This window comes from Myotis yumanensis, unplaced genomic scaffold (genome assembly GCF_028538775.1).
Source record: "Myotis yumanensis isolate MYYU_CA2020_CCGP unplaced genomic scaffold, mMyoYum1.0.hap1 SCAF_1, whole genome shotgun sequence".
NCBI lineage: Eukaryota > Metazoa > Chordata > Mammalia > Chiroptera > Vespertilionidae > Myotis > Myotis yumanensis.
In genome coordinates this window covers 9917880-10153314 of record NW_027223752.1, presented here as the reverse complement: position 1 = coordinate 10153314, position 235435 = coordinate 9917880, and the positions used below count along the sequence as shown (strand labels likewise).

Genomic DNA, 235435 nt, shown 5'->3' with positions numbered 1-235435 from the left:
TATATTCACTATATTGGCGATTTCAAAGCTTTTTTTTTCTTTTTCTTTTTTTCTCTCTTTAAAGCTTTGGAACCCTTTTCATCAAATTAAATCTTACCAGAGACACTACTCCCTAAGAGACCAAGGTGGACGGGCAGGGGTTGAGGGCCTCCCTCCCCACCTGCATCTTCCCAGGGGCCCCTCCACAGAGCCCACCTACTGGAGAGGCTGTGCGGTCCTTTAACCCCACCGAGAGAGGTGAGGAACCCCCTGGCCCCACAGCTGAGAGCCACAGTCTGCGGTCCAGCCTTCGAAAGGGAAGGGCGTGGTGGTGGGAAGGGAATGGAATCCTGCTGGAGAGGCCCAAGATTCCCCACCTGAAGCTGCCCTCCGAATATTGATGTTTCTTAATGTTTTTATTGACTTCAGAGAGGAAGGGAGAGGGAATGAGAGAGAAACATCAATGATGAGAGAGAGTCATTCATCGGCTCCCTCCTGCACGCCCCACACCGGGGATCCAGCCCGCAACCCCAGGCATGTGCCCTGACCAGGAATGGAACTGTGACCTCCTGGTTCATAGGTTGATGCTCAACCACTGAGCCACGTTGGCCGGGTGGTATATTGATTTTTAAGCTGGTAATTAAGAAAGAACCTTTGACCTTGCCCCCTTTACTGCCTAGCACAGTGGTTCTCAACCTTGGCTGCACATTAGAATCACCTGGGAATCTTTTTACAATCCTGATTTCTGGGCCTCATCCTCCGGAAATTCTGTTTCTTGGTTATGGGGTGGGGCCACAACATGAGTAACCAAGAAACAGAATTTCCGGAGGATGAGGCCCAGAAATCAGGATTTTAAAAAGATTCCCAGGTGATTCTAATGTGCAGCCAAGGTTGAGAACCACTGGAGCAGATGCAGAGGGAGAGACCTCCTCAGGGAAGGGAACCATCAGGTGTGCGGCCTAGCAGCCTCACGGAATTCCCGCCCGGGCCTCACTGCTTCTGGGTGGGCTAGCCAACATCCACCAGCCACAGGTGTTCCGCTCTTCCTCAGCTGCCTATAAATCTCCCCCTCTCACTTCTGAAATCTGAGACTCCATTCCCCATTTTCTACTTTGTCCAAAATGTCATAGTTACCCATGTCTCCTCACATGAAACAATGTCGTTTCATGATTGTGTGAATTCCCCGTGTGCCTGTATTAACATTTTTATTTCCTACTGTTAATCTGTCTCTGTGAATTTATTAGCCCAGCTAGAAGAACTCAGAAGGTGGTGGTGGGGCGGGGGAGAAAGTATTAATTTTTTAAGCTCCCCCAGGACTCTAAAACGACATCTAACAAGAATGGCAGAATGGTGAGAGTTGTCTAAGCTGAGTGTCCATTTATTGTTTACTTTGTATGTATTAGAAATTTCGCATAAAATATTTTTTTAAAACACATTTTTTTTTTACGAGGTTGTTCATTGCCCCCAACGTTGGTAATAGCAAAAGGTTGTGAACAACCTCAAAGTCCATCAGTTGGCTACCAGCAGAGTTAAATAAAGTAAGAGCTTCCAAAAATGAAGTATTGTGCAACCAATAAAAAATGTCAGACACATAAGAGTACATATTGGATGACTCCACTTATATAGAAATCAAAATAGGGTCGTGACTGGGAGGGGCCCCAGGAGCCTTCTGGGTGCTGGTAATATTCTAATTCTGGATCCGGGTGCTGGTTCTACAGGGAAGTGGACGGTTAGGATGTGTGAACTCCTCTGTATGTTACACTTCTCTCACTCAGCTCCCATTTCCCCATCTTGTCCACAAAGAGTTGGTAGGGGACTTTATCCGATGTCCTGCTAACATCAAAATGAACGGTATCGTAGCATTTCCTGCCTAGCAATTCTATTTTAAAAAAGAAAATGAGGTTTGTTGAGCATGAACTGCGAAGTGATCCTTCTGGCTTTTAAATACCATCATTTCCTTTTCTAAGTGGTTTGTGGTGTGTTTTTGTTTGTTTGTTCTGGTGCAAAATAAAGATCCTAACATCTACCTCACTGCCCATGATTGGAATCAAATACAATCACAACCATAGAATGACTTCACAAAATGTAAATTGTAACGTCAAGGTAACGGGTTATCATCTGCTGAATGGGGCCTTCCTGGGTCCAGTGAAACTCAGCTTCCTCACTGTGCTGTGGGTTGGAAAACAGATGGGCTATTTTTTTTTTAAGCTGATGCTTCAAATTGGGAGTAAATTTCACAAAATTAATAAAAGTAATTATGTATTTTGACTACTAATATTATTTATTTTTTCACTGTCCAAAAATAATGACATCACACTGCCCTTCTAGGAGAGAATGTAAAACAGGGAAGGTGACATGATTGAATGTTCATGATCATGCTGGACTCCACACACACCCTCTCCTGTGACCCCCACCCCCTCCAATTTGCACATGAAAAAAAAAAAACAGACCCAGAGACACTATGGCCACACAGATAATAATCCAAACTCTAGCCTAAACCAGGCCCTTTTGATTCTTACAGTCCTCATTCTTCCAGTTTTCCAAGCCTTGTTTCAACAAAAGTTCACTGCCACCAATCTGATACCCACAGAAATCCCCAATATGGGGTGTCCCAAAGGAGGAACTATACAGATAATCAGTTTGCAAACCTGAGAGGCCCCCAAAAGTGGGCTCTGTCCAGACAAAGGGGAGACTGCTTTTTATCAAGTCCTGCCTTCGTCTCTGATTGGTCCATTTTTATGCAAACTAGGAATCCAAATGTGCACAGTCTGATTGGTCCAAATAGCACTGCCCTGATTGGTCCTTATGAAGCCACTCTGATTGGCCAGTAAAGATGCAAATGAGGATGTAGCGGGACATTTCCATTAGACAGGGCAGGTCTCCGTCTTACAGTGGAAAGATGATCTCAGGAGCCATTCCTAAGGGTGGGCTCAGATGGCAGGCACAGAGTGCAGGAGGCTGGTGGCTCCATCTGCGGCTTTTCACTGAAATGCAGAATGTGTGAGAGGCCTCTGCCAGCAATGGTTAACTGAGTCCAATTAACCACTAGGAGTTCTTGGAAGATATATTCCTTCTCAGGGTCAACACCTGCTTTCTCTGACTTACTGCTTACACAGCTAGTACCCGTGACACATGGGTACATGTGTCGGTCACCTCACCGAGTCCCACCTGAATTCTCTGAAATCCGGCCATGTTGCCACCACTCACCCACAATGGTGCTTCCTAAGTTCCCTCGTGCTCTCATGGCCAAATACCATGCCCTTCATTTTTAATTGTTCTTTTGTCGCTTTGAAGGATTTGACCATTGATAATCCATCTTGTCCTCTCATGTCCATGACTTTAAGTTATCCTGGTTTCCTCACTATGACTGCATTTTCTCCAGCCTCTTTTCTTTCTCCTCCTCTCTGGCCAAAAAGTCCCCCCAAGTTAAATCCAGCCTCTCTACTCTTTCTCACGATCCTCTTGTGGAAACAGTCCTACAACTGTTATGGGGCATTGATATATACTGTCAGCATTGTGCAGATGACTCTTAAATCCCTCTCGTCATCCCTAACGTGTCTCTTTCTTGACAGAGTCAAATGTTCAACTCCTTAAATTTCCCTAAATCCATTTCTTCTCCTGACTTCTCAGTCACCTAGTCAGGGTAGTTCCTTTACTCCCTGAGAACTAATATAAAAGTCAAATGTATTCCACCCTACTAGTGACTTTGGTTTAGGGTTTTGGGTGGTGGTGATGTGTTTTAACAGAAATAGCTCAACGGGTACGTGTCACAAAATGATACATGTTCTCACATTCTGTAGGAACCTACTTAGCTAAAAATCTGTTGTTCTCTTATTGTGAAAGCAGAAAATGGTCATCCAGAGACAAACTGCCAGCTCAGCCAGAAACCCTAAAGAACATCAATTATCTTTACTTTGCCCATCTTTATTTCTATAGTGAGATTTCTCCATGGTCATCTATATTGCAAATATTTTCCTTTTTTTGTTGTTATTTTTTACCTTTTAACCTACAGATTTTTGAAAATGCATACATTTTCTATTTCTCTGTATTTGGATGTCCTAATCCCATCCTGCATAGTTTCTGCTCTCTGTGTCATGCTTATGTTAAACATAGATAATGTTAAAAAATATATATTGGTCTGTTTCCCTGGAGAAACCTAACAAATACAGCACCTAAGCAAGTTTTTAACCTTAACAAGCTTCAGGTTTTCAACTATAAAATGGGGGCAAAAATAACATCATGGTATTGTAAAGGCAACAGTGTTCATAAAGCACCTAGCAGGTGCCAATGCACAGTAGGTCAATAAAGGTTAGGAAACTTATTCTTTTATTTTTATCATGAGTCACTGATCAGCCTGTAGTGCAAGTAGGTGTGCACAGGCCAAGGCAAAGGCACCAGGGCATTGCCTGGAGGAGGTGACAGAGTCCTGGACTTTATACATCACTTACTGTACCCCAATTTTACAAATGTGAAAATTAAGGCTCAGAGGGACTAATTTACCCAAGATCCTATCATTGGAGGCAGAGCAGGGGTCGGAATCAGGTTTTTGGACTTCTGCTCCAGGATAGCTTCTCCTATTACATTTGGTCTCTAAACAGTACTTTACTGCAACCAACTGGCTCAAGGATGCCAGGATTTTCTGCACATACTTGGAATTCTCAGGAAAATCAGAAAATCATGAAAACACCTGGGTTTTTCGTATGGTTTGTTTTAACTGACTGTGGTTCTAACATATGATCATGTGTAAACTATGAGAGTTCCACTATCAAAGAGACTTTAGGCCAACACACTCTTTGCCATGGAGCCAGAGTTGCACTCAAGAAAGTAGCTAATGGCATTCTCTGTTTCATTTTTGTCTGTTAGTTTTCTGACACTTAATATGTATTGATGTTTGGGGCAAAGTGAATATATTTAATATCTACACTAATAAAAGAGAAACATGGTAATTGGAGTACGACCGCTACCCTTCCCATTGGCTAATTAGCGAGATATGCAAATTAACCACCAGCCAATATGGCGGCTAATTTGCATACTGCAGGCAGGCCAACAGTGCCAACCGCCAGCTCCCTTCCATCCAAGGCTGGCGGCAGAGGTCCCTGCCCTCATCCGGGCCTCCTGCGGGGGACCTGGGGCTGGCGGGTGGGACCACGGTGTTCGGCACCCACTCCACCCTCATCCGGGCCTCTCGCAGGGAACCCGGGGCTGGCAGGTGGGACCGCGGTGTTCGGCATCCGATCTGCCCTCATCCGGGACTCCCACGGGGGACCCAGGGCTGGCGGGTGGGACCCTGGCAATCGGGCACCCGCCCTGCCCTCATCCGGGCCTCCCGTGGGGGACCCAGGTCTGGCGGGTGGGAATGAGGTGTTCGGCACCCGCTCTGCCCTCATCCGGGCCTCCCGCCGGGTCCTGGGGCTGGCAGTGGGGCCGCAGCTATCGGGTACCCACCTGGGTATCCGCTGTGCTACAGGCCGGGCGGCAGCAGTGATCTGCCCGCTGGCGCATCCCAAGTGCTACCCAACTCTGGCGGGCAGGTCACGGGCATGCCTGGCAGCCTCAGTCAGTGCCTCAAGCCCCAGCAGCAGCAGCAGCAGCAGCAGCAGCAGCAGCAGCAGCGGCAGTGGCAATGGCAGTGGCGGCAGTGCCCCCGACCTGCCCGCCCAGGTTTGAGCGGCCCCAAGCGGGCAGTGCTTTCCATCAGCCGATGGTTGGCGAACACGCATGCAGGTGAAATCACCAGCGCCTGCTTTCCCACAGCCCTGAGCTGGTGATCCCAAAGGCCTGATAGCCAGGCAGTGCAGGCCGTGTTGGGACTGGGGAGTGGTGAGCAGGCAGAACATGGCCCTGATTGGGCCAGTCGCTATGATTCCCAATGTAGCCAGCACACCGCCTGATCAGGGGGCAAGCAGCCAACCTTGCAGCCCCTCCCCCCTGCAGGCCTTCCCCTGATCAGACTCTCCCATCCACATGGAGAGCAGGGTGCTCAGAGCCTGGACCCTTCCTGGCAGCCCTGAGTCCCTGGGGTTAAGAATTCTGATGGCCCAGCCCAGAGAGTAGAGGTGCCTGAGGGGCAGGGACAGGGACCACAGGCCTCCAGGGAGCACCGCAGAGTTGGCAATGAGAGGAGAGGGCCTGTGAAGGGGGAGAAGGTGAAGCCAGTGGACATCAGCCCAGAATCCAGCCCTTCCCCTCCTGAGGCAGCAGGACCTAAACCCCAAACCCCAGCCAAAATTGGAAGAGCCTGAGGGAGCTTCAGGAAACTCTACGAAAAGCTGCACATTGAGAATGAGAGATTTCGTGAGGCCCTGACCCAGACCATGCTGCGGCTGGAGCAGCTCAAGGTGGAGCTGGAGCAGAGGCAAGAGCACTTTGCAGAGAGGCCGGCCATCCTGGAGCTGGCGAGATTTGAGTGCAGGGCCCTGGAGTGCAAGGCCGCTGAGCTGGAAGAGGAGCTGAAGGGCCTGTCCAATCTCCGAGTTGACAACCAGCGTCTCAAGGATGAGAACGTGGCCCTGATCTGCGTCATCAGCAAACTGTCCAAGTGACCCCAGAGGACTTGCTCCTGCACCCGCATTTATACAGCTGCTTTTGCCACATGCACCCCTTCCCTGTGTGAACATGAGTGATAGGGCTGTCGAGGAGTCTCTGAGAAGCCATAACCTTCCTTGAGATCTCCAGGTTAGGAGGGGAGGACAGAGCCCCCAGGAGCCAAGGGGGCCATCTGAGGCCAGGTAGGGGGACCAAGGCTGAGGGCAGGAACAGAAAGGAACTGGGGACCAGGAAGTGCCAAGACCAGTAGCCAGGACCAGAGTGGTCACCCAGAGGTCCCCTCTCACGTGTGCTGCCACCAGTCACCCTCCAGGCCCTGAGCAGGGATCCTAGAATGTGCCAAGCATCCCGCCGGCCTGGGCCAGGTGAGCATGTATATAGGGTCTGTGTGCAATAGGGAGGGATGTCTTCTATTTTTTGCTGCCCCCTCCCCATCGCTCTCCTGGGCAGGCGGGGGGAGGTCTTTTTCAGACATAGCATAGGCACCACAAATTAAAATTGTGGAGTTGCCAAAAAAAAAAAAGAAGAAGAGCAGGCTGGCTGGCCAAATAGCCCCTCTCTTCCCACCCCCCTCCGCCCCCGCCAGCCACATCCTTGACCAACCTGCCCCACCACAATAGGCCCACAGCCCCTCCCCATGGCTATCTGCCCCTGATTGCACCCCCCCCACCCCAAGAGGGGGCTGGGCTGGGCGGCCAATGTCCTGAGCCCCTCCCCAGGTTGGCCCCACCCTTGATCCCCCCACTCCAATAGGGGGCAGGGCTGGCCAGCCAATCTCCTGCAGCCTCTCCCCTTGCCCAGCCCCTCCCCAGATTGCCCCTCCCCCTCCGCCCCCCCCCCCCCCCCCCCACAATCAGGGGCAGGGCTGGCTGGCCAACCACCCATGGCTCTTCCCCCAGGCCACTGGCCCTGATCGCCACCCCCCCAACCCATTTGGGGGGGTGGTTGCCCAGCCCACCAACCACAGCCCCTCCCCATGGCCAGCCCCACCCCCAATCGGCGCCCCCAACCCCAATCAGGCTGGTGGGGGGGGGGCAGTTGGGAGCAATCAGGCCGGTGGCAGGGGGTAGTTGGGGGCAAACAGGCTGGCAGGGGAGGCAGTTGGGGGTGATCAGGCCAGCAGTTGGGGGTGATCAGGCTGGCAAACAGAGTGGTTAGGGGCAATCAGGCAGGCACGCAGGCAGGTAAGTGGTTAAGAGCCAGCGGTCCTGAGTTGCTAGAGGGATGTCCGACTGCTGGTAAAGGATCGGGCCTAAACAGGCAGTCTGACATCCCCCAAGGAGTCCCAGATTGGAGAGGGTGCAGGCCAGGCTGAGGGGCTCCCTCCCCCCAGTGCACGAATTTCGTGCATGGGGCCTCTAGTAATTTTATAATAGTACTAGAGGCCTGTTGCAAGAAATTCATGCACATATATGGATTGTAAATAGGAAATGAAGTAATTTGAACATCATCTATACTAATAAAAGAAAGGGTCATATGCTAATTAGACCAGACATCTTCTGGACGTCCTTCCAGACAAAGCCACGGTGGCTGCACCCTCAGCCCAGCCTGCACCCTCTCCAATCCAGAACCCCTTGGGGGATGTCTGACTGCCGGTTTAGGCCCTATCCAGCAGTTGGACATCTCTCTTGCAATCTGGGACCGCTGGCTCCTAACTGCTCACCTGCCTGCCTGCCTGATCGCCCCTAACCCTCTGCCTGCCTGATTGCCCCTAACCACTCTGCCTGCCTGCCTGATGCCCCTAACTGCTCCTCTGCCAGCCTGATCGCCCCTAACTGCTCCCCTGACTGCCTGATTGCCCCTAACCACCTCTGCCTGCCTGATCACCCCTAACCGCTCTCCCCTCTGGCCTGATCGCTCCTAACTGCTCTCCCCTGCCAGCCTGATCACCCCTAACCGCCTCTGCCTCAGCCCCTGCCACCGTGGCTTTGTCTGGAAGGACGTCCAGAAGATGTCTGGTCTAATAAGCATATGACCCTTTTATTAGTATAGATGATGTTCAAATTACTTCATTTCCTATTTACAATCCATATACTAAAGTGGTTCCCAGATTCTTGAATTTACCAAACCAGTAAAATCAAAAATTAGAAGAAACAATATTAATGCTGTCAGCTTTTTTGTAAAATTGAAGAATTTTTTATTGATTTTTAGAGAGAGGGGAGGGAGAGGGTAAGAGAAACATTGATGTCAGAATGAAACACTCATCGACTGCCTCCTGCTTGCCTCCTATTGGGGATCAACCCTGAAACCCGTGCATGTGCCCTGACCAGGAATCGAACTGGCAACCTTTTGGTGCATGGGACAACACCCAATCAATTAAGCCACACTGGCCAGGGCTATGCTGTCAACTTTTAATTCTGCCAAATAAAAATAAAAAATATTACAACTATCATATAGCATATTACCATGTTGCATAAAAGAAAGAACTTTTAACATTACATGAAGGAGAGACCTTGTAAGCTTCTCTATGTATCCAGATGGGGTGTCAGATTTCAACAATATTCCTATAGAGTTCAGGGACAGGAGAGGCACACATTATCTGACCATCTCTCATGTCCTACAGAAAGTAAGAAGATTGGCTCATTACAATGTTAAGACAAGTTATGGGAAAATGCTTCCAAAATTAAAAGGGAAAGTAGCTGGTGGTACAGGATGAGAGTTGGTCATCCTGAGTTGTTCATCTTGAAGTGGATGATGGGTACATGGGTACATTGTTACCTTCTATACTTTTGTGTCGACATTCACATTTTCCTCTAATAAAAAGTTAAAAAATTTTTTTTTGGAAAATACAGCATAATGTTAAGATTTGACGAAGCTGGGTAATGAACATACAGCGATTATTCGGTATCCTGTGAACACTTTAACTTTTGCATTTATGATTCACAGCAGTGAAGTTCTTGTGGGCTAAATCCAACATGGAGGCCCACGCCGTTTCTTTGACAGCTTCTTTTCTGAGTACGGGTCACACTTTCTTCTTTGCATTACTCATAGTTGTTGGTTGAAGTCTGGACAATCTAGATTATGTGTAGAAACTACTGATTGCGATGTATTTCTCTGATTTTAACATTTGGGTTTATTTTTTAAAATATATTTTTATTGATTTCAGAGAGGAAAGGAGGGAGGGAGGGATAGACACATCGTTGAGAGAGAATCATTGATCAGCTGCCTCCTGCACGCCCCACGCTGGGGATCGAGGCTGCAACCAGGGCATATGCCCTTGACCCTCAGTCCGACGCTCTATCCACTGAGCCAAACCAGCTCGGGCTAACATTTGGATTTAAACTGAGGAATCTGTCTTCCCTGCAGGAGAGTGTGGCTGCTGATGTCTCTGCTGGTTTTACATTCTTAGTTTAATCTTTCACTCTGGCCTCCCAGAGGTTGCTGCTGCAGGACTGGTCAGCAGGAGGCTGCGCTCATTAGACACCCAGAGTCCCTGTGGCTCCCATCCACTGCCGATGGGTGTGGGTGCAGATTGAAAAATACAGGCCAGGCTCTGGGTGGCTGAGGCTGTCTTCTCATGGGGCTCTCTTGGTTCTCCCCTGGCCATGGCTTTCTCAGCTCCTCATTACATTTCCACTGGTCGGCACTTGCCCCACCTGGAGTTGCAACCTCAGCCTAGCAGAGCTGAGTTTTCTCCAGGTTTCCTTCTAAGTTCACCACTTTTAACTGGCAAAGTCATGGTTTTTGCTCAGCTTCCACCCCACTCCATGGAGTTCATGCCCTCAGGCTCCAAAGCTGCTGGTTTTCAGACAGACTGATGGGAGTCGGGGAGCCCCAGGCAGGAAACTACAGACTCCAGTGGTTCTTACCTGAAGCTCTATAGCAGTGGTTCTCAACCTTCCTAATGCCGCGACCCTTTCATACAGTTCCTCATGTTGTGGTGACCCCCAACCAAAAAATTATTTTCGTTGCTACTTCCTAACTGTAGTTTTGCTACTGTTATGAATCGTAATGTAAATATCTGATATGCAGGATGTATTTTCATTGTTACAAATTGAACATAATTAAAGCATAGTGATTAATCACAAACACAATATGTAATTATATATGTGTTTTCCGATGGTCTTAGGCGACCCCTGTGAAAGGATCATTCGATTCCCAAAGGGTCACGACCCACAGGTTGAGAACCGCTGCTCTATAGAGTCTGGACCAGGGGTGGGCAAACTTTTTGACTCGAGGGCCACAATGGGGCCGGAACAAAAGCATGGATTGAGTGTTTGTGTGAACTAATATAAATTCAAAGTAAACATCATTACATAAAAGGGTACGGTCTTTTTTTTTTTTTTTTTTTTTTAGTTTTATTCATTTTGGCCCGCGGGCCGTAGTTTGCCCACGGCTGGTCTAGACGGTTTTTAAAAAAATCAACCATTTTCAATTTCTTGTCTTTCACCATTTTGGTTATATACTTGTTTTTTTGCAGGGAGGACTGGCTGACCTCTTCACCCTACCATGGCCAGATGTCCATCCCTCCTAATACCCCTTTGTTTATTCTTGAATGATTGAAATATTTGAAACCCACAAATAAAGGATGAAGTCAGAAGTAAAATTACTTCCAGGTAAAACTAATGTTTTAAGGAAAAAAATTAAGAGTGAAAACACTTTAAAAAATGGAAATCTATTCCTCAAGTAGCAAGTCTATGGAGAACTGATTTCAACCATCAGTACTTTTCAACACGGGAGCGCCAGTTGGTGAGTGTGATCCTGAAGAGCGCCACGGGTTGAATGCATACATCCAGACTATTCGAGCGGGGAGCCTGCATGTGCGAGGCAGCCAAATGCTTTAGGGAGATGACTTTGAAATGATTCCAAAAATGTTCAAAGACTACACATTCCATATACCTTTTCAAAAATAAAAAATTACCTCATTAGTCTAGAATGTGTAACTTTATCACCATCACCCCATTTTTTATTAATGGAGAGGGCCTGGAACTGCCTTTTAGACAGGGATGAATGTGTTAACTCACAGATGACACCGTGGTGCTTTAAATATGCTTAAATGGACAGAGCTGCTTGGAAACCTAAAGCAAAGCTATGTTACTTTGCTTCCAATTCTTTTCTTTAAAAGAAATCATGTTTGCCTTCACCATCTGGAACGGGCTTTGCCCTTTGGGAAATGAATTCATTCAAGAATATACATTGACTCACCATTGTTAGAGGAAAACTTCTCACAGTGTTAGTCCTTCCACATTTAAATGCCTTATATTTTACAAAAAAAGAATTACATTTTCAACAGCCCGAGGAAAACTAGGAAACAACTTCACCAAACTCTTTCATTAAGTTCACAAATATTTTCAATCACTGAGATTTAATTTTTGAGGGTCAGAAATAGTTCACTGAAGTCAAAGAATGTTAGAGCTGAAAAGGGGAGTAACTCTTGTAAAAACAGCCACAGCTGAAAGTGATCACAGTTAAAATATCATCGTAATGCGAATTATTAATTTCTTAACCCCAGAAGGGCTAAAAGTTTGATGCACAGTAGTAGCCAAGGCAGAAAACAAACTAAGGGGTCAAACATCTGCCTTAAGTGATCCACTTATTAACATTCTTGAATTTTTCTTTATCTCCAAAGGAAATACTGGTGTGTTTATAAAGGATTATTACTTTACTGGATGTATTAAATTATGACAATAACGTGCTGTAAAACCTTCCATCATATCATATCATATATTCACATGACCTAAGCCCCAAGGACAGGAAAACAAGTTCAGATGAGTAACATTTTGTGTTCCATTAGAATTGGTTGGGGCAAGGACCGCTGGACATGAACTTTGCTAGCTCGCTTCCTCCTAAGGTGCTCAAATGTTACTTCCTTTAACCAGCACACCCTCCTCCCATCTGCCTGCCAGGGCCAACCCAGGGCTCCCCAGCACCTCTCACTGCTCTAGCAATGTGGACACGAGTCTCTCTCTCCCACTAGACTGAATTTCTCAAGCCTCAGACCCTCGTCGCACCCCTCATTTTTAGCCCATAAAGCTCCCTGCCCATCTCACAGAAGAAATTCCCACAACTACCCGAATCCATTTGCTATCTGCATCCCCCTCTCTTCCATTCCGTCTGTGCCAGTAAAGGTGTCTTTCTATGCAAGGCCGATGCCTCCCGTGTTCGGGGGCTATCAGCTCCCTCTCAGGAACTCTTCTCTCCACTCTCTTCACCCCGTAAGGATTGGTACATGCTTAAGCCTCCCAACTTAAACCCATTCTCCCTCCACCCCACTCTCCTCTCTCCGCCTCGTGTCCTCCTTCCCCTTGACAATGTAATTTCTCAGAAGAGCTGCTTACAAACACTTATCTCCAATTGCTCACCGCCTACTCAACTCACTTACGACTGGCTTTTCCTCCCACCATTCCACCAACACTAAGTCAAATCCAACAACTCCCTGGTCCCAGAATCCCAGCTTATCTCACCAGAACAGCAAGCACTCCACACTTCTGACCTCTCCCACCTTCTTGAAGTAATTCTTGGCTTTGGCAACACCCCTACGCCTGACATGCTTACCCCCCTTTTTGGCAATAATAATCTCGAGTTCTGACATCTGTATAGAACTAGATTTTAGAAAGCATTTCCACAAGTGGTACATTTATCATTTAATAAATACGATGAATGAATGCATCATTTGATGCTTACAACCCCATAAGCTTACTACCTAGGTCAGTGGTCAGCAAACCGCGGCTCGCCAGCCACATGCGGCTCTTTGGCCCCTTGAGTGTGGCTCTTCCACAAAATACCATGTGCGGGCGCGCACGTACAGTGCGATTGAAACTTTGTGGCCCATGTGCAGAAGTCGTTTTTCGGCCTGGGCGAGTCTATTTTGAAGAAGTGGTGTTAGAAGAAGTGGGGGGTGTTGGTGGGTCAGGCGACGGGAGACACGGCGCAGGCGGGCCGCGGGATACGCAGCGCGGGGGAGGTACATTGTTTTGAGGTATATTCCCTGAGGTCGACCCCTTCCAACTCTCCCATCCACACTCGGCTATCTGAAACAGGTATACAAGAGTGTGGATGGGAGAGTTGGAAGGGGTCGACCTCAGCAAACGTACCTCAATCAGATTGAGGACATTTTTAGCAAAGGCCAGCTTAGGAGTACCCTAATTAAGTTAATAACAATGTACCTGCCTATATAGTTTAAGTTTAAAAAATTTGGCTCTCAAAAGAAATTTCAATTGTTGTACTGTTGATATTTGGCTCTGCTGACTAATGAGTTTGCCAACCACTGACCTAGGTTATTTGAGATGAGAAAAATCAATTCCATCAAAGTAATGCTGTTAAAAGTCAAAAGAAGCCACCTCCCAACTTAAAAACCCATGTTCCTTCCAATGCTGCCATCACACGAACAGTTAAAATTATTCAAGTTCCACATCTAAGAAAAACGAAGACAGGATTGACTGATCATCTTGCAAAAACATGAAGGCCGGATGATGCATAATATCACCTCGGAACAGGCTGGCTAAAACCTCTCAGATCCTCTTTTCATGCGTTATCTTATGTTAAGCCTCTATGAACTGTTCGTACTTAACATTTCCAAGGCTCAAACACTATCCTCACAGCAGACATCCGGCGAGCACTTGAAGACATTAGCTTCAGTAGTTGATCAACGGCTGCTATAAACAACATGTGTAAGTCATTTCTCCCCCTTCTAAAGAAAAAGTCAGCAGCTGTTTGCTAAAAAATCTTTTTTTTTTTATTGTGGATGAAGACATCGCCAACTCACATATATCATTTTTATTTGGAGTATTTTTTTGCCTTGCAGCGCTCCTGAGAAATTCAGAAATGCATTGACTTTAGATCTATAAAACACAACCCAATACTATAGTTGGGTTGTAAATTTCCCCTATTTAGTTATTTCCCTAAAAATCAAGACAATTGATCAATTTTAAGTACAGAAACCTTAATAAGTTAAAAAGTAAACACTGGCAAATAATCACAAATGTCAGAACATTAAAAGTGTCTTTACTTTTTCCATAGGAATATATAAAATAAATATCAAGTATAACTGACTTGATATTTACAAAATTAAATTTTTGATGGAAGACGCTTTAAATACTTTGATATATGAAAAACTTCATTAGGTTTAAATCAAATTCAAATGCTCTAAGTCTGATACATAATAGCTCTAAGTATTCTCATCCCTCCCCTGTCCCTGAGGACACTTTTATATTTTCCACCTAATGATCAAATAAGTTATTTTGAAAGTGTTTTTCTCCCTTTTGATTAACAATTGAATGGTTAAAATAAGCTGGAGGTTTTATTTGGGGGGATATTTAATATTTTAAGTGGCTGGTTTTAAAGAATTAAATTCTTTCCCCAATTTTTTTTCTTTTAAATAAATAATGGCAGGAACTAAAATTCAAACAGCCATATGATACAGAATTGTACTAAATCAAATTCAATGTCTGGCTGGATTTTCTATTATAGTATTAGCAGTTGAAAACCATTAGGAATGTTGTGAAAAACTGTGGCAGCTAAAGCAAAATTCAACCACAAATCCTAGTAAGTTTGCAGAGAAGTAAACAGTAAAATTACTGTCATTAAACGACTGCAGTAAATTATTGTTAGAAATGTCCTACTGCTGACATTAGAATTATATGCTTCCTCATTGTATGGCTGGTTACTAAGAAGATTCCTTGAGCAGATGGTTCATCTCTGACACAACTTAGTTTCAGGAAAGTAGATGAGTTATGTCTGGTTTAGATCAACAAACACTTAGTATGCATACCAGGCAGCTATAGTTTCAATGATGATACAACTGAAACATTAGGTACTACAGCTTCAGTTCAAGGTCACATAATTAAACAGCAGCCATGTGAGGTCATGCTATATGCCCATAATAGCTTTCAAACTTATGTTAAACTATGGGGTGAAGGGAGATAGGCTGTTTTGAATAGGGGAGGAAATACTTAAAATGTCATGAAAGGCATTTAAAATATGATGACATGCTACTTAAATACCCACTACTTAAATTTTAATTCTCAAATTATAAGAGAAAAACTCTATGCATTTTCTATTTCTTCAAAATGAAGGATCATGTGTCTTTTCTTTTTTTTTAACTTAGAAATTTTTATTTCAGATGCTCTACACTGAAATGAAACTTCAATGGCAAGCAGCAAATAATTTAAGCTGGTCAGTGAAAGTATCTTTGAAAGGATCCCAAGGGTAATAATTTTATAAGAGAAATAATGGGCAAAACAGACAGGAGGCAGTTTGGCAGTTCTAATATAGAACTGGATGACCACTTCCTTTAAGCACACTAAATAAAGAATGGCAATATAAATAAGTTAGCTAAGGAGACAGGACGTTGTGAAGCAGCAATGTCTCAGTGACTGAATTCCTCAGAAAAACCAGTTTCACCCATCAACACATAAAGACTTCCAATCTTCTAAATACAGTAGAAAGTATACAGTTAATCACAGCAAAATTTACAAATGATCAAATTTAGCCCTGGCTGGAGCCAGAACTATTTACATATTTGGATCAATATCATTTCCACCTTTCCTTGTTATATAGATGTTTCTATTTTAAAGGCATAGTGAAATTTACAAAATTTGCAAGAAATGTCTTTAAATATACAACTTCAACAACTAATACAAACATGAACATCCTGATTAAGTTCCAAGCCAGGATTTTTTTATGATAGGTTTATAAAAAATTAAAGAAATACTCCCTTATTCTTAAGTTCCAAACACCGGATGCTGGTGTTGCTGAAGTAATTCCACTGCCCTCGGTGACCGTGAGGATGCGAGTGGACAATTCCTGGACTAAACATGCCTGTCACATGGACATCTCAGACAGAGGAAGGAGGGGCCGTATTTAGTGATATTGCTCATTATAGTTCCGTAAATGCAGCTGTACGATTTAACACTTACATGAAAGTTGTATGTATAGGTGTGAAAAAACAAGTAGTTTTAAGATGATAACTTTAAAAAGATATCTTAGCTCTTAAAACCAAATCATATGCCCATAGTATGCACTTGACAACAAAAAGAGAAAGGCTGACACACGCAATAATTTGGATAGATTTCGAAGGGCATTGCACTCAGTGAAAAAGTCAACCTCAAAAAGGTTACATCCTATGGGATTCCATTTACATAGCACATTACAGAAACGGGAGAAGAGTGAGTGGTTGCCAGAAATTCAGGGAGGGGCTAAAGAAGGAGGTGGTGGCTGTGACTGTAAAAAGGGCAGCACGAGGGGTTCTTGATGTATCTGTTCCGTAGTGGTGGTCACATGGGTTTACACATGTGATAAAGCTGCATAGAACAAAATACACACACATTCCACCTCAGGACACATGTCCTCCCAGGGGCAACCTTGTTCTTGTCCTGTCTACACAAAATCCTCTATAAAGATGATTAATATACACTTCAGGTCAATTTTCTGCACTATGCAGATAAGCCACAGTTATTATTTCTTCTTCCTTTTCTTTTTCTTTTTTGGGTAAATCTCATGATTATCTTTAAAAGACAACCACATGTCTCAACTAGCCTAAATTAACTTGAAAATCAGAGAAAGAAATTAAAACCTGATATATAGCTACTTTTATTTTACTTACTCCCATAAGTTAAGATTAAAAAATCAAATGTTTCTAGCCTGAATTAGGTTGAATCAGAGAAGGAAAAAAAATATATAGCAAACACTTCCTCCTGTGACACCTGCAATTTCTAAAAACAATAAGAATATTTTTATTAAATTCAGAGAAAGTACAACTGCAAACAAATACATGACTTTTTCCAAAAGGCCACTTCGTGATAAAGTACATACATTTAGTGTTTCTCTAAAGTGCTGTGCATGTCGTCTCTGGCTTGAGAGTCATCTATTGATTCAAAAGGTCCTTCAGCACAACCCCGGCACTGTTGTCAGGCGACACTGGCAAAGGCGTAAACGTGGGCAGCACGTCTGAAATGGGTTTCAAAAGGAGGTGCCCAGGCCCTCCAGGCCCAAGGCCAGCCGGGTTCATGAGAGGCACGGCCGCAGAGCGGGGAGCCAAGAACGGACTCACATCTGTTCTTCTCCCAGACCTGGGTTCTGTCGTATCTAAATGACAAGATGTGAATTACTTAGTCTCCTATATGTTATTTCATCAGCACTATACAAGTGTTTTAGGTTCCAAGATCTGGCCCCTAAATAAATTTAATTCACATGCTGCTGGGTTCCGGATCCGATACGCAGGGTCTATGAAATATACTAGAAGAAGGACAGAGAAAGAAATGGGAGAAAGGAAACGGGACAGAAGGATATTTGAATGTGTAACTAATACTTCATTACACACATTAATGTTGTCGTTTTATATTTAAATACAAGTTACATAACTGATAAACTTAATTTACTACTGAAGGGGAACAAAGTTTTGCCCCTTAGGACATTGATTTTTAAGGGGCAATTAAGACTCAGAAAGGAACTTTGAGCCTCCCCTTCCCTGCCTAGGAGATGCGGAGGGAGAGATGGACTGTGGCAGGGACCCTCCGGAAGCTGGCCTCCGCGCCCACCTGGACTGTGTGTGGTAAACAGGAGGACTTGGGGCAGGGCCTGTTAGCTAGATGCCCACCATGTCCCAATGTATCTGGTCGCTGAGCCAGGATTTCCCTGCACGGGCGCTCTGCTCTTCCTCAACTACCTGCCCATTCTCACTTCTGAAATCTCAGAACCCTCCGGTCCCCGCTTTCTCTGTTGTCCAAAATTTCATATATATCCAATGCTGCCTGTCTTTGGAATTCTCATGTATGTGAGCCCCTTTCCCATGCATATATATTAAAAATTTGATTTTCTCCTCTTATTTTGTCTGTTGATTTATTAGTTCAGACAGAAGAACTTAGAAGGTGGGAGGAAAGTATTTTTTTAGCTCCCACACTACAACAAATCCAGGATCAAAGACTAAACTTTAATCCTGCGAATCCTAGAGCAATCAGAACATCAGGGGCCCCCGTAATGTACGGAGGCAGAGGGAGAGGGCTCCGGCCCCCTCGGCGTCATGTCTTCGGTGCCGACGGTTGCCAGTCCGCCGGTTCTATACTCAAGCGCCGGGACACGGGTAATAAAAAAAAAATTTTTAAAAAAAACACATCAGGGGCTTTTGGGTCTAATCCAGCCGTGGGCAAACTATGGCCCGCAGGCCGGATCCGGCCCGTTTGAAATGAATAAAACTAAAAAAAAAAAAAAAAGACCATACCCTTTTATGTAATGATGTTTACTTTGAATTTATATTAGTTCACACAAACACTCCATCCATGCTTTTGTTCCGGCCCTCCGGTCCAGTTTAAGAACCCATTGTGGCCCTCGAGTCAAAAAGTTTGCCCTGGTATAATCAGTACAAATCGAACTGACGCAGGACTTGTAACTGAATGGAGGAGAGCAGGAAAGAGGGAGGAGGGGGAAGAGACTGAGGGGAGAAGGGGTAAAAGAGAGGGAGACCTGCCATAATGAATTTTGGAATCCTCTTTATGATGTTACAACCTAGTGTAACAAGAAAAAGTATTTTTAGTACAGTCTACATCTATTAAAATTAAGACTTTTCACTAAATTTAGCAGCCAAAACTTTTATCTAAACAACAATTTTACCACTTCCTCTTTCTATAAAAGTTGAGGAAAATATAACTTTGTCTAAATGACTAAGCAAGTTTTTAAATTTTCAAAATATAAATTATTTAATATCTTATTCAAAATTTAGTATCTGACATGTGATATGATTATAACATACTAGAGCAGTGGTTCTCAACCTTCTGGCCCTTTAAATACAGTTCCTCATGTTGTGACCCAACCATAAAATTATTGTCGTTGCTACTTCATAACTGTCATGTTCCTACTGTTATGAATCGTAATGTAAATATCTGATATACAGGATGGTCTTAGGCGACCCCTGTGAAAGGGTCGTTCAACCGCCAAAGGGGTCTCGACCCACAGATTGAGAACCGCTGTACTAGAGGATCATTGCACGAAATTCGTGCACAAGGGGGTTGGGGGGGGGTGGGAGGGGGTGTCCCTCAGCCCGGCCTACACCCTCTCGCAATCCAGGACCCTCGGGGATGTCCAACTGCCTGATCGCCCCTAACCACTCTGCCTGCCTACCTCATCGCCCCTAACGCCTCTGCCTGACTGCCTGATTGCCCCTAACTGCCTCTGCCTTGGCCCCCGCCGCTGCGGCTTCGTCCGGAAGGACATCCAGAATGACATTTGGAAGGTAGTTCGGCTGTCCAGTCTAATTAGCACATTACCCTTTTATTAGTATAGATATGTACCTTTACAGTTCCACTAGCAAACATGTTAGTTTGTATTAAAATATAAAAATTTCAGGGGAAAAAAGGGACCTTACAGTAAATAATCTTTTTGTAGTTTAAAGGTTATATTTAAATTTCAACTCAAGAAATTATCCATGCTAATATAGGGGATATGGATATAAATAAAACCCTTATAAACTAGTGAAATAAAAAATTACGTACACAGCCCTGGCCACTTTGGCTAGGTGGTTAGAGTGTCAGCCAATGAACCAACGAATTGCGGGTTCAATTCCTGGTCAAGGGCACATACCTCAGTTGTGGGCTCTATCCCTGGGCCCTGCAGGAGGCAACCAATTGATGTCTCTCTCTCCACCCTGCCCCCTTCTTCCCTTCCATTCTCTCTGAAAATGAATGGGAAAAATATCCTCGGGCAAGGATTAAAAATATACACACACACACATACACACACCTACTGTGGTACAACCAAACTACTTGCTTCTAGGCACATCTTTCAACATATAAGAATGCTTCCTATCATTCTTGGATATTTAAGCCAGTTTATTAAACTACTCTTATAAATATTATTAATATACCAAGGTTGGGGTATTGAGTATAACAGATTTTCACAGGGGAAAAAAAAATCTTTCTCTAACTATAAACTACACTTCTCTGATTAGAAATAAGTACCATGAGTGAGAAAGGAAAACAGGTGCCCAAACAAAGGCTTACCATTTAATCACCTCTTCCAAGAAGAATAATTCAAAGTGGCTTATACAGAGAGAAAACAATGACACCAATAAACAAAGAAAAAAATATTACATATTTTTAAAATTAATCTAAACCAATTAAATATCAGGTTACCACAGAATGTATGAAACCAAAATATAATGTCTTATTGGAATTTTAGAAGTCACTGCACATTTTCAAAAACATTAAAAATTTAGTTAATATCACTGTAAAACATAATCAAAACTTAAACATTTCATTTCTTAAATTGTTGAATAAATAAATATCTGGTTTTACCTTTAAAACTTTCCGGTACACTTATATCTAGTTTTCTCCTTCTTGGTGAGTCTAGTGGTTTCATATCGTGAACAGAAAGCTTTGGTGGTGGAATAGATGGATGAGATTCTGTTTCTAGAAATTTAACAAAAAGTTCTGAAAAAGACTAAGAAAAAAATATTTCAGTCATATTAGGCAGATATTAAAATTGTATTCACTACAGAAAATATACCAGGTATTCTAATTAAATATTAAAAACTAATCATGTCATCTGAATCATCTATCTATATATATAAAAGCCTAAGCGACCAGCCGGCCAGCTGGCCAGCCGGTAGCTATGATGTGCAATGACCACCAGGGGGCAGACACTCAATGCAGGAGCTGCTGAGCAACAGCAACTTTGCAGAGTGCCCTCTTGCACTCCAGGACCCCTCGGGGGGATGTCCGACTGCCGGTTTTGGCCCGATCCCCGCAGGCCAGGCCGCGGGACCCCACCTGCCAGAGGGACCCCGCTCACTCCGCAGATGCCCTTTGAGCCCCGGCATCGCCCCAAGTGCAGCTGGCCAGGGAGGGACTGCGGGAGGTTGGCTATGGGGCGTGTCTGGCCTGTCTCACACAGTCATGCCCTGCCGGCCACTTTCTAATTAATTTCCTTTCAATGTGCACAAATCCGTGCACTGGACCTCTAGTTTCTTTATAAGCTTTATGAATAATTAAAATGCTAGCACTTTAACCCCCTGGCAATGGGCAAGGAGACACCTGATTGGTGGTGTTGCTCTTATATCAATCAGGGGCAAGGCAGATGTACAGTCCTTAGTTCATTCTAGCTTGATGCCTGTATCGGTGGCCAGACCTGTTTTATGCCTGAGACACATAAAATTATAATTCCTAGGTCTTGGAGGGGAAGAGATCAGAAAAACTGGTCTGATAATAAGTAGATTATTAATATTAACTGAGGCTTAGGAGGGGATGTAGTTTTAAAATGTTTGTGGAGACATTGTTGTGATTACTCTAGTAACTTCCAGATAACAGTAAATAGATAGTTCTAGCACAACTCCATTAAGAGTGAACATGTCACCTAACAGTTTTTGTGGCAGTTGTGCAAATGGATATATGTCATTCTGCACATAAAACTGGATGCTATGAGAATAATAAGTGGATCACTACTGACTTAGTGAAAGTTGGGTGAGGGTCTAGTATGGTAATATTGTAATTATTTCAGAGGGCAGTTACTGTGAATCATGTATTCTCAGGAGCCAGAAAGTGTTCAAATCCTGAGTCTCTGCCATTTAACTGTCAGTGTAGTCTTAGATGCATTTAACCTGCCTGTTTCTCACCTCAAAAGTGAGTTCTAGTGATGGTGCATATAAGTTGTTGGGAAAAATAAAACATGAGAAGTACTTAAAATGGGGCCTGGCATTTGTAGCCAATAATATGTATGAGCAATTATCTTTTCCTGGGTTCAGGAAAAAAAAAAAAGTGCTAGCACTTCAGTGACAGAGGTATCAAGTAAAAACTTTAACATAATAATTTTTGATGACAACACTTCACAAACCTATGGTTAGAATTAGCCACTTAGATTTCTTAAATCATTTTAATAACTGTTTACATACACATGAAAATTTGTATTGACAGAAAACAAATATTAAACTCATTCTTCTAAAGTAACACACAATCAATGAATATAGCAAAAGCTCACCAGTAACTTTATTAGATTAAAATAATGTAGTGCAGACCTTTCCTTTAAACTTTAGGCCATCCCACTTTAAACAGGGTTTTATCTTTATCGAGTTGTGGGTAGATCACCTATCCTCAGTTTCCTCTTCATTAAAAAAATAAAATAGAGAAATAAACTCCACATTCTAACTCACAGTGCTACTCAATTCAATCAGCCTACTACATAACAGGCACTATTTTCCCTGTTTATTAACTATCTGCCTTCTCCAACCAGAGGAAGTTCGTTGAGGGAGGCACTGTATCTGGTTTGCTGCTGCATCCCCAATGCTTAGAACAGCTGGGTACACAGCAGGTGCTCAATAAGTACTCACTGGCTTCATGACCAGGTAGATACATATATGCATAAAAGAAAGCTTCCATCTTAAGAATCTCATAATATAGTAGTAAGACAAATGACTGTGTGCTTATAGCATTATGATCAAATACAAATAAAGGAATAATACTTTGAAAAATAAAAGTACTATATAAGTAATAAAAAATAAAACCTATATGCAATAAACTTATTAAACCTGGCTTATTATCCTTAAGCTAGTTACATCTCTGGATCTGTTTCTATAACTTCAAAATAAAATGACTGTATAAAATCACCTAAAAGAGAAATCTGATTCTTGCCAATGAATGTGATGTACTATCATTTGACTACTCATATTCAGCAAAAATAAAATCAGCTCTTACACTATTAAACACAGATTGCTGATGTGGTCTCAGAGGTGTGTTGGGGACACTTTTTGATCCTCCTCCAAGCCACCCAGTCATCCATCTGGTAACTCCGCCCTGATCTTCATTCAACAACTGAAAAATTATTTTAAAACAGAAAAGTGTTATCAGTACAAGAAAAGAAAAAATAAGAACCATATTTCAAGTCCAATTCTTAGCAAATGTTTCTTAGTGAGAGAAGCTACAAATACAATGAAATGTCCTCCCAAACACTATCTTGGATAAAAGTTGAGGACTATCAAAATTTCAGCATTCTGATAAGAGGGGTGGTGTATAAGTTACAAAATATTTAAACTGATATACAAATTGCACAAGTCCACTCCTTCACTATAGCATGAAATTATTCCATTTCCAAATTATTGAAAAAATTGTATTCAGGAAAAGTTATATAATATACAGTAAAATAAAATTTTATCTGATGCCACTACTTTAGTTATACGTGTATTCAGAATGGCTTTTATTATTCAGTTACCTGCTCCATATCCTCTCTTTTGATACCCAGAATGCTTCCCATTAATCGTAACACTTCATGTCGCTGGTTCTTTGGTGTATGGAAATGTCCAATGAAGAGGTTTCTCATTAGGATTCTATGAAAACAAAGGCAGAAACAGCTCAAGTTTACTCACAGTGGTTCTCAACCTTCCTAATGCCATGACCCTTTAATACAGTTCCTCATGTTGTGGTGACCCTCAACCATAAAATTATTTTTGCTGCTACTTCATAACTGTAATTCTGCTACTGTTATGAATCGTAATGTAAATATCTGATATGCTATATGTGTTTTCCAATGGTCGCAACCCACAGGTTGAGAACCGCTGCACAAGCTCTCCCAATATTTAGTGTACCGAAATAATAAATACGTGTTAAACATACAAATATTTAATTAGACTTAAACAATACTTAATTATAAAGAACACTAAGCATATTTTAAAGGAGCATTTAAAAATTTTTGATGTGTCTAATTAAGAATATTTCAGCCAAAACCAATTTGGCTCAGTGGATAGAGCGTCGGCCTGCGGACTGAAGGGTCCCGGGTTCGATTCCGGTCAAGGGCATGTACCTGGGTTGCGGGCACATCCCCAGTAGGAGATGTGCAGGAGGCAGCTGATCGATGTTTCTCTCTCATCGATGTTTCTAACTCTCTATCTCTCTCCCTTCCTCTCTGTAAAAACTCAATAAAATATATTAAAAAAAAAAAGAATATTTCAAACAACCCAAAACGTATACCCAGAAAACATCACTTATTATAATGATTTACTACATATACACTTAGATTTCAGATCTAATACATTTGAGCAAAATATGTTCATTTAAGAACAGTACAAAGAGCAAAAAAGCCCTGACTGGTGTGGCTCAGGGTGTCGTCCCATGCACTAAAAGATTGTACGGGACGATTCTTGGTCGGGGCATATGCTCAGGTTTCGGGCTCGATCCCCAGGAGAGGGTGTGCAGGAGGCAGCCATCAATGTTTCTCTTTCTCTCTTCCTCTCCCTTCCTCTCTTTAAAATTCAATTTAAAAAACTTAAAAAAAAAAAAGAATGGTAAGAATAAACTTTTTATTTTCTAGTTATGGTACTGTTTTAACTTTTCCATATAGTTTTAAGAAAAAGAATTTGAGCTGGAAAAATCTATTTAAAAGCCAAGAGAAGTCCAGTAAGCATGGCTCAGTGGTTGAGCCTATGAACCAGGAAGTCATGGTTTGATTCCTGGTCAGAGCACATGTCCGAGTTATACTCTCAATCCCCAGTGAGGGGCATGCAGGAGGCAGCTGATTGATGTTTCGCATTGATATTTCTATCTCTCTCTCCTTCTCCCTCAAATCAATAAAAACATATTCTAAGAAAAATAAATAACAGCCGAAAGAAGAGAAGCTATTCTACTATCTCATTAAAACTACCTATATCTCATCACTGTATAAAAAAAAGAAAAGATTTTTTTAAAAACCTAATTACATATAAATATCTACATGTAGACATTTTACCTAAAAGTAGTCTTCATAAAATACATAAAAGTAAAAAGGCAGAACATACTTGTCTACTTTTCCTTCTGTGCTGTTGACTAAGTTCATCAATTTCTTTTGTACATCATCCAGCATTTCTTGTCGGAGCTCATCTGTTTTAAAACATGTGAATAAATATAGTCATTAACTGATTAAAACAAACTGGGTGAATATGTTATGAGATTTAAGACATCTTTGCTGTGAATTCTGAATATATGTACTTATTCTAATTAAGAATATTCAATTACTTTCATTTCATCTCTTCTTTGGTTTAGTGGACTAGGTTTGCTGGTACAGAATCTACCTGGAAGCTAGGGTATGCATTTATTCACACGGTTTACCCCCAATAAAGTAATCAATTCTTTAGCAGAAAATATAAAAATCAAAGAAAAATATTTTCCTTCGCTTCAGAAGCTTAACAGCAAAGAAGAGATTTTCTCCACTGCTTCCTCGCAGGAAACGTTTCCAGAGCCCTCATTAATGGGAAGAAATGGAAAGGACAATTTTAGACTTTCCTTTTTCCATTTTCCTGGCTAGACTCTGCTTTTCGTGAGCTAAGAAAAGTATCTAACACAACTAAGACCACAGCTCGGGATGTAGCTGATAGGGCAAATTCTAGAGCTAAAAAATTGCAAAATACAATTCATATCACTGATTCTAACATACTAATCAAGATACTAAAATTTATGACTGACTCAGAAGGATGTTTGGACTCTTTTATTTTCAAATTCTTTTTTTAAAAGCAAGCAGAATCTGTAAAATGTTGGTGGAATAGTTCGAATTTGAGCAGGATTAAAAGCAAAGTCTAGAATTTCAACAGGAAACAATACTCTGTTCATAAATCCAAGCATGCTAGAGGGCCAAGAATTCCTAGACTAAGGAACTCTCAGCCAAACCCATGGAGTTTACACCTATTACCTCAGAAATGAAGAGTTTGAGCTGAAGGAGCTGCTTATTAACCTCAAGCTACATTACACATTTCATCCTGAAAGAAATGAAGACTGCTTTGCCACAGAGCTCCATTTTTCAAATTAAGAAACACATCCACACACTACACTCTGACCTCTTTCCACAAACCTACTCTTTGAGTTATGCTGCATTTTCCTAGTAGTAGCTGGATACAAGTTCCCTTATCAGAGATATGACTTGCAAATATTTTCTCCCACTCTGTGGGCTGTCATGTCATTTCACTTTCTTGATGGTATCACTTGAAGTACAAAAGTTTTTAGTTTTGTTGAACTCCCAATTAATTTTTTTTGTGTTGCTTGTGCTTTCATAGTGAAGAAACTGTTGCCTGACTCAACATCACAAAGATTTAGTACAATGTTTTGTTCTAAGACTTTTACAGTTTTAACTCTAAAATGTAGGTCTATGACCCATTTTGAGTTATTTTTGTGCATGGTGTAAGGTAGGGGTCCAACTTTGTTCTTGTGTGTGTGGAAATCGTTGTCCTAGTACCATGTGTTGAAAACTATTCTTTTGGCATTCCTGTTGAAAACCTATTGACTATAAAAGTATGGATTTTAAATTAGTTAAATCTAATTTAACTGAAATAGAGTCCCAGTCAGGGCACATATGTCCAGGCTTCAGGCTCAATCTTCAGTGTGGAATGTGCAGGAATCAGCCAATCAATGATTCTCTCTCATCATTGATGTTTGTATCTCTCTTCCTCTCCCTTCCTCTCTGAAAGCAATAAAATATATATATATATATATATATATATATATATATATATATATATATATATATATATATATTTTAAAAGTATGGTTTATTCTGGACTTCCAATGCCCACTGCAAGACTTCTGTAAATGATTTTTGTCTGCCTGAGAAGCTCTTTTCCATTGGCACTACCTATTAACCCCCTTGCCACCCTTCACGTCATAGTTCCCAGGTCACTTCCTCAAAGAAGTTTACTCTGAACTTACAGATTGAGCCAAGTCCATTTGCTTTCTGTTTTCATCTGTCGGGACAATGACTAAACTTCAGACTTACATATAGTACTAAATATGTATAGAAAATATCCAGTTTAACTGTTTGCAATGCCTTATGGGTTTTCTAAATTGCAAAATGTAATTCATATAATAGGCTAACTTTACCAAAATAGAGATGGTTGCCATAACCATATTATAAAAGTGAGGTTTGTGCTTGGAAAATTTACTACAGTTTTCTTCCTTTCCAGTAAGAAATTTAATCTTGGAGAGAGGGGTGAAAAAGGAGAGAGAGAGAGAGAGAGAGAGAGAGAGAGAGAGAACACGAACGAACACACAAGACTATTATTAAAGCTGGAGCCAGCAAAAGACATTTTGGATTCTTAATGTGCACACATATACTATGAACACATGGTGTTCTTTGGGCTTTTCTAGTACTACATTCTGAATATAAATAGAACTCTCAACTATTCAGAGGAAAAACAGAAGTAACTTAACCACTGTGAATTAACCATTCCACTCACGAGCTAAAACCAGAGCCAGAGTCAAGATGGGCGCAGTCTTTGCTTTCTCTCCTCCCCAAGGTGAAGAGAGGTAGCAGAGAAAAGATCAAACTTATCCTGACCCTACCCTTCCTTCCTCTCCAGGATTCCCTTCTCTTATCTACTTTCTTCTAAAATTAATAATTTTTATATTGATTACATGTCAAAATGATATTCCTGACATATCGGGTTACATAAAATATAGTACTACAATTAATTACCTTTTTAATGTGGTTACTAAGAAATTTTAAATTATACATGTGGCTTGCATTATTTTTTGACAGCAATGCTTTGGAGCATAACCAGGATATAACCACTATACATACTGTCTCTTATTTAAAAATAAAAGATAAAACTGAATGATAGACATACTCAGAGTAAAATTCACAAAGCAAAGAGCGGATTCTGATAAAAATGATTTTACTAAGGTAAATTAGAAAAATATAACTTCGCTCTATGAAAAACTGATCAAGAAATTTGTCTTAGAGTTTGTCAAAAATTTTTTCTTAATGAAAATTCATTAATGTTGTTATAAAATTGATAAAAATCTGTGTTCTGAAAGGTAGGGTCAAAGCGTCCTTAAAGCCAAAATATCAGGGTAAACATTTCTTACACTCCCTATCAGAATCCAAGCTAGTCCTGAGCTAATGTGATGGAGAACTGACAGCTGCATCTCCTTGTAGGCATGCGCAGGGCTGTTTCAAATCCAAGCAGTAGTTTAAATGTGTTCTGATATTTGAGTCCAGATAAAAACTTCAGAATTTGGGGGAAGAGGCTGGAAGGCTGGTATGAACTAGGAAAGGTTTAGAAAAGCACAGACTTCCAAGGTCCCTACAGACTGTCTTTCTCTCCAGGCACCCTGATCTCCTCCCATCAGAGATTCTGAATATTTCTCCACAAAAACTGAACACTAACTCAAACCACAATTTGAAATCAGAACTGTATTTATATGGGCAGGCAAAAACATGGTTATTCAGAAATGGGTTTTTAGCCAAATACAATATCCCTGTGAAATACATGCCAAAAAAATACTTTGGAAGTTAAAAAGAGAGAGAGAGAAGGCAGTAGGTACACTTTCAGGTTGAGCAATAGTCTAGTTTTAGTCTGAGATTTAGTCTAGTTTAGGGGAGAGTTACTCTGAAAAGATGACACCCTAAAACCTGCCACATCAGAGCCTCCTCTCGGTAATGCCTAGAGATGGCACCATGACCTTCACCACTTGATTTAAAATCAAAACTGAACACAAAATGCAATTGACCACAACAGATTAGCACATCATAACTTTACACTTTATTTATGATTAGTAACATTGTCTTCAGAGAACATCATAAAATTAAGTCACAAAGTCATTTGGCTACTCATGACTAAGCTCTCTTGGACTAGACTCAAGTCAGTGTTTTAACAGTCACCTGACTAAGAAGAGAATGGTGGTTGGAGCAGGACTTGAGCGTCAGAAGACCTGCATATGAATTATGGTCCTGTCACAAGACTTGGGTATGAATCATGGTTCTGTCACCAGGGTCAGAGTTTGTTGCCTATTTTATAAAAAGAACATGTTTTTCTCCGAGGATTTTTAGAGAGTCTGAGTGATTAAATGTGACTTTTCTAAACAGAAAAGTGCTATATATAAAGCATTAGTACTCATTTATCTGATTTCTTAAAATATCATCTCTCCATCTAGCCCTAACCAATATCAATAATATATATCACTTTCGTTAACATTAACATTGATATTTTCCCTCCATCTGCCTTGTCATCTTTATAAACCAAGGCAAAGGAATCAAAAGAAGGAAGAAAAATGTTAAAAAGATGATTCTACTTATAGATATTTCAGTAAATAAACTGGGTCTTGTGTCTTACTTGCACTGGCTACCTAAAAAATAAATTTAAATCTAATACATTAAAGCTGATATAAGGAAATTTAGCAGCCTCTTCATTGAATTAAATATAATCAAAGCAAAAGCTAGAAATTAGCTACTTTTTCATTACAGAATTTCAACTTATACAAGATCATTTTCATTATAGCACCAAATCAGATTTTTAAAAGCTTGGTCGGAGTGGCTCAGTTAGTTGAAGCGTCAATCCCACGCACTGGAAGATGGACGGTTCGATTCCTTGTTTGGGCACATACTTGGGTTCGGGGTTCAATCCTCAGTAGGGGTGTATACAGAGGACAACCGATTGATGTTTCTCTCCCCCCACCCCACCCTCATCTCTCTCTAAAGCGTGTCCTCCAGTGAGGATTAAAAAGAAAAAGAAAAAGGGGCATTTTATAATTTATTTATATTTGAAGACAGATTTGCTTTGTCTTTTAACTCAATTCTTTCAACCATATCAGACAGAATTTTAAGGGGTAGAGTACATGCTGAATATTTTCTTTTTCCATAATTATAATTATTACTAGATCAGAATCAGTAATTTAACTGAAATAGCAAAGTCGAGGTCTTCTGGATTATTTGTACAGTTAAATTAGAGTTACTATGTGCATTTGAAAGATATTTTATATAAATTTTTAATGTGACCAGATCAAATTTATACTCTCTATAATCCTTCAGTATGAAATCTGATCATTTGTACTGTACTTTCCATATCAAAACATTTTTAATGTGAGTCAAATTATATTTAATTTGTAAAGCTTCACATAGCCCAGATATGTCCCCCAAAAAGGAAGGCAATTTTGTCAAAGAAAAGTAAAGTCATTATAATAATTTTGCCACTTACTGAATATCATTATCACTATAGAAAATATACCAATGACAAAAGGCTTTCTAAGCTGCAGACTGGACCTCACCTCATTCCTGAAAGCTCCCTGTTGCAAATCAGTACAGAGTAACTCTGACTCCAAAAGGTTATGTTCAGCCCACGCAGGGTTTTTAGAAAAAATTGAAATAGGTGTCACAATTAAAAAATGAAATATTTCACATTAAAGTCTACATTCCCAGTGTCTCTTGAAAGAGCTGAAGGTCTACCAACACTGGCCCATATTCCTGCACGGCAACAGCTGAGTGGAGCTGAGCATTTCCTGCCCCCTCTAAGAAACTCTCCAATTCACCATAGTCTCGGTCCTATTTGCTCTTTCCTATCATAATTTGGGCCTCAGTTTACAATTTGTGTTTGTGATCCAAACTTAAGATTATTTCTTCACATAGCAACCCACTTCCACCTGTCAACTAGCGCACACACCACACACACACACACACACACACACACACACACACACACACTCCTTTAATCATTACCAGTTCACCAGATCTTCAGCCAGTTTCCAGATTATGTCACATAGCTTCACATGAATTCCTCCTTCTGTCTAGAATGTTCTTCCCCTGCCCTAGCCTGTTTGGCTCAGTGGATAGAGCATTGGCCTGAGGACTGAAGGGTCATGGATTCAATTACGGTCAAGGGCATATACCTGGGTTGTGGGCTCCATCCCAAGTAGGGGGGGTGCAGGAGGCAGCTGATCAATGATTCTCTCTCATCATAGAAACATCAATGATCACTGATGTTTCTCTCTCTCTCCATCTCCCTTCCTCTCTGAAATCAATAAAAATATATTTTAAAAAAAATGTTCTTCCCCAACTCCCTGTTGGCTTAGCTATACCTATTCATCATTCAAGTGAGGTCAAGTACACCCTTCACTAGTCTTTCCTACCCTTTCATACCACTATTACCAAGTAGAATGGATTGCTCATTCCTTTGTAAACAATTTGCTGCCTGTATGTGATTACATGTAGCCTTCCCCTTCTTGCCTGACAGTACACTTTCTGAAGGTAGGACCCTTGTCCCTTATCTTTGTATCTCTAGTGCCTATTTTAGTGCTTGGTACACAAAAGAAAACAATGAATTTTTTATTAATAAATGAGTGATTTTTCTCTGGGAGGGGAGACTATCTGGGAAGAACAGAACACTGAACAAAAGGAATAAATGATTTATGTTCTGAATTATTCATCCATATGAGGGAAAATACACAAAACATTAATTCAAAACAATCATCTCTACAAAATTAACTTTTTCCTTTATAAGAATTAATAAAACACATGTAAAAATATAACCATTAAATTGAAAAGGGCTTAATTATTTATCTAACCGATATAAACTTTTTTCTCAACTAAAATTTTGGCATTGTGTAGTATATACCCAGATGTTTATATCGTCACAAATAACTTTTTTAACCATTTATGGCAATTCAGAAAACTGCATCTGGTATTTCTTATATGTTTCCTCTAAAATCACCACTTCTGCCAAAAACATCTATAAAGAAATCCCTCAAAAGGTTTGGGTAACAAAGCGTCTGGGAATGTATTTGGCCTATGTTCAACAGGACATTATATGTTTTCTTATATAAATCATGTCTTGGAAAACGGAATGTCTTTATTTAAAATAAAAACTCTACCATCCAGCACCCAAAACGTAGTTCCATAAAAAATACTGTAAACTTCTCTTATATTTGTAGTTTTAACTCATGTTTTTATACTTCATACTAAAGCAGGTTTACTGGGTCTCATTTTTACATTCTTCTAGATTTTCTTTAAAAAAAAAACACTCTAAGAAAATTTTCCATTCTCAACCCACAGAAGACTTTTTTAAAAAGCAGTGACCAAACATTCCCTAAAAAAACACACACACACACACACACACACACACACACACACACAACAAAAACCAGTTCTGGATCCCTTTAAAATATGGGTATAAACTAGCAGACAGGCTAAAAGATTTTACCAATGTAGAATCTAAACTTGCACTGTTTATGAAAACTTACTTTTCTTTGTGTACCACTAAATTCACCACCCTTTTGAATAGTTATTAAAACAAAAACTATTTTGTTCTTTCCATTTCAATTTTATTCCATCATCTTCATTTAAGCAGGAATTTATTTTTTAAGAATGATGGTAAGGAACAAGATGTGAAAGAAGGAAAAGAAAAATGTCCAAGCTGGCCATAAACACAGCAAGATAACACATCTTTCAATGGTCCCACTGCAGTCTAGGTTTCCATAGGTGAGTGTTTTCCCATGAATATCAATTCCATGAAAATTATGAACTCTGATCAACTCAGAATAATTAATGAATGACACTGACTTACCTGTTTCATTAAAAAAAAATCAATAAAAAATAAGATGACATGTGAAATAAGTCTTTGGAACTACAGACGGTCCTTGGGTTACGTTGGACTCGACGTACGTCGTTTAGTGGTTACGTCGCCATCTCCCATTTATTTATAAAAAAAAAAGTTCCGTCATTTTAACGTATGTACATATGTGCTTTATGTTTTTTATTATTTATTTACCACAAGTAAAGGTCAGGAATTGTTATCTTTCTTTTAAATTTTTTTTACTGTTTCACCTCATTACTGCTGTGTGTGTGCTCCATGTGAGTGACGTAGGTGCTCATGTAGGTGGGTTCCGACACACGGCGAAAATCGCGTTACGTCGAGCTGTAGGATCGGATCTCTGATGTAACCCAAGGACCAACTGTATATTGAAAAAGAATACTTTCAGCCCTGGCCAGTTTGGCTCAGTGGATAGAGCGCTGACCCCAGGTTCAATTCCATTCAAAAGCATGTACCTTGGTTGCAGGCTTGATCCCTGCCCTAGTTAGGGGCGTGTGTGGGAGGCAACCAATTGATGTGTCTCTCTCACATCAATGTTTCTCTCCTCCCTTCCATACTCTCTAAAATCAAGGGAAAAATATCCTTGGGTGAGGATTAACAAAAAAACAAAAATAAAAAAAGAAGAAGTAAGGAAGGAACAAAGGAAGGGAAAAGAAAAAAAGGAGAGGAGAGGAGAGGAGAGGAGAGGAAAAAGAATACTTTCAGGTAAAATGTTGAAAGAATAGTTTCTAAAAGGAAGGAAAGCACTAAATCTTCTACGAGCCAACATTATCTATTAAAGTACAGCAGCACCACTATCATCCTAGGGTTTTCTTTCACTGTTACTTTCCCTTAGGGGATAGGGGACAAGAGAGAAGTTCTCACACTGTCAAGGTGAAAGCCCAGGGTTTGGGGCTCTGCTCAAGTTCCTTCCCAGTTCCTGCCCCGTAATGGGATTCTTGAGGAACTAAAATGCACTGTCTTAGGAGCACTACGTGCACCACTGTCTGAAATGATGAACCTATGGTGTATCTATGCTCTGTGTCACTTCCATGAAAAAAGGAATCCTATCTAGTCTCTCACACAGCATCAAAAATGAAGCCAAGTAGTTGGTTGTCATTAAGTATTTAATGCCTCATAAGGCATCTTCATACTTTCCACCCAGAGCCTGAACTCACAAGCAGTTACACGTACCTGGCACTAACAATTACGTATTCTAAGAATGATAGAAATCATCAACAATTACTGTTTTAATCCTGGTATTGTATACAATAGCTCCCTTTTCATGTTTGACCAGACTGAATCATCTCATTTCTGGTAGCAATGACATAATCAGCATTTTGAATAAAATATCACTTTTTAAAATGAGTTTCCTAATATTGTTTAAATGTTGAAACTGCATATCAACTAATCATCAGTCCACATATGCTTAGAAATAAAACAATACTTTGCCTCTACGATTCAAGTCTCTATGTACTTTCTTGCAACAAAAGCCAATCTGTCCTTTTCAAAATTGTTTCTCCTGGCAAATATTTTTGCTGTCTGGCCAAGTTTTGTGTTAAAAATAAAGTACAGTATTACAACATCAATCAACATTTAAAGTACTTAATGATCTATGAAAGAAAATATACAATGATTCTTTTGAAACAACCAAGCCAATCAAAGTTTTATTTATATTATCAAATCAAGAGTGTAGCTTTGAGAAAATAAAATCACATTTGGGTTTAGAGATATAAAAGCAATATCAAGCACTTAGGTAATAAAAGAAAACAGAACACTGAGGAGATTGTAAATGGCAAGAATAGCTTAAAGGCATAAGAGAACTCTCTCTACTCCCTACTTCCTGTCTATGCAGTACTGGCCTTTTGCCTGCCCTTTCAAATATCAGTTGTATAAGCATAATTAGGGCTTTTTCTACAGCTAATATTGACTCCACAAAATAAGTCCAAAGCTACTTTACATTTACAATGAATATTAATTGTAATTTTTTTTACATGAATAGGGACGTAGGCCACTTAAGCCTTGTCATTTATAACCAAAATCTGAAAATATTCTACTATTACTGAGAGCTTAAATGGGTGCCTGAATAAGTACTGAGTAGTGCAGGAATTCTGCTATTTATCAACTCTGATAAGAATAACTCAGGTAGATGTCTAAAAGGGGATGTGGCTTCAGACATTCTAATAGCATGACATACAACACTGAGCTGTCACAGACCAAGGAGTTGGTTCAGAATACTGCTTTTCACCTCCATTAGTCAGCCCTACCCTAAGATAGTAATTCTCTGGCTAATCCCTTGGGTGCCAGTGTGTCCCCTCTGAGTTGCTCATGTCTTCCAGATAATGCTGTAGCTGCAATAGTAGCCTTCAACCTAATTTTCCCAATAAATACTGTCTCCAGATAAGAGCAACCATTTCAACATTGAGGGTACAACAGAGAGGATACTGTCCTTCCTCAAAGGAGATGGAGATATACAGAACAAATATAAGTCAGTCTATAAAAAGCCATTTTCCTGACAGGAAGAAAGATGTAACATGAAAAGAACATGAACTTTGGCCAAAGGTAAAACATCAGAGTTCAAATTTCAGCTTCTTTAACTTATAAAATGCAACTAATACTACCTACTTTAAAGTTGCTGTGAAGAGTAAAAGAAATAAGACTTAATATGCAGTAAATGTTATATAAAATATCCATGGTACTCAATATAAAACTGTGTGCTTGCTGCCAGTTTCCAGGCCCTCTAAGACATTTACAATTCCCAGGCTAGCCAAGTCCTACAAAGTAAACGGAGGACTTTTAGTTGGCCAGTAATCTGCCTCCAAATGAAGTTATCTCGAGAGGAATTGCCTCACTTGATCCACCTTATTATTTTTGTATTCCTAAAAATCTCTTATCTCCGACTCTTGCTGGATTTAGGCCCACCTACTCTGGCTTGTCCTTTGGTATCCATGTTTCAGAGGTTCTTGTCTGCTTGCCTCCTTAGCCTCCAAATCACTGTTTCTGTTGTCTGACAGCATCTCTGCTGTGCCATCTCCTAGATCTGCCTGTTTCTAATTTCTATTTTATTTTAGGTGATACATGAACTTTGGCCAAGAGTAAAGTTAATTACGTGCTTTGGTGCTACTATGACTAACCCAGACACTAAAGTTGCTGCATTTCTAGATTCCTTTATCACCTTTAGACAATCTTACATCGTTACCTACTAAATGCAACCCTAGAATAGCTTCAACTTCCTGGGGACCCTTAAATCAGAGATTAAATGAGGACCTGCCATACTTGTTAGAAGTTAGATTCAACAAAGCACTTAGGAACCACCTGATTTTCTGAGACCCAATTCATAATCCTAAGCACAGGACTCAACTTAGTGAACTGACAAGGCTTATGAGAAACCTTACAAGCATCACAAAAATACATGAGTGGCCGTTATGTAAAGCACCATCTATAATCATAAAAAGCTATTTATGCCCATTCCTTTCACAAAAAGTTACTTTTACTTGATGATATTGCACTCTCTAACACATCAGATGGCTTTAAGTAGAATGAACACAGACTGATCAGGGAAAAGTCATAAACAAAAATCAGGTAAATCAAATTAATCCCCTTAATGGTCAACAGGGTCAAGCCCATACAACTGGACTGCCTCATACCAAGGAAAACTAACTGGACAGCCAGGGCCAACTTATGAGTCTGATTTCACAGGACCATATTCAAACGGAAGCAAACTGGTTAATGGGTGATGGAAATGGAAGTCACCCACCAAAGGAAGTTGGTCTCACTCAACTGTACCAATGCACAGGGGAAGGTTACAACTGATTCAATACTAGTTTGTAGTAAAAAGAAAAAAAGGAAAAGGGAAAAAAAAACTTACTTTGTTTTTTAAGTTGTTCAATTTGTTCTTCCTTTACATCTAATTGCTCTGTGAGTCTTGATGCTGAATCCAACGCAGCATTTGCTTCATCCAAACGTTCCTGAGGAAGAAAAGTTCATTAAAAAGTAGCAGGTAGCCCTAGCCAGTTTGGCTCAGTGGATAGAGCATCAGCCTGCAGACTGAAGGGCTGTGGGTTCAATTCCAGTCAAGGGCAGAGGGAAGCAACCAAACAATGTGTCTCTCTTACATCCATGTTTCTCTCTCTCTGTCTGTTCCCCTCCCTCCCACTCTCTCTAACAATCAATGGAAAAACATGCTCAGGTGAGGAGTAACAAAACAAAACAAAAAACCCAAACCCCCCCCAAAAAAAGTAGCAAGTAAAGCCCTGGCCAGATAGCTGAGTTGGTTAGAGCATAATCCCAATAAGCCAAGGTTGCTGGCTCAATCTCTGGTCAGGGCACATACATACATATATACATACATAAATATTTAAAAAATAAAAAGCAGCATATAAAAACTATTTCACCAACATAGGGCTAGAAGACTTCTTAGAGTCAATCAACACTTTTCATTTCAGCTGATGACCTTGGGCAAGATGAAGCAACTAAATGTCAAAGACAGAACCCACACTACACACACAATACTGTGTTAAGAGGAGCTAATCAGAAAAAGACTACTACAACAAGACAACATGGTGACAAAAGTTAAAAAAAAAAGTGACAGTACTGAATAAAAGCTACAAAAAGCAGATACAGAAAGTCAAGAAAGATAGCAACAAATGTTCTTTTTAATTTTTGTAAGCCTGATAAGTATAAAGTGATGTTTCATTATTACTTTTCATTTCCCAAACTACTAGTGAATTTGAGTGTTTTTTCATGATTACAGGACAGCTAGATCTGCTCTTCTGTGAAAACCTCTTTACATACATGTGATCTTTTAGATTTTCTTACAAGAAATTTAATATTTTTAAAAATATTTGCATCTTTAAAATAGTGTTTCTCAATGGGAGTACTTTTAATATTCTTGGCCTTTGGCCACTAAATGCCAGAGAACCATGTAGTCACTCTAATAACCCCCAGACCTTCAGTACCACTCCCAGGTAAGCGTCCTTGCTTTAATACAATTGGAATTTAATTTTGTATATGGTATGAGATAGGAGTCCAATTTTATTTTGTTCCATACAGAAGCAGTTGTAGCCATATCATTTATTAGATAATCTACCCTTTCCCCATTAAATTGAAATTAGTTTAGCTTAGGGTTTAGTTTTAAATTCTCAAATATATCTTGAGCTCTGTTTCTGAATTTTCCACCTATTCTACTACTCTAGTCAATATAATACTGATTTATGGCTCTATTTTGATATTTAGTAAGAAAGTCCCTCCTTACTATTGTTTCTTTACACAATTTTCTTAGCTATTCTAAAGTATTCACTTGTGTAAATTTCAGTCAAGTTTTACCATCTTGAATCAGAACGTGATACCTTTTTTGGTGTGTCATCTTGGATAGGCTATAATCCCCTGTTTTCTATCAAATATAATCTAGATGTTGCTGTTAAGGTATCTTACAAATATAGTCAAAGTTTCTAATCAGTTTAATTTAGGAAAGGCACATTATCCTGGATAATCAGGGTGGGCCTGATTGAACCAGTTGAAAGTCATTGAAAGCAGGCCAGAGGCTTCCCCTCAAAAGAGGAGGAATTCCTTCTGTGGACAGCTGCCCATGGAGTCCCTCCTGCTGGTGATGTTCCTTCCTGAGCACCTGCAGACAACAGCTTTGGCCCATGTCTATGGGTTCTATCCAGCCTGCCTATTTTGTGACCTTCCCATTTTGACTGCCAGGCCTACTAATTTTTTACTTGCTTAGCCAGCCCACACAATCAAAATGCCAATTCTTGTAATAAATCTCACAGGTGTGTACAGCATATGTATCAATGTATATATATGTGTGTGAACACAAGTGTTCACACATTAAAAATTTAATATTCAAAATGCACAAAACTAAGTTTAGTGTAAAGAAAGTATGTTTTCAAGTAATCTTTTTAAAATCTCATTTTGTTTATATTTAAGAAATTATTAAAGCTTAAAACTACATTAAGATGTTTTCAAAAATTAATATTTAGATTTTGTTACTCTTTCTACTATTGTTTGGTTTATATTTCATTAATTTTAGCTTTTATCTTTACTAATTCCCTCTTCAGTTTCTTCCATTTTATTTCATTTTCTAAATATATCTTACACTTTAAATTTGAAAAAAACCACCTAGCTTAAAAAGAAGATCTGACTTCTATTTAAAAAGTGTGACAGACTATCAGGGGTCCTCAAACTTTTTAAACAGGGGGCCAGTTCACTGTCCCTCAGACCGTTGGAGGGCCGGACTATAGTTAAAAAAAAAAACTATGAACAAATTCCTATGCACACTGCACATATCTTATTTTGAAGTAAAAAAACAAAACGGGAACAAATACAATATTTGTATTTGCATGTGGCCCATGGGCCGTAGTTTGAGGACCCCTAGACTAGATACTCTGGACCTAATGGAAACAACTAAAAGTGTTGGATAAAATACATTTTAAATGTATTAATGAGTTGACCATAAAGTAATCATAAATGGTTAATAAACATTAAAAGGTGCTTGACCTCGCCCTGGCCAGTGTGGCTCGGTTGTTTGGATGTTGTCCGATGCACTGAAATGTTTGTGGTGCAATTCCTGGTCAGGGCACATGCCTGGCTTGTGGGCTAGATCCCCTGGTGTGCAGGGGGCAGTCAGTAAATGTTTGGTTCTCATACCAATGTTTCTCTCTCTCTTCCTTACTCTCTCCAAAAAAATAAATAAAATACATACATACATACATAAAGTAAATACATACATAAATTAATTAAAATTAAAAGATGCTTGACCTCATTAGTAGTCAAAGAAATGCAAACTAAAACCATAAGAAGATAGAGCCCTTCCTCCCTCCCACATTGGCAAAAAGTGAAAATATTCTTATAAGGTCAAATGCTGACAAGATGTAGAACAAGAACTCTTATGCACCACTGGAAGGACTAAATAAGCACAATTATCTTAAAAAGTAAATTTTCCATCATCTAGTCAAGTTGAAATCGCTCATATATATCCCATAGCTCAGCAATTCCAATCAAGATACCTACCTGATAGGAACTCCTGTATATGTATACCAGAAGATATAAACAAGGAAGTTCATAACCACATTGTTTGCATAGCAGATAATGAAAATTACTTTATCAATAAAATAAGTAAATAAACTATATATTTATGCAATGAATAGAGCAGTAAAAGGAGTGAACCATCTGCACACAGTAACACACAGTAACATGGCTGAAAATCATGAACATAATTCTAAGCAAAAAAGCAAGTCTCAAAAAAAAAGCATGTCTCAGAAAAATTAATCTACATACAGTTTAAATTCCACTTAATACAGAGTTCAGAAATATGTAAAACTAAACAATGTATTGTTTGGAGATATAAATCTATGTGTTAAAACCATAAAAAATAACAAAGGGTGAGAAACATAAAATTTTGGAGTAGGAGGTGGTAAGAAGGGGATGATATGAGGAAAGGTGCATAAGAAATGTCAAAGGGTGTCATTCTATTTCTTATATTGGGTGGTGAGTATGTGGGTATTTGCTGTATTGTTATTTTTATATTTTATACATATTATCTAAACTAGAGGCCTGGCGCACGAAATTCGTGCACAGGTACGGTCCCTAGGCCTGGCCTGCGATCAGGGCCATCTTCCCGGCTGCCCGAAGCTGGCCCTGCCTCCCACCGCCACCCACCCTGGTTCCCTGTTCACCATCGGGCAATTGGAGCCTGACTGCTGGGGGAAGGGACCGAGAGGTCGGCCGTTGCCACCTGCTCACCAGCCCTGCCCCGACTGTGGGTTGCCCTCTGTGTGTAGGGCAACTGGCGGGGCAGGGGCCCTGGGCCTGGTGCCACCCACGTCCCCTGCCACCTACCTGGTTCCCCGTTTGCCATCAGGCGATCAGAGCCTGCCAGCCGGGAAAAGGGACCAAGAGGTGGTCAGTGCACCTCATAGTGACTGGTCGAGCGGTTGTTCTGGTCCTTCCACCGTTAGGTCAATTTGCATATTACCCTTTTATTATATAGGATACTGTTTTACAGTCACTCAACAGTTAATAATTTCAAAACTTTATAGAAAATGCAGCTTTACTTATTTGGAATATCAATGTGCCTGAACAACATGACAGGTAAACAAATTTTATTTTCCACCAGCGTCAATTCATGACTTAGAAAAGTTTATCCTAAATCTAAAAGCAAGTCACTTTGGTGTCATATCTCTTCATGAAGGTTCATTTTATTTATATCTTATGTATGATTTTTGCATATATGAAATATAGCATAACAATAAAGATAAAAATATTTTAAAGGATTACTCTGCAAAAGAAAAATCTAATGGGATAACATACATTAATTTAATCCATGTGAAATAAAGTACTCAATATATTTTGTTGAAAAGAGAAAATTATAAAGTTAAAATTGTAGATTAATTTGTTGTTTTTTTCCCTTCAGTGATCTCTAAAATACTCATCTGTGCCAAAAAAACTGAAAATGTCCTATCATCTCATATTTGCTGTGTCTACTCTATAAGACACATGAGGAAAATCCTGAGTATCTTGTTCACTATTATGCCACACTATGGGGTACAGATTAGTTACTCAAATAATATTTAATAAATTAGTTGTTTAGAGATTATTTCCAAGACAAAGATAATATAAGAAACTGCTTCATTAAAAATAATATTTACAAGGGAAATTATTTCAACCAACCTGTACTGACATCAGTTTTCCTTCCAGATTTTCTGCCTTTTTCTTCCATTCAGCTCCAAGCTGTTTGTGCTTTTCTAGTTCAGCAGAGTACATAGCTTTTTCCTCTAAAGAGGAAAAAAGTTACATAGTATTTTGCAATTGTGCAATAAAATTAGAACTTTAAACTACTTGAAATTTTAATAATTCAACAAAAACATTTCGTATGTCTCAACAATTACACATGCCTGAGTGATAGTGTTAATGGAGTTAAGGTAATGAGATCAGTTTCCTCTGCCTAACTGCTTCTCCATCTTGTCTATCTTGCAAACTCTTCCCTCCCTCCAGAACTCCACCCAAATATTTCCTCTTTGGCAAAGCTTTCCCTACAGCCCCAGTACCATATACTTTGTACACATGTTCAGTTTAGTATTATATAGAGTAGATCTGGAGAAATCTTATATTTAAAATTCAACATTTCAACCATGAGTAGCCCTGAAGGTCTACATATGTACAAATTTAAAGTTTGACTTAGGTACAAAACTAGAACTCCTGTTGCTTCATTAGCCTCATATCCCCTAACCACCCACTTGCCCTCACTAGCAGTTAATTCATTGCCAATAATTACTGAATGTATGAATAAACAAATGGATGGGTGAATGATCTAAGGGGGTAAATCTGAGGATGGGAGATAGATGTGAGAAAGCATATTCAGTTATCAGGGTCCAACTGTTCCAGTCACTATTGTGTCTCCAAAAATTATTTTCCACCAAGACTAGAAAACATAAATACCTCAAAGTACAGATGAAGAGCTAAGAACAGGCTCATCAGTATTTCAAAGGACAGCAGTTACTGATGATTACCTCTCTGAAGTGGATTCAACCTCCAACCGATATCTCAAAACCTAACCATCTCTCCTACCAGTGCCTCTCTCTCCTCCTTTGTATCCCCTTCGTTATCACGTGATCATCCTTCCTTTGTTACACTTATAGTTACCCAACACTTACCTTAATAGCTCATGACATGATACTAAAATGAATTTTTAATAATTGCTATATATAATGTTCTCTAGTCTTAATTATAAAAGCAGTCTAAACTAACTTGTTGATGGCTACTTATCTTCCCCCCTACTAGTGGGTAATCTTTCAAAGATATCCATATCCCCAGGCCTAATCTAAAATGGCACTGAAATAAGCCATAATTTCCAATAACTACGATAATTTTTCTTCAGTGAGAGACTAACCACACTCCTTACCTTGCTGGAAATGCTCTAGTACCATCTGCAGGTTGGACAGTGATAGAGCATACTGCTTTACTTGTTCCCGAGACATAGAAAGCTGAAGGGCAGTCTCATCCCTTTGCTTGGAGACTAGATTCAATTGTTCTTGCAATGACTCTACCTGCAAATTGGCTTGATGGCTTCAAACAAAAAGAATAAAAGTCAAACTATTTCTATTTAGGTTCTTTACAAGATGAAACATCTTCTGTACATTTTAGTGTAGTAAATGCAAATTAGACTTCATAGTATTTAGATAACTTTAACAAGATGAAGTCTCCTACTTTTTTTATTATGTTAAAATATACATAATATTTACCATTTTAGTCTTTTTTGAGTGTAGAGTTCAGTGGCACTAAATGCATTCACATTATTGTACAACCATCACCACCATTCATCTCCAGAACTTTTTTCATCTTACCAAGCCAAAACACCACACCCATTAAACAACAACTCCCTGTTCCCCCAGCAACCATAATTCTACTTTCTGTCTCTATGAATGTGACCTGTATTTTATTGCATTAAAGAAACTTGAAGAGTGCCTCTGATCTTTGTTCTCCGTTTTTAACCATCCTTCTTGTGAAAGTGACTCTAAATGGCAATCATTTTTAAAGACAGCATTGCGTAAACAAGAACTGTCACCATGAGAAAAATTTATAAACAGCAGGCAACTCTATGATGTAATTTATCAAAAAATTGTAAGTTCTAAGGGCCCTTGGAAGACATTTTGTCCAGCTTCCAATCCAATGAGCAATGAATTCTATGACACCCCCATGCTTTTAACATGTGAAATCATGGTGAAGTCCCAGCTTTCTTAAGGTGAGCCCAGAGATTAACTGCTCTGATTACTAGTTAATTATCTTTTACCATCATTTTCTGTGTGTATTAAATAACCCCTACAACTGCCCCAAGTGATTAAATCAGAGTTCCCTAAGAGATTTATATAGCACCTATCCAGGCTTATGTCATTGATGTACTTCCTTAATGTATAATTATTACATACAAAATATTGCAATAGTCTTTCCTGGGTTTTTAATACCCAGTTAAGTTCTTACTCGAGAAGCCCATCAAAGTCCATTTAGAGCAGCTACTCTGAAGAAACTTTACCCAGTAGCACCCTCTTGTGGAAAGAGCAGTAAATTGATAAACAGGAGACAACTGCCCTTAAATGTCCCTGAGTTGTATTCAACTTTGCTGGTTAGAAAATCACTCAAAGATAGTAAAGATTAAATGAGCTGTGCTGTCACTCAAGAGGTTAACAGATTATCACATGTTACTGTCGTTAGGTAGGTCTGTAGATTTGAATTACTTATATAAAAATATTTAATGAGCATCTATTAAACTATGTGTGAGAATATATGCTTGTGGGAAGGGTACAAAATAAATGACATCATTCCTACCCTTGGTAACCTTACATTCCATTGGGTGGGAGAAAGTGTAAGATGGGTCAACATTACCTGTACCCTAAAGTAAAATAGAAGTGCCCTATCAAAGACTCAAATTATTATGTGGGTTCAAAGGAAATAGTATCACACCAGGGTTTGGTTTTGGGTTTGAGGAGTGGGGTGAAGAAACAGTGTTTATGAAGAAAATGCTATTTGAAGAATAGGTGGGATTGACAGAAAAACTGTTAGGGATCAGGCCCACTTTCAGTAGAAGAAAGAATATAAACAAAAAAGTAGAAAGAAATAGAAAAATAGCTTCATCTGAAGAACTGAGTGATAAAGTTTGGGTAATGTAGGTAATAGTGAGAAATAAGGCTAAAGATTTTGGAAAAAGGAGTAACAAGGTCAAAGCTCTACTCAATGAAGGTTATTCTGGCAATTATGAAGGGCAAATGAAAGAAGGCAGAGACTAGACTGTTTTAATTAGAGAAAACAAGGGCCTGAAATGAAAGGGCCGGCGGGGCACGTGGCCCCGCAGGCATCCGGCAGGGAGGATGACGGGCAGCCATGGCCGAGGCAGCGCCTGACCAGATAGGCGCAGGCCCGCGGACGCCCAGAAGGACCCGGGCCGCCCTCCTCGGCCTCCGAGTCACTTTCGGGCCGAGCAGCGGGCGACCCAAGGGCCAGGCGGGGTGGTGGGCGGCCCGCCTCCCGGTGACGCCCACAGCGGCAGGCCTTGCATGGGAGCCGAGTGGCTGGCTTCCCATCCATTAAGGGACCTCCATTTTGTATGGAACCATGTGCTCAGCGAAGGCTCCTTCCCCCTCGGAAGGAGCCTCCGCTAGCCACATCCACCATTTCTCTGGACTAACCAATGGTAATCAAGGGAAGTGCACGCCATCGCTATGACCACATCCTGTGTAATGGGTCACCGGCTCGCACCTGGCCAATCGGCGGGGGGCACAGCCCCCTCTCCCGCCCCTACTCCAACCCTCTATGAAACCCCTGGTTCGAGCAGACTGCTCTCTCTTTGCCACCTGCTGCTGCGTCAGTAAGGAAGGTAGAGGAGCTAAGCCCGGGCTTAAAATAAAAGACTCTTTGCTTTTGCATCGGATTGGATGGCTCCCTGGTGGCTTCTTGGGAATCTTGAAATCTGGGCATAACATGAAAATTTAAAGGAAAGTATCAATTTCATAGTCTGAGGATGTTTTGGCATTTCTGCCTTTGTGAAACACATATACAAATGATAATCCATCATTCTCAATCTCATTTTAAAAAAGCTTTCCTTCTGAGCCTGAAGGCATAATAATATACCCTATAATGTGAGGGAGGACTTCATTCTCAGAAGTATTGTCTCTACTGGCCCACAATTTATTTGCACACAGATATATTTACTATCTCCTTGTATCTCCTTCAGCATCATACATGGTAAAAAAATAAGTTAAAAGATGTGCATATCACCCTGGCTTGTGTGGCTCAGTTAGGTGAGGGCTGTCTCATGTATTAAAAGGTCACTGGTTTAATTCCCAGTCAGGGCACATGCCTGGCTGGGGCTCAAACCCCAGTAAGGGAAGTGCAAGAGGCAGCCAATAGATGTTTCTCTCTCTTATGGATGTTTCTCTCTCTCTCTCCCTCTTTCTTCCCCTCTCTTTAAAGTCAATAAAAACATATTTAAAAAAAATTTTTTTAAAAGATGTGCATATTGCCCTAGCTGATTTGGCTCAATGGATAGAGCCTCAGCCTGCGGGCTGAAGGGTCCTGGGTTCAATTCCGGCCAAGGGCACATGCCTGGGTTGCAGGCTCAATCCCCAGTAGGGCACGTGCAGAAGGCAGCCACTCAATGATTCTCTCTCATCATTCATGTTTCTATCTCTCCCTCTCTCTTCCTCTCTAAAAAAATCAATAAAATATATTTTTTTAAAAAAAGATGTGCATATCACTAAATGGAAATATAAATAGATGTTATTTTTCTGTAAGATTATTTCAAAAGTTTTTAAAAAAACCATTGAACCAAACTTCCATTTCTAAAAATTTACGCCAAGAAAGTAATTTGTCATCAACGCAAAAATACCTATCTTGAGATATGATAGCACTCTTAAAAATTTTGAAAAGTTGAAACTCTACGTGTCCAATAATAAATGACTGGCTTAAAGAAATTATGGCAATCCAAATAATGGTATACTCTGTAGCCATAAATGATATTGCAGAAACACATGGCTTAACATGTACTGATACTCATATTAAGTAATAGAAGCAGTTTATAAAACAGTATGAATATATAATCTCTAGTTTGCTTTAAAATATATATAATATGTACACAAATATATAGAATCATATAAAGGCACACAAAAAAAGATTTGAGGGTGGGTGGGATTGTGGCTTTATGTTCTTTTGGCTTATGTGGTTTTCCTAAAGTGAAAAATAAAATGTTTTGTCATAAGAAAAAAAAAAGACATTTTATTAAGAGAAATAACATGATCTCACTCATTAGTAGAATATAATGAACAACATAAACTGATGAACAAAATCAGATCCAGAGACAGAGAAGCATCGATCTAGACCAGCCGTGGGCAAACTACAGCCCGCGGGCCGGATCCGGCCCGTTTGAAATGAATAAAACTAAAAAAAAAAAGACCGTATCCTTTTATGTAATGATGTTTACTTTGAATTTATATTAGTTCACACAAACACTCCATCCATGCTTTTGTTCCGGCCCTCCGGTCCAGTTTAAGAACCCATTGTGGCCCTCGAGTCAAAAAGTTTGCCCACCCCTGATCTAGACCGTCAAACCTCTGAGGGAAGGTAGGGGAGGGTGGGGGTAAGGGGAAGAGATCAACCAAAGGACTTGTATGCACGCATATAGGCCTAACCAATGGACACAGACACCATGGGGGTGCGGGCATGAGTGGGGGGGTGGGGGGGAGATGGGGGGATAAGGACACATATGTAATACCTTAATCAATAAAGAAAAATATATATATATATAAGGACCGGTTATTCAAAAGTTCTAAGAAACTAAGAGTTAATTCTTACTGACCCAGGTTAATTCTTCACCTTGCTACTTCCTTTACTCTCTCCTTCTTAGAGCCAAACCTTGTTCAACCTCAGATCATTTGATTAAAAACAAAATCACACAAATTTAATTTAATTAATCCTTTAAGAGCTTGAAAACTAAATCAATCAGTTGGGATTTAAGTCTAAACTCCTAAAATGATGAGAAGCAATTCAATTATCTAGGTAATGGTTAAGATTCCAAGAAACCTCACTTTGAATGCCAGATCTAGTTAAGAGTTAGACCCCAGTGTGAAACCCCCACACACTGTGCCTGGCCTCAGGAAGGTTACTACGCCTCTTTAAGTTTCTTCGTCTGTAAAATAGACAAAATACATTTTTTGAGAAAAAAATGAGGCAAAATATGAAAAATGCTTATTGAGTCTTATAATCAAGAAGTGTTACTATTAAGGCTAAAAATGGGAGAAAGTTACCTTGCATTTTCCATTGCACTAGAGGATGAAACTAGCTTTTCCTCCAATGCTGTGACTTTCTTTCTTAGATTAGCCTCTCTATCTTCTGCAGCCAAAGCTTCACGGGTATAAGAATCTTCTGTTTCTAAAAGATGGTTACGCAATCTCTCTAGTTCCTGGTTTAAGCGTAATTCTTTGTCACGTAAATGTTGAACCTAGATAGAGGACATTTCTTTATTTTTCTTCTATAAAATGCTCCCTCCCCCTCCACAAGCCACTAACTTATCAAATTTCCCCCCAATTATTGAAGTGTATTAACTGTATATTAATTTCTCATACTGCAAGATGCACTTATGCTAGGAAAAAAGTCTCCTGAAATGATCCTGAATATTCATTTGGAAGATTTCTTTTGTAAGACCTCATTCCTGTGGCTATGATAGAAAATGGAATTACACAAAGATTAGATTTTTGTCACAGACCACTTTTTCAGTAAATCTCATTTTTTCCACAATTTATGACTGGAAAAAATGTTCTTATATCCAAGATACGCCTTTGTTTTCACTTTTTTATTTTAAAAAAATCAAGGTATAATTTAGTTTCAAGTGTACAACATAATGATTAGATCACAATTTTTACTTCTGAAAACTGAAGCAAAATGCATTATAGATCAAAATTCTATCAGAGCACATTAGAGCAAGACTAAGCAAAAAATCACTGATGAGAGAAATTCATTGTAAATGCTAATCTTTATAGTTTTCTTCATAATGATTAAACTTGGTGTTTGAATCACTGTTTCTTTAAAGTGAAAGAATACCTCATTCTGCACAGCAGTGTTTTCCATTTGTTTCTGTTTCAGGGCCAACATGACTTGATCTCTCTCCTGCTGAAATGTAACCGTCTTCTCCTGCATTGACTTAACTGTATTTAAAAGCTGATTTAACTCCCCCGTCTCGCCCTTTAGGAAAAAAATAACTTTAGCTTTAAATAAAAATACATTTAAGAAAGATATTTCATCATTAATTTTAAAATATAGTTAACCATGTGAAGGTCATCAAAAAAGGAAAGTCTGAGAAACTGTCAGTCTAAAGGAGCCTAAGGACTCATGTGGTACCCCAGATGGCATCCTGAAACAGGAGAGGGCATTTGTTAAAAGTTAACGAAATTCAAATAAAATGTGATCTTTATTTTTTAAACTCTTTATTGTTGAAAGTATTACATATGTCTCCTTTTTCTCCCATTAACTCCCTCCAGCCCGCTAAAGTGTGAACTTTAGTTAACAGTAATGTATCAATATTAGTTCACTGGTTGTTACAAGTGTACCATAGTAATGTAAGATGTTAAAAATAAGGGAAATTGGGTGTGAGGTATATGGGATCTCAACTATCTTTGCAACTTTTCTAACAGTCTAAAATGATTGTTTAAAAAAAAGTTTATTACACAGATTTTAAAAGAACTCAAAAGACACAGCTGCTTCAAATTTACCCTAAACAACAGTGTTCACAAATCCAAAATCACTCAAAAAAAGTGTGTGTGTGTGTGTGTGCGCGTGTGTGTCCCCATTCATCAGGCATTCACAATTGTTGCTGGAGAAAGTAAGTATCAAGATGCTGGCACAGGAAAAATAAGGAAGTCATTTTATTTATTTATTATTATTATTTTTAATATATATCTTTGTATTCATTTCAGAGAGAAAGGGAGAGGGAGAGAGAGATAGAAACATCAATGATGAGAGAGAATCATTGATCAGCTACCTCTTGCAGGCCCCACACTGGGGATTGAGCCTGTAACATGAGCATGTGCCCTGATCGGGAATCGAACCCTGACCTACTGGTTCATAGGTCGACGCTCAACCACTGAACTATGCCAGCTGGGCTAGGGAAGTCATTTTATATGTACAACCTAATTTTAAAGAATATTTTGGCAACAATTTAATGAAAGAAAGCAACTCTGGAATGATATCTTGCTAGAATGGTTAGGAAAATGTATGCTTGATTGCATTCCATACAAATACAATACATTAAAAACAGCAGGAGAAAAAAAATGACCATTACAAAAATAGGACCATGAGCCTGGCAGATGTGGCTCGGTGGCTGAGAGTCAACCTGTGAGCCAGGAGGTCATGGTTTAATTTCAGGTCATAGTTTAATTTACTTGATCCCCCTAGTAAGGGGCGTGCAGGACACAGCCGAACAAAGATTCCCTCTCGTTATTGATATTTCTATTTCTCTCTCCCTCTCCTTTCCTCTCTCTGAAATCAATTTTTAAAAAAAACCCATAAATAAATAATAAAAACTAAAAACTGGGCCATGAAATTAGGATGATAGCTGCAATTCTAAAAAGCAAAAAAAGTGTAACAGGCTATTTACAGCCTGTTTTAAATATGCATACTTTACGGATCTATTTATAGTTAGGTATCAGCCCTAAGACACTACACTCAATTTTGGTTAGTGAGCAATAGAAAGTTTCTGCTCTCTAAAGTTTTTTTTCACACCAATTCCAGCCCAGCACCACAAGAAGCTAAGACGTTATATATAAGGGAGAACACCTCAACACTATTAGTGTACCTACTTAATCAAATGGCAAAGAAGGGGAAAATTAAACAAGACTTTTCTTACTAAAGTGAAAACTACATGAAGCATTTCCCAAACCTTAATCTAGGACTCTAAGAGAGAACCTATTTGGCAGAAGAAGTTAAATCATTTTGTATCCTGTGCCTAGCAGTATATAAATGCTCAAGAAGCACTGGCTGAATAGTCCCATTTCTTTTCCAAACTCCTACTACTAACAGTATAGCAATCAGAGCAATAAGCACTACCAAAAAGCCCTACACAACATCTGTCATAGTAAGATGTACTAGAAGGTCTTCAATACATTCTTATTAAAATCACAATCAACTGCATGTAAAAATTTAAATATATCAAAAACTACTGATGCTTTACATATATAACTGCTACAACCCTCCATTTTATTATTGAATAAACTAACCAGTAAGGTCAAAACATACCCAAAGTCATATCAGTGACAAAGCTGGGATTAGAATATTTACTGAGTCTACTATGTGAAAAGCACTACTCATGGCTAACATTTTTCAAATCCTAGGTTGTGACTGATTCATAAAAATCAATTTAATGCAAGCATGTCAAACTTTTTTAAAAACAGCATCACATATAGCAAGGGTAATTTCTAATTCCTGAAACTTCTGTTTTACACACACACACACACACACACACACACACAGTGCTTACTGTGTTACGAGGTAAAATGTATAACCTATTGCAGATTGTCAAAATGGAGCATGTATTTCACAGAACTTCTCATCACATATAAAAACCTCTGAAATGTTAACATTACTAGCAGCTACTGAAATATGCCTAAAATTTGGTTAAGTTGCACTGACTTAAAATACTCTTGTAACACATTTCTAATTTCTGAAGAAAAATATTATTACTAAACCTTTCCTACTTAACAGGCTCTAAAAGATTAACCCAATATCAAAAAATATTTGGAAATACCTAGTCATTTGGGGGAGAAACTTCCAGATGCCTCTGGATATTTATTTAGAATGAAACACAAAACCTTGAAATAAGTGTTTCTAAGTGAACAAATTCATATTCCCCTTCAAAGATAATATCAATGGAGTAACATTAAAAATCTCCTCCACCCGAACTTCCCTCTGTATATAATACCCCATTCTGGACATACCTCTTTTTCTTTCAGTAGCTGCTCAAAAGCAAGAGCCTTCTCCTTCATTGAGTGGCACTCAAACTCTTTTTCTTGCAGCATCATAGAAAACTTCATATTAGTCTCTTGTAATGCTTGATATTCTGTTTCCTTTTCCCTGGTTTTTTCTACTATTTTTTCATTTTCCTCTTTCAATTTACAAATGTCCATTTCTAAACTCAATGTTCTCTCCTTCAGGTTTGTTACTGCCTGCCTTAAAAGTTCATTTTCATTCACCTTGTTTGTGAAATTTTCATTTACAGAAAGTAATTGATCACTTTTCGCTTTAATTAAGAGGTCTTTCTCTTTAAGTGACTTTTGCAAAACATCTTGTTTCTCCTTCAGCTGTTTAATTTCTGAATCCGTTTGTTCGTGTTCTTTTTTTTCTAGCTCTGAGGTGGCAGCAATTGAATTAGAGAGTCTGTGATTATTTTCCTGGAGAGTTCTAATTGCTGCATCTTTTTCCTGCAGCAACTTTCTTAGCTCTTCTATCTCGTGCTGAGAAGCTTCACTTAATGTTTCAGACTTAGCTGTTTTAAGAGACCCTGCAGACTGGGAGGTAAGAGATGATCCAGAAGAGAACTGAGGTGAGATAATATCAAGTTTTCCTAAAAGGAGATCTTTGGTGTTGCAAAGCTGCCCTATACTATGCTGAACTTGTGCTAATTCGTGCCCAAAAATTTTGAGTTTGGTTTCATTCTGCTCATAGCTTTGGATCAGGCCAGTATAGTCCACTTGTAACTTAGAATTGTTATCACTGTCAACCAACACTTGTGCCTGAAGCTGATGAAGTTCTTCCTGAAGCTGGGCTGATTCGTGTTGCATATTCTGTACTGTGGTCATCACCTGCTGTTTCCACTCTTCCATTTTCTTTACTTGTTGTTTTAACTTATCACGTTCCTGTAGAAGCTCCTCAAACTGATTACTATTAACACCTCCAACCTCATCACTGGTGCTGGATGTTTGTAAAACTGTCAATAAGGTCTGACATTTCTGACTTAATGCATCTATTTCAATGTCTTTTTCTCGAATGATACGAGATAAATTCTGAACAGTTTCTCGAAACATTTCTTGGCCAACACCTTCAAACTGAGTGGACATTTTCTTATTTTCATCTTGCAGCTTAAGGAGGGCTGCTTCTTTGGCAGCAACTATATCCATCATTTTGTGATATTCTGTTTTTAGTTGGCTATTTTCCCTAGTCTTCTCATTCAAAACAGCTAATACTTGTTCTCTTTCCATAGCAAAGGCCTGCAGCTGCTGTTGAAGGTAAACAATATCCTGATTGTAGGAAACAGAAGAAACTCTAGCGTGGAGAGCCTGAATCTCCAAATCTTTCTGCTGGATAATCCGAGTTAGCTTTCCAACCTCATCCTTGGACAGCTGATCAATCTGTTTAGTTAAAGATAGATTCTTTTCATTTAGAAGTTTAATCTCTAATTCCCGTTCCTTTATTCCTTTTACTAACCTTTCGGTTTCAGCTTTAGATAAATCATGCTTTTCACTTCCATTTTCTATGTTAAGGCTCTGAACTTTTGTTTCTTGAAAAATATTAGAATTCTCTGTTTGAATACCCTGCCTTTCTTCATGCAACTGGGTTTTGATTTCTTCAATTGTTTTTTGCAAAGTCTTAATTTCCTCATCTTTCTCTAATAAGAGTTGGGTGTGCGTGACATTCATTTGCTCATGCTGGTATTTAAACTCATCCATTTCCTTCTTATGCTCCTGTAAAGACTGAAGTAGTTGCATATGACTCTGGTTTTGATCTTCAATTATCTTTCGGTGGTGTTTTATTTCCTCTTCAAGATTATCCTTTATTATATTCAATTGAGATACCTCAGATTCTAGTTCTGTAATACAGTCAAGGGTTTTAGGCTCAGCCACAGGTGCAGCTCGACTCTGCTGTTCCCTGAGTCGTTCCAGTTCTTCTTTTAGGTGATTGTTTTCTTCTTTCATGGATCCAAGATGTCTGTCTTTCTCCTCTATGGTTTGCTTCAAAATTTCATTTTTTCTTGAGGCTTCAGTATATTTATCTAACTCCTCCTGGAGCTCTGAACTTCTCTCTTTAAGTCTTTCAATAAAAAGTTCTTTCTCATTTATAAGTTGTGTTAATTGCTTCCTCTCTTCTAAACTAGATGACAAAATGTTCTTAGTCTCTGTATGATCAATATCTATCTGCTCAATATTCTTTTTGAGTTCTGCTATTTCCAAGTCTTTCTCTTGACTGAGCTTAATTAAGCGCTCATGTTCCAGCTGTAAAGCAGAGGCACTCAAGTTCCCTGCATTTGACAGTTCTTCAATGGTCTGCTCATACTTGTTTGCTTCTTCCAACAGCCTCTTTTCAGCCCGACACAATTCTGCTTCTAACTGTCCTTTTTCCGTTTTTAGAGTCTCCAAAATTGTGTTTTTTTCCAGAGAAATCTGATTGTTACCAGCAATAGATTCTTCCAACTGATGTCTTAAATCTTCACATGCTAAAACCAACTTTTCATTTTCCATTTTGAGATCAAAAGAAACTTTCTTTAAATTTTCATTGAGCTGTTCTACTTCTGAAAGATTTTGCTTTAAGTTTCTGATGTCAGCTTCTCTTTCTTTAAGTAAGTCATCCTTAAAATTGCTGTTAGAGTCTTGATGAAGAGGCTGAGTTAATTCACACCTGACTCTAGAAAGTTCCTCCTCCTTTTGTTTAATATGTTCCTTAAGCTCAAAGTTCTCCTTCTGGATATTTAAATTATTGTTCTGTGATTTATTTAGTTGATCTACTAAATCTTCTATTTTATCCTCTAGCTCCTGCTTGGTTAAATGCAAGTTATTTAGGACCAGTTCACTTTGAATTAACTTTTCTTTCTGCACGTCTAACTCTTTAGTAATGTTCATTTTATCATCTTCAAGTTGATAAACTCTCTTTTTTTCATCATTTAGATCTATTTTAAGTTTATTGATGATGCTATCTCCCTCATTTTGCTGTTTTGATAGCTGATCTTTTATCAAAATCATGTGCTGCAAAAAAAATAATAATAATTTGCATATTAACTTTAAAACATTCTCATTTTATACCTAAAGGAAATTTTATAAAATGTTGTATACAATAGAAAAATAATTCTCAGTTATTTCTAATCCTTTTTAAAAAAATATATGATTTTATTGATTTCAGAGAGAGGAAAGGAGAGGGAGAGACAGATAGAAACATCAATGATGAGAGAGAATCATTGATTGGCTGCCTCCTGCACACCCCTCACTGGGGATAGAACCTACAACCCGGGCATGTGCCCTGATTGGGAATCAAACTGTGACCTCCTGGTTCATAGGTCGATGCTCAACCACTGAGCCATCCCAGCAAGGCTCTAATCCTTCTTAAAACTCTTTTTTTAAAAAATCCAACAAACTTACTAATATTTTATAGAAAATTATTTTATCATTTTAGAACTTAGAATTTAAAATTAAAGAAGGTAAAAGATATATGTTGTTTATTTTCAACTTTAAACACTGTGCAGGAGTCAACAAATGGGGCAAATCAGGCCTGCCACCTGTTTTTATAAATAAAGTTTTAATTGAAAGAGAATCAGGCTCACTTGTTTACATATTATGACAACAGAGTTGAGCAGATGCAACTAAGAGTATATGGCTTGCAGAGCCAAAAATATTTACTAACACTTTCCAGAAAAAGTTTGCCAACCTCTATGACTAGAGCATCAATAAACTAAAATATTAATTAAAACACAAAATTAAATCACACCAATCACCTTGCTTGTTAATCCAGTGTTCGGTCTACTGGTTAGAATGTGCTACCACACTGTCTTTAATATGGTACTTATTACCTTTGTAGCTTCTTGGTTCTGCTTATCCAGTTCTTCTAACTCAGCTATCAGTACTTCCTTTTCAGTAATACTCTGATTCAGTTCTTGTTCCTTTGCCTCCAAATTAAGTCTTAAGTCATGTAATTTTGAATCCAAATCCATGTCTCTCACAGCTGTACTTTTAATTTCTTCATATTCATTGTTTAATTTTAAAAGTGATAGGTGAAGTTCTTCCTTAAATGATAAAAGGGGAAAACCACAACACATACTATCAATTGGAAGAAGAGACACTAAAAGATTAAAAATATAAACAAAACCCAACATAACATTACAAAATCTTACTCTATCCTTGCTACCAATATACACAGGAGACCCTATTTCTACCACTGGCAATGTCCCTCTTTGCCCCTCACCACTAAAAACTTCCTGTCCACCACACTAGACACATTCTGGGGCATATAAGCAGTACGTATAGTTACATAGTATGCCACTCCAGGCTCCCGACCCACCTGTGTGTATGTTGCTGTCAGGACTTCATCTGAAACCAAAGAACCTTTACCTTTCTTTTCTGCTCCTATCTGTATGCCTACTGGTTTATCTCTAAACAGAAACTCTGGCCAGGCTCATACTCTGAACCTTGCCCAGTACTTCAACCTGGCCTGACAAGCACCGATGAGATCAGCTTTACCCTCAGGACTCTCAAGAACTAAACACTCATTTTGATATAAACTGGCTCTTAGCTGTGATCGATATATAGTGCACACACCATTTTAACTCTGCCCCCATTTTTATTGCACCCACCTTTTCTTGACTCAATAATGAATTCTCTTTTTCTAAAACTTGGACACGCATTTTAAGTTCCAGATTGTCTTCAGTGAGATTATCCTGTAAACATGTTAAAAACAATTTTCAGATGACAGGAAATTTCGAGTTTATAAGAAAGCAGGCAAGCTATACAATTGGGTATTTGTACTCTGCATTTCTTAAGTGGCATAAAAATTATAAGAATGCAACACTGGACCATCTAAAAAGCCCATCACTCATTTAACAGACATTTGCAAAGAGGATTTCTTTATTATATATATATATTTTAAATATATATGTTTTGTTGATTTTTTACAGAGAGGAAGAGGAAGGGATAGAGAGTCAGAAACATCAATGCAAGAGAAACATCGATCAGCTGCCTCCTGCACACCCCCTACTGGGGATGTGCCCGCAACCAAGGTACATGCCCTTGACCGGAATCGAACCTGGGACCCTTCAGTCTGCAGGCCGATGCTCTATCCACTGAGCCAAACTGGGTAGGGCTCTTTATTATATTTGAAAAAATATACAAATACATTTACAAAATAACCTGTAATCATCAGAAAAAGAAACAACTCCCTAAATATCATAAAGGGAAACCAAAATACATTTCTCATTTTGGTAGAGGATCTGCTTCCACTGTCTCTACAAATATAACATTTGTCTAATTAATATTCAAAGAGATATACTTGCATTTTTCAATTATGAAAGTTTTAAAATTGTTCATTTATAATGCAAAAAGTTTGTTGTTAATCAGCAAACATAAAATTCCCAAGATAAAAGTTCCTAGGATAAGTTCACATGAATTTATAAAAAAACAAAAAACACAACAGCCTGGATAGTGTGGCTCAGTGGTTGAGCATTGACCTATGAACCAGGAGATTATGGTTGGATTCCTGGTCAGGGCACATGCCCGGGTTGTGGGCTTGATCCCCAGTCAGGGGTATGCAGGAGTAGGCCGATCAATGATTCTCTCTCATCACTGATGTTTCTCTCTCTCTCTCTCTCTCTCTCTCTCGCTTTTGCTCTGAAATCAATAAAAATATATTTAAAAACACACACAAAATAAGCAACTGTAATGGTTTTTCTGGGTAAACCAATGCCAAAAGCTTTCTCTCTTAAAATGAGTTTACCTGGTTTAAATGACTCAGTCTCGTTATTTCACTTTCAGCATCTGTAAAAACAACAAAGGATCTGACATTAGAATTCTTTAAAATAACTTCATAATTCCCTCCTAAAATTAAACTCAGAAATGAAACCCAATTAAAATAAAGTATATTTATAAGCACAATTAGCAAGCCCTGAGAGTTCTTGGGTAAAATGTATGTTTGTTATTTTTTATTTCTATTTTGACTATTCCAAAGAAGTCATATTATAAATGCAAGGTATAAACTATGTTAAAATCCAATTCTATGAAACAATATAAGAATTATAATTGTATTCTGAGTGAATCATATTTATTGCCTTGATAAAAACAGTAACAACTGTTTCAAAGTGAGTTGATTAGTTTGTGTAACAGTAAATAGTATAAGGACTAAAACCAAGGAGGGGGGAGGGCTTAAAACACAAATGTATATTTATACAACAATACACAATCTATCAATTCTCTAAAGTGACTTAGACATGACTACTAATAAAAAGACCATCCAATCTGGTATTCCGGATAGATCCATAAACAGAAGGGGTTTTAGAACACAAATGCAGAATACCATGAGTTCAGCTGAAGTAATTCATTCAATGTTCATACAGGAAATACTGAACATTTACTATGAGGTCAGCTGCTAGACCACAAAATGGGAAAATGTAGTCCTTGCTTGCTCTGAAGGAGCTTACAATTCAGAGGGGAAGGAAAGTAAGCACGTGATTACAGTACAGTGTGATACAGGGAGCACAGGGTGCTATTAGGCCAAAGAGGGCAAACTCCTAAGCCAGAAGGACGGGGTGGGGTGACACGTGGGGCCCGGGAAGCAGCTGCGCTAGTGCCTCAGAGTGAATACAATACCTGTGTTGAATCTTAATATGCAAAGAAGAGTGAGTGAAAAGAGAGAGATTACACAGAGAAAGCAGTAAATGCAAAGGCAACAGAGCTAAGAGACAACATTGCCAGCTTAAGGAGCCATATAGAAAGTTCAGCCCTAGCCGGTTTGGCTCAGTGGATAGAGCGTCAGCCTACGGACTGGAGGGTCCCAGGTTCGATTCTGGCCAAGGGCACATGCCTGGGTTGTGGGCTCGATCCCCAGTAGGGGGCGTGCAGGAGGCAGCCGATCAATGATTCTCTCTCATCATTGATGTTTCTATCTCTCTCTCCCTCTCCCTTCCTCTCTGAAATCAATAAATATATATTATTTAAAAAAGATCATTAAGATATTACTTGTCTGATCAAGAAGTTTCACAGGGAGCCACAAAGTACTCGTCAGGAATGTAACCTGCTTTGCATTTCTGAAAAATCATTCTGGCTGCAAAAAAACAAAAAAAATTGTTGAGGCAGGCTCCCAGCTGGGCGCGGGGTTCTTCAGAGCAGTCTGGGCTGCAGCGCAGTGGGTGCCGTGTCCACTGTGGTGGGGAGAAGCGTGGGGACGTGGGAGGAGGGCACCAATGCTGCTGGCCCCTTCAGCTTCAGCTGGAGCCCATGCTCGAGAACAAACTGCCTCCAGGCAGAGTTTGCTGCTGCAAGAGACGGACCATTCCACCAGCCTCGGAACCGCCTGGCCCGGGTTGGGGAAGTGGAGGAGCCCGCAGAGCTTTCAGTGGAAGCCCTTCAAGAGGAGCTTAGTGGTGTCCTCATCTACCTGGCAGCATTAGCAGCCCGCTGCCATGTGGATCTGCTCCAAGCAGCGCTAAGACGGACACCAAGCGGTGATGCTACCAAGCACATCTGTCCTGTGGCTCTGCCAGCAAATATATAACCTGCCCCATGAGGCCACCTCTGAAGACCAAATTGTGGGGACCGCAGACCTTGCCTGTGAGTCCACGGGTCAGGCCTTAACCTAGAAGCAGGGGCCCAGGATCTGCAGCTCAGAATGGTACATGGTAGCCTGGCTATGGAACCTCATTCTAGTCCTTTCCTAATAGATCACCGGCCTGGGGGCCCCACATCCTGAGGGCTGAGGCTCAAGAACCTCTTGAAGACAGCCTCTTCGTACTCTTTTCTCTCAGTAGAAGTTTTGTTTAGCAAAAAAAAAAAAAGAAGAAGAAAAGAAAAAAATTATGTGAAGAAGGGATAATGAAGCCCAGAGACTAATAACAGCTAACACTTTTATAAAACTTACTGTAGGCTAGACACTATTCTAAAGAGAACTTTGCAGCTAGTAAGTCATAAAATCGTCATTACTACTACAACTATAAAGAAGATAATACTACCGCAACCATGTAGATGAAAAAAACAAAACATAAAGATAGTAATTAACTTATCCAAGGTCAGCTATATAGTAATGGAGTTGGATTCCAACTCTGTTATGTTCTTAACCAGTATGCTATCCTACTTCATTCAGGGACTATGAAAGTTAACTGTGCCAAAAAAAAAAAATTATGATTGGCTGAAGTTATTCCGTGGCAGTGGAAATGGAAAAGGGGGAAGGCCTAAGCCAATAAATTTGTTTTTAAAGCAAGTAAACTCATATGGGTCACCCAATACATTTATTTTGAAAAGAGCTGAGCTACTTTGAAGTCAAATGAGAAAGAAGTCCAAAATCCAACTTGCACAGCTTTCCCTCTGCCTTCATGGCAGCTCCCAGGACTAAAGTACCTATGAGAAACCCTACAGCTCATCTGGGAAGATAAAGTACTAAGGACCTACAAACTTTCTAAGGAGTAACTTCAAATGTTGTTTTGGGAGACTGATAAACGCTAGCAATTACCAAGATAGGAAAAGAAGAGAGGACATGGAGATCTTACTTTGAACCTAACTTAAATTCAAATCTATAGACTTGGCCCTCCAGGGCAGGAATTCATGGGTACTCACCAACACACAGGGGCTAGAAACCTCCCGAACAAGAAGGAATGAGTTCATATAGTTTATTGTGAGACGAGGACACAGTGGAAAATAAGATGTATCTTTTCAGCTAAAGAGCTCCTGTTACGTTTTTCTGGCATGACTGAGTACTGCTGCTTGGCCTAATTCATTTAATACTTATTTTTTGTAACAGAACACTGGTATGGTAACTAAATATCACCTTGAGTATGGACAACTATGGAAGACCTATGGCTCCTATCATTCTCAGGTTTGCTTAGATTCAGGAGATCATTTTGAAAGGTAACACAAGATTTTGAAGAAGGTAGGTTGAATTCCATAACTGGAGGGTTTGAGCCCTAATGAGTTATAGGAAATATTTGGTTCTTTACAAATTAACAGAAATAGGCCCATTTCTACTCCCAAAAAATGTCTATATAAACATTTCTCAGAAATGTACATGGCCTCCTAAATCAGTGAGTTACACGTAAATACTTAAAAGATGAGGAAGAGAGGTTAAGAGACACCTAACCAACACTTAACCCTTTTCAGTAGAAAATTCCTATTTGTGATGTATTATGACACTGAATCTAAACCAAACAATTCTATTCAAATTCCAGTCATTTCCATAAATATTTCATTTCCACAAAGTACCCAGTTATACAAAGAGCTAGCTGTCTCTAAAAACAGCTAGTATGCAATGAAGCACCAATCAGGAGTAAGTTCCAAACATTTTATACCAGACAGTGCTTGCTGTAGTCTGAACACCTCTTCTTCCAGTGATGTGCTCCGTGGAAGAATGCTCTCCCCTTCCTTCACAGTGTCACTCTGCTTCATAGCATAAGGCTGCAATTTACTACATTCCAGTTTCAAGTTTTCACATTCTTTACTTATTTGCCTGTTTTCCACGTTTAGTCGTTCTTGTTCCTTCCTCAAAACTTCTCTGTCATTTTCTGAAGACAATAATTTTCTACTTATATCTTTTATCTGATCCTCAAGTTCTTCCACTTTTTTTGTAGACTCTACTTTTTCAGTTTGTAGAACTTGAATAGTTCTTTGCATCTCATGGATTTTAGGGTAATCAGTTACTGTAATTCCTGAGCCACCTGGAACATAAACATAAGTCAAGCACAACAAATGTACCAAGAGTTAAATAACTTGCTATATACAACTAAGATTTTATAAACTTCAGAATTTGGAAGGCTTGAAAAGTTAAAATAATGATATAACACTACACTACTATTAAGTCAAAATCCAAAACACTAACACCAACAAATGCTGGTGAGGATGTGGAGCAATAGGAACTCTCATTCATTGCTTGTGGAATGTAAAATGGTATAGCTCCTCTGAAGGACTGTTTAGTGGTTTCTTATAAAACAAGCATACTCGCCGAAACCAGTTCGGCTCAGTGGATAGAGTGTCAGCCTGCGGACTGAAAGGTCCCGGGTTCGATTCCGGTCAAGGGCATGTACCTGGGTTGTGGGCACATCCCCAGTAGGAGATGTGCAGGAGGCAGCTAACTGATGTTTCTCTCTCATCGATATTTCTAACTCTCTATCTCTCTCCCTTCCTCTCTGTAAAAAATCAATAAAATATATTTTTTAAAAAAATAAAATAAAGAAAATAAAGAAAAAAAAAAAAACAAGCATACTCTTGTCATATGTTCCAGCAATCATGCTCCTAGGTATTTACTCAAAGGAGCTGAAAACTATATTCACATAACACCCCAAAAAGGATGTTTATAGCAGCTTTATTCATAATTGCCCAAACTTGGAAACAATCAAAATGTCATTCAGTAGGTGAGTGGATTAATAAACTGCATGGAATATTTTTCAATGCTAAAAAGAAATGAGTTATCAAGCCATGAAAAACCTGGAGGAAACTTAAAAGTATATTACTAAGTGAAAGAAGACAATCTGAAAAGGCTATACGATTCCAACTGTAATAACAATTCTGGAATAGACAAAACTATGGTGGCAATAAAGAGATCAATTGCAGGGGATAAAGAGAAGGATGAATAGGCAGATTTTTAGGGCAGTGAAAATACTTTGTATGACATTACAATGATGGATACGTGTCATTATACATTTGTCCAAATCCATAGAATGTACACCACCAAGAATGAACCCTAAAGTAAACTACGGATTTGGGCAATTATGATGTGTCAATGTAGTTTTATCCTTGGTAAAAAAAAAAAGTGCCATCCTTCTGAGTGAAGTTGATGGTAGAGAATATGCATGGGGGTGGGGGTAGGGGTGGAGGCAGAGACGATAAGGGAAATCTCTGTACCTCCTTCTCAATTTTGTTGTAAATCTAAAAATGCTCAAAGAAATCTAGTCTAAAAGAAGTTAAGTAACTACAATAAGCAAAGCATTTAAAAATAGTTGAGGAAAGATATTATTTGAGTCAAATACTAAAAAGTCTATGTATCTGAATTTGAAAGAAAGTGAAATATACCAAACAATGCAAGAGTCTCCGTATTATAATTTTTGCCACAAAGGCAAAGGACCTTTCCATTTTTGCAGAACCATGACAATAGGAGTGCCAGTGCAAATTTCTGGCAGATGAGCAGAATTAGTCATTTACTCATTCTTTAGAACTTTGTCCAACTTTACATCAGTATCCTGATCTTACAGTGCTAGGCTTGTCATTTAATTATGCCAGCTAATATGTTACATTAATGAAATTAATAACCTTGTTGTAACAGATTTTCCAGTTCTTCAATTCGTTCTTCATATTCACTTAACTCTTCTCGATGCCGACGAGTTATTTCTGCCAATTTCTGTTGATGTGCATTCTGTAATACTGACATTTCCTGTTGATGATCATCAATTTCCTGACTTCGGTTCTGTTTAAGTTCCTTAAAAAATAAAAACAAAGTTAACCACTTTAATAATCAATGAACTTATCTAAGCTATTTCATTTTTGCCCAAAAGTCTGTATTATTAAAAATAATTCTCCGAAAGTGCTAAGGATGAAAAAAATTTAAACACAGGCCCAACATTTGGACAATTCTGAGACTCCAGCCACCCTTTCCTCTCTTGAGCCTTAAAAACAGTTTTTCTACTTTTTTTTTTAAATATATATTTTATTGATTTTTCAGAGAGGAAGGGAGAGGGACAGAGAGCCAGAAACATCGATGAGAGAGAAACATCGATCAGGTGCCTCCTGCACACTCCCCACTGGGTGTGCACCCACAACCAAGGTACATGCCCTTGGCTGGAATCGAACCCGGGACCCTTGATTCCACAGGCCGACGCTCTATCCACTGAGCCAAACCGGCTAGGGCAGTTTTTCTACTGTTAATGAGGGAATACCAATAAGAAAAAACTGAAATAATAAGTGAGCAAAATATCTTTTTTCCTTAGCATCCGTGACCATGAACTTCTGCTAATGACATTCCACCAATATCAGTGTCAAACTTCTAGCTAATATGTGACTATTGTCCTATTACTCTACCTTCCCGCTCACTTTTTCCTTCCAGTCTTGCTGGGACTCCCAAACGGTCAACCAAGATGCCTTGCTAACCAAGAGACCACCACTCTCTCTACTAGGAAACTAGATCTTGGGCTGAGTCCCTCAAAGAGGGAAATTGCTTAAACCGGAAGCGTTATGATAGCTGCACCTTGAAGAGTCTGTCCACTGTGTCCCACTACTTAGATCCTTAATGCTGTTTCCATTCCTGTCTTTTCTGAGGCCAAAATGCTCAACTCTTCCTTCAATCCCGTGAACAAACTACTCAGGGTCCTTCTAATCCAATCAATCAATCAATCCTCTTTTGCTTTACTTAGCCAGAGATGGATTTTGCTGCTTGTAATGAAGAATCCTAATCTATAAATTAGCTTCTATTTCCTGAGAAGACAAGTGAATGTGTTCTTTATTCCTATGTACTTATGTGCCAGCACTAGGCATTTATACTTCAAAACAATTCTACAAACGAGGTATTATGATGACATCTACTTCACTGATAACAAAACAGAAGGTGCCCAAAGAAGCACAGCTTGTAATAGTAGAGCCTGCATTCAAACACAGGTTTGACTGAGGAACCCACCCACACTAGTACTGTAATAATAATAAAACCCAAAACTGATCAAACTAGCAAAATTCTATCATTAAGAGAAAATAATTATTTATAATGAATAACATTAGCATTTTATTTTATCAATATCCTTTAACCCTAAACCTTGAAACTTCAGCAACCTTAGAATTCTATTTTAATAAAGACCATTTTGTGAAATACAATAGAAAACAGAGACACAGAATATAAACTACCTAATGAATAAATGTTCAAAACAAATGACTTTGGAGAGATATACCTTACTTGTCATAAAGACTAAAAAAGATATAAAATGGTAAAAAGAAATAAATACCCTAATTTGTAGTTACTTTTACAACTTTTATTAATTTAGGCTTCTGATTTTCATAAGCAAATTTTAAATGTATTAATAGCCACTGTTCCAACAATCTGCCTTACCTTAATGATATTTTGCAGTTTGCAAATTTCACTTTGATCAGAGCTGTTTGATCCTTGTGCTTTAGAAATCTAGATCAGAAAAACAGATTTCGGAAATTATATTGATATTCTTATAAAAAAGAAAGTCACAGACTAACTTTATTAAAAGATACTTTTAAAAAATGGGGCATTTCCAAGACAAATTCTGATTTTAAAATGCCAAGCATCTTTTAAGAAACCTAGTCCAATAGTGAGTAATACACAATAAGTAAAAAGATACCTTCACAAGTATGTTAACTAATAGGGGAGACAACCGTTTTACAAAATAAGAAAAACACCACAGAATATTCTACTCATTTAACAAAATGCGTGTTAAAAAGTCTCTGTATAACTTTTTACCACAAAGGCAAAAGGACCTTTCTATTTTTGCAGAACCAATGCAAATTTCTGGCAGATGAGCAGAGCTAGTCATTTACTCATTCTTTAGAAGTTTGTCCAGACTGCCACCCAGAGGCTGAGCCACAAACTGACTCTTAGGGGAATACAAATTAAGGCAGACTGGATCACAAATACGGCCTGCTTTAAAATCAGGACTGTGATTTACAACACGGAGGAACAGTGTAATGCAGGCAAATTCAACACTCTCCTAAATACCTGGCAGGACTAAGGCGAACCAGGCTGAAGAGTAGAAGAACCGAAAGACCATCACTACTGCAAATTTTTTATTTTTCTTTTTTTTTTAATTTTTTAATTTTTGTTTTTTCGCCTTTTTACTAAGAAACCAATTTTTTTTCTTTTTCTTCTTTTTCCATCACCCGATTTTACCCTTTCAATTACCACATTTTTATTTTTAACCAGTATTATTACTGCTACCATTTTGCCATTTTTTAAAGTGCCATTTTATTTTCTCTTTATTTTCTTTTGGGATTAGTGTTCTCCATTCTATTTTCATCGTTCCTTTAGCATTAATTTTCCCTATCTCAATTTCACCTCTTTGCTAAAACCCTCTTCCTTACTTTTCCCCTTTTGGTGTCCTGTTTCTCTTACCCTATTCCTGCTTCAGATTTTCCCAATTCCTTCTTTTTACCCCCTGTCTAATTCCACCCTACTTATATATCCTATTTCCAATCTACTGCTCTAAATCCTTATACACCTATTCTTTATCCTTCTTCACTTTCCAAACATTTTTTTTCCTCTTAACTTTCTATTGTTTTCTTGATTGTTGAATATATTGGGCTTTGTTTTTTTTTATTTGTTTGTTTGTTTTGTTTTGTGTTTTTTCTTCTTCTTTTTTAGGACTGCTTGTGAGGTTCTTTTTCTTTTTCTTTTTTTTTTTTTCTGCTGGTTTTTCCCTTCCCTCCCCCACCCCATCCCGGTTATTTTTGTGCTTCTGTTTTCCCTTACCCCTCTTGATATTATTGGTGGTTTGTAGTTTGCATTCACCTCCAGGGATCTGTTGCTGGAATTTGTTGAGATTAGTGGCAGTTCTATTGGAGTTTGCTCCTCATACAAATAGTCTCTTCCCCGCTTCTACTTCATTCTCTTTTTTCGCTCTCTTTTTTCCCCCCTCTTTTTTGCCAATTCTATTTTTGCACTCCTTTTTTGTTTGTTTTTTTCTCATTTTTCTTTTCTGCTCTCTCTTTTATCTTCTTCTCTTCTTTCTCCCTTATCCCCTAATTCTCTTAATTCGGGTGGTCACCTTTATTTGGGGTTATTAATATTGTGAATATACCTGTGTTCAGTGCCTGGTACGTTGTGCCTTGCTCTGTTGTATTTTGTGCCTTTAAATCAATGCAGCAGATCCAAGCAACAGCAGCCCCCTGATCACCGCAGCCTCCTGATCACCACAGCCTCCTGATCACCACAACCTCTGTCTGTGGAACAGCAGCTATACGTGAAGCCTCCCCCCACCAGCCAGAAGAGCCAACACAGCTGTGAACAACACCCACCAGAGGAGCTGCTGCCAACTGGAAAGCAGCTGCTACTGCAACCGTCTGAGCAGCAACCACAACCCAAGGAGCCCCTGCCACCCAGGGAGCAGCCACTGAACATCTCAACATCTACATATGTCAGCGAGATCAAACATGGGTAGGCAAAGAAACCCCCAAAGGAAAGAAAAGGAGGACTCACCAGAAAAGCAGCTAAGTGAGACAGAGGCATGCAACATGACAGAAATAGAATTCAGAATAAGGGTCCTAGCATGCATAAACCGGATGGAGGAAAAAATTAACTACTTATGCAAGAAGCAAGAAGAAACAGATGAAAAAATCAATAACTTATGCAAGACCCAAGAAGAAATGAAGAGCGATATAGCTACAATAAAAAACACCATTGAAAGCATCAACAGTAGAGTAGGAGAAGCGGAGGACCGAATTAGTGAATTAGAAGACAAGGAAGCAAAACACTCCCTAACTGTACTGCAATTGGAGAAAAAAATTAAAAGACAGGAGGAGAGCCTAAGGGAGCTTTGGGACAACATGAAGCGAAACAACATACGAATAATAGGGGTGCCAGAACAACAGAAAGAGGAACAAGGATTAGAAAACCTATTCGAAGAAATAATATCAGAAAACTTCCCTGAGGTGGGGAAGAAAAAAGTCACACAAGCACAGAGAGTCCCAAACAAGATGAACCCGAAAAGACCCACACCAAGACACATCATAATTACCATGGCAAGTGTTCAGGACAAAGAGAGAATCTTAAAGGCTGCAAGAGAGAGACGGAAAGTTACATACAAGGGATCTCCCATTAGACTATCAAATGATTTCTCAACAGAAACACATCAGGCCAGAAAAGAATGGACGGAAATCTACAAAGTGATGCAAAGCAAAGGACTGAATCCAAGAATACTCTATCCAGCAAGGCTATCATTCAAATTTGAAGGGGAAATAAGAAGCTTCACAGACAAAAAAAGTCTAAGGGAGTTTAGCACCACCAAACCAGCAATGCAAGAAATGCTAAAGGGACTGGTGTAAAAAGAAGAAATAAAAAGCTCAGAAAGAAAACAGCCACACACAAAAAAAGAAATGGCTACAAACAAGTACCTTTCAATAATAACTTTAAACGTAAACGGACTAAATGCTCCAACCAAAAGACATCGAGTGGCTGAATGGATAAAAAATCATGACCCATACATTTGCTGTCTACAAGAGACCCACCTCATTAAAAGGGACTCACACAGACTGAAAGTGAAGGGATGGAAAAATATCTTCCAGGCAAATGGAAAGGAAAAGAAAGCTGGGGTAGCAATACTTTTATCAGACAAAATAGACCTCAAAGTGAAGGCCATAACCAGAGATAAGGAAGGCCACTTCATAATACTAAAGGGATCAATACAACAAGAAGATATAACCCTGGTAAACATTTATGCACCCAATGCAGGAGCATCCAAATACATAAAAAAACTCCTGGAAGATATCAAGAGAGAGATCGACAACAATACAATCATAGTAGGGGACTTTAATACACCACTGACATCACTGGATAAATCCTCTAGACAAAAAAAACAGCAACCCTAAATGACTCACTTGATCAGATGGACTTAATTGACATCTTCAGAACACTTCACCCCAAAGCCACGGAATATACATTCTACTCAAGGGCTCATAAGACACATTCAAAAATAGACCACATATTGGGTCACAAACAAAGTCTACCCAAATTCAAGAAGACTGAAATCATACCAAGCATCTTCTCAGATCACGATGGCATAATATTAGAAATGAACTACAGAAAAAACAACCCAAAATACTCAAACACTTGGAAGCTGAATAGCATGTTATTAAATATTGATTGGGTTACCGATGAGATCAAAGAAGAAATTAAAAGCATCCTGGAAACTAATGACAATGAAAACACAACAATCCAAAACCTATGGGACGCAATGAAAGCAGTCCTGAGAGGGAAGTTTATAGCCCTACAGGCCTATCTCAAAAAGCAAGAAAAAATGGTAGTAAATCATCTAACTCTACAACTCAAAGAATTAGAAAGAGAGCAACAAGAAAACCCCAGAGTGAGCAGAAGGAAGGAGATAATAAAGATTAGAGCAGAAATAAATGACATAGAGACCAAAAAGATAATACAGAAAATCAATGAAACTAAGAGCTGGTTCTTTGAAAGGATAAGCAAGATTGACAAACCTCTAGCCAGGCTAACCAAGAAGCAAAGAGAGAGGACCCAAATAAACAAAATCAGAAATGATAGAGGCGAAATAACAACAGACCCCACAGAAATACAAATGATTGTTAAAAAATACTATGGACAGCTCTACTCCAACAAACTAGACAACCTGGAGGAAATGGACAAATTCCTAGAAAAATACAACATTCCAAAACTCAATCAGGAAGAATCTAAAAATCTCAATAGGCCAATAACTATGGAAGAAATTGAAGCAGTCATCAGAAAGCTTCCAGCAAACAAAAGCCCAGGGCCAGACGGCTTCACAGGGGAGTTTTACCAAACATTCAAGGAAGAACTAAAACCTACCCTCCTCAGACTACTACAAAAAATTCAAGAGGAAGGAACACTTCCAAGCTCATTCTATGAAGCCAGCATCACCCTAATACCAAAACCAGGTAAAGACAACACAATGAAAGAGAATTACAGGCCAATATCCCTCATGAACATAGATGCCAAAATCCTCAACAAAATCTTAGCAAATCGGATCCAGCAGTACATCAGAAAGATCATACACCATGACCAAGTAGGATTTATCCCAGGGATGCAAGGATGGTACAATATACGCAAATCAATAAACGTGATACATCACATAAACAAGTTGAAAGAAAAAAACCACATGGTCATATCAATAGATGCAGAAAAAGCATTCGACAAAATCCAACACCCATTTTTGATAAAAACTCTCAGCATGGTGGGAGTAGAAGGATCATACCTCAACATAATAAAAGCCATATATGACAGGCCCACAGCCAACATCATACTCAACGGACAAAAACTAACACCATTTCCCCTAAGAAAAGGAACAAGACAAGGATGCCCACTCTCACCACTCCTGTTCAACATAGTCCTGGAAGTATTAGCCATTGCAATTAGGCAAGAAGAAGAAATAAAAGGCATCCAAATTGGAAAAGAGGAAGTAAAACTGTCCTTATTTGCAGACGACATGATATTATACATAAAAAACCCTAGAGACTCCATCAAAAAACTACTAGACTTAATACATGAATTTGGCAAAGTAGCAGGATACAAAATTAATGCCAAGAAATCTGAGGCATTTCTATACACCAATAGTGAACTTGCAGAAAGAGAGATTAGAAAAACAATCCCATTTACCATCGCACCAAAAAAATTAAGCTACCTAGGAATAAACTTAACTAAAGAGGTAAAAGACCTCTACTCAGAAAACTACAGGACATTGAAAAAAGAGATAGAGGAAGACGTAAACAGATGGAAGAACATACCGTGTTCATGGATTGGTAGAATCAACATCATTAAAATGTCCATACTACCCAAAGCAATCTATAAATTCAACGCACTTCCCATTAAAATACCAACGGCATACTTCACAGATCTAGAACGAACTCTCCAAAAATTCATCTGGAATAAAAAAAGACCCCGAATAGCTGCAACGATCCTGAGAAAGAACAAAGTAGGTGGGATCTCAATACCAGATATCAAGCTGTATTACAAAGCCACTGTTCTCAAAACTGCCTGGTACTGGCACAAGAACAGACATATAGATCAATGGAATAGAATAGAGACCCCAGAAATCGGCCCGAACCAATATGCTCAATTAATATTTGACAAAGGAGGCAAGAACATACAATGGATCCAAGATAGTCTCTTCAACAAATGGTGTTGGGAAAATTGGACAGATATATGCAAGAAAATGAAACTAGACCACCAACTTACACCATACACAAAAATAAACTCAAAATGGATAAAGGACTTAAATGTACGACAGGAAACCATAAAAATTCTAGAAGAATCCAAGGGCAACAAAATCTCAGACATATGCCGAAGCAATTTCTTCACTGATACAGCTCCTAGGGCAGTTGAAACTAAAGAGAAAATGAACAAATGGGACTACATCAAAATAAAAAGCTTCTGCACAGCAAAAGAAACCATCAACAAAACAACAAGAAAACCCACCTTGTGGGAAAACATATTTGCCAACGTCATATCTGATAAGGGCCTAATCTCCAAAATTTATAGGGAACTCTTACAACTTAAGAAAAAGAAGATAAACAATCCAATCAAAAAATGGGCAAAGGATCTAAATAGACACCTTTCAAAAGAGGACATTCAGAAAGCCAAGAGACATATGAAAACATGCTCAAAGTCACAAATCATCCGAGAAATGCAAATCAAAACAACAATGAGGTACCATCTCACACCTGTCAGAATGGCTATCATCAACAAGTCAACAAACAACAAGTGCTGGAGAGGATGTGGAGAAAAAGGAACACTTGTGCACTGCTGGTGGGAATGTAGACTGGTGCAGCCACTATGGAAGACAGTATGGAGTTTCCTCAAAAAACTGGAAATGGAACTCCCATTTGACCCTGTGATCCCACTTCTAGGAATTTATCCCAAGAAACCAGAAACACCAATCAGAAAGGATATATGCACCTATATGTTCATAGCAGCACAATTCACCATAGCTAAGATCTGGAAACAGCCTAAATGCCCATCAGTAGATGAATGGATTAGAAAACTGTGGTACATCTACACGATGGAATACTATGCTGCTGTAAGAAAGAAGGTACTCTTACCATTTGCAACGGCATGGATGGAGCTGGAGAGCATTATGCTAAGTGAAATAAGCCAGTCAATGAAGGAAAAATACCACATGATCTTACTCATTCATGGATAATAGAGACCATTATAAACTTTTGAACAATAATAGATACAGAGGCAGAGCTGCCTCACACAGATTGTCAAACTGCAGCGGGAAGGCCGGGGAGGGTTGGGGGGCAGGAGGGAGGGGGTTAAGAGATCAACTGAAGGGCTTGTATGCATGCATATGAGCATAACCAATGGACATAAGACACTGGGGGGTAGGGGAAGCCGGGGTATTGTCAAGGGCGGGGGGGAAAAAAAAAGGACACATATGTATAACCCTTTGTAATGCTTTAAGCAATAAAAAAAAAAAAAGAAGTTTGTCCAACTTTATATCAGTGTCCTAAAAGGTAATTTCTAAAATGAATGCTAATAATAACACTAAAAATCTTTTAAAAAGATTTCATCCAGAGGCTTCTACTCCAGTATAGAATAATCTTTGGTTTGACAAATAAAATAACTTTTGGATTCTTCTTATTCAAAGCTTGTTCATTTATCTCTATTAACATTTACTATAGAGTGTGTTAAGGAACCAAAAGTTGCTCTCTGGATAAAATAGTGAACACAGAGCCCCTGGCTGGTGTGGCTCAGTTGTTTGGTGTCATCCTGTGCACCGAAAGGTTGCCGGTTCGATTCTTAGTCAGAGCACATACCCAGGTTGTGGGCTCAATCCCTGGTAGGGAGTGTGCAGGAAGCAGCTGATCAATGTTTCTCTCTCTCCCCCTTCCTCCCTCTCTAAAAATCTTTTTTTTTTTAAGAAGGAACACAGTATAATAGAAAGAACTTAGGGTTGGAGTAGAAAGATATGTATTTGAATCACAACTTAATCACTGTGACAGTGGGTATATTACTTAAACTTTTACTTTGCTCATCTGTAAAACAGAATAAATACTCACATACCTATTAAGGACTAGAGGCCTGGTGCACGAAATTCGTGCACCGGTGGCGGGGGGGCGGGAAATCCCTCAGCCCAGCCTGTGCCCTCTCGTAGTCCGGGAGCCCTCAGGGGATGTCCAACCGATTGCTTAGGCTTGCTCCCCACAGGGGCCTAAGCCATCAGTCAAACATCCTTAGCACTGCCTTGGAGGTGGGAGAGGCTCCCGCCACCGCCACTGCACTAGCCAGCCATGAGCCCGGCTTCTGGCTGAGCAGTGCTCCCCCTGTGGGAGTGCACTGACCATCAGGGGTAGCTCCTGCATTGAATGTCTGCCTCTTGGTGGTCAGTGCATGTTATAGCAAACAGTCGTTCCACCGTTGGGCCAAAACCCACTCTCCAACATCCCCCAAGGGGTCTCAGATTGCAAGAGGGTGCAGGCCAGGCCAAGGGACCCCACCAGTGCACGATCAGGGCCAGGGAGGGACGTGGGAGGTTGGCGAGCCAGGGAGGGACCACAGGAAGACTCCAGGGCGTGTCCGGCCCATCTAGCTCAGTCCCAATGGGCTGGACCCCAGCAGCAAGCTAACCTACCGGTCAAAGCGTCTGCCCCCTGATGGTCAGTGCACGTCATAGCGACTGGTCGACCAGTTGACTGCCCCCTGGTGTTCAGTGCACATCATATAGTTGAGTGACCTTAGCATATCATTAGCATATTATGCTTTGATCGGCTGAATGGCCAACTGGATGACTGGACACAGCATACTAGGCTTTTATTATATAGGATCATATAACATATATTGGGATAGTATATATGGAAACATCTTGTAAAGTATAATACAAATATTAACTTATATTATGTCTTGCTAGAAAATTAAGTTCCCTGAAAGGTCCCAATTATGCCTTTTTCACCTTTATATCCCAGTACAGGTCTGTCATATAGTAGGCATTCAAGGTATGCTCAAGTAAACATACAAAAAATCCATCTCTTCCTTATGAAATCTTACCCTAAGCAATGTTTCTTAAAATGTTTTACTCATATTATCAGAATCACCTGATGATTTATTTTTTGAATGCAGTTTTCAACACCTCAAAATAGGCTACAAAATCTTAATCTCTTAAGGGAGAACAGGGAATCTACAATATTATCAAGTTCCCCAGGTTATTCTTACATGTACAAAGTTTAAGAACTACTACTACACATAAGATGGACAGACAGATCATTCTCTCCAGATTTACTTTGAATATTAGAAATGTCTAGCAACTTGGGAAGCAGGAAATAATTTTAATTGGGAGGATTTCTCCTTTACATAATTAGATTACACTCACAAAAAGACAGAAAATACTTCATTTTTCTATACACTCACGAATTAAACCCATATGAACAATGTGCCAGTGTATTTTTTCTGTCCCAGTATATTTTGAATCTCCTATCTACTGACAGCCTTAGTAGTACATATAAAATCTGACATGTAAGACAAAAAAGCGTTCCCTGGAAGAAAGTTTACAGCCCCAAATAGCAAGTATTTAATTTCTAATGCATGAGAAACAACACAAAATAGTTTTTAAAATTTATAATACCAATTCTCAGATTTTCATTTTACATGTAATTAATGCAAACAGAAACCTCAGACAATATCTAAGCAAGTAGTTTCAAATCTCGTGCCTTGGAGCCCTGATTTCCAGCAGCAAAGCCTGAGGAACTCCAGGGGGAAAGGTGCTGGTTCAACCACAGCAACTCCACTTTTATTTTGAAAATTTCTTCCCAATATTGTGCAGAAGGGGAAACTGAGGCTGAGAGAGAAAGATGATCTGATTACAATCACTTAGAAAGTTATTGGCAGAATTAGAATGCAAGTTTCGATTTTCTAGTCCATAGTTCTGATAATGAAATCTCTACAAATAGCACCCGTATTTTCACTCACTCACAGTTTCTAAAAATTCATGAAAAGTTTACCTACCTGAGCAATATGCCTCCAATGTGCAACTTCAGATTCAAGTCTTGAAATTTCATTTGACAATCTGTTTATTTCTTGTTGTGATGAAATTACATCACCAAAGTCCATGTCATCATCGTGGAAAGCTGCAGCATGATGGCTGATACCATAATTGAACGATGATGATGATGATGCAGTGGTTGTGGGCACACTGCCAGCTCCTGAACTTTCAGATTGAGCAGCAGACTGCAGCTTTAGCAATTGATCCTGTAGTGCAATCTGTCTTGCTTTAAGATGGCTGATTTCCACCTATATATTTATAATCCGTATTTTAGAGAAGGTACTTTAAAATAACCATATTCTAGATCAGTGGTTCTCAACCTTCCTAATGCCACAACCCTTTATACAGTTCATGTTGTGGTGACCCCCAATTTCATTGTTACAAATTGAACATAATTAAAGCATAGTGATTAATCACAAAAACAATATGTGTTTTCCGATGGTCTTAGGCGACCCCTGTGAAAGGGGTTGCGACCCACAGGTTGAGAACCGCTGTTCTAGATTCATAAAATTAAAAGTCATAATAATTTAACATTATCCAATGATTGTATGCTATCAACTGAATCTAAGTTTTCTCTAACATCTCAACCATACATTTTTATTTAAAAGCAAATACTATTACCATAGTTAAAGCATAGATAATGTTTCACTCAGATGGAACTAAAGCAATGGGATTTCTTAGTTAAACATGGATTTACTAGCTTCTATGTATCAGGTAGGATAGGCAATTCCTCAGAGTTCTGTTTGTGATTATCAAACCTCAAATGATGAGGAAGTAAAAGCTGTGTTAGCCTATGCATTGGAAAGTTTCTTGAGAACATTTGTTGGAAGACTCTTATGTAACTGATTATGACTAGATTTAGGCTTAAAATGCACCATGAATCAGGAATAACTTTGTTGTGGTCTGTACAATGCTATTGGGAGAATGCTTTGATTTATTAATCCAGTCTTCTCAGATATGATAACACAGTGAGACTATAGTTACTGTCTCATGAGAATTAGAAGGAAATCATACATTGACAGAGGGCTTGGCTTTAGTCTTGGCAAAGAGGGGCTAGTGAGAATTTGACTCTACTCAGGGAGAAAACATACTAAAGATTCTAAAACCCTGAGCAGAGTATTAATAAGTCATTGTCCAAAAGAAATTATGAACACAGGACTTAACCATAATGCCACATGCACCTGAGACAAAACATAGAAGTAAGCTAGAGAGCTCTGAAATAAGCTTCCTAAAATATTCAAGCTAGTCCAGAAGACACCCTTCTGCAATGAGGAAAACTGGATACTTGAAAAGACAAGCCAACAAGTAATATAGCATTTCTACACGGGTAACGTCAACCAACTAGAGACAAACAAATACCAAACACAACTATGTCAAATGTCACAACAAACAGGTTTTGCACATCAGAGTTCCTTCTCTAATGGAGGTTCTAATAGTAGTGCACAGATTTCATTCATTTTTCTATACACAGTATGAGTCAAATTGCATCTTTAAGAATATGAACATCAGAGTGAGGACAGCAAATAGATTCTGCTAAAGTATCTACACTAAAAAAAGAGAAACATGGTAATTAGCATACGGCCGCTACCCTTCCCATTGGCTAATCAGTATATCCTTATGCAAATTAACTTTCAGCCAAGATGGCGGCCGGCAGCCATGCACTGAAGCGAACAGGAAGGCTTGCTTGCTCCAGTGATGGCAGACTCCTCTCTCAGCTGCAACTCTAAGCAACTATGTTGCAAATATAGAAGCTAAACAAAACCCCAGAAACCGGCTTCCAGTCAGCGGGGCTTCAGCCAGCCGGACCGCAACATTGTATCAAATACAGAAGGTAAAGGCCAGAAACCTGCTTTCAGCAGCGAGGCCTCAGAGCTAAACCTGGCCCAGAATAGAAAAAAAAAAAAAGAAGAAAAGGAGCAGTTGGGAGCTTCAGTCACCTGCCAGCCTGAAAACAGCCCTCAGCCCCTCACCCAGACTGACCAGGCACCCCAGTGGGGACCCCCACCCTGATCCAGGACACCCTTCAGGGCAAACAAGCCGGCCCCCACACATGCACCAGGCCTCTATTCTATATAGTAAAAGGGTAATATGCCTCCCGGCACCGGGATCAGCAGAGCAGCGAGGCTCCGGGCACCGGGATCAGCGTGAAAGGGGGCAGCGCCCAAACCCCCTGATCGCCCTGCGGCTCTATGTGTGACAGGGGGCGGGGCCACAACCTCCCCATCCACCCTGCTCTGTTCGTGACAGGGGAAGGCACCCCAACCCCCTGATCAGCCCTGCTCTGTGCCTGATAAGGGGGAGCTCCCCAACCCCCTGATCGCCCTGCAGCTCTGTGTGTGACAGGGTGCGGCGCCCCAACCCGCCCCCCACCCCAACGGGCCCTGCTCTGTGTGTGACAGGGGGGAGCTCCCCAAACCCCTGATCGACCCTGCTCTGTGTGTGACAGGGTACGGAGCCCCAACCCCCCTGATGGGCCCTGCTCTGTGAGTGACAGGGGGCAGCGCCCCAACCCCCTGATCGGCCCTGCTCTGTGTGTGACAGGGTACGGAGCCCCAACCCCCTGATGGGCCCTGCTCTGTGAGTGTCAGGGGGCAGCGCCCCAACCCCCTGATCGGCCCTGCTCTGTGTGTGACAGGGGGCAGCGCCCCAACCCCCTGATCGGCCCTGCTCTGTGCGTGACAGGGGGTGGCGCCGCAACCTCCCCATCGACCCTGCCTTGAGTGTGACAGGGGGCAGTGCCCCAACCCCCCAATCGGCCCTACCCTGAGCATGACTGAGGGTGGCATCGCAACCTCCCAATCCGCCCTACTCTGTGCATGACAGGGGGCGGCGCCCCAACTCCCCAGTCGGCCCTGCTCTGAGTCTGACCAGGGGCTGCACCTAGGGATTGGGCGTGCCCTCTGCCACCCGGAAGCAGGCCTAAGCCAGCAGGTCGTTATCTCCCGAGGGGTCCCAGACTGCGAGAGGGCACAGGCCGGGCTGGGGGACCCCCCTTCCCCCCCCAGTGCACAAATTTTTGTGCACCGGGCCTCTAGTGTTCATATATTATCTTTCATTCTGGTAAAGAGTACTAAAATGCACATTTTTTTTCAAATGTAGCCACAATACAAAGAAAGTTCTCATTATACAAGAGACATTTATATCAAGTTGTAGAGTTAAAAAGTGTAAACTCTAATAATAACAAAGGCATTTCTAATAATAAGAAAGGAATTCTGAATTTGGGGGTCTAATATCAATAGTTAAGTAGAATATAAAATGCCAAAGTTTTCCACAGTGGTATTTTCAATGAAACCACCTATGAAGTTTTCAAAAAATACCAATACCAGGGCCTCTTCCCAGTATGCTAACCCAGAATCTCCTGGAAAACATGAGCTGGTGTATTTTTTAAGTGTCACTTATGATTCAGCTACAAACCCCTGGATGTGAACTATTGCTCTATTGTAAAATCTGTAAGTCAGTGCTACTCAAAGCGTGATGTGTGGACTGATGCCATGAATGTTTGCTACCTGTCCATGAAAAGTACAGAAATTCAAAAGGCTTAAAGACTTAAACCAATTTGACAGAATAATTTTATATCTGTTGAGCCTTTTAAAATTAAGGTGGGTTTTTAATTTGAACTTGTAGTTATGCGTTTTTATATTCATTTTTGTAGTAATTCATTCTATTCTACTTTATGAAATAAATTCCCAACAGACTGGAAATTAAGCTCTTCTTTAAATGTGTGTATTTATCTTTAAGGTGGTTTGCTTTAATTTTTCATCTTAATATGTTACTAAAAGAACTAGAAATCAGTGCACCTAAATTTAAAAAACCCAAATATGAATTTACGGTAAAAATTAACATTTTATCAACAAAATGAAGAATACCCAAGTGATCTGGATAATTAAACAAGACATGGTTCTATTCAATAGAAGTGTTTACTGAATTCTAGTTATGTACTGAACACTAAAGAGAATTCAACAACAGAATGAAACATAGAGACATAGTCTATATTTTAAGGATTCATGATAACATTGGTTATATTGTATAATATTTATTACCAGAACTGCAAAGAAAAGCTAATTCCAAAATACCTATTTCTGTCAAACTAAAGGAGAAAAAATTTACATGACAGTATAAGTCAACTATAAAATACTTAATATTCTGTTTTTCCATGGAAAAATCAAGTAAATGCCAACATATATTAACACGTGTAGTTAAAATTAGCAATGATCACAGATTTAAAACAATTTTAGGTAGAGAGATAAGAAATTAGGTTTCATAAAATGAGAAATTATAAGCAACAGGTGCCTAAAGATATTTTATACCAGAGGCCCGATGCACAAAATTCGTGCAAGAATAGGCCTTCCTTCCTCCGGATGCCAGCACCAGCTTCCCTCTGGCACCCAGGACCCAGCTTCCCTCCCAGCCCCAGCTTTGTCCGGAAGGACGTCTGGTCTAATTAGCATATTATGCTTTTATTTTTATAGATAGGACTTTTCTTCTTTGGGAAAGCAGAAATTAAACTCCACAAAGGTTAGTTTATGTAACATAGACATAATAAAAAAGCTTACAGAGTTCTTGTTAAACTAATGATAACAAACTGAATTGGTAATTATTAACTTCAACACCCTTTCAAGATTTTTAAGGATCTAAATATAGCTCGATTTATATTACAACTCTTGAAAACGTCCTAGATACTGTTCAGTGAAGTAAGTATGAAGTAACTGTAATAACCTTTACCTCTTTCTGTTGCAGTTCATTTCGATAACTGGTAGATTGGTGCTTTATTTGAAGCTCAGAAGCTTCATGCTTTTCTTCTAGATCAGAACAAAGTTTCTTTAGTCTTTCATTCTAGAAGCAAAGAAAAAAGTATTTTAACAAAGAGACTAAAAAGTAAAACGTTAGTTATAGTTATTTCACCGCATTATGAAAACAATGCTTTATACAAAAAAAGATGTAAAAAATAGATGTGACAGAATTCTGGTCTTTAAAATACACGTTTCATTAAAGTTACTAGTGCAATAAGCATGTTTATAGAGATTATGCATAATTCTAAAGCAAAATTAAAAAATAAATCTTTCTCAGTTTGATTTTCTGCTAAAACCAAACCACTGATCAATGTTTACCCCATCTTTTTATACAGAGTATCTAGCATATAATAGGCAGTAAATGTCTGGTAAATGAATGAACTAGATTACATATTTAAACTTTTGTTTTCTCTCCAAACAGAAGAACTTTCTTTTTTTTTTTTTTTTTTTTTGAATTCCATGTAATGAGTTTTTATAATTCCTCTTCATTCAAGCAACATCCAACTTTGGTTCCTAAAATTTGTTTATGTCAGTCACATGTTCCTATTAGTGTCTATATGCCACCAAAATCTGACACAGGCTAACTCCCAAATGCTCATTTTCAGCACTTACACTCTAATACCTGTGGTACTATTCAAAGGTCAGTGGAACACAGAAGAACTTTCTTAAAGAAATATTTTTTTAAAAGACTTCTGGCTGAAGTACAGATAGGAGGCCAAAGCCTTACATCACTTGTCTGCCTAAATCCCAGGGGCACCTCTAAAAATCCAATGTAAAAACTACTTGGTTCGCCGAAACCGGTTTGGCTCAGTGGATAGAGCGTCGGCCTGTGAACTGAAAGGTCCCAGGTTCGATTCCGGTCAAGGGCATGTACCTGGGTTGCGGGCACATCCCCAGTAGGAGATGTGCAGGAGGCAGCTGATCGATGTTTCTCTCTCATCGATGTTTCTAACTCTCTATCTCTCTCCCTTCCTCTCTGTAAAAAATCAATAAAAATATATTTAAAAAAAAAAAACTACTTGGTTTGAAAAACTACAGTTTGAATTATACAAAATATTCTAAGTATAATTCAATGAATCTAGATATCACAGTCCTTTGTTTTAAGATATTGACATGTACAAAAATATTAAATTTTATATACCTAAATCTTGACCTGTTATCATTCTCTGAAATCTGAATGAATAAGTACATAATGGAGCAAGAGAAATGAACCCTAAAACTTTCTGCAAAAAGGAATTTACAAATTATTACAGATAATAATTTACTAAGACTTCTACTAATATATCTACAAACACAGTTTAACAATAATAACTGAGTCTGAAGAGCCTGATGGGGGAAAAGAAAGCTGCTGCTAGGAGGCGAAGACTTTTTCACTTTGAGGATGTCATCTGTTCTCTTCTTATATTCGAGGAATCCTATATAAAAAAAGGCAAATATGCAAAATGTCCCCTCAGCCAGCAGTTCAACCGGGAGTTCAACCAGGGGCTGGCTCCTTCTCCGGCTGGACCCCACCCATGCATGAATTCATGCACCGGGCCTCCAGTTTCTTATATTGACAGATGTGAAAATTATGATCCAGGGAAATTATGTGAATTCCCAGAGAAAAATCAGTGGAGTAAATTAATGAAAAAATTAGAATATACACAAATCCGAGTTTGGGAGACTATCTCCAGAAATCTAACCAGACCTTGGTTATGTTGAAGAAATATTAATAAGAAACAGGACCAATGGTCACACAACCACTTTCTATTCTATTGGCTGCTCTTACATGATTTTCTGTTAACATGAAAAACACCATACATAACTGAAGCAATACAATATAGTGAAGTCAAAGCCTAGTCATAAAAATCCACTCTAGGCTTTTTCACAAACAGTACATAAGACTACCTTTAACTCTGCTGAATAAGTAGAACTCAAAAACTTTAAATTTGGCCAATATCTAATTGGCTGTCTCTCCTCACCTCCCTTTAGGTGTGAATCAGAAAGGTTAATAAAGCACATGAAGGACAGACTTCATGTGCTGACCCATAACACACCAGGAACTGTCATGGGCTATTTCTATTATGTGGAATATGAAGCAGAGGGGGCTAGTCTGAAAGGAGAAAAGAATAAACACAAAAAAGAAGAGAGGAGCTATGACAGAGAGAGATTCCTGAGGGCTCCAGTTCTGGTTGCAGATCCTTCTCAAAGACTGGCTACAATTTCTGCCCCTGGAATCCATGATACTCTTATTCTTAAATTATTCCATTCCTCTTAATCCTTGTTATACCATCAAGGTCTACAGGAACCAATTTTAGCCTATGAGTTTCCTTTTTGAGTAGTCCTAACTATCAAAAAAGATTACGGTTCATGCCCTGCTGGTTTTCTCAGTGGTTACAGAGCGTTAGCCCACTGACCCAAGTGTCACAGGTTCAACTGCTGGCATACACCTTGGTTGCAGGTTCCCTAACCTGGTCAGGACGCCTGGAGGAGACAACCAATCGATGTGTCTCTCTCACATCAATGCTTCTCTGTCTCTCTCTCCCCCTCCTCCCTCCCTTCCACTCTGTCTAGAAATCAAAGGAAAAAATATGCTCAGGTGAGGATTGAAAAAATAAATAAATAACTGATCTTCATGACTTTTCTTCTTTTTTAAAGGTCTTCCAATAAACAAAGAGAAAATACATTTATTTAACAGAATAAAACTCATTCTATCTTGCAAGTACCACAGGATACATTGGGCCCTTTTATAAGTTTAAGAATAATCATGGGATTATAATTATCTTGTTTTCCATATCTTGAAACATTTTGCTATTTTATCATCCTAAGAATTATTTTGTCATTATTCATCAATTATTCCCACTATGCTAAAAACGATTTAAATAATAAGAAAATGAAAGACTGGTGGAATCTTCTAAAAGAATGATGCAATAATGAAATAACCAGTTTTCTGACTGCATTGCCCAATGTATTGCATCATCTTTTTAAAAAGATAAAAACTATCTGGAGATATCATCTTTGTAGCTTTTTTTTTTTTTTTTGCTTTCATTGAACACAGTTGAAAATTCAGAATTTTCATTTTTTAACAAAGAGAACAAAAAATATTAAACAATTATTACACAACTAAGAAGATCAATGCAAAGAGATAGAAAACAGCATTCTAGAGTCTAACAGTTATGGTGAAACTGAGTATAGAAGCAAAATCTCAGACAAATCTTCAAATAACAATATCCTCAGTAAATTTTCTCAAACTCAAGAACCAATGACTCAACAATACATCCCTAAGAATAAAAAGGAAATATAGTGTTCTTATCAAGTTAGTCATTCAATAAGAAAATATTTTATTTAACAATGTTTTTTGACAAGAACTTGAACCATTCCCACTGTGCTAAATGGATATGTGACAGTATTCTTTCATTATGAACTTGATATAATTCATACAGGGGTAAATGCTGAAGGCAGATGACTGGGAGGAAACAGATAACTTAAAGATGAAAAAAATTCAAAGGATTGATCCTTTAAATTGGCATTAATAAATCTAAGAATAAAAATGTTTTGCAATTATAGAGCAAAGATGACAAGCAAAATCATGAACCATCAGAGTTTTCAAAAGTATTGGGTTTAGTGACACAAATAAAGAAACAGAAGTTAAATAAATAAGCTAATATCTTTTAGAAATATAAGTGAATCTAGAATCAGTATTTACAAGATAAGATATAATCCAGTTCATGCATAAGAGTTAATAAGCAGTAAATTGCATTCAAAGAACATTGCCTATTTTGAGTATATGTTTTTAAAACCAGAAACATATAGAATTTTGGATTTGCTATATAAGCTCTTGTTAAAATATTTAATAAAATTTTTCACTATGACTTCATTCTTACTTCTGTAAATTACTTATAAAATGATTTAATATTTAAAAAATTAAAAGAGCCCATTGGATCCAGATGGTAAATGTAATAACTATTTTTCTTGGTATAGAGGGTTAAATTTGCTTAGATTGGTTGCTATTACTTGCAACTAAAGAAACCCAGCTAATTCAGTCACCTTCAAATACTAACATCTGTACAGAAATCTAATTTCCTTTAGAAAACACACTGCACTCTGTCTAAACTAAAACTTTATACTGTAAGTTCCCTGATGGCTTCAATCATATCTTCACCTTATTCTTTCATTGCACAGTCACATAAGGATTTAGGGTGTGCAATGCTTATGTGCTGACATAAGGCAAGAATCATGTACATTTAAAATCACCTTAGAAAATAAAGCCCTTGGGAAGCCCAATAATATGTTTTCCTCTAGTACTTGAGTAGCTCACATTACTTTGGATAAGCACCAAAAGAGGAAGTAGGTTTTCATTTGGGGATGTGTCATACTAAAAATATGTATTTCTAAACACTAGAATCATATTTGCCATGTAGCCCAATGGTAACACTATGAGAGATTAGACCTGAGATCAAAGAGGGATGGAAGGTTTCTTTCAATCTCCCTTCTCAAGCTCTATAACAGAGCAGACATTCATTAAGCTCGTTAACTCTATTTACTATTTCCCCCAAAATGTACACTGGTGAATTTACCAAAATTAATGCTACTACACACAACTGCCATATAATTTTTCTGGGTGGTCTGTACTAAAGGTTTCTCTAGGGACTACAGGAACAATTTCCTATCTCAGTCTTACAAAAAAGAAGAAATTAAGTTCACCTGTCACAAAAGCATCTACTTACTAAGTAATTACAGAAAATGTCTCTAACGTGTCACCAACCTGCCCTTTTCTATGGAGGCAAAATATCATTGTAATTCCTCTTGAGAGGTCTTCTACCTGCAAATTCCGCAATCTCATCTTGGTAATCTCGACCAAAACTCAAAAATGCTTGCTGTAAGTAAATTTTTTCAAATTCAATTTTCTCTTTTTATGAGCTTAACAGACAGGAAAACATGCTTGTTACAGTCCTCTAAGAATGTCTTTTCCTAAAATATGATTGTGTTCCCTCACTGCTCTTATTTTTGGACTAAATCACTGAATGTCTCATACTTTATAACAGATCTCACTTTAAATCCTTTCATGTTCTTTGTGGCTTTCCTTTGAACCCTTTCCAAGTTTTCCTCATCCCTGTTAAGTATGCATAATGTCCAGAGTTAGACACCACAAGGCACTAACTAATAATGAAAAAGATGGTAAAAGTAATTTGCTATACCTATATTATTAATTTTTCTGTATACAAACATTACTTAAGTGTGCAACTTAATTTAGCACAGTCAGAACACAGTAAATCCTTGACAATGATAAATTGTACCATTATTATTTCGATATTTAGCAGTTTTCCTACTCCCAGCATAGAGAAGCAGAGATAGAAATATTACATAGCAAAGTGCAGTAACATATATAGTCTTCATCTAAAGGAAGTTGATAATGCTTTAAAAAACTTAAAGAGCAAGAGACAAAAAGTGGCACGCAGTGTATAAAAAAGAGAGGGCCAAAATAAAGCATGAATAGCTTTCATGACTTTGAAAAAGAAAAATCTAAGTTCAACAAGTAGTCTTTAATTTTCCTTACCTCTGATCTTAAGATTGCATGAATGGCTTCAATTTCCTTTGTCCTAGAATTAGGTAATTCTGTTATAAAAGAAACAGCACATACTGAATATACGATCAACACCATATAAACTAATAAACAGGCATTGTAAGGGAAATATACAGCACTGAGCTTTAAACAGAATGGTATGCTGATCCTAGAATCTATTCAGAAGATAAATATTACTTGATCTTATCACTACTTCCTACTGCTACAAGTGTTCTTTACTGTCAGAGAAGTCATTCCTTTTGCCTATCTTATACACCCTAGGATATCCTCCTTTATTCCTTGGAAGTGTTCATTAAAGTTTGGAAAATTAAGTTTTACAAATGAAATCTCTTTGTGTTTAGATGAAATTTTTGCACCTGGGTTTTAAGGCCTTATTTCTAACTTCTGCTCCCACTACTATTAAATAATTAATGACCTAGAAACAAAGAATGAAAATATGCTACAAGAACACTTATTTCAAATAACATAGACACAATTTATTTACAATAGGAATAGCTCAGCCAAGCTAGTGTTGCTCAGTGGTTGAGCCTTGATCCTTGGTTGGAACCCTGTCAGGGCACAGGACTGGGTTATGGGCTTGATCCCCAGTAGGGGGCTTGCAGGAGGCAACTGATTGATGATTCTCTCTCTTCATTGATGTTTCTATCTCTATCTCCCTCTCCCTTCCTCTCTCTGAAATAAATTTTAAAAAAATTTTGTCTAATAGGAATAGCTTAGTCTAGGTTCACACACTTTCATATACCAGTAAGAAAAGAATCAGAGGCCAGTAGTGGCAAAGCACCATTCATGCGACCAGAAAATTATTATGCACAGTTAGGTTTTTTTCCTAAGTACTAGTATTTTTCATTACTCATAGCACTTTAATACTATAAAAATAAGTTCTCTGAATTACAGTTTAAATTGGAAGAAAATACAAGTGGTGTACAATAAAAGTGACAAACCCACTCTTCTTGTTTTGAAAATCACCAGGTGCAGTTGCTTCTGTGGTTGTTTATACATCTTGTTTAAAACTCTGACAGGACTGTCTAATTGCTAGTCAGAAGAGAACAAATTATAATCTAATGTGTTTAGGAAGGTAATTATAGACCAGCAATTGTTTCAAAGAGGGATAAAACGAAGTTACATCTCCCTTCGCCACCCCCCCCCCCCCAAAAAAATCTTGGCCTTTTTAAGAATAAAGGGGAGATGTAATACAGACAAAAAATTATTCCTCACAGAGGGAAAACAAAAACAATAGCTACCATTTAGTAATGCTTACTATTCTCTAGGCACAGTGCTAAGAGTTTTATACTCATGACATCAGTTAATCCTCCCAACCTCATGATAGATATGATTATCCCTATTTAACAGATAAGGAAACTCTGCCTTTTAGAGATTGAGTACTTAATAATTTGCCAAAGAGCCCACATATGGAAGGAGAATTTTAACCCATGTTTGACTTAATATCCCAAGCTCCTAACCTTGAATAAATCAGTATAGTGTTTGCTTGGTAGAATAGCAACTTTCTGATATTGTGGACATGGATGATTTTCAAGCTGTACCAACAGTACTATTTGAGAACTATTATCTTGTTCACCGCTGACACAGGATACACACTCAATAAATACTTGTTGCATGAATCAATGAACTGGACTCTGACCTGATTTTTAAATGATTTATAAAACCAGTAATTAGGTGTTAAGCAAGTCCTATTTTAATACAAAGGAAAACAAAAGCACTAAGCAACTTTGAAGATTTTTAATCACTGAGCAAAATTTTTACTGAGCATCCACTATGTACCAGGGAAGATGCCACATAAGGAAAAATAAAATACAGTCCTCACCCTGGGCACCAAGGGAAGAGATAAATGATAACATGGTGAGTGCGGTCAGAGACCCACAAAGTTCTGCTAGAACACAGATCGCCTGCAATCAATCTAACCTGCCATGGAGTGAGAACGGTTCCACCAAGCCCCTGACATGTGAGCGGGGTCACACAGGAAAAATTGTCTCCCAGGCAAAGGAGGACAGAGGAGGAAGCAGAAAAGGAAGGACTTCCCATGCAGAGGCTTGAAGTTGTGTAGGTACACAAAGTTCCATGTGGCATCGCTCTGGATGCAAGCACATATGTGTATGTGAATGGGCATTATGTTTGGCAATTGGAAGAGAGGGAGAGGGAACAAGAGGTAAGACTGGAAAAGGTAGGTTGAACCCAGATAAGATAGTTTTCTGGTCTCCCAAAATTAAGAGGTTTGGATTTTATCAAGGAAGTCAGGGTCAAGAGATTTTAAAAGCACATTTGTTTTAGAAGAATAACTGGCAACTCAAGAGAAAACGGAGTGGAACAGGGAGAAATGGATGACAGGTGGGAAAGATAATGGGGTATGAACTAAAGAAATAGGAGTAATTAAGGGAAGGGCAGATAAAAGTAACAATTCTGGCACAGGATGACCAAGATTAGTGACCAACTGGAAGATGAAAAAGAGGCAAAGCAAAGATGACGAACATTTCTATTCTAGGAGACAGGTGGATGGTGAAACCAGTAAGACTGAGACTATAGGAACACGTTTGGTGGGAAGAGCAAAATCAATTCCACCTTAAGCCTGCAGGGCATCCAGATTGGGGGTACGCATATTTTCTGGTTTAGGGTCAAAGAAATGGCCAGCTGTTTTCCCCTGTGTAGTGTACAAGGAGAGATCAGTCCCTCCCAGCGTCAGGGGCCCTTCCCCGCTTCTGACTGACCTCCGTGACCCTTTCCTTCCCCAACACAGGAAGAATCCTTTCCCCCCCCATTCCCAACCGGCCCCACCCCAGGGATACCCCAAGCAGTAAAATGGATTTAGGGAGCGCACCAATTTTCCTCCCCTCTAAACGCACGCACAGAAATTCTAAATTTAAGTACTGTCTTTTTGTCAAACTCACTTTCCTTCGGCCAAATAAACACGAAGGCTCAGTCCAAACAGGATTTTAGAAATCAACCCAGAATGCTAAGTGTACTAATGCACAAAAAACAAAGCTGTCAAAGGAACTGTTCCCGTCCTAGGCCCGGAGGCAGACCCAGGTCAGGATTCCAGAGCCCTTCTGAGCCCGCCCCTCGTGGGGGCGGTGACACCTCTTCCCCGTGCCAGGTGGCTGCTCTCCACCCTCTCCACACCTCTGCAAATACTCTTTTTAATAAACCCATTTAGAACGGTCCTAAAAAAAAAAAAAAAAGGACTCTTCTGATCTAGATGCTACCTGTTGAAAGAAGTATCAAGAAATCAAAATAGTAAGTAACCATCGAACAACACGCAACTCTGAGTCGCTGTTATCAGTTAAACCAAAACGAGGACTTAAAAAACAAGCGAAGGTGGCTAAGGATACCCCCCAAGAACAAACTCTCTCCCTTGTTCCACCGGGCGATCGGGCCGAAAAACACATAAAAAATATATAAAATAACGAACGGGAAAAACATAGCTGTGCTTTCACTAACAATATATTCAAACCGGACAGGGTGAGCGATACTAAGCACTGCATGAGTGACTGCCATTGTTACATAAACCAAAGGGAATAAAAGTGACTGTGTGTCATACACACATCATTTTTTTTGAAAAACCGTCAGATCAAGGAAAAGTATCCAAAATCGGTTCCGCCCCCAAGTTCAGGACAAAGCGAGCGGTGGGCGTGAACGAACCAAACAAAAATAAAACTACTCCACGCGGGAGCAGCGCCGCTCCGCCCGGAGGAATCCCGACATTCACGGGGCGGAGAACCCGACCTCCCCGCGGACGCCAGCGGCCTTTCCTCCGGGAAACCCGGGTCGGAGGAGGCGAAGGGAGCGCCGAGCGCGGCGGGGCGGGGTGACCTCCCCGGCGACCCGTCCGCGTCCCCGGACAGAGGGAGGTGGGGTCCGAACGCAAGCTCCCGGGGCCCAGAAGGCCCTCCCCCTCGCCCCAGCTGGTACCTTCCACTTCCTCCGCGCCCTCCATCAGCATGTCCTTCGTAAAGTTTGAAATCTGGCCCGTGAGGGAAGCCAGGCTGCCCCCGACTTGACCCAGCGACTGGCCCAAGCCGGAGCCGAGGCCCCCCAACCAGGACGACATCGCCGCGGGTTAGAGAACCACCCGATCCGATCCGATCCGCTCCGGGAAAGCGCGTCCAGCGCCGTCCGACGACCCCCGCCGCCGAACGTCCTCGAGCGGCTGCCTTCGCTCCAAAATCACCCTCAGGACGCGATGACACCGGGCGGGGTTCCTAGGCAACGCGGGCTTCGGGGGCTCCCACCAAAGTCCCGTTCCGCATAGAAACGCGGGGGCCCGGCCTGGGCCTTTCCCGGGGGCCCGCCTCCGGTCACACGGTCACCCCCGCGGGGCCTCGGCTCATCCCCGCGACTTCCCGCCGTCCAGCTGGGCCGCCTCTTCCTCTGCTTCAGTGACTCGCCCCAGTTCTGTGAGCAACTCCTGCCAACTCGACGCTGGCCGCCATGACATCCACTCCCAACGCGGCAACGGACCATAGAGAGGCGCCGCGGCGGCCTAGAAGGGCCCTGCGGAGCCGGCGGACGTGTCCTTGCGCAAGGCAGCGTGGGATCGCGGAAGACCCAGCGAGATCGGCTGGGGCCGCTGCCCCCGGCTGAGCGCCAGGTCGCGCTCCAGGTCGCGCGCCGGCAGGGCCAGCGGGGGGGTGGGGGGGCGGGTGTGTGTGTGTGTGTGTGTGTGGTGTGTGTGTGTGTGTGTGTGTGTGTGGTGTGTGTGTGTGTGTGTGTGTGTGTGTGTCAGGCCGCGGAAGACCCAGCGAGAGTGTGTGTGTGTGTGTGTGTGTCTCGGGGGTGGGGGTGTGTGGGGTGTGTGTGTGTGTGTGTGTGTGTGGTGTGTGTGTGTGAGTGTGTGTGTGTGTGTGTGTCAGGCCGCGGAAGACCCAGTGAGAGTGTGTGTGTGTGTGTGTGTGTGTGTGTGTCTCGGGGGTGGGGGTGTGGGGGGGTGTGTGAGTGTGTGTGTGTGTGTGTGTGTGTGTGTGTCAGGCGGAGCCCGCCCTCGCTGGGTGCGCCCCGAAGCCGACGTGGCCCGGAACCCCGTGGGCTCAGTGTTGGTGGAACCTGAGTGTTTTGATTCTGACACCCGCGAAGGCAGTGGTGCGAGGAGACTGGCGGGGTCGCTCCACCGCGGGAAGAGGCTTCACACAGCTTATCACCGGTTACTGTGTCCATTGTTAACAGCCTGGGGGGGGGGGAGGGGGCAGGGAGCTACAGTCCGAACCGGTTTGGCTCAGTGGGTAGAGCGTCGGCCTGCGGACTGAAGGGTCTCAGGTTCGATTCTGGTCAAGGGCATGTACCTGGGTTGCGGGCACATCCCCAGTGGGAGATGTGCAGGAGGCAGCTGATCGATGTTTCTCTCTCATCGATGTTTCTAACTCTCTATTCCTCTCTGTAAAAAAAAAAAAAAAAAACACAAAAAGAGGGGCTACAAATAGCACTATTTGTGGATTGAACACGGCGATGCCTCCACTCGTGGGAATCTGAGGGCACCAGGCAAGCTCTCCCTGAAATCGGGATGGTTTAAAAGGAACACTTGCATCTCGTTCAGGAAGTGTTTGTTAAACATTTGCCCACAGGTTAGAGGTGCAGACCCTGCGGCTGACTGCCTGGGTCTCACTCGTTAGCTTGCATGACCTTGAGTAAGGCTACTTCGTGCATCGGTTTCTCATTGTAAAATGACCTCCCTTCTTAGCTCAGTAGCGTTTCAGTTAGTTTCCTTGGGTTGTCTAAGCATACAATCATTTCAGCAAATACTAATTTGGCATCATCCTTTCCAGTGTTTACGGATATTAAACCTGTAATAACATGTTGGCAGTAATGGAGATTCACTTAAAGGTCGTTGGAGTGATGGGGCTAAGCAGCTTTGGGAAGGCTGGACTCAAAATCAGAGAAGCTGGCCCCTCCCACGTGGTTCAGTGGTTGAGCCTCGACCCATGAACGAGGAGGTTGGGTTCAATTCTCAGTCAGGGCACATGCCCAGGTTTCAGCGATCCCCCAAGTAGGGGGCATGCGGGAGGCAGGCAGCCAGTTGATGATTCTCTCATTGATGTTTCTGTCTCTCTCTTTCTCACCTTCCTCTCTGAAATCAATTTTTAAAAAGGAAAAAACAGAGGCTGAAGGCGAAGTGAACAGCTAAGATGTTACTGCACATGATACGATATCCTGGACCAGAACTGGCTGAGAAAGACAAAAAGGGTATGAATGGGAGAGATTCTGATATTAGCCACTATCGTTGATAATGTGAATGAACAACTCAATATGATACTAAGGTTTTAAACCTGAACTATAGTCGTCTGATAGTGATGAAAATAATGGCATAAAATTAACAGGAAGAAAAACACAATGCACAAGCGGGTAGTGGGAGTCTTGACTAAAATTATAATCTGAAATTGGTTAAACAATATCTTTAGTGTTAAACATTCAGCCAGTTTTTTGGGTTACGTTGAACACTGGCATGCTCTTTGGTGGATGTAGTTGATGAGCCTCTTAAATGATTTTTTTTAAAAAATAAAGGCTCGGGAATATTCTAGAAAGTGGAGGCAGAGGGCCTGGTGTAATAAAATATAAATAGAATACATACTCACCTTTATTTACGAAACCTTACATGGTAAAGTTTTGCCTACATCCCAATTTTATCTCCTGTCCACTACCTACTGGCTTCTGCAGCCTTCTCTGTTGGTCAGGAGCAGCCGCCAGCCCTCATGTCGGGGCCACCATGCTTGCTGTTCCCAGACGGGGCTGGTGGCTCCACGCCTTTGCATGGCTGCCTCCTCATTTTCGGGTGTCTGTCTGAATGTCACCTCCAAGAGGCTTTTCTGGAACCCACTCGGAGGCAGTCCTCCTTCCCAGTCACACTCTGTCATATCATCCTGTTTGCCTTCCTATCTTACAGAAAAGCACAGTTCTTCACATGTTATAAAGTCAAGCTCATTATTTCTTTTAATATATATTTTATTGATTTTTTACAGAGAGGAGGGAGAGGGATAGAGAGTTAGAAACATCGATCAGCTGCCTCCTGCACACTCCCTACTGGGGATGTGCCTGCAACCAAGGTACATGCCCTGGACCGGAATCGAACCTGGGACCGTGAGTCTGCAGGCTGATGCTCTATCCACTGAGCCAAACCGGTTAGGGCAAGCTTATTAATTTAAATGTTCCCTCTATCAGCCAGACTACAAGCCCATGAGAGCAGACTCTTATTCATGGCTGTTTCTAAGCTTCCAAAACCCTACCTGGCACAGACAAGCGCTCAAATATTTTGAATGAATGACATAGGAATCATTTCCCTCTAGCAGCCCATGAGGCAAAGGGTGGCTGGGGTTCCAGACCCGGGAGCACTGGAACAATCTTGGGAGAGAAGAGAGCACAGCAAGAAGTGATAGTCCAGCTGGAAGCGTCCTTCAAGCAGGAGATGGCAAGTGAACTATAGGAGCAAGGACTCAAAAGGTGCAAAGGAAAGGAGACAGAGTGTTACAGAGTGCCTGCAGGTGGGAAAGGCCTGGGTTTATCTGAAGATCTGTACCGCTGCTAGCTTCCTCAGCCCTCTGCTAGGACTGAAGTGGGACTATAGTGGGTAAAGGGGGAATATCAAAAGGACAGGCTAAAGAAGTCATCTGGACCCATGAATTTTGAACATTTGGTGATATCCATACAAAATAGTTAAAAGATGGGGGAGAAGTGGGGGACACCTGTGATACTCCCAACAATAAAGATAAATTTTTTTAAGAAATGGTTAAAAGGGCCCTAAACATGCAAATTTTTAGGGTAAGGATAACCCCAAAATTCCTTTTAATAAAAGATAATGTTATTTATTTATTTATTTATTTATTTTTAATATATTTTATTGATTTTTTACAGAGAGGAAGGGAGAGAGATAGTTAGAAACATCGATGGGAGAGAAACATCGATCAGCTGCCTCCTGCACATCTCCCACTGGGGATGTGCCTGCAACCCAGGTACATGCCCTTGACCGGAATTGAACCTGGGACCTTTTAGTCCGCAGGCCGACGCTCCATCCACTGAGCCAAACCGGTTTCGGCAAAGATAATGTTTTTAGAAAACATGAAATAGGGCCCAGCCAGCGTGGCCCGGTGGTTGAGCATCAACCTATGAACTAGGAGATCATGGTTTGATTCCCGGTCAGGTCACATACCTGGTTTCGGACTCGATCCCCAGTGTGAGGTGTGCAGGAGGCAGCCAATCAGTGATTCTCATCATTGATATTTCTCTCTATCCCCGACTCTCTGAAATCAATAAAAATATATTTTTTACAAAAAGAAAACATGAAATAGGCATTCCAATCAACTTTTTGATAGGCATTCCATTCACAAGGCCTACGGGTGAGTGTTGATGAGATCACTCATTTGGTGGCATCCAAATTCAATGAATTGGTCCTTCTAAGCACCAAGCTATTAAGTTAAAAAGATCATATAATCTATTTGAAAAATTTTTTCAAAGTTTGTGCCCAACCCCGATTAAGGCTAAAATGGATATATAACCCTCATAATTTGAGGATTCTATTAGTCCTGGTAGAGTTCAATTATTACAGTTAGATTCTAGCGTCCAGAGTTGGATAAAATAAGGGAAAACCAGCACTCTTAAAAATTATCATGTGGTTTAGCCCCGAGTTAAAAATAATTGAGCCAGCATTCAAAACTTAATTTCAAATAAAAATGTGGGATTCTTAGCTTCTGAGAAAAGATCTGAGGCTCTAGTAATAACGGGCCCTTTGGCAGCAGTTAGCTGGAACAGTGTCAGTGGGCGCCCAGGCCTGCTATATTCACCACCATAGTCCATTAAATGCTTCTCCAACCTCACTCTGCACTGGAAACCCCCGGGGATCCTGTTAAAAACAGGCTCTCAGTTGGTCGGAGTGGGGCCTGAAACTGCATTTATGAAGTTCTCGGGGTGGTGCAGACATTGCTGGTCCTCCCACCAAACTTTGAATGGCAAGGCTACGAATTAACAATAAACACACATAAAAACGGAAATAAAAAAGCAAACATTACCTTTATTTAATAATCTGTGATATTTAAAATACAACTTATAGAACATCCACATTAACAATAGAATCCTGTGTTCAACAGTGATTTGGAAGCCCGGCTTTTCTAAGGACCAGACAGGAAGGCCTGTGTGTGTACTAACGGCGAAAGACTCAGACGGGTGCACAGACAAGGGCTGCAGAGTTGAGTCCTGAGCAAATGGCACCGTCACAGTGCACTTGTGTCATGGCCAAGACAATGCTTTTTATTTCAGATGTTTTTGTAGTTGAATTTCAAATAGTTTATTTATATAGAAGACTGATTTTTAAAAAATTATTTCTAGTAATCCAGTGTTGTAGAAAGTAGATAACCACATTCAAATGTACATTTGCCTCTTTAAAAAAAAAAAAGCATTAAAAACATTCCCAGAAACATTCACTTTTGAACTATGCCAGAGAAAACTGACGTGCTTCCTCAATAAGTCAGGAATTTCCACATACACTTCACTATCGTTTCCCACTCCTTGATTCATTATTAATTTAGCATGCCAACTGCTGTGAATTTAGAAGTATGCTACTAGTATTACTTCTTAAAATGCCAGCTCAGTTTGGGTGAAAATAAAAACAGCAAAGATTTCCTTCAAATTTAAAAAAATCAAAATTCAGGAATTAACCAACTACGTCAATAATCTTTTTGTTCATGAAAGCAGAATGGAACAAAAAATATTTCTGTTATGTGTAAGGCTCTAAAAGATACAAGCCAGTTCACTTCTTTAGCAAAAGATACTGGTTATAAAGGGACCAGGAATGAAGGAAAGTTTTCATTTGAAAATATTAGCTCGGCTGGTGTGGCTCAGTTGGTCGAGCATCACTCCATACACTGGAAGGTTGCCAGTGTGATCCTAGTTAGGGCAAGTGCCTGGGATGCGGGTTTGATCCTCATTCAGGGGGCATACAGCGGGCAACCAAAAGGTGTCTGTCTCTCTCTTCCTTCCTCTCTAAAGTCCTCAGGTGAGGATTTAAAAAAAAAAAAAAAAAAACAAGAAAAATTATCTACACTACTGAGATTAGTTGATCCAATGTTTTTTCTTAATTAAGATCACACACATGTCCATACTTGTGAGGCCCTGATGTAACAATTCACTTTGAAAGTAGTGGTCATAGGCCTCTCTAATTGCAGGTCAAGTTTTTAGTAGGAAGCCATCAATATTAATTATTGAATCTTCCTCAGAATTTAACACATCAAGATTTTTCAACTGAAGATATTTCAATTATTATATTTTGTGTATGTACTGAGTCAATTCTTTTTTTTAATTTGGACAGGTCCAATGGGCCAATTTTAAGACATTTAGTAAATCTTGGCACTAGCATGATACTATTAAATATAGTATCAAACAAGCAGACATTAAAAATGTGATTTAGGCTCTGACTAGAATAAAATTTACTTTATTGAACTTACTAGTATGTGAAACAATGTAGACTATGGGTAATTTTGCATATGAGTCTCAACTAGTTTTGAGGTTTTTTTCCTCATTAACTTTGGCATGAATAAAGTCATAATTAAGAAAAATAAAGTTTTAAAGAAAAAAAAGCACCTTCTTAAATATTCTGTGAATTGTAAATTATTTGGCCAAGATCTTAGAGCTGAGTGAAATATAGTTTACCTACTGCAATCACTTCAAACAATTTACAGTACTGAAATATTTGTAAGTTAATTTCTGTAAAAATGTAAATTGATGGTTTTAGATCAGAGGTTAACTATTCCAAAATTTAAAACATAAATAACTATTTATTAAATCTGACATCTCAAAATATGAAAGTGGCATTTCCAAAGCTTGTTTAAACTTTACTTCTAACACTAGCTTTGCCACTGTATGTATTTTATCCTAGTAATACAAACTATACATTAGAAAAATGATACCAATAGTTTAAATATTAAACATTAAGGTGTTCCCAATTGGTGAAACAGAATGGAAATCTTAATATAAAGTTGTTAGCAGGACAGTTGTGAATTTTATTGTTCCTTTCTTCTAGGTTGTTTATAGTAAACAGCAGTTCCTGATGTGTGATCTGTAGCTTTTTGTAACTTTTACATTTTCTGATACTGTGGTTATGAGCACTGGCATCTTTTCATACAGGCCAATCAATGGAATTTAAATGTTCAATTAGACTTAACCTAGTCCAAACAAGATGGCACTTTACTGGTGATTTTGGATCTGCCTGCCAAATATAACAATGTCACAACAAACTAAATAAACACATTGAAATGTATCCAGTGTGTGCTCAGCTTTGCTTTTTAAAAAACCCCTGGCAAATGAAGGTCGACATGCTATATTTTCCTAAAGGCTTTGACAAAGGTATGTAATATAAAAACTTTATAAACTCTAGGTTAAAACTTATGTGTATTCGTCCTCTCATTTTTATATTAAGTAGCTCATCAATTCAAGTGAATGAAGAGTTTTAAAGTAAATTTTCAAGGGGAAAAAATAAAGGCCAAATACATATTTTGATTTGCGAGTCTTGAGAGAGTAGTACTAAACTCTAACATCACTTGCAGTTCTAAAGTTTTATAATTCTTCTGAAACATTCTCAATTGTCAAAAGAAAACTAGATTTTAAAGCAAAATTCTAATTTTATGTAAGGGAAACTTCAGAAGACTTCATTTGGCACAAAATAATGACTAAAAAAATCTGTCTTTTTCCAAGAAAAAGCTTTATCATAATTATAAATAAAATGCATTTTCTCATCTCTTTTCACTTAGCAATAAATCCTAGATAAAAAAAAATTTCCCTGATAAAATGTGTGCAGCCACACACCAATATGGCAACGCACCATATTTTATTTTTCTACGTCATCGGCTGCAATGTCTTCTTACATTTCAGCTTATAAACAATTTGACATTCAAAAGGGCTTCAAAGGGGATGGAGGATGAGGGATGCAGAGTAGATGACAGAATCTAAAACACCCATTTCAAAGAGACCTAGTTAATTTTCACCTAAATCATACCATTGTATTGACCTAGCAAGAAACTCTCTGGTCATCCCAAAGAATGCTTATCAAAACTAAAGACTTTCTTATTTACAGACCCATTCAGTTCTATGAGACTTCTATAATTCTTAAGCTATTTTAAACAACCAAGTGTTAAGTCACAGTATAAATTTTAATATATTTTATGAGTAAATTATTTTCATGTTCCAGGCCATCATCTCTGGCAAGCTATACCTATTAGAAGATGTACAGCAGAAGCTGACATCTATCTACATTCCATGACCCAGCTGTAAACAGAACAGACAGCTCCATCACAAGAGAAAAAAAATAAATTGGCTCTGCTACTAAAATTGAAGGCCAAATTTTGTCTAACATACATTCATGGTGGGTATTAGATGTTGTCTTACACCAGAAGGAATCTTGCTTGCATACCGCGTTTCTGCTTTTCTCACCGGGAAAAGAGGAAAACAAACGTGCTGGAGGGAGGGTTACGACACAGCTGCAAAGTTCCAACACACTGAGAAGACATTCATGAAGCATCTGGGAAAGGATGTGCTCACACGTTTCAGAAATGCTCATTTATTCTTAAATACTTGTGCAGAGCTGACTTGCGAGTTTAGGAATGCACCAGAATCGTGACATAATGATCCCACCTTGGAGGGCTTAAAAAGAAAAACCTCAAGAAAAATTACCATCTTTTAAGAGTTGTAGAAAAATAATAAAAACCAGGTAACAGATAAATTGTGACCAGAGACAATAACATGAGGAAACATCCAAGTGCACCATACGTAGGTGGAGGGAGAACACTTATCCTCTGGAACCGTTCCTATTATCAACATAGAGAAGAGACACTGTCCTAAAAGGTTCATTTGGTTAACGAGACATAGAAGCAACTACTGTGTTAAGTGATGAAAGCGAGCCAATTACCTACACAGAAGGGAGGAAAAGAAAACAAAATATATGGGAAAAGTTCTGTGGCAAGAGCTTATTAGTTGGTCTGCAATAAGAGTCAAGAAAAATGCCCTAATTTTAGACACATTAGATATTGCACACTCAAAAATGAAAAAGGAACATTGAGAAAACTATTGTTAATTTCTTTAACTGCTGGATGCCTCTTTGGCTAGTATTCGAGGGATTATGACTTAGTCCTACAACTGATGCATTTTTCTACTTTCTCATCTTTTTGTTTGCAGACCACCTAAAAGTCTTATCTCCTCTGTTGAACCTCGTTCTCTTTGACACATTACTAAATAGACCCTATGCTTTAATCACACAGGACAATGTTGGAAAGTATGACTATTTTAGAGACTTGTAAAAGGTATTATTTTTTTTCTTCGGTTATGAAATTATTTCTAACAGTTTCTAAAGACATGGTCACAGCTGCCTGAAGCATGTCTTCTTCACTCATATCACCTGTGGGAAAAGAAAATACACATATTTCTTAGATATTTCTGGAAAATTATCAGTCATCAAAAGGTAAACTCTTAGAAAATGTATTTGACTACTATAGTTTCCTTTTTGGTTTTTAAATTTTAAAATAGTAAACTTCACTCATTTAGTTTTGACAAATGCATTGAATTGAATAACTACCATCACACCCAGACACAGAACTATTCCATTGTCCCCTCCAAATTCCCTCTTGCTCCCCCTTTGTGGCCAATCTCCATCCCCTAATCCTAGACAACCACTGATACATTCTCTGCCCCACAGTTTGCCTTTCCCTGCATGTCAACATAAATGGGATGAAGCAGTATGTATGGAGCCTTTTGCGTATGGCGAAATACACATTCATTACTTAAAAAAAAAAAATCTGTTTTGAAAATTTATTCACAGAAGTTACAAAGATAATTCAGACAGGACTTGGGTACACTTTGGCTCAATTTCACCCAATCTTATATAAGTATAGCTTAAGCCAAAACCTGGATATTAACACTGGTACAATGTTGTGTAGTTCTATGGTATTTTATCATATGTGCAGATCTGTGTAACCACCACCAAGACAGAGAACTGCTACAGTGCCACAAAGATCTGCCTCCTGCTATTCCTTTTATTCATGCCCACGTCTCTCCCCATTACCTTCCCTAACTGCAGTAACGACTAAGCTGTTCCCCATCACTATGAATCTGTCATTTTTAGAATGTTACACAAATAGAATCATACAGAATAAGCACTTTTGAGGCCTTTTTTAAATTTTTTTTCCACTCAGCATAATGCCCTGGAGAGTCATCCAAGTTTGCTGCACGTATCAATAGTTGGTTTCTTTTTAATCCTGAGTAGTATTCCAGTGTGGATGTACTAGTTTAACTATTCACCTCCTGTAGGTCATCCTGGTTGTTTCCAGTTTTTGGTTATAACAAATTTTCCTTTGTCATGTGAGGAATTTTTGTGTGCAGGTTTTTACATGGACAGAAGTTGTCATTTCTCTGTGCTAAATTCTCAGGAGTGTAACTGCTGGGTTGTGAGAAACTTCCAAGGTATTTTCCAGAGTGGCTGTACTAGTTCAAATGAAATGCAGAAACCTGACCTCCCTTTACACCCCTTTAATCTCCCCTGTTTAAAATTGTCTTAAATATTTTGTATATACACACTAAAAGTCAAATCAATGTTTTAATTCTTGCTTTAATCATCAAACATAACTTAGAAAACTCAAAAGGAAAGTCTAGTAGGTTTACCCCTATTTTTACTCTATTATTCTTTTTTCCTTCCTGATATTCCAGGATTACTGTTTAGAGAACTTCCTTTAGCCATTATTTTAGAGTAGGTTTACTGTGACAAAGTCTCTAATTCCCCCCTTCATTCTTGAAGGAAATTTTCACTGGATATAGAAATCTATGTTGAGAGTTCTTTTCTTTCAGCTCTTGAAAAATGTGCCATTTCCTTCTGACCTCCAAGATTTCAGATGAGAAATTTGCTATTATGCAAAATTGCTGTAGGTTAAGTTATTTCTAGTTGTCTTCAGATTTTCTTTTTTGTGTCTTCCATTTTCAAAAATTAGACTATATGTGTCTTAGTATGGATTTCCCTGGATTTATCCTGTTTGAGGTCCACTGATCATTTTGAATCTGTAGGTTTATATCTTTTGCGAAATTAGGAGAATTTTCAGCCATTACTTATTCAAATACTTTTTCAGCCCCAACCCCTTTCTCATCTCCTTCCTGGATTCCCATGGAACATGTTAGATCTTTTATTATAGTCCCACAGGTCTTAAAGGCTGTTAATTTTCCTAGTCTAATTCTCTCTGTTGCTCAGAACGGGAAATTCATTTTCTTTTTTAAATGATTTTTATTGATTCTGAGAGAAGGAAAGGGAAAGATAGAAACAGTGATAAAAGAGAACATCAATCGGTTGCCTCCTGCATGCCCCCTACTGGGGATCGAGCCAGCAACCCATGCATATGCCCTGACTGGAAATTGAACATGCGACCTCTTGGTGCATGGGATGAGGCTGAACCAACTAAGCCACACCAGCGGGCAGAATGGGAAACTTCTGTTCTGTTTTCAAGTTCACTGACTCTTTCCTGTCTTTCCATTCGCCTGTTGGGTCCATCCACTAAGTTTTAAAATTTCAGTTATTATTTTTCAGTTCTAAGAGTTCCATTTAGTTCTTCTTTTAAAAAAATTGTTTTTATTGATTTTAGAGAAAGGAAGGGAGAGAGAGCTAGAAACATCAATGATGAGAGAGAATCACTGATTGGCTGCCTCCTGCACACTACTAGGCATCAAGCTGAAAGCCAGGGATGTACCCTGACTGGGAATTGAACCATGACCTCTTCGTTCATGGGCTGACGCTCTACCGAGCCACACCAGCCGGGCTTGGATCTTTATAGCTCCTATATTTTTCTAATTTTTCACTGTTTCAAGCATATCTGTAATTGCTCATCGTAGCATTTTCATGATGGCTGCTTTACAAATCCTTGTCAGAAAATTCTAACATCAGTGTCATCTAGGTAATGGTGCTTAGTAATTTCTTTTGTTATTCGAGTTGAACTTTTCCTGACTATTGGTATGACAAGTGATTCTGGATTGACTCCGAGACATCTGGATATCAGGAGACGTTGAATCTTATTTAAATCTTCTCTTTTAACAGGTCTCCTCCGACACAGCACCAGTGGGGGGAAAGGGTGCTACCCTGCTGCTGCTGTCAGATAGGGGAGGGTGTGTGTGATCACAACTGCTGAGCACATGTGGGAGTTCTGGCTTCCCACTGTCCTCCACTGATGCCCCCATGACTGGGAGGGTAGGAAGGCCTTGTTACTGTTTCTCACCGACACTGTGGCCTTGTTTCCACCTCAATGACAATCCTGAATCTGCACTAAGCCTCTCCTGACACCACCCAGGCAGGAAGCCAGAGAGACGCCTCTTTACTGCTGGTCCAAGTCCAGGACACACGACCACTGACACTCGGCAAAGGCAGCCTTGCTGCCTCCTGGAGGAGTAATAAAAACTCCAGTTCCCCACTTGGCTTTCTTGGATACCACCTGGGCCAGGGGGCAGGGAGGTGCACCTCATGACTACCAGGTGGGGATACAAGTCTAGGCTCCCACTTGGCCTCTGCTGACAGGGTGAGGTGGCAGTAGGGCCGGTTTATTTACCTCATCCAGTTTGGCTGGACTAAGGTGTTTATTATCAAAGAGTTTCTGTCTTGTTCGGTGGTCCCTTTCCTCATCACTTTTTTCTTGGTTTGCACCTGTGGTTTCTCCAGCACAAGGTCCATGACAGATGAGGCAAAAAGAAAACCCAGATCTGCCTAGCACATCTGTCTTCTCTCTACCTTTCAGACTCTTAGGTTTGTTTAATACAGCGGTTCTCAACCTGTGGGTCGCGACCCCTTTGGCGGTCGAACGACCCTTTCACAGGGGTCGCCTAAGACCATCCTGCATATCAGATATTTACATGACGATTCATAACAGTAGCAACAATACAATTATGAAGTAGCAACGAAAATAATTTTATGGTTGGGTCACAACATGAGGAACTGTATTTAAAGGGCCAGAAGGTTGAGAACCACTGGTTTAATACAAATGCTCAGGGCTGCTAGTTGTACTTAGCAGGAGTAGAAAACGGTACCAGTTCACCCCTTTTTATTGCTAATACAGTCCATTGTTTGGATGTGCCACAGGTTGTGCATCCATTTACCAACTGAAGGACAACATTTAGGCAGTTTGAGGCCTATGAGGCAATTATGAATAAAGCTGCTCTTAGGAGTCACATGCAAGTCTTTTCTGTGAAAACCTCCGTTTTCTTTTTCTTGGTTTATACACTAGGAGTGGGACCGTAGATCACATGGTTCAGTTTACTTTAAGAAAATATTAAACCCTTTTCCAAAGGTGCTGTGCCATTTTACATTTCCACTAACAATGTATGTGAGTCCATCACTCTGATCCTTGTCAGCCTCTGGTATTGTCAATTTTATTTCTTTAGCAAACCATTCTCAAAGGTGTGTAATGGTATGTCATTGTGGTTTTAATTTGCATTTCCCTAATGATGAGTGATGTTGGGCATATTTTAATGTGCTTATTTGCCACCCATATATTTATTTGGTGAAGTATCCATTCAAATCCTTTGCCCATTTTTTGAGTTGTTTTCTTCTCTCAGTTTTGAGAGTTCTTCACACATACTGCTTAGAAGTCCTTTGTCATATACATTTTGTCACTCAACTTCTAGTAAACAATAACTGGCCCAAGTTTATGACTTATTAAACCCAGGCCTGATATGTAACTCTAGACTTCCTGTTGCTACTTAGACTACACTTAGGTGGTTTTAGTTGTCCAGGGGGTAAGATGTATTTATTTTCTACAAGCAATATTCATTACGTCTGAAGAACTTGTGTAGAATGTATTAATTACTGTGATGTTGCAGGGTATCATTTATAATTTTAAAGAAAAATACTCTTTGAGTGCTCTAGTCTGCCTGCTCCTTAATCCAGAGAAATTTAGATTACAAATTCATTCAAAATTTCAATACAATTAAAGAGAGAAGAAACAGCCTGTAAAGCCAAAATCACACAGAGCCTGTGTGTCCAACAGTGTGCAGGTAACGACCGTGATGTATAGTCGGAGGTGTACCTGGATCACGGCCAAGTGCTCCTGAACTTGTGGTTGGTGTTTCACGTGGGTGTGGAAGTTGTCCTGGTGGATTCTGCTGCTGCTGCTGCTGCTGCTGCTGTTGCTGTTGCTGCTGTTGCTGCCTGAAACATGCAAAGGACAATGTACATTAAACAAACAAACCCTCAGAATAAATACACCACGAGAAGTGCTATTCACATGGAAAATAAATGGTTCCATAAAACAAAAGTCACTGACATGAACACCACAAAAGGATGCAAGAGCAATCAGTCTGATAATATTAAAAGTATCACAGTGCGATCCTACGAAATCTGGATGTAAAATTTGTATTTATCAGAGAAATTAATAGGCAGGTATTTTTAACCACAAAATAACACATTGTACAAAAGGATTCACTGGCAGCTATTTTTATGCAAATGTGTTGGTTTACAGATCCTTAATATTGTGGGAGGTCACTGAAAATAAGCACGTCAAGGAAAGGAAAGCATCTCAAATTACCATAAGTGTTAACATGATCTTTCCATGGCTGGCTCCTTCCTGTCATTCAGATCTGAGCTTAACATCTCCTCAGAGATACCTTTCCTGCCCACCGTCCTCAGTGACCACCTGGCATTCCCCCTATCCCATCACTTCATTTTAATTTCCAGCATAAACTTATCACCATGTGTTCTGTCTTCCTCTTTAGAATGTAAGCTAACAAGAGTACACCCCTTATCTTGTTTGTTGCCCAGTGCATAACACTATGCCAGGCATTAGTAGACACTCATCAAATACTTGATGAACTCTTTAATATACATTACCAAGTTTCAGTAATATCTACTGCATTAAAATAAGTTCTCCCTGTATTTTTTTAAGCAGGAGAAACAATGTCATAAAACATTTAAACATGATGGTTATGATGTAATAGGTAGGTGCTTGTACTGAGAAAATATACACTGAAGTGCTGACATGTAATGAGAAATCATGTCTGCAAGTTATTCTCAAATGGTTCAGAAATGTCAACAACTGGGGAATCTGAGTGATGGGTATATGGAGCTCTGTGAACTATTTCTGCATTTATATATATTTTAAATGATTTCATATATACATATATATGCTAAAATTAAAAAATTAAAAACAGCAACAATCTGAGAAGCCATAGCTTTCAAAAAAATGCATAAAAGGATTTTTAAAGGAAACAGAATTTTAAAATTAGCAGTAACACTATTAATAGCACATTATTTCCTAGGGCCCCCCTTAATCTTGTGTTTTAAACATGAGCAACAAAGGAAATTCAACCAGTGGGGAATCTCATTTCTCCTTGTTGGTCTTGGAGCGAGCACACTGACATCTGCATGTTTATGACTGGTGTGCAGGCTAATGACACACACGTGGGCAGTATACTCCCACTAGCACGCTCTGACTCTGGAACGTGGCACAAGAAGGACAGGTTGTGAGTTATGTGGATTTCCTAGCACATCAGATCTCTCTCCACGCCCTCTTCCTCCTCCACTCAGGAAAACACATCAGAATGCAAGGGAGTGACAGGTGAGACAGCGACTTTAGAGCAGTAACTTTTATTCTACTTTAAATTCATGAAAAGTGAGTAAATGAACTGCCAACCTTGAATCACTTCTAACACCTTTCATATGTGATGACACCTTAAGATAAAATGTGCACAAATAGCACTCAGCATCCATTCCCACTGTGCCTTCTGTATCACAGAGTTGGGAAAGCTAAAAACGACATGTCTTACATTGCTTTAGACCTCAGATTCTGGAAAAAGAGTGCTTTTAAAGCATTTGTATGAGCTTTAAAGGGCAGAAATGAGGCACAGCCATCTCCCTGCTGCTTTCGCTATTCTCTGCACCAAGTCAAGTCATGGGGATGCCAGTCCCAGAATTCTGCTTTATGGCAGTTGCAGTGGAGCCAGATTTCATGTTCCTGAGTCTTCATGTCTAGGCAACTGTGGTAGCAGTTTCCTGACCTTAGGATCACAGCTCAGGAAGTGTGTTCCTAAACTCGATATCCCGATTCCCCATTATCTCAACTTGGGCAGTGGTCAAAGCTCTTCAGACAAGTTAGAATTCTGGAGGCCTGGCCTACAGCCTGCATTCAGCTCTTCCTAAGATTGTGTAAGGCCTTACCTTCTGTATTAAGTACTTTCTGCTAAAAAAATCTCTAGTCGTTTATGTTTCTTAAACTGAACCCTGACCAAGCCATGCCACTGAAGTGGTGGCTCAAGTATTAGGCAATCAAAAAGTGAAAGCAATTCATGGCCATGAAAAGTGTTGGGAAACACTTTTTAAATTAAGAATCTGCATCATTTTAGAGAAAACCTGTGAGAAGACGTTAATCAGGCTAATGCCTATCTGTGGAGCACTTTACAGTTTATGAAATAGTTTTACATACCTTGCCTAATTTTATGCTCATAACATGTGAGTGAAGGCAGGTTTTGTAAATGACATAGTTTACAATAGTTTTGCCTGGGGTTTTATGATAGGTAAAATGGTTTAGAGATTATTCATGGGGAAAAAATACGGCTATGAAAAAATTTAACAACTCTTATTCATAACATATTAGCTTGTAACAGGTAGATTTTTAACAGTATTTTTATGCTACATGCATGAATACATTAAGTATGAAGCTTCAAATGTCCTACAAAAACAAAAACTCCCACCAAACCTATAAATTTTAATAAATAACAAGTTAGCACCATGGTCAGTTTGAAGAGGGTCAGAAGGAAGAAAGAGTTAACTCGAGAAGCTTACAGCCACATTTCCAAAGATGGAAGCTAGAGAGACAGGGGCCCATCTAGGCTTAATAATCAGAAATTCTAGTGAAAAGCAAATATTAGTTTTCAGCCCCTTTATTAATGAGCCCTACATGATTTTGAATGCTAGTCACTGTTAAAAAGAAATACCAAGTAGTTAGCTCTTAACTCCGCTCAGCAACATTTGACTCTAAATCTTCTCTAGTTTTCCACTAGTATTTTTTTTAAAATGTTTTTTATTGAGCCTGGCCGGCATAGCTGTGGTTGAGCATTGACCTAGGAACCAGGAGGTCACGGTTCGATTCCCAGACAGGGCACATGCTCGGGTTGGGCTTGGTCCCCAGTGTGGGGCCTGCAGAAGGCAGCCAATCAATGATTTTCTCTCATCATTGATGTCCCCCCCCCCCCCACTCTTTCTCTCTCCCTCCCTCCCTTCCACTCTGACATCAATAAAAACATTTTTTAAATGTTTTTACTGATTTTAGAGAAAGAGGAAGGGTGAGGGAGAGAAAGACAGAAAAATCGATGAGAGAAATATCAATCAGCTGCCTCCTGAGAGCCCCCTACTTTTGGGGATCAAGCCCCAAACCCAGGCATCTAACAGGAAGCTAACCAGTGATCTCTCAGTGCACTGGACGATGCTCAACCAACTGAGCTACATCAGCCAGAGGCCCACTAGTATTTCTGAGATCAAACTAGGAGGCAGAGGATGAAAAACTGAAGCTGGAAACTTTCCCTGCACATCTTCCTCCCCATCAACTACTTTCCAACCAGGAGGGAGCTATCCCGATGCTCAGCCATCATAACAGGGCACAGGGTTGATAAAACATCTGCATCAGTTATCACTGGCATTGTGCTTGTTAGAATTTACTTAGTCATTACAAAATGTCACTGCATTATTCTTTCCACTCTAAAAAGTTCAATGCATTGAAAATTCTACATTTCTAATCCAAAATATCTTTTAAAATTTTTAAATAAGAGAGGGATTTGTTTTTTATACTTTAAAAGACGGTTTCCTTTTCTTGGATGTATTTGTAAACTTTGTAGATTCTCTATTAAGTATGTCTGTTTGGACAATTTTATTCTGGCAAAAAAAAAACAATAACAAAAAAACAAAGTCTGAAAAAACATGGTAGAAGAATCACTTGGAAATTATTTGGAAAGCAGTTTAGAAATCTGTACCAAGGCCTTAAAAATGTTCATATTCTTTAACTAAAAAAATCTGACATCCTCAGAATAATTAGAAGAAACAATGATAGATTTGAGGCACTCAGTCAGTACATGGATAGTTCGTTGCACTATTAATTATAATAGTAAAAATCAAAATGTTCATATGTCAATTATGATACATACTTTAATTTTATAAAGTACCATATAGCCTATTTACAAAGAATACTTACTATTAGGGGAAAATGGGTATAAGTAATATGTATGTGTGTCTGTGTGACCAGAAGAAAATGTGCCAAGTACTAACATCAGTATTATATAAGGAAAGTAGAATTATGTTTTCTTTTAATTCTGATATGTCTTAAAATAAAATTTCTAGGGTATTAGTTTTTATCTAATTATGTAGTTTTAAGTTATTTTTAATACTAACTAGATATTTTATGATATTATAAAATATTATTGTGTGACAATAGCATTTGGCTATGTAAAAAAATAAGCTCATATATTTAGAAAGGCGTACTGAAATAAATATGGATAAACGATATAATGATTTAGATTTGTTACAAAAAAATCCCAGCTTGGGGGTAGAAGGGTGACGGGCATAGGAGATGGGGACATAGAAACACAAGGCTGGTCATGTGCTAATCTTTGTTAAATCTGGGCAATAGGGCTTCATTATGCTGGTTTCTCTACTTTTATATGAATTTTAAGTTTATAATATTTAAAAAATAAAAGTTAAATTTAAAAGGAAGAAGTACTAATAAGCACTATTTTGAAATTTTACATATAATCAAATCCATTACTCTATCACTGAATAAAGACTAGAAATATCTCACATTAAGAGGATGTCAGTTGATCAGAACTTTCCTTCATATACTTCTGAGCTGTGACTTAAAAACAAACAAACACAGAAAACAAAGTAAATATTATCTCCATTACACCATCAAATTTTAGCTCCAATATCTTAGGTACCACTAAAATACTGCCAAATATGACTGTGAGATGCTTCTCAGGTGCAGAGGTGTGGAGATGTGAGAATATGTGCATCTTAGAATTGATGAAGTACAGTAATTAACAGGCCAAGTTCAGCCACTGGCCTTCTGGTTTCTGATCTGGGATCAGAGGATCTGAATATCTATTATAGATCTCGTAATTTCCAAGATGGATTTTTATCATTAAGATAAAGGGAAGACTTATGAGTGGAAAGAGTGGTATTTTTCTGGGATAAAATTTTTATTTTAAGGGCACTTTTTATAAAGCTGATACAAAGTTAGGTTTCAGGAGCTGATGATTCAGATTTATGGTCTGCCCTCCCATCCCGGATGCTGACAGTCCTGCAGTGCCGCACTAGAGCGCAATGAGCAGAGCTCTCAGCCACCACCTCTATTTATGGTAGGAGTGGGCTCCCCGACCTAAAGTGCTGTTCCCTATGAACAGACAGAAGAACACTGCAGGATTAGGAGCTGAGGAGCACAGTCAAAGGATCATGAAGCATGGTTCTTGCCTTGATCCAATTTCATTTTCCCTTTGATGACTGAAATTTCACAGGGTTTCCTTCACCCAATTTCATGTAAATTTAACTAGTATTGGGGCTAAGTTTCCCCCTAAAACAACATTCCATTTCACAGTTTATTTGTTGTAAATTAAAATAAGTACATTCAAATGTTCACAGGGTCAGGGAGTAACCAGTCTTTTTTAAAAAAGAAAATTCTAAATAAAATAAGTAGTTTAAGCCAAAGCTCTAAGTTCACAAATAGAAAAAATAGCCAAAGTAAAGACTGAATATGCCATTTGAATATTGTACCAACTACTTTACTTTTCAAAGTAGGCTTCTCTTCTCTTCCGTAGCTCTTCTGAAGTCAGCTGTGTACCTGATGTCTGTGGAACATCTTGAGGTGCATTTCTGGAACTACCTGAAAACAAACGAAAATAGGACCAAAACAAACAATTTATTTACCAGGTAAAGTAACAAGATGTTTACACTTATGTGAATTACGCACAAAAGCTTTTTTAAAAAAATTTAAGTTCTTTATTGTTTAAACTATTAATATGTTTCCCTTTCCCCCCCATTCTCTCCCCAGCCACTCCCACCTCCTCACACAAAAGCTTTTAAAATGTTTTCTTCTTAAACGGATTCTGCTACTATTCTGTAAACACTAGATGCTCTAGGCCTGGCCTGAGATCAGGGCTGATCGGGGCCTTCTGGCTGCCAGCTGGGGCCTCCCTTTCCCTTTCCCGGCTGCCAGCTGCTGGCCAGGGCCTCCCTTCGTTCCTCGTCGCCCCATGGTGGTCAGCGCACATCATAGAGAGCAATCGAACTCCCGGTCTCCGGGTCAAACTCCCAAGGGGACACTTTGCATATTAGCTTTTTAATAGATAGATAAGAAAGGGTCTGAAAGCCTCAGGGGAAATCTGAATAACGCAGTTCAAACCTAACCAGTATCCACTACAGCCAAAGCTGTCACCCAACTGTGGTAGCAAATGTGAGGATTTAAGACCAACAACCAACTAGGGAGGAAGAGCCATTAACACCACTCTTGCGTGCTCGCTTTAACTTATTGGACATCAAGCTATACTTCCAAAGACACAGACTTCCTTAGAACCAACTTAAAGTGGATGATCATGAAACAAACACATTCTCTGTGTTCCTTTATCTTCAAAAATTTGGGTCCTACAACAACTTCAGTATATTTCCATAGCCTCATTTATTACACCAACCAGAGATTTCGCAAAAATGGTGAAATAAAGTGGTAAGAAGAGTGAATTACACACAAATAACTAAAATTGCAAAAGCTAGTGTCTGCCATTACCTCAATTTTATTTAGATATTAGAAGCCCAGCACGCGAAATCGCACGTGACCCAGACCCGCCGCACTGGCGGGACCCTAGACCTGCCGTGCGCGAGTAGCTCGCCACCACGAGCCACAGCACCGCTGCAAGGGGCTCACAGGCTGGAGGGAGGGACCGAGAGGTGCTCCATGCACCTCCTGGTGACTGGTCCTTTGGTCGTTCCAGCGTTCTGGCGTTCTGGCCACTGGCCTTTTATCATATAGATTTCAGGAATTCAATCAATAATTGCATTAGAAAGTAGAAGGCAAAATCATATTAATTAGATGAAAACAAAACTACCAAAAGAAATTCCTCACGCTTTTATGTAAGCCACTTAGAGCTACAAAACAGACATTTCCTTCCACCTGGATTCCCTAGGGAATATGGCTTACCTCTCCTCTGTTTATGGGCTTACATCACTATAAAAGCGTCAAAGTGGACTCAAGCTATGCGTTGCACAGACACCAATGTTAGAGTTTTCTAAAATCAATTTATATTCTCTGTCCAGGCCTTCCTTTGTGTCCAACAGCAAATACATTTATGAAACAGTTGGTCTAGGTAACAGTTCCCCCACTTTTGCCCACAAAGACTGACCTCAGTTTATTGCTGTGTTAGTATAGTATTATAACCAAATGGAATAACCAGAAATAAAAACACAGCTAGTTATCTTGGCCAGTGTGGCTTGGTTGGTGGGAGCATTGCCCTGTGCACCAAAAGGTTGTGGGTTCGATTCCCGGGTGAAGCATGTGCCTTGGTTGCGGGTTCAGTTCCCTGGCCCTGGTAGAGATGTGTGCAGGAGGATGCAGCATATTGATTTTCTATCTCACATCAATGCTTCTCTCTCTCCCCCCCTCTGACCTGCCCCTCTCTCCCTCCTTTTCCCTCTCTCTAAAAATCAATGAAGCCTGGCTAGTGTGGCTGAGTGGTTTAGTGTCGACCCATGAACCGCGGTGACGGTTCAATTCCAGGTCAGGGCACATGCCCAGGTTGAGGACTTGATCCCTAGTAAGGGGCATGCAAGAGACAGCCAATCAATGATTCTCTCTCATAACTGATGTTTCGCTCTTCCTTCCTCTCTCTGAAATCAATAAAAACATATTTTTTTAAATATCAATGAAAATGACCTCGGGTGATATGAAATATATATTTAGTCCTAATATAACATAGGTTGTAAAAGGTATTTATATTACAAGGAAACTAAAAGAACAGCTGACTGTACATAGCTATTGATTCTGCAGTAACTGTCAAAGAACATCTAAGAGTTCATTAACTTCCAGGAAACCAAGAATTATCTAAATCAATTCTTCAACAATGAAAAAATCCCATCAGAATGTCTGTACCTTGCATACTGAGCTGAATAGCCCTGCGGAGATCTGCTTCCTCATCTTCCATGTCAATCTGTTGGCGACTTAGGGCCAGAGCCCGCTGCAAATCCTCCTCCTCTTCATCTAACACTCCCGATCCCTCATTTGCTTCTAAGGTTTGTTCCAGATCCGTTTTCTGGATGCTAAAGAATGAAAGCACTGATAATAACTACAGACAGGTCTTGCATTTTAGATAATAAAAATATTTATTAACTGAAGATTTTATATGTCAAAACTTACACATTTCAGTCAATTGTAATTGAAAAATAGACTTAAAGAAACGTAGATTTTTCTCGCAGATAAGGTCTAACAATATAAACTTTGTGTTGCGATGTGGCTCTAAGTTAACATTTTTAAGTAATTCAAAGAGTTGATTCAGGTGTGAACCAATAAACTTCACTAAAACATTTGGGTCTAAAAAAAATTACCAACAATAAAAGGACCACCCACCCAATGTTAGCATGAAACTTTATTTCTTGTAATGAAAGAGTATCACACATTCTATACTGCAGAGTTAATTTACCTCTGTTCTTTCACTTGTGCTAATTCTTCTCCAATAAGTTTTGGTCGATGCATCTGTTGGACCCTGATCATCTGTAGGAGTTGGTCAGCTTCACAATCTGGCAGATCACCCTTAACAACAAATATAGAATAACCTAAAAAAAAGGCAAAAATAAACTAAAACAGCTAGTAAGAGATTCAAAATCAATGAAAAATGATAGCAGCTAGAGAGGCAGTGCGGTATACAGTAGTGGAAAGAATATAAATTGAGGAAACAGAAAAAGCTGAGTTCAGTAATGATTCTTGCACGGACTGGCAGGGTAAGCTAGGATAAATTACCTGTAAGTCTTTGAGTGTAACTTTCCTCACCTGTAAAATGGGAACAGCTATCTCCTGGAGTATCAGAAATAAAGGAAATAATATCTATAAAGGGTCCTCCTAAAACAGTGCTTGACCAGGTAGGCTACTCACTACATGGTAGCAGAGAAGCAGTAAAGGTCCGGGTAAGAGCAAGGAATGTGGAAGCAGTGGCCTGGGTTTTAATGCGAGCTCTTCCATTTCCTAGCTGCATGGTCTCCGGTAAAGCACTTTGCCCACCTATGTCTTGGTTTCTTCAATTGTGAAACAGATGATACTCGTACTTCCTCTGAGGGCTACTATGAGGACACGATCCGATGACATATGTAATAATGTATAATAAATGTAAAGTAAGTTATTTGTGGAAAGAGCTGCTTCCTCACTCTGACCCCCCCCACCTTTCCTAACTGAAAACAAGGTCTGAGAAGCAATACCTAAAATCTATATAAGGTATGAAAGGTGTGGCTTGTCTTTGGAAAGAATTACACTGATCCTATATAATTTTTTATAAATATGTTTCTAGAAAGCCAGTTTTCCCAGCTAAATACTCCATATACTAGTAAAAACTGAATAAGGGTGGGCTATACCTAAGTCATCCTAATTGATTTATGTTTTTCTACCATAAAATTTTCTTAAACTTTGGTGCTTGTTACTGGATATCCTTTGTGAACATTAATAGATACTGAAATAATACCAAAAAAATAAAAACAGACAATGAAACAAATAAATAGGACCAAAAAGAGTATTAATGGAAAAACTCAAAACAATAATACGTTTAATCTTTTTAAAAAAAATAGTTTTTATTGATTTCAGAGAGAGGAAGAGAGAGGGAGAGATATAGAAACATCAGTGATGAGAGAGAATCATCGATCAGCTGTGTCCTGCATACCCCTACTGGGAGTTGAGGCTGCAACCCAAGCATATGCCCTGACCTGGAATCGAACCGTGACCTCCTGGTTCATGGGTCGACACTCCACCACTGAGCAACAGTGGCTGGGCTAGCCATTTTGGTTTCACAAGGACAAGTGTGCTCAGAGTTTAGATGGTTTAACATGTTTTATGCCAGTAAATTGTTTCCAGATCTTAGAAGAACTATGTCGGCTCACCATGGCCTTCCATGAAGAGCAGAAACCCTGCCTATTCAGGTGGTTTACTGTAAGAATCCTAGGTTTTATTCAAGACTAGATTTCATTCTATGTGTGCTGGGAAGCCACTCAAAGGTGAAGGGTGAGGTTGTACCATAATATGCCTTATGTTTTTTAAAAAATCACTCAGGGCTGTTTTATCAATATAATATATGGGAACCAGAGTGCAAGAAAGTGACCCTTACTGAAATGGAAAACCTGAGGGATAGTATGTACAGGGAGAAAAAATAATCAGTCTTTTTTCAACATGTTCAGTTTGAAATGCTTTCTGGAGTTCCAAGTGGAGATATCAAAGTTAAGAATTTGGTGTTCAGGGTGGCTATCTAGACAGCACATACAAGTTTGGGAAGAACTGGCATACAGATCTCATTTAGAGATGATATTTAAAATAACGGGACAGCACATAGTCAAGAAGTTGTCCAGGGATTGAACACTCAATGGTTAGAAATTGGAGAGAGCAATCCACAAAAGGAATCTGAAGGAAGCAGCCAATGAAAGACGAGGAAAATCAGAGCACTGTGGCCTGGAAGCCACGTGTAGACAGCATTTCAAGAAGGGAAGAATAGTTAAAAACTAAGGTTTTAAAAGAAAAGACATACAAGTATATAAAACCAAGGAAGTTATATGTGAACTGGAAAGCTCTACATGAGGACCAACCCAGCAGCAAGAAGCATGCCAGTTCCCAGATTGTGATCCGTAAACACTTTTACTAAAAGGGCAGGAAATATAAAAGATACGCCTGAAAATTCTGTTAATATGAGAAAGGATTCAAAAGGCTATTGGGGGGGGGGGGGGGGGGCGCGGGAGGTAGGGGCCGGGGGAATGTCAAGGGGGGGAAAAAAGGAGACATATGTAATACTCTTTGTAATACTTTAAGAAATAAAAATTATTAAAATATTAAAAAAAAAAAAAAAAGGCTATTGGGGTCATTTCAGAAATTTGGGAATCAAGTTCAAAAGGTTCCCAGTGGTCCAAGATGGCACAATCTGAATATCAATATGAATATTATAATGAACTGAAACATATAAACTATGTTTTAATGGATTAATTTACAATAACTCTTTAGAAAAAAAACAACCATTTAATTGGTTACCTTTGGAGGAAAGATACTATGAAATGAACTTATTTGAAAACCTGATAAAAGAAATATTTATCCTGCTTTTGCTATGTGACTATACTTGAGGATAACCAAATACTTGATGAGGGAAAGTTTATTTGTATAGAAGTCTTTCAGCTAATATAATAAATGCAGGAATGGACAGGGGAGTGGTTAGAGGTTTGAAGAGAGAAGCTGTGAAATAACCATCATGGAGAGTAAGTGAACTTACAAGAAAACAGTAAGAATGGCAAGTAGCACTAAAGGCTCATTTGAAATTTGTGACCAAAGATTTAAAGCCAAATCAATCATCACATTTTATGTTATTCCTTTTTTTTTTTTTTATTGATTTTAGAGAGGAAGAGAGAGGGAGGGAGGGAGAAACATCATCGATGAGAGAGAATCATGGATCGGCTGCCTCCTGCACGCCTCCCAGTGGGGATAGAGCCTGCGACCCAGGCATGTGCCCTTGACTGGAATCGAACCCGGGACCCTTCGGTCCGCAGGCTGACACTCTATCTACTGAGCCAAACTGGCCAGGGCTTATGTTTTCTTTAGCCATGTTCAGCTGCTCTGGTGCAGGAATGGACAAGATCAAAGTTTTGGTTTTAACCAGGTTTGGAATTTTGTTATGAAAGTACTAGAGACCCGGTGCACAAAAATTTGTGCACTTGGGGGGAGACAGGGGGGTGTGTCCCTCAGCACGGCCTGTGCCCTCTCGCAGCTGGGACCCCTCGGGGGATGTCCACCTGCTGGTTTAGGCCTGCTCCCCGGGGGATCGGGCCTAAACTGGCAGTCAGACATCCCTCTGGCAGCCCGGGAGTCCTCGGTGGATGTCCACTTGCCAGCAGGGAGCAGGCTTAAGCTGCAGTCTGACATCCTTAGCGCTGCTGAGGAGGGAGAGGCTCCCACCACCACCGCTGTGCTGGCAGCCATCAGCCTGGCTTGTAGCTGAGCAGAGCTCCTCCTGTGGGAGCGCAGTGACCACCAGGGGGCAGCTCCTGCATTGAGCATCTGCCCCATGGTGGTCAGTGTGTGTCATAGTGACCAGTCATTCCCAGTTGTTCTGCTGTTAGGGTCAGTTTGCATATTACCCTTTTATTACATAGGATGATGGAGGGAAAGGAGAAAGGAGTTGAGGACTGTAGTGATTATAATGATGGATTATAGAAAATAAGCAGACTAAGATAAGAAGTAAGAATATAAGAGGATGTTTGGACCTTGTGGTAGGGTTTAAAGAATTGTTGCAATGAACAAAACAGAGAAAATAAGATGCAGAGATAGGAGGCAACAGTAAAAATAGGATGCTTGCAATTAGGGTTTAAAGGTGGTACAGTTATTGGTAACAACAAGGCAAGAGTGGAAAAAAGAGATATTTGGAAGAAGCAAGGTATGGAATTGACTTTTGATACAGAGATCACTAAGAATGGTGAAAGGAGTTCAAGCAGAAAGAAGACAGTGAGTCAGACACTAAAATCTTCAATGGAAAAGAGGCAGATCACAGATGACTACAAAAAATCAAACATCCTCTTATATTCTTACTTCTTATCTTAGTCTGCTTATTTTCTATAATCCATCATTATAATCACTACAGTCCTCAACTCCTTTCTCCTTTCCCTCCATCATCCTATGTAATAAAAGGGTAATATGCAAGTTTAATCTAGTGAGAGGTATTTCAAAGGAGCTGGAAATTTTAGGGAAGGACAGTGGCCCAGAAGGGCGAGGAGGAGGAAGAGAATTACTTGGGCCTCCTCTTGGCTCTGTGGTATGTGAAGTACCGGAGAAAAAAGAGCCATTACTTAGCTGCAAAGGAAATAGCATCCTCAGGGGTGGGCCAGGTGTCAGTGAGAACTCTCCCTGAACAGTATCAGTCAGACCACAACCTCAAGTTCACCATGTAAAACAAAGATTACCTCACTGCCACTGCCATAAAAATAGTTTTGGTACATTCATTTCTAATGAGTTCGTTTTATTTAGCTTCTTTGAAAGTTAACATTATAAAATTCTCCATTTTTATTTACCTTCCTGTTGCAATTGAGCCAAAAAAAGTGCAAGGTATGTGTCTGATATTAATTCTGGACCCGTCAAGAGAGAATTCAAGTTGAACCACTGGAAAAAAAAAAAATGCCATCATTTAAATTAATATACATTATAATTAAGAAGGAAATTTCACGTTACGAATAGATATAACCCAGCTAAGCTTAGTATGACTGTCTAAACAGTGAAAACAAGTCAAACTGAGATTTAAAAAAAAAAAAATTTCGAAGAGAGAGAGAGAGGTAAAGAGGAAGAGGGAGAGGGAGAAGGAGAGAGATAAAGAGAGAGAGAAACATCAATCAGTTGCATCCTGTACCTGCCTTGTCCAGGGTCAAACCCGCAACCTAGGTATGTGCCCTGACTGGAATCAAACTAGCAACCTTTTGGTGCATAAGATGATGCTCCTACCAACTGAGCCACCCAGCCAGGGCTGCATTTGTCTTAAATAAATAATTTTTCTTGTGATACACCTAAACTGTACATGATTGTCACAAATAAATCTATAGTGGAAACTGACATTGTCTTTTAAAATAGCAAATTTCTAACTATCAAGATTGAAACTATGCTACATATATGCACATGAATGGTGAGTTTCTTCATCAGATCCTGAGCCTGTGATACTCTGGACTGTTGAACATTTTAGTTGCAAATGGGGTGCAGGATGAGAAAAAAATACAAGGAAGGAGGAGAAACATTACCTGTTTTCCTAATTTTCTAACTGTAAACCAGTGTTCTTTATAATTGCATATAAATGATCTTTCATTTCTAGAAAAGGAAAAAAATAAAGACCCAATATTAAGTTAAAGTATTAGAGTTCATAGTGATTTAGTTTGTCTACTGGCAAATGTTATATAAAACTTATGATAATTTACTAGTAAGATTATGTTTACAGTTTAGTATCACTAATTTTTTTTAAATTACAAACAGAATGAATCTCTCTACACATTTGGGATGCTGTGCAAAATGAAGGCATCACACATCACTAAAGGATCAGCTCTGTGCCACCACATACCGAGCTGCCAGGCAGGCTGAGAGGGCACATGTTCATGGACATCTCCAAAAGGAGAAGTAGGGAATGAAGCAGGGCACATCAAAACAAAAACATTCAAAATATATTTTTCTTAAGAAATTATAACTTTAATAATCAAATTTAGGAAAAGAAACGTAGGAAAAGCAAAATAAATCTTACATGGGATCGATCCTGAGCCTCTGATACTCTGGACTGTTAAACAGGATTAGTTCTAAACCCCAAACTTTCAAGGCATTGCTTATAACCTGTTAAAAAAAAAGAGGAAATTCTGATGAGCTAAACCATTCAATTCCAAATGTAATTAGGGAAAGTCATATTAATTGTGCAAACAATTGTACTTCATATATCAATTTCCCTGGAAGGCTATGGTTTTTTCGAAGTGTGTGTGTATAATATATTTCACTAAATCTATAAATAACATACAAACATAGCATTTAAAAAGTCTTTTTAACTCTAGGTTTCTGGGATATTCCAGGGAACCACATAATTCCTAGATAAAACTGCCTCAAAAATCCAGATGTATATATTCTTAAAACTAGTCCTCTATAAACATATGATAAATTGGACGCTATGGTCCTGCTGCAGAAAAGTTATATTTCAACTCACTACCTGATATGTCAGGAATGGTGATAATTATATGTCTATTAAGGTGAGTTCTTTCTAGGGGTTTAAACTGAAGTGTTCATAGATTTTAATCTTCTGTTATCATAGGTCAATAATTTTAGGAAAAACAAAAGATAAACCTGGTTATTTCAAACTGCCTAGAAAGAAATAGGAGATTTCTGAAAATTCACTACTAATCCTTCTAGGTAGCTGACAAAGAGGCAAGTGAATTCGGTACTAGCAAACAGAAAGCGAATGCAATGTAGGGGCAAATGTGAATCAGCACCAAGGGCAGCGCCACATACCACAAAGGACAAGTGCTGGGCCCCTCAGCCTTCCATTCTAGCCCTGTAGGGAAGCACTGAATGGAAATGCTGGTGAATGAGGAGTCCAGGACAGTGAAAGGGGAATGCAAACAAAATTATCTTCAGAAGTAGATCCCTCAAGAGAGGTTCCTAAAGAACTCTGGATGCACCTTCAAGGTGTTAGAAACACAATGAAAGACCCACAGATAAAAGAATCTCACAAGCAATATAGCTTCCTTTGAAGTCTATGGGTGAATATACGTTTAAAAAAAAGAAAAGGCCTTGGGCCATAATAAAATAACCCAGTCTCAGTAGGCTGATTAAAACGGAGACAGTGAGGTGTTGCATTTTCTCAAATTTACACAAGAGATAGTAAGTTTAAAAGACTGTGACTTATTGGAATTAAGGTTATTAGTATCCAGATGCAAATTAAATAATCTTTCAAAAAAGCCCTATTCTAAAATGAAGATTCTACAATCCTAATTTTCATATTTACCTAGATAAAAGTCAAATACTCTAAGAGTACAATCTTATACTTTTAGACACAACCCATTGGAGGAACTTCTAAAGGTCATATCATTAGCGTGACTATGAAACGCTGTGAGAAGATGCTTCTATCAACCATACCCTGAGCTTAAATACAGCCAGGGACAAAAACAACACTTAGTACTTGTTGTGACTACTTACTTGAATAGAGAAAAAACCACTATCATCCATATTCCCAGAAGGCTGCTGTTTAATTTGGAAAGGTAGTTGAGGCGGGGGTTGAGGGTGGAGAAAGAAGGAAAAACTGTCGTTAACAGGCATATTTACAATAACATTTTGTGCATTCTCATTTACAAGTCAAGAGCAGAGTCATAATTAACAAGTCAGATCCCGACAGGGAGAATAGTTTGTTCTTTTCTAAACAATACCCACATATTTTTCTTTTGCTTTTTAATACCCGTGTGTGTTTTGTTTTTGTTTTTTTCCCAATCCCTCTATGCCCTCAAACACCCTCTCCCCCTCATCAGAGCTGTCTGCCTGCTCTCTATGAGTCTTAATACCCACATTTTTTAAAAAATGCAAATTGGTGAGTTTAAAGTCAGTACCTGTAAAAACGTGCGATAGTCTTCACTAGTCACTCCGCCTTCTGCCATCCTCATCCTCTCTTCTTCATCTAGTTGATGTGCAATAGAAGATAATTCCACAGGGCTAAAATATTCTCCTTGCAATAGATTATTCAAGCAATGCTGAGCACAAAGTGAGCCTTCTTGCTAATATCCAAAAGAAAAAATTCAAATGTGGCTTGATAAACAGATTTGTTCAGGGTCTTTCCTTAAAGAGGAATTTAATGACTAACTTCTTAACTGTCAAAACTGAACCTTTCTGGCTTTAGACCAGTGGTTCTCAACCTTCCTAATGCCACAACCCTTTAATACAGTTCCTCATGTTGTGGTGACCCCCAATTTCATTGTTACAAGTTGAACATAATTAAAGCATAGTGATTAATCACAAAAACAATATGTAATTATATATGTGTTTTCCAATGGTCTTAGGCGACCCCTGTGAAAGGGTCGTTCAACCCCCAAAGGGAGTTGAGAACCACTGCTTTAGACAAACAACACTAACAAAAGGTAAATGCATTTTCATTTAACATTTGTTTTACAATCCTGCCATTAATGAAGCCATAATAATTTAGCTCTATAATGGAAAACTTAAGAATGATTTATATTAACACATTTCGTACCGCTCAGGAGTTTTCTCGTGTTTCGTGTGCCATCTGTTAAGGACCGCTCACGAGTGTTCTCGTTTTTCACGCCCATGGAAAAAGGAGCGAATCTAGATACTTACGTAAATTTTGTTTGGTCCCTCTTCATAGAGGAAAATGTTTTACGCAGTACCATACGTTAAAAAAGTACTAGAAACTTTAATTGTTTAATTGTTTTTGTAAATAAAAATGTTATTATTATTGAAAAACAACACCTAAAGTGCATTATGATGATTTAAATAACGTGCAGTTTGCCCAAAAACGTGCGGTCCCTGGCGTATGTCTTAGAGATTTCTATCAGGTACGCAATGTGTTAAACAAACATCTATGAAATATACCAAATCTCATATTTTACTAAAAATTACTCTATAAGCACTTAGCCTCCCTCATTTTCAGTGCCTAAAATAAATCCACTCAAGATTCCAGAGCAAATTACTAATGCTGAAAGGGAATTTTAGTCCCTAGAACATTTGTTCTTTCAACAGGATAATGTCTACTTGATTTCAATGCTTGTTCATGTAACTTCAGATCTCAAGAGCTGATACAGGTAAGAACAATCTGTTTGAGTTAATGAGACCTCATGGCTGCAGAGTTGAGGTTCCCTTTGGGAACTGTGAGGGTAATATACACACAGGGTGGTGCCGTGAGCAAGACGGGCATTCCTGGAGCTCACTCTGGACAAGCCAACATGGGGGCTGCATCCAAGCTCGGCCCCCCATGGCATCATTGACTTCCTGTTATGGGCGCAGGGGATTACAACTTCCCATGAGCCTTCAGGTGCTGGGCAGATGGCTTTTTTACATGTATGACAACCCAAGTATGTATCCAGACTGCCTGGCACTGAGAAGACTCATCAGCCTTCTCCCTGAAACAATGTTGCTTTTCCAAGCTTGCCTTTTAAGAAGACACATTCAAGCCCTGCCTGCATAGCTAGGTGGTCGAGTGTCCACCTATGAACCAGGTCACCGTTCGATTCCCAGTTAGGGCATATGTCAATGATTCTCTCTCATCACTGATGTTTCTATCTCTCCCTTCCTCTCTGAAATCAATAAAAATCTATTTAAAAAAAAAAAAAAAGAAGCCGAACCGGTTTGGCTCAGTGGATAGAGCGTCGGCCTTCGGACTCAGGGGTCCCAGGTTCGATTCCGGTCAAGGGCATGTACCTTGGTTGCGGGCACATCCCCACTGGGGGGCGTGCAGGAGGCAGCTGATCGATCTCTCTCATCGATGTTTCTGGCTCTCTATCCCTCTCCCTTCTTCTCTGTAAAAAATCAATAAAATATATTTAAAAAAAGAAGAAGAAGAAGAGACATTCAAGAATAAATGAGATCCCTCCTATGAATCAAGACCAGGGGTTTGCCTCTGTGGGATGATGGCAGCAAGGAAAACACATGTTTCTCCTGCTAACTCTGGCCTTCTAAGTTCTCCTTCCCCAGTAAAGTCTATTCTGTAAGCCAGTCTGTCTGTCTGAGCGATGTTACACAATAGATAGTGACCCCAAAGAACAACATCTTGCAAGATACATATTCTTCCTGATCAATTAATGTTCAAGGAACAAAATTCAGCTGCTGAAAAAGACATAAGGAGCCCTAGCCTGGTGGTTCACCTGGTTGGAGCGACGTCCCATACATCAAAAGGTTGTGGGTTTGATTCCCGTTCAGGGCACATACCTGCGTTGTGGGTTCAACCCCCAGTTGAGGGTGTGTACGGGAGGCAACGATTGATGTTTTTCACACTGATGTTTCTATCTCTCTCCCTTCCTCTCTCTAAAAACTAAATCAATAAACATCCTCAGGGTGAGGATTATAAAAAAGATATAAGGAATACATATGTAATGGAATAGGAAAGCAGCATTGAGACAGTTTGAGATAGGGGCTGAGATAAATTCATCTTCATAACTTGGTATGGTAGTGAAAGAGGACTTGTGTCCACCTCCTTTTCCTTCTACTGTATTCCTACTACCAGAGAGTAACTCCCACTGAATACTATAATGGAAACCTAAGAATATACAGATATCTTAGTTATATTTTGCTGAAAAATTACAGGTCAAACAAGCATTCACAAGAGGTAAGCCAAATGGCTAAAACACACAAAAAGGTGCTCAACTCCATTACCATTAGGGAAATATATACTAAAACCACAATGCATTACTACTCACACTCTCCAAAATGGTTACAATGTTGGAAAATATTAGAAACATCAAAACTATCATTTGCTACCAGTGAAAGTGTAAGTTAGTATAACCACTTTGGAAAACTATTTGTAATACCTACTAAAGCTTATCATATACATACCCTATGATCTAGCAATTCCACTACTGGGTATAGAATACAAACAAAAGAAATGTTGCCCGGCCTGTGTAGCTCAGTGGTTGAGCATCGACCTATGAACCAGGAAGTCACGGTTTGATTCCCAGTCGGGGCACATGCCTGGGGTTGTGGGCTTGATCCCCAGTGTGTGGCATGCAGGAGGCAGCTGACCAATGATTCTCTCTCATCATTGATGTTTCTATCTCTCTCTCCCACTCCTTTCCTCTGTGAAATCAATAAAAAATATATTTTAAAAAACAGAAATGCAAAATTATGTTCATCAAAAAACATGTGCAAGAATGTTCAAAAAAGCACTACTTATTCAAATTTTGGAAACTAGCAAATGCCCATCACAGTATAATGGATTCATTCCTTGGTTTATATTCACAAAGCAAGAGTACACAACAATGAGAATGAATCAACTACAATTACCTGCAACAATATGGATGAATCTCTCAAATGATGTTAAACAAAAGAAGACAGACTCAAGAGTCTACACTATATGATTCCATTTACAAAAGTTCAAAAACAGGCAAAACTAGTCTACAATGTTAGACTAGTGCAGGGGGTGGAGGCAGGGGTGGAAAAGGCAGGGAAATACATATTTGTTATTCAATCTCAGTATTATTCACATGTATGTTTACTTTGTAAGAATTCATTGAGCTGCACTCTTATGATGTGTGTGTCCCTACGTGTATTATATTTAATTTAAAAATTCAAATAACAAAAAAGCCTCTGCTAAGATACAGCTATTGCACACAGCAAGAGTTTCCTAATATGGTAACCAGACAATGAATTTTCTGGGATCAGTCCTAATGCAAATTTTCTCTCCTGCTGTCATGCCTCAGTTTGGGGCTCTTGAACTATGGTTACCATACTTAATACGATACATAGAAACAGTGACATCCAAATATTTGATATAAAAAATGAAAAATAAGCACTTGTCTAAGTAAAACTATATCGCTATAGGAAATAATATCGTTCTGTATTTTTACTATGATTTAATGAGAGAAAATAACACATTGTCCAGCCCAAATTTTAAAAGCACTTTTTTTTAAAGTCACAAGATGAAGCAAATGCTACAAGGACCAAAAAAATTGTACAGTGGTCCCTCTAAAGATTATGCACGCCCTCTCCAAAAACTATCCCCAGTCACTTCCTCCTCATCAAGCTTCAACCAAAGCTGAATAGTTCACTTTGCTATAGTTTAAGTTCAGAGGTACTGAAATTCCATGATTTCAGTCCTAACTTTGCTTTGGGATTAGAGGATAAGCAAACTGCATCTCCAGCTTTACAAAACCACAAAAGGATGAAATCCCCCACTGCCCTCAAAGTCTTCAGGACCAACCCAAAACCAGCTCAAATTCCCAGGGAAATACTGACTTCATGTGTGCTCCACCCAATCGACCGAGCAGCACTTCATCTCAACCAAGTTACAACAAGGTCCCCCGCCTCCTGAGGTTCAGCAAACACACAAGCATCCCAATAACAAGGCCAGCACTTCTGTAACACAAAGTGCCAGGTAGCATGCTAAGCACTCATATCTCTGAGGCAGACACTTTACTATCCTCACACCAGAGGAGGAAACTGGGTCCCAGAGATAATAAGTAACTTACCCAGATCACACAGGTAGTCAATAAATGGCAAAGCTGGGCTCCAAACCCAGGTAGAGTCTTCAAGTCTGTGTTACTACCACTTCCTCGTGCCACTTACCTATGACTAAACCTCAACTATCCTGACGATGGCTAAGAACCAGTAATCACAAAAGGGCATATAATAGATGTCATGAAGTCAATGCTCAGCATCTTTTCAGCATTTCCACTGATTTTAAATATAATCCCAGCAAGGTTGGTCACCATTCTGTTTACATTACATAAAAGTACCAATTCAGATGGCACAGTGAACTCACCAAGAGCAGCCAGCAATTGAAGTGATAACAAAAATGACAGAAAGCAGGCAACAGAAAATCAAAATCAAAAACAAACAAAAAGCGCCCTGACCGGTTTGGCTCAGTGGAAAGAGCGTCAGCCTGCGGACTGAGAGGTCCCGGGTTCGATTCCGGTCAAGGGCATGTACCTGGGTTGTGGGCACATCCCCAGTGGGGGGCATGCAGGAGGCAGCTGATCGATGTTTCTCTCTCGTTGATGTTTCTAACTCTCTGTCCCTCTCCCTTCCTCTCTGTAAAGAATCAACAAAATATATTTTTAAAAAAACAAACAAACAAACAAACAAAAAGCAGTTGGTGGTCATTTCATATTAGTTTTAACTCCCGCTCTTGAGCCATTTAATATTAGGACAAACTCCTGCTCTTGAGCCAAATTCAACCTGCACCAGTAGCTAAGAATGGTTTTTACATTTTCAGATGGTTAGGAAAACACACATAAACAAGAATATATGACCTGCAAAGCCTAAAATATGTACAGAAAAATTGTTTGGACACACAGCACCATTATATCTTAGATGCTCCAAGAACTCAATGTGTTCAAATATTTATTGAGCACCTACTATGTGCCAAGCACTCTCTTAGGTACTGGGGATGTAACAGGCAAACTTGTTGAGTTTACATTTTGACTTAATAAAAGGACCCTCAAAGTGACAACTCTAAATATGAGGAAACCAAGATTCCAAGGGGAAGTGCTTGCAGATCCCTACATGCACAGCTTCCTTAGAGCCAGAGTTGAGATTTTGGCTCCCTGAACCCAGGACCTAGCAAGGATTAAATATATGTGGTGGAGGGGAAGGGATAAATATATGTGTCTGGAAAATGGCATATTAAGTTCAAGAGCCTTAATTTGCTACGTACATATGTTTATAAGGGTAAATATATTCCTGAAATATCTTCAAGCTGATAATTGAGAGTGACTTCATTCACATAAATAGATTTTCATTAGGGTATGGCTCAACTTCTTTTGATCCCATGGTTTAGTAGTTACCTTCACTAAAATCAATCTAAAATAGGTAACAGTCTATATTTTTAAAATATGCATTGCACACGTCTCAAGAATCTTCCATGTTGAAACATTTGGTCTTATACCAAAATTTCTGAAAATTAGTAATAACAGTATGTACATAGAGGGCTCTCCTTATCCAATCTCCTTATAGCCAACCAACGAAATTTCTATTGCCCAAGTTTCATAAATCATGTCAAACAAGTCAAGATTAACAATATCTATACCACTGAGTCCTTCCTCCCCATACATAAGAATTAGTCTATTCTAATGCCAAAACTTCTCTTTATTGAAAAGAAAAGCACCCTAGCCGGTTTGGCTCAGTGGATAGAGTATGAGCCTGCGGACTGAAGGGTCCCGGGGGTTCAATTCCAGTCAAGGGCACATGCCCAGGTTGTGGGCTCGATCCCAACTAGGGCCTGTGCAGGAGGCAGCCGATCCATGATTCTCTCTCACCATTGGTGTTTCTACCTCTCTCTCTCCCTCTCCCTTTCTCTGCGAAATAAATAAAAATATATATTTTAAAAAGGAAAGCCTTCCATTTAACAACTTTAGATTTGTGCTGTTGCCTCCTTAGTCTTTGATTGCTTTATTTGATGGTGGTGTGCCTGTGAACCTTTTTAAATGGATAAATGATCATTTACAACTCTTTAACAAAACAAAGCCTCTTTTCTCCTACTAATTCAAAGCCTTACCAGCAACCCCTTCAACACTTGAAACTCTTACGAAACAAAATATCATGTGCCCAAGCTATCCTGAGCAAGATTTCACTCAAAGCGAAATAGCTAGCTAATTGCATGCGGAAGAAGACGAGTTTCTCCGCATGCCACAAGCAGCATCTTTTCAAGCTCCTGGTCATCGAAGAATCAAAACAAACCAGGCTAGGACCACAACACTACTATTCCAGTCCACCCCCCACCCCACCCCACCCCGCCCCAACCCCCGACACCTAATAAGAAAACTGGTTTCCCATCCGGAAAGATGGGACTACCGAAAGAAACTAAACCCAAACCTTCCGTAACAAAAACTCTCGTGGCGACTTCCCTGTCCAGGTCCCTAAATGCCAGGCCCTCCACGGGATGGAGCCAGGCTCCCGGCACCGGAGTCTCACGGAACTGGTGCAGGGGCAGGACGTGAACCCGAGCCCAGGGAGCTAAGCGGATGGGGGGTTCCAGTATGAAATTGAGGAGCCCAGAGGAGGAAAAGTTCATTCTGCCACGAGCAGGGCTGCGAGAGTTGGAAGGAGCGAGGGAGGCGCCCGGGAGGTGACGAGCTACAACCCACGGAGAGTGGGGGGAGGAAGGACTGGGGAAGGAACCCCACGGAAAGTGGAGGGGAAGCGCAGAAGCAAACCCACTCGGGGCCACCCCGGCTCCGGTGCCCCGCGGCGCCCCCGGCTCAGCCCACACTCCCCACCGGCTCCCGGGACTTCCCAGGCCCCAGGCTCCCCGGGCACCTCGGTCGCGGGCACGGGCACGGGCCTCCGGGGCGAAGAGTGCAGTGGGGGCTTCAGGGAAGCTCCCCTCCCGAGGAAGGTCTTCCCGCCCCACGAGATCGGGATGGGGGCGCCACGAGCCCCACCCAGCTCTTTGGAAGATGGCAGTACCGCGCCCCACGCCCGCCACGGCACCGCGGGCAGGTGCCCCCGAACGCGGACACTCACTTTCTCGTGGAAGATGGACTCCATGTTTATTTGTCTGGAGCCAACGGCCCCCGCGACAGACCACCCCCTACTGCTCCGCCCCCGCCCCGGCCCCACCCCTCCGCCCACCCGGCTCCGCCCCACCTGGCCTCCCCTGGCCACGTGTCTCGCGCTGACCAATCACACCCGAGAATGAGAGTCACGTGGAGAGAAGAGCAAGTGAAAGCCGGAGCGGTAAACGCGGGGACACGTGACCTATGTAACGCGTCCTCCTATCCACTGTTAGCTGGCAGGCTGGGGGGGTGGGGGGGGTGCTGCAGCGCCGCCTGCCGTCTGGAGGATCTTCTCCACTTCCCACCCATTGCTATGGATTCTTAAGGACCTCCCGGGTTCTATGTTCTTTTTGTTTTCCACTATACTTTGTACTTTCTACTTATCATATCTGATTATAATTATTTAATGCATTTCTCTATCGCCATTGAAAGCCTCATTAAGAAACAGGCATCGCCCAGCAGGTGTGGCTTAGTGCTTGAGTATGGACCTATGAACCAGGAGATTACCAGTTGGATTCCCTATCAGGGCACTTGCCCTGGTTGTGAACTTGATCCCCTGTGTGGGCATTCAGGAGGCAGCCGATCAATGATTCTCCCTCATCATTGTTGTTTCTCTCTCTCTCCCCCTCTCTCCCTTCCTCTCTGAAATCAATAAAGAAATACATTAAAAAAAAAAAAAAGAAACAGGCATCATTGCCTCCCCGAATACCTAGCACTTATGTAAAAATGATAGTTAATATTTATACAGATATGGGGCTTACTGGAGGGTAGGCAATTTTCTAAGAGCTTTGCATATATTAATGAATTTACTACAGCAACGTTTGATGCAGGCGCTAGTATCCCTATTTTACACATGAGGAAACTGAGGCACAGGGAGAATATGAACAGCACAGTGTCCAAGGTTCTGGGCTGGGGTCCAAATCCAGACAGACACCTTGTTATTAGTGTTATGTGTTCAGGCCCTGACGAGGAAGTGTCAGTAGAGGGATCTGACAGTGACCCTAGTAAAGTTAGGGTTGGGGGTCAGAAGAGTTTGATGAAGCTGATGGTGTAGAATAGGAGATCTTGCACCTTGAAGCCAGGTTACGTGGTTATGTTGAATAATGGATATATATATATGAGATCTGGAGTGCAGGAGGCTGGTTCGGCTGTGGAATAGGCCCAGGAGAAGGGAGGAAACACAGGAGCATGTAATATTATGAGAGCCCTGAAAATGGAATGTTCTAGGGAGCAGCCATGTTGCTGCCAATAGGTCTTGTAACATAAGGACAAGGGCCCACTACATTTTGCTGCTATGGAGACCACTGGTAACGTTGGTGAGTGCAGGTTCAGAGGAACAGAAGGAGCAGTGGGAGGTAAGGCAATGGAGGCTGCTAGTGAGGCCCAGGTGCTCAGGGGAGGAATCGGTCACCACTTATTCAACGTCTCTCCTTGCAGTCCACAATCCTATACGGTGTTGGGGAAACAGTCTGTGTTCTTAAGGAATTGTGGCTTAACTGGGGAAACAAATCGTGGTCTCCTGAAGTGAAAAAATATGCAAAACGTTTTCTGATTTTCTTTCCGTGTAGAGAAACATGTATTGTGTGTGTTGTGTAGGTGTGTACATATAGATATTACGAATTTCTGGAAGAATATACAACAAACCCAGAAGTTAACCTGTTTGAGATGGAAAAGGAACTAGGTAGATAGGAGACAGGGTAGGATAGAGATTTTTTTTTTTTTCCTGTAGACAGCAGATATATGGGTCATGTTAGGATAGAGATTTTTCACTAGTTTTATTCTTTTTTTATTAAAGATTTTAAAATTGATTTTCAGAGAGAAAGAAAGGGGAAGAGGGAGAAAGAGTGGGGGGGAGAGGGAGAAAGAAAGAGAAACATCAATGTTGATCAGCTTGCCTCCTACACACTGGGGATCAAGATCACAACCATGGCATGTACCCTGACCAGGAAACAAACTGGCAATCTTTCCATGCACGGGATGATGCCCAACCAACTGGGACATCCTGGCCCCGGCTACAGTTTTATTCTTGATTTAACTATATTAGTGTATTATTGAGAAAAAATTCAATTGTATTCATGTCCTATGACTGCTGTAGCAAATTATCACCAACCTGGGGACTTAAAACAACAGAAATTATCTGACTATTCTTAAGGCCAGATGTCTGAACCCTAAGTGTCAGCTAGGCCACGTTCCCAAGTATCTAGGGGAGAATTCTTCCTTACTTTCAGGTGGCTTCTGGCATTAGTTGGCTGTGGCCACATAGCTCCAATCTCTACCAGTGTCTTCACATGGCCTTCTTTCTCCTGTGTCTCTTCTGTGTCCTCTCCTCTTATTGGATTTAGGTACCACCTGAATCCAGGGTGATTTCATATTGAGATCTTTAACTAATTAAATTGGCAAAGACTCTATTTCCAACTAAGGTCTTTGGTTCTGGGTGGACTTGAATTTTGGAAGTGTGTGACTCAACTTTCTACAGTGGTTGCTTGCTAAGATATATGCTACACAAAGGACCTTATTGTTTTGTTCACTGTTAAATCCTTATAACCTAGAACACTTCATGACAATATTTAGTAACTAGAGGCCTGAGTGCATGGGTAGGGTCCCTAGGTCTGGTCGGTGACCAGGACTGATCTGCGGGACGACCAGCAGGGCCATGAGTGGGCCCCTGCTGGCACCCGCCTTGACTGGCCTGAGGCCTGCGGGCAGCTCCTGCATTGAGTCTCTGCCCCCGGTGGTCAGTGCACATAATAGTGACCGGTCATTCCACCGGTCATTTCGCTGCTCGGTGGATTTGCATATTAGGCTTTTATTATATACTAGAGGCCCAGTGCACGAATTCATGCACCAGTGGGGTCCCTGGGCCTGGTCTGTGGGATCAGGCTGAAACTGGCTCTCTGACATCCCCTGAGGGGTCCCGGATTGCAAGAGGGTGCTGGCCAGGCCGAGGGACCTCACCAGTGCATGATGGGCCTGTAGAGAGATGCAAGAAGTTGGCCAGCCAGGGAAGGCCCTCGGGAGGGCTCCAGGGTGTGTCTGGCCCATCTTGCTCAGTCACGATTGGCCGGACCCCGGCAGCAAGCTAACCTACCGGTCGGAGCGTCTACCCCCTGGTGGTCAGTGCATGTCATAGTGACTGGTTGACTGGTCAACTGTCTGTCCCCTGGTGGTCAGTGCATGTCATAGCGAGCTGTTGAGCAGCCTTAGCATACATTAGCATATTATGCTTTGATTGGTTGAATGGATGACCAGACAATCGGACACTTAAGCATATTAGGCTTTTATTATATAGGAGGATGCTGAACTAATACCAGCCATTTCATTAGGCCTTCCTGACCTATTGAGCATGCGATTAATAGCAAGCATCATCAAGTGAAAAGATATCAATGCCTGGGAGTCGGAATGCAGGTTCTGGTTTTGGCTTTGTCTCTGAAGCCATGTAGGATTTGGCTATTAGATTTGTTACATCTCCCATTCTGATAACTAATATTTGGCATGTCCTAAACTTTAACTATGTAAGATAATGCATATTGTCTTTCAAAACCCAATGACCATACTCTCCAGGAAGTATTCCCTGCTGCCCAACTAATTTAGAAGCCCCTGTTCCTCCTCTGCGCTCCAGTATGTACCTGTCATACATGGTGCTTTTCATACAGTATCAATATTTGACTTAATCATACATCTTCACCAATACCCTATCAATGTCTTATTTGACTTCCTGTATTTAGTAGTTGATGTCTTTCAAATGAATTAATGAAGCCAGGTGTCTGGAAATCATTTCTTGATTTCTTCCCACTTTTCCACTTCACCCCTTGTTCCAGCCAGTCCCAAATACTTGCTGTGTATCCATCCACCCCTCATTCCCTCTTCATTGCGACTGCTCAGTTCAAGCCCTCTTGATTTCCTGTGCAGTCCACTCCAAGCATCTCTGGTCTCCTGCTTTCAGTCTCAATTATGTTCCTAGTGCTGTCAGTGTTCTCTCAGAAATGCAAATTTCACCAGCTTTTCTCTCATTGAACAAATTAAATGCTACTATGTGTCAAGCTCTGGGATGACAACCATGAGAGACAAATGGTCCCATCCTCATGGAAATTATAGAGGGAGGGATCATTGAATCATTATACAAACTTTATTAAATATCCTTCAGTCGCTTCCCATTGCTGGCTTAAAAGGCTCTGCAATCTGGACCACCCACCAGTCTGGCTTTATCTCCCTGAATTCCCTCTGCTCTAGTCACACCAGCTGTTCCCTTGACCTCCCAAAAGTCCTCAGATGAACAGCCCTTTGTGCCACCACCATACCTCACACATGCCTGTATTAAAGCATTTACTACATCACGATGGGATTATGACTTTACCTGCCATTATTAGACTCAGCTTTTGAGGATCAGGGTTTTACTCAATATGTAATCAAGGGCTGGTACAGAACAGTGAATAAATGCATGAATTCTTTTTGACTCATTGGCGCAAGAATATTACAATAATTCAGCAGGAGAGGTTACAGAGCTAATCAGGAGGGCTCCTGGAGACAGGGTAGACATAATACATGCACTTCTAGTACTTCCTGTCACCTTGAACAACACAGCTTTTCTCTAATCCACTTCATTAGAACTATGTTAACAAGTGAGAGTGCAGCCATTGTGTTCTTCAATACTGTACCTTTTAGAGACAGGACTTGGCTGGAGATCCTAGACAGAACCTAGAGACAGGACTTGGCTGGAGATCCTAGACAGAACCTAGAGACAGGACTTGGCTGGAGAACCTAGACAGAATCTAGAGACAGGACTTGGCTGGAGATCCTAGACAGAACCTAGAGACAGGACTTGGCTGGAGAACCTAGACAGAACCTAGAGACAGGACTTGGCTGGAGATCCTAGACAGAACCTAGAGACAGGAGTTGGCTGGAGAACCTAGACAGAAGATGGCAGGAGAACCTGGATAGAACCTGGCTGGAGAACCTGGCTGGAGAACCTAGAGACAAAACCTAGAGACAGAACCTAGCGAGAGAACCTGGCAAAAGATCCTGGACAGAACCTGGCTACAGAACTTGGCAGGAGAACCTGGAGAAGCTGGATGGAGAACCTAGCGAGAGAACATGGCACCAGAACTTGGCTACAGAACCGCTGGTGGGAGAACCTTGCTATGCTGATCAACTGACATAGCCTCCATGTCATTCCTTCTTTGCCGACTCCGTCCACACCTTTGGGGACCCCTGGACCTGCTGGGGCTGGACCCCAACAAAAATGTAATTAATTAATTAACTAATTAATAGCATGAATTTTACTATACTTTTACTTGAAGTTGGGTGGGACTAGCTGGGCTCAGGTCCAGAAGGAAATCTTGCTGTTAGAATTGCTTTGGGACCAGCACAAACTTGAGACTTGGAGATGCTCTGTTGAGACTCTTGTGGTTGTCACCTGTATTATTACAGGTGCCTCTTAACCAGTCTCCCTGATGTCAGTTCCACTTCATATCCATCTACCAACTATGTTATTATCTTTCTAAAATACAACCCCCAGTTCCTTTGCATGGCTCATAAGGTTCCTCCCAATACAACTTACATCCTTCACTCCAGCCTTAGTCCTTACCACCGCCCGTTAGCTCCTCTCTGGGACAGCAGAGAGATGGCTTTCCCAAACAAGCCAGCCCCTTTGTGTCAACCTGCCTCATGTCTTAAAATCTTCTCTGCCTAGAATGTTTTCTCTCTCTCTTCTCTGACAGGTAAGAATCCACTGATGTACTAGTAAATTTGGTCGTCTAAAAATTAAAAAAAAAAAAAAAATACTGTACCTTTTAAACTGGCATTTTGTTACTAAAAACCAAATAGCTTAGAAATTTTAACATTTATGTGTCAATTTGTATATTGAGTTCCGACAAGAATCAGTGATAATCAGGGTGCATTATTTCATTGTAATTTTACATCTATACTCAATCTGAAACTAATTTCTCAGGAAAAGGTAGTTGAACATGAACAGGTGACATATATATCCACTCATGAAACCATCACCACAATCAAGAACACTAACATACAGTACTATACCCCAGTTTCCATGTGTCACTTTGTCATTCTTCCTTCCAACCCCTTTCTGCTCTGGATTAGTTTGCAGTTTCTAACGTGTTATACACATGAAATCATTCAGTGTGTGTGCTCTTTTTGTTTGGCTTCTTTTATTCAGGATAATGAACCTGAAATTCATCTCTGCTGTATCAATAGATCATTTCTTTTTATTGCAAATAAAATCTTAGCATTCTCCTATTAAAGCTCCTTTGAAGCACATGGTTTGAAAATAATTTTCTGAAAATATCTGAGGAAAAAATTGGTTACATGAATATTACTGTGATCTAAATTAAGTAACAGAAAATTAAATGCTAGTTGTAAAGTTAACATCAATGTACACAAGACACTAATTATTTAGAAAGCTAGTGTACCTGTTACTTGAAATGTGAAAGATCACTTCAACATTAAAAGACCACATTCTGCCCTAACTGGTTTGGCTCGGTGGATAGAGCGTCGGCCTGCAGACTGAAAGGTCCCAGGTTCGATTCCGGTCAAGGGCATGTACCTTGGTTGCGGGCACATCCCCAGTAGGAGATGTGCAAGAGGTTGCTGATTGATGTTTCTCTCACATTGATGTTTCTAACTCTCTATCCCTCTCCCTTCCTCTCTGTAAAAAATCAATAAAATTTATAAAAAATAAAATTAAAGAAAAGGACCACATTCTAAATTGTTCAGTGTTTTTATTTTTCTGATAATTTAAAAAATGTGAACATTCTGTAATTCAGCCACAGCCTTTACTTCCAGGTGACTTCTTCATTGGGTCTCAATTCTCTGTGTGGAAAGAAAAATGGAAGGAAAGGAAAAAGTATTAAATAAAAACTTTTATGAGGGATAAAAGGGAAAGTCACAACAATATAAATTCAGTATTTTATACTCTATTAAATTAACCCATTTAAAAGATTTTATGTTGAGTCAACATATTCTATTCTCTCATGATTTATACCTTTACTATCTTTTCAATTATATTTTTCCCAATTAAACTGTAATTTCTTTTTTTAAAAAATGTATTTTTATTGATATCAGAGAGGAAGGGAGAGGGAGAGAGAGATAGAAACATCAATGATGAGAATCATTGATCAGCTGCCTCCTGCATGCCCCCCACTAGGGACTGAGCTCGCAACCCAGGTATATGCCCCTGACCAGAATCAAACCTGCAACCCTTCAGTCCGCAGACCAACGCTCTATCCACTAAGCCAAGCCGGCTAGGGCATAAACTGTAATTTCTTAGTCTGTCTTCATATAAAAGCTCAGTGAGTTCATTCATTGTTTCTAGACCTTTTCCAGCTCATTTTCTCTTTCTTGAAATCCTTGACTGTGAACCTCCTCTGCAGTGACTGCGACTGCTGCTCAGTTCTTGCCCTCTGAGCTTCCTCCTACCCAGCTGCACATGCAGGGGCAGACTCCCTATCTTGTCATCTCAAACTCCCTGCTGCCAGGGGAGCCATTTCCAGACACAGTGGAACCAGGCGGCTACCAGCCGCCATCTGGTCACTCAATCGCCATGTCTAAAGCTCTCAGGGCGTGCTGCCGAGAACAGATCACCAAGCCAGTCAGCACCATTTATTTCAGCTACACCCTGACTCAAGTAAGATGGTATGTCATCATACATGTGAAAGCTGTATATAAAGTAGGCTTTGGGGGGCTGGTTCAATTTCAAGCAGTGTTTCCATATTAAAAAGTACCCCGAATTCCAAAAAAGGGGGATTTTTCAAAAATCTGAAATAGTCTATTCATAAGCTGAAGACCTGTTTACATTCCAAATGTAATCATACCGTCTTATGCAATCATTAAACAACAAACAAGACTACAAAATAATATCACTTAGATCTAAGTCCTTGGGGGACGGGGATTACCCCTTCTGTTTGTTTTTGTCGTTTATGATATTAAGAATACTTCCAAAAGCTGGCTAATTGTTGGTTTAAAAATGCCCAAACTCACCTTTTAAATAACAAACTCTTGTTCCGGAAGGCAGTTAGCTTTTCATCACTCTTTCTGTCTAGATAACATCCAATGACAAATCCCATAGGGACAAGTATATGTACCCAGTGGTCACGCACAAGCTGAATTAAACTCATCCTGAATGCTAAAAAAAATGAAAAAAAAATAAAAAATTCAGAAATATAACTGACTTTGAAATATCTTTTAAATTGCATCTGAAACAGGAGATAGTCCTGAATATAGGAATAGATATTAAAAGCATAAGCCTCTTGCCCTAGTCGGTGTGGCTTAGCGGATAGACGATAGAGTGTCGGCCTGCGGACTGAGGGTTCCTGCTTGATTCCGGTTAAGGGCACGTACCTTGGTTGAAGGCTCCTCCCTGGCCCGGGCCCTGGTCGGGCTCATGCAGGAGGCAACCAATCGATGTGTTTCTCTCACATAGATGTTTCTCTCTGTCTTTCCCTCTCTCTTCCACTTTCTCTAAGAATCAATGGAAAAATATCCTCTGGTGAGAATTAAAAAAAAAAAAAGCATAAGCCTCTTTAAAATTGCTTGGCATCAGAATGTAGTATACTACTTAAAATCTACTTGATAAAGATTATATAGATGACAATGATTAGCATAGAAACTGCAATGCACTAAAGTCAATTTATTAACTTTTTCCCTGTTTTCATCAGTGATCTGACGATATAATGCAGAGAAATGGAGAGTATAAATTCTATCTGCAAAAGCCTGGACAGTGTTGCTCAGTGGTTGAGTATCAACCTATAAACCAGGAGTCACTGTTCGCTTCCCCGTCAGGGAACATACCATCAGCATAACTACTATATACTGTTTGTATTTCACCACCAACAGAAAAGTACTTGGGGACTCTCAGCCCATGACCACCTGTGGCCTATCAGCCACTTACTATTGGCATTCTTCCAACATGGCCAGACGCTACTTTTGTCTGGCTCTACTCTGAGCAGATGTGACCATACAAGCCCTGAGGTTCTTGCTGAATAAACGTCTTATGAGAGTCCAGGTAAAGACAGTGGTACTGATAGATAAAAGAATTCTGTACATTTAAAATCCAGAGTTGGATTCAACCACCTCGAAGGAAACCCGAATCCATCCCCAAGAAGCAAATGGCAAATCTTAGTCCCAGAGGTATTTCATATTACAATTGTAAAATCTACAATTTAATAGGCTTTGGGAGCAGTGGCACTGAACATACTTTTCCTGTGTATTTCGCTGCGAGTGGGTGACCAGGGAAGACAAAGATTTATGGGCATAAAACTGAGCTAGGATGATTTCTTGGAGAATGGACAGGAGAGGGAGCATGGACAGGCTTTCCAGCTCTTGGTCATGGGCCCAAGGCCATACGGGATGGGTAAAGGAGAGGGAGGGCCTGGGACAGGCTCCAATGAGACAAGCCTGGGTTTGGATGAAGAGGGACATCGCCTGGGTGCCCATGAGGGCACTGTACACACTGGGGTGGGAAAAAGTAAGTTTACAGTTGTGAGTGCAAAACAAATTTTGTTCTTGCATTATTATTTTCTAAATTATTGCATTATTTTCAGTAATATATACTGAAGAATACTGCATTATGAACAACTGTCAACCTAGTTTGGACACCCTGTATTAGTGTCTTCTTTATATGAAAACTCTTAAGAAACATTTTGCTCTTACTTCCGAACTGGGAGTAGCTGTGGTATCCCTGGGAAAAACAACAACAAACAAAACGAGTTGGTTTTTATCTTATGGACTCAAGGAATCATATAACAGATCAAGCTGTTTTGCCTACCTCTAGAAAGAGCTGATTTAGCAGTCTCTGTGAGGCTCTTTTTTTAAAAAAAATATTTTTATTGATTTCAGAGAGGAAAGAAAAGGAAGAGCGAGAGAAACATCAATAATGAATGGGAATCATTGATTGGCCGCCTCCTGTACGCTCCCTTCTGGAGACCGAGCCCGCAAACCGGGCATGTGCCCTTGACCGGAATCGAACCCGGGATCCTTGAGTCTGCAGGCCCACACTCCATCCACTGAGCCAAACCAGCCAAGCTGTAAGGCACTGTTCTTTTTTTTTTTTTTTAATTTCTTTATTGATTAAGTTATTACATATGTGTCCTTAATCTCACATTACCCCCCGCAAGGCACTGTTCTTAATGCTTTTTCTAATCACAACTCAAGTAATCCTCACAGCACTATACAAGTTTTCATTAATAAAGGCCCCCAGTGCAGTCGACACTTTTTTTTTTCAGATGAGGAAATCCAGGGTTAATTGATTTGTCAGAGGTCACAGATGCGGCAAGTGGCAGAGCTGGGATTAATGGGCAGCCTGCCTCCTGGAGCCAAGCTCTTTATTTGTGCTTCCTGTCTCTTACAGGAAGCACAGAGGTAAATAGTTATATAATTCTTCACTTCCTCTTATGTTCCCTAACTACATATTATTTTTTCTTCGACCCAATTTTCCCCGCTTACCTTCTAAAAATAAAACTATCTGGTGTGAATTTTTGCATGTCACTCCGAATTCACGTTGGAAAAATAAAGATGGATATATATATATATATATACACACACACACACACACACACACACACACACACACATATATATATATTTCTACTTTCTAACTGTTCCCCACAGCATTTTATATGTATTGATCAAAAAGTGTCAACTAAGCTGACGATAAAGAGCGCTGCATGCATGGAGAATCTGAGCTCCTTGAAGTCACCTGTCTTAATGACACATACGCCCAAGAAACTCAGCACAGAGTAAATATTCCATTTTTTAAAAGTGCACATGGTCGGCTCGAGGGTTTGAGATTTACAAGAGGGAGAGCGGGGTTAGCTTCCCATGGCGAGTGGCGAGGAAGGCAGACCCGGGACCGGGGACGCATGAGGGGCTCCCTCCAGGCTGCAGCCCAGCATCGCGTCCCCGCCGCTTTCCTCCCGGGACGGCCGGGCGGACCCCGCGTGACCAACAACACGTGCCCCAGGGATGACAGTCTCCGAGTCCCCTTCCCAAGAGCCGCGAGACGGCCTGGGCCCAGCACCTCCCTTTCCCATCTCGCCTCCTCTGATCTGAAGCCCGGGGAGGCCGGGCCGCTCCAGCCCCGGGGAGACCCGGGGAGACCCAGACTACAACCCCCCCGCCCCCCCACTCCATCGCCGAGGGCTTTCCCAGGGGCGCACCCTGGCTGCCTGCACAACGGAAGCCCGCGGTATCGACCCCGGACCCACCTGCGGCCTCGGTGCCAGCCCGACCCCAAGACCAAGGGCAGCGGCGAGTCCAGCCTCCAGCGCCGGCGGAAGCCGCGGCCTTGGGACACGCCATTCGCAGCGCCCCCTCCAAGACGGGGGGGGGGCACCGCATACCATACCTTTTTTCCTTTCAATACTCCACTCTCCTCATATTTATGTTAGCTTTGACATATTAAACATTATTGCAAGAGTAACACCTAGGCCTCAGGAGGCGAGACTTGGGGTGAGGGCCGTCTCTTTCCTACATTCCGTCCCCGGCCCTCCCCGGCAGATGGTATCGCCCCAGGTCTCGCCCCGCCTACGCGGTCCGACTCCAATTTCAAGATGGCGGCCGCCATGGCGGAGCTTCTGCGGCCCGGCCGTTACGGCTGCTGCTGAGCGGGCGTCAGCTTTCCACGCTCTCGAACCTGGATTCAGCGAGGGGTTGGGAAGGGCAGTGGACGGCGTTGGGGGGAGGACGGACGAGGCAAGTGCGGGCGAGGAAAGGAGTGAGCCTCGGGATGGGGGAGGGGGCGTCCTGGGCGGCGGGGAGTCTGCGCCCACCCAGTCTCCGCCGGGACGGGCTCCGGGGGTTTCGGATACGACTTTCCGGCTCGATCTTGGCCCAAGTGCTCAGCGAGGGAAGAAGAAGTGATATCTCCGAGGGTCTGGAGCTCCCGGGCTTTGGCGGCCGTCCGTCCGATTCCCCCCTTCGCTCCCCCCCCACCCCCCCACCTCCGGCTGCTTCCCTGCGCCGTGCAGATCGCGGGGCTGGAGGCGTTCATGCGACGCCCGCCTTGGCTCCCGAGCCTCGTGGCTGCTCTGTTCTCCGCCTCCCCCTCGGTCTCGGGGTGAGAGAGCAGGAGGCTGCTAAGCACTGGGAATGAAGCAGGCATCCTTTTTGGTGAAGGGGGGCTCGGCCCTCCGAGTCTCCCGCTCCCCGGCCGCCTTCCATCTATTTTACAGGCTCCTAAGCCAGCAGGAGGTCACGCTAGCCATACCCCTGGCGAGGCTGAGCTCCTGTGACCTGGCGGACCTGAGTTATCAATTGCCCATCTCCTTATTTTTAAAAATTCACACCCGCGCTGATCCTGTTAGGAAATCACTGCTCTTCTGGAAGTGACCCGGAAGAGACTCCGCATTCCGCTCAGGGGCCAACCAGGACCCCTTCCTGTTCCCTTGCATTTTGCAGAATTCCTCTTGGTTGTCATCGACATGCAGGGTCATTATTGAGAGAGAGAGAGAGAGGGAGAGAGAGGAGAACTGATGGACAATTGCAATGAAACACTGTCCAGACGGCGTTTATGATGTGGCTAGCGTTCATTCCCAGCCTCAGTGCACATTTATGTTGCTTTGAGTGCCGCGCTTGGTATTGGCGATACCTTTACTCCTGGTGCATTCAGTATCCATTCAACAAGTATTTTTTGTCCCCAGTTTGTGCTAGGTGAAAGTAACTACCTGAGGACACCAAAAAAGCTTTTTAAGGAGTACATATTTGAGCTGGGTCCTGCAGGGTCAAAAGGAATTTACTAGATTCAAGAGAAGGTCATTCCTGCATGGAGGACTGGAATGCAAAGATTTGAGATGTGACTCAATAGTTAGGAAGCCTCGGAATGCTTTGCACAAGGAAGGGGCATGAGTATATTTGTTCTTTTTAAAAGATGGCAGCTGTGTTATGGAGGATCAGCTTGGAACAGGAAAACTAGATGAGAGAAAATTGCAGTCATTCAGGTAAGATAATGAGTGCCTCAGTTGGGGTAGGAGAGTTGAAGGACGTCATTTCTGAAATGTCAAATAGGATTCACCTGGTGGCAGCCCATTTGGTGGTAAGAGGGTGACTCCAGAGTTTTTAGTCTGGGAGGCTAAGTGGTTGGTGATACCATTAAAACCAAGCCTAAGACATGGACATGAAAATGGAGCGGTGCCAACCTGCACTGTAGGGGTGGGAGAACACAGGCTCTGCATTCGGAAGCAGTGATTTGAGAGTCTAGATCTGTGCTATTAACAGTAACCAGGAGCCACATCTTGAAATTGTAATTAGATCAAATTGAAATGTGTTGTAAATATGAAATACACACTGGATTTCAAAGACTTAATACAAAATTAAAATATCATTAATAATTTAGTAATGATTACATGTTGAAATATTATATACGTATTGGATTAAATCAGCAGTTCTCAACCTGTGGGTCTCGACCCCTTTGACCCCTTTTAACTCCTGCATTGAAAGGCTTTGGGGGTTGAACGACTCTTTCACAGGGGTCGCCTAAGATCATCGGAAAACACATAGATAATTACATATTGTTTTTGTGATTGATCACTATGCTTTAATTATGTTCAATTTGTGACAATGAAATTGGGGGTCACCACAACATGAGGAACTGTATTAAAGGGTCGCGGCATTAGGAAGGTTGAGAACCACTGGATTAAATAAAAGTATATTAAAATTAATTCCACCTGTGAAACTTTTCAGCATGGTTCTGAAAAAACTTGAAATTACATTTGTGGCTTGCATTATATTTTTGCTGGGCTAACCTGTGGTAGTCTGGACTAATGAGAGAGGAATTAGTATGGAAGTGGAATTTGAGCTGGGTCTTGAGATGGTGAATAGTGATGTCAAGGCAACTGCTGGCACCCTCCATTGCCAGTGAAGGCATTCAGATTTCTGTGTTGTTTTTTCCTTCAAGCAGTAGGAAGCCTGCCTAGATTTCTGAGCAGGGGATAATGTGTGCAGGGGTGTTTCTAAAGACTAATCTGGCTGGAATGTTTAAGTTGAGATAAGGGCAGAAAGCCTGGAGGCTAGGAAACAGAAACCCTGCGTTAAGGTACTGACAGTGGGAATAGAAAGAATGACTTATGTGCAAGGCATTCTGAGGGAAAACTAACCAGAAGTTGGTAACAGACTGTTCAAAAAGAAGTAGAAAAAGGAATTAAACATGTAGAGTTACAAGTGTTGGTTACTTAGATAATGATGAATTCATGTCTTAGACTTAAGAAAGTACTAGAGGCCCAGTGCATGAGTTCGTGCATGGTTGGGGTCTCTCAACCTGGCGATCAGGGCCAATCGGGGCCTGTCGGCCAGGGGGAGGGACTGCGGGAGGTTGGCTATGGGAGGGCACTGACCCCCAGGGGGCAGCTCCTGCATTGAGCATCTGCCCCCTGGGTGGTCAGTGCACATCATAGCAACTGGTCATTTGGTCAACTGGTCTTAACCGTCTCTTAAGCTTTTATATATATAGATTTTTGGGGCTAAAGAAATATAGCCTCAAAAAAGAACCAATAAAGTTGAAAGGATGAAGTAGCCTGCTAAATATTCCCTCTTTTTATCTCTCAACTTTCTGTACCTTCTTATCAATCATATACATCAGCCAATATCCCTAAAATAAAGTTACCTGGGTCATGTCATCTTCCTACTTGACAATGGATCTTAAAATGTTTCTCTGTTGCCTATAGAACTAGGTCCAAAGTTTCCCAGGCCTTTCACTATCTGGCCCTTTTCTATTCAGATGCCAGCTAGTTTCTTCACTGGTAGCCTGTAATTTTTTTTGTTTTGTGCCTTTGATCATGTTACTGTTTTGTATACTTTTTCTCTTTGTCTCTTTCTACCCAGGTCCTACCAATCCTTAATGAATAACTTAAGATTCCACCTTTTTTATGATTTTCAATAACATAAGCTAATGTCAATTTAAAAAATCTTATTTCCTAAACTGCATATTTCAGCCCTTAATTATAACTAATTTGGTATATTATTACTTTTGTTTTTTATTATGTCTTTTATTATCTTATCCCTGTTGGTTTTATGTCAGCTTAAGCTTCCTAAAATTATGACAGGTTTCTTTTTTTAAAATTGATTTTCTAGAGGGAGGGAGGAAGGGAGAGAGTGAAAGAGAGAAACATTGATGTGAGAGAGGCACATTGATTCGTTGCCTCCTGTCCCGTGCCCCGACTGGGATAGAACCTGCAACCTCCTGGTGCACTCGATGATGCTCCAACTAATTGAGCCACACCGGCCAGGCATGACAAATTTCTTTTTTTGAAAAAAGATCATATATCATACTGTTTGTTGCTGCTCACAGTTTTTATCGTAGGGCAAGACATAGAAATTAAACATCATAATTAAAACTAAAGTAAGTCATTATGCCACATTCATTAGTCTCCTATTTCTTTATATTTTAGATTTTTAAAGAGCTCTTTCTTTGAATTCATGGTGTTTCATCGTACATAGGACTGAGATATCAGTAAGTAATGAATGTCTAATAAAGATCTAGCTTTATTATATTCCGAGAATTTGTAATAAAAATACTTTTCGTGTGGTGAAATCAGGGTCTGTCTGCAGAAACGTTTACCATGAACTCATTCAGTTCTGTCTGCAAGGGACTTTGTGTTTTCACGTCATGATGGGAGGAAAGTGGGAGGCCAGGTGGATTTGAGATGAGTTTCTCCTCGGCGGTTAACAGATCGTCGTGCGTGTGTTACCTGCTGTTGCATTGGCTCCAGCTCCTCGTGACTATAAATGAGTGGTGTCCACAGTGTTCTGCTCAGCTCCTGCAGACGCACGCCTGTGGCTTCTCTGGGGTCAGCCCATCTCATATTAGTTTCCTCTTTTCCTGCTGCTTTCTATTTTTCCCAGTAGATTGCCACTTTCAAAGAGCCCTGCCTTCTCATGATGGATGTGAAGTAGGTCAGCCTTAGTTTTGTCATTTTTTTTGGCCTCCAGTGATGTTTCAGGCTTAACTTGTTCTAAAGCCTACTTGTTCAGATGAATCAGTTTTTTCCTATTAGCTTCTTCACTACCCAACTTTCACATCTGTACATAGTAATTGGGAATATGAGGGTATGGGTGACCTTAGCCTTGGTCTCAACACACCTTTACTCTCAGTGGTTTTCGTTTTTTAATATATTTTTATTGATTTCAGAGAGGAAGGGAGAGGGAGAGAGAGAGATAGAAACATCAATAATGAGAGAGACTCATTGAATGGCTCCCTCCTGCACACCCCACATTGGGGATCAAGCCTGCAACCCAGGCATGTGCCCTGACCGGGAATCGAATGGTGACCTAGTTCATAGGTCGACACTCAACCACTGAGACACGCCAGCTGGGCAAGGCTAATTTATTTTATTTTTTAATTGATTTTTGTTTTTCAGGGGGAGAGAGAGAGAGAGAGAGAGAGAGATTAATTTGTTTCACTTATTTATGCATTCATTGTATGTGCCCTGATGAGATAAAACTCACAACCTTGGAGTATCTGGAAGACACTGACCAACTGAGCTACCTGGCCAGGGCTAAGGCTAATTTATTTTTAGGAGCTAAAATCTGGAATATTTCTGTGGAGCTTTGTTTTGCTAGTGAATGTTTTTATAACATTTGTTTAATAGCCCACGATTCTAGTTTTAGGTCCTAAATCTCAATAGATGTGTTCATGTTATATTTTCTTGAAATGTGTGTAGTAGGTGTCCCAACATAAATTCTATCTTTATGTATATATTAATATTTATGAGGAAAGGTTAATTAACTTACCCAGAACCACATAGGAGCAGATTCAAATTTGAGTCTGTCTGATTCCCATTCCACTACTTTTCATTGAATCAAACTGGGGAGCCACTGCAGTATTCATTGTAAACAATAGTGTGTAAGATGTTTGTGCTTTTAAACTTAGCAGTGATAGAAAGGGGTCTTTGACACGTTAAGCGCCCAGCCTGTTTTGTCTTCCGGACGGAAAGTGTAGTGTCAGTCACCAGTGACTGGGCGCTTAACGTGTTAAAATGTTTGTTTTTCATGTTTATGGAATTTCTGCCCACTTAGAAATTATATATAATTTTAATTTGTCTAGTGTGTATATTAGGCTGTACTTTTATGCTTAATTATACATATTTTTCTTTTGAAAGAACTGTTTGGACTGTTGCTATTGGACCAAAAAGAATGACATCTATTATCAAATTAACTACCCTCTCTGGGGTTCAAGAAGAATCTGCTCTTTGTTATCTTCTTCAAGTCGATGAATTTAGATTTTTATTGGACTGTGGCTGGGATGAGCACTTTTCTATGGATATTATCGATTCCCTGAGGAAGTAAGTTACTTTTAATATTTCTAGACTTCTAGTACATCAACTTTTCTACATTGTAATACTAATTAATGGTACATAAGGAAGACATTTGAAATCAGCTTACATGTGGTATCTACCGTTTCTTTTCTCTTTTAAATGTGTCTATACACTATATACCTAGTGTGACTTACACCATGATTTTGATATCTATACAGGACAGGGGTGGTTAGAATTAATATTTGTAGGCATCATACTTTGAGCTCTTTTACTCCAGCGTAGTCTTCAATTCAGAATGCTGAGAGGAATCTGAATTGGTGAATTAGTTTGAGTGTCCTGCCTTCATCCTTAAAACATGACTAGGGAAATGGTAATGTTGCTGGTGCTCTCCCAGGCACGTTCACCAGATTGACGCGGTGCTGCTGTCTCACCCGGATCCTCTCCACCTCGGGGCCCTCCCGTATGCGGTCGGGAAGTTGGGTCTGAACTGCGCCATCTATGCGACCATTCCTGTTTATAAAATGGGACAGATGTTCATGTATGATCTTTACCAGGTAATATAAGCAATTAAAAAAAGTTTTAACGGTTCTGCAGTGATCATTTTTAACCTTTTATTTGTGTTACCCTTTTAGTCTCGACATAATACAGAAGATTTCACTCTGTTCACGTTAGATGACGTGGATGCAGCTTTTGATAAAATACAGCAGTTGAAATTCTCTCAGATTGTGAATTTGAAAGGTAAAAAATATTTCCATCAATAAAATAATTGGACTAACGGGATTTAACTTACTGAAAAATGCAAGGGGAATTTGTAGTAAAAGCTGTAGGCACTGTGGTCTGAGGAATAGAAAATTAGCATTTTTTAATAAGAACTTTGAACCTCCCCTGAGTCATTTGGACTGGAAAATATTCCAGAGGAAATACTAACAAAATGTGAACAACTCTGGCCTTTTTGTTGTTAATCCTCACCCAAGGATTTTTTTCCTATTGATTTTTTAGAGATAGTAGGAAAGAGGGAGGGGGAGAAAGAGAGAGAGAAACATCAATGTGGGAGAGACACATCAATTTATTGCCTCCCATATATGCCCCAACTAGGGCCAGAGATCAAACCTGCAACCCAGATAAGTGCCATTGACCAGAAATCGAACCTGTGACCCTGTGGTGTGGGGGTGGAACTCTAACCACTGAGCACCACTGGCTAGGGCAACAACAAAGGCCTTTTCACCTTTAACTTGGGAAAGACTTATTCAGTGTCTACTGTGTGTAATGCACAGAGGTAGCGTGGGCAGATCCTCCTGGGAGCTCACAGGTCGAGGAGAATAAGCAGCACAGACAGCTGGCTGTAGTGACTGACGGAAATGGAATGCGATGGCAGCATAAAGGGCAAAAATGACTGCATTCTAGAATCAAGCATTAAGAAGTTTATTCTCATTAAGGCAGGAAGTTACATAGTAAGTTTATATTTACTACCTACAGAGATAATTGTATTGAAGATTTTCAGATATGAACCCTGGCATTGAAAAAATGGTGCAACAATCTTCCTGAAGATTTAGCCAGGAAGCCACAGTGGTCTCAATAGTTGTGCATTACTGAATTTTTCTATAGGATAAATTCTTTAATGAGGTTGGAATGGTCAGTTTAGAAGTTAGCAAAAATGTAAATATTTAATAATTGTGTGTACAATATAAGTAATAAAATGTATTAGCTCATACTAAGTAACTTACTAGTAATAGTAACTTTAAGTCCAATCTCTAGCCTTTTATTCATAAGCACAAATATGTCTGTAAGAATCGTAATAAAGTGACAAGAGCATTTGCTTCCATGAGGGAATGGAGTAGCCAGGGGACAGGAGAGTGAGACCTGCATTTCACTGTATGCCTTTTTACTTTTGAATTTTGTATCATTGTCTATATTACCTGTTAAAAAATAGCTTACAAATAAATAACCTCTCTGTAGGGATGTAATAGAAATCTGAGTGTTGTCATGATCTCGTTGACCTAGGAAAAGGACATGGCTTGTCTATCACACCTCTGCCGGCTGGTCATATGATAGGTGGGACCATATGGAAAATAGTCAAAGATGGAGAAGAAGAAATTGTTTATGCAGTTGACTTCAACCACAAGAGGGAGATGTAGGTATATTAAGAGAAAAGCGAATAGAAATACAATTAGCATTATTTTATACTTTGGAGGGAAAATTAGAAAACAGTTATTTTTTTAACCAGAAATCTATGGATATTTAAATGCACCAATTAGTGAATATTTTGAAAATTACTTAATTATTTGCATTGTAAGGGAAAACTATGATACTAAGATAAAAAATATATTTGAAATTTACATGTTAGTTTCCACTCTATAAAACAGATTTCTCCCTGGAGATGCTGCAAAAGAGATACATTTTTGTATATCAAACTATACTTTATATGCTCTTGACCTGCTATTTAAAGGAACTTTGTCTTTTTTTTTTGTAGAGTTAGTAATTACCATCTAATATAGTTATATTTAAAGTCAGACTCCCTTTAAAAGGAGACACAACAGTTTAATTTTAAATACTTCATTTTGTATTCATAGCATATTATATCCACTGAGCCAAACCGGTTTCGGCGGTAGCATATTATATCAATTACTAGAGGCCTGATGCACGAAATTTGAGTAGGCCTTCCTTCCCCGGCTGCCAGCACTGACTTCCCTCTGGCACCCAGGACCTGGGCTTCCCTCACAGCCACGGCTTCATCTGGAAGGTCGCCTGGAAGGACATCTGGTCTAATTAGCATATTATGCTTTTATTATTGTAAATGTCTGAGTGGTGGTACTCTGGAAGATCTTGGTTTTCCTTTTTTTTTTAATTTACAGATTTTCTTATCAGTGAGCATGTATGTATACTTTTATAGTTAGAGGAAGAAAAAGGCCTTATAAAAGACATTGCTTATTTTCAGGTAAGATTTTCAGGTTTATTTGAAATGATATAAAATATTTCTCTTCTTCAAATTTGTTATAGCCACTTAAATGGATGTTCCCTGGAAATGCTAAGCAGACCCTCCCTACTTATCACAGATTCATTTAATGCTACATATGTGCAGCCGAGGAGAAAACAGAGAGATGAGCAACTTCTGAGTATGTATTACATAAGGTCCTTTATAAAGAGCCATGGAAGTGCTTGGTAGAGTGAATTGCTGCTTATTCTGTTCTGGTTTTCATTTTTCTTGTCATAAAAGATTGTCTAACTCTAGTTATTTAAAAAAAAAAAAACAACAAACACCTATGTGACCATATCAAAACAAAAAGATGCTTTCATTGGTTTGAATTTAATTTTTGTGGAATAGGTATAAAGATTGGCTTCTCCCTGCCATTCACCATATGGCTAGCTCTCCTTGGCACTCACTGGTTTATGTAGGGAATACCAAAATATAAAGATCTTATATAAATCAATAAGAATACAACAATACTTTGCTACAGAACTAAAGATAACTTTATTTTCATGTTTTCACTATAAAAACTATGATTTATAAATAAGCCATTACTAGGCCAGGTACAAAATAAAATAAAAAAATGAGAGAGAATCATCGATCCGCTGCCTTCTGCATACCCCTCTACTGGGGATTGAGCCCGCAACCCGGGCATGTGCCCTGACTGGGAATCAAACCATGACCTCCTGGTTCATAGCTCAATGCTCAACCACTGAGCCACACTATCCAGGCTTGGATTCTACTTTTAAACATTTTTTAAACCACTGCCTTTGTCTATCTACTTAAAAAGTATAGCTCGTATACTATGTTATACTACCTAAGAATGTTTTCAATTCTTGTTTTTGCTAGAGTTGGTTTTGCTAAATATTTTCAAGCACACTTTTATCTAGAGCAAGAGAATCTATTTAAATCTGTTTATAAAGATGCTTTTGTTAGCAGAGAGAATATCTATTTTATTCTATAGGCATACATACACATATATAAAACATGTTTGTATTAGTGTAAAGTCCACATTAAGGGTTGGAAACCAGTGATTTCTAATGTCTCTGTGAAAAAAAATTGAGAGTCAATGGCATTGTTTTTCACTCTTAGAAAGATGTATTCCGAGAATAAAAAGTATTTGTAATAGCCTGAACAGAATTATTTTATTTTGTACCTGACCTGGTAATGGCTTATTTATAAATCATAGTTTTTATAGTAAAAACATGGAAATAAAGTTATCTCTAATTTTGTAGCAAAGTACTGTTGTGTTCTATAGGGATTTTACACTCTTGTTTTCTAGCAAATGTCCTGGAGACACTTCGCGGGGATGGCAACGTGTTGATCGCAGTGGACACTGCAGGCAGAGTTCTGGAACTTGCGCAGCTCCTCGACCAGATCTGGCGAACTAAAGATGCAGGACTGGGTGTCTACTCCCTGGCACTCCTGAACAATGTCAGCTATAATGTGGTGGAGTTTTCCAAGTCCCAGGTTTGTCTTTACATGATCATTTGTAATATAGTTTGCTACAGACAGCACTGTTTTAATTGCCCTTTAGATTTTATTTTTCTGTTGAAGAGGTTGTGATGATGACAATAATAATAGCTAAAAATTAACCACTTACTGTGCTTTCTGCTTTACATGTATTATTTCATTTAATCCTTATATACCCTATGAAGTAGGTTCTGTTCCCCCCCTCCGTCCTGCCCCCAGCCCCCATTTTACAGATTGGGCAAGTTGCTTCTCCTCTAGCACTTAGTATGGCCAATGGGGACAAAAATTAAACCAACCTCTTAGGCCAGTGGTAGGCAAACTGCGGCTCGGCAAACCATGGCTCGAGAGCCACATGCGGCTGTTTGGCCCCTTGAGCGTGGCTCTTCCACAAAATACCGACTTCTGCACATGGACCACGAAGTTTCAATCGTACTGTACGTGCATGCCCACACGTGGTATTTTGTGGAAGAGCCACACTCAAGGGGCCAAAGAGCCGCATGTGGCTCTCGAGCTGCGGTTTGCCGATCACGGTCTTAGGCTATAAATGTTAGAATTCATTTTTCTCTTCCTTTTGAATAAACCCTTGTCCTTGAAATAGCAATCTCTGGGCTAAGATACTCATTTAGAACTTATACGTAGCCATCTCAATAGGCTTAAAGTAATTTATAAGTGAAACATAATGCAAAATTGGAGTTTTGGGGGTGACCACTATGGGTGATGGGATCTAATGGGGGCGGAAGCAGAAAATAAGCTGCTTGTCAGAAAGTTACAAATTTAAGCAACTAGTGGTGGTAGTGGTCGGGGGGGAGGGGGAGCTAGACCTTGAACTTCCTGACTGTGGTAGAATACATTGAATTTATAATATAGCATTTTCTTATCATTGTCATCTTTCCCCCATATTAGGTAGAATGGATGAGTGACAAATTGATGAGATGTTTTGAAGACAAAAGAAATAATCCGTTCCAGTTCCGCCATCTCTCTTTGTGTCATGGTCTTTCTGACTTGGCCCGAGTACCCAGTCCTAAAGTGGTACTTGCCAGCCAGCCCGACCTGGAATGTGGATTTTCAAGGGATCTCTTTATTCAGTGGTGTGAGGACCCTAAAAACTCCATCATTCTAACTTACAGAACTACTCCTGGGACTTTAGCACGTTTCTTAATTGATAATCCTGCTGAAAAAGTTACAGAAATAGAGGTAAGTGCTTGCATATGAATTTTATCTTAACACTGTTTTGAATACATTATAAAACTCAAAACTTTCAAGGTTGTTATCAGAATAACAGTAGAGAACCTTCAGTAGCCCAAATTTCAGAGCTACTTAGTTGGAAATCCTCATTCTTGAACCTTCCATGGTCCCCTCTGGAACCACCCCAGACGGTGTGCACATACACTGTGTTCCCATTTCCCCTTTGAAAAGTTGCTCTGCGTCCTTTCCTTAATTGGAATCCAGCGCTTTCCTGATGATGCTTTTTCCGGTAGCCCTCTCAAGCAGACGCTCTTTTTCCTTCTTTCTCCTCCTTTCATGTTCCACGTACTTTAAGTGGGGTAGGTGTTCTTGTTATGTATTGCAGCTTTGAAGCCATTTCTCTTCCCTCTGCAGTTCTTAAGTCAGACTTGACAATATACTCACCCCTCCTTGTTCCTGGCATTTACTGATCTCTTGGTCATTCTGTCACTCATCTGTGACTTCGGACCCTGGTTCATAGCCTTCCTGTCCACTTGTACTCAGGACTTCATTCTTGATGACTTTAGCATTCCTCTCTGCCCAGTTCCTTGGCTCTCTTGTTTCTTGACCTCTTATTCCTTAGTGATCTTTTCCTCTATTCCACCTTAGTATCTTTCCCACCTTCATGCTGTGTATTCCCAGGGTCATGCCCTTAACCTTGTTATGGATGAACAACTTCCACATCTCCACTACCTCAAGCATCCCACCCTGATCTTACGGATGACTCTCTTGCTGCCATGCCAACAGTTCTTTGGTCCCATGGGGACTTTAGGTTCATGAACCTCACCACTTTTGCTATCCGTCCTCCCTCCAGCTTTGAGTCAGTGGTCCATCATTACTCTGTGAACACCTTTAACTCTCTTATCCTTCTCTTTGCCATTGTACTCACCTGGCAAAGCCTTGGCTAGTTAAACCATTTGCTTGGTGTGTGCCTGTACCCAAGGACGTAAGCTCTCTGCTGTGGGGACAGGTTTTCCTGCCCATTCATGACCTCACATTTCAGAAGGGCACCCAATACTAGCACTCAGCATTTAGGGGCAGTTTTCTGCACTGTCCCACAAGACAACATCATACCTTCTTTCTTCTCAAAACGCCTACAGCTCCATCTCAGTCCTCACCCATAGCACATGATGTTGTGGGAGTTGTTAACAGAAGTGGGAGTCAGACGGGAATTCCCTTATCTTCTCACCACTAAATAGCCTCACCTGTTTCTGCATCTGCATTGCTGCTGCCTTGTTTCCTGTTATAGGAGCAAGACAGTCAAATGACCGTTATGCCAAAAGACCATAATATATCAATTTTCCAAAACTAGTATCATTAACCTGAAGTTTATAGCAATTGATATTGAATGGGTTAATGACTGCCAGTGCTGGGCAGAGTTTTAGAAGACTCCTTTTTGTCTTCATACGGCCATTTTAAGGGATGTCTAGTTTTAAAACTGAGTAGGAAGAATATCTTATTAACTCTACTTAAGAAAACCATAGTAATAGTAACTAAAATCTGATATGCATTCACTGTAAATACAGAATTATTGAGGAAGGATTCAAAGCAAGCATACCAATTTAAAATACTGTCTTTTGGGTTATTTAATAGCTTAGAAATACAAAGTTTAAAGAGCTCAGAAATATTTGAAACAGTTTCATCAGATATGAAATGCTGTATTAGAAAATATTAATAACTAGAAATTCAATTAAGGCAGATATGCCATTTGAGGAATTCTTAAAAGAATATTAAACGTGGTTTAAGTTTGAAAAAAATAGAAAATGATATTCAAAGCTGAAACTTGAAGTGTTAGGTTTTTAATTTTTTTCATAAGTAGTACTTATCCTCAGGATTCATTCCCGCTTACCTTGTTAGGGATAGTTCTTGTGTAGTTACCCTTTTCTGTCCTTAATCTATTACTTCTTCCTCTACTTGGTACATCCAAAACAATTTTGACTATGTTTCCTCTTCTCCCAAACTTCCTTTTCTTTGAGTTTTCTCATCTCAGGGAATAACAGCATTTTCCATATGTTTACGCAAGCCAAAAATCCAGAAATTAAAAAAAAAAACTAGCAATTGATATTGAATGGGAAAAAAAAATGTTCATTGAAGTATAATATATATTGAAGAGTGTGCATAGTGTACGCATACAGTGTGATGAATTTTCACAAATCGAACACACTTGGCTAGCCTGTATCTAGACCAAGAAATAGAATATTACCAGTACCTCGGATGCCCCCTTTCTGGTCTTCCCTACTTCTTTCTTCCTAAGGTAAACACTATCCTGACTTCTAATGCACAGATTATTAAAACTTATTTTAACTTCCTTATTTTTCTTTTAACAGCCATAATCATTCTAGCAAGAAGTCCTTCCTATTGGCTTGACCTCCAGATATAGTCTATGTGTCTTCATGGCTGTTATTTGTTTTTCTTATTTTAGAAATTGCCTAAATATTTGATCTTTTCTGATTTGTTAGTCATCTTTTTCTTAGGAAAACAGTAGCTTCTGCTAGTCATATAGTGCTGCAAATAGATTTTTCAGTTTCTTTTAACTATGAAATTTAAAATGTTAAACAGATTTTATTTTTATACTGCCACTAGAAGCCCGATGCACAAATTCATGCACCAGTGGGGTCCCTTGGCCTGGCCTGTGGGATTGAGCCAAAACCGGCTCTCCGACATCCCCCAAGGGGTCCCAGATTGTGAGAGGGTACAGGCCAGGCTGAGGGACCCCACAGGTGCACAATTGGGACTGGGGAGAGACGCGGGAGGTTGGCCAGCCAGGGAGGGACCACAGGAGGGTTCCAGGGCATGTCTGGCCCATCTCGCTCATTCCTGATGGGCCAGACCCTAGCAGCAAGCTAACCTACCAGTCAGAGCGTCTGCCCCCTGATGGTCATTGCATGTCATAGCAACTGGTCAACTGTCTGCCCACTGGTGGTCAGTGCATGTCATAGCGAGTGGTTGAGCGGCCTTAGCATATCATTAGCATATTACACTTTGATTGGTTGAACGGCCAATCGGTTGACTGGACATTTAGCATATTAGGCTTTTTATTATATAGGATATTTATTCATATTTTCCTTACGGCTTTTAGGTTTTATGTCATATGTAGGCCTTGCCTACACTAAATTGTAAAAATACTTAGCTGTATTTTCTTTTCCTTATTAGTGATTTGAAACCAGTTTGATTTAAATTAAGCCCATCCTAGAAATGGGAAAGCTCAATTTTTGTACTAATCTAAATAGGATCTGTAAGTGCCCATAACGGACACTTGAATAATTTTAGAGAAAAATTCAGTTTAAAAATGATGAATCAATTTAGAGATGCAATATATCTCACACCTCACTTACCTTAATCTCATAATGATATTTCCTTTTGTCTGCTATTTCTCTTTAGTTGAGGAAACGGGTAAAGCTTGAAGGGAAAGAACTTGAAGAATACTTGGAAAGAGAGAAGCTAAAGAAAGAAGCTGCTAAAAAACTCGAGCAGTCCAAAGAGTGAGTTATTTTCAGACCTATTATAATTTTACGTATGTAATTTGAGAAAAACATTTCTAAGATAAAAAAGTTTAATTGAAAATATTTAACTTTTGTTTCAACCTCATTACTTTCATTACATCTTTCAAATGGTTCTGGAATATCAAATTCTTTCATTGCTAATATTAATATGTATTTATTAACTGACAGTTAATGCCATGTTTCACAAAATATCAACCCAATAATATTGATGATTATATTACCATCCAGTTAATATTCAGTGTTCAGTAATAATTATATGCGCATTAATTCAAAATCTTTAGGGGACTCTATGACCTTTATCTAGTCTAAAATCCTCCTAGGGCCGATATAGATTCCAGCGATGAGAGTGATGTTGAGGAAGACATTGACCAGCCTTCGGCTCATAAGACTAAGCACGACCTGATGATGAAAGGTGAAGGCAGTCGGAAAGGGAGTTTCTTCAAACAGGCTAAAAAGTCTTATCCCATGTTTCCTGCCCCAGAAGAGAGAATTAAATGGGATGAATATGGAGAAATTATCAAGTATGTGAGCAAAACAAGCTTTTCTTTCTTACAGATTAGAGGTATCAAGTGTGTTATCACTTGAGTCCAGTGAATTTGGTCTTTCTGGTCTTTGTGTACCTTGTTGCTTTCTGAGAACCTCAGCTTGAAAAATGTAGACTTACAGTGTGAAATGTAAAAGTGGGAAGGTGGAGGAACATCTAGAGAATTGAAATTAAAGGAGAGCTGGTAGTTTTTGTTTTTTTATATTCAGGTATCACTTTTTTATTATTTTTTAAAACATATATTTTTTTATTTCATAGAGGAAGGGAAGGGAGAGAAAGCTAGAAACATCAATGATCAGAGAGAATTATTGATTGACTGCCTCCTGCACGCCCCCTACTTGGGATCGAGCCCCAACCTGGGCATGTGCCCTTGACTGGAATTGAACCCAGGACCCTTCAGTCCTCAGGCTGATGCTCTATCCACTGAGCCAAACCAGCTAGGGCGGAGAGCTGGTAGTTTTATTACTTAGAACAGGGGTCCTCAAACTACGGCCTGCGGGCCACATGCGGCCCGCCGAAAACATTTGTTTTTTTACTTCAAAATAAGATATGTGCAGTCTGCATAGGAATTTGTTCATAGTTTTTTTTTAAACTATAGTCTGGCCCTCCAACAGTCTGAGGGACAGTGAACTGGCCCCCTGTTTAAAAAGTTTGAGGACCCCTGACTTAGAATGAAGACTTCTATTTCCCACTTAAAAAGAGAGATAAAGGGCATGCATTGGGAAGAGACATAGGTTTGGAAGAACTTTCGATGGGTGGGATTATGTTAAGTTTGGGAAATGGGTTATGTCTCAGATACTGTTACACGCATGTTTTACTTACAAGAAAAACATGAGATAGCATGAGTGGAACCATGGGAAGTCTACAAAGTCTATACCCACAATTAGAAAAAGAACTGAAATCACATGTTCCAATCTCAAATCTGAAAACACTGTCCTGTGTAAAGACCCCTTAGGGTGCCATTGCTTTCAGGTAAATGTCAGTGCCTTAGCACAGTGCGCGATGTCTTTCACTAGTTTCTCCCTCCTGTTCTGTGATGTTTCTACATCCTTCTGCTACGTCCGTGTTCTCCAGCCTTCTCAGATTCCTTCTCAGCTTCTTCATGTTACCCCTTTGCACATGTTGTTTCTTCTGCTTTGTGCCACCTTCCCATCCCAGGTGTCTGGGCTGCTCAATCTGGCCCCACAAACTATTGGAAACCTTCCCTGGTTCTTCCTTGTTACCTCAACACGGTTCCTCTCTTGTACTCTCTACTTTCATAATACTGTCTTGAGCCTATTGTGGACTTAGGTTTTAAACTCACTCTAGGGTTTAATTAGAAAAATTCCACTGTCTACTTGGACATCTAAAATAGTAGAGAAGAAAAATAATCTAAACAGCATTGGTGAGTTTGCTTACCATCCCACTTAATTAATGGCCAATCTGTTTAGCATATGGATGGTGCTTTTTAGCTTCAATTCCTTGTCTGAAAAATGGGGTAAGAATTAAACAAGGTGGTTGTTGTTAAGGCACTTAGCATAGAGTCTGACTCATATAGTAAATGCACTTCAGGTGGCTGCTGCTGCTGCTGCTGTCATGTGGATGACAATGGACAACTGGGCTTCAGGGGAAAGAAGCTGCAGCAGTCTAGGTGCTGGGTAACAGGTGGGGATTCCAAGGAGTGTGAGTGGGTTTGGGGATGGGGCCTAGACCAGCCGTGGGCAAACTATGGCCGGATCCGGCCCGTTTGAAATGAATAAAACTAAAAAAAAAAAAAGACCGTACCCTTTTATGTAATGGTGTTTACTTTGAATTTATATTAGTTCACACAAACACTCCATCCATGCTTTTGTTCCGGCCCTCCGGTCCAGTTTAAGAACCCATTGTGGCCCTCGAGTCAAAAAGTTTGCCCAACCCCTGGGCCTAGACAGTAAGCACAGGAGTTAGAGAAAACAGTTTTAAAAGTTTGTTTTTGAATTTTAACATTCAACTCTCTGATCCTGGAGGTAAAAATGCGAAGATAGATGTGTTAACAGTTCGTTTTAATAAAGACAAGAGCGTTTGAGGGAGCTGATGATTTCATATGTCAGTCTTCTCGTTAATGTGCAAATGGAGAGCTACCTGCTTTCTATGAGCAGGGGTGGGAGGACTGGGGGTCTTAAAGAAATCAAAGGATGTATGAGATTTATAAGATTTGGGAGGTGGCCAGGGAAACCACAGAAACTGGAGACAAATGCAGAGCCAGGCTGTAATAGTACTTATACTAACCGCTAAGATCTGATGGCCTGTCTGGGGGCTCTCACTGGCTCACAGGCTGTGTTTTAAAGCGTACTCCTTAATGGCCATGAAGAACATAATATATGCAGTCATCTGATAATTGATGTTATGAAGTTGCATTGGCTTTGGATCAACTATATATTTAAATCTTGAGATATGTGAGGAGTCTAAAAATTATGCCATCTACTAGTCAGTTACAGTAACATAATATTAGCTTGTTTGTTACTACTTCTAATTAGAGACTTATTATTTAGACCAGAGGATTTCTTGGTGCCAGAACTTCAAGCCACTGAAGAAGAAAAAAGCAAATTAGAATCTGGCTTGACAAATGGAGATGAACCCATGGATCAGGATTTATCTGATGTTCCCACCAAGTGTATTTCTATGACAGAATCTATTGAAATAAAGTAAGTGCTTTCATTGCATTTTGTAAATAAAAATTTCAAACACTTGAATTATATAATTTAGGTTGTTTCCAAAGTGAAACTTCTGAATATCCTCTAGTAAGTTTGCACTTTCAAAATTTAATTTTTCATGTAAAGACTTGTGAAGTATGGACGTATTTTCTCTTCATTAATTATATCTGAATGCCAGAGTAATTGAATTGGTGGAGAGGAGGGGTTAAACATTAAATTGTACATTTATATAAAGAAACATTCTTTTTGGCATTTCTAGTATGTCTAGTAGCAGGTGAAGGCATACAATTCATAGGTTTAATTTTCCCAAGTGCTTGTTTAATATACTCGACTTAGACATCTCCAGTGTCCTAATATCTTAAAACTGCTATCGTGATCTTCAAAAAACTTTGTTTCCTTCTCTGCTTGGTACAGTTAACACCAGTAAATCATCATTTTGGAATTTAAAAAACTCATTAGAGAGCAAATTGGTTTATATCTGTCCTGTGATATCATATAGTAATGTTCTTGGATAAAGCTAAGCTCTCAGTGCTGCATATCAGCAGTTTCGTAAAGGTCTCTCCAGAATGGCTGGACCCGTTTACATTTCACTAGCAGAGCAGGAGCTCCCTCTTCCCTGTTTCACCGGCACATGCGGTTTATCCAATTCTTTCATGTTTCCCGTCTCATGGGTACAAAGTAATATGTCAGTGCTATTTCCATTTGTCTTACTGTGATTATTATTGAGTTCGATTATCTCTTCAGAGGCTTGTTACGGTTTTTGTTTTCTCTTCTGTAAAGTCCATGTTTATATCTTTTGTGCGTTTTTCTCTAGAGGTTGCTGCCTTTTTGTTAATTGATTTGCAGGAGTTTGGTGTATATTCTGGATATTATTGCTGGCTGGTTTTAGACAATGCCAATAAGTACCACCGCTCATTCTCGTATTTGTTTATACGAGTTGCCCATGGTCTACTTCGTTTAAAAACATCTTTAATGTTGATGTAAGGAAATAATAGAATATTTCCCATTAGGTATTTGGGGTTTCATATTTTAAAAAGTCTTTCCCTATCCTTGGTCACAAAAATAATTCTTATATTTTGTTCCTTAATCTAAAGCTTTACTTTTTTTTTTTTTTATGACTTCAACTCAGCTGCTGTTTTATATGGCATTAGGTCAAGACCCAGTTTTATTTTTTGTTGTATAGTGAGCCATTTTTTTCTAATAACACCTATTAAAAAATCCATAATACCTCCCTCAAATACACATTAATAATAATATAACACACGTGTGTTCTTTAAAGCCTCATTTTATATACTGTATATGTTTCTTTCCAGATAATAAAAGTCATTAAATTCTAGTTTTTGAATTATCAGAAAAATAAAATTGAATAATTATGTCTAATTACAGAGCCAGGGTTACTTACATAGACTATGAAGGACGGTCTGATGGGGATTCCATTAAAAAGATCATTAATCAGATGAAACCCCGACAGCTGATCATTGTCCACGGGCCTCCAGAGGCCAGTCAGGATCTGGCCGAGTGCTGCCGTGCGTTCGGGGGGAAAGACATTAAAGTGTACATGCCGAAGCTGCACGAGACCGTGGACGCCACCAGCGAGACCCACATCTACCAGGTGAGCATGCCGGCGCTAGAGCCACACACAGGAAGCACTTCCTGCTGCAGGTTAGGATGGACAGCTCCATTAGGAATATAGCAGTGAGTGACACACACACGGTCCCTGCCCTGGCAGATCTTAGTCTGTGGGGCTTATAGCAAGGAAATAGTATTTATCACAAGGTTTTACCTTTGATAGAGAAAGTAGAGGATGTTACGAGAGTCTAAAGAGGGAGACTAACCCATATTTAGAGGCTACAAAAGATTTCCCAGAGGAAGTGATTACTAAACCAAATCCTGATGGATGGATTCTCAGGGGTGTATATAGAGTAGGAAAGAGAGGGAACTACATTTGCAAAAATTACAGCTGAGGGGAATGGTGAGTGTTCAAGAATTCAAAAGTTTTATAAAAATTCACAGATGTCAGGGTTCTACTAATAGAAAAAAAAGGAGACAGGCACAGAAAATAGGAATAGAGGAGAAATTGATTAGTTCTTATTTGTTAGTGGGAGATGGTGTCCGTTAAGGCAGAAGTGATATCTATATTTGTTTGGAAAAAATGGATTAGAATTTACCAGGCAAAACTGTCATTCTGGCCAAAACAGGAGGAAGCAACATTCTAAGAATAGGGAGGTGTGAAACCTCATGGCTTATTTAGAAAACCGTAAGCAACTCAGTGCTGCTCTAGTGCCATCAGGTATTGGGAATGACACTTACCAGTGGTTTTCAGCCTCACCTGTGCATCTGGGGAGTCTTTGGGGGAACTGGGGGTCTCAATGCTCTTAGTTTCACTAGTTTTATTCGAATCATTGCAAGTGGGGCCCTGGCACTGATAAATGGGGGGGGAAATTTGCTGTGTGACCCCAGTGTGCAGTCTGGGTTAAGAAGCTTTATTTTGGAAAGTAGACAGGGGCCAAGTGACCTTACAGGTCATTAGGTCATTACCAGTCATGGTGAAGAGCAGATAAAGTGGAAGATTTTGAAATTTTAATGCACATTACCAGACTTAGAAAATGATAATAATAGGTTAATTTATTCATGGGTTTTATTTCTCTTCCTCCCCTTTGCATGTGTAGGTGAGATTAAAAGACTCACTTGTTAGCTCCCTTCAGTTTTGTAAGGCAAAAGATGCTGAACTGGCTTGGATAGATGGTGTCTTAGACATGAGAGTTTCCAAAGTGGACACAGGAGTTATTTTAGAAGAAGGAGAACTGAAGGATGATGGAGAGGACTCAGAAATGCAAGTGGACCCACCTTCAGATTCTAGCGTTATCGCCCAACAAAAGGCCATGAAAAGTCTGTTTGGAGATGATGAGAAAGAAACAGGTGAAGAAAGTGAGATCATTCCTACTTTGGAACCCTTGCCACCTAATGAGGTAGGAAAGTGTGCGCTACTTCTATCTTTTCCTTCATTTGTCATCCTTGAATTTTCCATTTAAAATATATGTCATATTTAGGCTGATTTTGGAGTTTTTTAGATTACTTGTGTGTGTGTGTGTGTGTGTGTGTGTGTGTGTGTGTGTGTGTGGTATGGCTAGGGAATAATAACTTAAAGGAAACCGTTAGCAGATGTTATAAGATACATAATTGTTTCATGATTTTTTTTCAGTATGACTTTTAAGTTTGATGATTGTGAGAATCGTCTACCTGCCTCTAATTGGGAGATTTATAGTTTTCTAAGAATGTCATACTCCTGCATCCCAGTTTTGTCTGTTGTCAATTCAGTTCAAATCACTTGGTTTTGATATAATTAGAAATCTTTATTTAGTACAAATATAATTCTGGTCTAGTATTGACATGTTCTCAAGAGATATCTACTTAGTAAAGGTTTCAGGGAATTAACTTACAACATTAAAACCGTATTGTAAGAGTCTTACATGCATGTCAAGTGATGGCTTAGCCCTTCTAAGCAATAAAGAATAGAGACAGCCTCCATCCCTGCCAGTACTCCTCTTGAGATGGGGAGGAGTTGGAACTGTTTTTTTCTCTGTGCTGAAGCTAGCACTCATCAAAGCAATTTCAAAGTAGCAGCATTAGGTTGAACCACTTGTCTTTGCGATTCTAAAGCCCGTAGCATCCACTGCTTTCGCTCTGAGGGAGGAGGGCAGTGGCACTGGGATCTAGAGTAAATCTCCTCTGAACTAAGCAAGGGTTTTTGGTTCAGCTCTGCCCGCAGCACTCTAGTTGACCCCCTTAGGCAAGTGGGTGAGTGAAGAGCATAGCATTACCGAATGTCTCTGTTATTATGAGGCATGACTAATAAAATTGATCGTGAAGCATTCAGAAAATGTGAAGGCCTTTGTAATGTCAAATAATGAGGTGAGATTCAGAATAACAACTTGGAATGTGATTTACAGTCTTGAAATGATCTGTCGAAGGACTTCAGGGAATAATAGAAAATGTCTTAAAGGTCATGGGCTGTTTTACTTTCGTCAGTACAGCTATGTGTCTGGTCCTCCGTTTGAAGTTCTCCTTCCCCTTTCACCTTATCCAAGGTTCCTGGACACCAGTCAGTCTTCATGAACGAACCAAGACTGTCTGACTTCAAACAAGTTCTCTTACGGGAGGGGATCCAAGCTGAATTTGTAGGAGGTGTCCTTGTTTGCAACAATCAAGTAGCAGTTCGTAGAGTAAGCGTGTTTATTAATTAATAAGGGTTGAATTGAACAGCTGCTTCTGATGTTTTGTCATTTTGAATTCTATAATTCTTGATTGGTAATTTCACAAAACTGAAAATCAGTCATTTATATTCATAATGATGACCTTGAAGGCTTTAAAAAGTGACTCTCAAAGACTTGATAATTTTACTGTAAATTTTTATTTGACTTCTCTGACATTGATATGTATGTAAAATTCATGACTTGAATAATATATCCATATTTCGTGAATCAGAGCAGTCCATATCCTGACCAATCCTAAAGTTAACTTATTTTGGTTATTATGTCTGCATATTAATGGTAGAGAATGTACTAAAGAACTTTTTTTTTTTCACTTGGTTTCTAGACGGAAACTGGACGCATCGGATTAGAAGGCTGCCTTTGTCAAGATTTTTATAGGATAAGAGACCTTTTATATGAACAGTATGCCATTGTGTAAAGGACAGCATGTCAGGAAGTATCTGTTTGACCTTTATAAGAAAAAAAGGATTCTTATTCTAAGCTTTTGCGCTTTTTTTTTTTTTGTAATATACAAAAAGAATCTATCAGAAAAACTAAACGTGCTTTAGATTTTTTTACAATGTAAATATTTTGCAATGCTCTAATAAGCATTCTACCTTTTGGCTTTGAATGGGAGAGACCTGTGTGCAGGCCTGAGAGGTGAAGGTACTTGCTTTCCTTTTCAGAATCTAACTCTTGAAGGGCTCTTTACTTGAATAAAACAATGCAACTTAGCAAACCAGTTCATGGCCTTAGAGAAACATATTTGCATGAATTCTTGCAAACTGTTTCTTACATTTTCTGGAATGCAAACTGAGAATTATTTAGAAAAGATGTGCTGTTAGAAAAAAACTGATAAAAGTTTTTGGAGGCCTACCTAGTTAAAAAAAAAAAAGGTAGCGTATGGGCTGTAACTCTTCTCTTGAATTATAATATGCAGTTGTCATCACATGCAGCATATCTGCTCCATGCCTGTATTTCTCAGATCCACTAGCGTGAGGTTGGACACATTTGGTTCAGAAATCAATTATTTCTTCCATTTCTTGTTTTACCAAGATTTTGTTGTTGTTCAGTTTGAATTATAACACCATCATCTGAATGCACATAATTCAACAGAATTCCTCGATGTGTTACAGTCTTAAGGGTTCTGTGTATATGTTAGACACAGCTTAACTACCAGCTAGATGACTGTGTTAGAAACTGTTTAGTGCTCTGTTTTCAAGGAAATAAATTTGAATCTCACATTTCGATAAGATAATAGTATCACTGATTTACAAGCTGTAAATGTTTTCATCTTTTAGGCTTGCTTTCTCCCAAGTTTGCCTAAGCAGTGGTTAGATTTTATATACAATACTACAAACATAATGTTGAAACTGGAGACGGTCATCCTTTCTGTCCTCACATCTTGGCAGCCCCGATAATAGTATACACCACCTGTGTTTAAGAATAAAAAAGGAATATATGCAATTTTCGTTGAACTTAAAAATGAAAATCATGTCGCCCTATTGTAATCTGTCGATGCCTTTTTAGCATGTAGCTTGATTGTGGCAGGTCTTTATGCTTATTTTGTAAGTATTTAAGCTCTCCTCTTTATACTCAGTATTTTTAGAAGGGTCAGTCTTATTTAACTATGTATAGTTCCATATAAGTGAAATCAGACTAGAATTCATTTCATTCCATTGCAAATGCGTACAGAGCTTTTCTTGTGGATTATACTTTTACTGCCTTCTGATACTGAAAACCAGATACATACAACAATGTGACAGAAGATGAAGAGTATGTTTTCTTTGCAGAGCTTTGAAAAAAATCCACTTAAACTCTTATTCCTGAATAGAGTAAGCCTAAAATTCTATTTATTTTTGGAGGGTGGGGTGGGGTGAGGTGGGGGGAATGTCCGAATTTGTTTCATGGCCTAATGATTGGCTTATACATATTACATTGTATTACTGATATTGAAAATTTATTTTTTGCCTAATCTTTAAAAATTTTTTTTGAATTTTTTAATTGATTTTAGAGAGAGGCAGGGAGAAGGAGAAAGAAAGAGAGAGACATCAATGTGAGAGAGAAACATTGATCTGTTGCCTCCCGTGTGCACCCTGACTGGGGATTGAACTTGAAACCTGGGTACGTGCCCTGACCGGGAATTGAACTGGCAACATCTTGGTGCATGAGATAACCAACTGAGCCACACCAGCAGGGCTTGCCTAACCTTTTTATTGTCCCATGAACAGGAATGAAAATTTAAAGTACTGCTTGAAGATCAACTGATGTCATTGCAGGAGTAGTATTTTTGTTTCTAGATGACGATATTACTAACATTTTTAGAATGAAGACATTTGTTTAGCTTTATTTACTTAAGAAAAACACAAATTTTAAAAGGATTAGGACATAAATCATGAACTCAGAGGAATTTTTAGATCTTTACTGTTTAGAAGCAAAATAAATACAAGTAGACCATCAGGTGAGATCTATACATAATTAGGTTAAAAATAAATTTTGTAGTGTTTTGTTACAGTGGGATTATAAATGTCAAATATCATTGCAAACTTTTAAATATTTCTATGAACCAGTAGGTGGTCTCAAACAAAAGCAAGGAAATCAATTTTCTAAGGGCCATTTGCCTTTTATTAAAAATTTGAGATATTCACATACCATACAGTTCACTCCTCTAAAGAATATATTTACTTGGTTTTTTAGTATATTTACAGCATTGTGCAACCATTACCACTACCTAATTCCAGAATATTTTCATCACCCCCCCTAAAAAACTTCATACCCATTAGCAGTCAGTTCCCATTTTCCCTTTTCCCCAACCCCAGGCAACCATTAATTTATTTTGTCTCTTATGAATGTGCCTGTTCTGGATGTTTCAGAAAAAAAATTGAATCACAAAATATGTGGCTTTTGGTGTCTGACTTCTTTCACTTAGCATCATATTTTCAAGATTGATTGATGTGGTAGCATGCATCAGTATCCTTTTTATGGCTGGATGATCTGTTGCGTGGACATACCACATTTTGTTTATTCTTCATCAATTGATGGCCATTTTGGTTGTTTTTTGCTGTTATGAGTAATGCTGCTCTGAACATTCGTGTGCAAATTTCTTGTATAAACATACATTTTAAGTTTTCTTGGGTATATACAGGATGGGGCAAAGGCTTACAGTTGTTCATATGGAAAATAATACAATAATTAAGAAATAGTAATGCAAGAATGAACTCTGTGTCACGTACTCACAACTGTATACCTATTGCCCAACCCTGTATCTAAGAGTAGAATTGCTGGATCATATGGTAACTATATTTAGCTTTTTGAGAAACTGCCAGACTGTTTTTCAAAGTGGCTGCACCATTTTACATTCCCACCAGCAGCGTATGAGAATTCCATTTTCCCCACGTCTGCAGTGACACTTGTCGTTCACCATCTTTTTTGTTTTAGCAATCTTCGTGTGTGTGAAGGGGTACCTCATTATGGTTTTGATTTGCATTTCTCTGATCACTAATGATGTTGAGCATTTTTCCTGTACTTATTGGCCATTTGTATATATATATTTTTTTGAGAAATGTCTGTTTAGATTCTTTGTCTATTTTTAAAAATATATATATATATTTATTGATTTCAGAGAGGAAGGGAGCAGGAGAGAGAGCTAGAAACATCAATGATGAGAGAGAATCATTGATTGGCTGCCTCCTGCATGCCCCCCACTGGGGATCAAGCATGCAACCGGGGCATGTGCCCTTGACTGGAATCGAACCTGGGACCCTTCAGTCTGCAGGCTGATGCTATAGCCACTCAGCCAAACCAAGGAGGGCTTTGCCTATTTTTTAATTGGGTTTTTATCTTTGTGTTGTTGAATTATAGGAGTTTTTTTATACAATATGGATACTAACTCTATTGGATATATGATTTGCAAATATTTTCTCCTATTCTATGTGTTTGTCTATTTTCTTGATAGTGTCATTTGAAGCATAAAGGCTTTTGATTTTAAGTCTCATTTATCTTTTTTTCCCTTTGGTTCCATATGTTGTTGGTATCATATCTTAGAAATCATTGCTTCATCCAAGGTCACAAAAATTTATGACTTTTTTTCCTAACAGTTTTTTAGGTTTAGCTCTTATATTTAAATCTTTGATCCATTTAAGTTTATTTTTATATGGGTGTGAAGTAGGGTCCAATTTTATTCTTTTGCATGTGGATATCCAGTTGTCCCAGTATCATTTGTTGAAAAGACTATTTCTTCATCAAATTTTCTTGCCACCTTTGCTGAAAAACAGTTGTTCATAAATACATGTGTTTGTTTTTGGACTCTAAATTCTGTCCTTATACCAGTACCACATTATCTTGTTTACTGTAGTATTGTATTACGTTTTGAAATGGACAAGTGTGAGTCCTCCAACTTTGTTCTCTTTCAAGATTGTTTTGGCTATTCTGGTTGCCTTACATTTCCATAGGAATTTTAGATCAGCTTATAAATTTCTGCAAAAAAGAGCCATGGGGGGGGGTGGGGGTGTGTGTGGTTGAAATTTACAGCTTAAAATCTTAGAATGTTATGGCTGAGAAGGACTATGGAGTTCATGTAGTTCCACACATTTATTTGAGTAATAAATGATGGGGCCAGTGGAAAAGAAGGGATTTGCTTGAGAGCCAAATAGCCAGTTAGAGACAAGAGTTGGAATTGGAACCCAGCCTTTCATAGTCCATTTATTCAATACTAAAAGAATAAATCTAGAGTCCTTACAGAATCCAGTCATTCAATACAATATGTGTTGAACTAAATGAGTTCTATAGTCCCTCTCAGTCATAACATTCTGAGATTTTAAGCTATAAATTTCAGCTTCTTTTTCCTGCACTGCTTTTTTCCAATTGCTTAGTTTATGTTCACTTTGATTAAAATAATATGTTCTGTTATCTTGTCTAAGAATGGCACCTGGCAAACCATTACTTAGGATGATAGCATGCTGAAAGATTGATGTCCATTCTGTATGGTGGGGGCAGAAAAGGTGTAAGTCACGCTCTACGTTGTTTTTTTTTTAATTTTAATATATTTTATTGATTTTTTACAGAGAGGGAGAGAGATAGAGAGTTAGAAACATCGATTAGAGAGAAACATCGATCAGCTGCCTCCTGCACGCCCCCTACTGGGGATGTGCTCGCAACCAAGGTACATGCCCTTGACCGGAATCGAACCTGGGACCCTTGAGTCCGCAGGCCGACGCTTTATCCACTGAGCCTAACCGGTTTGGCATCTACGTTGTTTTTTTTTTTTTTTTTTTGGTTGTAAGGTTCTAGATTTTTATCACAAGGTTATTGTCCTTTTAATATTGATGAATTGCCCTAGCTGGTTTTGCTCAGTGGTTAGAGTGTGGCCTGTGGCCTGAAGGGCCCCAGGTTCGACTCCAGGCAAGGGCATGTACCTCGGTTGCAGGCTCGATCCCCAGTCTGGGCAAGTGTGGGAGGCATCCAATTGATGTGTCTCTCTCACATCGATATAGCTCTCTTTCTGTCTCTCCCCCTCCCTTGCACTCTCTCTAAAAAAAATTCAGTGATAAAAATATCCTTGGGTGAGGATTAACAAAAATTAGTTGCAGTGTGGAATCTAAAAAATAAATAAACATCGATGAGTTGATCATCACTTAAGTCAAAGGATGTACATGGGGGTTAGTAACTCTGTGATTGAGAGGTTGGTTGGTTGTTGGTTTGTTCGGGTGGTGGGGGTCCCCTTTCGCCTGACCCCCTTTTTATTCAACCATTCAGTAGCCGTAAAACAAGTGCATAAGTGACAATGCAGCGAAACTAGAGAAGGAGGACTCAGATCTGCCTCCCTGGGCAGGGACCAAGGAAAGGTTTTTTCCCTTAACCACCTCAGTTGTGTTTATGAGAAACACCACAAATTACTAAAATAAGTTAAAAACCCGGGCTTTGCTGGATGTCAGGGTATCTTTGCTTCTCTCTCCGATTCTTCTCCTCCCCGCCATCACACACACAGCTCTATTTGTTGGTCTTTTCATTTCAGTACCTCGTTTGTTTTAGTTATTGAAGTCAAAATGTGACTTCAAGGTGCAAAATAGGAGTTTGGAGAGTTTACATCTCTCTTCACTGTAGTGGAAGAGAACCAAAGGTGTATGTGTTGCTTTTGTGAAGTTGTTGATGGACTCCACGGATGCTACGCAAATGTTAATGATCATCTCAAGCGGAGGATATACAGAGGACTCATAAGGACTTCCTACATCATTTTTTGAGGTTGTGTTGATTTTCCTGTTCAGGATCCAGTTTATTGTATGTATTTCCATGTTTTCTGACACAATTGCTATACTTTTTAAAAAGGTACTACTAAACTATGTTCAGAACTAGTGAAATCCTTCAAACTACTCTTTGTGGGAAGCTATTTGATCCCAGCAGTGCTGCTGTTGTCCTTGCTTCATTTTTTTTATTAATTAAATCTTTATTGTTCAGATTATTACAGTTGTTCCTCTTTTTTCCCCCCATAGCTCCCCTCCACCCGGTTCCCACCCCACCCTCCGCCCTCACCACCCTCCCACTGTCCTCATCCATAGGTGCACGATTTTTGTCCAGTCTCTTCCTGCACACCCTACACCCCGCCCCCCAGAATAGTCAGTCCACTCCCTTTCTATGCCTCTGATTCTATTATAATCACCAGTTTATTCTGTTCATCAGATTATTTATTCACTTGATTTTTAGATTCACTTGTTGATAGATGTGTATTTGTTGTTCATAATTTGTATCTTTACCTTTTTCTCCTTTTTCCTCTTCTTAAAGGATACCTTTCAGCATTTCATATAATACTGGTTTGGTGGTGATGAACTCCTTTAGCTTTTTCTTATCTGTGAAGCTCTTTATTTGACCTTCAATTCTGAATGATAGCTTTGCTGGATAAAGTAATCTTGGTTGTAGGTTCTTGCTATTCATCACTTTGAATATTTCTTGCCACTCCCTTCTGGCCTGCATAGTTTCTGTTGAGAAATCAGCTGACAGTCATATGGGTATTCCCTTGTAGGTAATTGACTATCTTTCTCTTGCTGCTTTTAAGATTCTCTCTTTGTCTTTTGCTCTTGGCATTTGAATTATGATGTGTCTTGGAGTGGTCCTCTTTGGATTCCTTTTGTTTGGGGTTCTCTGCGCTTCCTAGACTTGTAAGTCTATTTCTTTCACCAGCTAGGGGACGTTTTCTGTCATTATTTCTTCAAATAGGTTTTCAATATCTTGCTCTCTCTCTTCTTCTGGCACCCCTATAATTCGGATGTTGGTACGTTTGAAGTTGTCCCAGAGGCTCCTTACACTATCTTCATATTTTTGGATTCTTTTTTCATTTTGCTTTTCAGGTTGGGTGTTTTTTGCTTCTTCGTATTTCAAATCTTTGACTTGATTCTTGCGATCCTCTAGTCTGCTGTTGGAACTCTGTATAATATTCTTTATTTCAGTCAGTGTATGCTTAATTTCTAGTTGGTCCTTTTTCACAACCTCGAGGGTCTCACTAAATTTATCGGTTTCACTAGACTTATTAAGGGTCTTACTAAATTTATCGGCGGTTTCTAGAAAATTCTTGAAAAACCTTATAAGTGAGGTTTTGAACTCTATATCCAGTAGTTTGCTTTCCTCCATTTCTGTCATTTGTGACTTCTTTGTCTCCGCATTTTTTATGCTTCCCTGTGTTGATAGGGTGGCTTTCTGTGCTAGGTGTCCTATAGGGCCCAGTGGCTCAGCCTCCCCAATTACCTGAGGAGGACACTCTTGGTGCACCCCTTTGTGGGCTTTGTGCACAGTCTTGTTGTAGTTAAGCCTTGATTGTTGTAGGTATCACTGGGAGGAATTGACCTCCAGGCCAATTGGCTGTGAGAATCAGCTGTGTCTGCAGTGGGAGAACTTCTGTGCTGGAGACACCCTTCTGGGGCAAGACTTGCTTCAGTGGGGCTTTGGTGCTCACTGAGTCTGCCCCCTGAGTGTGTCCCTTATGGATCTGAGGAATTGTAATCTGGATGGTCCACTCTGACCACTGGGTACACTGGCTCTTGGATCTCTAAGAAGGTGCTAATTTAGCCTCTTCCTGAGGCTACCCAGCAGGAACTATGGAGAGATCTGCAGATTCCTCTTCTTTGTTTGGGATTTGGAGGTGCCCAGATGAGGCCCAGCGGTGAAGCAATGCAAGCTGCTGTGGGGCCTTGGGCCTTCTTTTGGAAGTTCTGGGTCTCTCTGACCCAGCTACAGTTTGTTAGGTAATTTTCAGATTGCAAAGGGCCAGGCCTTTCATATGCAAAAGCCTCTGTGCACAGCTTGGTGGGGCGGGGTCTCAGGGGATCAACAGGGCAGAGCAAACAGCTATGGCTGATCCTCAGTCCTACCCTAAGAGGCCCCGAGTCTCAGTGTCCTGGTAATCGCTGCAAGCACCTCTGAGGGAATGCCGCCCTCGAGTTCCGACCGATGCCAGACAGTCCAGTTTCTCCCCGTATGAGTCTGGGTCCCCAGAGACTCTCCTGGAACTGGAGTTTAGAGCAGTCGGGAGCTTGAGACTCTCTCCTGATTGAAAAAGACAACCGAGTCCTTAGTGGCCAGCCCTTTCCACGTGCGCCTCCGTACCTCTGCACTTTGCTTCCACACCTCCTCTTGAGTCTCAGTGTGCTTTTCTCTTTCTTTCTAGTTGTAGACTTTCCACTCAGCCAGCCTTCCTGTGGTTCTGGATGATGTCTTTTAGTTGTATTTTTGAAGTGGTTGTGCGTGGCAGCAATTTCTGGTATTTACCTATGCCGCCATCTTGGTTTCTCTGTTTCATTTCTTTTCACATTCATTTACCAAGTATATGAGAAAGGTCAATTACTTTTATTTTATTTGAAAAATATATTTTTATTGATTTTAGAGAGGAAGGGAGGGGGAGAGAGAGATGGAAACATCAGTGATGAGAGAGAATCATTGATCGGCCGCCACCTGCACGCCCCCCACTGGGGATCAAGCCCGCAACCCAGGCATGTGCCCTGACTGGGAATCAAACTGTGACCTCCTGGTTCATAGGTTGACACTCAACCACTGAGCCACGCTGACGGGGGCAGGATCTCTCTTCTTTAAGGCTGCATAATATTCCATTGGATGGGTATACCACATTTTCTAGATCTGTTCATTTATTGATGTACATTTGGGTTGCTCCTACCACTTGGCTATTGTGAATCATGCTGTGATGAACATGGGTGTGCAAATACCTCTTTGAGATCCTGCTTTCAATTCTTTTGGATGTATATCCAGTGGAGTTGTTGGGTCATATGGTAACTCTGTTTTTAATATTTTGAGGAACACCCAACTGTTTTCCATAGTGGCTGCACATCCCCATGGTTCATTGAGCACTTCCACAAGATGCTCCAGGCTCCTCCTCGTATTTTCCCCACCAGTCCTGGCTCACTTTAGTGGAGAACAGAATTAGAACCAAGATCTGGGTACGAGTTTGTGCTCATGGCCACTATGCTATCATTGCTACTAGTCCTCTCTGTGGGCAATGTGGAAATATACACATCTGTGCTTGTTCCCTCATCTATGTGCACGACAAGCCATAAGTTCACACTCATCTCCAATTCCTCTTCTGCTCCATAAGCCTTATTCTGCCTTCTCCCTTTCCATATTTTACTTCCTGTATAGTGAAAGACAGGCTCCCATAACCTTCAATATACTTGCTCACTTGTTCACTCCCTGTGATTAACCAATCTCATGACCCTGGGTTTGGCTGCAAGGACTGAGTTTCCTTCCATTCCTCAGTCCATGGCAGCACCTGCCAACTGAACCCCAGAGCAGGTTAAAGAAGGCACCGCTAGCTCAGATGACAGTGCCACGGTAGCTCAGAAGGGGGTGCCACGGTAGCTCAGGGCAGTGCCATGGTAGCTCAGAAGGGGGTGCCACGGTAGATGTTTCCTTCCAGCTTACTTGGTCTAGCAGTAGTGGGAAAAAAACAACCCAGGTTCCAAAGGTTTCTACTTTGGGACTGTATAGTCTTGGGGTATTTGTCTTGGTTATTTTGTTACCACATTTTCCTCGGTACTTTCTCCTTTATAGTTAAGGCAGACAAAGTAACCATCGCAGTGGAGTGGGGTTAATGGGGGAGGGGAACCAGTCTGGCGGGGAGGAATGGGCGTGGTGGGAGGGTACCACACAGTTGCGATGGCCTCTAAGCTAAGACACACTCGCAGGTAAGAATCTCAAGTTCTGTGTTGTTTTATAACCGTCCTTGCAGAAAACCTTGCCTGTCAGTTCATCTGGATCAGCCACCCCCTTACGTCTTGAGTTTTAGGAGTGTCAGGACCAAGTTCACTGTATTGAGTGCTGAGGTGTTCTTTTATTAAACAGCCAGTTATTCTCCAGTCGTAACCATTTGTAGTGGGAGGAATAATATCATTTGCCCCTGGACAAATGATTCCTTACTCAGGATGGAGTTCAGTTATGTAACAAATGTGGGAGCCTGGATACTTATTGGAACTCATTCCTACATGTGGGAACATGGGGTCTGTGGCCATTATTGGTGTTTTAGAGATTCGGTTCACCTAATGGACTAAATTGTTCAAGTGCTTTTTTTACTAAGAAATAACTGAGCCCCCAGCAATAGTAGCCAACACTGAGTATCTTCTGTGTGTCCGTTACTGAGCCAAGAGCTTTACACGCGTTGTCTCCCCAATCATAATGATCCTGGGCAGATGGGCCCTGCTAGCCCCCATCTTACGAATGGGGGTGTGGAAGCCTCCCGTGTGTTGTTTGTCCTCCAGGCCTCTCACGTGATAGGCGCTGCAGTGCTCCCTGGTTCCGGTATATTATCAGAGGCCTTTCGTCTTGAGCAGAAGAAACCGCCTCTGGCTGACTCAGGGGAGAGGGAGTCACTACTCCCTCTAGAAATCCTAGAGTTCTAAGTGTAAAATAAGAGCATTTTACTGGGCCATAGAGATGGTTGCCAAAAAAGGTCATGACTTGAGGCCACGTGACTAATAGACTAATGGACTCTAATTACACTGACCCCAGGTAGCTCTGGGGATCCGGGCAGCAGGCCCGACAGTCTTCCCAGGCACCATGCAGGTGTGAGTCCGCTGCCACATGGGTCTCAACATACAAGGTCATGAGGGAAATCGGGCGTTGGCCTGGCCTTTGTGACATGCCGGCTCTGGCTGGAGGTCAGTCTCGCCGATGAGACACAGAATTCGGCCCAGAAACTTGAGGGGCTTTTACCACAAGGTAGAAGGGCAGCAGGGACGCCACCAATGTCCACCCTCCAGACAGTGCAGTAAGGAGCACGGGCTCCAGAGTCAAGGGCGTCACAGGCCAAGGCCACTGTGTATGGACCGGACACCTGCCTCGTATCAGCACCTCAGACACAGGGATGTTAATGGCACCACTTCCCAGGGTCCCATGAGGGTTACATGACGGGAACCACACAAAGCACTTGGAGTGCCTGGCACATAGTAAGCACCTCCAGACGTGCACATGGCTCTTCGGTGGTGCTTCCACATGCATGGCCGCATTCCCCCTACTACCGTCCCGTCCCAAAGGCGGTGTGTGGCCCTCCGGTGCTACACGTGGAGAAATGGGCTCTGGGAGGTCTGAGTGGCTTTTTCCATGTCACACATCTGGCCAGCAGTGATCGGTGCCTAGGCCAAGCCATGTGATCCACAAACAGGCGCTTCAATATTTATCCTTTTAGCTCCTCGAAGTAATTTCTGCTGTATTATTCATAATTTCTTCTGACGGGGCGGGGGGTGGGGGAGGGAACTCACACCATGACCTAATGTGGACCTAGGACATTTTTAAGACATTCTCTAGGACAGTTTAAATGCAGCAGAATTTGTGGTTTGGTCAAAGGGATAGCATGAATCTGGAGATACTGAGTCTATTTTTGTCTTCCCTGCTGATTTTATGCTCTTCTCATAGAATTACAGAAAACAGGCATCCCTTGGCTGAAAATGAGAAAATCCACAGGCTGGACCATACTCATCCAGGAATGCTTATATATTGTTTCCAAAAAGCCATCTAGCACTTTCTCATAAAATACGGATAAGAGGTAGGGCGGGGGGCTGTGTTAGGATTCAGTCCAGTGGGTTCCTAAAGGAGGCTCATTGAGGGGCACGCGTTACTCCGACTGAGCAGGCTCTGTCCTCATATCACCCTGCTTGACACGTTGGTAAGTTTTCTGGTTGAGGAGGGTGGTGGCGGGCTGAGGAAAGATGCAAATGACCTGCCGCTGGAAGAAGGAGCTCCTGTGCAAGATGACAGAATTGGAACCCACAGGGATCCTGACAAGTTTGGACAACGGCGAAATCCAAGAAATGACATTTCACCTGTCCTTCTAAATCAATGACACAAGTATGTGATGGGGAGGAAAATCCTAGAGTTCTAAGTGTAAAATAAGAGCATTTTACTGGGCCATAGAGATGGTTACCAAAAAAGATCATGACTTGAGGCCACGTGACTAATAGACTAATGGACTCTAATGACTAGTAGACTGTTTATCATGGAGACGGTGAGGGTCCTGTCTCATTCAGGTAAGCCCCCCTCAGAGCCCTTCATTCAGTAAACATTCCCCCCCACACATACCTTCTTTTCTTTTTACTTTTCCCTCTGATAAGCAATACACATTATAGAAAATTTACAAACATAAAGAAACAGGACCAAGCCCTATACTGAATGGAGTCCTTTTATCATTTTGGCCTATTTTCATCTTTTTTTTCCCCCAATGAAATGTACATGTAATTGATATACTTTTTCGTTGTGCCTTTAGAGAAAATATCCCCATGTTTATAAACATCTCTTAATGGCTACAAATAGCCCATCATATGGGTGTATCATTCGTTATTTAGCTCCTTCCAATTGTTGGATGGATTCTCATTCTTCCTGTAATCTGAAATGCAGGCGCATTTATTCACAAAGCCACACAGCATGGTTATACTAATGCGAGCACATAACAAAACGGCCAACATACCGCTTTTTAGGGACATTCGTGTCTGAATGAGGTCCATGGAAAGGAGCCGGCTTGGCGGATGACCTGGAAACCACAGCAAACAGGACTAAGGACAGGTCGGGGTAGCCGTAGGGCTTACGTTTAGAAAAGAGGGCACCTAACAGCTCGCTGAAAGCAGCCAGAAGCTGAGTCTCAGGTAAGTCCCAGGGTTCCTCAGGGTCCCAGGAGCGGCCTGGCTTTATGTATTCCGTGCGCAGAAAACCTTTGGAGAAGAGGAGTGAAATCAACATTCAACAACTAAATGAGAACATCAATAGCCTAATCCAACCCCCAAACGTAACTGTTCGAAGAATTTGCTTCCAGTGCCAGCATTTTATATGTGAGTCATCTACTGGTGGGTTTATCTTTTCTCCTTTTGCTACCTTCTCCCCCACCCACCCCAAGATTTCTCTCAAAATTGTGAGACCACATTTGACCCTGACCATCCCAGTGGAGCCAGAACAATTAAGATTTATTAGAACGGTCACTCTTTCCATGACCTTGTCACTAGTAATTATTAAAAATATGTTTCATGGTGGGAACAGCGAGGCTATTGAGTATGACAACTACAAAACTCCCCCCCACACACACACAATGGCCTCCAGCAGCCATTCTGAGAAGCACCAAAAGCTTAAGTTTTAGGTGAGTTCTTCATTCCGTCATTTTAGTTTCCCAGAAAGTGAGACAAAAGCATATTTTGCTCCCAAGTGCTCAGAAAGGGCTACCTTCCGCTGGCGGTCTGTGGAAATCAATGAAGGACAACGGACATAGATGACAAGCCAACCATAGAGCATGTTATACACCATGTGCTACACTAGGGGGGGCAGGGGCAGTGTTTCCATTTAGTTACTGAATGAAGAGGACTGGTGTTGAACACTTACCTGTGTATCACACACTTGCACACGTAGCACTGTCGCTCCTCTAACTGCAGATCTAACAAGTTATTCCCATTTTATAGACCAAGTGCAGACTCAGAGAGGCACCAGTAAGTAGGAGCTGTAGCCCGGGTACAAATCCAGATTTCCGAGTATTCCAAAGTCCACACTGGATGAAAGACATCACAGGAGTGACTATGGTTGTAGGCCTACCCCACTGCAGCAACATAGAGGTATTTCAGGAAAGAGGAGGGAATCAGTTGTATGGCTGCAAAGGATGTGAAGACATTTATAAAACAAGACCGGCATTTTTTTTTTCTGTCCTTCAGAGATGGAAGCCTTCATGAGGCTCTGTCCGTTGCATTGAAACTTCAGGGCTTCAGCTTGCTCTCCTCATCACCATTTCCAAATAGAAACCGTGGTCACCCCAGTTAGAGGTGGTGTTTAACCAGAACCACGTGATGTCTCCCCCGTTCTAACGCTTGCGCAGCAAGCTGCTGCTTCTGTCCCCCTTGGAGCATTTTTCTGCTGCTGGTGCTGCCATCTGAGATCTCCGCCTTTGAAATAAAGCAGGGGAAGGACTAGTGTCAAATGCAAATTCAAAAACCGAGGCAAAACTATGACCTCAGCCGAGGAGAGATCACAAAATGCGTAGAGGGCCTTTGGAATGGCTGACCTCCACTTCTAGTTCCCTCCTGGCTGTGAACAGCTGTGAAGGCACCGACAGCTAAGGAAGATAGGGAACTGGACACTGGGTTTTTATACCACAGACACTGGGTGAGGCGCTTCGTCACTGCACTTCCTGCAACAGCAAGTCTGATTAACACAGAACATCCATGAATAGGGAGTTGTTGATAGTCTATCCAGGCTGGAATATGTTTCATCTATTTAAAAAAATAGTTTTGATTGCCAGATTGATGCTCTATATTGACCTGGAAGTATGTAATATGTATGTATTTTTTTTCCATCACTGTTCATCCCCCATATATCCTCTTCCACATCCCCCCGCCCCCCTCCTCCCACCATAGTCACACCACGCTGTTGTCTGTGTCTATGATGCTTATAAAACTATAAAACAACAACAACAAAAAAACTAAGTTGCAGAGGAATCTGTAAGGCATGATTCCATTTTTTTTATAACCGTATATGCAAATGGCTGAGGGACGATTTTAACCGAGGCCTGCATGAAAGGTGAACAATGCCCCAGCCTTCAGTTTATGACTTTTACTAGTTCTTTTTGCCTCAGTGAGGACTTAGTCTGAAAGGACACGGTTATGGATGTCACCTCACCTGAACATGTCCTCCTCCCCTTTCCTCGGTGATCCTAGTGCCTGTGTATAACGGAGCTACAGAGAGGAGGGAGTGGCGGGGGTGGGCAGAGGGGAGGGGAGAAAGCAGGCGGCAGAGCAGGGGGCCCTTGGCTGTCCTTGGCCTCCCGCTGCAGACCCAGAATAGACCCTGCCTTTGAAGACATCACAGTGTCGTCCAGTCTATGCCACCACATGTCCAATTCAGGATTCATTGCCCTTTAAAAGTTGTAGAGTCCGGACGAGTTCTGACATTCAACATGGCTTCAGGTGAGGAGTTTAAGAACAAGTACACTTGGCTTGGCACTAGTGTTTTGGATCTTGTCCCCACCTTAGCCTCCCCAAATGGATTGAGAACATGTGAGAGCAAAGGGGCGTCTCTGTGTGGAACGAACACTGACTGGGGATTTGGGAGGCTTGAGACTATTACGTTCTATGGGCTTGGCCAAGTCTCTGCTCCTCTCTGGACCTCAGTTTATGTATCTGTGAAATGGACCTGGGTGGGGTTAGTCTGGATAACTTATAAGACCCTTTTCAACATGATGATCCTCTCATCCAAGTCAAATATATTGCGGTCCTTAGGGCGTGGAATTCTCTTTTTCAGATCCAAGACACTGTGGGGAATAGGCAAGGAAAGCAAAACCTAGCAAATAAATGTTTTTCTGGGTCCCCAAGCTCCCATCCTCCACCCAGCCCTCCCCTTCCTCACTGCCATTATAACCGAGTGGGTAGAAAACAAATAGTGCATGAACTCAGCCCACTGCTTCCAGGAACGGGGAAAACTGCATGTAATTTTAGCACTTTCAGCTAAGATTCCTTTGTCGGATGGATTACTATAGATCTCCTCAAACCTGAACCGGGGAAAATCTTTCTTGTACAGATGGCTCTTCCCTGCAAGCATCTTCCCACTGAAACCACATTTTGTTCATAATAAATCCTATATAATAAAAGTCCAGCGACCATAACGGCGTAATGACCAGAATGACCGCTCAACCAGTTGCTATGAGGTGCATTGACCACCTTTCATTCCCTTCCTGGCCTCCCCTCTCCCCCCAGCCCACAGGCTCCGATCGCTGGATGGTGAACAGGGAACTGGGGTGGGTGGTGGCGGGGCAGGACTGGGGACTGGCGAGGGGAACTGGGGTGGGTGGCAGCAGCGGGGCTGGACTGGAGACTGGTGAGTAGGCAGAACGGCCGGCCTCTTGGTCCCTCCCCCCCGGCCCACAGGCACTGATCGATTGCCGGATGGCAAACAGGGTACCGGGGTGGGTGGTGGCGGCTGGTGGTGGCAGGGCAGGACTGGGGACTGGCAAGCGGGCGGAAGATGGCCCTGATTGCAGGCTAGGCCTAGGTACCCTACCCGTGCACGATTTCGTGCGCTGGGCCTCGAGTTGGTTTTATTAGTGTCAGTGGTGTCCACGTAAAGGCTAACCTTACATCTAATCTTCAGAGGTAGTTAGGTGGAGTTATTAAGAACTCGCCATCCTGCAGATTTTTGAGAACTCACGCTGGGCTTCAGAAAACATTCATTCCCCTTCCTTCTGTGAAATCACCTAAGTAAGGAGATAGCCCTTCAGAAGAGGGGACGTCCTATGGAGAGTGATGGAGTTGATAAAGCTTTGATGCTCTGGACCATCTAACTCCCTATGCTCAGTGTGAAGTAGGGAATAGAATCCAGAGAAGACACAAACATTTGAGGGAAACAAAAATCTATCTATCTATATATTTATCTGTATCTACAGATTTCCCATAGAAATCTCTACTTATAGAAAGAACGAGAATTCCAAAGAATGAAAAGAGAAATGTGAAAGAGGGGCTGTTTCACTGCGAGGAACTAAAGAGAACACCATTTGGAGAAATTGTTTTCTGAAAAATACACTGTGAAGCAACTGAAAGATGCTTTGATTAGAAAAATAACCCTCAGACCAATTCATAGCCTCTGAAATTGCTCCCATCCCATCCACCTGGGAACAACCCTATGGCTCTTGAAATACTCTGTGACCAGAACATTAAGAAATAGGAGTAGAAATGAGTCCTGCCTACCACTATGCCTTCTCTAGTCTATTGTCTGTTACTCTCAAGTCACCCCAAAAGTGTGCCTAGTGCAGGTCAGACTCAGGTCCTGAAGGCTGACTCTGTGCAGGGTGCTGGACTAGTGCCTCCCGGGAGAAGGAACTAGGGCACAGCCCCTGGCATTGAACAGTTGAATGTGTAAGAATACAGGCCCAGCCGTCTCTTAAAGAGATCAGAACTGTGCTGATTAGATAGATGCCCAAGAGCAGGGTGATGGGGAGAAAGAGGGAAGTGGGGGAGCACTACCGAGCCCCTCCTACTGGCTGGGGAGGTGGGATGGGGCGGGGCCAACCTCAGAAAGAAATGGAGGCGGGGCCTGGATGGCCTCCCAGCAAGTCTGAAGGAGGAACAGGAGGAGGCTTGGCCATGGACTTACCTGAACCTGAGAAAACATTCTCTCCAAACCAACGGTGTTGCCCTGCAGGGGTGGTGCTGGGAGAGTAGCGAGCCGTGTGCATGGGTCCGAGCTGGGATTCTGCCCGTGAGCGTGAGTTTGGAGCTGAACAACAGGTGGGCTGCGTTGTGGTGCTAATTCAGCCTCGGTGAGGCCTGTCAGTGGGATTCTCCCCACCGGTGAGCTAACAGGCCTCGGGATCTGGCGTCTGAGACGTGGCTAACGGGACCCCGACCCTGCCTGTCTACTTGGGTTTTCTCACCTGAATCATGAGAACGACGAGTGGGATAGACTTCTACACCTACGGTTGCCTCCCCAGTAACCACCCCCTTCTAGTAACAGCACCTGGTTTGCCTGTCAGAGATCCTTCCCTCCTGGCTCTCAGGCCATTTGACTGGAAGGGGATTGACCACACCCCCAGCCACAGTGAGGGTTGGGGCTGGGAGTGTGACTCCAGCCAGGCCACAGAGGCCCAGGCCCAGGCTCACTGAACCCCTGGGCTGCTGAGCTGATAGGATCCAATCCTGCGGGGGGTGGGGGGGGGGTATTGAAGGGGAGTTTGCAGGGGGATTGGAGCAAGGACAGAATGCCTGAGAATGGAAGCCAACACAGAAGAAAGGCAAAGGTGGAAATAGTGTGTGTGTGTGTGTATGTGTGTGTGCGCGCGTGTAAGAGAGAGAGAAGATAGCGTGAGTGTGCAAGCTGATATTGTTTGAGGTCCTCTGAACATCTTATATGAACTGACAAATTCCCCTTTTTTTGGTTTATTAGTTTCAGCCGGTTTGGGCTGATGTTTTGAAATCTTGCAGGAGAAGAGTTCTAAAGAGCGCCCGCCCCACAGACCGAACGGCTGTGAGAGCCGCACACGCTTTCCCTCTTCTCTCCACCCCAGCTTCTCTGGCCCGTGGGGGCGGGGGGGTGGGGGGGCATCACGTAGGAGAGAGGAGCCTGTGGAAAGCAAAACACCACATACGGGTCGCTCAATGGTCTTCAGTCCACTGTTCTCTCCAATCAAAGTTCTTTGGGAAATTCTGAGTGAAAATGTTGCCAAACCAGAGTCCCCTCCCCTCCCCCCTTTTTTTTTTACTTTTTCAAAATAGGACACCAAATTCCTTTTTAAAGTTTTTTTCTTGTCATCAAGAGCAGCTCTGCCCAGGAGGCTCTCTGGGGAGCACGCCTGTGCCCCCCCCCACCCCCCCCCCCCCGCCCCAGGCACGGGAACCGCACCTGCCATGGCCCTTCTGCCAGGCGAGGCCCCATAGTCACAGGTTCTGGGGATGCGGGCGTGCACATCTCAGGGGCCCCTGTCCCGCCCGCCGCAGAGACGGAGTGCAGGGCCCCTAGAGCTCCCTGGAGCTCTGGGTTGGGTTGAGTTGGATCTGAAAGCCCCAGAGGAGGGGGGAGAGGCATCCAGGAGGCCTGGGCTTGGCGGGGCCCGGGGAGGTGCCCAACGCGGGTAAATACATCGCCTGTTAGTGGTCCTTTAGTGTTGTTTTTTTAAAATATGTTTTTAATGACTTTTAGAGAGATAGGAAGGGAGAGAGGTAGACATTCTGACCAGAGAGAAACATTAACCGGCTGCCTCCTGCACGGCCCCCACCGGAAAACCAGTCCGCAACCCAGGTGTGCCCGACTGGGAACTGAACCGGGACCTCTTGGCGCATGGGGGGATGCTCAGCCACCGAGTCAGATGTCTTTGGCCTCTTGTTACTGTTTCCATCCGGTGATTATCGGGATCTTCATGAGCTTTCCAAATTAGCATCGACCGATTTTTCTTTTTCAGACTGATGCATCTTCCCAAAACACTATTTTAATGTTCAAGATAGCAAGAAAGCTTCCTACAGTGTGCTAGATGCTGTGAGGGCTTGGACATGGGCACCTCCTGAGGGCGAGGGGGATTCCTGACCTATGCGTGTGTGTCTATAGTAACAGCTTAGTCGCCAGGAGAACTTAGACTTTCTGTTTGCCTGCCAATCATGAATCCGCCAGCAGCGACGTGATCGGTCAAGAGATCATTGCTGATTATTTCTATGCCAGGAACAAAAGGTATTAACATGCTCCCACGCCACCGCCCACACAAGAGAGGATCCTTTCCTGTGTGGGCACTTCTGGGCCTGGGCGGCTGGTGTGCTAATAATGATGGGGGTAGAACTGCAGAATTTTAAGAGCAAAGAAAACACACTGAGTTATTTCCAAAAGGGCAGAGATCTGTGTGCAAAAAAAAAGGGTAGATCCTGAAATGGGAAGATCTGAGAGAAAGGGCAAAGGCCACTGTGGTAGCCGTGTGGTCCCTCCCTCCCTCCCCTTCTCCCCCCTTCTCCCTCTCTCCCCTCCCTTCCTCTCCCTCCCCCCCCTCCCTGTCCTCTCTCCCCTCTCCGCCCCTGTTTGTTGGGGAGGGAGTTCTTCTGATGGGCCAGTGTGCTGAGAGGGGCCTCACGCAGCAGCCTGTGCTTTTCCTGTCATACTAGCAAACGTAACTTCGGGGGGTGCTCCACAAGGTTCCAAGTGCAAGTGATCCTGCATCGCAGAGATGGTTCCCTCTTCTGTTAAGAGGTCTCAGGGCAGGGCCACCCAGCTGACAAGTAGGAGCGTTGAGATTTGGGGCTCTTCATCCTGCTTCTCTCCCCTCTCCGGGGCTTGGTCCTGCCTTCATCCCTGACCTCCCAGCATCCCTTCCTCACCCCTGCAACCTTTCTCTGAGTTCACCGCAATCAGAGCATCCCAAAGGGGCACAGGGCAGCGTCTGGTCCACCGTAAATGGGGGCTGATGGGTGTGCGTCTCCGTCTCCCTGTCTCCCTCTGCGATCGAGGCTGGCCCTCCCTCTCCCCCCTGACAGCCCCCAGGGGACTGGGTCACAGCGCACAAAGCATGCGGGCTTTGTTGTCAGAACAGGTCTGGGGCACCCCGTGTCTCATTTCCATGGGACCCTGAGGGCATAACCCACACTAAGCTCCCGGTTTCCTCGTCTATAAAACGGGGATCCTGCCATATTTCATCGATGCCAAGAAGCACATTTTCCCACCTCGGAAATCGGGCTGAGTCTTAACATTGTTTGCATGTCAAAATTTGCCAAGTAGCAAAAAAATTTGACAAGTTGCATCTCCCTTTTCTTAGTGGTATATAAAATAACGGTGTGGCCCTGGCCAGTGTGGCTCAGTGGGTGTCGTCCCATGCACCAGGAGGTTGCTGGTTGGATTCCCGGTCAGGGCACATGCCTGGGTTGTGGGCTCCATCCCCTGTCGGGGGGAGGGGGGGACAGTGTAGGAGGCAGCTGATCAGTGCTGCACTCTCACATCAATGTTTCTCTCTCTCTCTCCTTTTCCCTCTCTCTAAAAATCAGTAAACTATTCTTTAAAAACAACCCACAAAACAGCGTGTCTTAGAGTTGATGGACAAAGGTAGCGTTTACCTCTGTGGGCTAGAAATCACGTGTTTGCGACAGAAGAAGAACACACCTGTCATTTCAGCCCCGTGCAGTCAGCCAGGGCTCCCGGTGGTCGGGCAGAGGCCATGACCTACCTGAAGTCAGTTTTAAGTCGTGGAACCGGCCTGAGGACCGAGCCCACCACAGGCTCTTCCCCCACGTGCTGAGCCCTGTGCCACTGTGCGGCTTGGGGGCTTCTTGCCAATGCTGTCATCCTGCAGGGCCCAGCCCCCCGCCCCTGAGTTAATCCCTCTGGGGGAAAACTGCTGGAGGCGGGGAAGGAACCTGGAGGGAGACCAGGCCTGTGAGTGGCACAGGAGCAGGAGGGGGGCTGTGGGGGGTGCCCCTGTCTCACAGCCCCAACTCTGCTAGTGCCTGGGGAGGGGGCGCTGTGGCCGGGTTCCAGCCGCAAGCAGCTGAGCTGTGAGCCTGGCGCTGGGCAGGACTGGTACAGGACACGGGGGACCCGAGGGCTTTGCCTGGAGGGGGCAGAGAGTCTGAAGCTCAGCCCCTTCCTGCCCCACTTGGTGCCAAGGACTCTTCCCCTTGGTCAGGGGAAGTGGTACCCGCCTCAGTGACATGGTGGCCAGGGCTTGCTCTGGCCTAAGAGCCACTCGGGCTACTCCAGGGAGAGTGAGTCCGTGGGCTCTGAAGCAAGACTACCAGGTTAGCTGGACCTTTCTGTGCCTCAGTGTCCCCCTCTGATCTGGGTTTATAACATTATCTACTTTGTATTATTGTGAGGATTAAAGGAGGTTGCTGTTGCGGAACAAAGAACAATGCTGTGACTAAGTGCTCAGGGAGCGCTACTATTCACATTATTTAGATCACCCGGATAATTGACTTTATGTGGGTTATATGATTTACCTTCAGAAGTCTGCTTAGTTATATTGTCTCCACATCCTTGGGAGGAGACTCTGTTGCCCTTCAACAGCCCCATGTACCATCCACACCTACCATTTCTCTCATTTGTTCTTTCACTCACTCGTCACTCACTCATGCATTAAATTCTATCTCCCTGTAGGCGACAGTTTGGTCTCTTTCTCTGCTGTTGTTGCTGTCAAACCCAGTAGGAATCCCAAATCTCTCTTTCCTTCCCAACCCTCCTCCCTTTGGATTTGAATGGCATCTCAAGACCATTAGAGCCAGGTGGTCTGACAGGTGAGAAAACACAGGCCCCCAGCAGAAGAGGTGGCTCGCCCAGATCACACAGTGAGTGACAGGGCCGGGACCCACGCAGACCCCTGCCTTCCCAGCTGCCACCTGCCCAGCTCTGCAAAGCTGGTGCAGCTGGTCAGAGGTCCTGGCAGGGGGAGCGGGGACAGGGCAACACCTGCCCCAAGTCCATGAGGCACCTCCTCTGTGGGTCCCCCGGCTCCTGACGGACTCTCCCTCCTGTCGGTGTCACCTCGGCTGAAGGTGGCACCCGTCCTTTGCAGATGGCAGGTGCAGAGGAGCCACCGGTTGGAAGGTTGCCCTAATCCTGCTCCCCCTGCTCTAATTCCCTGCAAATAATCTTCCCAGGCTGGCCTTAGCCTACTTACCCGGGGCTGGAAGGCACAGGAGGTAAGCCACTCAGCTTAACGACAGAGCGCCAGGCTCCGAACCCACAGCGTGTCATAGCACAAACCTCCTGCAAGGGTGGCTGCTGGTCCTCAGTCCGCAGGCCGGGAGCCCCAGGCCACACAGCCGAGGTGTTTGAATTCTGACACTGCACCACGAAGCTGGACTCAGGGAAGGTTAGGCCTCCACTGCCAGGCGTCAATCATTTAGGAGGCCTGCTTGTGCCTTCCTGGGGCTGTGCTAATGATGAGTGACTGCCTGGCCACAGCCCCTGCGGGGAATGCCCGGCTGGTCTTCCTGAAATGACAGTTGGAGCGGGCAGGCTCATCACCACCACGAAAGGCGTATGTGTGAACAAGTCAGTGTGGCTTGGAGGCCAGCATGTGGGGGCTAGGTAGCTGGGCCACTGCAGCAGAAGAGCTGACTCCATTCCTCAGAGGCTTGAGGAGATGTCCTTTGTCCCACAAACACAGACAAAGCACCTACTATGCTCCAGGCACTATTGCAAGTGGCTCATCAATGTCAGTTCTCACAGCAACCCACACTGTACAGTTGCTGTCGAATGTTGCTCCACGGGCAGCCCTGGGAAGTGGTCATGGCCCCTCCCGAGAAAGATGCAGGCTGGAATATCAGCCCCTGGAGTGTCAGGCCCAGAGGCAACAGAGCCAGAAGCAAAGTCCTGATAAAGCTCCCAGGACCTCAGGGGAAGAGGGCCTTTCATTTGATTTATTGATTTAATTAATGCAAGCTTTTTTTGTTTAGCTTTATTCTATTAGCTTGCTTGTCTATTGTCTGTGTACTCATGCTACAAAGTCAATTCCAGCCTTGGCAGGTTGCTCAGTGTTTAGAGCGTCGGCCCTCGGACTGAAGGGTCGGGGATTCGATTCCCTGAGGGCACGGAGTGATCGGGGTTGGCGCCAGCAGGGGGTGTGAGTAGGGCGGCTCCACCAGCGGGTGTGAGCAGCAGCTGCTGCCCCGATTGCCCCTCAGGAGCAGGGGGATGTGGAGAAGCCCTTAGGGGTGATCAGGGCTGGCAGCTACCGCTTGCACCTGTTGACGGCGCTGAGCAATCGGGACCAGTGCCAGGTACCAGCAGTGGGTGTGAGCGGTGGCTCCAGTGCCGGCCACGGGTGCGAGTGGGGCCAGCACCAGCAACAGTTGCGAGCGCTGGGGTGGGACCGTTTTTTTTTGTTCGGGAGAAAGAATTTTCAGTAACCACTAGTGTCTTGCCCTGATGACAGCGATGGGCACCCCGCCTTGGTCTGGCGCCCCCGCTCACCTGCTCTACCAGGGAGAGGCCACCTGTAGGTGCTCCAGTCAACAGCCCCAGCTGGGCTCACAGGTGACGGCAGCGCCAACGGCTGGTCCCAACAGTGACCAATTTAGACATGCCTGTGGGAGGAGCATTCCGGAGCTACTCTACGATGGCACCTCCAGCAGAGACTGTGCAGGCGAGCCCAGGCGATCCTGAGAACCAGGAGAGAGGCCTGTGGGGAGCGGTGCTGATATAGGAGAGAGGGGGGTGGCACATGCCTGTGATGAAGCAGCACGCATGTAAAAGCATGCATGTTATATGTGGACATGCATGAAGAGGGGCTTGGAAGATGCCCTTCTGCTAATGATGGCTACCTCAGGACAGTGACATCCAGGCAACCTTCACTCCCTTCTTTATATCTTAATGGATTGTTCAGGTTCTTTGCAAGGAGTATATATTACTTATATAATTACACACAATAAACAAGGTTATTGGAGAGTGGAGTGGGAGAAAAATAACAAATTAAGTGCAAGGGAATAGCCTTAACGGTGATCATAGCTATTTTGTTTAGGTGGTGGAATGAAAAGGACGTACGTTTCCATCACCGGCTTCTATCCGGGCTCAGGCTATGCTAGTCTATCAGGGAACTTGCCTGACGCTGGAAGCCTCGCATGTCACTCAGGGCTCCTATTTGCAACAGAAACGCATCTGGCTGATTGAAGCAGAAGAGAGCTTTATTAAAAGGTCAGTGGGCATCTATTCATGATAAAAGCTCCCAGCGAACAAGGAATAAGTGTGAACTCCTCACCTTAACAGAGAGCATTCATTATATTTAATGGTGAGAGACTGGCCACTTTCCCCCAAAGACGGGGAAAGACAAGGATGCCTGCTCTCGCCGCTCCTAGTCAGCATCCCAGGCAGCGCGATAAGGCCAGACAGAGAAGTACGAGCACAAGGAGAGGGGAGGAATACAACTGCAGGCAACGTGATCGCCTCCGTAGAAAAGTCCAAAGAATTTACAAAGACACGATTAGATCTAGCAAACGAGGTCAGCTAGAATGCAGGATAGCAGGGTGATCTGCAATTTGTTTATTGACCGGATTGAGTCTTTAGATGCTAACAGTGCAGAAATGGAAATTTTTAAGAAAAGGAGGCAGGCTCCACCTTTTCCAGTAGAGGATTCATCACAAAATGAAGGGGTGACAGATGTCTAACTAGTAAGGATGAAAATTGGGTTTCCAACCCTTATAAGTCAGGGCCAAGCTCTTGATCGCTGTGTGGCAGGTTTTGGGGTGGGTGCCCGAACACTGCGCCCAAGGTCCAGAGCTTCTTAGTCTGGAATGGGCTAAACTGTGGACCACACCCACACCACACACACCCACACCCACACCCACACCCCCACACCTACACACCTACACACACACCCACACCACACATACACCCTCACCCACTCCCACACACACACCACACACACACCCACACCACACCCACACCCACACCTACACACACACCCACACCACACACACCCACACCCACACCTACACCACACCACACATACACCCACACACACACACACCCACTCCCACACCCACCCCCACACCTACACACACCCACACCACACATACACCCACCCACACCCATTCCCACTCCCACACCACACCACACACACACCCACTCCCACACCTACACACACACCCACACCACCTCCACCCCCACACCACCTCCACCCCCACACCCCCACACCTACACACACACCACACCACACACACACACACCACACCACACACACCTCCACAAACCACACCACAACACACCCACTCCCACTTCCACTCCCTCACACACACACACTCCCACACCCACCCCCCCGCCACACACACCACACCACACCCACCTCCACAAACCACACCACAACACACCCACTCCCACTCCCACTCCCTCACACACACACACTCCCACACACACACACCCACTCCCATACCCATTCTCACTCCCACACCACATCACACACACACGCACACCCACACCCACACCCACACCCACTGACACACCCATACCACACACACCCACTCCCACACACACACACACTCCCACACACACACACACACACACACCCACACCCATTCCCACTCCCACACCACACCACACACACACCCACACCCACTCCCACACCCACTCCCACACCACACACACCCCCACCCCCATTCCCACACCCACACCACACACACACACCCACTCCCACACCACACACACACACACACACCCATTCCCACTCCCACACCTACACCACACACACACCCACTCCCACACCACACACACACACACACCCACTCCCACACCCACACCTACACCACACACACACCCACTCCCACACCCACACCACACACACCCCCATACCCATTCCCACACCCACACCACACACACACACCCACTCCCACACCACACACACACACACACACACACACACTCCCACACCACACACACCCCCATACCCATTCCCACACCCACACCACACACACACACCCACTCCCACACCACACCACACACACACACACACTCCCACACCCACACCTACACCACACACACACCCACTCCCACACCACACACACACACACACCCACTCCCACACCCACACCCACACCACACACACACACCCACTCCCACACCACACACACACACACACACACACTCCCACACCACACACACTCCCACACCCACACCTACACCACACACACACCCACTCCCACACCACACACACACACACACCCACTCCCACACCCACACCCACACCACACACACACACCCACTCCCACACCACACACACACACACACACACACACACTCCCACACCACACACACACCCACACCCACTCCCACACCCATTCCTACACCCACACCACACACCCACTCCCACATCCACACCACACACCCACTCCCACTCCCACACACACACACACAGACACTCCCACACCCACACCTACAAGCCAGACATGCCCTCTTCACCAGGAGAGCAGAGAGCTCTGGGCTTCCCAGGGCTCCAGCTGCTCCTCTCAGCCCTGCCCACACCCTGCTCCCTCCTGGCCCTTCGGAGCCATGTGGGTCTTCAGATGGGAATGTCCCTTTTGGCTTGGGAGCAGCCGGTCCCCAGAGAACAGGAGGGAGGCTGGAGCCTTGGGCAGCATCAGGGTCTAGATGGGCAGGAAGGAGGAGAGGGAGGTGATGGTGGGCTGAGGAGGAAGTGTAGAGGTTAAGTTGAGGTTTCGAAATAAAAGCTCTTTCCTCCCCTCTGTCCATTTCTCCTGCTCCCAGAGCAGGTCGGGCTCCGGGCAGCCAGGCATCCACCTGCTTCTGCCTCAGCCTCCTTGGCCCTCCCAGGCTGCTCAGCACCATCTTCTACCCGCCTCCAGCCACATCTGTGTCTCGTTCTGCCTAGTTCTTACTAACTCTCTGCAATCCAGCCTCAAACCACCCCCACACCGACCAGCCGACACCTGCAGGCCTCCTTTAGATAGGGCCTACCACAGCAGAGAGGAGCTGTGGACCCATAGTTCAAAACACACAAGAAGAGCAGAGAGGAGGGGGAGAGAAGGGCGGGGAACCTCTGAGATGCACACCCACCACCGTTCTCCACCGCTTCCCCTCCTCCCACAGAGGAGACAGGCCAGATGGGCCCCTCACCTTCCTCCTTCGCAACAGAGGTAGGGGCATAGGCTCCAGCCCTGGCAAGGGGACCACTGAGAGGAGGTGCATTCTGGGTAAGGAAGTCTTCCCTACTTAACGGGAGTTGCACAAGTAGAAATGCTCTTCCTTTCCAAGCAGATGTTGTCACGTCTCCTTGTGAGTTGGACTTGTGGCAGCCACCTGTGACCATGGGGACATCGCTGAGAACCAGCCCTGGGCAGCTGTTCTAATTACATGAGGCCAGGAAGCCCCTTATTGCTGAACCTGGGTGCTTCAGTCTGCACAGCTGAAAGTGTTCCGATGGACACAGAAATTAACCAGCATGTGCCAAATTCCCCAGCGTGTGGGACTGTGCTGGGAGCTTTATAAGGTAACTAGAGACCCGGTGCACGAATTCGTGCACGGGTGATGTCCAGCTGGTCCTCCCCGATTGGGGGTGATCAGGCTGGGCCTGCCTGGGGGAGGAGCCATGGGCAGTTGGCAGGCCAGCCTCGCCCCCAATCAGGGTGGCGAGGGGCTGGTTGGGGGGGGGGGGAGGCTGGCTTGAGGGAGGGGCCACGGGCAGCTGGGGGAGGGTCCGAGGGTAGTTGGCCAGCTGGCCCCGCCCCCTGGGCAAACTCCCGGTCTAACTCCCAGTCGAGGGGACAGTTTGCATATTAGCCTTTTATTTTATAGGATGATCTCCATGTTACATTCTAGGAAACTGAAGCCGTGTGCACAGGGTCACATATTAAGTCCCAGAGATAAGCTACTGTGACTGAACAAGTTACTGAGCACATGCCCCCTGTGAGGCCTCTCCAGGGGCTGGGGCTGCGATGGGGAAGGGGCAGACCCAGCTCTCTGGCAGGTTCCATCCCCACAGAGGGGGCTGGCAGTCGACAGGTGGACGCATAAGCAAAGTCACTGTAGGTTAGTGATGATTGCTAAGAAGGGAATAAAGAGGGCGATACGGTGAGACATGATTTGGTTTCCGGTGTGTGCTGAGGGGAGGGGGCATTTTGGATGGGGTGACTGGGGAAGGCTCTGTGGAGGAGTCACATCTGAACTCAGCCTCGAAGGAGCTGCCATCACCACGTGAAGACCCAGGGAAGGGCCTTCCAGGCAGAGGGGCAACTGGTGCCAGGTCCCTGAGGCAGCCAAGAGCAGGGCTGAGAGGAGGCCACTGTGACTGAGCTCAGTCTATGCAGGGATTGCAGAGACGGCTCAGCCTGGAGAAAGGCCGAGGCTCCATCCTAGGGCCTCGTGAGCATGGGGAAGGGTTGGCTCTTATTCTGAGTGAGGAATCACTGGAAGGTTTTGAGCAGCACCTGCTTTATGTTTGTTTGTTTGTTTATTGGTTAATTCTCAGCTGAGGATATTTTTTCCATGGATTTTTAGAGAGAATGTGGAGGGCGGGGGGGGAGAGAAACATTGATGCGAGAGAGACACATAGGTTGGCTACCTCCCACAGGTACCCCGACTGGGGCCGGGGGTTGAACCTGTAATCCAGGTACGTGCCCTTGACTGGGAATCGAACCAGTGACCCTTTGGTGCATGGGCTGACACTCTAACCACTGAGCCACAGCAGCCAGGCTGTTTTATGTTTGTTTGATGGGTTTCTCTGGACGCTGTGTGGAAACGGGACTGTGAGGAGTAAGAGTGGAGGCAGCTGGTGACAAGTGCAATAACCCGTCATCTCGATCCCCTCCGGGAGCATCCTCTGCCTCCGGGGCGTCGGCAGGCACAAACCCCGCTCTCCCTCCGTCAGCAGCCCCCTCACTTCTACGAACTGGCAGACACAGCACGCCTGCTAACAAGGTTAATTTGCGTGCATCGATTTTCCTTTGGGCATATGCCTTGCTACACTTCCAGAACTCTGAGGGAGAGTTGCGAGAGAATGGTTGCGGCATAGTCATTAGTCCTGAGAGATGGTGCACAGAGCCTCCCTGGCACCTCTGCAGACCTGGTCTTGTCATGTCTTGATGAAGTGACTTCCAAGGTGAGATGCTGCCAAGCTCGGACTGGACCGGAAGAGGCTGGCTCAGAAGCCAATTTATCAGCCTGCAAGGAAGCTGGCTCCAGCGGTTGCCAAGGGCCGCGGGCAGAAGTGCCGAATGTGTACACTGTCTCACTGTTTAACAATCAGCCACCCCAGGAACTCTGGCTTCAAACAGCTCGGCCGCCAACAGCAGCGGAAGCATCGGGAGAGCCTCGCCTGTGATCATGCCGTGCAGAAGGGGCTCCTTGCTCTCCATGCCAGTCCAGCCATGGGGCCTGGAGGGCTGGCACCCTGGGATGGCAATGCAGGGCGTACAGAGGGTTTGGGCGGTAGCGAGCCAGAGGCCAGGAAAGGGCAAGGAAGCAAGACAAGGAAGAGGGTGAAGACTGTGTTTGTGTGCCTAGGGAGTGCCTGACACATTGTGACACCCAATAACTATTTCTTGAGTGAATAAATGAATGAATGAATGAATGAACACATGCCTAATACATGTCAGGAATTGTTCGAGGTACTGGGGATATATATCCACGAACAAACAAAAACAGTCACACATTTCCTATGGAATCTCTATTCTAGTGGCAGAGGAAATAGACAAGAAACATACCAAATACAGACATTGTTTCTAAGATGCATTTGACTGTGTTGCCCTTTGCTTACAGTTAATGGATGTGTCCTCTCAAATATATGCTGAAGTCCCAACCCCTGGTTCCTCGGAGGGCAGCCTTATTTGGAATAGGGTCGTGCAGGTGTAATTAGTTAGGTGGAGTAGGTGGCCCTTCACCCAGTGTGACTGTCATCCTTATAAGAAAAGGGGAGATGACGCGGAGACAGACACACAGGGAGGCCGGGTGACCACAGAGGCAGAGCCTGGAGTGACGCCTCTGCAGGCCAAGGCTCACCCAGGATCAACGGCCGCCACCGGAAACCAGGAATAGACAAGGAGGGGTTCTCCTCAGACTCTCAGCAAGAGCGTGACCCTGCCGACATCGTGAACTTGACTTCCAGCCTCCACGACTGTGGGAGAATAAGTTTCTGCTGTCCAGTGTGTGCTCTCTGTCACAGCGGCCGGGCAAACGAATGCCCTGACCCTCCCAGTTCCAGCGCCTGAGTTGGCATTTTCAGGATGCTGTGCTACGCGGGTGACGTCGGGCTGGCTTCCTGGTGGGGTTCCGTTTCCTGGGTGCCGGTGATAATGTCACAGCCAGACTGGCCAGGAAAAGGTGAGCCCTTGCTTGGCAAGCCCTGGCCCTCCCTGGGTGGCTGGAGACCACAACTGTCAATGGCTGCCTAGCCAGGTGCAGACTGAGATGAAGGTAGAGTAGAAATTCCCCCAAACCCCACGAGGCCTCAGGTGAGGGGTGTTGCAAAGGAGACCCAGCCCCACACAAGCCTGACACAGAGTTGGCATCCAGTAAATACTCCATGAGTGAACTTTTCAATTAGTTGGTACCGTGGGTTGAATGGTGGCCTGCAAAAAGATATGTCTACGCATACGTCCTAGGAGTCTGTGACTGTGAGCTTATTTGGGAAGAGGGTTTTGTAGGTGCAATTAAGTTAAAGATCAATGACAAGTGTCCTTATGAGAGACAGGAGAGGAGAAGAAATAAACAAAGAAGAGAAGGTGATGTGAAGATGGAGGCAGAGATTGGAGGGATGAGGCCACAAGCCAAGGAATGCTGACATCCACCTAAACCCAGAAGAGCAAGGAGCAGATGCTCCCCTGGAGCCCTTGAGGGAGTGCAGCCCGGACAACACCCTGATCTCAGACTTCTGGCCTCCAGGACTGTGAGGGGATAAATCCTGTTGTTTTAAGCCACCCAGTGTGTGGTAACTGGTTAGGGCAATCTCAGTACCAAAAGAGCTGGTAACTAAAGGAAAAGCCAATTCTGATGGCGACAGAAGCTAAAGAAAGCCTCTGGGTGGCATTGAGCCACTGGCTGGACTCAGGAGGGTTCAATTCTAAGAAGGGCCAGGGTGAGTTAGCACTATCGAACCCGGAAATAGAACGCAGACAGAAACTGTGATCTGCCAAGCCTGGGTGCTTGTGTTCCTTTGGTCTGTTTATCCTATTTTGTTATCTGTCCAATACTATTCGCATCCCTGACAAAAATGTCCTCTCTTTAATGAGGAGGCCCCAATAGAGAGAAATGGCCTACTCCTAGGTCCACCTGAGGGTGCGTTCTCTTTACAGACACTTCCTTTGCCTTCGGGGGTCCCGCTGGCCGTGGCGTGGTCCTCTCAGCCACCAGCAGACCCATCTACTTCAGTTTCCTGGCCAGCTGGCTGGGCGTGGGTGGCCCAGAGCTAGCTCCTCACCTCCCTGCCGAGCGGCTCCTCCTGGAGACAGAAGGGACTAGCACCATCTGGCTTCGGAGACGATGGGAACAAGATGGTTCCGACCAAGGCCAGGCCTTCTGCCCCCGAGTTCCTTACCAGCTGGCCTCGCCAGCCATCCCACACACGCAGGCCGAGTCCAAACACGGGGCCCCGCTTCCCGCCTCTGCCTTCCTCACTCACAGCTGCCTCTTTGGACCGAGGGTTCTTCCGATCAAATGAAAACACAAGCATGCTGCAAAGACGAGGTGAAGACACGGAGGATGTTGATTTAGCCCAGACAGGAGAAGACACAGGGGCCTGTGCATGCAGCCTCGGAGATGGGAAAGGAACCGCCTAGAAGGTTGACTGGTCGGGTCTGGGAGGTGCCTGATGCAGAGGGGGCAGAATCTAGAGATAGAGTTTAGCTCTGTCTGTAAATACAAACACGATGAACTTTGGGAATGTGGTGCACGGGCATGGAGCACTTCCCCATCCTTTGCCCATGTCTGTGATAACGCCCCAGCCCGATGCCTCTGCTGAAGGAGAAGGTGCTGACACTTGCCCAGATTCTGACCACCCAGCCCTGGATGACTGGAGGGAGGGTCACCACCTGACCTAGGGCCAACCAGCCCATTGGCTGGACAGTGACCAATCAGGTGCTCTCCCTTGAGAATTTGTACTGAGAGACAGATTCCTCAGCCAGGGTGGGTGCTGGCGGGAGATGTTGCCAGTGCCCCTTGCATCATGCATGTCTCCTCCACCCTCAGTGGGAGCACCCTTAGCCGGTGTACAAGGCCAGTCAGAAGTGCCCGAGAGTTAATGATCCCAGGAGCAGCCCTCAGCATGACGAGCAGATCTAGTGAGATAGACCCCCAGATTCCTTAGCCCCCCGCTTGGTAACTCTGTTTGCCAGTTTCCCAGGAGGATGGAGGTTCAGTTGCTCATGGGGGTAACTTGGTTGATAATGGCCTCTTTATTGACTTCCTTCTCCCCTGTCTCACTTTCCCACCCCCACAGTGTTTATAGGTTGCCTCCCAAATCAACTACTTACCCAGAATCCTCTTGTCAAGGTCAAATGAAAACAACCCACATGGAGCAACCCACACTAAGACAGCTGGGTCTCCTGGGTGATGAAGACTTGGAGCGGGAGGCCATGGGGGGCAGGCATTAGCACAAAGCCAAGCTAACAGAAAGATGGGTCCGAGAGCAGTGGACTGTGAGAGTCCCCGTGGCCTCTGAGAGACAGGGAATGGAAGTTGCAAGGTACCTGAGAAATACGGAGACAGATCTGTCCCCACATACCTGCAGTCTCTTTTCCTGTGGTCTAAGTTGTCTGTTTCTTTTAGCCAAAAGCTCAAAAACGGTTGTGTGTGCATTTAATGAACACAGAGCAACAGGTTTCTGTTCTTCTGGAAAGGTGATGATCAATGTGTACCGAGTGCATAATGTTGATGTTTACCAAGATGCCCGGGGCCACCGTCACTGACCATAAGAAACCAGAGACACGGATCTACGGAAGAACATCAACATCCATGGGAAGGGTAGCGTCTTTTAAGGAGACGATGCCCAAAGAGGATGACTCAGCGTGCGCAGCTATGGAAAAGTGCATTTACACGCCACTCTAATCAAATGATTGTTCATTAAATTCATCTTGCCCATTTTTTGTGCAAAGGAGTTAAATAGACCTTTCTTCAAAGAAGATATACAAATGGCCAAAAGGCACATGAAAAGATGCCCAGTGTCACTCTTTAAAAAATACATATATTTATTGATTTCAGAGAGGAAGGGAGAAGGAGAGCAAGATAGAAGCATCAATGATGAGAGAGAATCATTGATCTGCTGCCTCTTGCATGTCCCCTACTGGGGATTAAGCCTGCAACCCGGGCATGTGCCCTGACCAGGAATCAAACTGTGACCTCCTGGTTCATAGGTCAATGCTCAACCACTGAGCCACACCATCTGGACTCGGTGTCACTCTGATACAAATCAAAGCCACGACGAGACACCACCTTACATCCATTAGGATGTCTGTTATAAAAAAAAGATAAAATTACAAGTGTTGGTGAGGATGTGGAGAAATTGGAACCCCGTGCACTGCTAATGGGAATATAAAACAGTGTAACCTCGCCCTAGCCGGTTTGACTCAGTGGATGGAGTGTCGGCCTGCGGACTGAAAGGTCCCGGGTTCGATTCTGGTTAAGGGCATGTACCTTGGTTGTGGGCACATTCCCAGTGGGAGGTGTGCAGGAGGCAGCTGATCGATGTTTCTCTCTCATCGATGTTTCTAACTCTCTATCCCTCTCTCTTCCTCTCTGTAAAAAATCAATAAAATATGTTAAAAAAACAACAACAAAAAACAAAAAAAAACCAGTGTAACCTCTATGGAAATGGTGTGATAGTTCCTCAAAAAGTTAAATGTAGAATTACTGTATGATCCAGCCACTCTACTTCTAGGTATAAACCCCAAAGAGTTGAAATCAGGGGCTGGAAGAGATATTTGGATTGCCATTGTTCACAGTAGCATCATTCACACCAGCCAAACGAAATGTCTGCTAACAGATGAACGGATGAACAAAATGTTACAATGGAATATCATTTAGCTTAAAAAAGAATGAAATTCTGACACATGCTACAATATGGATGAACCTCGAAGATGTTATACCAAGTGAAATTAGCCAGACACACAAAAATCTAAATATTGTCTGATTCTACTTACATGAGTATCTAGAATAGTGAAGTTCATAGAGAAAAAACAGGATAGAGTAGAATAGAATAAAAACTGGTTCCCAGAAGCTGGAGGGAGAGAGAAATGGGGAGTTAGCGGTTAATGGGGGACAGGGTTTTAGTTTGGGAAGATGAAGAATTCTGCAGATGGATGACGGTGATGGTTGCACAACAATGTGAATGTACTGAATGCCACTAAACTATACCTTTAAAAAATGGTTAAAATGGTAAATTTTATGTTATGTATATTTTACCACAATAAAAAAATCTTGCTCATTTTTTATTCCACTTTTTTTGGTACACAAACAAAGAGAAGTGGCAACTCAATGGAGTGTGGGCTCCATTGGAAGATGATTTTGCAAACGGTTCAATGATGCCAATTTGATCTGATGTTTTAAGTAGATCCATACCTCCACCTAGGATTTCTGTGTGTTTTTTCAACCCATTCATAAAATCAAAATAAAGCTTTAGGAAGTTTTTTCTAGCAAAGGTAAAACATCCTAAAGCAGGGGTGGGCAAACTTTTTGACTCGAGGGCCACAATGGGTTCTTAAACTGGACCGGAGGGCCGGAACAAAAGCACTGATGGAGTGTTTGTGTGAACTAATATAAATTCAAAGTAAACAACATTACATAAAAGGGTATGGTCTTTTTTTTTTTTTTTTTTTAGTTTTATTCATTTCAAATGGGCTGGATCAGGCTCGCGGGCCGTAGTTTGTCCACGGCTGTCCTAAAGGAATGTAAACGGTACTGTGCATTCAGTTAAAATATCCGGCATTGAAGATAAAATTCTTGTGGTCTCGGTACAAATATGTATTTCGGTGAAACACAGGTTCGTGAGAAAAACGATGTGTTTACTACATTACACTATCAAGTAACCGGGACCTTGGAATTGGCTAGGACGCACATGAAATTTCTAATTCATCCGAACCAGCTGTGATATGTCGCTGACTGAAATAGAAGCCGCGGCTGTGAAATATGACAAATATTTTTATCTGTACTCAGAGTAACTGCGATAGAGCTGACGGAGTTTTCAAAAAAGACTTGGGCAGAGCAGCGCACGCTTTCTTTCTTTGCTGCAAGTCATCCGTCAGATGTTAGAAACGCCTGGGCTTTTGTGGAACTATTTTCATTGGGCAAATCAGCTCACGCGTCTGGGTCCCTGAGTGACGGTGCCAGACAAAACGTTAAGTGTTTGTAAGGATCGTACCTCATCCATTCTGCGTGTAACACGTATGACTAAACAGGGCTTTATGCATCAAACCATACCAACTGTGCTCTCTGGAGGCCTCAAAATATTTTCAAGGGCAAAGTTTGACTCCACTGGAATTTCAGCTAATGTGCTGACCTCAGAACATTCGCTCCACCTGCTCTGAGCAGGAGTAAAACATTGGGTAAGTGGAGGCAAGACAGAGAGCGACACCCCAAATCGCCTCCCTGAGAGCTGGGGCTCATGGACAGCAGGGACCGAGGCTGGGGAGTGCTGCTAACTTCTGCTGCTGGGGACGTGGGCCGCTTTGGACCCAGAACCGGCCATCACTCCCTGTTGCTCCTGAGGCCCAGCTCTTTGGCATGTCCTGAGTTACGCTGCCTCTGAATTCTGACCCTAAATTCTCTAATTCCTGAGACGGATTCTGCGCCTGCGCCTAGCAACCAGAGACCTAGCTGGACGGACAAAGGCTCTTGCCCCAGAAAAGAGATGACTGGCAGCCGGCCGGGTCCTGGATGTCAGCACTGGCTGGTATGTGCCCGAGGGAAGGGAAGGTGGGCAGACGATTTAAAACACTGGCAAGGCCCTACTCAATGTTAAACTTACAAATGTGCATTAAAATCAGAAATCACTGAACTGGAGGAGTAGGGAAGTCATTAGGATCCAAACTATGCTATGAACTCACGCCGGCAGATCACTGGACCTCTCCATGCCTCAGTCTTCTCCTCTGCAAAATGGGACTCCTTCTCATTTAAGTGGGTGGTTGTGAGAATAAGACACATAGAAATGCTTTGAAAAGTATGACATGTTAACACAGAATGCAAGGGTTTTACCCAAGTTGACTTACAAAGGAGCTTACTTAGACACACACCTTGTGGCAAGACCCAGGGCTCTCCACATTGAATTTCACTTTTAAACAGTAACGTGGGGCAGGTCTTACTCCTCTCGCAGGGTTGGCAGATCCGTTTGAGCTGCGCACAGACCCCTCCCCCCAACCCCCCCCCCCCCCCCACCGGGTTCTGAATTTGTTATTTAATAAAATGAGGAAACAAGCTAGCTAGACAGGATAAGCTCAATGAGAAAAATTAATTATCATCCTCTCATTAGAATTGCCTTTGTTTATCAGACTAATAAATCCCAGGTCATAAAGATAATACAACGATTTCAGAGTTTAAAATGTGGGTATTAATTAGTGCAAAGAACACATCCTGAGTGTTTCCTCTTGTTCCCCACGCTGGGAAGGAAGGATTGCGTTCAGGCTGGCTTCTTTGGGATGGCGAGCGTGTGACGTGTATGCTCCATTCTCCGCCTCGCAAGATGACATTCAACTCAACTGGGCAGAGACGGACTGAGCTTCTATTTTGCTCCCCAGCTGGAGACACACAGGTGAGGGGATCGGCTTCCTCCCCTTCAGTTGTTTACAGGCTCTTGGAGACCAGCCCCAGCCTCAGCCCCGGGTCTGAAGGAGACCCCTGCTGCAATTAGGAGCTCCAATCCCGGGTGCGCCGTGCTGTCCTTGGAGAGTCTGAAAGGACCACACCAGGGACCCGAGGGGAAGGACATAACCATTCTTACTTACACACGGGGAAGACCTGATGGTGGCCGGTGGGGAAAGTTTCCACACTGAGCAGGGGAGCACCTAGCAGAGGGGAGGGGGAGGGCGCCGTGCGGGGAACAGCTTGTGTGCTGGCCAAGGACAGAGTCTGGTGAGCCTTGCTGGCTCTCAAGGACGTGGGAAGAGACCCAGGGATGAGCTGCTCCGCTTTGTGTGGCTGCTGGCCAGGCGGGCAGCGTTCAGCTGACGGGGAGGGGGAATCAGGCTGCACCCTCCCGTGACCTCACAGTGACCCAAACCCGCAGACATGCACGCTCAACACACTTCAGCCTGTATTCTGTCCTGGGAGTTCTGTGGAATTGGCACCCACAGAGGCGGGCATCCCTTCCAATAGCCGCAGAAGCCGCCGGTCCCGGTCCCGTAAGGCTATCCTGAATCAAGAGTCTGGCATTTAAAGTGACAGCCACGCATCACGCTGAAGGGCGGACATCTGAAATTAGAATACCCAAAGATCAGGAAAGCAGATGACACTTGGTGTGTTTTCAGAAGGCGGCGTGTTTTAAGACATTATGCTCATCTGCACGGTGGTTGGAGGGATTTGGGGTTGTTTATTTTAGACCACCAGAACCCTAGACCACTTTCAGCCTGAGCCCTGTCCGTGATTTTGCTCCAGAACAGATGGGCTCTGAGTCGAGTTTTCCTGAGTCTGGGCACCAGAAACCTCGCCCAGCTCAGAAATACAACGATCAGGACTCACCACAAAGTATAAAAACCCCTATGTTTGTCCAGCCGGTGGCTCAGTGGTGGAGTATCAACCTCTGAACCAGGAGGCCATGGTTTGATTCCCGGTCAGAGCACATGACCGGGTTGTGGGTTCGATCCCCAGTGAGGGGTGTGCAGAAGGCAGCTGATCAATGATTCTCTCTCATCATTGATGTTTCTATCTCCCTCTTCCTCTCTATAATCAATAAAAAAAATTTTTTTTAAAGGAAGCTCTTGCTTTAAACTATTCAGTTAACACACACACACCACAGACAAAAAACACCCCCTCCTCCGATTTTCAAAGAATTTGTATGTATCACCAAATACTTGCCCTGAGCTGCCTCCAAGTGCAGGTTTCTTTAGGGAGTCCCAACCTCCCCTCGGTGAGATGATAGGCCAGCTGAACCCACAGACTCACCAGGCGCTAGTTTTCCAAACAGGCCCCGGAGCGCAGGCTGAAGGGCCGAGGATTTGGTTTTGCCCTTTGGCCAAGGGAGGGAGGAATCCCGTTTCATGCTGTGAGCCCCAAGAGGCATCGAAGTCAGAGCTGGGTGACAGCTTAGACTTGGCCCATTTTCTGAACTTTTTCATCTTTCCCAAACTGAAATGATGTCCCCATTAATCAGTAACTCTCCATTCTTCCCCCACCTCAGCCCCTGGCAGCCACCATTCTATTTTTTATCCCTCTGATTTTAATTACTCTAGGTCCTTCATATACGTGGAATCATACAATATCTGTTCTTTTGTGTCTGGCTCATTTCACGTAGCATGATGCCCTCAAGGTTCATCCATGCTGTAGCCTGTGACAGGATTTCCTTCCTTTTTAAGGCTGCATCATATTCCATCGCATGTATATGTCACAGTTCATTTATCCATTTATCCATCGGTTAACAAACATTTGGATGGTCTCTCCCCCCTTTGGAAAATTCTGCTGTGAACACCAGTGTAAAATACCCGTTTGAGTCCCTGCTTTTCATTCTTTCGGCTTTAAACCCAGAAGTGGAATTACTAGATCATACGGCGAGGCTACATGTTTTATTGAGGATCTGCCCTAAGGTTTTCCACACCGGCCACACCATTTCATATTCCCACCAGCAGAGCACAAGGGTTCCGATTTCTTCACATCCTCACCAACACTTGTTATATTGTCTTCCCCCCCATCTCTATGTGTATAAGATGGTATCTCTCCATAGTTTAAAAAAATTTATTTTATTTTTAAATTTAACCATGGCTGGCATACAATATTATGTTAGTCATATTAGCTTCAGGTGTACAATATAGCGGTTCGACATTTTTTATTTCACTCTAGCTTTAAATCGCATTTCCCTGATGATTAGCGAGGCTGTGCATGCACGTGCTGATTGGCCACCTGTGTATCCTCATGGGAGTACTTCCATGTACTTTGTCCGTTTTTAAGTTGGATTTTTTTTTTCTTGTTGAGTTGACACCTCTTTTTACATATCTTACAAAATGGGTCATAGAAAGACTGCATTTATCCACAGGCACTCGCTGGGTGGTGGCAGAGCCTGAGACAGAACCAGGGGGCCCAGTGCCACAGCAGAGCTCTGTCTCATTTCATTCCCTGCAGAGTAGGGACCAGTCTCCTGGGCTGTCGCCTTTGGGGCACCATCTGCCAGCGACAGCCCCACGAGCAGCATCTTGCTGAGTGACTGGAGCCTCCTGTCTCAGCCCTGGTGTCAGGACTGAATTGTGTCTCCCTTCCCGAAATCCACACGTTGAAATCCTAACCCCTAATGAGACAGGGCCTTTAAGGGGGTAATTAAAGGGAAGTGAGCTCCTGTGGGTGGGCCCTGATTTAACAGGACTGGTGTCCTTAGAGGAGGGGAGACGCCGAGCGCTCTCTGGGTCGCTCTGTGTGTTCACCGGAGGAAGGCTCTCTGAGGACACAGTGAGAACACGGCTGCCTGCCAGCCAGGAGGCAAGGCCTCCCTGTCAGCCGACCCTGCCGTGCCTGGATTTTGGACTTTCCTCCTCCAGAACTGTGAGAAATGCATTTCCGTTTTTGAAAACACGCCGTCTGTGGTGTCCTGTATGGTAGCCAGACGGCCATCCCCTGGGTTCAGGGAGTTACTGGATGGAGAAGAACCCAGAGAGAAGTGTCGGGTGCGTACGGGTGGTCAGGTTGGCCAGATTCTGGTGGGTGTTGCCCTAGTTTCTGCATTTATAACAGGTTCTCAGGTGATACAGAGGCTGTTGTTCATGCCCTTTGAATAGAAAGCACGCCCCCTCCCTCATATAAAGGAGGGGAAATCTGTGCTGCAATTGCAGCTACCATGGGAGGCTGCAGTGTTTTTGAGTACCACGGGCCCGTCACCCTCCCCTCCCTCCCCTGCATCTCACCAGGCTTGCATCTGTGGCCCAGAGGGTCTCCAGCCTCCTAGCTTGCCGGGCCCTATTCTGCATATCCTCTGATTCAATAGGTCGGGGTGGGTCCCAAGGATCTGCATTTCAAGTGACGCCGATGCTGCAGGTCTGAGGGCCAGACTAGGAAACCACTGTTGCAGAGTCGCTGAAACCAGGGTGCCACGTGGGTCCTGCAATAGAGTGATCACCTACAAATTCGTGATCATGCACCGCTCTGCGCTGGGTTGCTGAGCAGAGAGAGAGAAGGTTTGCAAGCGACTTCACGCGCCGTGTTTTCCTTAGTCTGTGTCCCAGAGTCTGTCTGCTGTTGCCACAGCAATTACAAGGTGCTTCAGTCCCTTGGCCAGCTGTTTTAGTTGCTTGATTTACCCTTTTCATGAAATTAAGTAAATAAACTAAATGCATTAGTAGGTTCTCTCCTCCGCCTCCCCTCCCCCCCCACCCCCATACTGTTTGGGAAAGCAGGATCTAGGAGACCGGCCTCTGAAACACCCAGCCAGGGCGGGGCCTCTTAAACTTGAATGAGCATACAACTCACCCGGGACCTTGTTTGAGTGCCCGTTTTTATCCAGCAGCTCTGGGATGAGGTTTGAGAATTTGCATTTCTAAAAAAGATTAAGCTTAATCTTTTGTTGTTGTTGTTAATCCTCTCCTGAGGATATTTTCCCATTGATTTTTCGAGAGAGTAGAAGGGAGGGGGAGAGAGAGAGGGTGAAGAGAAACATTGCTGTGAGAGAGACACAGTGTATGGCCCCCCCCCCCTCCCCCCGCACACACTCTGACCATGGCTGGGATTGAGCCTGCCACTGAGGTATGTGCTCTTGACCTGAATCGAAACCAGAACCCTTCAGTCTGTGAGCCAAACCAGCTAGGGCAGTGGTTCTCAACCTTCCTAATGCCGCGACCCTTTAATACAGTTCCTTATGTTGTGGTGACCCCCAATTTCATTGTTACAAATTGAACATAATTAAAGCATAGTGATCAATCACAAAAACAATATGTAATTATATATGTGTTTTCCGATGGTCTTAGGTGACCCCTGTGAAAGGGTTGTTCGACCCCCAAAGGGGTCGCGCGACCCACAGGTTGAGAACCACTGAGCTAGGGCAACTTTAATCTTTTGCCTTTTGAATTTCAACTGCAGCCCAAACAGTGGGAGAGGTCAGCATCACATACCAACCCTGCCCCTTGTCATGGGGATGTCGAGGGAAGCAGGTACTAGGAGGCCCCCAAGTCCCACTGCTACCACATGCTGTCTGGGCGATGCTGGGAAAATCATTCACTTTCAGTTCATTCTTTAGAAATAGCTGCTCATTTGTAAAATGGGGAAAATAATAGCTGTCCATTGTGAGTCTGGATGACCCACCCAGTGCAGAAACAATATGGAAATTGTAAATTTGCAAATATGAGGGATTATCATAAAAAAACAGAGAAGCTGGGGGCAAAACGTTCTGTGTTGACTTATGAAACACTAATTTTACCTGAGCCTTGGCCATAGACACAGTAGGATAAATGCAGAGAACAATAAAAACAGTAAAATATATTGGTGTTGGTCCCAAGCAGAAATTTGCAAACCCTTTGAACGTTGACCACCTCCAAAAGAAGCCAGCTGGGTAAACAGCTTAGAAGTTGTTTAAGTTGTTAAATGTACATTAGCTCATGCAACAGCTATGGGTACTACGTAACAGCACAGGCCTCCTCCAATTTAAAAATCAGCAGGACTTTAAAAACAAGTGAGTGGTTTGGAATTTAGCTCATTTCACAGCACAACCAAATGCAACCAATATTGTGAATGTTGTCTGAGTCCCTGAGCTGGGTCACACACCCATTTACCTCTTAACATAGCTCAGGTCCAACAACAATAACAAGTAATAGCCATCGTGTGTGAAGAGCATGATGGTTTACAAATCATTTCTATGTTCACTAAGTTTTACTTCCTCCCCATTTTTAAAAAATATATTTTATTGATTTTTTACAGAGAGGAAGGGAGAGGGATAGAGAGTTAGAAACATCGATCAGCTGCCTCCTGCACATCTCCCACTGGGGATGTGCCCACAACCAAGGTACACGCCCTTGACCAGAATCGAACCTGGGACCCCTCAGTCCGCAGGCCGATGCTCTATCCACTGAGCCAAACCAGTCAGGGCACTTCCTCCCCATTTTAAAGATGAGGAAACTGAGGCTTAGAGAGGTTAAGGGAGTAAAGACTGTAGAAGCAGTGACAGGTCAAGAGCTTGAACCTGGTCTGCTGATTTCAAGACGGTGCCTATTTACCGTCTTCTAGAACCAATTCCAGTGAGCAGAGTCCTAAGGGTTCTATCTTGGATCGCCACGTACACACCTATTTCCGCACCCACAAGCTCTGGGTCTCTCCTTCACCTGCCTCGTCTCCCACCTCCCAACGGGGGACTCATCAAGGCAGGGCCAAGGGCAGAGGTATTTATCATTCAAGAGAGAGAAACTCCCTTAGTAGCTTTTGAGGGTTACCTTATGCTTCTTGGGCTCCTAGTTACACTTTATTTTTATTTATTTATTTATTTATTTTTAATTTTTTATTGCTTAAAGTATTACAAAGGGTATTACATATGTGTCCTTCCCCCCCCCCTCCCACACACACCCTTGACAATCCCCTGGCCTCCCCTACCCCACAGTGTCTTATGTCCATTGGTTATGCTTATATGCATGCATACAAGTCCTTCGGTTGATCTCTTACCCCCTCCCTCCTGCCCCGTAACCCTCCCTGGCCTTCCCGCTGCAGTTTGACAATCTGTTTGAAGCAGCTCTGCCTCTGTATCTATTATTGTTAAAAAGTTTATAATGGTCTCTATTATCCATGAATGTGTGAGATCATGTGGTATTTTTCCTTCATTGACTGGCTTATTTCACTTAGCATAATGCTCTCCAGTTCCATCCATGCCGTTGCAAATGGTAAGAGTTCCTTCTTTTTTACAGCAGCATAGTATTCCATCGTGTAGATGTACCACAGTTTTCTAATCCACTCATCTACTGATGGGCACTTAGGCTGTTTCCAGATCTTAGCCATGGTGAATTGTGCTGCTGTGAACATATGGGTGCATATATCCTTTCTGATTAGTGTTTCTGGTTTCTTGGGATATATTCCTAGAAGTGGGATCACAGGGTCAAATGGGAGTTCCATTTTTAGTTTTTTGAGGAAACTCCGTACTATCTTCCATAGTGGCTGCACCAGTCTGCATTCCCACCAGCAGTGCACGAGTGTTCCTTTTTCTCCACATCCTCTCCAGCACTTGTTGTTTGTTGATTTGTTGATGATGGCCAGTCTGACAGGTGTGAGATGGTACCTCATTGTTGCTTTGATTTGCATCTCTCGGATGATTAGTGACTTTGAGCATGTTTTCATATGTCTCTTGGCTTTCTGAATGTCCTCTTTTGAAAGGTGTCTATTTAGGTCCTTTGCCCATTTTTTGATTGGATTGTTTATCTCCCTTTTGTTAAGTTGTATGAGTTCCCTATAAATTTTGGAGATTAGGCCCTTATCAGATATGACGTTGGCAAATATGTTTTCCCATGCAGTGCTAGTTACACTTTAATTCCAAGGGGTTGGTCTCCTCTCTAACGGGAAGCAAATTCACTGTCTCTAACTTAAGCAAGACAAGGGGTGGATTGCTTAGGGTTCCTTCTGGCTGCTGATGACTGAGACTTGCAATAACGTTGGCTCATATACGGCGGAGGATTGTTTCTCTCACCTAAACCCCGAAGGTCGGTAATACAGGGTTGATACGGTAGTTCCAGATGCTCCTATGCAAAGTGTCTGGCACATAGACTATATTGATCCTATTGTAGCTATTCTTCTAATACGTGGTCCGGCACAGTTCTCAACACACGGGGTTCAATAAAAATTAGTCAGTGCTCTCTTTGCTTTATATGTGTAGGTGGTCAACTCCTTCCACCTGTAGGCCTGGGCTGCATCGCAGGGGGCTGGGCCTGTCAGAGGGCTGACCCGGTTGGAGAAAATGCTTCGTAATCAGCTACGAGCTGATACACCCCTTAGAGGCCCTTTCCTCTTGCCCGCTTGCTTCCCCTTTAGGGCCCTGCCCTGCAAGATGCCAAGACTCGGGTTGAGACTGGGACTCAGGAATACCGTGTCAGCTAGAGCCGTCTGCTCCCACAGTTCGTTATGACCTTCCGAGGTCTGACTTGTTCCAAACAGCCCCGGGTTGCCTGGTTGCCTACTCCCCTCCCCCACCCCGCTGACCTGAATCCCGGCAGCAGTTGACACAGAGGCCTTCATCATTGTTAGACTCGTGGATGGTTAGAATGACTTTGGGTGTTTTTAAAGCAGGAAATCAGCCCTCAGCCCATTCTAGAAATTCGTCTTGTTAAAGGAACTGAACCAACATAAAGAAGAATAAGTAACATCCCCAAACGAATGCAATGAATGGGCCAAGTCAAGAGATGGCTTCCTTCCATGTCTATAAAATGCAGGAAGTGGGCTTCTCCTGGCCAGGATTATGGGGCCGGGGACTCATCACACCCCTGCTCCCCCACCTCCTGTTCCGTCCTGGATCCAGGCCCTCAAGCCCCCAGGACAGAAGAGAGGTCTGGGTGTTATTTTCCACCACGGTCACCTGAGGAATCTGGGGCTCGGACTCAGTGAGGCAACCCAGTCAAGGGTCAGGCTGTCCAGAGTCCAGCCTCCTTCCTTTCCCGAGCCTTAAGGCTTCAGGGGGTCTTCGCTCTGCGGAGTTCCTGAGACAGCAGGAGAGGGGCCTGCGGTGTGGACATCGAGGCCCAGGAAAGCTCCCCCAGCCAGCATTCCCAGGGAAAGTCTCCTGCGGTTGTTTCCTCCACCCGCCCTGGGCAAGGTCCTTCCGTAACCGTGACCGTGGAGACCCCTTCTCCAGTTCTATGGATGTAGACTGGGTTCCCTGGGTCCTGTACGCCCAGACGCCTTCCCCTGAGTGTGTGAGAGGGAGGCCGAGGCCCTGATGGAGCAAGATGTTCTGCCAGTAACTAAACACAAAGTTTTTTGAAGTTAACACACCCCTCTTGGAAAATTCTAGTAAGGTATAATATTCTGTGCTATTGTTTAATTTTTACAAAAGTAAAAATTCAACAAAAGTAAAAATTAAACAATACTTTGGGAGACAGGGCCTTGGGGTATCTTGCGCCACAGCCCTGGAAAGCTTTTATTTTAAAAAAAACATTTAAAAATATATATTTGATTGATTTTTTACAGAGAGGAATGGAGAGGGATAGAGAGTTAGAAACATCGATCAGCTGCCTACAGCATACCTCCTACTGGGGATGTGCCTGCAACCAAGGTACATGCCTTTGACTGGAATCGAACCTGGGACCTTTTAGTCCGCAGGCTGATGTTCTATCCACCGAGCCAAACCAATCAGGGCCAGGAAAGCTTTTATTACAAAGTTCTCATCACAAGATTTATTTTTCCTGCCCCCAGATCTCTAGTCAAATTTTCTGTTCATATCCAGTTACAAATGCCAATACCTTTAAAATTAAAAAAAGTTTTTTTAAATTGATTTTAGAAAGAGAGGAAAGGAGAGAGAGAGAGAGAGAGAGATTGATTTATTGTTCCACTTATTGATGCATTCATTAATTGATTCCTGTATGTGCCCTGACTGGGGATTGAACCTACTACCTGGCCAGGTCTGACAACATCTTTTTGAAAATGTGATAGTGAGAGACTCTTGAGAGTTTGACATGCTTGCAGGGGATGGTAAATGGAATATAATGGTACGATATTCTTTATCACCAGCTGAAAATGTGTAACCTGTCACTGGCAATCTATTCACTTGTGTACTAGTTATCTATCGCTGCATAACACATTACCCCCAAAAGCAGCTGCTTTAAAACAACACTTATTAACTCAGAGTGTCTGTGGGTCAGAAATCAGGAGTGGCTTAGCTCAGGTGTCTCAAGAGGTTTCAGTCAACCTGTCAGCCAGGGCTGCAGCCACCTGAAGGCTTGACCAAGGTGGGGATCCGCGTCCAAGCTCACGCTGACGGTCGCTAGCAGTCATGGCCCCTCACCTGTGGGCCTCTCCACCGTGCTGCCACGTGACATGACATTGGCTTCCCCAGAGTGAGTCCTCTGAGAGAGACAGGCCCACAGCAGAAGCCACGGTCTTTTTATAACCTAATCTTGAAAGCGGGGTCCCATTAGTTGTGCCACATTCTATTTGTTAGAAGTTACCCCATCCAGCCCACACTCAAGGGAAGGGGAGAAAACCAGGAGGCCATGCCAAAGGCTACCTTCCACAGTTTCTACTTTTTTCTTTTTTCAAAGCATCACAAATACTTCAGGGATTCCTTTTGCCTAATTGTTTTATTACTTTTGTTTTAAATATTTTTTTTTTTTATTGATTTCAACGAGAAAGGGAAAGGAAGAGAGAGAGAGATAGAAACATCAATGATGAGAGAGAATAATTGATTAGCTGCCTCTTGCACACCTCACACTGGGGATTGAGCCCGAAATCCGGGCATGTGTCCCGACCGGGAATCGAACTGTGACCTCCTGGTTCGTACCACTGAGCCATGCCAGCTGGGCTGGCTTAATTGTTAACCTGGTGTTCCTGCTAGTTTTTTCTTTAAGGCTAGAACTTTCTCAAACACACACTCCTTTGCAAGGGAGTTCTCAGGAGTCTAGTCTTGGCATCGGAGAGGGAATTCTATCCAGTGGTTAAAGGGGTTTTAATCTTCCATGGTTTGGGTATAAACATTCCCCAGAGTGGATTTTTCAGACTACTGAGGGCTTTTCCTTTTAAGCGCCCAAATTCTTTCCACACTATACAGAATGTTATTCTGGCATAGGATTCCCGAGACCACTGAGAATACCTGATTACAAACGGAAGGGCGTACATATATGATTGGATTGCTCAGGAATCAGAATCTGTCACTTCTTTCTTGTCAAGTTCCCACACGTGTGCTAAAATCTCTCTTACTTGATTAACAATTGTTGTGCTGGTTGGAGCAATTGCTGAGATAGATTGAAGGGTCCATTTGTCTTATTTCTGAAGGACTTGATTATGACCTAGCAAAGAGCCACTGTTGCATTAAGACTTTTATTCTCTTTTTTCTTTTTAAAGTAAGTATGATCCTTTATTCCAAGCTGAACTGTCACTCAAGTACATAGGCCACAGAGAATTCCTATGTGTCCGAATAGCAGATTCTATTTGAGGATAAACTTAGACCCACCAGGAGATGACTGGAAAAGCTACAACAAAGAACAGGCAGAGAGCCTGGGACTGATAACACTCCAATTGGCCTTGAGCATCCGGCGTTCTCTGAGTAGGGTCCCCCACATCACTGTAGATCAAGAAAACACAGGCAGTGACTATGATGGGAGAATAGATTCTAAGTGCTCTAAAAATGATACAACTGACAAAAATTCAAATGCGAAGGGGGAACACAGTTAGGACAAGGTATAAACATGCTGTGGTCTAAATGAAACACCTCGTTCTGTAGGTCACTCCAAACATCTGTTTCCTGCAAAAGGAGCACCAGTTTCTTAGTTGTCCTCTCTGTCTCTTCACTTCCGGTACTGCAGCTCTGGAAACCAGCCTTTGTTGGGCGCTCACTCTCTGAGGCAGTGGGCACAGCGGTCGCGAGGGGAGGCTCTGGGGCCGTACAGGCTTGGCTCTGCCACTTACTGGATGTATGGCTTCAAGTAAGTCACTGGACCTCTCTGGCTTCAGTTCCCTGGTCTGTAAAATGGGGCTTATTATGGTTCTACGCACAGGGCTGTTGAGAGGGTTAAACAGGACAACCCACCTAAAACTTTTAAGAAAGTGCCTGGGACATAGTAGGTGCTCCATAAACGTTAAAGGCGATGAGCACTGGTAATAGGAATAATGGCCAACAACAAGGCATATGGAGGGTGGACTCTGGCCATTGACAGGTGTACTCATGGGCATCCTGGTGCTAAATCTTCATCCCAACTGAAAAGAAAATCACTGCATGTCCAGCCTTCAGGGTTGCTTGTGAATAGAGTAGACACCGAGGGTCTACTCTACTGGGTACTTCCTGTTGCAGCAAAGACAGCCAGGAGCCTGAAGGACCTTTCTATTGGGATTCACATTCCCCGTGAGGAACCAGGACTGCCATGCGGACGGGTCCTCCCATGTCTCAGAAGGGTGTTTGGGGCTGTTAGCCTTGAACAAAACAGCAGGGACACTAGTGTGTGTGTTTTTGTTTGTTTAAAATATATTTTATTGATTTTTTACAGAGAGGAAGGGAGAGGGATAGAGAGTTAGAAACATTGGTGAGAGAGAAACACCGATCAGTTGCCTCCTGCACACCCCCAACTGGGGATGTGCCCGCAACCAAGGTACGTGCCCTTGACTGGAATCGAACCTGAGACCCTTCAGCCCACAGTCTGATGCTCTATCCATTGAGCCAAACCAGTTAGGGCAACACTCGCGTGTTTTGAATGCGAATGTTTGCATCTCATAGTTTCCTGCCAGCGGCTGGGTGCTGTCATTGCTGGTGTGCCTGCTTCCAGCAGCTCCCTTCCTTCTCATTTCCTGCATCCAGGGGCTGGGAAACCTGAGGGTAAAACTTACTAGAATTTCCTGGAAGAGACAAAGCTTTGAGTGAGAACCTGAGGGCTGTGTCGTGAGCAAAGGCTCGAGCTGGTGGAGGCTGTGTACTGTGGTAGAGACAGCAGTGGGCAAGGAGTCGACTAGGTCTCAAATCACTGATTTTTAAAAAGTTTTATTAAAAAAATTATCATACAATAAATTTGCCTCTTTTTCCTTTTGGGATACAGTTCTCTAAATGTTAACACATGTATAAATCTGGGTAAGCACCACCATAGTCAGGGTACGGAGCAGTTCCCTGGCCCCAGATGACTCCCTGTGTGGCCATGCTCTCCCTCACCCAGAAGCCCTGGTGACCGATGGCCTGTTCGCCATCACTAACTACAGTTTCGTTTTTTCGGGAACGTCATGTAGATGAATCATACGGTTTGTAACTTGTTGAGACTGGTTTTCCTCCTTCAACTGAATGTCTTTGAGATTCATCCCCATTGTTGAGTCTATCAAGAGTCCATTGCTTTTTACTGCTGAGTAGAATTCTATTATATTGTTGAGGAACATTGGGGATTTTCCAGTTTGGGGCTATCACAAACAAAGCTACTATTAACATTTGTGTCCACATTTTTGTGTGAACATTAGTTTTCATTTCTCTGAGGTAAATATCCAGGAGTGAGTTTGCTGGGTGCTAATGAAGCTATATGTCTAATTTTATAAGAAACTGCTAAATCATTTTCCAGAGTGGTGGTACTATTTTGCATTCCCACTAGTAATTTCCAGTAGCCCAGCATCCTTGTCAGCACTTGGTATTGTCTATCTTTTAAAAAATTATTATTATTATAGTTATCCCAGAGGCTGAATTAGCATTTCATTGTGGTTTTGATTTGCATTTTCCTAACGGCTAAGGAAGTTAAACATCCTTTCATATGCTAATTTGCCATTCTTATACCCTCTTTGATGAAGTGTCTATTCAAGTCCTTTGTCGTTTTTTTAAAGGTTGGTTTTCTTACTGTTGGGTTTTAAGAGTTCTTTATATCTCTTGGATGCAAGTCCTTTGTTGGATCTGAGATCCACGAATGCTTAAACAAATTACTTAACCATCTCAGCCTTCCTCTCTTGTTAAATGTGGGTAATGTGCTTTTCTCTACCTGCTTCCCAGTGTTGCTCTGAGGGTCAAATGACAAAGGCCCGTGAAACATTGGAAATTGGGAAGCGACTCCATTGCTGTTTGGATGGCCCAGGTTCTTCTGTGAATGGTCTGTGGCTAATGAGTATTTATTTGCATAATGTTGTGCTCCTTCCAAGCTTGTACTTGACAGATTAAAAAGGTTCAGGTTAAAGGGGAAATGTGTGGAGAAATGGTTTTTGCTGACAAGCTGTATATACTCTTTGATCTCAGCCACAACCTGGAGCACAATATCCTCTCCAGAGCCCTGAAGACTCAGCCAGGAAGGTGCTACGGGTCAGCTAGGGGGTGAGCCGCCAGCGTTAGAAGCTGCTTGGCACACAATCTCTCCTGTGACCGTGAGCAGAGCCCAGTGCTCCTGTTGACATGTCACAATTGAGGATGAAAGAGAGACGAGTTAGGACGGATGAGTTCTTTCCCAAGGGAGAGGAAGATTGCTGGAGCCCACCTTCCCGTTCCCATTGCTTTGCAAGATCTCACGAGCCAGCCCAGGCTTGAGGGTGGCTAAGAGGAGGCAGCCGTGGCAGGATGTACAGTACCCACATCCTGGGAGTGCTTACCCGTGTCCCAGGGGTGCTCGCTGTATCCCAGTAGTGCTCACCTGTATTATACCAGTGGGCGTGGTGACAGTCTTCCCACTGTCCATCTGTCCCTCCCACAGCACATCCCAGAACTTCTGTCCAAAGCTCATGGGGTCATCCTTGAAAGGAATCCCATTTATCCTGCTACTGACTGATTCTGGGACAGGCATGACCCAATTCTGCCAAGGAGACAGAAGAAGCGGGTTGCTGAAGGTCTCTGGAAGAATGCGCCATCTTTTGTGGAGGAACGACAAGCCAGAACCATTCTTTGTCTCGGATGGTCTCTCTCCCCATTGTGGGGCTGCCAGTAGCCATGACCACAGCGGCCAGACTTGGAATGAGTTCAGCCCTGAGGATGGAGCTCTGGAAAGAACCCACGTCCTTCATTCTGTCCTTGAGCCACCACACCGACACCTGAAGCCCACCCTGCCTGCGTGTCTTCCCATGAAGCTGACCATCTTCTCTTCAGTTTAATTCAGCTTCAGTTGGGTCTCTTACTATTTGTGGCCCCAAACACGGTAACTGTTATACGCTGTCCCACTCACTCATCTTAGGAGCCCTGCTGACTAGTTGGACGTCAGGGGTGTAGAGAGGTTCTGGGGGTGGAGGAGAAAGGAAGAAGGTGGAAAAGACAGTGGACTCTTTTCTCTTCGATGCCCTGACATCAAGACAGTTTTATGGACTCAGTCTCAGTTTTTTTCTGTTTTAACATGGACGCGTTAAACATCACCTAAATCTTATTAACTTGGGTTAAACAGGGGCGAGTCTGAAATCCGGCATCCATTCACAGGAATGCAGTGCTGCTATTTATTCTGGAGTTCGCAGTAACTCAACACCGGCTGGAGGTCCTGCTGGACCGCTTTAGGGAAGACAATTAACATATTGTTGCCATGCCAACACTAATAATTTCGTTGGGGATTTTTCTTCACATATATGGCATTGTGGCTGAGTCAATAGCGTACATGAGGTAACAGGCAGTGGGGGGTTAACCTATTTCAGGGAACAGAGTGTTTTCAAGGACTCGGCAGTGGCCGTTGGCAGAACAATCCAGTGCTAATTATGCATTCAGGGACGCTCTGCCCGATGTTCACCGATTTCCCATCTGAGGAATCCTGACCACCTGACGACCGCTGCTCCGATGCTCCGTGGCACATGCACTGGACGGCGGTGCACGCACCAGGAATCACATGCTCACGGGAGGCTCCAAAGCCACGCATATGAGACGTCAGAGGAAACTTGCCTGTGCCCTGGGCGTTGTCAGAGGATTTCTCATGGTAGGGGATGTGGTTCCATGTGGGCTCTTTTAGTAACTACTGGTTACCAAGGCAGCGTGTGTGCACTTAGGAAGGGGGAGAGAGAAAGAGAGAGGGAGAGGGAGAGGGAGAGAGAATGGGAAGGAGAGAGAGAGAGAGAGAGAGAGGGAGAGAGGCTGAGGCCAGCTGGCAGGACCACTTGACTTGTGATTTCTCACAAGCCCCAAGCTCTGCGTGGAGAGAGGACTGTGAGTCCTTAGTCCTGTCCCCAGGCCAGCTTTCCTCTGTGGCCTCTTGGGTTGTTACCTAAAACCTTGAAGACAGAGCCTGTCCGGCTATTTCCCTTAGCAGATAAACACTGCCCATTTTAAGAAAAGCAGCCATCTCATATGGGTGCACATTTAAGATGCAGGTGGGGAGGGCCTTTTTAATAAATAGGAAATGACTTTGGAGGAGGGGGACCCTCAGCAGCTGTCAGGTGTGGGAGCACTTCCTTGAGCTACCTGAGGGTCAGGTTCCTTCTTTCTTCCATCACCAAGAGTGACCTGAGCAGCTACTACACGTCAGGCACTGTGCAGTGTGGACATGAGGGTGAATGAAGTGCAGAACCTACCCTCAAGGGGTCACGGTGTGATGGGAGACACACCTACACACACACACACACACACACACACGTGTGCATGCGCACACAGCTACGGCTCTAATGTGTGTTGAGATGTAGCTGGAACTTGAAGGTCAAGGAGGATCCTAAGCGCAGGAGGTAGAGCAGACAGCAGCACAGAGCCTGGCAGTGGTTTGGAGGTGGCTTGTCGGGGGACCCCAGCCGAGCTGCAGGGTGCAGGTGGTGGTTCTTCGCTACTGGAATCAGGACTCCTGGGAAGGTAGCTGCATCGGGGCCAGAGAACATCAGGATGGAAAGTTCTGGATCATCCTGTGGTTTCCAGAGAGGAAGAAAGCTTTCGAGGATGCCAAGAGCCTCCTGAAGATGCTCCTCTGGGCAAGTTTGACGAGTTGACCATCTGGTGATGTGGTTAATTGGAGCCAGCTCATGAAAGGCCATGAGTTTAGAAAGATACTCAAATGAGAACAATTCGTCTAGCCTTGAAAAAAAGGGTGGTTGAATGATTTGAGGTGGACGACTAGTAGGGTACACATACATTCTATTCTAATAAGCAAGGGAGTGGTAGTGTATACGAGGAGTTTGTTTCTTCTGTAAGGCGTGTGACTGGGTATCATGGTTGAGGGTGTGTGTGAGCCTCACATTCCCTCTCGGCCCTTCTCCATCCCTGTTGTGCCTCACAAGGCGCCAGCCCCCATAGGCTGCATTTCCCAGCATCCCGGCCAGGTGTGGCCTGGAGACGGGGAGGAAAGGAGAAGCCAGCTTATGTCTCCCCAGCATCAGCAGCATCCCTTCTTGGGCCCAGCAGCACCTTCTCTTCTTTGTCCCACCAGCTCAAGGTGCTGGCCGTGTCCTCTCCTTGCTCATCCCTGGTTACCTCACCACCCCCACCCCCCAATTTGGCTTCTCAGCTATATAACCAATGCCCTTCAATAGGTTCCATGTGAATTACTAAAAGACCTCTGTTCTCCTGGCTAGTATCTGATAGGATAGGCCATTGTTTCTAGCTGCCTAAGCAGCAAAGAATAATCCCCAGGAACTGCTGGTAAGTAAACCCAATAATCCCAGAATAAACAGACAGTGTAGCAAGGGCAGGGAGGGGCGATGAGCATTCTGGTCACACAAGATCCAGGCTGATGGGCTCTGGTGGGCACACGCAAAGAGCACGGAGAGGACGCTACAACGGCATGCTCCCCGGCGACACATTCGTCACACGTCCTGAGGAGAAGAAATCACTTTACACGGGAGTGATGGGCTTGAGAAAAGACTACCTCACAGGTGAAGTGCCCTTCTCATTGCATCATCTCAGCAAAGACACCAAATTTTAAAACTTAAAAAAAAAAAGTTCTTCAAAAAGACAGACGCTTAAAACTCCCTTCATCACAAGTAAAAGTTGTTGTTTTTTTTATTCCATCAAAAGAAATGGAGCCTGGAGACCTGGGACTCATGTTTGAGTCACTTTACATTGTACATCCAGGTCCCATGTCTCAGCCAAGAATCACTTGGCCAATAGCCCAATTCTATGTCCTCAGCTTATCTGAGAAAGTGTCCTCTGTCTTTGGCTCTGGGAAGACTAATGACTTCCCAGGAGGGAGTAAAATATTGCTGAAACCCTAGGATGATATAAAAATGCAATAAAGAATAACTAAATGTAGCAATAATCCTGGGGAGGTACTATATCAAGTGCAGAATAATGAATGAAGGCCATGGTGGGTCTGTTTTTCAGGGGGCATAAGAGTGCGGTCATGGTTGTGTGGCCGTTGCGTTTCTGAATGTTTGGTCCACCCTGGAGGTATCTGAAGTATTCAAAAGAATCCAATGCAATGTTTGTCATGCATTGCAAGTTGTTTATGAACATCTAATTCATCACATTCATAATTGGGAAAAATTGGTTTTCTGGGTTCTGTTCATTAGATGTACGTGTAACAATTAAGCATTAAGGACAGTCCACATAATTGTAGGGGCTTCTTTCCCCCATAGAAAAGCCCCGTAGGCTTTAAATCACCTACCAGTGGGTTCCAATGGGACTAACAGTCTCCCCCGCCCCCCCCCTCGCCCCTAACCATCTTTCAAGCTGTTAGCTTTCAGGCCACTGAAACTGGGCGCCCTCATAGATGCTGTTAAGCATTTCACACCTTTCATCTCGTTTTATCCTCACAAGCACCAGGTGGTATTCATGTGGTATTCATGTGACCAAGGAGGAAACTAACTGTGTAAGTTAGAATGCATTTGGCTGCAAGAAAGAGAACACTGGACCCAAAACGACTTAAACAGCAACAGGTTGATGATCTCCATAAACAGTAACCCTGTGATCCTGCTAGCAGCGGGGCTGGCTCATCCAGGGGCTCCATAACGCCAGTTCCCAGCTTCTCTGTGATTCTCCGGGCTCTTCCTCACGGTCACATCCCTCGGGCTGGATGGTCCCCATCCTTGCATAGCAGCTCGTCCAGAGCCCACACTTGGAGAACAAATGCTATTCACCCACCACTGGGAGAGCCTGCTTCTAAGACTTCAGGTGCTGATCCAGATTGACCATGGGAAGGAGTGTCCAGTGGACACAGCCCCCTCAGAGGAGAGCATCTAGAAGAACAATGATGGCGAACCTTTTGAGCTCGGAGTGTCAGCATTTTGAAAAACCCTAACTTAACTCTGGTGCCGTGTCACATATAGAATTTTTTTGATATTTGCAACCATAGTAAAAAACAAAGGTGTATATTTTTGATATTTATTTTATATATTTAAATGTCATTTAACAAAGAAAAATCAACCAAAAAAATGAGTTCGCGTATCACCTCTGACACGCATGTCAGAGGTTTGCCATCACTGATCTAGAAGGTCAAACTAGTGGGACAGTGGAGTGCATTTCTGGATTTGCCAAAAAAAAACAACAACCCCAAAAACCACCAGAATAGTCCTCATCCGTGGGCCTCATTTCCACTTGTCATAAGCTCTGAGCAGGGGTGACTGCAGTTCCCACGCTGACTACCGTCCTCTCTAAGGATGATACAAAACAAGAGGCCACTCCAGTGTCACCTAAGATGCTGGTCCCTGGCTGTGGTTTTCTTTCCACCTTCAGCTTGTGACCTTTGTCATTGCCCCTCTGAGTTCAATAATCTATAATAATAAAAGCATAATATGCTAATTAGACCTGACGTCCTTTGGGACAACCTTCCGTACGAAGCTGGGGCTGCGAGGGAAGCCCAGGTCCCGGGTGCCAAAGGGAAGCTGGTGCCGGCAGCCGGGGAAGGAAGGCCTACTCTTGCACAGATTTTGTGCACCAGGCCGCTAGTGGGATAATAATGGTCATATTACCTACGTTAGGAAGCTGCTCTATGCTTGAGCGGTATAATATGTGACTTCTGTTTATAAATCGCAGAGCGCTGACCAAGCCTCAGGTCCTGTAGCTGGTGTGTCACAGCAAGAGCACCGGCTGTCTCTGGTCAGAGTGACTCGTGTGCATGCACATCTCTCCACAGCCCAGGAGCTCCTGGGGCGGGCTCTGTCTTAGTCATCGATTAATTTCTGGGCCCCCTAGAGCTTGGCTTGAAATCCAGCAAATAGTTACCCTAATGGTGATTATTATTCCGAAACCTCCAGCATGTATTATGTGCTGGGCGCTGTTCTAATGTATGAATTCATTTCATTCTTACTGCATTCCCACGAGGTATGTGTTGCTGTGATGAAATTACGCATCACGGGCACCCAGTAAATATCTACTGACGCATCTAGGGCAGCGCGTGTCCAGCTTTAACACACGCCGGAGTCATCTGGGGATTTTGATCTTGTTAAAATACACATCCTGATTCAGGAGGTGCCGCGCTGCCCACGGGCTCCCATGTGATGCGGCCGGACAGCAGGCCGCACTGTGAGCATCAAAGCTCTAGGCCCTTTAACGCATCGTCAAAGAGAAAACATCTAGTCCCTCCGGGGGTGAGGGCAGGGGAGGGAAACACTTTGGAAAAAAAGAACTGTCCTACTTGGCAGCGAGAGGATTATGGGTTCTCGGGATAGACGGACGTCCTTTGAGAGGACGATGAAGTGAGCCCAGCAAAGGCAGCTTTTATTTATTTTAAAACACATTTTTATTGATTTCAGAGAGGAGGGGAGAGGGAGAGAGAGACAGAAACATCAATGATGAGGGAGAATCGTCCGTCGGCTGCCCCGGGCATGTGCTCTGACTGGGAATCTAACAGTGACCCCCTGGTTCATAGTCTGACGCTCAACTACTGAGCCACACAGCGGCGGGGCCAAAGGCAGCTTTTAAAGTCTCCCTGGAACAGTCTGTTCTCACCATTTCTGGGCAAGGAGCGGGGAAGACACTTTTCAATATTAGGAACAGAGCTTCAGGGCTGCGGCCACACCGCTGACCTAAAAGGGAGCCCAGCAACGATGCCAAGTTGCCTGGGTCTGCCATCCAGGGAGGCCAGTGTCCCTAGTGGGAGAGGGATGTTCAGGGGTAATGGGAGGAAGTGTGTGCATGAAACGTGGCCTCAGAGTCGGGCAGAGCTGGGTTCAAATGCAGCATCGCTACTTGCTAGCTGTTGACCCCAGGGCAATGTCCTTATCCTTGCAGCTCTGTTTTCTCATGTAGCCTAGAGTTAGTACCGGGTCTGATGAGGAAACAGAAGCACCTGGAGGACTTAAACAGAGTGACTTCAATGCAGGGAATCAGTTGCACACATGGCAGAGCTAGGAAGCCATTGGGAAAAGGTGAGGCAATGCAGGGATCAGCACAAGACCACCGGGGCTGGAGGGCCTCCCGGAGGAGGCACCGCAGGCCAGGGGTCAGGTCACAGGACTGGGGCTGGAACCGTAGAGGACTCAGCCCTTGCCAGGATGCCACCTGAGTGAGGAGGAAGGAGGAGAAATACCTGTGCTTCTCCCTTTCCAATCTCCCGCGATGGTCCCCTGGGCTGACTTAACGCCTCACCTCCTAAGGTGACGCCACACAATGTCTAGCCATCACCGGTCACTGTGCAAACGTATCACAGCATAACTGGCTGCATTCCCCTTCGCCTTTCGACGCTCTGTTGTTAGGCACATTCACATTAAGGATCATCACAGCATTACCCACCACAGCGTGTCCGACTGTTAGAAATCAATCCCTTTATTGTTATGTGATGGCCTTCTTTAACCCTGATCACTTGTTTTGCTCTCAAGTCTGTTCCATCTGAAATTAATATGGCTACTCCTGCCTTATTTTGATTTGTGTGAGCCATGTAGATCTTTCTCTATCCACTTACTTTTAATCTACACGTGTCTTTCTATTTGTTGACCCTGAGAAGGAAAATGCCTGTCAAAAAGGACTCCTTGCCAAAACCGGTTTGGCTCAGTGGATAGAGCGTCGGCCTGCGGACTGAAAGGTCCCGGGTTCAATTCCAGTCAAGGGCATGTACCTTGGTTGCGGGCACATCCCCAGTAGGAGATGTGCAGGAGGCAGCTGATGGATGTTTCTCTCTCATCGATGTTTCTAACTCTCTCTCTCCCTTCCTCTCTGTAAAAAATCAATAAAATATATTTTTAAAAAAAGGACTCCTTGTGGTTAACTGAGCCCAAATTTATAATCAGTCTAGTACAGTGGTTCTCAACCTGTGGGTCTCGACCCCTTTTGGGGTCGAACGACCCTTTCATAGGGGGTCGCCTAAGACCATCAGAAAACACACATATAATTACATGTTGTTTTGTGATCAATCACTATGCTTGAATTATGTTCAGTTTGTAACAATGAAATTGGGGGTCACCACAACATGAGGAACTGTATTAAAGGGTCGCGGCATTAGGAAGGTTGAGAACCACTGGTCTAGTAGCTGTTGTTTGGTGGTGGTGGTGCCAGGGGAGGGGTGGGGGGAGAGGAGCTCTCATGCACTTCGTTCCTACCTTGTGAGATGAACCTTATAAAGGAGTTCCTGGAATTGTATTTTGACCAATAGGATAGGCTTGTCCATCAATTGGAGTTACACAACTATATCCTCATCTTTACCTACCAACTAGTGTATTCATACGACCAATGAGGGTGTAAGATTCTGACCAATCAGAACAGTTCTACGTGGATCAATCAAACTGTGTAAATCTGGATTCTTTATTTGCATAAAAAGGGACCAATCAAGGAGCAGGGCAGGCACTCTCTCTATATAAGCCAGCCTCTCCTTTGTCTTGGCTGAGGAGACCTTTGGTTTCCACTGGAGGCTGCCCTTCCCCGGTTTGCAAACTGTTCACCTGAATAAAGTCTCTACTGTAGCCCAGACTGGGGACTCATGTTGGCATTGGGTTGGTGGCAGTGGCCTTTTGTTGACATATTTAAAGTGGGTTTCTTGTAGGCAGTGCATAGTTGGGTTTTGTTTTTTGATCCACTCTGACCATCTCTGTCTTTTAATGGGAGTATTTAGACCATCGATGTTCAAAGTGATGACGAATATAGTTGGAATTATATCTACTATATTTGTTACTGTCCTTGTTCTTGGTTCATATTTTTTGCCTTCCACTCTTTCTGGTTTTTGTTATTTTAATTGAACATTTTATATGATTATCTTATCTCCTTTGTTAGCATATCAGTTGTACTTAAAATTTATTTATTTATTTTTTATTTTTATTTTTTTAAAAATATATTTTATTGATTTTTTACAGAGAAGAAGGGAGAGGGATAGAGAGCCAGAAACATCGATGAGAGAGATCGATCAGCTGCCTCCTGCACGCCCCCCAGTGGGGATGTGCCCGCAACCAAGGTACATGCCCTTGACCGGAATCGAACCCGGGACCCCTGAGTCCACAGGCCGACGCTCTATCCACTGAGCCAAACCAGTTCGGCAAATTTTTTTAAATGTATTGATTTGATTGTTTATTTTTTGTTGTTGTTAATCCTCACCAGAGGATATTTTTCCCATTGATTTTTAGAGAGAGCGGAAGGGAGGAAGGGAGAGAGAGAGAAACATCAGTTTGTTATTTCACTTACTTATGTACTCATTGGTTGATTCTTATATGTGCCCTGACCGGGATCAAATTGTGACCATGGTGTATAGCAGTGATGGTGAACCTATGACACTCGTGTCAGAGGTGACACTCGAACTCATTTTTTTGGTTGATTTTTCTTTGTTAAATGGCATTTAAATATATAAAATAGATATCTAAAATATAAGTCTTTGTTTTAGTATGGTTGAAAATATCAAAAAATTTCTATATGTGACATGGCACCAGAGTTAAGTTAGGGTTTTTCAAAATGCTGACACGCCGAGCTCAAAAGGTTCGCCGTCACTGGTGTATAGGGACGACACTCTAACCCACTGAGCTACCTGGCCAGGGCTCAGTTGTCCTTTTTAAAAAGTTTTTTTTTAGTTGATTGCCCTGGAGTTTGTATGTAATAAACATTTAGAACTAATTCAAGTCCACTGTCAAATAGTAGTGCTTCACAGATAGTGCAAGTATATTATAATAACAAAATAATCCTAATGCCCCCTCTTGTCCCTGTATCATTGCTGTTATTCATGTCACTTATACATAAGTACATATAAATAAGTATATATGTGTATATATATATGTAAGCATACATAATAGGATACATTATTGCTATTATTTTAAACAAATTGTTATCTATTAGATCAATTAAGAATAAGAAAAATAAGTTTTTTCCTTCAATTATTTCTTCTCCAATGTGCTTCCTTTTTTTTGCATAGACTCGTTTCTGACCTATATCATTTTCCTTCTCTCTAAAGAACTTCTTTTAACATTTCTTGCAAGGCAATTCTACTGGTAACAAATTTTCTCAAGTTTTGTTTGTCAGAGTCTTTATTTCACTTTAATTCTGAAGAGCAGGACTCCGGGTTGTGGGTTTTTCTCTCAACATTTAGTGTTCCACTCGCCTCTCTCCTGCCGTGTGGTTTCTGAGAAGCTGCTAATTATTATCTTTGTTCCTTTGCAGTAAATTTTTTCTCCTTTGGCTTTTTCCAGGGTTTTTTTTTTTTCTTTACCTTTGATTTTCTATAGTTTAAAAACGATATGCCTAGGCTTAGGTATGTTTTTTGGTTTTGTTTTCCCAATTATCTTGCTTGGTGTTCTCTGAGCTTCCTGGATCTGTGGTTTGGTTTCTGGTATTAATTTCACAAAATCCTCAGTCATTATGATTTCAAATATTCCTTCTGTTTTCTTCCCTCTCCTTCTGGTTTCCCATTATAACCTTTTGTGGTTGTCTCACAGTCATGGATATTCTCTTGTTGTAGTTGTTGTTGGTTTTTTTTCAGTTTTTGTTGCTTTGCTTTTTAGTGTTGGAGATATCTATTTCTATATCCTCAAGCTCAGGGATTCTTTCCTCAACTGTGTCCAGTTTGCTAATAAGATCATCAAAGGCATTCCCACCCAGCCACCGTGGCTCAGTGGCTGAGTGTTGACCTATGAACCAGTAGGCCATGGTTTAATTCTGGGTCAGGGCACATTCCCAGGTTGCGGGCTCGATCCCCAGTAGGGGGCGGGCAGGAGGCAGCCGATCGATGGTTTTCTCTCATCATTGATGTTTCTCTCTCTCTCTCCCTCTCCCTTCCTCTCTGAAATCAATAAAAATATATTTAAAAAAAAAAAAAAGACCATCAAAGGCATTCTTCATTTCCGTTACAGTGCCTTTTATTTCTGGCATTACTTTTGGTTCTTTCTTAGAATTTCTACCTCCCTGCTTACATTGCCCATCTGTTCTTTCATGCTGTTTACGTACCAATTAGCGACCTTAGCATATTGATAATTGTTTTAAATTCCTGGTCTGATAATTCCGACATCACTGCCTTATCTGGATCTGGTTTTGATGTTGGCTCTGTCTCTTCACACTGTGTTTTTAGCATGTCTTGTCATTGTTTCTTAACAGCTGTTTCTTAACAGAGAGATATAGTGGGTGATGCTGCAGTAGGACTTTAGTGATGCGGTGCCAAGGTGAGTGGAGGGGGCGTGAAAGCTCTCTTCAGTCCTAGGAGTAGGGCTCTTCTCTTACTGGGCCTGTGCCTGGGGACTGTGACCTTCACACATGCTTCCAGGTGTGCTTTCCTCCCCCTCAGGGGGGCTGGAGCTGAGCACTTCCCTTCTCCCGTGTGGAAGGCTAAAGCGACATGGAAGTTGGGGGTGGGGGGACGACTCCCTATGACCGGGTTGCCCTGGGGTTTTTCACTTCCAGACTTGCCCACACTGAGCCTTCAGCAGTTTGCTGATTACAGTGTAGGATTCCCCACCCCAGCCCTGGCTCCCTCTGAGGTTGCTGCTTGTGGGGTTATGCCCTGATAAGCTGTGAGTCCCTGTGTTTGTCTGTTGGTGTCTTCAGTTTGCGGGGCAGTGGTCTGCCCGGTGACCTCACTGCTTTTCTGCCTGTAAGGAGAGCTGTTAATTTTTCAGTTTGTTCAGCTTTTTACTTGCTGGGATGGAGTGGTGACTGCCAAGCTTCTTACATGCCAGCCCCGTGTTTTGTTTTGGTTTTTGTTTGTTTTACAAAAATAGTGGTTTGAAACAACACACGTTTGTTATCTCACACGTTTGTAGATCGGAAGTCTGGAAGGCTCTGGCTGGCTCTCTGCTCAGTGTCTCAGGAAACGGAAATCCAGGTCGGCCGGTTGCGTTTTCATCTCATCCTCAGGTTCCTCTTCCACGCTCACTACAGCTCTTGGCAGAATGCATTTGCTGTGGTTGTAGGACCGAGGTCCCTGCTTCCTGTGCTGCCTGTCACCGGGGCCACTCTGCGTCTCCGGGACTCTTGCATCCTTTCTCACGTGGCCTCCTCCGCGGTCAGACAGCATCGGCGCACTGACCTTCTCATGCTTCACTCTGTGATTTTGTCTTCTCCTTCCCTCCCCTCCTTTTAATTGAGCATTTTAAATTATTCTATCTCTCCTCTTAGCCTATCAATTATAAGTCTAAGTTTGTTTCCGTGGTGGTCCTAGAGTTCAAAAAAATACACTTTTAATTAATGTAAATCCATTTTTAAATAATACTATTTAAATAACACTCCATGTGGTCTAGTATTTTTCCCTTTTATCCCTTGTGACAACGCTGTCATTCATTTCATTTATCCATATGTTATAATCATACGATTCATGGTTACTCATGTTGCTTTAAACAAAGTTATATTTTAGATCAGTTTAGAATAAGAAAAATAAAATATTTTATTTCACCTTTATTTATTCCTTCTCTGCCTTTATTCCTTTCTTTATGGAAGTAAGGTTCTGACTTAGGTACTTTTATTATTTTTTTTGCAGGGCAGGGCTGCTGGTGACGAATCCCCTCTGTTTTTGTTTGTTTGAAAAATGTCTTCTATCTCTTTCACTTTTGAAGAATAACTTCACAGGCTATAGTCCTCTAGGTTGGTGGGTTTTTTCTTTCCACATTTCAGACATCCCACTCCATTCTCTCTTTTTTTTTTTTTAAAAAATATATTTTATTGACTTTTTACAGAGAGGAAGGGAGAGAGATAGAGAGTTAGAAACATCGATGAGAGAGAAACATCTATCAGCTGCCTCCTGCACATCTCCTACTGGGGATGTGCCCACAACCCAGGTACATGCCCTTGACCGGAATCGAACCTGGGACCTTTCAGCCCGCAGGCCGACGCTCTATCCACTGAGCCAAACCGGTTTCGGCGCATTCTCTTGTTGTTTGCACTGTGTATGGTGAGACGTCTCCTGTAACGCCTATTGTTTGTTTTGGTATTTATTCTACTTGATGTTCTTTGAGCTCCTCAGATCTTTGATTTGGAAAGTTCCTGGACGTTATTACTTCAAATGCTTCTTGTGCTCCATTTTCTCTTTCTCGTCCTTCTGGTATTCTATGCATGCATATGCTACACCTTTTGATGTTGTTCCATAGTTCTTAGATGTTTGGTTCTGTGTGTCATGCTTTTTTCTCCTTGCACTTCAGTTTGGGAAATTTCTACCAACCTGTCTCCAAGCTCACAGGTTCTTTCCTTGACCATGCTTCGTCTCCTGGTGAGTGCATCAAAGGCATCTTTCACTTCTATTACGTTGCTGGGGCTGACTGGCAGACCCTGAGCGACTAATGAACAGGTTGCTCTGACACACGTTTCTGTGAGAGAGAGGCTAAGGGACTACGTGGCTATCACCACCAAGTAGCCCTGTTCTCCTGCCTCCTTAGGTTTTTATTGTCACAACAGCTTGAACTAAAATTAACCTCTAGATACAATCAGCAGGGTCAGCATCCTTGAGAAAGTATATGCGTCCTTTAAGCAAGGACATTCTGAAGACTAAACATAAAGATTCTAGTAAAACACCGGGGTGGGGGGAGACGGTCAGACTTGTTTGGAAAAGTCAAGGTAGGAGCTGCCACCTTCGGCAAGGTCCCCCAAAGGCCCCCCGACCTTTAGGAGAATCCTCCTTACAGACATTCCAACCAAGTCCCGTGCTCCCCACATCTCCCCCCTTTTTGTTTTGCTGGCTGCAGAAGACAGAGAGAGGTGGCAAACTTTCTGCTTTGGAACGGCGGGGTCCGGGGAGCACGTTTACTGCTCGAGTTCTGATTTTGTAGACTATAAGAAAAACAAAGAGAATTACAGTGACAGCAGTGGTTAATCTAATTAAGAAGACAGGGTATTTATAAGCATTAAATCTTGCCTTTTAGCAAGGGGACAGGATTACAAAAGGGAAGGGGCTAGGGTGAGGGATGTAGCTACGCGCAGGCCTGGGGTCTGTAGACATCAGCTATTGTCAGGCGATGAGATGATGCTGAGGAGATGATGTTGACTCCTGGTGGGTCGGTCTGACGGTGCTTATCGGTTCGGCTTGCTGGATTCACAGCTGAGTCACCTCCCTAATTACTTCGCACAGGCCTTGAAAAGAAAACTTTAAGAAAAATGTAAGCCCCTATTCACATGTAAGTATATGTGTTCTAAGATTTAAAATAATATGATTACTTTTTAGATTAATTTAGGTGCTCTGTTAGATAGAAAGGTTACTTCTAGTGCAAAGAAATCAAGTTATACAGTTGCTATCAGGCTTTGCCTGCAATACCTATAGAATGGGGGTGCATTCCTCAAGTTGAGGTCCTTACAGGTGTCTTGAGGTTTCTTTCATGTCATCTCTCAGGAAAGCAACCTTCATTCCTTACCTAAAAAGACTGCCATGAACCACATGACCAAGCGAGGTACCAGGCTGTTTATCCAAGGGGCTTATCGGCTTCAAAGTCACTCTTCATTCCTAGAGCTTTCCGGTGACATCCACAGCCTGGCATGTCTCTTTCAGACATGATATCCCAGTAAAGTTTTGGTTAATAAAACTGCAATTGGAAACTGACTTATATCCTGTTATGAAGAAATTAGATTCTTTTTTTTTTTTTAAATATATTTTTATTGATTTTTTACAGAGAAGAAGGGAGAGAGATAGAGAGTTAGAAACATCGATGAGAGAGGAACATCGACCAGCTGCCTCCTGCACATCTCCCACTGGGGATGTGCCCGCAACCAAGGTACATGCCCTTGACCGGAATCGAACCTGGGACCTTTCAGTCCACAGGCCGACGCTCTATCCACTGAGCCAAACCGGTTTTGGCGTGAAGAAATTAGATTCTTATTGGATTCATGCAAACAAACATATTGCCATGAGAATGATAATTAACAAAACTATAATTATTTTTAGTTCATTCAATGCTATAATTAAATTTGTTTTAATTATAGGGTTTTTTTCTTGCCAGTATTTCTGTAAATCTAGATACTCTATAGAGTAATGTAAATGACATGGAATCTTGTCCTTTCTGTAAAACACAATATTCCACCATATGATAACTTATAACAATTAGTTATAAATGAAAGCATCTTAGAATCTATTTAATATGCATATATAAATAGAATATAATGATTATTTTCTTATTTGACAGAGCTTCCCATATACCGTAAGTATAAAATTTTTCTTCATAAGGAGAGAGAGCAAGTTTAAAATTTAAACACTGGGAAGGTAGTCAAATATATTATATTATTATATATTATTATTATTATTAAACAGTATAAAATCTATCCATTTAAAGTAATCCACTTTCTAATTAACATAATATAATTATTTTAATAATATATATAAAACCTTTGCCTCCTAGGCGAATACAGGAAAAACCTTTTTTTCCCCCTTACTTTTAGAAATAGGCTTATTTTTCTAATGGAAAACATACTCACATTCTTAAGAAGCATAACAGAGACAGTGAATTCCTTAGTTGAGAAACAATTCCCTCAAACTTGGAAATCCCAAGCGGGCTCCAATGAGTCGCTGTGCGGTTCCTTTCATTGCTCTTACTTAGTTTTCGAGGGTTCCATCGCGTTTCATTGCATCCCTGGCTCCTCCTCACACAGGGGCACCACTCTGCCAGGGCTGACCTGCGGTGGATGAACAGGTTGCTTTGACACACGTTTCTGTGGAAGAGAAGCTAAGGCGCTACTTGGCTATCGCCACCACGTAGCCCTGTTCGCCTGCCCCCTTAGGTTTTTATTGTCACAACAGCCTGAACTGAAATTAACCTCTAGATTAACAACCAGCAGGGTCAGCATCCTTGAGAACGCACACGCTTCTACCAGGTCGGGTCTTTAAAGACTGAACATTGAGATTCTAGCAAAACACCCCGGGGGATCGGACTTGTTTGGAAAAGTCAAGCTGCTGCCTTTGGCAAGGTCCCCCCAGAGGCCCCTGACCTTTCAGAGATTCCTCCTTACAGACATTCCAACCTGTGCTTCCCCACATGACATGTTTTTGGTTTCTAGCATTTCCTTTCCATCCTGTCTTAGAGTTTTCATCTCTCTGCTTACATTACCCCTCCGTTCTTATATGTTTTCCCATTACAGCCTTCAGGGTACCGGCCACATTTACGTTCATGCTCTGTCTGGTGTCCGGCATGTGTGTCATAGCTGAGTCTGGCTTTCATGATGGCTTCGTCTCTTCACTCTGTTGTCTCCTGCCTTTTGCCATGCCTTGTGCTTTCTTGTGGGAAGGCCGGCGCGTGCCGGGTAATAGGAACGGAGGCCTTCAGAGTGAACATCAGTCTTTTCAGGGGTTGTGTTAGTGTTTGCCACAGCTGGGTTCCAGAGGCTTCAGATGCCTCCAGTGGTTTTGTTTCTGTCTCTTTCTGCATTGGGGTCCCTAAGCATCACTTCTCAGAGGGAGGCTGTGGCCGGAAGCTCTCTTCACGGTAATCCACCATCATCTTGTGGATTTTTTTATATTTGTTCATATTTGTTCATTTTGTGACTCTGGACACGTCCCTTCTCGGAGCCCAATGCATAATTCATACAATAAGAATAATGCTCTCCCCTGGGAGGGCAGTCCTGAGGATTAAATGAAAGCACGGAGCACTGTGCTGGTATAAACCAGATTCTTGGTTGAGTTGATGGGCCTATGTGGCTCACAATCATTAATTGCTACGGTTTAGTTGGATGGTAACCCTGAGTCTGGCTTCGCCTCCCTCAGCTACAGAGTTAGAATGAGAACTTGTCTCTCCTCATCCCAGTGGCCCCGCGGTGTGCATGCTGCAATAGGCATGTTTCTTCAAAAGAAAGGAAGGGTGAGCTATGGGTGCCCCGGATGCTCTAAGCAGCACCTAATGACATATTTAAGTACAGGACCTGCCGGAACCATCTCCCTCTCTTGAGAAAATAATAACCTTCCTGGTTACACACTGACCCAAGATCCATCATGCCAAGTAAATAATACTTTGTTCAGAAGCATCCTAATTAGGTATTTACCTCCGAGATTGCAACAGCTTCACCCTGCTCCCCGGGGGAAGCATTAAGCATCCTATCTGGGCCGACAGGACTGAAAAACAAACCAGCATCAGGAAAATAAACCATGCCAATGATTTTCCACGAGAAGGCAGAGGGCTGGGGTTCTGGGGAGGAGGAGCCGTGGGCCAACCGTGCGGTCAGCCAGCCTCCCTGCTGGAATGGAGGCAGCCCCCCCTCGGAAACAGACACAGATTAGGCTGAGAGGCAGCCCCTCCTTGTCCTGCACCCCCAGAATGAGGAGTTGGGGCTCTGCGGGGCAATGTCTTGTGCCCGGTCACAGCTTGCTGATGCAACAGCTGACCCATGAGCCGGGGCTGCAATCATTAGGAAGCGAGTGCTTGGTGTGAGATGGAAGGGTCCTCTCTATCCTCCTCCCAGCCCTCATTGTCCTTGTGTCACTGGCAGTCCCTGGGAGGCCAGGAGCCCAGGGCAGCCTTGCCCGAGGGTGGAGAGTTACCTGTTCCCCGCCCACTCTCCTTTCCTTCCTTCTCTTCCTCTCTCTCTCTCTTCTGCCTTTCACTTCTCCCTTCCTCTCCTCTTCTTTCCTTTTCTCTCTTCCTTCTGTTCTCATGACCCTCTTCTCCTCTGTCTTCCCTTCCTCTGCTTCCTCTGCCCCCTCCTCCTGTAGCCACTCCCCTGCTCCTCTAGAACTTCAGGAAGCTCCCACCTGGCAAATGTCCCCTGCTGAGCGGTGGTATCCCCCCCCCCCCCCCCCCCCCCCCCGGGGCAGGCCCAACGGTGAGAATTTGGGGAAATCATCCTCAGCCTCTCACCAGGAATCGACAGGAGATGCTCTCAAACCATGTTCTTTTGTTTGGAGGCACCATCCAGGGAGCCTCAGGATCAAAGTCAGAAAGCCCTCCAGGCCGAAGACTTCTTTGGAGCCACTGTGAGGTCACAGGGCCATCCTGAGAGCTGGCCCACCCACCGCGCACTCAGAGGTGAGACCTCTCAGCGGTCACAGGCCATGAGGGGCCTGGAGCTCAGTGAGCGGCCTCCTCTCCACCTGGGCTTGTTTTGCAGGGGCTCAAAGGATACGCCCGTTGATCTGATTCTCAGAGCCCTTGTTTCCCAGCGCGGTGTCGGCGTGGGCCGGGTCGAAGGCACCTTGGACATCGTCCGTCTGGAGTGCTTCGCCTGGGGTCTGTGGACGGGAGGTTTGTATGAGTCAGTTCGGCTGCCATCACAGAGCACCACAGTGTGGGCGGCTCACACAACGCAAATGTGCTTTCTCCCTGTCCTGGAGGCTGGAAGCCTAAAATCAAGGCGCCGGCAGGGCTGGCCTTTCCTGAGGTTCCTCTCCTTGGCATGCAGATGGCCGCCTTCTCCCTGCTTCCCTCTGTGTGTGTCTGTGCCCTGACCTCTTCCTATAAGGACACAGTCAGATTGGATTAGGGTCCATCCGATGACCTCATCTGAACTTTATCACCTCTTTAAAGACTGTTTCCAAAGACAGTCACGCTTTGAGGTACTGGGGTTTAGGGCTAAAACATATGAATTTGAGGGGATGTGATTTAGTCCACAACAGGGTCTGGGGATAAAACAGGGGAAATGGAAAGGGAAAAGGTACATTTTTTTTTTGCACTAACCTTTGACTGAAATGCAGCGTTTCCTTTCTACATGACAAGTGAGGGCAATAAACCACAGGGTATTAGCAGCACCTGTGACATTGTCTCCACTAAAACTCACAAATCCTTTTACATAAAAGTTGTCAGAGACATCCTGACATGTTGTCCATGCTCATCACGACTTTAAACTGACGGTGTTAGACCCACTGCAGGGTCTCGTTCTTTATTGCATTTATTAAGAAGCACGGATTTTACTGTAGGGAGCGGCTCTAGGGTCAAGCCTCGGGTTGACCTGTGGCAGGGCCACAAACGGGCAGAGCTCTCCTGGCATAATTAAGCCTGACCTTGTAGCCATCCCTAATTCCTTCCCAAGTAGCTAATGGGCTGTGGGAGGTGCAGCAAGTGTTGCCAAAACAAGAACATTTGTATGCATGTTCATCTACCCTTGTTATAATCAGACTATAAAATAAAGCATTGGCTTGCAGGCTGGGTCTTTTGTGTCCTCATCCAGGCACGGGAAATCCACCGAACCCCAGCTGTATTCTCTTGTCTGTCTTTTCTTCAATCCTTTACCATCCCTCCTCAGGTTCACCCTTGGCTGTGCTGGCGTGGCACATGTTACTATATAACAGAGTTGTTTTTTTCTTTTTTCTTTTTTTTTTAATTTATTTTTGTATTGCTTAAAGTATTACAAAGGGTATTACATATGTGTCCTTTTTTTCCCCCGCCCTTGACAATCCCCTGGCCTCCCCTACCCCACAGTGTCTTATGTCCATTGGTTATGCTTATATGCATGCATACAAGTCCTTCGGTTGATCTCTTACCCACCCCCCCTCCCGCCCCCCAACCCTCCCCGGCCTTCCCGCTGCAGTTTGACAATCTGTTTGCGGCAGCTCTGACTCTGTATCTATTATTGTTCAAAAGTTTATAATGGTCTCTATTATCCATAAATGAGTGAGATCATGTGGTATTTTTCTTTCATTGACTGGCTTATTTCACTTAGCATAATGCTCTCCAGTTCCATCCATGCCGTTGCAAATGGTAAGAGTTCCTTCTTTTTTACAGCAGCATAGTATTCCATCAATGTGTTGATAATTGTTTGATGATATAATCGATCTCCCTTGTAATTTCAATCTTTCTCATGTACTTCAAAACATTATTCTGAGAAGGGGTCCATGAGCCTCATCAAACTGCTAAAGGGACCCAAAGTGCATAAAAGGACACTGGATCCAGTGCAAACCTTACCTTTCACAGGGAGGAACCGGGGCCCAGGGGGCATCATTCATGTCTCTGTGGTCACACCGCTGGTTAGTGGAAGGGCTGGGCTGCCTGACTCCTGGTCCCCTGCTTGGTCCACTCTGTCACACTTGCTGCCTGTTCTCCTCTGATGAAGGCTGGTGTGAAACCATTAGCCATGCTATAAATTTCCACAATACCTTCAGGTCACTAGTGTACCATGAATGTCCCCCAGGCATGTAGCCTTTAGGGGCACCCTTGAGAGCTGGCCCCTTCACACTCAGAGGTGAGGGTGGTGAGACCCTACACCAACCACTACCCTCGTCCCCCTCCTGAGAGATGGAAGAAAGGCCGGCTTTTAACTGCTCTCCCATCTGACCTATTAGGGGGATCTTGGAGGAATGCTTTCACAGAGGGTAGTAGTTTTCTCTGATCACCCGTCTTCTAGGGCAACCAAGTCATCCTGGTGAGTCTGGAACTCTCCCCTTGTCAGCACCAAGAGTCCCACGCCCTGGGAGGCCCCTCCATCCTGGACAGGCAGGGCTGGTTGGCCACCCTTCCAGTCAGCTCCCTGCCTGGGCAGCTGCTCCTTCCCCTCAGGTCCCCTCCTATCATCTCATTATCGCCCGTGCAGGCTGCCTTGTATTTATCCACCCTCATGGTTCTGCAAGGCCCAGCTAGAACCGGCATGTCTCTTGCTTGGCAATTTCTCTGAAGACTTGGGAACTGTACTGTGGGAAAGAGAGCAACCTAAAATCTGAGTGGGTCTCAAGGGTCCTGGCTGCCCGGGACCCTAGCTCATGGCTGGCTTGCTCTCCTTGGCCCCCAACCTGCTGCTGCTCGGAGTGGGTCAGCGTGTGGCCCATGTTGGACGATGCCCCCCCCCCCCCCGCCCCTGCCACCTTTTCCTCCCCAGAGGACCCTGACCACGGCCCTCTGCCCTTGGAGTCCAGGCAGCTAACAGCCTTCCCTCTTCCCTCTTCCCACTCAATAGCCTGATCTTTTCCAAGGTGCTCCCCTGAGTGAAGGCCGGCTCTAACGTTCGAACACAGCACCGTCAGCTGTTCTCACACTCCCCGGCCTGGCTTCCCCTCTGCACAGTGAGAAGATCCATTGGCCCGGTTTTCTCAAAACAGTCAGCGCTTCCTTCCCTCCGCTGGTGACTTCTGCAGCCATTCCGGAGCGAGGCAGCACTGAACGTGCAGCTTGTCCTGCTCCGGACCCCCAGAGCAGTAGGAAATGGGTTTGCATCGTTGTTGCCGGCATTCATTTATTCATTTATGGACGCCTGCCACATGCTGGGCCCTCAGCTGGGGTATGTAGACGCAAAGATGAACAAGGTCAACACGATCCACACTGGCTCTCTGATAGTTCTCTGCCAGTAAGGGTACAGACCAGCAATAGCAACCCATGGCCAGGGTTCCATACGGTGCAGCCTGCCAGCGGTTGGGGGCACTGATGGACGACGTGGTCATTTCTGCCTGCGCTGGGGTGGGGGGCAGGGGAGAGAAGGTGTGGTGCCCTGACTCTCAAAGGCTGGTGTCTGGACCATCACATCAGCATCAACCTCAACTGGGAACTTATTGGAAATGCAAATTGTCAGCCCAGCCCAGGCGTCCTGAATCCGAATCTCAGGGGCCGGGGGCCCGGCAGTCTGGGTGCTAAGAAGCTGTGCGGAGAATTTAGAACCGCTCTTGTTTGAGAGCCATGGGCGCAGTGGGTGCTGTTGGCGCTGTCCCCAGTGCCCCTCGCAGATCAGTGCGAGCAGCCCCCAGCCGGTGCAAGGGTTGGCTGCTAACCCCTCGCAGCTGCCCCCTTCTCTGGAGACCGGCCCTCCGCCAGGAAGCAGCCTCACCTGGGAGGTTACCGCCATTCTCCACCCCCACAGGCACAGGCTACAGAGGGCTGGGCCTTTGCCTCGATTCTGGGCCAGTGACTAACTCGGGGGGTTGGGGTGGGGGGTGGGAGGGCAGGGCGTGATCCAGGACCGCATTTGTCCCCAGTTGAGTCCATGTCCTTGCTCAGCCTGTTCCCTCCCCAGGCCTGTGTCCCTCACACCCTTCTCTGGAGGCCGCCCCAGTTAATCACTTGAACAAGAAGCCCTGTCTCAGCTCTGCTTCCAGGGACCAACGTCAGCGGCTTCACAGAGGAAGGAGAGCTCGCACAGAGCCGGAGGGAGGGGTAAATAAAAGCCTGTCAATCAAAACTCAAAGACCATCCGGGCAGAAAGAACCCAGTGTGCGAAGGCATGGAGGTGGGAGCCAGCCTGGTAAGCTGCCCGCCCCCCCCCACCCCCCCATGGGTTTTATCTGGCTGGAATGTGGGGCGCTGGGGAGGCAGAATCAGAAAGCTTCCTAAGTTCTACAAAGGAGTGTCTTACGGGTAGTGGGATGCCACAGAGAGAGGAGGTAGGATGGAGTGTGGTTTGATTCGCATTTTGCACAAATTACTCTGACGACAGTGCAGATAGTTTAGAGAGCAGAGGGACCACTTAGGAGAAAATTTCAGTGGTCTGGTCATAAATGATGAGGGCCAGACCTAAGATGTTGATGGAGGAGGGTCGAGAGGAGAAGATCTTTTGTCGAGAGATGCGGAAGGTAGGATTACCACGTGTGGGCTCACACCAGCATAGGTAAGGGTGGTTGACAGAGCTGGGGGCACAGAGATGATCCCCAGGTATCCTCAGTGGACACTCTGAGACGAGGGACATGGGGAGAAGCACAGGTCCTGTGAAGGGCCCTGAGTTATGCACAGGACGTGCTGAGCGCTGGCATCTGTGGGGTCAAGGGGAGGCTGAAGATGTCCACTCAGCATAGAGGTGATGCTGGGACCCGAGGAGAACCAAGACCAAGCACCAAGCGGGGATGAGGGCAGCTGGAAGCACAGCAGCCTGAACTTGAGGAGAACGTGCTGTCGTGGGAGTCAGATGTAGAGGAGAAAATAGAGGGAGAGAGTCACATGCCCTGTGGTGTGGGCACTGTCCACGGGGTGTGGTCACCAGCCACGTTGGTCGTTTTTCAGTGGCATAGGGAGTGAGGTGCAGGGGACGCCAAGTGGCTGGGAAACTAATGAGGCAGAGGAAGCGTGGAAATATGGGAGCAATTCCATGGAGCCAGGCTGTGATGGGAAGGAGACAGCCAGGCACCCCTCAGATCCCTGCACCGCTCTGAACCCCACACCCCTCCCAAGGTCCTCCTTAGGATCAGTAGCATGCCGTGGTCATACGGGTCAGTTGGCCAGCTTCAGGACACAGATGCTAACAGTGACCTCAACTTCATGCCCCTAACTTGAACCACCAGAGCTACCTGCCGGTGCAAAGGGTGACAACATGACGCTTGTACACAGATAAGCACAGATGACACATCCCAAAATTCTCAACTTCACACCTCAGCCAGGTACCAGCAGATCGATTTGTACATACCCGGACAGAAGGGTGCTAGTGTAACACGTTGACATGATTTGAATATGCATTTGTCATCAGGGAGACCAAGTTCACTCTCCGAGGCAGTTTTTGGCAACATTTTATAGAGATGGCCTAATCAATCACTTCTGATTCCCGGCTGCTTATTGGAGCCATCAATCATGATGAATTCTCTTGGCATTAATGGGAATGTCAGCAATGCTTCAATCGGATTCTCCCTGCACCTTCGCTTTAAATAGCAAGATTATTATTTATAACATGTTATTCAAGCTGTTTTTTTGTTTTTGATTGCTTCATGTCTGGGAGACCTTCACCTTGAAAGCACTTCTCCTTCTGGTCTACCCAAAGAGACGCGTTTGCCTCAGGTTCGGGGAGTGGAGCTAATTACAGGCTGGGCTTAATTAGAGGTGCTCTGAAGCTTTTGCAAAGCTTACAGCACGTCTCTCCTGATGCCGTTTGTCTTCTTCCTGAGGCCAGGAGTGCTGTGTGCTTGGGCCTCCCTGGGGACCCGGGAACTTTCTGTGGGTGGCCTGTAAAGTGGGTCTTCTTAAACCACACAGAGGGGAGAGAAATACCTCCAGTGCCCATTCTCTTTGACCAAGAAGATCTTGACTCAGAAGAGGAAATGTATGTGTCCCAAACAGTCCCCTACAAGGAGCATTCCCTGAGGGCGAGTGAGATTAGTGGGCTCCGTGGAGAGGTGGGGAGTGAATGAGTGAGTGAGTGATTGGAGGGGGCTTTAGGAGTGGGCTGGGATGGGGAGGGGAGAGTAGGTGAGCACGTGGGGCCCAGGTTAGGGTGCAGAGCAGAGATCCCCAACCTCGTGGAGTGTCGTTTCAGTCTCCAGAACCATAGCTTTGTCTTGTCAGCCTGAACTCTGAACTTGAGTTCAAAGACACACCCCCGCCCCCGCCCCCACAATAATGCTCCCTGTCAGCTCTCCGTTATGCTAGCCTGCCTGACCAGTTCGGGGATTATTTGGTCCCTGTTAAGTTTCTGTTTTTGGCTCAATTCCTCCAGGAGTAACTGGGGGAAGCAGGTCTGTGCAGGGGGAATAGTGCCCAGAGTTTAAACTGACCCATTGCACCATCTCATCTACAAGATCAGGAGACGGCAGAGCCATAACATACACAACGGGGTTTGAGATGACAGAATTTTTTTAGTTTTCCTCACCTGTGCCATCTCCCATCCTCACTGCCCCTTCCAGGGAAGCGAGCGTGGGCTGAGTGAGTGAATGAACGGACGAGTGGATGAACGAATGTAGTCTAACTGCACCTCTCTTGCTTGGACACACAGCTCCAGTTTTCTCAGAAGGTCGCAAGAAGCTAGAAGCATCTGGGTCAGCGGTTTGCACCCACACGAAATGGAACTCCTAAGGGGCCCACTGACGATGTTGGTTCAGGGGTGAGTAAGGCCTGGTCAAGCGACCTCAGGAGGAGAATGCCTGTCCAGGGCCTGCTGAAGGAAGGCACCTGGGCTGGGGTCACCTCCATGGCACTCCAGCCTCTCCTTCCTTTTACTCCTGCAGATCAGGGCCTGTGTACAGATGGCAGGTGGTGACCCAGGAGAATTTTTTTTTCAGTCCTAGATGCCAGGATATCTGGGTTCCAGTCCTACCCCTGCCTGGTGACCCTAGGAAATCCTTTTTGTGAGCCCCAGTTTCCCGTCCCTGTGATAACAGGGTGATTAGATGACCTCTGAGGCCCCTTCAGCTCCGAGTTTGACCAGGCATTTTGTCTTCCCTGACATTTGCTGGGTCACTGTTCTTCGGC

The 235435-nt window shown here is 42.6% G+C and overlaps 4 protein-coding genes, 1 non-coding gene and 1 pseudogene across 10 annotated transcripts; 3 read left to right on the top strand and 3 right to left on the bottom strand.

Annotated features, from left to right (window-relative positions):
• Window positions 1-14177: 14177 nt before the first annotated feature.
• LOC139009421 (thyroid receptor-interacting protein 11) lies at window positions 14178-88720 on the bottom strand. The gene is made up of 21 exons (XM_070413741.1): window positions 88191-88720; window positions 84243-84301; window positions 78639-78749; window positions 73880-74164; window positions 64265-64333; window positions 62485-62650; window positions 60531-60896; window positions 56975-57015; window positions 55839-55922; window positions 55059-55271; window positions 51223-54240; window positions 48335-48475; window positions 47542-47735; window positions 42651-42814; window positions 41420-41523; window positions 36612-36711; window positions 25214-25295; window positions 23656-23770; window positions 23142-23258; window positions 20751-20895; window positions 14178-17550 (listed from the first exon to the last, which is right to left on the bottom strand). The coding sequence occupies exons 1-21, from the start codon at window positions 88327-88329 to the stop codon at window positions 17330-17332; spliced, it is 5934 nt and encodes a 1977-aa protein (XP_070269842.1). The 5' UTR covers window positions 88330-88720; the 3' UTR covers window positions 14178-17329.
• On the top strand, window positions 18400-18544 carry LOC139001276 (small nucleolar RNA SNORA57). Its single transcript, XR_011469935.1, has one exon. It is a non-coding gene; the product is annotated as a small nucleolar RNA SNORA57 (small nucleolar RNA).
• On the top strand, window positions 21462-21606 carry LOC139001438 (small nucleolar RNA SNORA48; annotated as a pseudogene).
• Window positions 88721-93250: 4530 nt separating the features above from the next.
• LOC139009405 (ataxin-3) lies at window positions 93251-126203 on the bottom strand. 4 transcript variants are annotated; one of them, XM_070413707.1, is made up of 11 exons: window positions 126149-126203; window positions 118570-118734; window positions 118166-118210; window positions 116730-116815; window positions 116239-116305; window positions 115525-115612; window positions 110928-111060; window positions 110381-110547; window positions 108028-108124; window positions 102293-102414; window positions 93251-97641 (listed from the first exon to the last, which is right to left on the bottom strand). In XM_070413707.1, the coding sequence occupies exons 1-11, from the start codon at window positions 126170-126172 to the stop codon at window positions 97550-97552; spliced, it is 1086 nt and encodes a 361-aa protein (XP_070269808.1). In that variant the 5' UTR covers window positions 126173-126203; the 3' UTR covers window positions 93251-97549. The 4 variants fall into 4 exon arrangements, with proteins under 4 accessions (XP_070269808.1, XP_070269818.1, XP_070269833.1 ...); XM_070413717.1 differs by lacking the exon at window positions 126149-126203 and adding an exon at window positions 125942-125994; XM_070413723.1 differs by lacking the exon at window positions 93251-97641 and adding an exon at window positions 107048-107101 and having other exon boundaries at window positions 102342-102414.
• A 6691-nt stretch (window positions 126204-132894) lies between these two features.
• LOC139009396 (NADH dehydrogenase [ubiquinone] 1 beta subcomplex subunit 1) lies at window positions 132895-137505 on the bottom strand. Its single transcript, XM_070413697.1, has 3 exons — window positions 137397-137505; window positions 134173-134317; window positions 132895-133005 (listed from the first exon to the last, which is right to left on the bottom strand). Exons 1-3 carry the CDS (start codon window positions 137488-137490, stop codon window positions 132969-132971), a joined length of 276 nt encoding a protein of 91 aa, XP_070269798.1. The 5' UTR covers window positions 137491-137505; the 3' UTR covers window positions 132895-132968.
• A 235-nt stretch (window positions 137506-137740) lies between these two features.
• Window positions 137741-166526, top strand: LOC139009380 (cleavage and polyadenylation specificity factor subunit 2). 3 transcript variants are annotated; one of them, XM_070413669.1, is made up of 16 exons: window positions 137802-137883; window positions 141573-141634; window positions 143283-143465; window positions 143833-143992; window positions 144071-144176; window positions 145440-145569; window positions 146436-146551; window positions 147686-147873; window positions 148780-149070; window positions 152482-152582; window positions 152924-153124; window positions 155658-155810; window positions 157206-157431; window positions 158489-158788; window positions 159908-160042; window positions 160416-166526. In XM_070413669.1, exons 3-16 carry the CDS (start codon window positions 143317-143319, stop codon window positions 160506-160508), a joined length of 2349 nt encoding a protein of 782 aa, XP_070269770.1. In that variant the 5' UTR covers window positions 137802-137883; window positions 141573-141634; window positions 143283-143316; the 3' UTR covers window positions 160509-166526. The 3 variants fall into 3 exon arrangements, with proteins under 3 accessions (XP_070269787.1, XP_070269770.1, XP_070269778.1); XM_070413686.1 differs by lacking the exon at window positions 141573-141634 and having other exon boundaries at window positions 137741-137883; XM_070413677.1 differs by lacking the exon at window positions 152924-153124.
• The last annotated feature ends 68909 nt before the right edge of the window (window positions 166527-235435 follow it).

Bases quoted from the DNA above. Each gene is read 5' to 3' on its own strand.
- LOC139009421 (XM_070413741.1), bottom strand. From the start codon at position 88,329: ATGTCGTCCTGGTTGGGGGGCCTCGGCTCCGGCTTGGGCCAGTCGCTG. The intron at 60,897-62,484 runs GTTATTAATTTC...TTTATGTTCCAG, and splicing joins GGAAAATCTGTTACAACAAG to GTGGCTCAGGAATTACAGTA. The intron at 47,736-48,334 runs GTATTCTTTCAC...TCCTCTATCTAG, and splicing joins ACACTGCTGTGCAGAATGAG to GTTCAACATTTACGTGACAA.
- LOC139009405 (XM_070413707.1), bottom strand. From the start codon at position 126,172: ATGGAGTCCATCTTCCACGAGAAA. The intron at 118,211-118,569 runs GTACTGACTTTA...CAAATTAAACAG, and splicing joins ACTATCGCACGTTTTTACAG to CAGCCTTCTGGGAATATGGA. The intron at 116,816-118,165 runs GTAAGTAGTCAC...TTTTTTTAACAG, and splicing joins GTGGTTTTTTCTCTATTCAA to GTTATAAGCAATGCCTTGAA.
- LOC139009396 (XM_070413697.1), bottom strand. From the start codon at position 137,490: ATGGCGTGTCCCAAGGCCGCGGCTTCCGCCGGCGCTGGAGGCTGGACT. The intron at 134,318-137,396 runs GTGGGTCCGGGG...CATTTTTTTTAG, and splicing joins GGCTGGCACCGAGGCCGCAG to CATTCAGGATGAGTTTAATT. The intron at 133,006-134,172 runs GTGAGTTTGGGC...CTTTCCACACAG, and splicing joins AAGAGTTTGTTATTTAAAAG to AGAATTGAGACCCAATGAAG.
- LOC139009380 (XM_070413686.1), top strand. From the start codon at position 143,317: ATGACATCTATTATCAAATTAACTACCCTCTCTGGGGTTCAAGAAGAA. The intron at 157,432-158,488 runs GTGAGCATGCCG...TTGCATGTGTAG, and splicing joins GCGAGACCCACATCTACCAG to GTGAGATTAAAAGACTCACT. The intron at 160,043-160,415 runs GTAAGCGTGTTT...CTTGGTTTCTAG, and splicing joins ATCAAGTAGCAGTTCGTAGA to ACGGAAACTGGACGCATCGG.